This window comes from Dermacentor variabilis, unplaced genomic scaffold (assembly GCF_050947875.1).
Source record: "Dermacentor variabilis isolate Ectoservices unplaced genomic scaffold, ASM5094787v1 scaffold_14, whole genome shotgun sequence".
Classification (NCBI taxonomy): domain Eukaryota; kingdom Metazoa; phylum Arthropoda; class Arachnida; order Ixodida; family Ixodidae; genus Dermacentor; species Dermacentor variabilis.
Window position 1 is genome coordinate 15,703,222 of NW_027460302.1, and position 243,793 is coordinate 15,947,014.

At 45.3% G+C, this 243,793-nt stretch overlaps 1 protein-coding gene and 1 long non-coding RNA gene across 5 annotated transcripts; both read left to right on the top strand.

Moving 5' to 3' along the window:
* The first annotated feature begins 10,482 nt into the window (after positions 1 to 10,482).
* On the top strand, positions 10,483 to 241,002 carry RhoGAP68F (Rho GTPase activating protein at 68F). 4 transcript variants are annotated; one of them, XM_075677915.1, is made up of 15 exons: positions 10,498 to 10,838; positions 49,750 to 49,848; positions 81,940 to 81,966; positions 86,214 to 86,232; positions 88,714 to 89,013; positions 90,215 to 90,302; positions 118,933 to 119,064; positions 168,578 to 168,664; positions 176,689 to 176,787; positions 179,308 to 179,433; positions 189,178 to 189,254; positions 194,817 to 194,894; positions 204,818 to 204,946; positions 218,563 to 218,669; positions 240,473 to 241,002. In XM_075677915.1, the coding sequence occupies exons 1-15, from the start codon at positions 10,758 to 10,760 to the stop codon at positions 240,641 to 240,643; spliced, it is 1,620 nt and encodes a 539-aa protein (XP_075534030.1). In that variant the 5' UTR covers positions 10,498 to 10,757; the 3' UTR covers positions 240,644 to 241,002. The 4 variants fall into 4 exon arrangements, with proteins under 4 accessions (XP_075534029.1, XP_075534030.1, XP_075534032.1 ...); XM_075677917.1 differs by lacking the exon at positions 86,214 to 86,232 and having other exon boundaries at positions 10,500 to 10,838; XM_075677914.1 differs by lacking the exons at positions 86,214 to 86,232; positions 168,578 to 168,664; positions 176,689 to 176,787; ... (4 more) ...; positions 218,563 to 218,669; positions 240,473 to 241,002 and adding exons at positions 160,205 to 160,405; positions 160,553 to 161,515 and having other exon boundaries at positions 10,483 to 10,838.
* Positions 133,040 to 140,418, top strand: LOC142567836 (uncharacterized). Its single transcript, XR_012825254.1, has 4 exons — positions 133,040 to 136,111; positions 137,176 to 137,323; positions 137,426 to 137,506; positions 137,582 to 140,418. It is a non-coding gene; the product is annotated as an uncharacterized LOC142567836 (long non-coding RNA).
* Positions 241,003 to 243,793: the final 2,791 nt, after the last annotated feature.

Consider the following 243,793-nt stretch of genomic DNA (forward strand, 5'->3'; position numbering starts at 1 on the left):
TACCTCTCTGGCAAAAATAAAGTTGCAACGAATAATTTGCAAACCAGCAAATACATTAATAAGCACATTGGCATGTCACACTCTGCGCACATCTCCAGTCTCCAAAAGTAAAAAAAAAGCACTCTGAATGAGAAAAACGTTTAACACATATAGCCCAGAGCAAATTCTTTGCCAGTTCACTCACACTTTCACATCCAAAAACATTTGCCACAGAGTCCCGGCACAGTTCCACTGATGTTTACCAATTCAGCCCCACTTTCACGTCCAAAAATATTTGGCACACAGTCCAGGCAGAGCTTCATAGATAAACAGCTTGAAAGCACCCTACTGATTATTGTGCAGTCCCGCTGCTGGAAATAGAACTGCCGCACATGCTGGTAGTGGTTTCAATGTAGACACACTTGCTGCCCTGGACAGGTATGCTCAGATATCTGCACTGGTGCTCCATTTTGTCGAAGTAGATACATTGATGCACTACGCTGGTAATTGAAATGTTTTGAATGCACAAGTATTGGCTTCACCAGAAAGACTTGCCCACATACCACCACTGGCATATATATGCACTTGCTCTTCACTCAGTAGCATTGAACTTAAAGTGTTCCCTATGTGGGAGCCATGTGTAAAACCGGTGTCACACGACCACTCTCGATCGCGATCAAGCCCGATCCGGATCGAAATTATCGATGCGACTGGCTCACTCTCGTAGCTTGCGCAGAGGAGCCATTCACGACCGAGAAATTCGATTTGTAACGGACTGGATAGCGGCTAAAAGAGCCCCGTGTGAAACCGGTATCAAATAATGCACAGACGTACGCTAGGAAAATGTGTTGCACAAGGACAAAGAACTGCGACATGCCCTGTTGTCCGAAGCGCGCGAACAGAACACATGTATATATAAAGAAAGCTGCGAGAGCACTTCGCGAACTCCATGCGCACACATGGCACCCGCACGAACACGGCAGGCCGCCGTAAAGCGCGAAGGGCGCACAGCGTACATTCCGACACATGTCCCAAACTGCAAACAATCGCACTACCTAAAACATACAAGTTATTTTATACCAAGGGCATACTCGACTCACGTATGCGGTATCCACGAGCGAGTTATGCAGCGTACATGCTGTATCCATTCGTCAAATAGTAAAATTGATAACAAGCACAAAGCTACAAGGGACTCAATACATTACTACCATTTGAGGCGTCAAATAAAATCGAATTTGGCCGTTTCATATATTGGACACAATATATGGACACATGGGGTACCCGCTAATACCATGAAATACCCATCACGTGGGTAAAGGGGGCGAAAACACAATCGAGAACCTGAAGCGCAAACGATAAAAGCACGGTATGGTGCACGCAAAATTCTGTCAGTGCGCTGTAGCGCGAGGGAAGAAAATAGGGCGAGCACTTGTCCTCACCTTTTGGGATACCGCACTAGTACTGAATCATTAAAAAACAGCCTGTTTGAACCAGTTCCCTTGTCTGCAACACTCTTGCTAAACGGGAGACTAAAATACCATGATGACGGCTCTATTGCGGAGATCGGCAAGGTGCGCACAGACAGAAATTTTGCCGCCTTTCTTCGCATTCTGCAAAATGCTGTCTTGTTAGAATCACGCATAGCGGCCGACCCCGACGCTAGGGACACACAGGCACGATTTCGTCCCTCTAACTTTCGTCCTTATACTGCCCTCAACGCCTTAATTACAGCGTCAGTGAAAAGGCGCCTCACATAACATGACAATGAAGTTGAAGAGCTGATTAGTGCCCTCCACTCCGCGCCCTCCAATTGAAAACACTACTGATTTCCAAATTAAACTACACAAACAGATCGCACAACCCAAACTAATCACAGAACGTCGTCTTCTTGACGGCAAAACCCTGCAACACTTACATGACAAAGGGCAGCGGCAGCACATTCAGAACAGTCGCAAACAGACCATAGTGCCATGCGAGTGCGATAACGCAACTATGCCCGGCTTCACGAATAACGTGGCCGCCTTGGTCACATAACAATTGAAAACACTACTGATTTCCAAATTAAAACCACACAAACATATCGCACAACCCAAACTGATCACAGAATATCGTTTTCTTGACAGCAAAACACTGCCACACTTACATAGCAAAGGGCAGCGGCAGCACGTTCAGAACAGCCGCAAACACACCACAGCGCAATGCGAGTGCAGTGACGCGACGACGCCATGAAGACGCGACTATGCCCGGCTCGCCCGGTATCACGAATCACGTGGCCACCTTGGTCACATGATTTGACGACGGTATCGCAACCTTGCGCAAGGTTGGATCGCGTTGATGGGTTGTTGAACATTGTAGAAGCCGCTAAAGAGGCTGACGCGCCGTGGCGTGGCGGTGGCGTTTTGAGTCGTTTGCAAAACGTATTCACCCCTCGTTTTTAAGATGTCTGGCTTCCAAAGTTATCAAAACGTATTCACCCCTCGTTTTTAAGCTATCTTGTTTGGAACGTCTTTGATGCGTCGATGTTGGTCAAAAATCCGTTTCAGACGTTGAATCCCTTAATACGACGTTTTCAAGACTTTGTGTGCTACCTGGGTATGCAAACTCCAGATATCCGTCGCTATCCTTTTTGTCGGTGCTTCTAAACTTCTGCCGAAAAGCTTCGGCTGAAAGGCGGTACTTTTTCAAAAGACTAGCCTTAACTTTCGCATAATCATATGCATCCTGCGCACTGAGTCTGGCGATTACTTCCGCAGCCTCACACGGCGACATAGACAGCAACCGCTGTGGCCATGTACTCGGACCGAAGTTCATCTTCTCGCAAGTCATCCTTTCAAAATTTCCTAGGAACAAGCCTATGTCGTTCCCGACCTCAAATGGCTTTAACAGCCTGTCCTTGAGGTATGATTCTGCCTCACTAGATCGTTCCAGAGACCCTTCACTTCCTTGAGACAACTCGAAACGTTTGCTTTCAAGTTGCATTTTTCTTAACTCGCGATTTTTCTCTCGTTCCTCTCGTTCTCTGTCCCGTTCTTCTGTTTCCCGTTCTTCTCTTTTCCTAAAAAGTTGTAACCCAATTTCAATGTCTTCCTCACTGGCCTGTTCGGAAATTAGCTTCAATAATTCCGATTTTAGCATTTCCTTGCGTACGTCTAGGCCCAGTTCCTCACCAACAATCAACAATTCGTCTCTCAGTAGTGTCCTTAACTCCATGATTGCTGCTTTACTGCCTTGTTCCTGCTCGCTAAACCTACCTAGGAAAACACAACCTAGCTAACAATCAACAATATAGCTTCCCTACTCTTCTAAACAGAACAACCACAAAATGAAGCATTGAGAGTCAAAGCAAGAACCAAGCACTCACCTCAGACACAGCACCATGTCGCAAAGTCCGTCTCACCGCTGTCAACCAGTTTTAAAATTTGGAGTCGGGCATGAATATTATGGCAACTGGCCCATGCCGTCGTCGAACTCATCCACGCTGAGGACGTTGTTGAAGTGGGAGACTTGTTCTAATCCAGAACAAAGAATATGGGTTTATTTACAGTATCTACAGAAGGACGTTGCTGTTTATCAGTCTAGCATGACTGCGAGAGAAAGCACACCGAGGAGCCGCGCAACAGCTCCTTAAATACACTCTGTCCTCTCTAGTTCCTTAGGTGAGGGAAGACGTTCGACCAGAGTCATCGTAGCCGAGCCGACTTTGAGGGGGAGGGCTTACACACACACACACACACACACACACACACACACACACACACACACACACACACACACACACACACACACACACACACACCCGCACAGGTTTCACTGCCCCCACCGAGGCGAGACGGTCTTCGCAGAACTGGGTCTTGCGTCTTGAAAGGCGCATGGGACGGTGCCGCCAAATACATTCCCTCAGGAACTCCCCCGCTCCCGAGAGACCAGGTCGGTGATGGCGAGGTCACTAACAAAACCTGGTTCGCCGACCTCGTCCCGGCATTCCGGCGACGAAGAGTTGCTGACTCGGCGTATTGCCCTCCTCACACAGTCAGTCACCGCAGCAGACATCGTGAAGAGGCTGCGGAATGACGCCTTGTCGTCCTTTCAAAGCAAGTCTCCACAGTAGACCTAGTGGCGCCGTTCGCCTGGAGACTGACGGTCGGTTTCTAGAAAACGCCAACCTCGCTAACGTGGAAAGTTGGGCTAGTTGGTGAGTGATCATAGTACCTTGCTGGTGAAGCAGCGCACAAACACGGACACAGTGGAGACAAGTAGGAATAGACGACACTCGCTGCCAGTGTCGCAGCGAGTGTCGTCTATTCCTACTTGTCTCCACTGTGTCCGTGTTTGTGCGCTGCTTCACCAGCAAGGCCAACCTCGCTGCTGCAGCTGGCTCAGAAAACTTTGCATGTCGGCCAGTGGCGTAGCAACAGGGGGGGCCGGGGGGCCGTGGGCCCCGGGTGCAAGGGGCCAGTGGGGGGGGGGGGGTGTCACATGCCTGGAGACGACCCTTTTTCCGCCGGCTTGACTGGACGCAAATGGCAAAGAATGCTCCGGTATCAAGTAGCCCGAGCTCATTTACCCGATGCGTTGCGCCGAAGAATTGTCGGCTGCAGCTCTATCAACACCCCACGAAATAATTGCACGAACGTGCGGGCTAACAAATTTAATTCGAAACATATTCGCTAAACTATTCGCCTTAGCGGAACGTTTCGTGTGGGGTGCGCTCATGCCGTGCGTTCATGCTGGGAGCAGGGGTCGCTAAACATACATGGAGGCGTTGTAAGGCTTTAAGGCTCTTCGGTCCTTCTTCCGTTCAGATTGCGCAGCGAAGACGAACAAAGACAGCAGCAAGAGGACGTTCAACGAGCGCGCCCGGCGCTCGCGTTTACGGCGAAGCGTTCGTTGAGAGCGACGTTGCATAAGTGCGGCCGTCAAAAGTCGCGAATGGGATTCTCTGGATCGTCTTCAGACTCGGTGCGGCCGAAGAGTTAGGCGGCGTATGACACGACAGGCTGTATATTGGCGGTGAGGAGTTACGGAGTCGCCATCTATCGGAAGCGCCTCGCTGGAGTAGTATGAGGGATCACGCGGCACGCTCCTCATAGGTTTTGCTGTCAGCGCTCACTGAAAACACCACGCGCGAGCTCTCCCGGACATTTCTGTAAGCACTTTCGAAACGAGAGAAGTTGTTTACTGTCTAAATAATAATCTTGGGCAAACTGAAAGCACACAATCGCTAACAGACGCTATCTCTTTACCGAATACGTACAGTGAACGCCACTGCGCGCGGTCGCCGCGATGGAGTCTCCCGAACCGGCTTCTTGCGTGAAAGGTAACGCTGAGAGCAAACTATGTGAAATATGTTCTTATAGTGTTTGTATAACTAAATGGAGCGTAATAGAAAGAAGCCTCAATGCAGCGATCGCGCAGATTCGTAGCGACCGACTGCGCGTCTGCATGCTTGTCCGCGTACTGTTTCGCTTTCTCCGCGCGCGCGTTCTCGCACCGTGCCATGGGTTTAGGCCGTAGAATATGAGCATTCGACAGTATACAAGCAACCATTGTTGCGTGGGAGCTATCAGAGCTGTTCAAAAATAACTTCATTGTAGAGACTTCGACGCCTACAGGGACTATGATGTGCCGTCGCGACGATTCAATCTTTTTTTTTTCTTCTGAATTCTTTGACTTTTCAATATTATTTTTCGAGTTGCGTCGCACTGTATGTTTATCGGTGTTCTCAGCGTGCAATTTCTGGCTGCTCCTTTTTTTGTAATCCAGTGCATTAATTCATAACACAAACATGACCATATGCCATGCTTTTTTTAAATGTGCATCTTACCGCTGCCTTTCCACTCCACTAAACTTGCCAGTATCTATAGCATCGACAAGTCGATAAACCAAACCGTCATAACATTAGTCGTGCAGCAGACTCGGGCGAGCGTCTCAGTGCGCGTTTCCAGAACATCGCAGACCGGGCGCCGTAGCAGAAATCTTCCTCGCGTCTGTGCTTGCTGCATACCCGAGTTGTAGCCGATGACTGTTTGCCGGTTTTATGTTTTGCGAGCCAAGCTTCACGCAGCTTCTCGTCCTGCGGCTACGTGTGAATAAGGCTGACACCGGCCTCCGTTACGAGCGTCCGGCCCTGAGGCACCGAGCAGTAGCCTACCATGTTGCGCGCCTTCAAAGGCAGCCACTACCTATTGTAGTGCTTTCAAGCGTTGTAAAGGAGACACTCGAAGCGGGAAAATTTCGCCACTAAATGAGGACCGCAGCGTACGAGGGAATTCAAACTCGTTTTCAGCTCGCTTCGGCGCTCCCGAAGCAGCCGACGCGGCCGCTATGTCCACGTGATCCCTCCTAGCACGTCACGCCGACGGTGGCGCCAGATTTTCCAGTGTTGGAGCTCGAGGCCAATAATCGCGGGCGCCGCGATGTTCAGCTCGCTTTTACTTCCCCTCTCCCGCTCGCTACGAGAAGCCGCTGCGAAACCTGCCGTTATGTTTCACGCTTTCCTTCTTACCCTCGAACGTTTAAGAAAACTATTGTGGTTGTGTGACTTCATGTCACAAGTACAGTGTCTGTGCCAGCTGCACAGAATTTTACAAAAGAAAAAGAGAACGTGAATTTTGTAGGGATATTTCCCGACATTCTATCAAGTTATGTGTCTGTGATTACTAGGAATTCGGTAGTGTGAAAAATATGGCAGATAAGTAATAACCATATCCTTAATAATCCCTCAATTAGTACTTATAGAGGAAGCACTTCAATTCCAGAACTGAGGACTCAAAATCATATTATTAACTTAACAAAAGCTTCTTAAACAAAATCGTTGTGGGTGCTACAACCTACATTAGTTTGGCACTGCGGGCGGCGCCCAGTATGGCAGTAGCGAAAGAAATATGAAATAGTGGACCAGTGAGGTTGATCCCTCAACCCTCTCCATTGCGAGTGCAGACCAAAAGGTTTCGCTGGCACGGACTTCTTCGCGGTCTTTTTTTTTTTTTTTTTTTTTATGGTGACGCCAAGAATCGACGCGAAGCGTGCTCTATTCTGTCCCCAATCTTTTGGTGATACCGCAGCTCGGATAATCACGTTTGTCCGTATAGGATAGGGATACCTTCAATAAAGTGCCGGCAAAGCATCACGACGGTTTAACGCGTCGTGACGCTCGCCAAACGTCGACCCGGGGCTATATACTCTACTCTGCACTACCGCAGTTGGGCCCGTTTGTAGTGGGTCATGAGGCTTGTGCCTTTCGAGCGCACCCCGGGCCTGCTGGACGGCCCATAGTTGTGTGTCCTTGTCTGCAGACTGCGTATAGCAGCAAATAAAAACAAGGCTTTATTGATCAGAATGAAGATAACTCGTAATTGTCATAACATTGGCGCCCGCGCAGCAGGGAGGCAGGTGGCGTTTTCCGTTTTTCTAATATGGTGGGGAGATCAGCGTCACTCAGGCATAATTTAATTTTCGTTTTCGTTCAGTGCCGCGAACAGCCAAAATACTGCAGGCCATAGTACCTACGACGATCTTTGTGAAGTTGTTGTTGGCCAAGATATGATTGTCGGCCTTCAATTTTGTAAGTGAAATGTTGCCGCTAAAATTGGTAGTTAAAACATGGTTAAAACTTTGTAATCTTTTTTTACTTGTGACGTGACCCGCATTTTCTACGATGCCGCATTTGTATTGGTTGCCAAGCCTTACAGTTTGACAGAAGATGTGCACATGCGCTTATCACAAGTTATCAGTGCAGCACCCTGTATTATTTGGCACAGAAAAAAACAGCGTGTACTGGCCTCGAGCTGCACCACTGGAAAAGCTGGCGCCACCGTCGGCGTAAAGTGCTATTAGGGATCACGTGGACATAGCGGCCTCGTCGGCTGCTTCGGGAGCGCCGAAGCGAGCGGAAAACGAGAGTTTAAGTTCCCTCGTACGCTGCGGTCCTCATTTAGTGGTGAGATTTTCCCGCTTCGAGTGTCTCCTTTACAACGATTGAAAGTACTACAATAGGTAGTGACTGCCTTTGAAGGCGCGCAGCATGGTAGGCTCGGTGCCGCTGTGCCAGACGTACGCAACGGAGCCCGGTGTAAGCCTTATTCACAAGTAGCCGCAGGACAAGAAGCTGCGTGAAACTTGGCTCGCGAACCATAAAACCGGCAAACAGTCATAGGCTACAACTCGAGTATCCAGCAAGCACAGAGGCGAGGAAGATTTCTGCTACGGCGTGGGTCTGCGATGTTCGGAAAACGCGCACTGAGATGCTCGCCCGAGTCCGCTGCGCGACTAATGTCATGACGGCTTGGTCTATGAACTTGTCGATGCCATAGATACTTGCAAGTTCACTGGAGGGGAAATAGAGCGGTAAGAAGCACATTAAAAAGGAAGCATGGCATATGATCATGTTTGTGTTATGAATTAATGCACTGGATTACAAAAAAAGAAGCAGCGGGAAATCGCACGCTGATAACACTGATAAACATATAGTGCGACACAACTCGAGAAATAATATTGAAACGTCCAATAATTTAGAAAACAAAAAAGATTGAATCGTTGCGACGGCACATCACAGTCCCCGTAGGCATCGAAGTCTCTACAATGAAATTATTTTTGAACTGCTCTGATAGCGCCCACGCGACAATGGTTGCTTGTATACTGTCAAATGTTCATATTCTACGGCCTGAAGCTCATGGCAAGGTGCGAAAACGCGTACATGGCGAAAGCGAAACAGTACGCGGACAAGCATGCAGACGCGCAGTCGGTCGCTGCGAAGCTGTGCGATCGCTGCATTGAGGCTTCATTCTATTACGCTCCATTTAGTTATACAAACACTATAAGAACATATTTCACATAGTTTGCTCTCAGCGTTTGCCTATCTTTCACGCAAAAAGCCGGTTCGGGAGACTCCATCGTGGCGACCGTGCACAGTGGTGTTCACTCTACGTATTCGGTAAAGAGATAGCGTCTCTAAACGATTCTGTGCTTTCAGTTTGCCCAAGATTATTATTTAGACTGTAAAAAACTTCTCGCGTTTCAAAAGTACTTACAGAAATGTCCGGGAGAGCTCCCGCGTGGTGTTTTCAGTGAGCGCTGACAGCAACACCTAGGAGGGAGCGCGCCGCGTGATCCGTCATACTACGCCAGCGAGGCGCTTCCGATAGATGGCGACTCCGTAACTCCTCGCCGCCAATACCTGCTGCATTCGCGATCTCTGGGAAAGAAAGCGATGGAGAGGGGGACCCGGGCGACGTGCGCGGTATCCAAGGCGGCTGTACTGGTGCTGAAACCCGGAAATTGTCGATATCCTCGCCTTCCTCGACTACACCCTGGAAGGGGGGGGGGTGACAGAAGACCTATGGGCCCCGGGTGCCAGATGACCTAGCTACGCCACTGATGTCGGCACCTCTTCAGGCCGTTCCTAACACTATATGTGCCCACCACTTCATTTCGTGTGGCCCTCTGCAACAGGGCTCAAAAGTATGCTCTCTCAAGCAGTAAGTGCATGCTGTTGTTTTAAGTTTCATTTTCTCACTTCTTGTATGGAAAACAACTTACTTTCGTTAATAAAATCATGGATTTTCACTGGACGCAGCGAATGGCCAGGTATTTAAAATGTCCTGAACGCGTACTGAAAAGATCCTCGAATGTTCTGAGGACGTCCTGAGGATGTGCTAAGGCCGGTCCAGCGATGTTTTGAGACTCATGTGAGGACGTCCAAACGTACTCAATTGTACTTCCCGAGGATGTCCTGCGGATGTCCTTGTCTTGTTTGAGATAAGACGTCGACTAGTTGCTATACGTAATAAATTTTACTGCTCCTTCAACACAAAAGAAATAGCATTGCTGATATTTACTTATCTGTAAACGCCGCTCGAGGGCACCTTTTATATTGATAAAGCATTTTCATACATTAGAGTTTGCTGTGAACGGTGTCTGTAAATGCCAGCCGTGGAGGCGGCAAATGTAGCAGACGAAACACGCTGCGTGCTGCAAGACGCGTGTTCCATTTACAAAGATCGCATCGCAGCTGTGTGCTTATCAGAAAGACATGATCGATAAATTCGTGCAAGCTGCGTAGAAAGGGCGTTGTTCAGAGACACGGCACAGTGTTGGCATAGCGGAAAGGAAGTGATTAAGCAGGAAACGCGGCCCGACGAATAAGCGGAAATTGTGCAGCGCTGTTTTGCTGGTTTTGTATTTGGTTTGCCGATTTGCGCACAGTTGAATATAGTGCGACAACCGCTACTATTCCAGTACACAATACCGCAACTGCGCAGGCCGAGAATGCGCATTTTGCCCGTCTCTATTGTATTGCCTCCAAGATTGGCAACGGTATTTTGAATCCAGGAGGTCATAGTAACTTGCGTGCAGTATTACTTTGCGGTGGCGCTGTAAGAACACCTAGGAACCCCAGAAGGCACCTGTTAGGATTACAAGCAGCGCTAGGTTGTAATTGCATATGCCTTGTTTCTTAGCAGTGTGCGAAATGTGAACTAAGTTGTAGCTAAGTCAATGGGGCTAGATGTCACGCGGTAGGGAGAATTCGTGCGAACTCGGTGTGTGGATTGGGCTAGTCTGTCATCTCTGCAGTCTTCGGTTGCTTTTCCGACTCCGTTCGCTGTTTGCCCCACTGCGAACGTCGGCCGTGCAGCGAGGGGCTTACTCGCCAGCGGTGGTGCGTGTGTGTGTGTGTTTGCTGTTCTTGGCGTGCCCGCTGACTCTACAAGTTTCTCGAGTAGATACTGCGGTTTCCGGACGACACCGGCAGCTATGAAAGCCAGGCGTCGGGTGTTGGGATGCTGCGCCGTTTAAAACGGCGACGAGCATGGAAGACTCTCCGGCTCGCCTCAACGGGCGAAACCGTCGGCGGCTGTCAGGTGGGTTTCGCGCTTTTGCATATAGCCCCACCGATACCGCGCTAGGACTAAGCCGATTGAAACGTCCGCTTAACGTCGGATTAAACGCTTGGTTGGGAGCCTGATCCGGTGCGCCGGAATCCACCTCGCGAATTCCGCAGCAGCTTTCAACGTTCCGTTCCTTCGGGAGCGTGAAACGGTCGCATCAGGCGGATCAACCCGTCTACTTCCAAATGGCGTTCAAGCTACTGTGCGCGACTCTCGCAAACGACTTTCCGCTCGAATAAATTGTGTTGCGGGCTACGCTTGCAGAAACCACTGTACCGAAACCACAGCGATCTTTACCGAGAGTTTGCGAGTTGCGGATCGTACTTGCATCCCGTTGATTGCTTGCGCGATGTCTGCGCATATGTATGTCATCCTGGATACGGGAAGCCCCCGCAGATGACTACGAAGCCGCGATGACCCAAGTAGCAGTTGTCTGAAACAATCTCACCGTTATCTTCAAGTAGGTCACTGAAGCCCGATTCGACGCGAGATAATTGGGGGTGCCCGCTGACCCCGTCGCGTCGTTTGGACCTGGAAAGAAACAGCGAGACGGTGCTCTCCGCTTTCCCGCTATGTTCAAACAAGCTCACGCGCGACCGCCTCCGTTATCGCGTAGGCGACGCACATTCCTCAAGGATGAAACCGCCGGAAAAAGCGTTCGTCTTTGCGTGATTTGGGCGGGAACGGACGTGCATTCGGGCCTTCACGGAATACTTGGGCACGGCTTCGTGTCATTTTTATTTTATTTCATTACGGCGAGCCCCCTTCGTAAGACGCGCGGGAAAAACGGACGTCGAGAAAGCAAGGGTTGCTAGCAGGCGAAACAGACGCGATTGTTCTTCCAGCTGGCGTCGAGCTAAGCTGGCAAACGAAACTGTGAGAGGCTCGTTGATCGCCGTAGCGTGCTTGGCAGTATGCTTGCAGAGAGGCTTGCGCTGTCCGTTGCAGACGCCTTTTCTTTATAAGCTCCCAAGCACGTAAACCAAGCGCATACTTAGTGCTGCGGGGTTGCACATTTAGGCAGTGCTTTGGTGCGCGGCTAATTAATATTCAATAATTGCAAGACTTTAGAAGTGAGAGCAAGGCGGGAGAACATGCATGATGCCTTTCAGTTAATTTCATGAAACAGAAACAGCGCGGTTATGTACGTACACGTGCTTCGTTGATCGTGCTGTAATGGCTGGTTGCTGTTTCATTCCACTTTTTTTGCGTGCATATATTAGTATTAGTTTATTGATTGAATTATTCGGAGAAGTACAGTGGCCGTCGCGTCATGACCAGACGCATGGAAGCCCTTTGGTGTCAGCGATCGCGGCCGCGGTGCGGGCGACACGAGCCCCGCGCTGTTGAGTGACCGAGGCTCGCGAACTTCAGTCTCCGCGTACCCGCGCTTTGCCAGCTCTGTCCTGCAGCGTTGCAAAACAGGGGGGCCTATTCGGCAGGCACACCTCAGCAGCCATCACACAACGGCGTTCCTCGCAACGAACGACTGCCGATAGCGTGCCGCGGAATGTCGAGCTCGACATGGCCAAACGTGCATGCACAACGACTCGGGAAAAGGACATCAATTAGCTTTATTGGTCAGGCGGGCCAAAAGCTGCGACTGCAGCTTGACCAGAACCAGGCGGCCGTGGCAGGCTTTTTGTGGCGATGCATAGAAAACCACGCAACATGGTTACAACTAGTGCATAGTACAACGTCACACAGCAATGAACAACGCACGCACGCTACATGTATTGCAGTAGCAAAGTTCGTTGCTTTTCAATGACTACGCAAGTATCAATGAATCAGGCTTCTAAAAATGATGACATGTGGAATTATACAAGCAGCCGCTATAAGACTGCCTGCTTCATTGCGTTCATGGAGCTGTCGCAATGACTTTATGTCGAGCCTTGTTGAAGAAAGTAAAACTAGGCCGCAGAGTGTTTCTTTCTTTCTCAAAAAGTTTGCCCAACGGCATAAACTGTTAAATATATAGATGTAGGCCGGTTTCGGCGAGGTGCATAAATAGTGCTCGATGGTTGGTCCCACAGTCTTGCAGGACGAAGGGCCACTGGTAGCGCTGCCGGATCTGGTTTAGGCCAGTGCATGTCTGCAGCAGGCATTTGATTGTAGCTGCGAACGCTCGAGCTGAGCAATATGGGACGGTATCCACAGCAGCAGGCATTTGATTGTAGCTGCGAACGCTCGAGCTGAGCAATATGGGAAGGTATCCACAATTGACCCACTTAGGCGTGGCGAGGATGGGGTAAGTGGCGCCCCCACACCAAGTTTCTGCAACAGCACCTCCTCCACAAATTAAATGGTGCGGCGGAGAATCTCCTTGCTGTGGAGGACATCACTCTGGGGATTACTTGGAAAAAAGTGCCCCCAAAGTTGATGGCAGTTCACTGTGGGCAGTGTCAGCTTGTACGTGGGCAGAAATAGTGTCTTGGGGAATCCACTGTATCGTCTCTGCAGTCAGTTGGTGTACTTCGTCTGTATACCTTCCGAATCTTCTTTCAATATGCCTGTGCGTATTAATATAATCGATGTCAGCGGCGCTGAAGTAGCTGTCACCAAGTTTGTTGCGTCTCGTAGGGCCAAAAGTTTGGCACTGACAGATGGGACCGGAGTTGTCGGACGGCATGCTTAAGTGGCATTTATGGTTGGATGCCCTGGTGGATGTAACCAGTGGCGTAGCCAGAAATTTCTTTCGTGTGGGGGAGCTCACATTGTAGCTCGGCCTCCTCCTTATAGAATTTGTCGAGGGATCAAATACGTGAATAATACCTGCATTGCAATTGTCAAAGATGCTGCAAACGAATTTTTGAATGCTACGCATTGTCAAAACAAGTGAAATATGTATTTTCTCATAAAATAATATACTCATATATCCCAAAAATTGTGCCCGAAATAACTGATAAAGATGTTTCCATGTTTTGTGTTTATTTAATAAAGAAAATATCACACAAACTTTATAACTATATCAATTTGAAACCAGCAAAGCAGTGCATGCCGCTGATAGGAAAAATGTAAAGACCGTGATATGAAGAAGTCGAGGGCAAATACTTTAACGAAACTTTGTCAGTCGAGAACCTTGTTTACATTTTTGTGCATATGCAGTGGCCACGGTAAAATCTGAATGACGCTGTCCTTCGTTCCAATGTATTGCACAGGTAGAGCTGTCAACGGTCATGTATAGTGAGTAATTGCATTGAAAGTATAGTTGCAACAGCGAGTATATATAGAAAGCAGGAGTTCTGCAAGACATACGAAGGCGAATAAGATGAAAGTGAGCCAATGCGAATATATGACAAACGGGGCACCTTATTTAAGAGTAGTCTCCATGAGCATTGAGACATTTGTCCCACTGACTAACGAGTTGCGTGATTCCCGTGTCCTAAAGCTCCGTGGGTTGCTGCTTCAGAAAGTCTGTAACTGACTCCTTCCCGTCATCATCCGACAGGAATCTGGCTCCCTTGAGCTGTTTTTTTTTTTTCAATTGCCCCAAATTGTGAAAGTCGCAAGGCGACTGGTCTGCGCTATATGGCGGATGTTTCAGTGTTTCCCACTTGAACATTGCCAGTTTTGTGTTAACCACATAAACAACGTGGAGACGGGCATCGTTGTGGAACAAGGTGACCCCATTCGTCTATTTTCCACGTCATTTGTTCTTGATTGCGACACGCAGCCAATCTGGTATTTCACAATGCTGGAAACGATTGACAGTCTCTCCAGGTTTAGCACATTTGATCAGTAATGGCCCCCTGACGATCAAAAAAAGAAGTGAACACCTTTCCGCCGGAAATGAGGGCCTTTTCTTTCTTTGGGGCGGGGTGGGGTGAAATCGAATGTTTCCACTGTATGCATTGCCGTCGTGTTTCGGGCTCCTAATAGTGGCCCCATGATTCGTCCCCACTGACAATTGCAGCCAAGTTGTCACCCTCATTGTGATACCGGATCAGATGAGTCAAGGCAGTGCCAAACTTCTCCGTTTTCTGGCGGTGGTTCAAAATCTTGGGCATCGATTGCGTATACAAGAACCGGTAACGAAGTTGTTCATGAATTATGGTGTGAGCCGAACCATGACTGATGTTCACATGCTCTGCCAGTTCATCGATGCTTATCCTCTGTTCTTGTCCAATCAGCTCATCAACCTTTGCAAGTGCGTTGGGGGTGATTGCACGGTAGCTTTGGCCCGGTCTTGGACTGTCTTTGGAACTATCACGCCCTTCTTTGAACCGTTCGCTCCAGTGCTTCACAGTGGCAAATGAAATGCTATGTTCAACATGCATGGCAGCCATACGGCGACTAATTTCTTTTTGGGAAACACTTTCAGCTGTAAAAAAACGTCACGCCACCACGCTGTTCAACTTTTGGAGCATCCATTATATCACGCAACAATGTTCAACCAAGTGTGTGAGAGCATTCAAGAGCATTTATCCTCACACCTGCGTGTCACTTTTGTAAATGAGAAATGCCTGTGTGCTACGCGCATTCCTCACAGATAATGAAACAAACCATTGTTGCGCGGGGTGGGTTGGCTCACTTTCATTTGACTCACCCTTGTACATTGTAAATGTGAAAGTACAATGGAATGTACAAGTGTGAAGACACAGCTTGATAAAGGGCAAAAAAGTGTCACTGGAGAGAAAGTTCGCTGCATGTATACGCAAAACCACGCAACAAGATATTTAAATATATGTATAAGTCTCCAATAAATCTACATATCTAAGAAAAAGTCACTGTATATAATACCTCAAACAAGGCAAATAAATATGTTGGGCAATCACAGACCACAGAATCCTAAGGCCCCCCCCCCCACTACTTCCACTCCCCCTGACGTATCGCGAGAAGGAAGGCAGCGCGCTTCCTCCCCACTTTTCTCCCTTGCGCACACAAGAGTGAGCCACCATCATCGGCTCATCCATGCCACTCCCTACGTGAAAAAAAAAAAGAAAAATGTTGATATTCTTTTCTGCGACATGACGGCACAAATGAACCACCACGACACTTCGTCTCATCGCACCTCGCTGCGTGCTTTGTCAACTTGTCAGATAGTGTGCTGATTTGGCTTGTCTCATTGTATGGTCCAGTGTACGACTTTAGAAATGTTTACGCGCCTTTGGCGTCAAATGTTTATAACTACATTATACCCACAAAGTTCCAGAATTCAAAATCTAAAGCATGACCTTAAAATGTCAATGCATCTTTCCTATGAAAAGTTTATGAGAACGTTATGCCCATAAAGTTTCGGAATTGGAATCCATGCACTCCGTAGATTACGTGCCTCTGCAAGATGCCGCGATGAGCCCGCTCGCCATCAAAACGCCCTTGAAACTTTGTGCTAGTATGGAGATCCTTGTGTTATGCGACTCCCAGTGCATGGGCGTTGCCGTGAAATCCAGCCCGAGTTTGCAATGTTCGCACTGAAAGGTCTTTTCAAGCGTGAAAAAGACATTCTAAACAAAATCCAGAATGATTTTTGTCACCGGTGTTGTTTTGGTCAACGGTGCATGATGGCACGAAACAATTCCGTCCGGGTTCGTGAGTGAGGGAGGGCTCGAGTGCCTTCCGTTAGATGCTCCGCAGTGTGGTGGTGATGAACAATGACTGACCGCCGAGCAGCTGTACGTGTAAGTGTTAATTGGTGCGGTGACCAGTGTTGCCTACCGAGCCTGGCGGGCCAACCAAGATTATGCCCGAGGGGGCGTCACATGCTTGTTACACCCCCTTACCCCCAGTTTGTTTGTTAAATAAAAGAAACAAACATCCATGTTCAGGGCATAAGGCTCTGCCTCCGTCCTAGCCACGTCGACGGTGCCTGCTACCCAGACGAGTAATGCTCCGGTGGCTTCCGCCGTTGAGTACTCCACCTGGGAACTGGTGTTGACAGGCTGGGTGTGGCAATGCCGGGTGCTGCCTGAGCCAGCCTTGCTCCATCCGGAGGATGCGCAGTGGTCGGCCTTGTGAGTGGTGCTGGGCTCGACACCGGCCCCAATGGGCGCCACACCATTGGCAACGCTTGCTGCCTCCGAGGTGGGCGGTGCTCCGCTGGAAGCGACTGGTGTTGCCACTAGTCCTCCTGCGGGCTGGAACTCTGAAGTGGCAGGTCCCGAGACGAGGCCTAACATGTTCGGCATGTCTGTGCCAGGTGGCCCCGTCTGGCATGCGGATGAACAGCAATGAGGTGCTGGCAGGAGACGCCACGTGTCTGGCGGACCAGGGTGGGCCAGGACGGAAGTTCCTGGTGAAAACTGGAGCTCCCGACTCCGGCAAAGGCCTGGGATGGCATCCTCGGTCAGCAGCCAGCTTCTGCTTCAGCTTGTTCAGGAGCACTGTGAATCGGAGGTCCGGGTGCAAGACGTCCAAGGGTGTCTTGACCATCCGACATCGTGGGGCGAGGTCTGGTACTGAAACAGTATCCGCGTAATCAGCGTCCGGAAATCCCCAGTCTGGCTCTTCTTGAGCTTGTCCTTGACGGTTTGAACCACCCGCTCGGCTGCACCATTTGAAGCAGGGTGGTATGGTGGAACCATCATCCGGCGGATTCCGTTCTTCGTCAGCCAGGCCAGGTACTCTCCACTGGCAAAAGCAGGACCATTGTCGGACACGATGACGTCTGGCAACCCCTGGGCGGCAAAGACCTGTTGTAGCGCTGCAGTGGTCGCGCTTGTTGATTGAGTGGTGACAGGTAGAACTTCCACCCACTTCGAAAAGGCATCCACCACCACCAGCAAGTAATGGCCCTTGAAGGGCCCCTCAAAATCCACATGCAGGCGGGACCAGGGTCTCCGGGGGAATGGCCAGGGGGTGATTTTCACATGACGCGAGGCCCACTGATGCTCCTGGCAGATTTGGCAGCTCTGCACCATGTGAGCGATGTCCTGGTCCTGGCCAGACCACCAAACATGGGACCAGGCCACCATCTTGGTTTTTTCCACTCCAGGATGACCTGCGTGCAGCAACTGCAGGACCCTAGACCGGAGTCTTTGTGGGATCACCACCCTGGAACCCCACAGTAGGCAGCCCTGCTGCAAGCTCAGCTCGGCAGCCTTGTGGCTGTAGGGCTGCTAGATCAATTCCTCCCCACGAGATACCGTCTTGACTACCTGAGACAGGACTGGGTCCCGGCTGGTCACCTGCGATACTGCAGATCTGGAGAGCACCTCCGGGTACGCAAGCTCCAGCATGAACACTTCAGCAGGTTCTGGATCAGCATCAGGCTTCTCAGGCAGGGGCAGGCGGCTCAGGGCATCAGCAGGTCCCAGGGCCTTTCCTGGACGATAAACCAGCTGGTAGCTGTAAGCTGCCAGCCTCAAGGCCCAGCGTACCACTCGAGATGCCTGCAGAGGAACTGCCTTGTCAGGCCCCAGCAGCCCCAACAGCGGCTTGTGGTCCGTGACCGCCTCGACCTTCTGGCCCCACAGATACTGGTGGAAGCGTTTGACACCGAACATGAGGGCCAAACCTTCCTTGTCCAGCTGGCTGTAACGTTGCTTTGCAGCATGAAGCCGACGAGAAGCACACGACGGGGCGTTGTTGGCTGTTCCTGGCCGTTCCTGGATGGCTCCCACACAGTGCGGCGACGCATCTACGATCAGGGCAACAGGCTTGGCAGGATCGAAGTGTACTAGCACTGGAGCCTTCGTGATTAGCTCCTTGCTGCGCAGGAAAGCCCGGTCCTGCTCCTTCTTCCAGACCCATTGCCGACCATCTCGAAGCAGAAGATGCTCCGATAGGTTTGGCAGAAAACTCCTGTAGAAGTTGATGAGGCCGAGGTAGCTCTGAAGCTCCTTTTTGTTCTTGGGCTTAGGTGCCTTGAGCACCGTATCAACTTTGCGGGGAGCCGGGGCTAGGCCAGCCTAGGAAATGACATGTCCCAAGTACTAGAGGCCAAGAAAATGCGCTTTCCCAGCTTGAGCTTAAAGCCGGCATCCTGCAGCCATGCCAGGACGTTGTGCAGGTTCAGCAGGTGGTCCCCGTCATTGCTGCCAGTAACTAGGATGTCATCCAAGTACACCGCCACGTGCCTCATGCCCCTGAAGGGGTTATCCATCTCCCTCTGTAATATGGCTGGGGCCAGGCACGTACCCAAGGGAGCGCCCGGGGGGCCTGGTCCTCCCCCCCCCCCCGAAATTATGATGCATGACCCCCCCCTCCCCGCCCACGCCACCACTTCTCCCACGCATACCTAAAGCGCCGCCAAATCAGTGTTGAAACTTGACAGCTATTCGGCGGTTCAACATTTTGCTGCCTTTTTCACTCCTTTTGGATAGTGGTAGTTATCAGCATCTCCCGGAGTGTGAAGGCCAGTTTCCTCATTGATTCGGTGCCCACGCGATTAACTCGAGATGCATTCAGTTGTCACCGTCTTTTCGACGGTCACCCGCATCGCTGTTGCTTCGTTAGTTCAACCTTCTTTGTTTAGACTTATCCGGGGACCAGGAAAGGGATTCGGTTCGTGGTCAGCTGGTGTGTATGCTCGTGGAATGAGTTGCAGCCAGAGAAAACGCCAATTGTGTTTAACTTTTCCTTTTGTTTCATTATTTCCTCTAATAGCGGCTCACCGCGACGCTGACAGATTCTCGGAACCATATACCCGCGATATGGTTCAGAGCATAAGGTGGAAAATAAAATAATAAGAAATGGCATCTATCATCAAACCGTACAATAACCCTTAAACTCATGGGAAATATGACTGTCACCCGTTAACTCGTCTGGATTTTCGCTAATTGTAGAGCTCTTCTTGTGCAAAATTGCCGACTGGAAACAATAGTCGCAAGGAGTTGAGAAATGAGGCGATCTACTAAGGGAGACAGCCAAGACAACAGCCAAACAGGAAGGGAAAGCGAAAATTATCAAATTTAACCATTGTTTATGAAAATATTTATGGATCAACATCTTCTTATTTAAAAAGGAAGTAGAACTGAAAAAGGAAGTGGAGAACAGTTCCATGTATTTTGTATGACGCTTCTACTGTTATCATTCGAGCCACCTAACGTAGCCACTTCTCTGCTGTGGTTATGTAGGTGTTTTTCTAATCTTCCGTGGTGGGCGTAGTACGTCTAGAATCGCAGCATCCTGTGCCCTATGCGGTTATATGGGTCTGGTAGCCACGCATCGTTACGTAACTTCTCAAATAACAATATGAGTCGGTTGTGGCACTTCGCTTCGTAGAGCATACAAGAGGGATTCAAAAGAACTGTGATTGTTCCCTAAATATATATTTCTCGAATTCTTCCAGAGCTAATTAAAAATGCTGCTATAGTTGGATACAAATTAAGTCTGCAGTGAAGCCCCGCCCACGCCCTCATAACCGCCAGCTACTGTTCCTCCGCGAGGATGCAAATAATTCGTACTTCAAACATTTACTGTTACCGAAATAAGGCGGTAACCACAAAAATAAAATTATTAGCACATAATTTTATACCTTCTGCCTCGCCTATTATAGTGGAATGGCCGAAGCCTAATTCTTTATTGAACTGAAATAACATGCTTGGTTTGCTGCAACTATTTATTGTCAAGTTTCACTTCAGTTGGCAGTGAAGTTTCATGAGTAAAACTGGTTCAGCAGTGAAATGAATGGCACCACAGACTTTTGAAGAGTGAAACGCTCAGACTCCGTACAATTTGTCCATGTCTGTTGCACACCTCATTGCTTCCGCCAATGAAAAGACTTTTCAAGAATAGCAGACGCTTTAGAGGTATCAAGTACGACGCCATTTTGAAAAGGCTACATGATGACGATTTTGTTTGATTCTGTGATTGACTGGCGAAGTAACGCAACTCTGCGTGGTTTGTGTGCCTTGATTGCCAACTGCTGTTTTTTTTAAGTTGTATTCCACTAAAGTAAACTTTATTTTACACTTTGGCTTCTTTACTTCTTCTTGGCAGTGTTCTTCCTGCGCTTCTTTCCTGCGCAAGTCCATTTGACGTAGTACCTTGTTTGCCAAGTAAAGGAGAGGTGTATCGCACAGGTGTACCTGTAAAATACACCTTATTTTGTTTCTTTTTTGTGGGTTTACGCGTTTTTATGGCAAATGGTAGACATTATTCACATTTGCACTAGTAAAATACCCCACCCTCTCATTTGCATATAAGTTACCTTGGGTTGCCCCCCCCCCTCCCCCCCCAAAATCCTGGGTACGTGCCTGGCTGGGGCTGAGGCCACGCCAAAGGGTACGATGGGACTGGTAATCTGCCACTCTGGTACGATGGGAGCGGCCCATTCAGACGTCTTGACGGGTACGAGGATGCCCTCTCGCTGTAACCGTTGCAGCTCCTGGATGACCCCGTCCTTCAGGGCGAACGGCAGTGGGCGAGGCTTGAAAAAAACGTGGCTGGGCTCCCTCAGGTACATAGATGCCAGCTGTTATGCCGGCGAATGTGTCCACCCCTGGCTGGAACAGAGACTTGAACTCAGTCAGGAGGCTGGGGACATCTTTCGCAACATGCAAGCTGGCTTTCTGGCACTCTGGCAGACGAACGCCCAGTGCATGAATCCAGTTTCGGCCCAGCAGTGTTGGCGACGACCCCTTGGTTAAGTAAAGGGGTAGGGTTGCCTCCCTGTCGGCAAAGTGAACGTTGACCTGTGCTTGACCCTGGACCTGGGAGAGGTGCCCGGAGGAGCTGCGCAGCATCACGCCCTATGCCTTGACGGACACGCTGGGGAAAGTACGCTTGAAGAGTTTCCCAGCCATTGCAGACAAGCTGGCCCCTGTGTTGAGCTCCATGGAAATGGGGTGCCCACAGACTCCGATGGTCAGCATGTACGGCGGCACAGACGACGGAACAAAGCCTGTGTGCCACATGTAGAAAATCGGCGGGTCCTCGGCCACGACGTGGAGCCTGGCCACAGAAGAACTTGAGTCTGCTGCCGCATGCCCCCGCCGCATACCCTTGTGACGGCAACCCTGGCCGTGGGCTTGTGTGGTGCCTGGGCTTGAACCAGGCTGCTGCTGCTGTCCATTGTTCGTCCTCCCCCTTCGGTATAGCCATGCCAGGTGCCAAGTTTTCCCGCATGTGAAGCCTTGTGCTTGAGGGAACTGGTACAGTGAAGGGGAGTGGGCATCACCACAGCGACTGCAGTTACTGCCCGTTGTTGCCAACTTGTTGACCGCCACTTCTGCCGATGGTGAGCCAGTCGCCCGGGCAATCTTGCCTGTATCCTTGTAGGCAACTTCCATCGCCAGCACTGTCTTCACGGCGTCATCCAGCGAGGGGTCGGGAAGCTCCGGGAGTCGCGTCCGCAGACGAAACCGTCTTAGAGCAGCGAGTCCAGTTGGTCCCCGAAAACGCAGGCACTCGCTAACCCTTGTAGCGCAGCAACGAACTGCCTGAGGGTCTCTCCTTCCTGGTGGCTCCAGTTAAAGCGGAAACGTTCCTGGATGGTGCTGGGTTGAAATGCGAGTGCAGTATGGCAAGCAGCTGACCCAGCGTCTTAACATGCGGCGGGGCTGGCTTGAGAAGGTCGAGCAGGAGACTGAAGACGCGGGTCTCACAGCTGGCCAGGAAAATGTCCCGCTGTTTGGTCTCGGGGGTATCGTTTGCCCGGAAGAACATGTGGACTTGCACCTCGTAAACTGGCCAGGTGGACCTATCTCCCTCGAACGGCTCAAGCCTTCCGTACAGCGGCGTGGCGGCAGTAACAGGGGGCGGTGTTTCGCCGCTCGCGGCGGCGTAGCACGATCCGTGGGTACTCATCGCCAGTGTCTCGATCCATCCGGATTCGTTAACAAAGGAGGGCTCGAGGCACCCCCCGATAGATAAACGCTCCGCAGCATGGTGGTGATGAACTATTTATTTTTATTTTTTATTTATTCAGAATACCCCTAAAGGCCCTCTCGCAGGAGGGTATTACATAGGGGGGGCGGTGCAGTAACGCATACAGATGTAATAAGTGATTAGTAAACTGAAAACAAAAATTGGGGACTGATAAACAATAATCACAAAAGATAATAATACAAGACGATTAAGATTATTGTGGTAGTAAAAATAATCAGAAGTGAACAAGGAGAATACGTATCACAAACACACGAAAAATGGAGGGTAATTTGAGTCATAGAAAGCACTCAGACCAATAATGTATAACAAATCAGTAAACAATACAAAACGTAAACTTAACAGAAAAAGGCAAAACACCGCAATAAAAATAGGAACAATAACCAAAACAATATGCATGTTCATAGAGGACAAGAACATCTTTTAACATCATTCTTAGCGGGAAAAAAATGGGGGTGGGACATGACACAAGAAAGGTTTATGCACTTTCATTAAGGATTAGAAGTTTCTGAAATTCATTTATGTCGGTGACGGTTGCGATGTGTGATGGCAAGCTATTCCACTCGGTTATGGTGCGCGGTATGAATGATCTGGCATAAGTTAGTGTGCGACACGTGAAGCGTTCGATTTTAAAAGGGTGATCACGGCGGGGAAAAATGGCAGGGGGTGGCCTAAAGAAGTCCTCGCGAAGTGATGCATGATGGTAAAGCTTATGAAGAAGTGATAAGCGAGCGATTTTACGCCGACATGATAACACATGCAGTTCAGCACGATTCTTCAATGAAGTGATGCTGGTGTGACGTGAATAATCCGAAAAAATAAAACGCACAGCACGGTTCTGCAGGGCTTCGATGTTTTTAATATTGTAGACTTGATCGGGATCCCAAATGGCTGAGGCATATTCTATTTTAGGACGGATTAAAGTTATATAAGCCTGTTTACGTAAGTGCGATGGGGTATGTTTCAAGTTACGTTTAAGAAACCCAAGTGAGCGGTTTGCTGAAGCAAGGGTGACGTTAATATGGTAATTCCAGGACAGGTCAGACTGAAAGTTAACTCCAAGATATTTGTACGTGGTCGTAAGTTCCACTGAAGTATTATTTAGCAAGTAAGAGGTTGGAATTCGAGAAGCTTTTTTAGAGAAAGACATCACTTTAGTTTTTGAAGGATTTAGTGTCATTAGCCAAGTTGTGCACCACGAAGTTAAGGAGTCAAGGTCAGATTGTAGCGATTGGCGGTCAGCTTCAGAAGAGATGTTGCGGTAAATAACACAATCATCAGCGAATAGCCTAACTCTAGATTTGAGGGACGAGGGTAAGTCATTTATATAAATTAGGAAAAGCAATGGACCGAGCACACTTCCTTGAGGAACACCGGATGAGACTGGGACGAAAGGAGAGTCAAAGTTATTGACGGACGTGAACTGTTGTCTATTAGAGAGGAAGGCTTGCACCCATGCCAGAACAAGTGGGTGAATATTAAGATGTCTAAGTTTTAGTAAGAGCCGGTGGTGAGGAACTCGATCGAACGCTTTTGAGAAGTCAAGGAATATGGCGTAAATTTGGATGCCGGCGTCCAATGATGAGTGTAAATCCTGAGTAAATCCTGCAAGTTGTGTTTCACATGAGAAGCCCTTGCGAAAACCGTGCTGGTATTTGAAGATGATATTGTGTTGCTCTAAATATGTAATTACTTGTGAGTGTATAATGTGTTCCAAGAGTTTACAGATGGTACTAGTTAAAGATATAGGTCTGTAGTTAAGTGGGGACGAGCGATCCCCTGATTTAAATATGGGCACTACTTTTGCTATTAGCCAGTCCTGAGGAATTGTGCCTGACGACATTGATAGAGAGAAGATGGCTGCCAAGCAACGATAGATACCAGAAGAAATATGTTTAAGTATTTTGTTGTTGAAGCCATTATGATCAGATGAAGATGACGTTTTTAATTTACCAAGTAGAGATAAAATACCAGCTTCATCAATAATTATTTCAGTCATATTAATACCGGAAACAACATCAATGCTAGGGCATGTAGTAATATCCTCAAGAGTAAAAACTGTTGAGAATGAGTCATTTAATAACTTAGCACATTCGGATTCAGTAACAGGAGAACCATTGGTATTAGCAAGAGTTACATCGGGGTGGTTGCTGGGATTTATTGTGCGCCAAAAGCGCCGAGGGTTATTTATTAGCAAAGATGGCAAATCACGACTGAAAAAGCGACGACGAGTAGTTTTTAAAAGTTGTTGATATTCCTTGTCACACTTTTTATAGCGACAACATGAAGCTGATAGTCTGTTTTTGTCTGCCATTCTAAAAAGTCGTTTCTTTTTATTATTAAGTCGACGTAATTGCTGATTGAACCATGGAGAAATGTTGCTTGTTTTGATGGTCATAACTGGAATGTATTTGTTAATTAAGTTTGAGAGAGTATGTTTAAAAAGGTTCCAGTTATCTTCAATGGAACGTGACAAGTAGGAGTCTAAAAAATGGTCCGTGAAATGGGATAATTCGATACATATTGCATCAAAATTGGCTCGCTTATAGCACCTTATACACTTTTCAGCAACTCTCTTTTGGTTAAGTGAACAAGTTAAGCTTCCAGTAATTATGTCATGATCAGAAAGACCATCGAGATGGGCTATGTCAGTAAACAGGTCAGGTCGAGAAGTTAAAATTAGGTCAAGAATATTTGCGCATGTGCTCGAGCAACGTGTAGGTTTTTCGATAAGCTGGCACAACGAAAAATCAAGGCAAGAATCAAGAAATTCCTGTGCCTGAGTATCGTTGGCTGAAACAGATAGTGTAGACCATTGAATATTGGGATAGTTGAAGTCTCCGAAGATTAAAAGAACCGCATTTGGAAACCTCCCGCATATTTCAACAACAACGCGATGAAATTCCCCTTCGAAGGTCGCATTCATGTCCGGGGGGCGATAAAAAATACCAACAATGAGGTCAGTGGAACCAAGCTTCAGGGACACAAATACGCTTTCAAGAAATGAGTTGACAAAGATAGGTATAGCAAAGAAATCTTTTGAAATTCCAATAAGCACACCCCCGCCTCTTCGATCCTTTCTATCGCAGCGAAAAAAGTTAAAATCTACTTGACTGACAAGAATATTATTATCGGAAACAGTATCGTTGAGCCACGTTTCTGTTAGTGCGATGATGGAAGGCGAACTTGAGTCGATAATTGAAGATAGTTCAATACTTTTAGAAAGAACACTTCTGATAAAGTAACTATGACTGACCACCGAGCAGCTGTGCGCGTCGGTGTTTATAGGTGCGGGGACCAATGTTGCCTACTGAGCCTGGCAGGCCACCGAGCCTGGCAGGCCACCGAGCCTGGTGGGCCAATGAAGATTATGCCCGAGGGGCAGCACATGTTTGTTACAGATTTGGCTTGTCTCATTGTATGGTCCGATGTACGACTTTAGAAATGTTAATGCACCTTTGGCGTCAAATGTTTATAACAACATTATACCCACAAAGTTCCGGAATCGAAAATCTAAAGCACGACCTTGGAAATGTCAATACATTTTTCCCATGAGATGCCGCGACGAGCCCGCTCGCAATCAAAACGTCCTTGAAACTTTGTGCTTGTATGGAGCTCCTTGCGTTATGTGACTCCCGATGCACGGACGTTGCCCCGAAATCCAGCTCGAGTTGGCAATGTTCGCGCTGAAATGTCGTTTTGAGCGTGAAAAAGACATTCTAGACAAAATCGAGAATGATTTCCGGCGCGGGGGGTTGTTTTGGTCAGCGGTGCATGACAGTCGAAAAAATTTCGGAAAGGGGGCTGAAGCCCCCTGGCTACGCCCCTGGCTCACGGTGACAATAGCCGCAGAAATTCGCTTCCATATCGCAAAAATAATCATGAATAGCCTGGCGCACGATTGCGAGGGCACAGCTGCTCGATGCGCCTTTGTCGCGGTCGCCAAGTGGCATGTATCGACAAGGCTTATACTTTATTACAACCATAGGCAGCCCCGATGCAGAAAAGAAATGAGAAAACGGGACAAAGAAGTAGTCGCACAACACAGGCGCTATTCATTCTATACCTGTGAGGACAGTTGAAATGGTATCGTTGTTTGCATTCCATCTGCTGCTTAGTTGTGGTTCTGATCAACTACCAACTTACTCGGCTAGTAATTTCAATTACAGGGATATATAGTGTCGATATAGTACAACTATCCAGTTCCTAACGTCGTGTGGGCACCGAACAGATAGTGCGCCATGCAGTGCCTTGCTTAAATGGAACAGCCTATTGAAGACCGTATACACTGTTAAATGGCATGAGCTTAGCCTTATACGTGTTATCAATGTGTGCGAGGTTACAGCACGTACACGCCACCTTAACAAATCGTTTAGTGGCTGAGCGTATTCAGCTTGTTTAGCGGATCATCATCAGGTGATGCGGCGGCGAGAGCGGTTGGGAAGCGAGGTCAACCGTCGCAATCGTAGCTCAGACTGATTGCACTAAACGCAAGGAGCATAGCTAACAAAGTAACGGAACTTGAATATTTCTTTCTTTCGTATAGCCCACATGTTGTGGTGTTAACAGAGACATGGTTAAACAATACTGTTGAAGACAGTTACATTGTTCCTATGGGTTACAAGAGCTTCACATGGGATCGGGATTGCAGAGGTGGTGGTGTTGCACTGGTGATCAAAAGCGCAATAATCGCAACGAAAATAAATTGTGCCTTGCCTGAAACAGTCTGGTGTACGGTAAATTATGGTAATAATCATCATCAGTCTGGTTACGCCCACTGCAGGGCAAAGGCCTCTCCCATACTTCTCTAACTACCCCGGTTATGTACTAATTGTGGCCATGTTGTCCCTGCAAACTTCTTAATCTCATCCGCCCACCTAACTTTCTGCCTCCTCCTGCTATGCTTCCCTTCCCTTGGAATCCAGTCCGTAACCCTTAATGACCATCGGTTATCTTCCCTCCTCATTACATGTCCTGCCCATACCCATTTCTTTTTCTTGATTTCAACTAAGATGTCATTGACTGGCGTTTGTTCCCTCACCCAATCTGCTCTTTTCTTATCCCTTAACGTTATACCCATCATTCTTTTTTCCATAGCTCGTTGTGTTGTCCTCAATTTAAGTAGAACCTTTTTCATAAGCCTCCAGGTTTCTGCCCCGTAGGTGAGTACTGGTAAGACACAGCTGTTATGCACTTTTCTCTTGAGGGATAATGGCCGCCTGCTGTTCATGATCCGAGAATACCTGCCAAACGCACCCCAGCGCATTCTTATTCTTCTGATTATTTCAGTCTCATGATCCAGATCTGCTGTCCCTACCTGTCCTAAGTAGATGTATTCCCTTACCACTTCCAGTGCCTCGCTACGTATCATAAACTGCTGCTCTCTTCCGAGACTGTTAAACATTACTTTAGTTTTCTGCAGATTAACTTTTAGACCCACCCTTCTGCTTCGCCTGTCCAGGTCAATGAGCATGCATTGCAATTGGTCCCCTGAGTTACTAAGGAGGGCAATATCATCAGCAAATCACAGGTTACTAAGGTATTCTCCAATTCTTCCCAATCCAGGTCTCTGAATACCTCATTTACATCATCATCATTTATTGGTCCTTAAAGACCCCCGGAACAGGCATTACATAAGGGGGGGCGGAACATTGAACACAACAACATAGGTCACTGTCAAACATTGTCGCAATCAGTGATCAGCAGGATATATACAAAAGAAAAAGTATGAAAACCCTTTAAATAAGCATTAGCAAGTATAAAAATAGCAACAGTAAAGTAAACAAAGGCAAACAGAAGCAGGCAAGAATTTTAACATCATGTTTTGAAATAGCATGTCAGCAACTACCGGAACTTATATGGATCGCATTCTATTACAATATGGTCTGGTAATGACTTCCATTCTTCAATTGCAAGAGGCAGGAATGACTTGTTAAATGCGTTAAAGGAGCCGTGCAGACGTAGAACGCTCATGGAGTTGAAAAGACGGTGTGATGTTCGGAGAGGTGGAAGCAGAAGAGAGTCCCGAAGCGAAGGAAAACAGAAGTATAGCTTATGAAATAATGACAAACGGGCGATTTTTCATCTGTGCATCAGAGGCTCGATGTCAAGCGATAATTTTATATTAATAACACTGGGGTGGGTGTCGTAGTTGGATGAAATATATTGGACTGCACAGTTTTGAATGGCTTCTAGGCTATCGACTAGGTAAGCCTGATATGGATTCCAAATTGGGGAGCCAAATTCTAGTTTGGTTCGGACAAAAGTTTTGTAAGCTAGACTGCGAATAGAGGGAGGGGAGAAGCTGAGGTGCCGTCTGATGAACCCAAGTGATTTCGATGCATCAGCTGCAATCTTCAGGATGTGCTCCGACCAGGTGAGTTTGCTGGTGATGTGAATTCCAAGATAACGGTAAGATTCAACTTGGGAAAGGGTGGTTGAGTACAACGAATGTGCGTAGCTGAGGTTAGTGCGCTTGCGTGTTACCTGCATGTATTTGCACTTTGATACATTCAGCTTCATTAGCGATGTCGAACACCAGTCTTCAATTCTGTCTAAGTCATTTTGAAGCAATAACTGATCATTGGATGTGGTTATGCGGCAGTACAAGACGCAGTCATCTGCAAAAAGACGAATGCACGATGAAATTCTGGAAGGAAGATCGTTTATGAAGATTAAAAACAAAAGTGGGCCGAGCACCGAGCCCTGCGGGACACCAGAAAGAACTTCAGGTGTGGGCGAATGATCATTATGGATAACAGTGAATTGACAACGACAGGATAGAAAACAACGAATCCATGTTAATATCAGCGGATCAAGACACAAGCATGAAAGTTTGGCTAAAAGGCGCTGATGGGCTACACGATTGAAAGCTTTTGAGAAGTCGAGATATATGACGTCCGTCTGAAATGAGGAATCTAAATTTAGGTGAAGATCGGTTGTGAAATGGAAAAGTTGGGTTTCGCATGAGTAACTGGGTCTGAAGCCGTGCTGGTTGGGAAAAAAAAGCTATTGGAATCAAGGTGAGATGCAACTTGTGAATATATTGTATGCTCCAGTAGTTTGCAAGCAATGCATGTCAGTGAAATCTGTCGGTAGTTAGAAGGATCAGAACGGTTACCTGCTTTAAAAACTGGTACTACCTCGCTCAGCTTCCAGTCATCTGGAATTGAGCCAGTAGCAATCAATTGCACGAATATTATTTGCAGAAACTGGCTTGATATGTTCTTGGTGCATTTCAGTATCTTAGGCGATATATTATCCAATCCAGGTGCGTTTGAAACTTTAAGCCTTTCAATAAGTTTTATGATACCATGTGTAGTGATGATAATGGGCAGCATCTGTGAAAACAGAAACTTAGATAGGGAAAAGATATCTAAGGTCGGTTAATTAGTAAAAACTGAGGAAAAGTAAGAATTCATTACATCACAGCGTTTTTCTGGTGGAACTTCAGAACCATTATTGCTAACCAATAAGATATTATGTGTTGACTTAATGGTGGGAGTTAAGTTTCCAGAATTTTTTCGGATTGGAGCAAATAATGTCCTGTAAATCCAGATGATAAAATTTTCTTTTTGAGCATTGCAAAAGTTTTGTGTAATCGCGAAGACAGGATGAATACCTTTCCCAACGCAAAGCGCTAGCCGAATGTTTTGCTGCCCGGAAGAGTCGTTTCTGTTTATTTGAGAGTTTTCTGAGGGCATTAGAAAACCAGGGTCTGCTGGCCTCGCCTCGAATGCAAACAAGGGCTACATATTGGTCAACGAGTGATAACAATTTTTGTTTGAAAAGCAGCCAATTTTCATTTATTCTCCTGGAAGTGGAGGACATGCGGAAGTAATGAAAAAAATTGTCCAGCTCGATGATAATATTCGGAATGTCAGCCTTCTTATAGTCTCGAATATATTTAGATGGTTGACGAGTAGGGATGGGTACGGACAGTGTGAACAAGAAGGAGCAATGATAGCTGAAATCGGGAATGCATGATAATGACTGAATGGATTCAGGGTTCGAAACAAGAACAAGGTCAAGAGTATTGTTTTGGCAGCTTGGCATGTCAACTATTTGTGTAAGATTGCAGGTAAGAACTAAATTAATAAACTCTCTCGATTGGCCACTATGCGCCAATAAGTCAAGCCAGTTAATGTCAGGGAAGTTGAAATCGCCATAAAGTAAGCACCTCGCACGGGCATAGCGGGCCTGAAGATCCAGTAGGATTGAATACAGGTTGTTAACAAACGAAACGTCGGCACCCGGGGCACGATAGCATGCAATTAAAATTATTGTACTGGAAGGCAGTGTTAATTTCAGAGCAACAATCTCATGATTACTGATTGGTAAGACAAAGAAAGAGGGCACACTCGAGCTCACGAAAACAAGCACACCGCCACCCCTCCGCCCCACTCTGATAAGTCAAGCCAGTTAATGTCGGAAGTTGAAATCGCCACAAAGTAAGCACCTCACACGGGGATAGCGGGCCTGAAGATCCAGTAGGATTGAATACAGTTTAACAAATGAAACGTCGGCACACGGGGCACGATAGCATGCAATTAAAATTATTGTACTGGAAGGCTATGTTAATTTCAGAGCAACAATCCCATGATTACTGATTGGTAAGACAAAGAACGAGGGCACACTCGACCTCACGAAAACAAGCACACCGCCACCCCTCCGCCCCACTCTGTCGCGCCTGTGCACCGTGAAAGATTGCACATCGTGTAGCAAATCATCATTTGAGATATCAGAAATTAGCCAGGACCTAGTAAATATTGCTATGTCTGTACTGCTATCATTTAGGAAGGCTTCAACAGCGTCTTTCTTCGGTAGATAGCTGCGAATATTGGCTAGAAGAACCGCTAAAATATGATAAGTCGGTGCGAAGTATCTCACGCAGGGTCACTGCGGCGGGGGGCGTGTCGGTGACCCGCAAGCGGGTGGTGATTGCCATAATTGCACTTCCTCGACAGAATTTGTTTCGGAATTGTATATGAATTGTCTGCCATTCATGGTGAGCTTGTCGAATCGGATCTTAAAGTTAGTGCTCCTTTCTTGAGCGTGAGTGAAAAGTATTTTTCGGGCTGTTCACACGCGTGTTGAATAATCATCACGAATTTCGTAAGACGTATCTTTGAGCTTGGGTCCCGCTGATAGAATGTTAGATTTAACTTTGAAACGCCCGAATTTTACAACTCTAGGGCCTCCTGTAAACCTCCTGTGAACGCTGTGAATAGCATTGGAGAGATCGCATCTCCCTGCCTGATGCCTTTCTTTATTGGGATTTTGTTGCTTTCTTTATGGAGGACTACGGTGGCTGTGGAGCCGCTATAGATACCTTTCAGTATTTTTACATTATGGTAAAATTATGGTAATACAGTGTGCCTTATTGGAGCCATGTACAGACCGCCGTATACTCCACCTGAATTTTTGGAAGACTGAAACATGCTTTTGTGTTCCCACGTAAATGAGAATACAAGACTAATAATGGCCGGCAACTTCAACTTACCTGATATCAACTGTGAAAATTTTTCCAGCAGGCATGTAGAGGCTGCAACTGCCGACATGTTACTTCAAGTCATGCTTTCGCATAACCTGATACAAATTGTAAAAGATCATACAAAAGTTACTCTTACGTTGCAGTCATTGTTGGACTTGGTTTTCATCTCTAGTAAAGTGTATGAATATCATAAGAAACCAACAAACACTGACACCAAGGACAACATAGGGGAAATTACTTGTGCTTAATAAATTAAATAAAGAAACGATAAATTAATGGAAATTAAAGTGGATGAAAAAACAACTTGCCGCAGGTGGGAACCGAACCCACAACCTTCGTATTTCGCGTGCGATGCTCTACCAATTGAGCTACCGCGGCGCTGTTTCCCCATCCACTTTCTCGGGTATTTATGTGTACTAGTAGAACCCTGGGAGTGTTAGCCAGCGCCACCACTCACAGACCTCGGCGGCGGACGTGGAACGCCCTTTTTGCCGCAGGCGTCACGAGAACGTGATCTTTTTTGGGTGAAGGCAACTGATCAATAAACCCACACATTCGCGAAATGCGAAGGTTGTGGGTTCGTTTCCCACCTGTGGCAAGTTGTTTTTTCATCCACTTTAATTTCCATTAATTTATCGTTTCTTTAATTTATTAAGCACAGGTAATTTCCCCTATGTTGTCCTTGGTGTCAGTGTTTGTTGGCTTCTTGTGATATGACTGATAAAAATCGGGACCCTCGGTTAACCCCCTCTCTTCAAAGTGTATGAATGTGATAAGTAAGTAGAATGTGGTATATCTGATCACAAACTGATCTCTGTGAATGGGATCTATAGCAGCTGTGTCAGAACGAAATCGTATACGTATACTTATGTTAAAGATTATTGCCATGCAGATGAGACATCTTTGTTAATTATTTAGAAATGTCACTTGATTTTCAAAGTGCATCAGAAACGGAATCTGTTGAAGAGCTGTGGAGGTATTTTAAGGAAACAGTACAGCACTGTACCGGTCATTTTATACCCACATGGGCAAAAAGAACAAAACGACGCAATCCGTGGATAAATAGAAATATCATTCATATGAAAGGTAACGTAAAAACACTGCGCAAAGGGAAAGCTACGATAGCGGAAGTCTCAGCTGCTAAAAGGAATCTAAAAACAGAACTGAGGCAGCGTAAGCAATTTTTTTTGACAAAATGCTTGCTAACTTTCTAAAAGAGTCCCCAAGAAAATTTTGGCATTTTTCAAAGATAATGGTGAAAGTATTGAACAGATATCGCAAGGAACGGAAATTATAGAAGAGAGTGAAATTTGTGACAAGTTCAATCGTTATTTCCTGTCAGTGTTCGTCAAAAGTCAAGATGACGCTGAAGAATATCAGTTGCCTTCTTCGTTTCCATGCTTAATGGAAGAGCCAAGAAGGAATGCTTAACCAGTTATTGTTGTTAGACAAAAAAATCTGCCGGGCCTGATGGCATACCAACTGTATTTTTATGATGATAGGCAGAGTGGTTATCTTATTACCTTACTATAATATTTCAAAAATCTTTGTGAAGTGTTGCTTGTTACCCCAAGATGGGTGCAGTGCAGTTGTCCCAATACAGTATTTAAAGGGACACTAAAGTGAAACAATAAGTCAGTTTAAGCTAATGAAGCACTGTTTGAGAGCCCCGCAGGCAGTCATTTAAAAAAAATAGTTTGATTATTGGATGAGAAAATGAAGGTCCAAGTATCAGTATTTGAATTTCACACTGAAACCCCAGCGCTGGTACGTCAGCGTGACGTCAGGGATTCCAAAGTATGTTTTCGCATTTGGGTCGCGTTGGCTGAACAAAGGTTCCCGAAACTTGCCATGTTTAATATTTGGTTCCTTTAGAACACAATGTAGTCAATCTGTACCGCTACATATAATTAGTAGGCCCTAGAAGATGCCATCCAAATCCAAGACGTCACAGTCCCCAGGTGCGGGAACTCAAGTAGGCGTTGCCACCCGTATTTCTTTCTTGCGCTTTTTCTGGCTTACAAAATGTCTTATCGTTGTTGTAGTGGTGTTTTTGGTGTTGTAGAACGGTAATTTACTGATGCAAAAGAAATCATTTTTCACTTTAGTGTCCCTTTAAGAGTGGTAATCGATTGTTAGTAAATAACTATAGGCCTCTATCTTTGACATCTGTAGGCTGTAAACTGATTGAACACATAGTAGCGAAACATATCCGACAGTTTCTAGAAAAAAACAGATTTCTTATGTCCTTTCCAGCATGGCTTCAGATCCGATCTTTCTACCGTTACACAACTCATTGAAACAATTCATGATTTTTTTATTTCTCTGGATGCAGGTCAGCAAACTGGTGTTATATGTATTGATTTCGCAAAAACTTTTGATAAGGTCTCCCATCATAAACTGCTATTTAAACTTCACAGTGTAGGAATCGATATTCAATTGCTTGATTGGATTGGTGCATATCTGTCACATCGTCAACAAGCTTTTAAAGTAAAGAATAGTGTGTCGAGTAAATTAGAGGTTTATTCAGGAGTACCTGAATATACCTGTATTAGGGCCTCTTTTGTTCCCGTTATATATTAATGACATTGCTTCAGTTGTCAAATCACCTGTCAAAATTAAGCTTTTTGCCGACAACTGTTTAATTTACTGTCCATTTGCATGCAGCGATGACCAGCCTAAACTTAACCACTGTCTTCAATCATTAGGTACGTGGTGCAGAAAATGGGGAATGGAAATGAATAAGAAATCCACTTACTCACACATAAAAAAAATAAATCTCCGCTTTTGTTCGAATATAACATTGAGGAAAGAATTTTGAGCAGTGTCACCAGCTTCAAGTACTTGGGCGTAACAATTAACGATAAAATAAATTGTACTCATCATGTAGAAAATGTCTGTTTATCAGCATATAAAAAATTATGCTTCTTGAAAAAAATGCCAAAAGCGACGAGACATGAATTTATTGGAATATAGAACTTAGATCTGTCCGATCTTAGAATATGCTAGTACAGTATGGAGTCCGCATCAAAAGGTTCTTAATAAATTGGAGCGTATTCAGCCTCTGTCTGTATGTTTTATATGCTCGAAATATAGGCGCACAGACTCTGTTGCGGACATGTAGAGTGTATGTGATCTGGAATCATTAGAATTAAGGCAGAATTGTCAATTAAAACTATTTTTTCAGATAAGGCATGAGAAAGTAAAAATAAAGAAAGAAACATACATAAAGCCCTAGTCTAATAAAGGATTCCTACGAACAAATAACGACTTCCTGGTGCAACCAATAAAAACCTGTACTGATTTGTTTCATTTTTTTCTTTTTTTCCTGACGCCATAAGCTTATGGAACAACTTACCAGAAGAAGCTGTGCAAAAAAATGATGCATGCAATTTTCAAGCTTTCATTGATAGTCATTTCGATTAATAGGCTGTCATTTGTTAGTTGACCATTGTATAATGTCTGCTTGTGTTGAGAACCTTATTCATACACCCTCCCTGTAAAGACCCTCAACAGAGAGGGCCAACAGTATGACTAAAAAAACAACTAGTGGTTGGTCTGCTTACCTACTCAAAAACTCGCTGCTGTGTATTGAAAATCAAAGTATACACTTGGCGTTAAAATTCGCGTGCCTAAATGGTAATTTCATGATATGTCGAGCATGCATGACATTGCAGGTCAGCAACAAGCGTCTCCCATGAATTTCGAGCTTCATTGTTTTTCACCTCTGGTTTGCATGAGGTGTGGTTCACGCATCGTTACGTTGGGTTGGTGCGGCAGTTGGGCTATGTCGTGCTTTGTTCGATGTTTGATTGCGCAACATTTTGACGAGACACACAGAAGAGGAACGCACACCACAGAGCGCTACTTGCAACTATCGTTTTATTTCCTTGTCAGTGGAATAAATACAGGAAGATACTCAGGAGGGAGGGCGGTAGCGACAAAAACAAAAGCAAAAAAACAAAAAATGTTTTGACAAACATGGCCATCTACCAATGCCAAGCCGGCTTTGTCATGTGATCGTTTTGGCTGCACTCGTCATCACAAAAAGAAAGGAACAGGATACGAAATTTCAGATTAGCGCGTGAGGAAATCTAATTCCTTTGCGCTAAGGGAGACTGAGGGCGTGCTCACGCACATACTTCCCAAACGCGCAATCTCAGCGACTTTGATTATCTCTCACGTTATTTGGCTGCCCTCTTTGCTCACAATCTTACAATTCTGAAAGAATGGCCGACATCCGCAATCTCTACAATGTATCCCAAGGTGTCCGGCGACTGCTTTTGTTTCATTTTTTTTTCACCTTGGGATACATTGTAGAGATTGCGGATGTTGGCCATTCTTTAAGACTTGTAAGATTGTGAGCAAAGATGGCAGCCAAATAACGCGAGAGATAATCGAAGCCGCTGAGATTGCATGTTTGGGAAGTATGTGTGTGAGCACGCTCTCAGTCTCCCTTAGCGCAAAGGAATTAGATTTCCTCACGCGCTAATCTGAAATTTTGTATCCTGTTCCTTTTTTTGCAATGACGAGTGCAGCCAAAACTATAACAATGCAAAGCCGGCTTGGCATTGGTAGATGGCATATTTGTCAAAACATTTTTTGTTTGTTTTTTGTTTTTGTCGCTACCACCATCCCCCCCTGAGTATCTTCCTGGATTTATTCCACTGACAAGGGAATAAAACGATAGTTGCAAGTAGCGCTCTGTGGTGGTGTGTTCCTCTTCTGTGTGTCTCGTCAAAATGTTGCGCAATCCAACATCGAATATGCTATACCAACACGCCCAGTCGTCAACCTTGGCAAGTGCTTGGTTCGATTTTTCCGAGCTTCACGTTTGATGTGTTGGCTAAATGTCGAGCGTCTAGCAGAGCCGGCAAGACGCAGCAGGCGATGGCTGTCATCAGTGCCTTCAGATGCCATGCCGTTTACTGCACAGCCTGTTTAACAAAAATATTGAACAAACACATTGCTTCTCACAAGAACGGAGGACGCGTCTTCAGGACTTGGAGAACCGTGCAGAGCCGTTCCGTTTTAACTTGTGGGTCAACAGCGTGAGGACAGGACAAGAAAGAAAACAAACAAGAGTGCAGGCTATTAACATGCGATTTATTTGAAAATAAACAGCTTTATTTGAAATTCCGTCCCTACTAGTACGGTAGACCCTTTAAGGCTGTCAGCGATGACCACGCCCTGTGCTGGCTTGCCAACCTCAAGGATCCTTCAGGCAGACTAGCCCGTTGGAGCCTGCGCTTACAAGAGTACGACATAACAGTTGACTATTGATCTGGGAGGAAGCACAGCCACGCTGACTGTTTGTCATGTGCACCACTCCCTACGACGCCATTGGATCCTGACCATGACTTGCCATTTGTCGGTGTTATAGACGCCATAAAGATGGCTGAGCACCAGTGCGCTGACCCTGAGCTGCTGCCGCTGATCGAGCACCTTCAAGGAGTTGAAGGTGTTTTACTCCGCTCGCTCATGCGCGGCTTATCGTACTACTTGCACAACAACGTCCTTTACAGGAAAAACTGTGGAAGCGGTCCCAATATGTACCTCCTTGTCGTGCCGTCAGCGCTGCGCCAAGACATTTTGCAAGCCTGCCGTGATGAGCCATGCGCGGGACACCTGGGATTCGCTAAGACATTAGCAAGGATACGACAGAAGTATTACTGGCCCCGGCTTTATTTTTCTGTGCAACGGTACGTGAAGACCTGCCGTGATTGTCAGCACCGCAAGAAATCGCCAGTTAAACCGGCTGGCTTTCTCCACCCTGTGACCCTCCTCAAGCACTGTTCCAACAAATAGGAATGGATCTACTTGGGCCATTCCCAGTGACCTCATTGTGCAACGAATGGATAGTCGTCACTACCGACTACTTAACCCGGTATGCCGAAACCGAAGCTATTCCGCAAGCAAGCTCGTATGAATTGGCCAAGTTTTTTGTACGCCACATCGTCCTACGACATGGTGCACCATCTGTTGTCATCACCGACCGCGGTACAGCATTTACAGCCGAACTTATGCAGGACAATCTCCAGCTGACGCATTGCTCTCACCGCAAGAGCACAGCGTATCACCCTCAAACCAATGGATTAACGGGAACGTCTGAACAGAACGCTGGCTGATATGCTCTCCATGTATGTCGACGTAGAGCACAAGACGTGGGACGAGATTTTACCCTATGTGACCTTTGCGTATAACACTGCTGTACAGGAGATTGCACAGTTCACGCCGTTCGAACTTGCATACAGGCGCCACGTCACGTCTACACTTGACGCCATGCTACCTCTGGCTGATAATAGCCCGACCATTGAACACGTAGAAGAGTTCATACAAAGAGCCGAAGAAGCACGCCAGCTTGCTCGGCATCGTATCTGGAGCCAACAGCATACCAACACCCTTCGATACAATCAGGGTCGACGCGACGTCCATTACAATACCGGCGCCTTCGTGTGAGTCTGGACGCCCATCCAATGCCGTGGACTCTCGGAAAAGTTTCTCCGCTGTATTTTGGTCCCTACAAGGTTACATGCCACCTCAGTGACGTGACCTACGAAGTCGTTCCTTGCAGTTCTCACCCCGGTTCGCCCCGTCATTGTCCTTGCGCTGAAGTTCATGTAGTGCACATGAAACCATACTATGCGCGTACGTGAATTCCGAGATGTACCTGAGGAGTTCCATTTCTTGTCGTTGCTGAAAGAACTTTTTCATCCGACCGAGATGGACACAGTGTGCTGCGACTGACTTGCCCCCTCGACAGACGCGCATCGTTGGCCCAGCATGCGCGGAACTCCTGCTGCTTGTCACGGCCTTCGACGCTGAGTCGACCGCTGCCCGCGGTGCTTTCATTGCCAAACAGTGCGCGGTGTGTGCGTGCACTTGATTGTACATGCGCGAGGTAATGCATTCTTGAAAATAGCGGTATTCTAAATAGGTTAATCGTCACTCTCTTATTGGTGAATCCTGTTGTGTCTAATTACGCTTGCCTATTGTCGCATAAATAGCGGCAAGATTTTACCTGTCGTTAATATATTAATTATGCAAAGCATCATTACTTATCGCCGTGGCAATGCGAAGCATGACATACAGCAACATGGATTCTAAAGATACAAATGAGATAGGCGTAGCAACCGCACAAAAAAAAAAAAACTCGCATTTGAATATTAGTGGCATGAAATCGTTCACTGATAAAAGAACAAAATAAAAAAATACCTAACTGCTATGTAATGTGAGCTAGCAGAATGCATTGTGTGTTTTTATTGAAGCATTCAATCAATCTTTATTATTAGACTTCTCGTTGGTAACATTGCAGCATGTGAAATATAAAGACAAGAATCCTAAACTCCAAGACTAGCTGCAGTGGTACCTTGGTGACCGTTGCATATTAATAGTATGAAGATAAATGGCAATGAGAACAATAAAAACAATATATAAAGCAAGGAATAACACTAAGCGTAACAGAGTAAAAATCATACTAAATTAAAAAAATTAACGGTTTCGCCGTTAGGGTGAAGCAATGAACGCCATAGCAACGTGTTAGAATGTTAGACTCGTAGCTGTAGCGGCAGCATTAATTGATGCAAGCATAGGCTAAGTAAAAAACGAGCTGTTGTCCTAAGGGATCCTCCATTTGAATCCTGCCACTGGACAATATCATTTATATTAATTAAAGCCAACATCTTTCTAAGCGACTTTACCACCACTTTACCGTATTGCATGTTTCAAACCTTTTTTCTGGACCAATCCCAGGGTAGTGCACGGCCATGTCAATAAAAATACACCATTTTTTATTTTTATTTATTTAGATATACTGCCATCTTGCATAGCAAGATATTGCAGGAGTGAGTGTATACATATGTCAATCAATTGAAGAATATGTTTGAGTGGCAAAATGAAAGCAAACAATAGAAAGAACAATATCAGGAATAGCTATTGATTAATGAACATGATTAGGTAATAGGTTGGCAAATACATCACTTGGTAACTCGTGCAAGGACCCCTCAAGGCCATTCCAAATCACAATTGTATGCAGAAAAAAGGAAAACCTAAAACAATCAATTGTTGCATTCAAAGGAACAATGTTAAGATGATGATTTCTTCTGGTGGGCCGAGAAGAAGGGTTAGCGAAAACAATAGGTGCGTTGACATAAGTTTTCCCATGAGCAATTTTATGTAGCAGAACAACGTGGTCACAAGTACGTCTATGGGACATAGGCTTTAGTAGTAGCTTACTCGCGTGTGATGTCGGTGAGAAATGGCGGTCATAACGATTATATATAAACCTTATGGCCTTTTTCTGAATAGACTCAAGCATGTCTATGTCTTTGGAATGATGTGGCGACCACACTACCGACGCATATTCAAGTAGAGGCCTTATAAGTGATCTGTATGCCGTTAATTTACATTTTTTAGTTGCATCTCGTAAGTTTCTTTTAAGAAAACCCAGTTTTCTCAACGCCTTGTTGGTTATACTGTACAGTTAATGTGAGCATGCCGTTTCAGATAAGGGGAGAAAGTAACACCAAGGTATTTGAATGTGTGGACGCTTACAAGCTTGTGCGCTTCATTAAAATATGTAAATTGCAATGGTTGTTTTTTATTCGAAAAAGTCATTGATACGGTCTTCTTAAAATTAAGTGACATTTGCCATGTTCTGCTTCATTCGCAAAAACGGGCGAAGACTTCGTTCAGCTCCAACTGATCATGATTACTACTTATAGTAGAATAAAGGACGCAGTCATCAGCATATAGTCTTATCTTGACAGAAGTGCCCGCGGTTACTTCAACGACATCATTTACATAGACAACAAACAGCAAAGGACCCAAGAGCTTACGTCCCTGTGGTATACCGGATGTAACATTGACACGAGATGAGTGAACATGGTTAAATGCAACAAACTGGGTTCTTGTACTTGGGTAGTCCTGTATCCAACCTAGTAATTTATAATCATGAATTATTGCCTTGAGTTTAATGAGAAGCTTTTTATGCCACACTGTGTCAAAAGCTTTACTGCAATCAATAAAAATGGCATCAAGTTGTCCTCTAAGGTTAAGTGTAGATGCAATATCATGGGAGAATTCTAAAAGTTGTGTTACCGTAGAGAATCCAAAACGGAAGCCATGTTGAGCATGCGAAAGAACATTATGTTCAGATAAGTACTCAATTATATATTTATGAATAATGTGTTCCAATAGTTTGCAAGGTGTTGATATTAAAGAAATAGGTCAGTAGTTAGATATTTCCTGCTTATTACCGTCTTTGTGAATAAGAACAACCTTAGCACATTTCCAGAGTATTGGAACAGTGAATGATTCTACAGATTTTGAAAAAATTGGGGATAAGTACCGAGAGCTCCATTCAGAATATCGCCATAAAAACATATCTCGTATATTATCTGGCCCAGTACTTTTCATAGTATCAATCTTGAGTATATGATTATGGACACCAGCTGAAGTGATTACCATACTAGGGAAAGGTGATGACAAAAGAGTAGTGCAAAACGTGGGGGTGCGTCCATCATCACAGGTGAACACTGATTTAAAGTAATTATTAAAGGCTTCAGTAATGCTAAGATTATCTAAGCATGGTTGATTAGCAATTATGAATGAAGGAGAGCTCTGACTTGGTGGAATTATTGTTCGCCAAAACTTTGATGGTTTGTTTTTAATGAAGTATGACAAGGTGCTATTAAAATAAAAGCTTTTCGCATTTGACATAGCAGATTTTAAGTTGTTTTTAAGTGTGGTCAATACTGAAGCTTTCATTGGATTGTTTGCATAGGGTTGTTTGCGCAGACGCCTGATGCGACATATTAGGTGTATAATTTCACGTGTGTACCAAGGGTGCTTGGGATTGCACTTTATACACTTGGTTGGAATGTAATCAGTTATACATTGATTGACAATTGAGCAAAAACGGTTCACTAACACGTTAACAGAGGAATGGTTCCCGCAACTCGAAAACTCATCAAAAGAGCATGCGAGTAACTCAGTTATGGAGTTGTCATCAGCACGTTCAAAGTTCAATACTGTCTGATGTGAAGGAAGCTTAGGCATAGTTGCTAAATTCAAATAAACAATGACCCCTTTATGGTCCGACAGGCCTTCAACGATATTACAATTGTAACCATTTTGTCTAAGTTGGTCATTTATGAAAACAAGATCTAAAGTTGAGCTTTCTCGGGTTGCAGAATTCACAATTTTTGCGTCAGATCGAAAGAAATGGACATGTTAATCAAGTAATCGCAAATGACTTTGTGATGGCCACTAGCAGATAGTGTTGGCCAATCTACGCCAGGGGTGTTGAAATCACCAGCGAGTAACATTTTACAACAGTTAAGTTGATGTTTGGTTATATAATTGGTAAGATCGGAAAAGACACTGAGATCCGTGTCAGGGGGTCGATAAACAGCCCCTACAGCCAAAGTGAATCCACAAAGCCTTATTTTGCACCATACTGATTCGCAGTTAGGAACGTCAGGCAATACTGTAAACTCAATGTCTTGGTTTACAAAGAGTGCCATGCCGCCACCGCGCCAGCCACTTCTATCTTTCCTGAGGACGCTGTAACCTGGTGGTAAAATTTCAGAATCTAAGATGTGTTCACCAAGCCACGTTTCAGTCATGCAAATCACAGAAGGTTGATAAAATGCAACAAGGTGATGAAAGTCTTGAATTTTGTTACGTAGAATGCGGGCATTAATGCTTACCAGCGAGAAATTAGCATCGGAATTCAGTCAAGTTTTATGTACTGCAGAGGTTTGCTTTTTGGTTTTAATCATTGAATCACCTGATTCATTCAGCACATAGCGTACATTGTCTATCAGCAAGGAATCATATTGCAGACGAACCATAGATGCATTTTTCCTTTGAGTTACAGAAGTCTCCAAAGAGCTTTGCGTACCTTTCGAACCCGTTCAGAGAAGTCCTCATTTATATATATATCTGTACCTTTAAGCTTTCGGGCATTCTTTAATATTACAATCTTTGACCTGTAGTCCAAAAATTTGAAGATAGCAGGACGTGGTTTATCACCTCTACGCACCCCAAGCCTGTGCCAACGTTCAATGTCTGCACACTGAACACCAAGTTTATCAGATATTAAGTTTGTGAACGCATCAAGTAGTTGCCCGGAGGGCTCAGAATGAAGTTCAGGTAATTCACAGACAACAAGGTTATTTCTGCGGGACCTGTTTTGAAGATCGTCAGACCGACTTTCCAGCTTCAATACCATGCTTGTAAGATGAGCGACAGTTTCTTCAAGTTCCTGAACTTGCGGAATCACTTCCGTGACTTACAGTACTGACGTCTCAAGCCTATTTAGCCTTTCTTCAATGGAAGCAAACTTGGCTGTCCAAGAAGATATTTCGGAACGAATTCTTTCCTGCCCTGTGAGCAATTGCGATAGCATTTCTTGTAACTTATCGGGACCAGAATTTGTCTCGATGTCACCAGATAACATCAACAACATTCTACGGACAGAAAAAACAGATAACGCTCTCATCAGTGGGCCAGGCAGCAGCACTACACATCGATCATCGCTTCTATAACAAGGAAAATTGTACTTCGGGCATACCTGAAAGACAGTGCAGACAAGTTTGAACCATGTGCTCATCGTGCCGCTGCAAGACCCACTGAAGAGCATAGCATCCGTCCTCGGCTTTATAGCGCTGTATAAACGACCAGGTGACGCTGTGGTAGTACTCCATGCGCAGAAGGGCTCACCAAAGGTCAAGCCACGCAGGTCCGGTGCATCAACCCAACGATGATGCGATGGTCGTATCGCATCATCCGATATGGCGGCCCCGAGTAACGTTTCGAAGGATGGGCCAAAGGGATCATGCGCAAAGGTAGCACATTCCTGAAGACATCTGGATTTGGTGCAAGCGGCAATCTGAAAGACAGTGCAGACAAGTTTGAACCATGTGCTTATCGTGCCACTGCAAGACCCACTGAAGAGCATAGTGTCCGTCCTCGGCTTTATAGCGCTGTATAAACGACCAGGTGACGGTGTGGTAGTACTCTATGCGCAGAAGGGCTCGCCAAAGGTCAAGCCACGCAGGTCTGGTGCTTCAATCCAACGATGATGCGATGGTCGTATCACATCATCCTATATAATAATAATAATAATAATAATAATAATAATATACCTTTATTCATAAAAACAAGTGGTACAAAGCGCCAAGGCATTAGGAAAAAAGTTGCTACAAAAGCAACTTGACTGGTCCTAATAACCAGAAGGTCCAAAAAGCAGCAGACAGCAAGGAGAGAGAGAGAGAAAAAAAGAAGAAAATGAAAGGAAAGAGGAACAATGAAAATGGAGGAAGGAAAGAGTAATGGCATGTAGTACATAGATCTCACTTAAACAATTTGCTTCATACATGAAACAGCTCGGGAAAAACAAACAATATATATATATAGATACACAAAACTCTTAAAAAGAAAAGCATTAGGTACATGGTTAAACCAAATTCTTGGGGCAATAGAAATTATACAGGTCTCTGCCAGAACAATTTGGTACATCGATGGATGTAAATCTGAGATTATTCAGCAGAGTGGGGAGAGTGTAACAAGTCATTTGGTTACCATAGGTTGAACGCACATGCGGCACATGCCAGTATTCCGGGGACTTGGTGTTATAACATGGGATGGTGTGTTTTAATCTAGCCAGAGATGAAACAAGGCTTAAGTTCTGTTTGCTTTCTTTTAGGTATCCAAGAGCAAGGCGGTAGTTAAACATATCACTGGCTTTAAGTACCCGAAGTTTAAGTACCTGAAGGGCTCAGATGGGGAGTCAAAAGGCATATCACTAATTACGCGAACAATTTTCTTTTGTATTACAAGCAAATGGTTCACATTTGTAACAGATGTGGTGCCCCAAATAAGGCAGCAATAATGAAGGTGGCTCGCAAACAAAGCATTATAAATTAACATTTTAATTTTCTGAGGCATGTAGCAAATAGAGAAAACGCGTCCAGTAATTTAGGAGAGTTTGACTAAGAAAATCAATATGATCGCTCCAGCTCATATTTTCATCAAAAAAGACCCTGAGTGTTTTCACAGAAGGGACGAGTTCAATTTTAAAAGACCCTAACACCACGTCCCTGCAAAGACAGGTATTCTTATTCTGTGGTTGGAATAAAACTGCCTTTGTTTTTTCAGCGTTGATCTTGAGACCATTTTCTAGAGACTATAAATATATTTTTTCCAAACGAGTTAGCTACTGACACTAGCTCCGAAGCATCATTGGACGAAAACAGGACAGTAGTGTCGTTGGCATAGATTATGAATTTGGCATCGAGATCAATATTAACGAGATCATTGACGTAAAGATTAAACAGAAGAGGCCCAAGGATACTGCCCTGAAGAACACCTGCCGTAATTTTGGACGATTTGTTGTTAATGAACACATATTGGGATCTGTGCTGCAAATATGACCGAAATAATTTTAAGGCAACACCGCGGATACCATAGTATGTCGGTTTATTTAATAATAGTTCATGACTGATGGAATCGAATGCCTTACTAAAGTCAATAAATACCCCTAAAGTAAGCTGGCGGTCCTCAAAATTTTGTAAGATGTATTCTTTCTGCTCAAGAAGTGCAAGCTGAGTCGATCTGTGTTTGCGAAAGGCATATTGAGAGTCAGTGGGGAGGTTTTTAGTTTCAAGGAAGTTAGATACATGGATAAAAATTATTTTTTCTAAAGCTTTCGAAAAGATAGGAAGTATAGAGATTGGTCTGTAGTTGGACATAGGTGATTTATCACCTTTCTTGAATAAAGCTAACACTTTTGCAGCTTGCATTTTACGTGGGAAGACACCAACTAGCGAGTGAAAGATTATAAATATGCGTTAGCACTGGGGCAATTACATCGATAACATATTTAACAGGTTTCATCTGCAAGTTATCTATATCACACGTGCTGCTGTCTTTTAAATTGGAAAAAATACAGATAAGTTCACCTTCATCAGTTGGCCGGAGAAAAACGGTGTCATGAGGCGCGGCTTTAATATAACGGCAGGCACTGCTATTTGTGGGCAACGTGCTAATGTTGGTGAAATAATCATTAAAAACGTCAGGTAAAATTTCAGGGCTAATGTTAACCCCGTCTTTCTTAATAATAACAGGGAGTAGGGCTTCAGGTGAACGACCGAGTAGCGAATTGACCTTCTTCCATATTTTCCTACTATCGCTCGAACAGGATTCGAAATATTTGTTACTATAGCGAATCTTAGCAAGCCGCAGCTGCTTGTTAAGTTTATTATGGTATCTCTTAAATGTGGCTAGATCTGCCAAGTCACGGGACACGATGAACTTGTTATAAAGACTATTCTTTTCTTTTATTTCTTGGAATAGTTCTGCCGTGATCCACGGTTTTCTTATCTTTGAGGTGCGCTTTGTTTTAGTACGAGTTGGAAAATGCCGATCGTAGAGCAGACAAAAAATGCCCAAGAAAGTTTCATACGCGAAGTTAGCACATTTTGACTGAAAGATTGAACTCCAGTCAATATGTCACAGTTCATCACGAAACTTCTGCATTCGCAAGAGTGTAATTAGCCGAGTAGAAAATTCACATGGGGAACATCTTTTAATTTTACGGTTTACACTGAAAACAATTGGCATGTGATCACTCAGAACAGAAGAACAGACACCAGCTTTGGTATTGCACTCAGGGAAATTAGTAATAAATAAATCAATACAGGTAGCTGTGTGGCCGGTCACTCTTGTCGGCACCGAGATAACATTTGAAAAACCGTAGGAATGTAGCAAGAGCTTAAAGTCACGACACGAAGGGGTTAATGTAAGTAGGTTAATATTAAAGTCGCCACCCCAAATAACTTCATAGCGATTATTAGAGATATAAGTAAGGAAGTTTTCAAGGAAGAGAAAAAAACGCTCAATGTTACCATCAGGCGGCCTATACCATACAGTAACAAATAAATTTGAGCATATAACTGAAAGGATCTCGTAATCTTTGGTCACAGTACAGAAATCTTCTATACGCTGCACTACTAATTCGTTTCGAACCAGAATGCTTACTCCACCGCCACATGTAATCGTCCTCGACTGCGTGAAGCATCTGTAGTTCGGAGTGTGCCAAACTGCTGAGTTTTGGTGGTACCACGTTTCTGACAACATGATAAAATCTAAAGAGACGCTTAGACTGCCAAGAAATGCGTCGAGCTCATCATGTTTATTGCAAGCAGACTGACAGTTCAAATGAATGAATTTTACGCCATTTCTGTGTGTAGGCCCAAAGTAGTTAAACAAATCAGAAGGGCACACCCAATCAGCACAAGACATGGTTGACGTATACAAATACAGTCACCAGGAATTTAGGAAACTAGTTTGGCAAGGTCACTGGGGCATTTTATCAAGTGCGCGCGATCGCCCTCTTCTTTTTGAATGAAAACTTTGCCACTTCGGTGCCATGCATAGCAAAAATCGTGCTCATGCGCCCATGCTTTAGCCAACTTCAGTAGGGCCCTGTTTTGCGTAGTTAGGTTTTCCATCATGTACGCGCCGTTCTGAACAGTTGGCAAAGCCTTACGTTTACCGAGCCATTGATCCCTAGTCGATTGATTCGAGGAGCGGACGAGGATTCCAGGAATCTTATCTGAGCTATAGGGCAGCCGGTGGATCGCAGATACACTTTGCTCAGTTAATGGTGCGAGCTGAAGCTTTGACGCAATAGCGTTAACCTCAGACATTAAAGATTCCTTGTGTTTTTTCTGGATGCCATGAAGTTCAATGTTTAGTTTCCTGCTGTGGTATTCCAGGTCGTTAACTGCACAAAAAACCTTTTTTATTTCTGCGCAGGCACCGTTTTCCTCAAGTTTGGACACTCTGTTGTTCAGGTTCTTAATTTCGACGTTGTGCCTCGCAACATCAGAAACAATGGTGTCGTATTTCTTGGCCATCATGTTCAGGGATTCTTCCATGTCTTGAACGACTTTCTTCAAAGGAAGCAGTTCATCAAGTGTTCGGTTGATGTCAAGTAGCACGATGGCAATGGTAGAATCATCGCTCTTTTTCTGACTTGAGTCGCCAGTTTTGCAATGTTTACGGCAATCCTGACACTTCCACATTTTTTTTGCTCTGCTCCCTTTGACTTGAACGTGGATTCGGAAATCCCTGAACATGGGCCTAAGTGATAGGCCCCGAGACATTTGCAACAAGACATTGAGCCTTCATCAGTATTGAAGTTCCCGTTACATTTAGTGCATATAGTATCTTGCAACGATGTCATGATGTCACAAGCATACACAAAAAAGAACAGAATAACACGGATATTACGAACACAGACTAACAAATGCAAGATGGCAGCAGCAGCAGCGAGAGCACTCTTCAGAAAATAGAGCTCGGCTTTACGAAATAGGGTTGTGACACCAACCTGAAAAAATGGAAGCGGCGTTCGTGAGAGACGAGTTCATGTCCAGCTGACTCGTTTCAATGACTCGTTTCACTGTGAGGCCGCCGCTTTTATGGCCCAAGGTGGTGCCGAGATCCCGGCGACGTCGTAGGTCAGTCAATTGCACGCCTGCGCAGAGCAGCAGAATACTGGCTGGTGATGGAGGCCCGATGATTAGGAATCTTGACAAGCCCCAGGAAAGCCAGGAAGACAGGCGCCGAAACAACAGCAGATAGCTGAAAAAAATGGAAGCGGCGTTCGTGAGAGACGAGTTCACGTCCAGCTGCTGCTGCTGCCAAATGACTTGTTTCACTGTGAGGCCGCCGCTTTTATGGCCTAAGGTGGCGCCCAGATCCCGGTGACGTCGTAGGTCAGTCAATTGCACGCTTGGTGTAGATGTGTCTGGGCATGCGCAGAGCAGCAGAGTACTGGCTGGTGATGGAGGCCCGATGATTAGGAATCTTGACAACCCCCAGGAAAGCCAGGAAGACAGGCGCCGAAACAGCAGCAGATAGCTGAAAAAATGGAAGCGGCGTTCGTGAGAGACGAGTTCACGTCCAGCTACTGCTGCTGCCAAATGACGCAATCTGACGCAAATGACGCAAATATGGCGGCCCCGAGTAACGTTTCGAAGGATGGGCCATAGGGATCATGCGCAGAGGTAGCGCATTCCTGAAGACATCTGGATTTGGTGCAAGCGGCAATCTGAAAGACAGTGCAGACAAATTTGAACCATGTGCTCATCGTGCCGCTGCAAGACCCACTTAGTAATGCAGGTTTGAGCTGTGTGGTTGTTTGGTACCTTTAATATTTAAGTCTGAAAAGATTTAAGATAGGTGTTGGCGTTTATTTTTTCTCATTTTTTAAATTACATTTGTGCGTGGGCTGCCATTCTAAAAATTCTGAGAAATCATTTTGTCAAGAATGTAAGGCCCGGTACGAGCAGCTTTAGTGATAGACTGGCGTGGCAGTGATGCCATGCAGCAATTTCTCTAGACATTGAAATAATTTCGTGCATAGTATATGTCATTCTGTTAACTTGAACCATAGTTGTTGGTACATCATATACCGTTTGACTTGTGCATTGCATTCAAAATGCACCCGTGTATCCTTTGCACTAATTCATTTTGCTCCTGCCCTGTGTAAGATGGTACTCGTAGTCCTTTCCGTATGCAATCTCGTCGCTGACCAGTGTCGCCGACGTGCAGGTGACTCTACAAACAGCGACAGCATGCCGGACAACCATGACTGCGACTTCGAGCCGGCCCTCGAGTTCGACGACACAGAGCTGGTGCAAACCTCGCTCGGTGAGCTGCGTCGCCTTTGCTCATTGGGTGCTCCAATAAGTAGGTGAACTCAAAACCCGAATAGCGGCGTCACACTTCTCTGTACGTCCAGCTGCACTGCCATATGTCGGATCCCCTAAAGGCCCGCCGTGACGGACAGCGGGAATTTAGGTTCCGCAGTTTGTACGGTTATGTGCACTGAAATATTTCCACCTCACCGTAAAAATGGAGTTACAAAGCTTACGTAAAGCAATACTTTTATAAGTTTCGAGCCCAGCAGATAACTGGTCTTTTTTGCCGTACTTTCGCTTACGCTAACAAATTTGTTTCAAACACAAAGTTGAGGCATATGGTGTACATCAAAAAAGACTGACACAACTTTGGCCGTAAAACATTAGCTGTGCAATCCCACGAAAAAAGGACAAACCAAGGTGAATAATTGCGGCAGCGATAGCTGAAGGTGCTGTGTTCATCGAGATGCAAATTGTGCATGTGAAACGTATGAAAGTGCACATGACCGGAAACTGTCTTACATTAGCAAACACGTGCCATGCGAGTGTCAAGAAGCAAGCTTCAAGTCGCGGTTTCTATCACGGTCGTGGCTGCAGAATTTCAAACAGGGCGAAATGCAAGAACGCTCGTGCACTTAGGTTTAAGTGCACATTGAAAAAATCTGCAGGTGATCAGAGCTGTTTCCAGGTCCCTCATTGCACTAATAACCAGACGGTGGTATTGGCTCCTAAAGCAAAAGAATTTATTCCTTTCAGAAAGTGAAAAAGCAAGGCACAATGTACGATCGTTAAACACTGATAAATGAACACCATCATTGCAGCAATCTAGCCTAAAGTTTAAGCCCATACGTTCGCCTTGTGAACATTTCCTGCCTGTGGTATAGTATAATATTTCCCGCCTGTATAAGCGTAGTGCCTGAATATTTTTACTGAAATACACATCTGTGTGTGAGACAAGGCAGTGGGGGAATATGGCATAGGCACTAGGAATGGCAGGGGAGAGTTATTATTAGACTTTGCAGAACAGAAAATGATGCGGATAATGAATACCTTCTTCCGCAAGCGGAATAGCCGAAAGTGGACGTGGAGGAGCCCGAATGATGAGACTAGAAATGAAATAGACTTTATACTCTGCGGTAACCCTGGCATCATACAAGATGTGGACGTGCTCGGCAAGGTGCACTGCAGTGACCATAGGATGGTAAGAACTTGAATTAGCCTAGACTTGAGGAGGGAGCAGAAGGAACTGTTACATAAAAAGCCGATCAGTGAGTTAGCGGTAAGAGGGAAAATAGAGGAATTCCAGATCAAGCTACAGAACAGGTATTCGGCTTTAACACAGGAAGAGGACCTTAGTGTTGAAGCAATGAACGACAATCTCATGGGCATCATTAAGGAGTGCGCAATAGAAGTCGGTGGTAACGCCGTTAGACAGGAAACCAGTAAGCTATCGCAGGAGACGAAAGATCTGATCAAGAAACGCCAATGTATGAAAGCCTCTAACCCTACAGCTAGAATAGAACTGGCAGAACTTTCTAAGTTAATCAACAAGCGTAAGACAGCGGACATCAAGAACTATAATATGGATAGAATTGAACAGGCTCTCAGGAACGGAGGAAGCCTAAAAACAGTGAAGAAGAAACTAGGAATAGGCAAGAATCAGATGTGTGCGTTAAGAGACAAAGCCGGCAATATCATTACTAATATGGATGAGATCGTTCAAGTGGCTGAGGAGTTCTATAGAGATTTATACAGTACCAGTGGCACCCACGATAATAATGGAAAAGAGAATAGTCCAGAGGAATTTGAAATCCCACAAGTAACGCCAGAAGTAAAGAAAGCCTTGGGAGCTATGCAAAGGGGGAAGGCAGCTGGGGAGGATCAGGTAAAAGCAGACTTGTTGAAGGATGGTGGGCAGATTGTTCTAGAAAAATTGGCCACTCTGTTACGCAATGCCTCTTGACTTCGAGCATAATCCCTAATCCATAATCTTAATCCATAAGAAAGTGGACGCCAAAGACTTGAAAAATTATAGACCGATCAGCTTACTGTCCGTTGCCTACAATGTATTTACTAAGGTAATTGCAAATAGAATCAGGAACACCTTAGACTTCTGTCAACCAAAGGACCAGGCAGGATTCCGTAAAGGCTACTCAACAATAGACCATATTCACACTATCAAACAGGTGATAGAGAAATGTGCGGAATATAACCAACCCTTGTATATAGCTTTCATTGATTACGAGAAAGCGTTTGATTCAGTCGAAACCTCAGCAGTCATGGAGGCATTGCGGAATCAGGGTGTAGACGAGGCGTATGTAAAAATACTGAAAGATATCTATAGCGGTTCCACAGCCACCGTAGTCCTCCATAAAGAAAGCAACAAAATCCGAATGAAGAAAGGCGTCAGGCAGGGAGATACAATCTCTCCAACGCTATTCACAGCGTGTTTATAGGAGGTACTCAGATACCTGGATTGGGAAGAATTGGGGATAAGAGTTAATGGAGAATACCTTAGTAACTTGAGATTTGCTGATGATATTGGCTTGCTTAGTAACTCAGGGGACCAACTGCAATGCATGCTCACTGACCTGGAGAGGGAAAGCCAAAGGTGGGTCTAAAAATTAATCTGCAGAAAACTAAAGTAATGTTTAACAGTCTTGGAAGAGAACAGCAGTTTACGATAGGTAGCGAGGCAATGGAAGTGGTAAGGGAATACATCTACTTAGGACAGGTAGTGACTGCGGATCCAGATCATGAGACTGAAATAATCAGATGAATAAGAATGGGCTGGGGTGCGTTTGGCAGGCATTCTCAGATCATGAACAGCAGGTTGCCATTATCCCTCAAGAGAAAAGTATATAACAGCTGCGTCTTACCAGTACTCACGTACGGGGCAGAAACCTGGAGGCTTACGAAAAGGGTTCTACTTAAATTGAGGACGACGCAACGAGCTATGGAAAGAAGAATGATAGTTGTAACGTTAAGGGATAAGAAAAGAGCAGATTGGGTGAGGGAACAAACGCGAGTTAATGACATCTTAGTTGAAATCAAGAAAAAGAAATGGGGGCATGGGCAGGACATGTAATGAGGAGGGAAGATAACCGATGGTCATTAAGGGTTACAGACTGGATTCCAAGGGAAGGGAAGTGTAGCAGGGGGCAGCAGAAAGTTAGGTGGGTGGATGAGATTAAGAAGTTCGCAGGGACTACATGGCCACAATCAGTACATGATCGGAGTAGTTGGAGAAGTATGGGAGAGGCCTTTGCCCTGCAGTGGGCGTAACCAGGCTGATGATGATGACGATGATGATGACGTCTGTGTTATGTTCTGGCGCCGATTATGGAGGGCCCCCGTGGCCTGAGCCCCTCCGGAGTTCTGTGGCGGGGGCTGAACCTCCCCCGGGGATACTGTAGCCTACGCCCCCCTCCCCCCCAACCTAACGTGTCATTGCCAGAGTCTTCTAACCCACAGCATTTGAGGTTTCTGTTGATTTGCCTCGACCTTTTCAATTAAAATTTTGTTGTGGCTAATAGCTTACTGCATCATTGTTGACGAGGACATGCACGGATATTAATTCATATTTTCCTTTTTTCTGCAAATCCTAACAAGCGCATTAGAAGTACGAGCGGTGGATGCCTCATCCATATTTTCTCACTTGAACATTGTTTTAAATTTTCATTGTAAACACCATGCACATACACAATATATTTAAATATATATGCAGGACAAAGTTTATATTTTTAAAGAGAAGGTGGTGTACCCAATTAACAGTTCTTTCTAAAGGCATGGATAGCTTATGCCTAGAAAATGAATATGTTGGTGTATTTTCACCTCGCTTAAAAATGCTTTTTGTGCTTTTTTGTCCCTGAAGAAATACCTGCAAGCTTCAGTGACCCCTTCATCAGAGTCTTTCTTCAGCAGTGTGTGAAATGCACGTGAATTATATGCACCTCAGTATCGCTTCAATTTCCAGTGAGCAAAGCTAATGACTAATTACATGCGCTTCTAATAATTTGCAACATTTATCAGAGATCGAAACATTGTCACTTGCATGCAGAGGTCATAAAGATGTGCAGGGTGTCCCAATTAACTATCATGTACCAAGATTTAAAAAAAAGAAAAGCAATGCATTACTCAAAGAAGACCTAGTGAATATTGTTTCCAGTACAGTGGGGTAGCTGCCAGTAATTGTTTCGTCACTGATATTTAATTAGCTAATTGTAATTAATGATCTAAGTTGAGACATACAATCATAATTATCGAAGTGTCAATGAGGCATCTGTAGGCACAGCCGAGTCTAACTGCAGTATTTTCAGCAATGTACTACTTGCATACTAATTTTTTCTGACTGATAAATAAACCCTGCTAAATATGGCGAACACCACGTGACTCTACTCCCGCCTGCACCATAAGATAGCGCGCTCGAATAGGCTAGTTCTGAGTTAGCCAGGACGAAATGAAGGAAATAAAGAAAGAAATCACCGCCCAAGCACTCTGTACAGATGGTTAATCAGCAAAGCTGAAACATGCGACCCCAGTGTTTATCACTGGGTTAATCCCGACGGTTCATTAAACGATGGCTTGGTAGGCTGCCGGATCTTCGGTATGCAGTTGCTGCTTGCGGTTGGCTGCATGAGCCTGTTCTTGTGCCTGGGCTGCAGCATCGGCATGGTGTAGACAAGCTCACTTCCGGTTCTGCTCACAGCGTTGCTGCTCCAAAGCTGCCTGCTCCTCAAGAGTATGTATGATGCGTGGCCTACCCATTTTGGAGCCGGAGAGGAACTGCTGCGCGGCTGCTCGGCTGCGACAGAGAGCAGCGCCGTCACTACTAGCGCAGCCAATCACGTTCCTCTCTTTTGCTTTTTTTTTTTTTCGTGCATTCGCATGGGGCTGCGCCGGAGGAGTTTACGGCATGTACAGATGACAGACAGATGGACAGACGAATAGGCTAGCCATACGCAGCTTCACCGTAAAATATTGGGATCGAGTTAGTGCCTTGTTTGGGGTTAGTTAGAAAGAAGCTGTGATAGCTGCTGTCTTAGCGTAGATGAAGTGCACCTTTACAATAAAGTACCTTTAGCAATAAATATTGTCAAGCACCTATCATTTTACGTCACAAGCCCGGAAGGTTAACTTACTGAACATGTGCGCAGCATCCTTGAAATGACAAACACCAGGCAACACGACTGCACCCCCCTGCCCCTAATGCATGCACATGCAGGGCCGCCTGTTTTTAATTGCGCCCAAGCCCAGTGCTTGACCGCTGCACCACCCATGCGCCGCCCGCACGTACCACGTTTCAAGGTTGGATGGGATGGATAGATGGATGTTATGAGCGTCCCCTTTGGAACAAGTTGGCGGGTTGCGCCACCAAGCTCTTGCTATTATACTGCCGAATGTCCTACCTTGCTATTACGCCGAATGCCGAATGTCCTACCTAAGTTAAAAAAGAAAAAAAAAAAAAACACTATGAACTCCCACAACCAAATTTTCTCACTCCCTATTGTGAACTTTGCTTTTGTTAGTCTCCGTTTTTTGTCGTTTCCCTACTTTTCTTCCACTAATCTTCCAATCACCTCTTGCTAATCTCTATTGCAGACATGTTTGCTTTACCACTGCTCCCGCTGAACCCAAGGGCTTCAATGAGGCCGGTGGTGCCTAAATCGACCGCTGGGTAGACGTCTTCACATTCTAATAAAATATGCTCCGTCGTTTCCCTAGCTTTACCGCAGCAAGCACATGCTTCTTCTTCCTTCTTATATCTCGCTTTATAGGTGCATGTTCTAAGGCATCCCGATCTCGCTTCAAAAAGTAATGAGCTAACCTTTGAGTTATCATCAAGTGTTTCTTTCCTGCTTTCGTTTTTTCCTCTTAAGTAGTTACTCATGGCGGGTTTCTTTTCCATTGCCGTCACCCATGAGATTATTTCAGCCTCTCTGACTTTCCGCTTGACATTCTTTGTTGCTGTGTTGCCCACCCTACAGGCCGCATACTTGCTGGTAAGCTTCCAAGTTCTTTTTCTCCACTGTGAATCAATGCTTTTCCTGTACAGATACCTCAACACTCTCCCAGCCTATTTACTTTCTTCCATATTCCTCAGTCGTTCTTCACAATCAATTTTACTGTGACCTTCCCTCACTTCAAAACTAGTCCAGCCCATATCACCCTGCGCAGCTTCATTTGTAGTCTTCCTGTGAGCACCCAATGCGAGGTGACCCACTGACCTTTGGTTCCCATCGAGTCCTGATTGTACCCCTGATTTAAAGCAAACAACCGCATTTCCAAAAGTAAGTCCTGGAACCATTACACCTTTCCACATACCTCGGAGGACCTCGTACCTATTGTATCCCCATAGCGCTCTGTGCTTCATTATGGCTGCATTTCTCTTCCCCTTGACTGTTATTGATTTTCCTGTGTTTCAATATATTTATTGCCTTCGTTTATCCATATACCAAAGTATTTATATTCTCTTACCCGAGGTATTTCTTGGCCCTGTATTGCCACTGTCTGTTCACTGTTTTCATTGAATACCATAACACCTGATTTTCTAACACTAAATTTCAAACCTAAATTGTTGCCTTCCTGTCCACAGATATTAGCCAGACGTTGCAAATCACTTTGCTTGTTAGCTAAAACTTAATGTCGTCCCTCGCTTGCCTCCGTCTTGTCTTTTCCTACTGGTTTGCTTGCCTTTGGCCCAGCTTTTGTTCATCGTGCTGACTGTGCCAGATTGTGGTGATGCGAAGCACCAAATGATAAGACATTTGCGGGGAATCACAGGAAAAAAAAATTTATTCTGATGGCAATCGCTTATATGCAGATGATATAATTGACAGCGCCCCCTGTTCACAACACATTCCCCCTCATAAAAAAAAAAGAAAAAGAAAGATCAATCCACTTTCGCGCACTCACTTCACAGCACATGACACGAACGACGTTCTTGCAGTCAGGCAAGCTTGTAGTCTTGATATCGCGCTGGCATTCATCTTGCTCGCTCCAGCCTGGTGCGTGGTGGTGCTGTGGTCGTGGCCAACTACGATCTACTACGGCAGCTTCCTACGGAGACTGCGCATACGCACTGCCACACCGTGACGATCGCTGGGCGTCAACGCATCCAGACTTATCGACATCATCAAGAGCGCATTTAAGAAGCCAGTCACCACCAGCCCCTTCCAGTGGGCTCGTCGGCTGGCCGCCAGTCAACATGACCAACCCGTTGCTTTTTTACACGCAGTTTTTTCTGTTTGGCACGACAGCGATCAGCGCACTGCAGGATTTAGTGTCCTTGCTCATCACTACGGCAACTTCCTACGGAGACTGCGCGTACGCACCGCCACACCGTGACGATCGCTGGGCGTCAACGCGTCAGACTTATCGACATCATCAAGAGCGCATTTAAGAAGCCAGTCGCCACCAGCACCTTCCAGTGGGCTCATCGGCTGACCGCCAGTCAACATGACCAACCCGTTGCTTTTTTACATGCAGTTTTTCCTCTTCGGCACGACAGCAGTCAGCGCATTGAAAGATTCAGCGTCCTTGTTCATCACCACGGGGGCTTCCTACGGAGACTGCACGTATGCACCGCCACACCATGATGATCGCTGGGTGTCAACGCGTCCAGGCCTATCGACATCATCAAGAGCACATATAAGAAGCCAGCCACCACCAGCACCTTCCAGTGGGCTCGTCAGCTGGCTGCCAGTCAACATGACCAACCCGTTGCGTTTTTACATGCAGGTCAGTAACGAAGCTTTTACTGTTAAATCCAGCGATAGATGTTTGATCCAGCTGATGTGCCCATGCAGCCTTTGTATGCTCTGTTTGGTTGTTCAGGATTTTGTCTTCTCTTTTCCAATGCTTTCTGGGGACGTAGAGCCCAATCCTGGACCTGGGCCTGCGACTGATGAACTGTTAAACGAACTACTTAATGGTCAGAAGAAAATAGAAAAATGGTTGGATGAAATTGAAATGAAGCTAAAGGTGGTTGACTAGTCGGCATTGGCTATTAAAGAAGTCGGCAACGAAGTCTCTGGCCTCGAGAAAAGTGTGCAGAGATTGCAAGACAAATTTGTCAATTTAGAAGATCGTTCCAGGAGGAACAACCTTCCGGTTTTCGGGGTCAAAGAAACAGCTGCCGAAGCTCATGATGATTTAAAGCAGTCTGTGTTAGAGGGTGTGTTTAAGAGCGTTCTTGGTGTGCAAGTTTCTTCGGCTGAACGACTTTATAGGATTGGGCGCAGACACGGGACTAGACCACGCCCAGTCATAATCAAACTTTTCGACCACCGCAAAAAAATGGCCGTACTACAGTATTGTTTCAAACTCAAAAATAAAGATATTTCGGTCTCGGAAGACTTATCAGCACCCACAAGACTTAAAAGAAAGAAACTCTGGGATGGCTCCTCCGAAATTAGAGCTGCTGGGGGGAAAGTCCAACTAGTGTACGACAAAATTAGGATTAATGGCGAGCTGTTCCGATGGGATGGTGTAAGTGACAGAAGGATTCCCACAAGCAGACAAACTGAAGAAAGACAGCAGTCACAATGAATCCAAACCGATGCCCAAAAGCCCCTCCGTTTCATCAACCTTAATGCACGTAGCATTGTTAATAAATCTGATGATATTGAAAGTATCATTTTAACATACAAGCCGCATATTCTTATAATCACGGAAACTTGGCTTCACCCCAATTCTGATGAAGTAACACCACCAGGTTACAGAAGTCATCGTAAAGATAGAAGTTCGCGCGGCGGTGGTGTTGCAATTATTTATCAACAGTCACTACTGGCGTCCAGGTTACCTGATATACCTGCAAGTGTGTCCTCATTAAAGTATATTTGGATTGGCACACTTTAATCGTAGGAGGCTTCTACGTCCTTCTACTCAAGATAACTTTTTCCTCGAGCTGAGCAAATTCTTTTGCTCTAGCTAAAGCTATTCTTGGAATGTCCTCTTGGGTGGCGACTTTAATATGCCTTCAATCGACTGGAGTGCCGATTTTCCTGAGCCCCTTTCTAGTGCTGCTGAACCTTTTGATGACCTCATACTATTCCATGATTTAGCTCAGTTAGTAAAAGAAACCACGCGCATTCAGAATGATACAGGTTCAATTTTAGATCTATTCCTTGTAAGCAGTGCAGTGCTCAGTCGTGATTCCGAAGTACATATTTTTTACGGAGTATTTGATCACAAAATGATTTCTTTAACAATTCAACTTGGCCGTCAGACTGAAATCAAGCAAAAAAAATGCCTTGTTTTAAACTTTTGCCACACTAAGGACGTAGACATATTGGATGCCATGGATAGGTAGCTGGATGATTTCATACTTCTTTCATAATCGGGCACGTGCTGCGTGAACGAGCTGTGGTGCTTCTTTAGGAACCTAGTCTTAAAATGTGTCAGCGACTTTGTTCCAATGAGACTAAGCATTCAACAGTGCACACGCCCATGGATTACAAAGGAGATAGTGCGGCTGGAACGTAAGGCTAAATAAATAAGAAAACAGCACCGCCAGTATACCACAGAGGGCAATGCCAGTAAACTTTCCAACATACCTCTGCAACTAAAGGAAAGCATTAGAAAAGCGAAGGAATACTATCAAGGTGTGTCTTTGAAGAATTTTCTGCTGTCTTCCCTGGCAAAGTTCTGGCGTCATATTTCTTAGAAAAAGCAGCCCTTGTCCAGTTTCCACATCGACGGGAAAACCGTAACTGATAAAAGTTTCATAGCAAAATCTTTCAATCAATTTTTCTGTTCGTTATTTATGGATGATGACGGTATCAAACCAAGCTATTACTTTTCAGTTGATTGCCCGCCAAGTGCAAATATCTCGGTGACCGAAGAAGGCATTTTATCTCTCTTGTTAAATGTTAATACAAAGAAATCGGAATGGACAGCATACCTGCTCGCATGCTATTGAAATTACTTTTGTTGGCAGGAGATATTGAGTCTAATCCTGGACCTAGAAATGATCGAACTGTACTTCCTGCTGATATGCTTGATGTTCTGAAGACGATGCAAATCGGGCAGTCGGCCATGCTTGAGCAGCTAAATTCAATTAGGTCAACCCTTGCTGATCATGAGAAAACGTTCAGCAAACTCAGCACACGGTTGACCAAGATTGAATCCGACCTGTTGTCACTTTCGAATATAAAGTCCCAAGTAAATAACATAGAAAGCGTCGCTAATAGCAGCGCTGCTCAGGTAATTGTGCTGACTGACCGCATTAATGAGATAGAAAACAGATCCCGAAGATGTAACCTGTTTTTTTACGGGCTCAGCGATGCGCGAAGTTAGTCGTAGCGTATTTCTGAGGAATTGATAATTGAACACTGCCACAAAAACCTGGGCGTAACTGTTCAAAGTCGTGATATAGAATGTGCCCACAGACTTGGAACTTTTCAGGAGGGAAAATGGAGGCCAATAATAGTAAAATTCGCCCACTTTAAAGATGAGAAGGCATCTTTTTCTCAAGCAGTAAGCTGAAGGGCACCGAATACGGCATTAGCAAAGACTTCTTCCCGGAAACTCGTCTGGCCAGAAGACGTCTAATTGAATTTGGAAAAGCGCAACAATCTACATTCAAGCTCCGTTACGACAAACTTATCTCTGGCCGAAAAACCTACATTTAGGATCACGCTAAACAGTCTGTTGTCGAATGTCAATCCTAGCAGCAAGTGCAAAAGCCACTGAGGCCGACTCGGCGTGTTAAGCAAAATCTATCGTTGCTCTACACTAACATCCACAGCCTGATACCCAAACGGGATTCATTATGCAGCCTCATTTCCTCATCGTCCACTAACATTGTAGTACTAACGGAAACATGGTTAAATTCCACAATACTTGATTGCGAAATTCTTCCTGGTCTACCAGAGTTTGATATTTTTTGCAAAGACAGGTGCGATGGAACCTGTGGCGGCGGTGTGGCTATTGCTACTCTTTGCCAACTTGAGTGCTCTTTTGTAAATATAAGAACGCCTCTAGAAATGATTTGGACATGCTGCCATGCCACTTCACCGCGCACGCTCATCGGCTGTTGCTATCGTCCACCCAGCACTGACAGTTCCTTTCTTTCGTTTTTTCATGGTGCGTTGTTTGAACTAACAACGGCTTATCCTAACACCCCCATGTTGTTACTCGGGGACTTCAACTTTCCAACTATTATTGGAGTAATGTTGCGTCATGTCTAACACAAACAAACATGGCTAGTGAATTTATAAACATTTGCTTGCTGTTCGCTCTATCGCAGCTTCTTACTAAACGTACGCGAATAACTCAGCACTCATCAAATATCTAGATCTCATCGTAGCATCACACCCCGATAAGATGCCTCCTCTTACGTACGTCAGTGGTCTTAGCGATCACACCGTCATCCATGCCACGTTTCCTTGCATTATACTGAAAAGTAAAATATCAAAGAAAGTACTAATACTATAGATAAAGCCGATTATTCAGGCATTAATCGTGAACTTTGTCTTTCATGAGGAACTTGCCCTTACGTATCAGCAGCGGTCGACCGAGAGTAACTGGGCACTTTTCAAAACAGAAATGCTGTTTTTAATAGGTCCGACATTCCGACTATCACGAAAGAGCGCGTTCCCCCTGGTTCAACACTACTTTAAAGCGCTTAAACAATAAGAAAATTATTATTTTGTGTAGCCAAATGCTCAGGTTCTTCTTCTGCCTGGGAAAAAATATAACAAGGCTACGAAAGAATATAACTCATTAAAAGTACGCACAAAACGTAATTTCTTTTCTACTACCATTCCAAACATGTTGCACTCTAACCCGCGTCGTTTTTGGAAAATGATAAAACCCGAAACTAATAGCTCTATTTCTCTATGTGATAATTCTGGCTCATCCATTTCTTACTAAAATGTTCCTGATGCCTTGAACCTTGCCTTTTGTTCAATGTTTACAAAAGAACCTGCCAGTGAACTAACAGATTTACCATTTTTCAATTTTACACCAATGGAAGGTATTAATTTTAGGCCAGAAGGCATCGTTAAGGTAATAGATGGCCTGAAGATGGCCATCATCCTGTGGGACTGACGGTATTAATGCCAAAGTGTTAAAAAATACGAAGTATGTCTGTAGTTCGATCCTCTGTATCATCTTTCAGCAATCACTTGACACAGGCAATGTTCCAAGAGACTGGAAAACAGGGAAAGTCGTTCCAGTCTTCAAGAAAGGTGATTGGTCTTCCCCAGGTAACTACCGCCGCATTTCACTCACCACCGTATGCTCCAAAATCATGGAACATGTAATTTACTCTCATGTTGCTAACTTCCTAACTTCACTGAAGTTCTTTCACCCCAATCAACATGGCTTCAGGAAAGATCACTCATGCGAAACGCAGTTAGCTTTATTTATTCATCATATTCATTTATACTTCGACTCTAACGTTCCAACTGACGCCGTTTTTAGATTTCGAAAAGGCTTTCGATAAGGTTCCACATTCTCGCCTTTTACTAAAATTGTCATGCCTCAACATCCACCCACTTGTTCCTAACTGGATCCAGTGTTTTTTAACTAACCGAAAACAGTTTGTGTATGCTAACAACCTTACATCTTCCGTTACCTCCGTTCTAGGTGGTGTACCTCAGGGCACTGTTCTTGGGCCACTACTATTTTTAATCTACATTAATGACCTGCTATTCACTGTAACCTCTGCAATACGTCTTTTCGCTGATTATTTTGTCATATACTGCCCTATCAATACCGTCGCAGCAGATGTCTCTACTCTTCAGGAGGACCTCTTTCATATTCAAGACTGGTGTGCTACATGGCTCATCTCCCTAAACGTTAGTAAGACTTTGCATATTTCATTCCATCGTCGACCTAACTACATCCTCCCTGCCTACAAGATTAACAACTGCACTTTATCTACTACGGACTCCTTCAAGTACTTAGGAATTCACCTACGTAAAAAGATTTATCTTGGACAAATCATGTAAGCCACATAATTAATTGAGCTAACAAAATTCTTGGTTACCTTCGCCGTCGCAATCTCTTCATGGCACAACCACCCGTGAAATCAATTGCCTATAAAACGCTTGTGCGACCAAAACTTGAATATGCATGTGCTATCTTTGACCCTTGCCAAACTAATCTCACTAAAGCCCTTGAAAGTGTTCAAAACCGTGCTGCTAGATTTATTCTTTCAGATTACTCATATCACACTAGCGTTTCATCACTAAAATCTAAACTAGACCTATCGCCTCTTGCCTCTCGTCGTCGCATCTCTCGCCTATGCCTCTATCACAGATTTTTTTATTCCATACCTCGTGACCGCCCTGGTCCAGCTGGCTCGTCGTGTTCGTCGAACAGGCCATCCGAACTCGATAATCCCACCACAAGCCTGCACCGCTACGCTCCTGCAGTCATTATTCGTCCGAACTGCCAGAGACTGGAATGGCCTTCCCAGACAAACTGCACTCATCCGCGATACAGCACACTTTAGATCTGCAATTGAGTCTTCCGACTAATATTTCTAATTTCCACATCATCAATCCCGTCTTTTACATGCCCACCCCTCATGTAATGTCCTGTTTTGGACCCTTGAGTTATTAATAAATAATAAATAAATACCTACTGCTTTTCTCGTGAGATATGCTGAGTGGTGTTCGAAATATCTCTGTATATCCTATTTAGCAAGTCTTTATCTTGTGCAGAAGTTCTGGATGACTAGAAGTACGCAAAGGTTACCCCAATACCCAAATCAGAAAACAGGTCGCTTATGACTTCGTACAGACAGATTTCATTGTTACCCTCATGTGGAAAAACTTAAGCACATTATATTTAAGCATATTTCGGTCTTCCTGAAGGACAACAGTATAATTGATTCCAGGCAGCATGGGTTTCGGAATGGACTGTCTACAACAACACAGCTACTCAAAACTATCCACGAACTCGCAGCAATTCTAGACGGACAGGGCCAAACTAATATAATATTCATAGATTTTGAAAAAGCATTTGACTGTGTGTCTCACACTAAACTGCTGTTAAAACTACAAACAATACTTAAAAATGATTCTTTGATTTTATGGATTTCTGCATATCTGTTGTTAAGGCGGCAAAGTGTGTTTATAGACGGCGCGCATTGGGGGGTGGATCAGCACCAGTGCGGTTGGGCATTACACAGGGGTCCGTCCCTGGGCCTCTTCTTTTTCTAATCTTTGTCAACGATTTAATAAAAGAAGTAAACGTGAAAATACGATTATTTGCAGATGACTGTATGCTATATCAAGAAGACAATAGCATAAATGATCAGGTCCGTTTGAATTCTTCACTAGCCAAGGTAGAAGCGTGGTTCGCCACATGGCAAATGAATATTAATGCAAAGAAAACAGTTGCTATGCCAGTAACACGAAAACGTCACCCCTTAAAATTTTCTTACAGTTTCAGTGGTAATAATCTATCTATGTTTAGAAGCTACAAATACTTGGGCCTCGTAATTTCATCCAACCTCAGATGGAACGAGCACATATCTCATATTACAAAAGAGGCAACACGCCAACTTGGTTATTTGAGAAGGATGCTACGACAGTCTACACAAGAAATCCGTTTTTTAGCGTACAAAACATATAGTGAAACCTCGTTAAACCGTAGTCGGCCGGAGCTCGGAAAAAGTACGTACTAAACGGTAGTACTGTTTAACCGAAATAGCATGAGATCGCCCACTTACCTGTAGAAAACGGAACTCAGAGAGAGTGCGATGAAAGGGGAAAAAACATGCAGTATTTATTCACTTCGCGCGACATAAGTGTTATGTTCGTGCTAGGCGGCCTAGCACGACGACAGCAGCCTCAAACTTACTCAAGCTGCGTGCCAGCTTCTCAGCCAGCCCCCCTCCTCTCGGCAAACATTCGCACGGCAGATTCCTCCTTGGCGTTACGTATTCTCCGTGCACGCGCGCACTAATGCTGCATAAGTTCCGGGGCGCCTTTTTCATTGCCGGGTGCCGGAGTTCGGAAAACTTTTCGTTTGGAATAGTTACGTTATCGCGCCCCTGTTCTCGTTGCGACGATTGCATTCACGAGGCTGACGTAACGCGCAACTTCTGCCACTGTCGGACCTGAATCGCCCGTGCTGTCGCTTTCCGTGTCGTCCTTATCACTGTCGCTAGTCGACACTTCGGCAACAACAGAGGCAACGATGGCGAAAAGTCGAACCTCGTAGCCGACATCTCTTCGCGGTCGCAGCAGCGCTGCCGAGCAACTTCGCATTCCAAATGCCACACACTGTAGTCAACAGCAGATCCATGTCGCGGGCCAGCGCCGACTTCTTCGTGTCACGTTCGATAGCACGGACGATGTCTAATTTTTCTTCTATGCTGAGCACCCGGCGTCTTTTTTATCCGAGCTTCGGCATGACGCGAGTCCTCGCTTGCACGACGCCATAGCGCTCTCTCGCTCTCTGGCACGCGTGCGTCTAATTGTCGTACAAAAATCCCTCACGTGACCTGATCCTAGGTGCCTAGGGACAGGATCGTTTAGGGACTTTTGAGAAGGCATGATGGTTGCGCCGAGCGACGCCGTGGCGTGTTCGTTCTCGGCGTGATCGTTCACCGGCTCGCGCGGACCGCGCGTTGTTCAACGTTGCTTATGTGATTGTGCTTGCGTTGCTTGTGTGTTGGTTGTACGTACTTAGCGGGAAAGCCACGAGTAGTGGTGATGCGACAGTGCGGCTTTCGCCATCTGTGCTTTCGCCTCGGTGAGCTCTGGCAGTACAGAATCTGCGTTGTGTGACCCGTGCTTCCTTGACATTTGAAATGTCGAAGTGGCCAAGCGCCTCGGCAGCGAAGTTCTGCGAACCGCGATGCCGTGGCGTGCGTTGAATCTCCGGCCCACGCCGACCGCTGGTCGTGTGTCTCCGCAGTGGGATCAGTACTTGTTGGCTAAAAGTCGCGCAGTAGTAGTGGTGTGGCATGTCGGCTTTAAGTCTCGGTGAACTCTGGTGGTGTGAGATCCGTACTTCTGAAGAATTCATTGGTGCTGACGATTGAAATATTCAAGTGGCGTAGCGCCACGGCAATGCGATTTGCGAACCGGCGCTGTGCAGCAGCGTCGTCGTGTTCGCCCCTTTTCGGCAGCGTCATCACATCGCACATGCACTTTTACTTGACGGGACTCGTAGGCGGAGGTATTGCACGTGTTTTTCGCCACGACTTACGTAAGTAATATAATGCATAAGGTGGTGTTTGCTCACAACTGTTCACGCGTCCTTGAAATAGGGCAGCGCATGTTTTCAGTCGTGTTCAGCGCTAGTGCACTATCCGTCACTTCATGTGATTTACTTTTATCGTGGGCTTTACGACAATTATCGCGTATTGCTGTGAACATAACGGAGCTTTAGTGATGTCACATGATCTGCCAGAATTCCACGAAATGCAGAGTAGATGTTTAATATTATTCGTACTAAGGGCGCGATAAGCACAGTGAGGTGGAGCCTAATACTGTGCCCTGTAATCTTCAGCTGCATTTGTGCCCGTTTTTCGCGCTCTTAGTTTTAGCAACGGGACGCAGGGTTAAGTGCAAAGTTGGGACGAATGAATGTGTATATACGTCTGCAATAACTTCACCGCAACACATTTGTTACCCTGAACATACTTCCCCGCCCGCTTTACTATAATCTGAGGTGCTCTCGAACTCTCTATTTGCCGGTATTTTTATTTTCACGTGCTGAATGGTCCTACCGCAATACATATATATAGTGAGGTGAAGCTGATTAATGTTGCCAAGTGCTTTGACAGTGTCAGATCTAACAGTTATAGAATGACATGGCCAATACAACAGCTCATACCTTCACTTTAACAATTCTATTAGGACTGTCAAACTAATCTTACAGCACAGAAAAGCAACGTAAACACCTCAAGAGTTGATTAGCAAGTAATACTGGAAAGTTCAAGTCTAGTGACCAAGGGTGTGGTGAAGTGCTTTAAACATTCAACCAACACACCTTAAGTGCTTAAAAATTTCTAGCATATTGATGCAGGCTGATCAGACTTACTTTGATATTGGTTGTTTTACAATGAAAATAATAGTACTGCATAAGAGGACGCAAGCGACTCGTGTGCTGCTTGGTTATGCAAACCACATGGGTGCCAGAAATACCCAAACATGGTGCTTGTTTACACACGCTGCTTGCGTCCACTAATCTAACGCTCTCTAATGTCAGCAGTATAAAGAGAGGCTGTAAAAATATGGCTTTGAATTTCGCAACTCCAATTTTGTTTCTTCTGTACTTGTACAACCTATGGTTTTGTGACAGCATCTGCCTAGCTCATTGCCACATTTTGCGACAAAAGCAGTGATGATTCAATCAGAGTTGCCTGTCCTAATATTACTCCAATAATTCTTTAAACAGTTCATTTTTTAAGCACAAAGCATGTCATGCCCAACTAGAAAATTAACCATGCAATAATCTACTAGAAGTGGCTAAAAAATCAGCAGTCTTCTGAAGTCAGCTTGATTTGCAGCTGCTAAAATTGGCTATTATTGAATTAGGGCAAGGAAGAAACGGCTTGAATAAACATATGTCTCATCAGAAAGTTGCGGTGGTGTACTGCAGGCTAAAAGCCGTTTTGGCATTGGTCTACCTCTGTCCCAAAACCAGGCACCACAGCCAAGGCGACTTCACTTGTCTTTGACAGCTTCAAATTCGGTTTCACAAGCACGTAATACTCAGTCGAGGTGAGCTCAATGCACATCACCCGCACTGGGGATGCAAAGACATACGGCCAAGAGGATGCCACCTTGACGAAGCAGACACCACAGAGTGCACATGGCAAAGATGGAGTCATTTTTCAGATGTTGAGGAATCTTGCCGAAACAAGGAAGCAAGCACTATTGCTTGTAATCAATGAAATCTGGAATATTGGAATTCCCCACAGAGTGAAAACACTTGGTCATGATGCCACTACCGAAACCAGGCAAGAAACCTGACACCATAGACAACCTTTGATCAGTCTCACTCACATTGACAGTGTGCATATTGACTGAAGGAATGTGCCTCGCGAGGCTGAACCAGCATCTGGGAAAGACAATAGCCTCTTTCTGCATCAAACCATCGTCAATGCCAGCCGCTTTGGAGGAAAGATGTATGGGTTCTTAGTCACAGTCCAACCAAGAAGGATGTTGAGCACAGTCTGCAATGAGGAGGTACTGGTGGCCTTTCGTGAAGCCTGCCCAGTCATTAGTGGTGTGAAAGCCTCTAATGCAACCATATGTTTGAATATGAAGTTATAGTAAACAGCCAAAGACTTTTACCAACTGCACAGGTAGAAATGCAGGTAAAACCCGGACCAGCACACTTGGTTGCAGGAGTGATTTGCTGATGAGGTAAGAAGGTGACTTAACAGTTGGTGATAAGGTACACCGAATGCAGGTATGCGCAATATGTATACATACTGTTAGGCTGAAACAGATTAATTTTCTCCAAAGCAATATCAAAAGCTCAATTTTGTTTAGGATGCCACTCATGTGCTTTAGGTAAGTGTGGACATCATCATCATCAGTCTGGTTACACCCACTGCAGCGCAAAGGCCTCTCCCATACTTCTCCAACTACCCCGGTCATGTACTAATTGTGGCCATGTTGTCCCTGCAAATTTCTTAACCTCATCCGCCCACCCAACTTTCTGCCGCCCTCTGCTACGCTTCCCTTCCTAGCAGTGTGGACAGGGTTATATACAGCGGCATAGGCAAATGATACAACTAGATACAGCTGTTATGCGTAATATTTTTTTCTGGACTAAATTCTTGCTCCTTGAACTCATTCGAGATCATTAACTGTAGCACCAAAGTAGTGGAACACTACCAGAACAAAGGCATGTAGCGTGCACATCTCAATTCTTCTTATGCCAGTCTTCTTTTTTACACCAATAGCTGCTATGGGCCAACTCCCCTGGTTCTGATGTCTACTGGTGTTGTCACTCTAATTCCCAAATTTATTGCTAGAATATTGCAGATAAAGTTCTCATTGTGATTCATTCAAGCATATGATCAAAAGATTGGCAGTCCACAATTCTACATTTCAGCCACTCTGCTGAAGGTACAGTCGTGGCGAATACCGATCCTGGAGAGTGCGATCTAGCCAACAGGTGCCATGATTGGCTAACACCTGTTCAATGTCTGCGTGCTGTATATAGAGCTGGCGTCCACGCCTTCAAATTCTTACTCATCACTTGCCCCACTTGTGAAAGCAGTACTATGTTAATTTTTCTTCTTACATGTAATGACAGTGATTGGATGCATCTGCTTTATTAATCTTCTAGTGCTTGGCTTCTCAGATTTGCTGGATGGGGCTGGTTGATGGGGCAGAGCGCGAGACCTAGCAATGGGTAGCTCAAATATAGCTTTGAGAAAACCAAATTAATTCAGCAGTAAGAAGCTAAAGGGTTGTTTTTCTGGAGACCAGAGACCAAGTCTGGATGTGAAAGAGGAGGAAGAAAACTTGTCTTTCCACTTCAACACTGGGAGGCACAACTCCCACTTATTTTACTTCTTTAAAGGAGATTACTGACTTACGCTGGCAAGTGTTCACTTCAACAAACACCGAATGAAGCAAGCTTCCTGCGCATATTTCACCATTTATTGCATCACTTTCACAGTATGAGTGGAACTCCAATTTTCGTTATGCCACAACTTGCCCAATCTTGTGTTTTGCAGTAGTATTTTAGCAGTGCTATTAAGGCACTTACATATTCGTGAATAGTAGTAGAGAAAAAAAGTAAGAAAACAGTGGCTCTTCGTGCATCGACTATGCATGCACCTAGTGCTCTCATGTCCATTTTTTCCGCTATCTGCTAAACCGTTCTAAACAAGAAAAGCTCATAGACAATTATTTTGCAGAGTCAGAGCAGAGTCAGACAACTAAACCAGTATCCTTGGTAAGCAAGGTTTATTTATTTGGTGACATTTTCTGTGGCCCTGCTATTGGGCTTTCTTTTCATCCTTTTCCGCTGTGCAGATTCATTAAGAAGTGACAAGACAGTTTGACAATTTTAATCATTGAAAGACTTAGCGAAACCTTTTTTGGGTTGTTTTTCCTTGCTTTCAGAATCTGCACATTGCCTTTTAAGGCATGTTTTAAGTGTTTCTTTTTTTATGGAGAGGGCATGTTAAGATCTTTTACACCATGTCAATTATGTGGTGCCATAGTGCATTCTTGGATGGAGTCTTGCCCTTTCATTCAGTAAAATATAATGTTTTTTGTGTCATAGGCTGTTTTACATTTGAGTATGAGTGTAGCATTTCGCTAAGTTTTGCCTCTGTCACCCAAGCTTGCTACCCACTGTTGTTGACATGTGACTTTTGTTCAATAAAGGAAGTCTGTCACTTATCCTGTGCACTGGTTGTCTTTTTGAATTACGATTTGTTGCCTATATTAGTTCTTTTGTTGTATCTCAGATTAGGAATGGCTATCAAAGTTGACATCATTTAATCATATTGCACACAATGTGGATGATATGTACTTGCAATATATGGCCACCATAAATAGAAGTTAATTCAAGAATAGTGCCTTTGCATGGTGGGGCAGCCATGAATTGTAGCTATAAGTTACCAGCACTGCAAGTAGCACTGTTTGTGCAGAATATAGTTCAACTCTACGACTTTCAAACATCATTGTTTTTATCTGCATTTGTATAGCTCCAGTTCCTGTGAACAACACGCATCTGGCGGAAGAGTGGCTTGCACCTGCAGTGGGGCCCAATGAATAGCCAAATTTCTGCCCGTTTTCATGTTATTAGCATATTAGTTGAGGCAGTCGTTCTTATAGTAAACTGTTTGCGCAGTGTAGAAGCCACTGCGGGTGTCAGGATCTTGTACACATCTTCAGCTTTGCAGGGGACACAGCATCTGGCACATAGTTTGTCACAGGCCATGTTTCTGGGGCAAGTTGGGTTTACTCACTTGCAAAGAGAGAACCAAGCTTGTTGGATATGAATTCAACCGCCTGTACACTCGGTGGCCTTCTTCATTTTGTGTGACATATATGGTTATAGCTACCCTTGCTTTATGCACTTCTTGTCCGGCAGCAGTTTTGCTTTTGAAACACTCAGGATAGCTTTCAGCAAGCTGGACAGGAATAGCACTGAAAAACCAGCAGATGTTAATTGTTGCACTTGTCATGCGAAGCTTCCTACAGTATGATGCGGACGGAAATTAATGAAGGTGTTCCTCAAGGCCTTCTAGCTTGTCATGAGTTTGGAGCAACGTGATGTATAGCACTTTTCTGATCACATACTATAGGTTCAGCAGGTGTGGCCATGGTTGAAGTGCAGTGCAAGGTCAAGAAAACAGATATCTATGAGCAGCACACTGGTAAAGGAGACGCTGGGAAAACTAGTGGGAAGCCTGTTGAACATTTAATTGACCAAGTTGCTGGCTTCATCAGGCAAACTGTGATAAAGAGAAGGAAGTCATCAACACATCAGAAGGTTTTTGCGTATAGACACTGCTAAGGTTCTCAGGCACGTCTCTTGTAACACACCAACAAATCTTAGTGCGCAGGCTATGCATGACCAACTACATATGCCTTCTGTTTGGACAAAGAACTGCTCATTGTAACTGATGAAGATGGAGTGGACAAAAAAAAACGGCAGCTCCACTAATCTGGTTTCACTGGTATTAGCAGTGCTTTGTAAGTATGCATCGCCATACTCCCCACTGCCTTCTTGGTTGACATCAGCAAGGACCGGCTTGAGGCAAGGGGTAATAGACATCTTTACAAGCTAAAAATGCATGCATGCATGGAGAGCACGTTGTGTCCAAAAAGTAGGCACTTCACAGGGGCATTGGAGAAAAAACAGATTATTGACAGTGGCCAAAGGCAAACTTATCTGCTACTAAACACCCAACACTGTTGCCATGTGACACCTCTGAAACAATCCTTCTGAAAGAAGAAATCATCCTTGTGCATCCATAAAGAGGGCGGATAGGCAAAGCCCCTTCAGCAATGCGGCCAGCTTCAAAAGGCCCACTTGGCACATCCTGAATGCTTCCTTCTTAGACTTTGCTGGGTGCAAGTATTCTACTGTCCAAAAGTTGTCATTGAGAGCACTGTTGGTTTGGTGGCAATACAGTTCAGAAGCGATTGCAAGAAATCTTTCTTCCGAGTTGGTCTGGAGGCTCATGGTGCTCACAAAGTGACACCATGAGACAAGCAAGGTGACCGGATGCCTCCACGCCCTTGTTCGTGTATCACACTGTTCTGTTAGTAACAACCATCAGATCTGAAACCAACAAGCTCAAGTTCAGCACTCGTGTGGTTACTGTGGAGGATCCATAATAGAAAGCACAAAACAGAAAACTGAAGGGAAAGGATAAGGCACCACTTAACACCTAGTATTGCTGCAGCCCACCCCCTTTTATTTTGTCTGGTCATGCTACATTTTTTTCTATACATAGGCATGAACTTATCCTGTGCACAGCTTATTGCAGAGAGCATAGGTGATGTTCCCAATCGGTGTCCGATTTTTATATACACTATATGCTGGCTCAAAGAGGCTCGAAACACTGCAATGGAAGCTTCTAATAGAAAAGGTGCCTGGAAGAAAAAAAAGCTGTGCTGCAACCATCTTGGCAACATCTTGTCCCCTTAATAAAAATTGTGCTTCCGTATAAACTTCAGCCCTCCAGTTTAGAGTAAAGTACCAGTGCACTTATGCAAAATGAATCAATTCTCAAAGAGCATGTGCAGTCCAGCCAGAAGCATAGGTATGAATCCGCATTGTGCTCCTGCATTGAAGGTGAATACTGCGTTACAAAATGACGAATGTGCCTTAGTAAGCTTCCCTGCAATATTAATTTGTAATGTACAAAGAATTGTCAATTAAGCTTACCAAGAGCACAGATGCACTTGCAAATTATATCACAATTGAAAATAATGAGCAAACCTATGTGCCCTTTCCACTATTAGTATGCTTTACTGCACAATGCTTATTTCCACCTCTGTATTGCGGTGTAGCAAACTACGAAAGAAACGTTGCATAATTGAGCTTTTTAAGATTAACTTTTTTGCAATACACCTATGTTCTGCGGTGAAGCCTAAGCAATGTACTGCGTTGAAGCATACTAAAAGTGGAAAGGGGCCACTGTCACTGGACATAAAAAGAGTTCTTTAATTATACCCTATGATTATACACTCGCGCAACCGCCGCCTCTCAGGTCGCCTGAGTGGACATACTATGCTGGGTGATAGCGGCCCCCTCCCACTTTTAGTATCCTTTACCGCGTAACTAAAATGCGCTGCGGCGAAGAAGCAGTACTTTTGTATTGAGTGAATAAACAAATGCTTTTTACAACAGTACAGAAATAAACGCGCACCATGCATCAGTCTAACACATGGAAGAGCGTCGCAACAAAAGGTAGCTGATTCACACAGGCTGTGTAGCCCACTTATCAGTCGTAAAGGCTATTCTGGGTAATTCATAATTTCACACACACAGAAATATGTTTATATGTTGACGTTCGTACTCCTTGCGTAATAAGACTTCCAGAACTTCCACAACAGGTAGTAATTTACAACACACAAACGAAAACAACAGATACATATGCCTTGTTTTCAACTCTGTCGTCATGCAAATGACATATAGCACGGAAAAACGTGAACATGCTGTGTGTTAGCATCGTAAACTTCATACTAGGCAAGGAGCACACCACAATCCCGCGACAGCCGCTAATGAGACCAAAACGGGAGTACATATCTGTGAACGTGCAAATGGAGACCCTAAGCCACTCTGCTCCTCCACCACCCCCCGCTGCACGGCTGAACCACTCGTTTCAAGCACAGCACACCTAACACACATTCAGCACTGAACAGTGGGCGGTCGACGCAGTCGCATTTACATGACTTGTAGCGAGCAGCACATCCCTCGATGTCCGTTAAGCAAAGTCGGACACGGCGACGCCACATCGCGGTTCGCAGAACTTCGCTGCCGATGCGCTAGGCCACTTCGACATTTCAATTGTCAAGCAAGCACGGTCACACAACGCAGATTCTCTACTGCCAGAGCTCACCGAGGCGAAAGCCGCACTGCCGCACCACCACTACTCGCGGCTTTCCGCCAAGTAACGCAGAACCTACAACCAACACACAAGCAACGCACGTACAATCGCATGAGCAATGTTGAACAACGCGGGGTCCAGAGAACGATCACGCCACGGCGTCGCTCGGCGCCAGCATCGCGCCTTCTCAAAAATCCCTAAACGATGCAGTCCCTAGGCACCTAGGATCAGGTCACGTGAGGGATTTTTGTACGACAAATAGACGCACGCCTCTGGCACGGCGTCGAAATGATGTTGATGTTGATGCGGCTTCACTTGCAAACGCACAGGGCGCTTGGAGGCCGTTGTACCGATCTCTGAGGCTTGTTGTTCTGCCGGACCGCCCAGTGGAGACGACGCACCGCCGTGTTTGCGCGGCGAAAAGTGGAAACGCTACGTTTTAACCGATGCGTACGCAATAAGCTGGTACGGTTTATGCGGATACTAAATACATTATGTTCAATGGCCGCTGAGTCGGGGAATTGACTTTACTACTTTTAAACCGAAACTACTGTTTAAGCGGGTACGGTTTAACGAGGTTTTACTGTAATTAACCAATTCTTGAGTACACCTCGGTAGTATGGGACCCGTACACCCTGAAGAACATTACACAATTAGAAAAAGTTCAAAGAAAATCTGTTTGATTCATATTCAACTGTTAGAGCTGGCACATATCTCCGAATGTTTTATTAGCAAATCCAACTTGGAAACATTAAAATTGAGGTGATATAGGGACCGTCTGAAATACATGTATTTACTTTATCTTGATATGCTGGGGATAGATAAGGGTATGTATATTACTTTAGCTACCAGGCGTGCCAACACTATCTAATCATCTGAAAAAATAAAGGAATTTTTGTGTAGAACAAACATATTTAAAAACATGTTTTTTCCTCGGACGATAGGTGAGTGGAATGCACTCCCCACCATACGGTGGAATGTCCGACAGTCCAGTCATTCTGCAACATGCTGAATAGCGTTTAGACTTGATATGTATGTGTATGCATATGTATATATGTGTATAAATTTAATGTTCCTTTTTTTCTTTTTGATTTACATTATACGGAAGTGCTTTTTTCGCTTGCTTGTCATTATTATTTGTAGATTTTTGCTGCTCAACCAACTGAGCATGCGCAATGTCTTTCAGCATACCAGTATGAAAGCGACTCCTTGTTATCAATATCACGTAGTTATCAGTATGCCCTGTACAGCTCGTGCGGTTCAGCAAATATACATATTCTAATATATATTGAAATTGTGTAAAGCTTTTTTGTTTGAATGCTCTGTACGACTTGCGTGGATCAGGGAATATGTCTATTGCAATGTATTGAATTCTTGTAACGATTTTTGCTGTTCATTTTTTTTGCTCATCTGTATATCGCACTGTCCACTCCTGCCTAAGGCGTAAGACTAAGGCCGGCAGTATCCTGTAAATAAATAAATAAAACCTACTGGATGTTTCTGCGAAGACCAATTAAATAAAAATAATCTGTGGCAGATATAGCATGCTTCTAATCCATGAGCTGTATTGCTCAAGCAGGCGGGGATTACTTACACAAGACATGGAAATGCATAATCGACTAATTTATGAAATCCCCAATTATCTTTAACTAATTACCTTAAGGCGCATATTACAATTTTAAAATTGTGCATTGAAACGCGGCTTTGCATGGAACGAATTTTTGGAATGACACCAGTTTTGAAATATTAATTCCTTAACTTCCAGAACAAATACATTGGTGGTGCAGTTACTTTTCTTCTTCATTGCATAAAATGGTGCTTTGTGAAAAAAAGTGTAACAACAGTGCAGTTTTTCTGCCTGTTCCATGGCGCATATCTTGAAAAACGGTTGCATTCAGAATTACCTTCAAGTGGATATATGCCATCGGGTACAATTTGTTCATTGCAGTGTGTACCACAAAACCAATCCAAAAACCAAACCAAACCAATTTTTGGAAGCGACCGCCTAGTGATTTGATTGTCTGTTACTATGCCTTGCCTTTTTTCTCGTTTATTTGTTTTTCTGTGTCTGTTTCCGTTGATTGCCGGCACGTACGTTCATCGATTCGCAATGTTATTTTTTCCGGGTTTTATCGCCCCCTTCCCTTTCACTTCTGCCTTTCCCCTTATATGTGGTATCCGTCTTCCTTCAATAAAATTTAGTTGACAGTCAGCGCTTGTGTCTCGTCCTTGTTACTTTGTGGATGCTTGTGTTAGCGCTGTTACAGTTTTCAAATCAAGTATGCACCAACTCGCCCAGAAGGAAGTTTTAATAATAATGTACCACAAGGTTATTACTTAAAATTTGAATTAGTTGATTACGCATTTCGATTTCTCGTTCAAGCAATGTGTGCCTCTTGGAGTACACTGGTTCAACGACTAGAATGGCAGTATATCTGCCACAGGTGATTTCTTAAAGGTTGTGAGAAACATACAGTGTCAACGTTTCGGAGTTCATTACTCACCTCTTGACCTTGCGGTCATCACACCAGCTCATTTGAGCCACTCCAGAGGTGTTTATCCTCAGTTCCGCCTATATCTGATCCTCCTTCGTACAAACAACTCTGAACGACTTGCCTCGTCGCGTGGTGCTGCACTCCCATATTGTCGATTGTATTTTATTGATGCACCTCATGTAATGCTCCTGCATAGGGTTCCTTGAGGTAATCGAATAAACAACTGCATGCTCATCAAAATAAATTGCTAATCACATTAACGTGTTCAACTATCCTGAAATGAATGCGCCGCTAAATAGTTCCCCCAAAATGAAACGCAACTGGCCCCTTTGATTGCATTATCAAATCTGAGCAGCCGAAAATGCACCGTAGTACGAGTGCTGTGTCTGTTCTGGCCGCTCTCTCTCTGGAGGCCCAATGACTGTTGTGTCCACCTGCATGCGTAGTGGAGTGTGCCGCCTTTATCTTTAGATAAGGGATCCGCTAGCAGTGCACATGATAAGGACTGCGCGTTAGCCAGAATGGATAGCCTTGCTGTCCGAAAGCAGACCACCGATAATACCTTTGCTTCCCATTTTGAGGCACGGTGAACAATGTCTCAACAAGACGCCTCAGGTGCGTATACGTGGGGGATTGTGGACTGCGGATTGCAGAGGCGTCGGCACTTCATGAAGGTGGCCTTTTGCCCCTGCTGCATTTCAGCATTATAACGCCGACGACTGCGCATGCGATGTGGTATTATAGATGCACGAAATTTCCACAATATTGCCGACTCGATATTCACATTCATGGTGTAAATCTCTGAAATTCCTTAAATTTCAGTCATTTCACCCTATCTGACTAGTGTCGCCTCGTGTCACAGAACCGAAGCCGCCTTTTTTATCGAATTTGCACCAGGTCAGCGCAATTAGTCCAGCTTGGTGGTGCAATACGGGACATATAGTGCAACATTGTTCTGTGTGCACTGCTATGATCTCGGTGATATCGACGCATAGCGCAACGTGTTATAGACGGAATGAAGCACAAGAATGGCCCCACATGCAAGCGCAGTTGACAATGGGTTATTCCACACGAAATGTCCCAGACTCAAAAAGTGACCATTATTGACTTCCTTGGGAAAAAAAAAAGGGGGGGGGGGAGTGCTGGATATGAAAAGGCATAGAGTTTTTCACTATATTACCTAGAGGGAAATCTGGCGCTGCTGCGCTGTGGTAAGCATGGGAATGCCGGTATATTGTGACTTCGGATTGGCATCGTTCTCGCAGAGCCAGGCAAGCACTGTTCCGTCTGTCATAATGATTCCTTTTCTACTACAACGGCATGTAAGAAGCTGTTTTATCTTTATTATTGCACAAAAACATGTTTTGTTTAACTGTGAGAACTTGTTATTGCATGTGCAATTATATAAAACGTAAAAAGTATCAGCGGCTGCTAAAGTTGGAGGACACACGACGAGATTTGTGCTTGCTTTGAAGCAGTTTGTCGTCAATTCTTGCTTTTCTTCGCTTGGTCATGCATTGTAAGTGAGTAAAGATGTAATATGCGTGAATTTAAACATTTCATTAGATTTTACTTTAAGAATGCATTATTTGTGTAGCCATATCCACGTTTTAGACGAAGCCTCTTACAGCACCAGCCAACACAAGCCTCGCAGACACATATACGGTCATTCCCATGATGGCACAGCGCCCCTTAGGAAACTCCCATGGACAGTGGCACAAGATTTCCCTCTAGATGTTATAGTGAGAAACTATGTGACACGGTTTCACTAAAGTGTCTTTTTTTGGTTACGTGAGCGCTCTGAAATTTACGTAAAGAAGGAAAAGTTGGTTGGAGGCACAATTTTTTTTCATTCAGGTCTGAAACTAGGTGCAATAACAGTTTTTCAGAACATTGTATTGGCATCCTTCTTACATGTGACGTCTTAATTGAAAACATTTTATAATTTTATTTTACTCAGTTGAAAAACAATAAAAGTTGCGTGTTCAGGAAGTTTTTGTAGAAACTGCATTTATTTTTCAGGTACAGTTTTTTCTCCCTTTTTGCCTGTTGCTATGGTGTATGCTAAAAATAATTTGTAGTTTTTAAGAAATATATATTTTTCGAGAAAAATACCTCCAAAGTTGGGGAAAGATGAATTTCTGGCAGCATTCAGGCCGAATTTAAGCATTAAGGCCCTGCAGATAAATATGTCAGATAGCTCAATTAGCTTGTGATCTCGTATTTTTATTTGAGTAAGTTTTGTCTTAAGCAAGAAAACAATTTTTGAATTCAACAACTAATATCAGAGTAGGCACTGCCACCACTGTCCTCATCGTCTGCACATCATCATCTGCTCTTCTTGTCATCTGCTGGCCAGCGGGTGGTGGCTAGTATACGGGGTGATCATTTTTCAGTTTTATAAAATTTTTAAAAGTCACCTTTTACAGACACCATAATTCTAGTCCTCGATCTGGATTGTTCAAGTAGGCGGACATTATTTGCACCAAAAGTCGAACCACATATAGCCTGTAAATAACACTTGCATGCATCGCTTGGTCTATTTGCAGCCATGAAAATACAATGGCCTTCGTACGTCTGCAGTTGCAAAATGTTGCTGCTGGACATTATAAAGCAGTTTCCAACCCATTCTATTTCTTTGGCTGACGTTTTGATATAACCCACATCAAATCAATTTGTTACACATTTATTCGATTATAAGGCGAGGGTTATACTATACTAATCATTATACTAATCCACAAAAAGGTAGACGTTAAAGAATTAAAAAATTATAGGCCCATTAGCTTACTCCCAGTATTATATAAAATATTCACCAAAATAATCTCAAATACAATAAGGGCACCACTGAACTTCAGTCAACGAAGGGAACAGGCAGGCTTCAGGAAGGAATATTCTACAATAGATCAAATCCATGTCATTAATCAAGTTATCAGGAAATTCGGAGAGTACAATAAGCCTCTTTATATAGCTTTCATAAATTAAAAAAGGCATTTCATTCAGTAGAGATACCAGCAGTCATAGAGGCATTATGTAATCAAGGAGTACAGAATGTTTACGTAAATAACTTGGAAACTATCTGCAGAGGTTCTACAGCTACCTTAGTTCTACACAAGAAAAGCAGGAAGATACCTATGAAGAAAGGGGTCAGACAGGGAGACAATCCCTCCAATGCTATTCATGGCGTGCTTGGAAGAAGTATTTAAGCCATTAAACTGGGAAGGCTAAAGAGCAAGGATCGACGGCAAATATTTCAGTAACCTTTGGTTTGCCGATGAGATTGTTCTATTCAGCAACAATGCAGACGAGTTACAACAAATGATTGAGGACCTTAACATAGAGAGCGTAACAGTGGGGTTAATTATTATGCAGAAGACAAAGATGGTGATAAATAGCCGGGCAAGGGAACAAGAATTCAGGATCGCCAGTCAGCCTCTAGAGTCTGTGAAGGAGTATGTTTACCTAGGTCAATTTAACTACAGAGAACCCTGATTATGAGAAAGAAATTCATAGAAGAATAAAAATGGGTTGGATCGCATATGGCAGACATTAATTGTCAGCTCCTGACTGGAAGCTTACCATTATCATTGAAAAGGAAGGTATATGATCAGTGCATTTTACCAGTGCTGACATATGGGGCAGAGACTCGGAGACTGATAAAGAAGCCTGAGAACAAGTTAAGGACCGTGCAAAGAGCGATGCAATGAAGAATGCTAGGCATAACCTTGAGAGGCAGAAGGAGAGTAGTTTGGATCAGAGAGCGAACGGGTATAGGCGATATTCTAATTGACATCAAGAGAGAAAAAATAGAGCTGGGCAGGACATGTAATGTGCCGGTTAGATAACTGTTGGACCATTATGGTTACAGAATGGGTACCAAGAGAATGGAAATGCAGTCAAGGATGGCAGAAGACTAGGTGGAGCGTTGAAATTAGGAAATTCACAGGCATTAGTTGGAATCGGTTGGCGCAGGACAGGGGTAATTGGAGATCGCAGGGAGAGGCCTTCGTCCTGCAGTGGACCTAAAACAGGCTGCTGCTGCTGCTGCTGCTGCTGCTGCTGCTGCTGCTGCTGCTGCTGCTGCTGCTGCCGCCGCCGCCGATGATGATGATGATGATGATGATGATGATGAGGAGGAGGAGGAGGAGGGTGCACTTAGGTGACCTGAGAAAAAGAACAAAAGCATAGGTGCTAATGTAAAGCGATGTAGAGTAGCCGATGGATTATTCAGGGTTCGCGGGGATTGCTCGAAATAATCAGAAACCCCCTGAATAATCGGAATACAGTCAAACACTTTTATAACAAATTGCTTGGGACCCCTAAAATCCTTTGTTATAGAGGTCACTTCTTTGTAAAGAGAACAAAAATGATTTAACGTGAGTCCAAGGGAGGCTTAGTGAAATAAGTATATATATTTTTGTGCAGACTTTCCTTGATGGAATGTGCAATTCCAGTGGTTCGCGGCAGCGAAACGTGGGAATGAAATGATGCCAGGTAAAAAGCTACAGCTATCGCCTTCCTTGCCGTCTGCGACCATCCTCAGAGGCACTTCAGCACTGTTGTCTTCGGTGACATCCATATACTGCCCTAGGTAGCTTTGAAGACGTCAGTTATGATGATGTCAACTGTGACGTCAGGTGCCACTGCACCCACAGCAGCACTGCATTACACAGCGACTGGCAGCGTAGGAGTGTAGCAATCCCTGGAGCAGTACAACACTCTCTGCCATTGGCATTTTTGTCAAGTATATCGCTAACGCTGCGGTTAGCACGGAGTGCAGTCACGTGGCCTCTGTGGAGGGCTGAGCATGTGACGTTCGTTGCAGGTCAACCGTTGGCGGCATCTAAATTCCTTAGTTGTTCAGGCAATTACATTGCAGTAGTCTTCGTTGTACTCACGTACTAGTACTCACATACGGTGCAGAAACCTGGAGGCTTACGAAAAGGGTTCTACTTAAATTGAGGCTGACGCAACAAGCTATGGAAAGAAGAATGATAGGTGCAATGTTAAGGGATAAGAAAAGAGCAGATTGGGTGAGGGAACAAACGCGAGTTAATGACATCTTAGTTGAAATCAAGAAAAAGAAATGGGCATGGGCAGGACATGTAATGAGGAGGGAAGATAACCGATGGGCATTAAAGGTTACGGACTGGATTCCATGGGAAGGGAAGGGAAGTGTAGGAGGGGGCGGCAGAAAGTTAGGTGGGTGGATGAGATTAAGAAGTTTGCAGGGACGACATGGCCACAATTAGTACATGACCGGGATTGTTGGAGAAGTATGGGAGAGGCCTTTGCCCTGCAGTGGGCGTAACCAGGCTGATGATGATGATGATGATCAATATTGTAATAGAAGTTATTATTTGTGTAGTTATTGTGTATTTGTCCATACAACTATCAAAAGCATGCTACAATGAGAGACTACTGAAACAAATTCACTGTTAGAAATTTGGCGGCAATGATGCAAAACGTAGTCTTATTCTTGCCTTGTTTACTGAAGCTTTATTTCTGCTTCCTTGTTTAAAAATTGCCCTTTCGTACATTGGTGTTCTTTCGTCGAGTTGATTAACAACATATCTTTTGCATTTTCCTTTTCAAGGCACCCACGGGACTCTCCCAATCAAAGGTGAGGCAATTTTCTATGTGCAAGGATGTGCAATTGAGTTTAAATTAAATGTGGATGAGAACAATGAAGTTAAGCTAGTTCTCCCACTTGGTTACCTGTCATTGCAATGTGTGATGGTGCATGACAGGGGCTAAATGCTCTCTGGATCCAAAACTAAGTGAGGGATTGCATTTACAAATGCAGAAAAGGAGGTGTGTCTACAGCGGCTTGTGAGGCAGTGTCCGTCAGCTGATGGCAACAGCATTGAACACAAAACTCTTGCACGTGTATAAAAAAAAAATGAGAAGGGCAAAAGAAGTGGCATTACCAGAATTTATTATGCAAATTTATGCTGTTACTGATAAATATGGATATAATGTAATAAGGTGTCTTGTAATGGATAACTTAATGCCTTCTGGTCTGGCTTCTTGCGTTTCGATTTCATTTCATTCGTGTATTTGCCTTTTTGCCTGTGCATGTGGGTAATGTGGTTGCATTGTTTTGAACATGAACTCGTGCCTAGTGATGCTTCTTTGTTTCCTGTAATTGTCAGTCAAATAATAAGTAAGTCAGTCAATCAAATTATGGTACCCTGGAAAAGCCGTGAAGTCTTTGTGTTAGTGCAATAAATGATAGCAGTAAAGGGCATAACACAATGTCAAAAGCATTACAGTATGGAAGTGCTACCACTAAATACGTGAGTGATCACCATAGTGAAAAGAAGAATGAAGTTGACAAGTGTGGCGAAATGGCCTTGTTGGTGTATCTTGAGTGGCAGCAGCAGTAGTAAAGACAATACACAGGGAGGCGCAGGGGTGTCCGGTGTGTGTGTGTGTCTCCATTTTTTGTCTTTATACTAAGCGCTCAACTGCTGCCATGAACAGAGGGCTGTATTTTCATCACATGGGAAAGTATAATATTTCGGAAAAAATAAAAGTGATAAGAAGGTTGCAGTTGAGGTAGCTGAATAGCTGTAACTTTAGCAGCACCCCCCAGCTGTAATGTAGCGCCCTGACGGCAAGAAGGAAGAGCTTTCTTTGAGCACAGTAGCAGTCTACATTGTAATAACAGGATGCTTTAGCTAGCTCGAGTTTTATGAGCTGGTATACGTGGAAAGTGCAGAGATGCTCTTCTTGAGCAACAAGGAGGACTTTCGGCAATGGGCTTGTCTGGGCCCTATTATCATTGTCCACTTTTCAAAATGCTGGCCTTAGGTTCAGCCTTCCCTTGTTTTGTACTGTGTTCATCCATTCAAGTGTCCACTTTCCTGACTACTTTTTAAGCAAGGCTTAATTGGAAGTGGGCTAGTTATTAGCAGTCAGTGGAACATTATTTTCAACAATACAAAAGCGATGTACAGAAATATTAACCCTGATAGCCTATAATGTGGCTAGCTACCAGTCCAATAACTGTACAACCAAGAATGTGCAGGTCAGCTGGAAACACACACACACACGTACACACCGGGTGTCCCAATTACCTTGGACCAAGATTTTTTTAAAACCCATGAGCTCTAGAGAAATCGTTCCGACTGCATAGTAGCCGTAGTCGTGCGTACTTACAGCGAGTATATTTTTCATCACAAAGTACTAATAGATTTTAATTATTAAACTTTTAATTATTGCTTGAATCATAAACATATCAATTACGAAGTTGTAGTTGTAGCATGAAACAAATTGTTTCGAGCTCAGCTTTGCCTCGTTGGTTTTTCCGAGAAAAAATAAAAGCGCGCGAAACATCCAAAATACGAAATAGATACGCACTTGCACACCGCTACTCGAGCGCTCCCAAGCAAATACTCTATTTACTCACATATTGATCGCACCCCTGAATCTTGTCGTCGAAATTTGATTTTTTAAATTTACCGTGTAATGATCGCACCCCGAACTTGCCGGAGCGATATGTCGTGTGCCAAGTCTAGCTAACAATGATCGCGCTTACCATCTCTCGAATGCTAAATGAAAGACTGTTCAAGACAAACCAAGCAGTCTGCACGCACCAAACATACTCAAGTAGATGCCTCATTTCATTACTTTCATCACTTCCCGCACTTCCATGACAAAAAGAGGTACAACCAAACTTGCCTTTATTATGTGTAGGCTTTATAATGGTTGTGGTCAACAACAAAAAAGGTGCCTTTCGATTCTTCTCATCTGCACTCGTGGGCACGCAACAACTCACGAGCGGCAACGATAGTAGCCACGTTTACACTGATACGTTAGAAGTGTACCCTATTCATATGCTGACGCTTGTAACACAGCTAATAGATTCGCCCGCCCTTAGCGGAAACATGCCGTATTAGGATATTAGTGAAGACAGACGCCGCAGTTTCCGCAGCATGCCGGCCATGTGTTTCTATGTCACTGGCGGCTAAGCGTGCCCTTCTGTTTCTATCCCCTCAAAGTGGAAATGGCTACGTTATTGCCGTAAACTTGCCGATATTAACGATATTATTCATTACTGATACGGAAGAAACTGTTTCAATGCACGTAACATACTCACGAGAAGAAAAAAAAAATCGTGTTTGGCGTGTTCAGCTTGCTCCGCCGGCCGCCATTTTTGTTTTGGTGTCCCGCACTACATACGATGGCAGCCGCCTATTAGTTGATCTGTTGTCATCCCGCAGCAAACGCGCGATGAAAAAATTTTTTTCTTATTGTGGGAAATTTAACCCGTGTAATGATTGCACCCCTGAATTTGCGTAAAATTTTTTGGCAAACACGCGTGATCATTATGCGAATAAATACGGTAGCTACAGATACATGGCTTTACTTGTAGCTGCAGCTCGATACAGGGTTTCACACTATGTGATGGTCGCGGCATCATGAGGACACACCACCGACGCATTGATAAGCGTAGTGGAGCCATAGGGGGGAGGGAGGCATTTCAAAGCTGGGAAACTGACGGCGCACTTGTGTCTGTAATTTTGCACACTCATCTTGCCCAGAACGTATGTTCCTTTCATTCCCTTTAGCAGTAGAAACAAACCTTGCCAGGCTATATCCATCTAGTGCATTTTGGCAGATCTGTATGGCCAGTGTATGCTGTTGATTACGTAAATCATTTTTGCTTGATGTGTTAGTTTGTACATAATAATGAAAGATCTCAACATTACCACACCAGTGACCTGCTCTGGGGGTGGCGCATGGCGAGAAGAGGAAGGCAGCCAAGCTATTCGGGATGTAGTATTGTGAAGGATGCCCGAGTTCGTCAACAATACTTAGAATGTATGAAGTCCTTTGCGAGATGGGTAGCTCCACAAGAAAGTGACACAGGACTGCCCCGGTAGTTCAAGAAGCAGAAACAGATGTTTTGGCGTTCTTTGCCGACAACTCTCACTGTAGTGTGCGCAATGCCAGGGCAGAGGCCGGAACCTCAAGGTCATCTGTGTGGAGGATTTAAAAAAAGAAAAGGTCATGTGCACCCATACCATGTACATTTTTATCAAAAACTTGAAGACCGAGATTTTGAAAATGGGCTTGACTTTGCCAATTAGATTTTCATGAAATGTGAAGTAGAACCGGACTTTCTCATTCGCGTGCTTTGGATGGATGAGGCAAATTTCTCCAGAAATGCACAAGTTAATCTTCACAAAGCGCACTACTGGAGTGATGGGAATCTCCACTGGCTCGCACAAACATTCCACCAATACCAGTGGTTGTTTAATGTGTGGTGCGGTATTTTTGATGGCAACATCATTGGACCCATCTTTTTCGACAACACCGCAACGCTATATTGACATCCTCAAGGGCCCTGTGAATGACGTCTGTAGCAGTGTTCCACTTGCTCACTTTCGGAACATCTGGTTTAAGCATCATGGTGCTCCTGCGCTTAGTAGTAGTCAGTCTCTAGCGTGGCCTGACAAGCTTTTTCCTGGACAGTAGATTGGCTGGCACGGACTTGTACCCTGGCCTGTAAGGTCGCCAGTCATCACACCGCTGGACTCCTTGTTGGGCTACGTGAAAGATTTTGTGTATAGCAGCGAAACTACTGCACCGGATGCCCTAAAGGCAAAAATAAGCAGAGTCTGCTGTGAGATTCCAACATCATTAGTCAAACCTGCAACAGCACAAGTGTTGGAAAGAAGCAAGTACTGTATTGCTTCAGATGGGGACCTGTATGAGCAAGTGGCAGTGGAAAATAACTGCTCAAAACTGGTGTAAAACGTGACTGTTTAGTGCACCTTCATGTTACCCTATCCTTACATAAAAAGCTTGTGACAAAGATAGAGATAGGTAAAAAACTGCTTCGTTTTCCTTCTTTTCCAGAGTTCAAGAGACAGAAATGGTAAATGGCTAAACCAGTTGCACCTTTGGATGTTTCTTTGTGGGTGGCTGAGACGCCTTACATGCTTTTGGTTTATTTTTTATTGAAATAAACTCCTGAGTAGCTCTTTTTTATTCTTCTGAGAGCTGGCCTTCTTTCCTTTTTCATGCTTTTTTACGCACTGTTTCTTTGTTTTAACACTGGCTGAATTTCTTTTGTAGCTTTGTTTTGTGACATTCGAAGGTTAAGGCTATCCTGAGTGCCTCGTGATCGAGCACAACATTCGTGCGTCTGCCAGATGCAGATGCCAGTGCACATCCATTTCATATTTCGTGGACTTTTTTTTAAAAAAAAAAAACAAAAACAACCAGGCACACTTCAGCATGAAATAAATGCTTGATTCTGAGGTTGTCTAAGGTGCCTTACAACTTTGTAATTGACATGTTTGCTAATAAAGCAATGTATAAAATGTTTGCTAATTAAAAGCAATTAATTAATACTTTGTGATGAAAAAAATGATTGTAATTACACAACTGCTGCTACTTTACAGTCGGTACGATTTCTCTAGAGCTCGTTTTTTTTTTAAATCTTGCATATATATATATATATATATATATATATATATATATACACACACACACACACACACACACACACACACACACACACACACATGAGGGTTGATCCAGAAATATAGTTCCCATCAATTTTAGAAACAGACATTGTCTATTCTAATAAAAACATACATCATTTGAAAGATGAAACTTTGCTCTATTTTTCTACATAATCGCCATTTTTTGCACGCATTTTTGTAGAGGTTGGGTGTTGTTGTGAAGCAGCATTACACCGGCTGCCAATCGTCCTCGCCGGTGGTTCTGGATAGCTCGCCTTAGTTTTCTTAGTGTTGCACAATATCTGTTTGAGTTGGTTGTTGTCCCACGTTCCATGAAATCGATTAGCAGTATCCCCTTACGATCTCAAAAAACACAAGCCATGACTTTGCTAGCAGAAAGAGTTTGTTTGAACTTCTTTGCTACTGGTGACTCTGGGTGACACCACTGTTTGGATTTTTGTTTCGTTTCGGGAGTGAAATGAAACACCCACATTTCATCTCCCCTAGCAATGGAGTCCTGCAATCCTTCCTTATCTTCTTGACACTTTTGAAGAAACTGGCGAGCACAGTCACGACGTTTCTCCTCGGGGTCTGATGTCAATAGTCGCAGTACCCATTGAGTGCAACACTTGTGATATGCCAATTTTTCCGTCAAAGCTCTTTCCACTGTACCGTAAGAACTCCCAGGAATCTGAGCAACAAGTTCATGGACGGTAGTCCTCCTGTTTTGAAGCACTTCGCGTTGGACCATCTCGATAACCGTCTCCTAAACTGACGGTCTTCCACTCCGTTCTTCATCGTGGACTTCCTTCCGAACAGCACTAAACTCCCTGCACCACTTTCGGACGTGTTGAACGGACATACACTTGTCGCCATACACTTCTGTCAACTGACGACGAATATCCACGGGTGGAGTCCCTTTGGCGTGCAAAAAGCGAATTCCGGAACGGATCTCGCACTTGGTGGGGTCAACAATGGGAACCTCCATGTGGGACGGTTGCTGAGCCAAAAATGAGCGGTGCAGTGAAGCGCGGCCAAGGAGAATCAGAGAGGGGGGGAACAGCCGCACATAGCAGTGTTGCCGGATTTTGCCTCGCACCTTCCCATGTGTCTGGAACTCTTTGGGAACTTATTTCTGGATCAACCCTCATATATATATATATATATATAATATTGCTGCATCACTATTTGTGCCAAATACACCCTGACGACGACAACGATGACAGGGCTGCTCGAGAGTACGAGCATGAAAAAGAAAAGACAAAGACCTTCTTTGTGCTGACCTGCATCCTGCATGTCCTTTTCGAGTACAATGTGGTACTGCTACTTGCCGCAATAATGCCCCTGTGCTTTGTGACCTGCGACAATATATATATATGTAAGCCCGCTATATGGAGGAAAATTCATGAAAGAGAAAATATGTCATGCACCCTATTGTAGCTGTGAAGGAAACCCATAGAGGTTTCTCAGAAAGAGGTATATAAATTTAACATAGAAATAGATTGAAACCATATCTCGCACATACATTATAAGTTCACAGGTCTTGCATAGACAGAAAGAATGACTTGCATGCCTAGTCCAAAGTTATGTGCAGTGTTTATCTCAAGGGTTATCATGTTAAAAATTTTAAAATTAAATTCTAATATTATTTCGCTATAAATGTTAGGACATTTGGGCATGCAAAAATTTCCATAGACTGACATGTTGTGTATTACATATAATAGAAAACATCCATAATGAGTGGATTTGAAGCACAAAAGACAACATGCCAGACAGACAGTGCTTGTCTGTTCCGAACGACCCCGTCTTTGTTTCAGGTTTCAAATCTACTCATGTGTCGTGTTTTAGACTTGAGAGGCTGAGTGCCACTTGTTTGTTGAACCTCTCAGCTGCCGAGCCCAACCTCGCGGTGCACCTTGATCTGAGAGACACAACGTCATCGGCCAGTGCACGGTCGGGGGCGGCAGCTAATGGCCGGTACTGCAGCAGCAGCAGCAAGGGTGGCTCCTCGCCCGAGTACCTGGACTCCTCGCCGTCCCTCTCCGAGAGTCTGCTGGATGACAACAACTACGAGGCTGTGCTGGGCCTCGACCTTGAACCGCCCCCCGAGCTTTTTCCGCCCGATGAGGGGCGACGACAGCTGGAGGACTTCAACGACATCGAGTGCCATGGCATCGTCGACATTGCCGGTGAGCAGCGTGGCAGAACTGCTTTGGGCAGCGGCAGTTGCTGTGACGTCACAGGGTGATTAGGTAAAGTTGCACAAGTTTTTAGTACCTGGTAAAATGAGAAACATCATTTATATTGGAGGAAAATGAGCCATGCGAGGGAATTTGAATCACTCCATTGTTGGGATGTACCCCCATTGGCATCATATATGTCATCATTCATGTCTGGAACGCAAGACAGTGAAACAAATTCCCAGCATAGATATATGAACGAGAAGAGTATAAACCTAGTGGCCCAGTTTTAGTAAGTCAGCCACAGAGTAAGAGGAATGGGAGTGCCAATTTGCCTGATAAGACATTACAACTTGTGCACCTGTGAGCGAGCTGCTTTGTGACCCAAATCGTAGATGGCGTGGAAACTTGTTGCCCAGAGCTGTGTTACCTGCAGGGGCCCAAGCGCAGCATTGCGTGTGGCGAGGGATAGTGGACCTTCTGTTTGTTGTAGAGGTATGCGTGCATTTCTGCTGGGGCCCCCGCGTATGTGTGCACACACGAGAGTCATGTGCATGCGCTAGCAAATACCGCTCGTCCTTAGCTGAAGTTTGCACAACATTTAGTTGCTTTTAAATGCATAAAAATTTACTTCTGTAAGTTCCAGTGTCCTGATAGTGGCTGTTAAGCAACCACGTTTTTTATACTGGCATGCTTTTACTAAAACTAGATTTGTTATTAATGAACTGAAATAAAAAGCTGTAAACTGCTCCACACATGTGTGCATTCAGTCGATCACTGAGTAAAAATCTGATGTATAGCGTTGCTTACTTGAGCGTGTTTTTGTATCTTGTCTGTGTTCGTGAACTTCAATTAACAATTAACGGCATGTTTCGTCCTGTGTCGTGGCGTTCTTCAGCCAGCATGCTATGCAATGCATGAGTCCTTCCACCAGGCCAACATCTATGCCACTTAATTTGGCAAATGGTGGCAGTGGTGCTCTAAAATGAGGGAATGCAAGGCACTTGGGAACATCTGGAAACTTTTGTTTTATGTTGGAACTCCGCTTAAAACAAATGCAAACTTATTCAAGTTACGGTCATGAATGTATTAGCAGACAGGCACAAACTAAGGGGCCTTTCATATTGTTTTCTGCTGAGGTTAGCTTAGTGCCTGCAAGCACCATCACAAGCCAATGTGCCGCTACTGTGTGTCCTTTGTGTCCCACCAGGTGACGATGCGTATGGTCGCAATGTGATAGTCATCTCGGCATGCAGACTGCCACCCCACAAAGAGCTGAACCACCCCAAGTTTCTCAGGTGCGTACTATCAATGGCATACATTCACGCTGATCTATCGCAGCGACTACTGTTTTACACTGTCCCCTTGCTTGTGCAGATGGTTACTTCATTAAAACTTCTTTCTGGGCGAGTTGGTGCATGCTTGACATAAAAATTGTAACAGCACAAAACACATGCCACCACAAAGTATCAAGGACGAGACACTTGTGTCTCGTCCTTGATACTTTACTTTACTTTACTTTGCACTTTGCAGAAAAGAATTGTGTGGCTCCCACACCCTGTGGGAATCGGTGTAAGCGAAGCTTTCTGCGCTGTTTGCTTCGATTGACGATAAGTAGCGGTGATGTTAACAGTGAACGTTTCATTTCTTCAACATTTAGTCTAGCACAAGAACGGTGAGTTGATGTTAAACTTTACCTTGCATGCACCACTGCTCCTTGTCTGCATAGTACACAGAACATACAGTGGGAGGTGTTTGGTTGAGGCATTGTTGTCCGCCATACTTCATAACATCTGAGAGAGTTGAGCATATGCATTTGCCTCACATGGCACATCCCATTGTGGCGGAAGTATTAAACTTTAATTCAATTATGGGGCTGTACGTATCAAAACCACATAAAATGAACGCTTCTGTGCCCGCCGCAGTCGCTTTGTGGCTATGGCACTGCTTCTCAAGTGACCGAATACCTCTATTGCAATTTAAATTTTCCACCACCAAACTGGAGAACGGTGACGTTGCACATGCCATCACTGCGCTTTGCGGCCGTCGTTGAGTAAAACGGCACTCAAAAGATGGCGATATGGTGTTTTGCACAAACCGTAAACGCCTGGCCATGATGGAGAAACCGAGCCTCGATAGAGTGGTGGATTCGCCGCTGCAGCTGCTTTTGGTTAAGTGGCATGGACCATTTGGGCATCCCGCGACATCGCATGGAAGTGGAATTCTCTCCTTCTTGCAGTTTGCGCGAGTTTCGCAAGCGAGCAAAACCAACGCAGCACGATAACGGAGCTACTGAAATGTGAAAACGAAAACAAGCGAAAACGAAACCTTTCAAACGCCAGTATCATTGTCAAGGATAATGTTAATCAGTTCTTTTTTGAAGAAATGAAATAGACCTCGACAAGTAGCATTCTCTTTCGTCCGATAATGCAACACAATGATGTTTTTATAACGAGTTTATTTATTTATTTATTTATTTATTTATTTATTTATTTATTTATTTATGGTACCCTCAGGGCTTACAATGAAGCATTACAGAGGGGAGGGGCTAATAAATACAGATAAGTATCCAAGAAAGGAAAACACGAATACTAATCAGATGACAATGCATGGTACAACGTAAAAATAATGCGAGAGCGACAAAAAAAAAAGCATATTACAGTAAAAAAATTATTATACAAAGAAAAACGGAAAACTTCGGTAATACAGATTACAATACAAGTTAGAGTGAGACAATGAGCACAGAATGATAGAAAATAAAGCATAATACAAAATACAGTGTTTGTAGATTAGGTAGATAATGAAAAAGAAAACTTATAAACAATACTGATCAGGAGAAAACGGAATTGCTTCGTTATACATTCACATCAAGGCATACTAAATAATATTATTAAGTGCCTTACGGAAGTTATCTGTGTTAGTTTTATAGACTAGTGGATCCGGTAGGTGATTCCATTCCTGGCATGATTTTGGAAGAAATGAATTACCACAGGTAGACGTTTTGTGGAATGGGATGTTCACCTTATGACGATGGTCCAAGCGTGCAGAAGTAAAAGGGGATGGTTTGATAAAGCGCGACTTGAGTGTAGGAATTAAGTGGTATATTTTATGGAACAGACAAAGGCGAGCGATTTTTCTGCGTTTGGAAAGGAGAGATATGTTGAGGGCAAGTCTGATGCTAGTTACGCTTGCTGTGCGCTGGTAATTGTTAAGAATAAAACTAACGAACTGATTCTGCACAGCTTCTAAGCTGTTAATTAATGTTGATTGATGAGGGTCCCATATTGAGGATGCATACTCTAGATTAGGGCGAATGTAGGTGACATATAACTGTTTTTTCAGGGAAGATGGTGCGAGCGAAAAATTTTGTTTAAGATGGCCTAGCATGCGGTTATCTTTTGATGTAATGTGTTCGATATGTCGTTTCCATGAGAGATTATTTGTAATGTGCACTCCGAGGTATTTATAACAAGATACTGATTCAAGTGGGATGTTGTTAAGATGGTAGTTATAAAAAGATACTTGGCTGCGTGAGATTCTCATGAATTTACATTTTACAATTTACAATTTACATTTACAACGAGTGGCTGAGTATCAGTGAAAGAATATAGGAAGAACGGGTGAATGACTACCACATTTTCACTTCATTTGCTGTGGGGCAAGTGATGTGTGGCCAGCACGTAGTGTCCTTGCTATAGAAGAGTTGAACCTTGTGTTGTGACTGCTTGATCAGTAAATTTCTCTGAGACGATACTTCCATGGTGCGACCAGTTTACTAAGTAGCGTTCACCTAATTTAGCTTGAGAGCAAGGTGTTGTTGTCAACTTGCAAGTGTTTGATGCGCGACCGCCTCAACAATGCAACGGAAGCAAGTTCCCGCACCTTCGTCAATCGATTTCAATCAAGCAACTCGATGACTTTGCGAATCAACACAGAGTCGAATGACATTTGTGGAGACTCCGCAGAGTCGCAGAAGACAGTTTATTTCTGTTTGAGCAGGTTTAAAAGACTGCACAAAAAACTACTTTGCTCACCATGAGCGTTAACAGCGTAGCGTGTTCCTTTGGTCTGGTCTCTGCCAGAATGAAAGCATACAGCACTCTTGTTTCTTTGTTCCTTTGTTCATTCATTCATTCATTCATTTATTCATTCATTCATTCATTCATTCATTCATTCATTTATTCATTCATTCATTCATTTGCCCAAAGGGTCCAGAACCTGCGCATTACATGGGGCATGAGCAGGTAACTACTGAATATTTTTAACACACCTAGTAACAGCACCAAAAAGGTTGTGAGAAGCATGAAAGCAAATAAAGAGCATAGGAATTAATAGGGAATGCAGTGCATCTAGTTGTAGCTCAAACTAATGATTATACAGTACAATAGCACAAGACAATGATCCTAATATGAACACTAAAATACAACGAATATAATATAGTAGCACAGAGCAGCACGAAAGCACCAATTGGACAAGGAAACAAGCAGAGAAAGAAATAGAAGGGAAATGAAGCTTTAAAATGACCGAATAGTTCTAACATGCTTTGTTCATAAAGATAGGTTAGCATAGCTGATTCTGTAACATTCTTTAATGCATTTTTATGAGCCACTTGTTTCGGGGACGAAGAAGACATCACATAGCAGACGACAAAGTGGACAAGCTGTGCCCTGGCCCGCCATATTTGTTGTTTTGGTGCCACTCACTGCCACTATGTAAATGTTGTACATATAGCCTTTTTGACATCTCCCCGTAATATCTTTGGTGAAGGCGTGGGCTATATGTGAAGGACACCATGGTACTTCGCAGCGGACATCTTGTGGGCCATACGACCATGTTGACTAAGAGGCTGGCTGGCTCAGCCTCGGCTGCCACAGCATTAGTTGTCCTGGCCCAACCCTGAGACCATAGTACCTTCTCTGGTACTGACGCCATGGACGTCGAAGACTGCTAACCAAATACGACCGAGCTAGCAAGAACAACTGGTGGGACCCAACCATTATGCTGGCTAACGTTATCTACTACCTCAAGGGAATGGCTCACGTTCGGTTCCAAACACTCTAGGAGGAGCTGACTAGTTAGGACACCTGCAAGCGAAAACTACAGGTGCTCGTCAGGCGCCAACGAGCTGCCAAGAAGGAACTTTCGTGTCGGGCCCAAACATACTGAACCATATGTTGTGTACATTCAGGACGTGTTAGCTCTGTGACGGCGGGTTGAAGACAAAATGCCTAAGTATGCTTAAGTATGTGGATGACTTTGTCATCCACATACTTAAAGGCATCACTGATGACGGCTTTACCTTACTGATATACAGTCGACTCCCGTTAATACGAAGTTCACGGGGACCGCAAAAAACTTCGAATTAAACGAACTTCCAATTAAGCACAAAACACAAAAAACAGCACTTTATTTGTGGCGAAATCGAGTATTTTCTCTAAGAAAAATAGTCGGTCATCTTGCTTTGCTTCTTCTTGCCGAATCGTGCTGCTAAAAGCAAGTTCTGCAGGCTGTAGATGTGGCGGAACGCTTCTTCCGCGTTACCTTCAGCGGCAAAGAAGCGCTCCGCGAGATCAAGGCCCGCAGCTACATCGGCAGCCTTAGGTTGCGGCTCGCCTTCAACGTCATCGTCGCTTTCCTGGGTCGCTTCCTGGGGCCGAATAATCTCTACAATTTCGCTATCCGTCAGCGCACCGCACGTTTCGACCGCCTTGTCTACGGCGACGTAATCTTCAAAATTGACGTCCCCGAGAGCATCACCAAAATCAGTGCCGTCAAGCTCGCTTGTTGACGCTTCCTCCGCTGAAATTTCAGAGGCATCCTCCGAAGAAGCTGCCACAAAACGGCAAGCCCTGAAGCAGTTTGCGATTGTTTCTTGCTTCACACGATCCCATGCTCGCGCCAACATGTGGATGGCACTAAGCAGGCTCACCTCATATTTTGCAGAGTTATCCATACACAAAATCATGCGCTCGAGGAGGTGCCGCCTGTACAGGACTTTAACATTTTTGATGATGCCTTGGTCCATAGGCTGCAAAACAGCCGCGGTGTTTGCAGGCAAAAATGCGAGGCGTATTGCACTCAAGGCTGGCACATTCACGCGAGCACTGCAGTGATCGACAAGGAACACCTTGCGGTCCGAAGCAGCACACTTGCGGTCCAATTTGCTTATCCAGCTCTTGAAGATTTCTGCCGTCATCCACGCTTTTTTGTTTGCCTCATAGTCCACAGGCAGCGTCTTCACGCCTTTAAAACATCTCGGCTTCGCGGCTTTCCCGATCACAAGTAACCGACATCATTCCGTGCCAGTCATGTTTGCCGCGATCAGCACCGACACTCTCTCCTTGCTGCGTTTGCCCCCAGCATAGTCGTCGTCCTTGAATGTCAGGGTCTTCTCTGGTAGAAGCCGATAGAAGAGTGCAGTCTCATCTGCATTGAAGATGTCTTCTGGTCTGTATTCAGCGAGATATTCACGCAGCTTTCCGTCCTTCCACGTGGCGCATGTTTCCTGGTTAACGGACGCCTTTTCACCACACACGCTCTTGAAAACCAGGTCATGGCGATCTTTAAAGCGCGTCAGCCATCCATCTGACGAAATGAAGTCATCGATCCCCAACATTGCTACAAGCGTTCGGGCTTTCATCGCAACGATGTCTTCACTGAGAGGAAGTTTGTTGCTCCTGGCCTCCCTAATCCAAACCAGCAGAGCCTTCTCCAACTCTGGGTAAGCGCCGGTGCGCATTCGCTTCCGAGAAGTCTTGAACTTGTCGTTCTCAAATGCATCCATTATTGTGCGCTTGTTCTTGATGTAGTTTGAGAGTGTGTTCGGCTTGATCCCTTACTTCTGCGCTATGTCTTGTTTGTTGGCACCTCCCTTCTCAACTTCCTTTAAAACCTCGACTTTCGTTGCCAGGTCGAGCGTGCGATAAGAGCCACGGTTTGCCATGGCTATAAATTCCGCGACTAGGTACCCCGTGGAACAACCTAGCCTACGAGCTTCCCGCACAAAGGCGCTCGACATACGCTGCGCACGCTGCAAGACTAATCTCGCCACTGCCAGTATGCAGCACTGCGTGCACCTATGGCACCCGCGTGGCCTCCGGCGGAAGCCGCTTCGCCTCCCGCCGGAGTTGATCGGGGAGGCCACGGCAGCCGTAGCAATGAATAATCGCGCCACTCCAAGAAGGATGGCGTTGCGGGCGGCTGCGGTGACGATGACACCAACGCGGAGCACGGAACTGTTGCAACACTTGAAAAAGTGCACATTCTACCAAAGAATGACGGTCACCTCGAGGATCCCGGCTGAAAATTAACTTTCAATTAAACAATATTACTGGATGAGGACTTCGAATTATCGAGCGATTTCTTCTATAGGATTACATGCAAAACTGACGGGACCAGCACCTCACTTCTACATAACCGAAAATTCCAATTAAGCGGCTTCGAATTATCGGGAGTCGACTGTATTGCCATGCACTTGTGCCACGTGCTTGGGCCACTTGCTCCCAGAAGAAGACGAGGATGAGCTGGCTCATGAGCTCACGCCTTGGTCTTTTGTCAGTGCTGTGCTGCTTCCTTGATGACGCAAACTTTAATGGCCTCTTTTAGAAGTTGCCTGTCAATTAAACGTGACATTTTATGGAGGAGGTACTGGGTATTCTAGACCTATGCAACAGAGCCTTCCTAGCAGCAGGAAAGTTCGACCAATACCGGAGCTCACGCTAGTACACCGCGCCAGCCGGAGAATCGAGGGACTGGCCCCTGAGTCTGAGCCTTTACTTGCGAGGACAATGACGACAGCAGGTATGGATGCTACATCCCATACTACCACAACTAACCCTGCGACGGCTGTTCCGGTACCTCATGATTACACGCTGCAAAAACCATGCGTGCCAAGTCCCTTCCATGCCGACTTTCTGGAAGACATGGAAGGCTGGCTGGTGAACTTCGAGCGCATAGTGGAGTTCAATGGATGGGACAACAGATCGAAGCTCTGAAACGCCTGTTTCAGCCTTTTGGACGGTGCCCGCACGTGGTTCCAAAACCGTGAAGATAGTTGTGTTAACTTTAATGGCCTCTATTAGAAGTCTCCTTTCAATTAACCGTGACAATATAAAGACTGCTCTACTGTCGACGACATCATAAAGGAGTGCTGACGCTTCGAGAAAGTAAAGAGCTGTCATGTCAAGCAACAATTCATGCGGCCCCCTAACACTGCCGTTGCCTCAGCGTGTGAGGATGTCCAGTCAACTGGTACCGGAAGCATCTTGTGCGGCGTGAAATTGAGGCTGCATCTCCATCTGTTCCTCAGGCCCATTCATTTGAGACCCGCGCAGCAGTACCGTTGATCTAAGTCATCGCATGCAAAAAGTTGGTGAACGAAGGCATTCATCCTATCCAGTTGTCCTGCTGTCACGATCCGCCCAGGTTCGTGAACGAGGAAGGGCTTGAGGCAGCCTCCATTAGACAAACGCTCCGCAGAGTGGTAGTGATGAACGATTTCTGGCCGCCAAGCAGCTGTGCTCGCCGGTGTTTATTGGTGCAGTGACCAGTGTTGCCTACCAAGCCTGGTGGGCCAACGAAGATTATGCCGGAGGGGGCATCACATGCTTGCGTCACACCCCCAGTTTGTTTGTCGACAACAACAACAACAAAAAAACTTCCAAGTTTAAAGTATGAGGCTCTGCCTCCGTCCCAGCCAAGTCGATGGTGCTGTGCCTGCTATCCAGGCGAGTAACGGTCCAGTGGCCTCCGCGGTCGAGTACTCCGACTGGGCACCGATGTTGACGGGCCAGTTGTGGCATCACTGTGTGCTGCCTGAGCCAGCCTCCGGAGGGTCCACAGTGGTCGGCCTTGTGACACCAGCACAACAGGCGCCGCACCACTGGCAACGTTGGCAGCCTCCGAGGGGGGCTGTGCTCTGCTGGAAGCGACTGGTGTTGCCTCTAGTCCTCCTGCGGGCTGGAACTCTGAAGTGGCAGTCAAGAGTGCTGGCCGGGTCCCAAGGCGAGGCCTAACATGGTCGGCGTGTCGGTGCCACGTAGCCCCGTCTGGCATGCGGACGAGCAGCGATGAGGCGTTGGCAGGAGACACCACCTGTCCGGTGGACCAGGGTGGGCCAGGGCAGAAGTTCCTGGCGAAAACTGGAGCTCCCGACTCTGGCAAAGGCCTTTCTGCTTCAGGATCGGAGGTCCGGATGCAGGATGTTCAAGGCTGTCTTAATCATCCGACCCAGCAGCAGCTCACAGGGGGCACGGCCAGTGACATTGTGAGGCGTGGTCCGGTACTGGAACAGTATTCGGTCAATCTGCATCTGGAAATCCCCAGTCTGGCTTTTCTTGAGCTTGTCCTTGATGGTTCGGACCACCCTTTCGGCTGCACTGTTCAAAGCAGCTGGGTACGGTGGAACCATCATCTGGCGGATTTCGTTCTTCGTCAGCCAGGCCAGGTACTCTGTGCTGGCGAAAGCAGGACCATTGTCGAACACGATGACGTCTGGCAACCTCTGGGCAGCAAAGACCTGTCGTAGCGCTGCAATGGTCACACCTGCTGATGGAGTGGTGACAGGTAGAACCTCCACCCACTTCGAAAAGGTATCCACTACCACCAGGAAGTAATGGCCCTTGAAGGGTGCCCCAAAATCCACATGTAGGCGGGACCAGGGTCTGTGGGAATGGCCAGGGGGTGATTTCCACATGATGTGAGGCCTGCTGATGCTACTGGCAGATTTGGCAGCTCTGCATCATGTGAGCGATGTCCTGGTCCAGGCCAGGCCACTAAACATGGCACCGAGCCACCATCTTGGTCTTTTCCATGCAAGGATTACCTGTGTGCAGCAACTGCAGGACCCTGCACCGGAGACTTTGTGGGATCACCACCCTGGAACCCCACCGTAGACAGCCCTGCGGCAAGCTGAGCTCGGCGCCCTTGTGGCTGGACCAATTCCTCCCCACAGGACAATGCCTTGACCACCTGAGACAGGACTGGGTCCCAGCTGGTTGCTTGCTATACCGCAGATCTGGAGAGTAACTCCTGGTGCGCGTGCTCCAGCATGAACACTTCAGCAAGTTCTGGAACAGCATCAGGCACCTCTGGCAGGGGCAGGCGGCTCGGGGCATCAGCAGGTTCCAGGTCTTTTCCCGGATGGTAAACCAGCTAGTAACTATAAGTTTCCAGCCTCAAGGCCCAGCCCAGTGTACCACTCGAGGTGATGTCTGCACGGGAACTGCCTTGTTAGGCCCCAGCAGGCCCAACAGCGGCTTGTGTTGGTGACCACCTCGAACTTCCAGCCCCACAGATACTGGTGGAAGTGTTCTACCCCGAACATGAGGGCAGGGCCTTCCTTGCCAGCTGGCTGTAGCGTTGCTCTGCAGCCTGAAGCCGACGAGAAACAAACGACACAGGGCGTTCCTGGCCATCCTTGTCCCGGTGTGCCAGGACATTGTGCAGGTTCTGCAGGTGGTCGCCCGTCGTCGTTGCCAGTAACCAGGATGTCGTCCAAGTACACCGCCATGTGCCTCATGCCCCTGAAGAGGTTGTCCATCTTCCTCTGAAATATGGCTGGGGCTGAGGCCACGCCTAACGGTAAGCACGTGTACTGGAAGAGCCCCAAGTTGTCTATATTGTGACATACTTCAGGGAGGCATCCTGGAGCACCAGCTACTGGTAAGCATCTCTGAGGTCGAGCTTCGTAAACTTCTGTCCACCGGACAACGCTGACCAGAGATCTTCGATCTGGGGCAATGGGGATTTCGCAACGGTACCGACGGGGTTGATGGTAACTTTGAAATCCCCCCAGATTCTGACACTACCGTCTCGCTTGAGGACTGGTACGATGGAAGCGGCCCATTCAGACGTCCTGACGGGCACCAGGATGCCCTCTCGCTGTAACTGTTGCAGCTCCTGGGTGACCCCGTCCTTCAGGGCGAACGGCAGTGGGCGAGGCTTGAAAAAACGTGGCCAGGCTCCCTCAGGTACATAGATGCCAGCCGTCGTGCCGGTGAATGTGCCCACCCCTGGCTGGAACAGGGACTTGAACTTGGTCAGGAGGCTGGGGACATCTTTCGCAACATGCAAGCTGGTTTCCTGGTACTCTGGCAGACGAAGGCCCAGTGCATGAGTCCAGTTTCGGCCCAGCAGCGTCGGCGACGACCCCTTGGTTAAGTAAAGGGGAAAGGTTGCCTCCCTGCTGCCAAAGCGAATGCTGACCTGGGCCTGGACCTGGGAGAGCTGCCCAGAGCAGCTGCGCAGCATCATGCCTGAAGCCTCCATGGACACGCCGGGGAAAGTATGCTTGAAGAGTTTTCCTGCCATTAATGACATGCTTCCCCCTGTGTCCAGCTCCATGGAAGTGGGTGCCCGCAGATTTTGATGGTCAGCATCTATGGTGGCACAGACAACGGTACAAAGCCTGTGGGCCAGGCTTTGTGCTCGTCCCATGTTTTTACTTCGTCCTTGTGTCGTTTTTGTGCTATGTACCCCAGCTTATGACTGTGTGCCATAGCTTACGACTGTGAGCCTGGGCACGGAAGAACTCGGGCCTGCTGCTTCACGCCCCCGCCGCGTATCCTTGCGACAGTTACCCTGGCCGCAGGCTTGTGTGTTACCTGGCCTTGAACCAGGCTGCTGCTGCTGTTCGCTGTTGGTCCTCCCCCTCCGGCATACCCAGTCCAGGTGCCCAGTTTTCCCGCATGTGAAGCATTGTGCTTGAGAGAACTGGCACTGTGAGGGGGAGTGCGCACCACCACAAGCGACCGCACGTGCTGCTTTTTGTTGCCAACTTGTTGACTGCTGCTTCCGCCGACGGTGGGCCAGTCCCACGGGCAATCTCACCGGCATCCTTGGCGGCAGCTTCCATTGCCAGCGCTGCCTTCACGGCGTCGTCTAGCGAGTGTACGAGGAGCTCCATGAGTCGCGTCTGCATGGCAGTGTTGTTGATGCCGTCAACGAAACGGTCCCGGAGCAGTGAGTCTAGTTGGTCCCCGAAGGCACAGGCACTCGGTAACCCTCGTAGAGCAGCAACGGACTGCTCGAGGGTCTCTCCTTCCCAGCGGCTCCGATTGTTGAAGTGGGAACGCTCCATTAGTGTGGACGGTGCTGGGTTGAAATGCGAGCGCAGTATGGCGAGCAGCTCACCCACCGCCTTAACATGCGGCGTGGCTGGCTTGAGAAGGTCGAGCAGGAGACTGAAGATGCGGGTCCTGCAGCTTGCCAGGAAAATATGCGTGCTCTTTGGCCTCGGGTGTGTCGTTTGCCTGGAAGAACATGTGGACTTGCTCCGCGTTAACTGGCTGGGCGGAGCCATCTCCCTTGAATGGCTAGAGCCTTCCATACAGTGGCATGGTGACAGCAACGGGGCCGGTGTTTCGCCGTCGTGGCGGCGTGGGACGATCCATGGGTACTCGTCGCCAGTGTCGCAATCCATCCGGGTTCGTGAACGAGAGAGGGCTCAAGGCATTTTCTGTTAGACAGGCGCTCCGCTTCGTAGTGGTGATGAACAATGACTGACCGCCGAGCAGGTGTGCTAGCCGGTGTTTATTGGTGCGGTGACCAATGTTGCCTACCAAGCCTGACAGACCACCGAGCCTGGTGGGCCAACGAACATTATGCCCGAGGGGGCGTCTCAACTCCCAGGCTCCTGATGCCTCTCTCTGCCTCTTTGTTGCTGCACGATGACACTTTACATTGTCGCAGTTTGCTTTCTGATGCTCCTGACCTTTTACTCGTGATCCCGACACACCTCCGCTCAACTGTTCTAGCCCAGCTTCATGATGCACCATTAGTAGGGCACTTTGGCGTTTCACGCACATATGATCGTGCACACCATTGATTCTACTGGCCAGGCACCTCCCCCTCGGTGCGTCGTTACGTGGGGCCTCTTGTGACCTTTGTCAGTGCTGGAAAAAGCCGTTACTTCTGCCTGCTGGCCATATTCAGCCTCTTGACGTTCCATGCGAGCCATTTCATCGCATCAGTCTCGACTAACGGCTCGTTTCCTTTGTCTGTTTCGGGAAACGGATAGGTCACCATCGTTACCGACTATGCAATGGGATTCACGATCACCCGTGCTCTTCCGACCAGCTGCAGGACCAACTTTGAGGACTTCCTACTCCGTGATGTCATTCTCCAGCATGGGGCACCCCAGCAACTCCTAACCGACCGGGGCACACAGTTTCTTTCGAAGGTGATCGAGGACGTTCTACAGTCCTGCGCAATGCAACACAAACTGACCATGGCATACCATCCACAGACGCTTGACGAAGTGACTGAACCGAACAATTACCAACGTGCTGGTAGTGTATGTGTCCACATACCACCAGGATTGGGACACTGCATTGCCTTTTGTGACATTCGCGTATAACACATCAAGACATGAGACTGCTGGTTATTCTCCTTTCTTTCTCTTATTCGCCCGAAATCCTATGTTCTGCATGCCGCCCTATCTTGTAGGCTTGAGAGGCCTGTGCTGATCATGCACGTCAAGTTGCCTGTGCTCGATTCGGCGAGTTGCAGGCCCACGAGCAATCTTGATACAATAGCCTTCACAGGACTACCCACTTTGTCCTTGGGTCCCTTGTCCTCCTCTGGTGCTCAGCGTGCAGTGTCGGGATTTCTGAAAAGATGCTGTTCTCGTACACCGGCCCATGTTGAGTATTCCTACAATGGATTCCTACAATACATAGAATGACAGGCAGAAGGTAAGCAATACTGGAGGTTTCACAGCTATTGAATGTAGCCGCTACGTTCCTTCTTATAAGCAGTACTGGAGCCTTCAAAACTTCAGAATGGAGATGCTTTGTTCCTTCATATAGTGCACATTTTTCTGTACTGTTATAAATGCTAAGAAACAAGAAACTTTCTACGGTAAGGACTCCATACACAATTAAAACATGAAAGCATGTATCTTCAGCTCAATGCGAAACAGCTAACAATGTTCATGCGCACATAGGCTGCTACAGAGGGTTAGAGAGTGCGCATTATTTCCATACTGCAAATATTGCATTATGCAAAAAGGTGAGGTGTGCAGACAGGACGCAACAGCAGAGAAGTGGACAAGATGAATGCCGACTATCAACTGAAGGGAGCACTGAGGCGAAAAAAGAAACAAGGCATAAAACTCATCTGCACAAGCTCTGGAATGGTATCACCACGTGTCAGTCAGGTACATGTGCCGGTCTACGCGAGAGATAGCTGTTAAGGCACTTAATCTCTTCCTTATGTGAAGTAATCGCAGGCTGACTCACGCACGCACTTCCACCATTATAGATATGCCATGCCCCTACCATAAGATGCGTATCTTCATTTTTGTGCCTGTACAATATCGCGCATTCATCGAACTCTGGCGTGCAGTTACAATCTTGGCAATGTAGGGAAAGATTAGAAGGCGATCCACCGGTTAACGACCTTTTATGTTCCATTAGCCTCTGATTGATGCACCGCCCCGTTTGCCCTACGTAGAACTGGCCATAGCTAAAGGGAACCTTATAAACCACACCATACGACAGTCAGTAAAACTGTTGTTCTTATTGTGCTCCACAGGACAAATACCGGTATCTGTTCTTTTTTTGCCTTTTACCCGCTGCTTTTTCCTCTGCACTGCAGCACATATATTACCTAGCTTATTGGGAGCAGTGAAAGCAACATATTTCCTCGCAATTTTTTTAAGCCTGTGCGATACTGAATGAATGTATGGAATAGCCACTGCTCTTTTTTTGCTATTACTGGTTTCTGTAATCACGTCCGTCCCCTGAAAACCAACTTCTTTAGGCGTTCAGCCACAGTGGCCACTGCTACACTAGGATAACCTGCTTCTAATAGGCGCCAGACCTGTGCATTAAAACTGGCGCTCATTTCGTGCATGTAGGACCTGGTGCATGCACAATCGCTCACCTAGACCGGCACATGTACCTGACTGACACGTGGTGATATCATTCTAGAGCTTGCGCAGATGAGTTTTGTGTCTTCTTTCTTCTTTTCGCCTCAGTGCTCCCTTCAGCTCATAGTCGGCGTTCGTGTTGTCCATAGTGTTGTTCGTGTTGTGTTGTTCTTGTGTCCTGTCTGCATGCCTCACCTTTTTGCATAATTCTCTTTTCAGACGAAGAAGATGTTGCATAGCAGACGAAAAAGACGATGAGCTGTGCCCCGGCTCGCCATCTTTGTTGTTGTGGTGCAACTCGCTGCCGCTGTGTAAATATTGTACACATACCTGTCAGCAGGGGCTTATGTGGCTTCAGCCCCCCCCCCCCCCCCCGAAATTTTTTCGTGTTGTCATGCATCGCAATCAAAACAACCCCTGGCGCCAGAAATCACTCAGGATTTTGTCAAGAATGTATTTTTGACGCTCGAAAAGACATTTCGGCGCGAAGATTGTGAACTCGGGCTGGATTTCATGCCCATGCACCTGGAGTCGCATAACGCCGAGCAGCCGCATCCGAGCACAAAGTTTCAAGGCGTTCTGATGGTGAGCGGGCTCGTCGCAGCATCTCACGGATGCTGCGGAATCTACGGAGAGCATAGATTTCAATTCCGAAACATTTTGGGCATAGAAATCACATAAACTTTTGATACGAAAGGTGCATTGACATTTCTAAAGTTGTGCTTTAGATTTTCAATTCCGGATCTTTGTGGGCTTAATGTTGTCATAAACATTTGACGCCAAAGGTGCATTGACTTTTCTAAAGTCGTACATCAAACTATACAACGAGACAAGCCAAATCAACACACTATCAAACAAGCTGACAAAGCACGCAGCGAGGTCTGATGAGACGAAGCATTGTGATGTTATTTGTGCGGTCATGTCACAGAAAAGAATATCAACATTTCTTTCACTTGTGCCAAAGCATCCATGTTGTGACACTATATAAAGCCAGCAAAGGTATACATTCTTATTTATTTTTTCTACTTTGACTTTTATTCACGAGGACACATTGAGCCTCTGAAGAGGCTCAATGTGTCCTAACTGCGTCTCACTAACTGCGGGCTGCCAGAGCCAGCCAGAGGTCGTGCATTTTTCATGTGTTGCCCTGACAACCGCACGGTGCACTTCGGTGCACGTTCTTTTTTATCTGGCTGAGTGGATTTTGGCCTCACAGAGTTGTGAATGCTTTCTGGCTAGCCGAAGAGAAAAAGAAAAAATGGCCGCTCGCTGCCACCACTGCGGGGTCTCGACGAATTGCAGCATGTTCGCTGGAGGGCATCACCTTCATTTCAATGTTATCGCAACCTCTCCTGAAAGTTTTTGGTCTCACCAGTGTAGGATAACGAGCAGCATGCATATGGTTTTCTGTGGACCAAGCGTCTCACGTTTTCTTCCATATTCCTTCAGTAGCCACATTAGGTGCCCAAAATAGGCATTCGATTGTGGCCAACATGCTTTCCTTCGTGTTTTTTTCATTTTGGTGCTGCCCCCGCCCCACAAAAGGAAAAAAAAAAAAAGACGTGCAGCAAATTGTTGCGTGGTGAAAGTTCAATTTTGTTACTTCTTTTGCAGAAAGAAATGGGCCGCGGCGCTCTTCAGTTGCCGGATGCTCTTACTATATTGTTGCGATAGCAATTATATGGACACTCAAGGCTTATTCCTGTTGTCGTCGTCGCCGTCATGTTCCGTATGAAGTCCAAGGGCGGTAACATCGTCACCGTGTGCCACATGCTTTATGTGCGAGTGAAAGCTTAAGGGGGGGGGGGATGAGCCGACAATGGTGGGTCAGTCTTGTGTGCGCAATGGAAAAAAGTGGGGAGGAAGCGCGCCGCCTTCCGTCACGCGCGATGCATCGGAGCGAGTGGAGGGAGCCTTGGGGTTCTGTGATCTGTGGTTGCGCAACATGTTTATTTGCCTTGTTTGACGCAGTATACGGCGTGTTTCAGCGAACTTTAGTGAGAGTTAAAAAATATGCCAATGCACTTTAAGATGATGCGACCAAATGAATGTTGCTCCCTTTTATATGCAGTGTGTCAAGCTATTTTTGTATTTTGTTTAATTAGCTAATTAGTTAAGATTAATTAACCTATTTCTGAAGCAACGAAGCTAGGAAAACAAATTTATATGAGAATGTTGCAGAGCGGCTTGTAAAACGTTCGAATAAACAGTTTCTGTCTTTCTATCTATTAGGTATTAGTGTTTTTCAGCTAGCTGCAGTTGCCTGTGAAATACGAAAAAACGGAACAGGACACGCCCGCTTGCGCGTCGTAATTGCACTGCTCCCAAGCATTCTGCGCACAAATAGTCATAGGTATACAGCCGCTTAAAAAGCGACAGGCAGTGATGCAAGCGTTGGCTGTTCGATTTAAACTAGCAACCGTTATCGCTTGCGCTGCGTAAAGCATCTGACGGACATGGTGATGGTGGTAGGTGCATAGAGTAACATAGTATACGTAAAGAGTGGACACTTTCGCAGGCGCCTGCAGCTGACTTAGGCTCTCAGCGCACTTAGTGGAATTGCCGAAACGCACCAGCCTTCAAGATGGTCACCGCACGTAGCCAAATCTTGGAGGCCGTAATTTCAGTTTTGTTTCTTTTATTATTTTTTTAGGCCCATACCATTGCTTAAATCGAGATTTCATGCAGACACTTGTGTTGCTGTTTATATGTTGCGACGGTGGGTGTGCAAAGGTGTTTCACTTTATGTTAGTTTTATTTAAATTTATATTTGCTGTTTCAAGCTATAACAGCGCAACAATCATGCCAACTGTTGAGGAAGTAGAACTTTATCGCTTGTGATATTGCACGTCTAGTAACTCATGCCAAAAGGAGTATTGTAAATAAATGTGCAATGTTCCTTAAATATAACTCAACCTGCTGCGCAGCCAAGAACACGAAAATAGCAGACAACAATTTATTTGAGCAAGATTGTAAGAGGCTGATACATGAGAACAGGAAGAAACTACAAAATGCAAGTAATACTGGTGTCACACGACGCAATTTTAATCACAATCAAGCACAATTCGATTTGAATTTCTCGATTGCGCTTGTTTTTTTTCTGCAAGCTGCATGAGGGAGCCAATCGCAGTTGAGAATTTAGATCATGATCGGGCTTGATCGCGATCGAAAGTGGTCGTGTGACACCAGTAGAATGGAGAATAGTCGGAAATTAATAGCATGATGGCAATAACTTTACACAAGCAAAACGGATACAGGACTTGTTGCAACTATTCAGATAATGAAAAAAAAAAAAAACTGCACAGACACGTCAGCAATTAATTTGCTCAAAATGGGATTGTTTTAGAAGGAAAAAATATAACGCTTTTTCTTCTACTTCTGTGAAGGAGGGTGAATTAAGGTAGCAAAATTATGTGAATAGTTGCATGCCAAAATAAAATCGCTACAAAAATAATTAGGCACGCACCAACGTCCTCATCTCAAATGTGTAAGCCAGTGCGTCCATCATTAAACAGCTGCAAGTAAGCACTTTGTGTTGGGGGTCTTCACCTGCTGCCTTCGAAGCCGTGCGTCTTCGAAGCATCTTCTGATACTTGGAAATTTTCCCTTCAATATGCATGATGTCCTTCGGCTGTAGAGTGTATTTTGACGAAATAGTAGAGATCCCTGCAATACGTAGAATGACAGGCAGAAGGTAAGCAATGCTGGAGGTTTCAAAGCTATTGAATGTAGGCGCTACATTCCTTCGTATAAGCAGTTCTGGAGAGAGAGAGAGAGAGAAGTTTAACGATATGAAATGCGGAGAGGTCGGCCTGAGGTATATTCCTCTAGCCAGCTGCTCGGTGTTGGGGGAAGAGGGAAAGAAAGAGGGAAGAAAGAGGCGCATGATGGGTGACGATGACGATAGAAGGAAGATGTAGAACATATGGCAAGCAATTTGGCGTGCTCAAAGCGTACAATGCAGGCCCGTAATTTTTAAAGAGTTCAGTAATGCCTGGATGGCCTCGAAACTCAATTGAGCATCTGGCCAAGGGCCTAAAATAATGTCCGACAACGGTGGACTGTCGAGACGCGTAAGGTCGTTGTCCAAATTTTGACGCTCTTCCAAGTACTTAGGGCAGTCACAAAGCACATGACCTATATTCTCAGTCACATTTCACACTTCACAGTGTGGAGACTCGGTGCATCACATGAGGTGCACGTATTTGCGCGTAAACGCTACCCCCAGCCTTAGTCTGTGCAGAAGACTGGCACAGCTGCGTTGAATTTTCGGCGGTAGCCTAAAATTCATGGTAGGGTCCAATCTCTGGAGTCGTCTGTGGCGATTATCTGGATTGTCCCAGTGATTTTCGGATGACACTGGAGAGGAGACAGTTGGCGTCCACTCTTGAAAAAGGAATTGAAAGCAGTGACTCTCGTTCTTCGAGTGCTTCCTTTGCTTCGGCATCGGCCAGTTCGTTGCTGTGTATACTACAGTAACTGGGAATCAACTGAAATGTGATGTGGTGGCTGTTGTGCTGAAGTGTAGAGCTCGGCAGTTTGAAGAGCCAACACTCTGTAAGCGCTTTCTTTCAACACCACTCTAAGTAGTTGCAGAGCCGATTTTGCGTCACTGAAGACTGTCCATATTTGAGGAGGCTGTCGTGAAATACATTGAACGGCCTCTCTGATTGCCACTAGTTCCATAGATGTTGTAGTCATCTTGTTATGCAGACGAAACCGTCGAATGACTCGATGCGCAGGCACGACGAAAGCCGCACCAGATGCATATGACGAGACAGATCCGTCTGTATGCACACTTACCGAGGAGTCATATTCTTTCGACATATATTCAAGTGTTAAATGTCTGATGCCGACGGTAGGTATTCGCGATTTTTTAGAAATTCTGGGAATAGATAGACGTACCGGTATTTTGGATATTACCCATGGGGGCATACGTGAAAGGTCAGCTGGGCCAAAGTAAGCGGGTATGGCAAATTCTTGACATTTAACGGCTCTTGAAAAAGTGGAGTCCAGCCATATGTCTGGAAGTGTCGATAAGGGATGACGTCCATGACGGCACAGCAGTCGCAGGAATACTCAAAGAGGTTCACATCATAGATAGACAGGTAAACTGGTGACGCGAGCCTCCTCAATTGTTCCGTAGGTTGAGGTGCAACGTGGAACACTGAGACATGTTTTCATCATCTGTGCCTGGGCACGCAAACATGACGGGCTCATACTTGATAAGACTGATGGGCTATACCGAATTAACCGACGTAGAGAGCCTGGTACAGCTGGAGTAGCGAATGCTCAGATGGACCCCACTTCATACCGACCAGAAAGCGAAAAACATGAGCAAGCCCAGTTAATTCTTTCTTTAACATTGCCACATGTTTCAACCATGAAACACCGCGGTCAATGACAACGCCGAGGTATTTGTGGTGGGTGACATGTGGGATGGCATTTCCATTGATCATTATTGGATACCAACACATAAGCTTCCGTGTGAACGCTATCGCAGCGCACTTATCTGGGGCCAGTTGCAGTCCTTGGCACTACAGGTACCGAGACGTTAAAGAAACCGCTCGCTGCAATCTGGCACGAATTTGCGGTTGCATGACTGTGGATGCCCATATGCATGTGTCATCTGCGTAGGTACTGATGCCTACTGTATCAGGAATTATTTCCGCAAGGCCAATAAGGGCAACATTGAAAAGAGTCGGGCTGAGAACTCCTCCTTGAGGCACTCCATGGACCACGTCGTGTCTTGTCGTTTCGCCATCATTCATGGACATGAAGACTGTGCGACCATCTAGGTCATTTTCAATCCACATGTAGAGACGGCCGCTGATGCCGATGCGATTGCAGACCGGCCACGTCTAAAATCCGGTCATCATTTCAGGATAAAGCTCATTCGTTTCCATGAACCATTCTAATCTAGTGAGCACCATCTGTTTCATCACCTTACCAACACAGCTAGCTAAAGCTACTGGCCGGTAAGATGACATTTCCTAAGGCGATTTTCCTGGCTTTAGGAGGGCCACCAAACGGCTGGTTTTCCACTGCTTCGCCACTATACTGGATGACCACGTGGCGTTATAGTACGACAGCAGGACTTTCCGACCTTCCACGTCAAGGTGACACCGATCAGTATAGGAAATACCGTCAGGTCCAGGTGCAGAAGATTATCTCGACGCAGCAAGTGCAGCTTCCAATTCTGGCATTGTGAAAGGAAGGTCAAGACGATCATCTTTAAGAGGTAGCACGGGTCGATCCAATGCTGGACATGCTGAAACGTCGGTACTGGCGACTCTCGTACAGACGTCTTCGCCAACCTGCACTTCCGTCAGAGATTGGTGAAGTGCTAGAGTACAGAAAGGGTGTTTTTGCTGAGGAGGGGCACGAAGACTTCGTACTATCTGCCAGATCCTAGAAAGTGGCTTTCGAGGATCCAGAGACGAACAGAAGGTCCTCCACCATTGTTTTCCCATTTTTTGAAGGTGACACCATATTTTTCGTTGAGCTCGTCGACATAAGACAAGATCTAATGACGGTTGAGTTCACCTAACTTTCCTTTCCGCTCTACGATGGATCGCTCGGAGCCATTCATATTCAATATCAATCGCCGCTCTGGATGTAGGGGCACTGATGAACTTAGTTGTCTTCTGCACTGATGATACAATAATGTCTTCTATATCAGATGATGAAGTGATGTCTCCGCAGTGCTCTTCGACAGATGTAAAGAATGTGGACCAATGAGTGCAGCGTAGAGCAGATGCAGTTGATTGCACAAACCACTTCCTTTGCACATATGTTGGTATATGATCGCTTCCATGCATTTCTATGTCCAAGCACCAGTTTACTGAGGGCAGGAGGCTCTGAGATACAATAGTGAGGTCTAAGCAACTTCCATAGGTAGTGCCGCAGATGTAAGTTGGAGATCCATCGTTGATGACAGTCAGACCTTCAGTGTCTATGAAGTCCATCAAGTTCCTACCCCAACAGTTCATTGCGGCACTTCCCAAGTAAGGATGACGAGCATTGAATTCTCCAATAACGTCATGAAGGCCTGAGAACTTTGTAACACAGTGGGTAGGTAAGAGAGGTCAAGTCCTTGTCTAGGAGGTATGTAGGCGCCGATGATCGAAAACACATGTAGTTTATGTTTTAGTGTCACACATATTCATTGTTGTCATGTGGAGTGATCGTGTTCTGAACAAATGTCATGTCACTGCGTATACACATTAACACTTTGCTCTTGTGTCCATCTTCACATGACCAGAGCTTAACGTATCCGGAAAGGCAAAATTCCGACATGAGGTTTGGCTCGCATATCACAATCACTGGGAAGCGGTATTTGAAGACTTGTTGCCTAAAGTCAGACGTGCAGCCGCATAGACCTCGAGCATTCCATTGCAATATAACAGAAGGATGCATATTCTGTTCCAATGTCCAGTGTTTTATCGTGAGAGCCATAATTGCCACCCTTACTTTAGAGCCGCTGATAGCGGCTTCATAGCATTTAACGCCTTCACGACCGATAGTGCAGTTGGCGTTGCCAATCCGGAGAGTAATATACGCATGATGTTTACTAGCTGTTTAAGCATGTCTATCACCTTTTCATTTCCAAGCCTTTCATTACCCTCCCGGCACTTGGGGAGCGCCGAAGGAGTATCTCCTCCGGAAGCCCTTTGTGGTAGTGAAGGCCGCTCTACAGCCGAAGAGGTTGGACGCACATTGGATGACGCTTCATTCCTTGACGGGCGCGGAGGTACTGGGGGAGGCGCATCTTGTGTGTGCCTGCCTTGCTCTCCCTGTGGCACGTTTTGCATCCAAGTACTCAAAGGAAGTGCCTCTTTCTTCTGGGGCTTGCTCTGGGAGCGGCGACGCCTTTGCCGCAAGCGGCGCCTTTTCTTGCAGACGGAATCGGCAGCCTCCTCGTGCATGGAGTTTTCTCTCACCATTTTCTCAGAATTTCTCTCTCCTCTGCCATTTTGGGGCAGTCCTTGGATGTCGCTTCATGGGCTGCAGAGCAAATGTGCACATTTCATGGCGTCAGTCTCAAAGGAGTCTACCTGATGAGCACCGTCACATCTTCGACACAATGTATGATTCTTACACACAGCACTCACGTGGCCCAGTTTGAAACACTTGTGACACTGTAACAGTCGTGGCACATAGAGATGCACTGAGTGCCTCACATAACCTACTTTGACCGATGCTGCCAAAGAGCCTGACTCGAAGACCAACTTGATGCACCGGGAGCGGCCGAATCGGTGGATGTCGAGGATTTGCACTGTCGACGATAAAAGAGATTGCAGGTCTTCATCCTGTCAAAGTCCACATCTGATACAGCACCAGTGCAGGTATCTTTGCCGTACGCTAGGAATGAGCGAACTGGGATGTTGCCAACCACTTGAATGCCTTTCAAAGCCTCCAATACAGCCTGAGAACTCGCATCCACCGTCAGAACGTTCTTCCGAGCATTAATGTGAATCTCTCTCACATGTTCTGAGGCTATTCGATCGAAGTATTTGGTCAGTGATTGTCTGTTCAACGAATTCAAATTCGTTCCTTCCGTAGTTGGGGTATAGCCCACGGAGAAGACCCGTTCATCACATCTGCTTTTATGAGAAGAATCACTGCCTGCTGACGTCCGGCGAGGCTTGCGCTTCAAATGCCGCGATTGGACTAGCGTGTATGTAATCACTGTCCGATTCCATCTCTGCCGCTGTTGAGCTGTCAGATGAATCGGGAAGCCTATAGTCGGTGATGTCGCGGTTTCCCATGGCCAGGGCTACCACCGCGAGACTCGCCTTGCCATGAGGGCGCGGAGGTCCTTCGTCCTCCATTCCGGAGGATGACATCTTCAGGGAAGCTCCTGATATCCAGAAGTCGCACAGCTTTGAAGAACCACAGAACAAGGACTGCCGTTCTGCACTTCTTCCAAGCAGTACTGGAGCCTTCAAAACTTTAGAGTGGAGATGCTTTGTTCCTTCGTGTAGTGCACATTTTTCTGAACTAAAGTCAAGGAAGTGCTGTTATAAATGCTAAGAAACAAGAAACTTTCTACGGTAAGCACTCTGTACACAATTAAAGCATGAAAGCACGTATCTTCAGCTCAATGCGAAACAGCTAACAATGCTCAAGCGCACATAGGCTGCTACAGAGGTTTAGAGAGTGCGCATTATTTCCATACTGCAAATGTTACATGTGTACTGCTTTAGAAATAGCTGCATTTCTTCTGCAAAAGTGGCGCACCATACTTTTTCAGAAGCCGTTGCGCATAACAAAATGCTCTCGCCATCAAATGGCATGTGTTCTTAGGCCGCATTTCTTAATGAACAATCTTATTTCATTTTCTAACTTCGTCATTGTATCGAACGTGCCTCACAGCTCAGATGCTGCCACGTCGCTCTTATCGCTAGCATCACCGCTCATTGCTGCTCATGATAAAAAGTAATAATAATGCGAAATGAAAGTCAGTGTAGCAAATGGGCAGAAGCTGTTTATGGCTTCAAGGCCGCTGTTACTCGTTAATACGGCTAACAGTGACATAACGAAATACGAAGAGAACAATTCTTTAACAATGTGCAAAAAAGCTTCCTGTGGCCTTACCATAAAATGGCGATGAAGCAGTAATGCCACACGCTGGCAGAAGAACCCAACAACGATCCTCGGGTGCATTTTACTGAAAGAGACCGGCAACGGGACCTGACTAGGCTTCGCACGTGTTGGGTCATGCCGCCTGTCAAGCTGCTAGCCGCAGCCACAATCACAGCCACATTTTTCTTGATGTGCTCTGCCATTCAGCGGAATTGAGGAAGCTCCATAGCTCAGCCGCGAAACGGCTCGAGTGTCCACTCTTGTCGTTTACTTTGTTACTCTATGGTAGGTGGTAGTTCCAGACAGCGATAAACAGACTTTCGTGCATCGGCTGTTAGTGTGCGAGCAATTTCGTGATGCCTTTTTTCAACGAGGGAAAAGCAGACATGATCCTTGTCCTGGTAGCTGCAAGCAGACAGAGACGGGAGGCTGCAAGAATATTTCGAAGCTGGCACCCGGGTACGCGACTGAGCCGGATGACAATATGCAACACCTATGAGTCGCTGAAGCAAACCAGAAGCTTCACAAGAAAAAGGCAGAGAGCTTCACTCATAAATAATGAGGTTCACTCCAATGTTTTGTGTTTCATGGCGGCTAATACACACAGTAGCACGCGCTGCGTGGCGCACAGCTCGGTGTGTCCAACTCAACTACCTGGAGGATTTTGAAAACAGCTGGACTGTACCCCTAGCATCTGTAGTTGCATCAATGCCTGGAATCAAGGGATCTCCAAAAGAGACTCGACTTTGCGAATTGGATTTTGATTCAGGAGGAGCAGGAGTCTGACTTTCTCACCAAGGTACTCTGGACTGACGAGGTGAACTTTTCCCGAAATCGCCAAGTAAATATCCACAATGCACACTATTGGAGTGAGCAAAATCCCCACTGGCTAGGAAGATACTGCCACCAATATCAATGGTCTTTTAATGTTTGGTGCGGAATATATAACAGCACAGTCATTGGCCCAGTGTTTTTTAACAACACTCTGGTGGCAATAGGTATGTGAGTTCCTCAAAGGGCCTGTTGAAGACTTCTGCTGCAACATACCAGTAGCCCGGCTTGACGCAATGTGGTATCAGTGCGACAGGGCCCCAGCCCACACCTGCAGTTAAGTACGAGCATGGCTCGATGCTACCTTCCCAGGGCAATGGATAGGAAGAAACGGGCCTGTCCTGTGGCCGGCAAGGTCACCCAGCCTCAACCCTCTTGACATTTTCTTGTGGGGCTATATTAAGGATCACATATACACGACGGCAATGACGACTCCAGAAGCCTTGCAAGAGAAGATGATTGAAGTCTGCCAGATCATTTCACCGACGGTGCTCAAGGCAACGACAGCAAGCCTTCTCAGAAAATCCCAGTGTTGTACCGGTGTAGAAGGTGACCTCTTCAAGCACTTGCTGGGAAAATGCATAAAAAATAAACATAAATTCTGTGAAAGGTGGTGTCTGGCCATTTAAGATACTCTTATTCTACTATTTTCAGCCTTCCAGAAACTGAGTTTTTTTATTTAGGGATGTTCAATTTCCTCACAGCTATTGCGAAATGACGAACTTGTTGCTTCCTTAAGCACAAGCGATAAGAGCTGCATTTGCTTATCGCTATAACGAACTGTCGTGAGGGGAGCACGTCACTGGCGTAAATGAGATGGTCAACGCCTACGTCGCTGCCCTGTTTCCTTTTAAGCGGCTGTTTGTGCGCAGAATGTTTCGGAGCAGTGCAATCATGACATGCAAGCGGCATGTCACGTGTTTTGTATTTCGCCGGCATCATCAGTAAGCTGAAGTACACTAATAATTAACGGATAGAAATACAGAAACTGTTTATTCGGACATTTTGCAAACCGCTCTGCAACTTTCTAATTGGAATTTTTTTCCTAGCTTCGTTACTTCAGAAGTTGGTTAATTAATCTTGACTAAAATCTAAATTAAGCAAAACTACAAAAGATAGCGTGACACACTAAATATAAAAGCATGCACTTTTGTATTTATTTAAATACATAACAAGTGCTAAATACAAATACAAGCTGGCTAAAGTTAGCTGAGACACCCTGTATACAGTGACTTTTGCTTAGATACGTAGATTTATTGAAGACTTATACGTATGTTTAAATATCTTGTTGCGAGGTTTTGTGATACATGCAGTGAACTTTGTCTTCAGTGACACTTTTTATGCCCTTTATCAAGCTTTATCTTCGTATTTATGGATTCCATTGTATCTTCGCATTTCTAATGTATATTTTGCAGAACTCCCGTTTTTTATATTTGAACTCTGTTACGATATAATTTCGGTGCAATTACACTACACGACCGGTGACAGCTGTTCCTGCGCAATACATTGAAACGAAGGACAGCTTCGCTGATTTCAAACTGATATAGTTCTTAAGTTCGTGAGAAATTTTGTTTACTTATTAAATAGATAAAAAACGTGGAAGCATTGATATCAGTTAATGGCAAAATTTTTGGTACATACGAATACATTCTTTAATGAAAAAATACATATTTTACTTTTCTTGACAGTGCATAGCATCCAAGAATTCATCTGCGGCGTCTTTGGCAGCGGCAATGCAGTTATTATTTGTGTATTTGATCCCTCGACAAATTCTGTAGGGAGCAGGCCGAGCTCCAACGTGAGCCCCCCGAACGAAATTTCTGGCTATGCCACTGCCTGCCAGGAATGCGGCTTTGCGCCAGTGTATGGGTCCTGCCGTGTTCTTGCGAAGCACAAGGATAAAGATGTGTGAGAGATTATTGAGGCTCAGGCTATCTGTCAGAATAGTGATACGCGTGTTAGTGCCCCTTTGGTCGACTTGTTAGATATGGAGATGGCTTTTTTGGATGGTTAAAATTTGGATCACATGGCACCACTGTGCATGGGTTAAATAGGTGGTTGTTTCCTGAAAATAAAGTTGTGGAAGTTAGCGCACTGGGGGGGGGGTGTCTCCCTTCTGTCCTTGTTCTATGGTGCTAAATATGCTATACATAAACCCTTTTCGACATCTCTCTGTAACAATATTTTGTAATATTGGCAATGGCTTGCGGCAGGGCATTCCACTAGTTTACTGACGAAACCAAAAGTGACTGTAAGCGAGTGTGTGCAATGCTGTCATAGCTAGCCTTATTGCTGCACGACATTGTCAAATTTTGCTCGGTGTCATGAGACCACAACAATGTTGATGACGCCAGGATTTGGCATTTCTGGGCTAGCCTTAGTATTGTCAAATCAAAATGTCTTACAAGCATTTTCCGCATGTCATACTTGTCAAGTGCAAGTCCTTTACATGTGAGAGAAGTGCGGTCAATGCGGTCAGAAATCTCCAATTACTCCTCTCTCGCGTTAGCTGATTCCACGTTTTGCCTGCAAATTTATTAACTTCACCATACCGCCTAATTGTCTGCAGTTTTCGACTGCACTTCCCTTCCCCTTGGCACCCGTGCTGTAATTCAAGTGGTCCACCGGTTATCTGCCGCCTGCATTACATGGCCTGCCAAGCTCTATTCTTTTCTCTTAATGCCAACTAGAATATCGGCTATCCCCGTTGGCTCTCTGATTTAAACTGCTCTCTTCCTATCTATTAACATCGTGCCTAAAATTTTTCATTCCATCGCTCTTTGCGCAGTCCTTAATTTGTTCTCTACCTTCTTTGTTAACCTAAAAGTTTCTGCCCCACATGTTAGCACTGGTAAAATGTACTGATTGTACACCTTTATTTTCAATGATAATGGAACTGACAATGTCTCCCGTTTGTGCTCCAACCTATATTTATCCTTCTATAAATTTTCTTCGCATGATCAAGGTTCTCCGTTAGTAATTGACCTAGATAAACTTACTCCTGCACACACACTCTAGAGCCTGGCTGCCGATCATGAATTCTTGTTGTCTTCACAGGCTGTAAGATTACATTTGTCTTCTGCATATTAATCTTCAAGTCTACTCTTAAACTTTCTCAGTTAAGATCCTCAATCATTTTTTGAATTTCATCCCCAGTGTTGTTGAACAGCACAATGTCATCTGCAAACCGAAAGTTGCTGAGAAATTCACCGTTGATTCTCACTCCTAGGCCATCCCAGTCAAGTAGCTTGAATACTTCTAAGCATGCAGTGAATAGCATTGGAGAGATTGTGTGTCCTTGCCTGATCCCTTTTTTGATAGGTATTTTTACTTGTGAAGAATTAAAGTAGCTGTAGAGTCTTTGCAGATATTTGCCAAGGTATTAAGGTGTAGTTCCCATACTTTTTAATTATGCAATGCCTCCATGACTGCCAGTATCACTACTGAATCAAATGCCTTTTCGTAATCTGTGAAAGTCATATAGACAGGTTCGTTGTACTCAGCAGATTTCTTAATTACCCGATTGGTAACATGAATGTAATCCATTGTAGAGTATCCCTTCCTGAAGCCAGCCTGTTTTCTTGGTTGATTGAAGTCAAGTGTTGCCCTGATTCTATTGGAAATTACCATGGGGGATATCATATACAATACTGAAAGCAAGGTAATTGGCCTATAGTTATTCAATTCTTTAGCTCTCTGGTACACTTGCAGTCGGGAAGCATTGCGTATAAAGGGGGGCAAGCTTTTCATGTGTGATATCCTCTCCATCTTTGTTTAAATGACTGTTATTCCATCTTCTCCTGCGCATGCCATCAAAAAAAAAAAAGGGGGGGAGGGGAACTGCAAGGATAAATTGAACATACACTGTAGTAGCATTGTAACATTGCAAACAATGATGGAAAAGTCAAACAAGAAACTGAAAAAATAATGCACTACTGTATATCGGAATTAAATATCTCCGAGACCAAAAGTGTCGCCAGAACACTGCACAGAAGGGAGGGGGAGGGGGAAGAAAACAGGCATAATTGCTGAGGCATAATTTAGTAATACAGCTCAACTGAATGTTTTCTTTTATTCCTTTTAATTTATAAAAGATAGTGAATACGAATAACAAAACAGTTGGAGACTGCGCCAATGTAGTGTGTGTCTGTTCATGGTAAAATTTCAGACTGTGCACTTTTGCACTGTAGCGGGTGCTAACAGGCACCATGTGTCTGTTCCTGTAGAATCTGTTAAATCCAGAGTGCATTGATGACAACACAGTTATGCCAATGTGCAACGTAGCAAAAGCATGCAACCCAGCGTCTGCAGCTGCATTTTATTCGACCACTGCTGCTGGCAGGTGGCACCAGACAGTGTTCTCTACAGTGTTCTCATGCTCACTGAATACAACTCTGGCTGCGCCAGAGTTGTATTCGGTGCACAACACAACAGCAGCATCTCTGTTGCTTAATTTTCATCCTTCAACGGTGCAAATGTTTGTCTCACCGAACCTGTCATGTGCATGTGTCTATGTGTAGTGTTACTTTGCACTCTCTCTTTCTTGAGCAGATTTGTTGGAATGAGTCTACTGTGCCACTCGCTGGAGGTCTTGTCCTTTTAAGGCTCTCCCATTCATTCGCGTCCTCTGGCTGCAGGTACCTGATGCACACACTGGATCAGTTTGTGGAGAGTGACTACACGCTGGTCTATTTCCACCACGGCCTCAACAGCAAGAACAAGCCATCTCTTGGGTGGCTGTGGACCGCCTTTCGCGCGTTTGACCGCAAGTACGAGGCATTATACCATTTTGCAGTCGTTATGCTCATAGACGGTGGCAACCCAGCGGAGCCCTCACCAGGGTGGTTGTCCCTCCTGTATATAGTGAGTAGGAACAGGGCTGGCAAATGGAGTCTGACCTGCCGAGGAGGCTGGCCACTTGCTAGTGAATGAACATTCTAACATTTATGGCGTTTTTCACTGGTCGGTCTGGAGCAGCTGCCGAAATCCCCGAGCGAGTGCTTGGGTTGCACAAATTCGAATCGGCCAGCAGTGCAAAGACGCTCCGCGGTAGTCGCAGAGTCCATAATTTCCATGTCGTGCCCGCAAGGATTGTGCATGGACAACATACACAGAAGACTTCGTACAGCACGTGCGTCACCTCGTAATCGTTGGCGTCCGAGCTCTCGTTGCCAAACGCGAGCTCTACAGCAGCACCAAACGCAGCAATTTTGTGAAGCAACACAATGTTGTGCGTACTGACCAGGTACCCATTTCGCTTGAAGACGGAAGTGAGGCAAGCTATTTCCACCCTAATCCTCGCCTCGGTGGCGGAGCAAGTGAGAGCGATCCGCGCGGAGCAAGTTGATCCGAAACGACCAGTGGAAAGCGCGAACCCACTCCAGATCGACCAGTGAAATTCAGATTCGTTGCCACAGAGCAGGAAATCCTGCTCCGAATTGACTAGTGAAAAACGGCATTAGTGGGACATCTGTCACAATTATGGCCAATTTGAAGTCATCTTGGAGGAGAAAAAATGAGTCACCATCAAGCAACAGGAAGAGTATTCTATCATTTTCATTGAACTTTGTACTAGTAATGTCAAGGTGTGGATGTATAGGCATATTGGTACTACTGCATCGCTAAATGTAAAACCGCGAATCACACAGAGGCAATGCCGAACATCACAGTTCTCTTTTCATGCAACGGCGCTGTGGAGTTCAGCTCATTTTCTGTCATTGTGTATACTTTTTTTTTTTAAGGCCAGCTCTGAGGCTGAGATGTCAATTGTCAAGGTCTTGAGGGCCTGCCTCGGCTGCGGCAGGACGTGGGTTCAAAACCACGCTACCACCAGTTACCCACTGGTTACTCGGATAACGCTTGACTTTCTTTAGGGGTGCAATGTCCTGGGGAGAGAGCCCATGCCATGGAAATCTCATCAAAACCCCTGTGGGCACAGCAATCTCCTGAAAAGGGGGTTCAGGGCCGCTCCCGTGGTGGCACTTACCCATGTCATGCCAAAGCATCTAGTATTAGACGAGCACATCCTCAGGTTGGGTAGAAACACCACTTTACAAGCGACCCCACAGTGGCCGAGCACCTGGCTGGGAGTGTGCTTGTACCTATTTTGCTTGTAGGTACTTGGCGGCAGCGCTAGTGTGTCACCCACACCCGTGGCAGATGCTCTACCAGAATGTCATCTGTGGTTAAACTGTTCATTGTGTTTAGCACATTTCCCACCATTCGAAGCAATCTACAAGAGCTTAAGCAGGGATAAGAAGGGTCCTGGAAAGCATCCTTTGCCAATGTCAGCATGCATCTCTGAGTTTGATGTACTCTGTTTTGTTGGTGCTGCACACTATGTTTTTGAACACTAGAGGGTGTTACGGAAACTTGCACGCATAGCAGTAATGCTTTAGGACCATTTTTGTGTATGTGAGTGTGTGCGGTAAGGAGATCATCCCTGGCCTGCAAGTGAACATGGAAGTCAGGAGACTGGATCTGCGCAACATCTGCGAAGCCCTGGCAGCTTTGAACAACAGCCGTGGTTATTAATCAACCACACCACATTCTCTCCTGTGAGAGGCAGAGGCAGATGGGACAATGACTTGACAAAGACAAGACAGTCACCTAATTAACTTGTAACAGAAAGCAGCACACAATACACACAGTCACTTGGGAGGTTACCTCACTGACATGGGCCACTAAATATGTAATGCATACAGTTAAACTTTAATATAATGGACTTCAGTGTACAGAAATTCTCATTATAACGAAGCGTATTACTTTTTATAATTTGTTGTCCGTAGAGCACCATATATTTAGAACCTCAATATAATGAAGTGTGCTTATACTCGGTTTCAATATAACCAATTTTCACTACCAACACCGAGACAATAAATCGAAACTTCTGCGTACACAGGTCAAATGGTCAAATTACATGTGGCTGCTTGTGAATGCACTTCTCAAATTGCACGCCGTGCAACTAAAGAAGGGTGGCGTTCATGCCATTAAGTGTGCGCGAAGGATGGGGGGGGGGGGGGGTAGGTTGGCGTGCATCTCCGACAGCCTGTGGCTGCACATGGCTGTCGGTGCGGCTGAGCGCATACGCAGCCTGTGCGACCTGTTTTAGAGGTAATCTTCTGCATGTACAAAGAGTGGGCATGCCGAGATGGCATGGTGTCATGTGCGCTGTCCTCCCACGAATTTAGTACCGGAGGAGGTACCAAACAATAATCTCGAGTTTTGTAGACAAGTTGAACCAAATGAGAGGCAGACAAGGCACGCCACTGCCGGCGCTTTTCTTCCCCACGGTGGGCGACACTGTCAACCATTGGCGCAGAGCAGGTGCAAAAGTGTGGCTGGCTTCGTTTCGTACTTCTGATGGGAAGGTATCCTTGACATGGCATGAAACCTTATTGTTCGTTGCTGACTCTGAAATTCAACAAAATAGAATATTTTTCTCATTGAAATGTACTTTATCTGATTGCCCAATACTTGTGAAAACTTTGCGGCCCCTTCGGTCTAACGAAAACTATCAGTGACTGTACTTACTTGCATAAAAGGTCGAATTGCGATATAATGAGATTTCTATATAACAAAGCCAATTGCCAATTATACTGATTTTGTTGTATTGAGCTTTAACTTTATATAAAATGAAGAGCAGCACATGAGCTAAACAGGGCTATCATATTGAAGGTGTCTATTCCTACCCTCCGATGCAATTGTGTATATTTATTTATTTATTTAGAAAACACCTTACAGGCCCTGTCGGGCATTGAGTAAGGGGGGCAATGTAACAAAGAACTGTGAAGTACGATGGAAACAATTAAAAAATAAACGTAAGACAACTGTACAGTGCATTGCACTACTTTCTGTTAGAAGTACTATGTATAACACACTAGGCCATGAAAAAGTTTAACTTAATTAACTAATATAGCCAGTATATTTTTGTTCCTTTAACATGATCTAAGGTCGTAGTGTTCACCAAGGTCGTAGTGTTATTATGTATTACCCACTCCCCTCTGTAATGCTTTGCCCTGAGGGTAAAATAAATAAATAAAAATAAACAAATAAACTACGACATCTTCATTGCTTACAAGCAAGAAAGGGCACATAAAATGCCGCTCGTGTCCCAAACATGAGTGTCAGTATTGTTTGCTTCGACTGCTGTACGAGATTACATTGACACTGGCAGCAAACGTCCCAGATCATTAAAGACCAAGTGTGTGGGGTGAACTCTGCTGAGAACATCTTTGGTAGAACATCGTCATAGCAGGACCACCTACGCTTGTTTAGGAAAGGTAGGAGTACCTCTGAACAGTGCTGTTTCACAATGAGCATGATCAAGTTTCACCCAGCCCACTTCTGACTTGGGCGAGGTGGCAGCAATTTGGTATGTTATGACTCCCGATGCCACAAGTGCTTGTCGTCTGCTAGGCTTGGTTGGAGACAACTGTCCCAATTTGTGCATCGCTGTGCAAGTACTCGCAGTGATTGCAAGATCGTGAGCAGCCAAGTGGTTTCGAACCCCTGAAGTTGCTGTTATGTTCTGACAACTGCATTGCACAACACAACACCACTTGCAAGACCACAGTGTTAGCATAAGCTGGCTTTTTCAGTCTGGCAGTCGCAATGCTTCAGGAGCAACCTTCTGGAGACTATCGGGCAGTTTTTTTAGCTTTGCAGTTGCTTATGTCAACAGAACATTATCACGATGACATTGAAAAGGAAGTTTTGGCTGTCATTTGTAGCAGTGTAGCGATCCAAAGACCTTGCCCATCTCAGTGGACCATAAACCATCGGGGCCCCTTTCGAGGTGTAGTGGACATTGGCCTACTTCCACCTAGAATTCAGTAGCTCCGCTTGAACTTGGTGCATACCAAGTGGCTTTCCTTCAGTAAAAACTGCTGACCATGGTTAACAGATTCGTCGCATTCTTTGCTAAGCCATGCTAATTTATTCAGTCAGGGCACGCAAACCAAATGAAACGCCTTGTTTGCAGGACAGTCCGCGCCCTACCAGTTTTCTTATCATTATGGCTTGACCATAAGCCAATGGTGGTGAATGCAACCTCCCTGTAAGCGAGTTCACCAAGGAATGGGCAAGAAAGTCGACTGCGCTAGTTGATGTTGAGAAGTATTGGCAACACAGGGAGCGCAGGTGAGAGGTGGCATTGGCCAGTGCTCAGTCTGACTCTTGGCAGGTGGAATAACTTTACTTGTTAGGAGCGAGGCATTGTGCACATTTGATCAATTGCATCACACGGTCTGATGTCACTGTTGTCAGCATCGGCTTTTTCACTCCTGTTATTTATTTATTTATTCATTTACCTTACAGGCTCCCGAAGGAGTATTGCGTGAGGGGAGGATACAGGGAATTAGCAAAAAAAAAAAGGAGTAAAAAGAAATTGTACATTGTTAGCGAGTAAACATGAAAGAACAAATATCTAACAATACAAAATGACGAGATAAATGAATGTATAATGGTTTCCAGCAAGTACGAACGCGAGCACAAGAAGTAGAAACAGACGGGACAACGCTTTCCAGCAGTGTCCTGTCTGTTTCTACATCTTGTGCTCGCGTCCGTTCTTGCTGGAAACCGTTATACATTCACCATGCACCAACTGGCCCAGCAAACTACTCTACTAAAGAGATAAATGAAACAAAATGACTGTGTGAAGTAACAATAAAGGAGTACCAAGAAATTATACAAATGGTAGCAGGTGAAGATGGAAGAACAAGTCTCTAATAATGTTAAAGCAATACAAAACAAACATTCAAACAAAACAAAAATAAAAACCTATACAACTTCGCTACAAGTATTTACTTAAGTGTGCAGTATGGTTTAGTTGTGATGAATTGTGGAAATAATATGCATAAGCGTGCTTTGAACGATACTGGGTCAAGAATGTCAACTATGTCGTTTGGTAGATTATTCCAATGTTGAATGGCATGTGGTAACGCGGAAGAATTGAAAGCATTCGTTCGGCCAAAGATGCGCTGGAAACTGAGATGATTATGCAGACGCCGAGATGTACGAGATGGATGAGTGAGCGGCAGAGTGGACGGGCACGTGCTATGGATTATTTTGTGAAATAGACAGAGCAATCCTATGGTTCTTCGTGATTCAAAAGATGAGAGAGATAAAGATGACTTCATGCTAGTCACGCTAGAGTCGCGGTGATAATCTCTGACAATGAAGCGGGCAGCGCGGTTTTGGACCGATTTGAGAGTTGCGATTAGGTAAGCTTGGTGAGGTGACCAGATAGGGGCTGCGAATTCCAGTTGTGGCCTTGCGAAAGTCTGATAAGCGATTGGTCTGCTTAGGAGAGGAGCATCACGCAAGTAGCGTTTGTCAGCATCAGCTTTTTCACTCCTGTTAGATCCTCATGATATGGTTTCTTTCTAATCTCTGTTGTCTTCATGGCGTGTGGTAGCAGGGCTTTTATGTTTTGTGTTTGCATTGCTAACAATTGTATTACAGCTGGGGGAGGTTCTTGCACAGCACTGCAAAACGTGTGGTTGTGTACCTGTTTTAGAAGAATGCATCATTCTAGGTCGCAGTCATAAGCAGCTCACAAGAGAAATCATTGAAGCAAAAGCTATCATAGGTCTTAGTCATGCATGTGTAAGCTCACCTTCATTATCGTTATCAAGCAATGAATTTGCGTATCTCGGACTGCCCCCACAGGCTGTCTGAATATGTTTTTTCACATGGTTACTTTTGCTTTTGTTGCTTGGTCTTTTGTTGTTGTCTCTTCATGTCACATGGTTCGCTGAGTGTATAAGTAGCCTTCCGAGTCGCGAAAAAAAAACCGTCAGTTGGAAGTTAGCGCTCACCCTGTTCTACATTCCTATTCACTACCCCTTCCACTTTCCTTTTTTGCTCGTTCTGAGCTGCGCTAAAAGCCTAAAAAAGAAGGCATTCTTGGTCAATCACATTTAGCTCAGCACTCACCCTGTTCGAATTCCTCATGGTTTTGCGCTGCAAGTAATCTTGGAGCAATGCAACAATGCAACAGCCATCTCTGCATTTATGAAGCACTTTCTAGGAAAACAATTTGCATTCTAGGGCCATCCTCAGTGTAACGTTGCATTCTCAAATCTGCAATCTTAGGTGCAAAGTGCTGCACTGAACGATGCAGAGCAGAAAGCTGCCACGTTATTGTAAAATATGAGTAAGAATAAAGGATCATTAAGTGTGATATGTTCTCTTAAACATCATATAATTGAAAGTTTTTTTTGGCTTCAGTTTAGTGGTGCTTTAAATGAAGCCCTGGACATTATTTATTTATTTATTTATTTATTTATTTTGTAAGGAGGTTTATTGGACGAGTCCAACAAACAGGCGGTAGCTCCGAACAGTGGGTCGGGAGAGCCAGATGGTGGTGTTCGAGCGCCGATCTCGTGCCCTCCGCTCTTGATGATGATCGGGATGTCATTATCTTCCTTTCTTCTTTACAATTTATTTATTTAAAATACCTTACAGGGTCCCTCAACAAGGCATTAAGTAAGGGGCGTAACAAAAGTGCAAAGTGTCTCGACAGAGTACAAACATACAGCTAAATTTTGCAAATAACACAAGGAAACGGAGGAATCGATGATAATGTGGTATGACGACAATATATGTTTGGGCAGGAAAGAGGATCACACAAAGAAAAAATATTGGCTGGCATGATACGCATGGCATCCTTTTTCATCTTCACGTATTCTTACAATACGAGAACAAAGGCTTCCAAGCTTTTTTTTACACAGAATAACTGCAAAGTATACCAATTACAATGACGATAGTAAAAAGAAAAGAAACTACAACTAAAGATAGCCAAATATGCAGACTCTAGGTGCAGAAACAGTTGGCATTGTTTGAAAGACGCACAAGTGTAGAACATGATAAAAAATGCAGGGCCTAATCGCATGCACAGTAAAAACATTTTTCAATATAAGAAATGCAATTGGGCAGAGAGTGGGATACTGAGAGAAAAAAAAAAAGCAGGAAAACGTCTGCAGCGGTAAAAAAAAAAAAAAAGACAGATGTCTTTGGTCTTTAAGCAGTAAAAATAACAAATAAATAAATACATGGGTGGGATACAGGACATGGCAAAATTGGAAAAACTAGTGGTAAATTTTTATTGTGGAAAGAAAGAGTGCAGAAGTTGATGGAAACCATTGTGGTCTGATTCTGATGCAGTGTTGTCTGGAAGACCATTTCAGAAACGTATGACTCGAGGAACAGCAGATGAGTTTAAGCCATCAGTTGACCAATATAATTGTGGGAAACTTAAGTGATTATGCAACCGATGTGATGTAGTGGAAATAGCGTCAAGGTGAAACGGGAATGGTCTGTTGCTTAAAAGGACGTTTTGTTGGGCGAGTTGATCACAATTCATCTTGGGTACTAGGTGTGAACACACACAGAAACAAGAAAGGAGACCGGACAGAGCGCCACTTGCAACTGTTTGATCGGAGGCACATCACACACTTATATAGCTGTCTTAGACGGAAGGAACACGATCAGATCAAGATAGATATGGAAGCATACTGGTTAAATATTTCTTTTCAGATATAAAGAGATTGATGCGTCGCTGACGCACATGCTTCCTTTCTTTCCGATACAGAAAGCCTTAATTACTTCCCGCGCTTTTGTATCTTTACTCTTTGCTAGAATCTGCACCCCTGCAAAACATGTCTCACAAGAGCGTGATGGGCAGGACGTAATGTGCTTGGATATGTTTGGCCCTTCTTTATCTTGCTCTACATTTCTTTCATGTTCTCTAATTCGTTCGTTAATGCAGCGCCCAATTTGCCCTATGTAGGAGCAGCCGCATGAGAGGGAGATTTCATACGCGACACTTTCGGGGCACTTCATAAACGGTCGCTCATGCTTGGTGCCGCATCCTTTTTCATCTTCACGTATTCTTTCAATACGAGAACAAAGGCTTCCAAGCTTTTTGGTGGCTGAAAACACAACTGGCACCCCATGTCTGCTTGCAACCTTCTTTAAATTGTGGGCCATCTTGTATGCATAGGGCACCACCACAGGTCTCGCCACCTCTTCTCGGGGGGGGGATCTTCCTCAGCTTTCACAGCCACACTCTTCATTTTTTGTAATAGGCTTTCGGCGACTGCCATCACAATCGAATCAGGGAATCCAGCTGAAGACAGCCTGGCCAACTGGTTCTGGAAGCTAAGCTGCATCCTGTGAGGGCACGATTTACCGAGGGCAGATTTCAGGATAAGTGAAGCAATCCCCCTTTTTATTAACTTCGAATGGGCGTAGTCGTATGGCAGGAGCCCTTTTTTTGCACGAGGTGCATATGCCCAACAAATCTGATCTGCACAAAACTCAATTTATATATCTAGAAACTGTAGGCAGTTACCCTCAGGAACTTCAGTGGTGAATTGCAAGCCATTTCCATGTTTTCGGAATATGGATAACATATCATGCACACTCTCTTCGAAGTTCAAACTTCCGTCCTTTTAAAAAATATAAAAAATCATCCACGCATCTAAACACCTTAAAAACATGCCTAGCTGGTAAAACGTGATGTAAAACTTGATCCATTTGTGAAAGAAAAATATTACACAATACTGACACCACATAGGATCCTGTACACATGCCTGCTTTCTACAGAAAATACTGCTGCTCAAATGTTATAAAAGTCGATTGCAAGTAAAGCTCTAAAAGGTTTAAAAAGTCGTCAATGAAAACTCCCGCAATGTTCTAAAAGGAAATGGGTTCGTTTTTTTCTATACACTCTCAGACTGCAGCAAACAGGGCCTTGTGAGGAACAAAGTAAAACAGAGAACTCGTACACACATGAGGCCAAAGTCTGGAACAGGGTTAATAGGATAAGAGGGCGACAAGCATATTAACTCCCTTTTGTAAACACACAAGGCGATACCCTGCAAGATCAGGCAGACTCACTTGGGGAGCACTTTGAGAATGTGTCGAGCTCAACCCATTATTCTCAATCCTTTCTCATATACAAACAAATAGAAGAATGTAAGCCAATAATACGAAAATCCAGACAGAATGAACCCTATAACCGGCCTTTCAGTATTACCGAGTTGAGAGCTGTCTTGAACACATGCAAAAGCACTGCACCGGGACCTGACAGAGTCATGTATTTCTGATCATGTATGACATGATCAGAAACTTACATACTGACACACAAGTTACACAACTCACACTTTTAAACACTATTTGGGCTGTGGGATACCTTTCATCTACATGGAAAGAAGCGATTGTGGTTCCTGTCCTGAAGCAGGGAAAAGACCCTTCCTTGGCAGCAAGTTATCGTCCGATAGCTCTTAAAAATTGTCTGTGTAAGCTTTTTGAAAAAATGATTAATCCAGACTCATACACTTCCTTGAACTAAACAATATGCTCGATCCCTATCAGTGTGGCTTCAGACAAGGGCGGTCGACAACCGATCATCTTGTGCGCATTGAAGGATATATCCGTGATGCCTTTGTACGCGAACAGTATTTCCTCTCGATATTCCTCGATATGGAGAAGGCATATGATACAACATGGCATTACAGGGTCTTGTGAGACTTGTCGCGAATGGGCATCTGTGGAAATATGTTTAATATAATTGAAAGCTATTTGTCCAGTCATACCTTCCGTGTAAAAGTTGGCAGTGCACTGTCTCGTCCTTTTACGCAGGAAACTGGTGTACCCCAGGGAGGCGGGCTCAGCTGCACTCTCTTTATTGCTAAAATGAACACACTACGTGCTTCACTACCACCAGCCATTTTTTATTCCATATGCATAGACGATATACAAATAGGCTTCAAATCCTGCAACCTTACAGTATGCGAAAGACAGGTACAGCAGGGCTTAAACAAGGTGTCAAAATGGGCAGACCAAAATGGATTTAAAAATCAACCCCCACAAAAGTTCTTGTGTTCTTTTCACAAGAAAGAGAGGCCTGGTCCCGGATCCTTGTGTAGAACTGGGCAGACAACAAATTCCTGTCAACAAAGAACGCAAATTTCTTGGTGTTATACTCTACTCCAGGCTTACTTTCATTCCTCACATAAAATAGCTTAAAGGAAAATGTCTTAGAACAATGAACTTACTTAAAATCCTATCCCACACAATGTGGGATAGCGACAGACAGTGTTTATTGAATATTTACAGGAGCCTAGTTCGATCAAGATTAGATTATGGTGCCGTAGTATGTCACTCTGCTACCCCGAGCGCGCTAAAGATGTTAGACCCCGTTCACCATATCGGTATCCGCCTGGCCACTGGCGCATTTAGAACAAGCCCTGTAGAAAGTCTATACGTCGAGTGAGATGAGTGGTCACTCCATTTTCAGAGAACATACATCAGCTTAACGTATTTTCTCAAAGTTCGCTCTAATAATAGGAACATCAGTGTTACACAACCGTTAACGACTTGGCGTGTGAAACACTTTTTTGGAATAGACCCTCTATGAGACTTCCTTTCTCACTGCGTGCAAGAGAACTTAGCGCGGAAATGGATGTCCCAGTTCTCGAACATCTCCTAATGCCTCCAGCTAAGCTATTACCGCCCTGGGAGTGGCAGGTGATAGACTGTGACATATCATTTGTAGAGGTCACAAAGCATGCTCCTGACCTCGAAATCGCTATGCACTTCCATGAACTTCAATTGAAGTACTCCTGCTGCGAATTCTGCACAGACGCATCAAAATCACATGGTGTGTCTTACGCTGCTCTTGGTCCCTCCTTTTCTGAATCTGGCGTATTGAATTCCTTAACGAGTGTCTTCACTGCAGAGGCCTATTCTGTGCTGTCTGCAGTGAAACATATAAATAAATTAAAGCTCGGCAGAGCAATAGTATTTACAGACTCGTTAAGTCTTGTAAAAGTGTTAATTTCTTTAAAAAAACATACATATTCTGTTTTCATTGAACTTTACTTGCTCTTATGTAACATCTACTTATCACGTAGACATGTGGTATTATGCTGGGTTCCAGGCGATAGAGGAATCGAGGGAAATGTGCTTGCCGACGAGATGGCCAAATCAATAGCATTGCAGGGTATTCGTTCTGCTGCAGTCCCTGCCACAGACATGAAGCCTTTCTTAAGGAAGGAACTGCGACAACACTGGCAATGTATGTGGAACGCAGAAACAAATAATAAACTGCACGTTATAAAGCCACAGTTAGCTTTTTGGCCCTCCCCAACAAATTCTCGGCGAACAGATGTCCTATTGTGTCGCCTCAGGATAGGGCACACATTTGGTACCCACAATTTTCTACTTACTGGAAATGAACCGCCAACCTGTGGTCAGTGTGATGAGAGGCTGACCGTCCTCCACGTCCGCTTGGAGTGTCGGAAAGCCGAATCTGAAAGAAAGAAACATTTTCCGCTTGCATACCGTTATTGCATCCCTCTACACCCGGCTATGTTTCTTGGTAAGCAACCACTTTTTAACACCAAGGCAGCCCTCAACTTCTTAAATGATGTCGTTCGACACACTATAAGCCCATTAAATTCGTAGAGCATCCTTGCTCCAGAGGATGCCGCTGCGATAATTATTTTGCATAGGACATGCTTCCAGGCCCTTGTTTTTCAAGGGCTCTAAGGAGGCAGTAGTGCTCTAGCATATCTTATAACCTGATATACTTTTACACATCGTATCATTCTTTTTAAATGCATCTTAATGTTCATAGTACACGTCATACGTCATCGCCATGATCTTATACAGATTTTACGCATTTTAGAGCGACCATTTTTAAGGCCCCTTTACAGCCACGTCATACCAACTTCATAGAACTTATAATTACACTGCAAACTCATTACCACAGACATGGCGCTCTTTGGCCATACTTGGCCAAAGGAGCAGTGAACTCGGCCTCTATGAAGGTTGCTTGCTGTGGGGTTCCAGAGTTGTTATCCCAAAATCTCTGCAAGGGAAAGTTCGGACTCTTCTTCATGCTTGGCATCTTGACATTGAGAAAAGCAAATTGATTGCCAGAAGCCATGTCTGGTGGCCAGGAATTGATGATGACATCACCAAGAGTGTAAAGGGTTGCGTTGCATGCCTAGCTTACCAGTGTATACCTCAACCCATTCAGAACACACCCTGGCCATTTCCACAGAGGCCTTGGTCAAGGCTTCACGTTGACTTTGGGAGCCCATTCTTGGGACATATATTTCCGTAAGTATGGACAGCTGGGCTAGTTGGCTATGATTAGCATTATGAAACATCGTTCCAGTGCACAATTGAACAAGGACAAGAAGAGAAAGACAACACGAACGCCGGACTCCAACTGAATTTTATTCATGGAAAACAAGGCTTTGTGTACACAGGGGGAGGGAGTGGGGGGCTGCTAGTGCGCAGGACCACTCAAAAATATTTCCTTGGTCTAGGCAACGGTCATCAGATGTGTCAAACCAAAATAAGTATAAAGAAAAAACTTTCCCTCTCTTTTTTGCATCACTCAGTGCAATCTTGCTCATCTCCCGCCCTACCTAGCTGATTCGACACACCCGTTTGCCCTGAGATAATCAAGCTCTTTTTTCCCGAGTACAACAGAAGGAGCACTGACACAGTAATCTTTTGCATTGGAGATACAAAACGCTTCAAAAATTTCCCGGTTTTTCTGATTGCTATATTTGCGCAACACACATGTTCGTTCGAAAAACGCCTTGCATGCTGGCTTGTGTGAGCAACGGCGAATGTGGTCGGCTAAATGACCAGTCCCGTCATTGACCCGTCATTGCTGATGCCTATTCAAAATGGGTCGAACTCTGTCCAGTGGCATCAACATCAGCGGATGCTGTGATCATAGGCTTGCATATAGCAGTTGTGCAGTGTGGACTGCTGGATGTCATTGTGTCCGATAATGGGCCTTTGCAAGTCAGCAATACTTGGAATTCCTGACGCAGAATAGGGTATGTTGCATGCTTGTACCACCCTACCATCCAGCTTCCAATGGTGCGGCAGAGCATGTTGTACAATCTGTGAAGAACAAGATCAAGAAGAACAGTTATGGATCCTTTCAAACCCAAATTTCAAAGTTCTTATTTCATTATAGAAGCACATCATACGAAGTTACATGCAGAGCGCCATTTGAAATGCTCATGAGAAGTGTGTTCAAGTGATCAATGCATACGGTGCACTTTGTACTGTCGGCTATGCGGCTCTATATCCTCGAGCAAGCTTGCCAAAGTAGGCTAACGGAATCTTTACTGTAAAGTTTTTCTGTGATGCTTACCTGTCTGTGCTGTCTCATTTCGCAACAACGAAATTCTTGCAAAAGTGATTTTTTTTTGCGTTTTCCACAGATTTAGTAATTGCGAGGTTCAACTGTATTCCTAGAAGTACTGTCCAGGGCATGACACTCTTGCTTTTGCAGTTTGACTTTCATACAATTAACGATTTGACTACTTCCTTACAGCCTAGATGCCTGTGGTACAGTCACCTCATAAAAAATGAGAACGAAAAAAATTGCATTGGTAATTAAAAAAATATAAGAATGTCAGGCCTCAACCATTCATTTTAGAACGCACAGTGCTTGGAACAAAGCCAGAAGGAGAAAAGTATTGTACATAAAAAAAGTTCTAAAGATATCTTTGTGAAATTTTTACAGTAGTATCATAGAAACGTTTCTAACGAGTCTGCCAATTTTCATCGAAATTCACAAAGAAATAAGAAAGTTGTTACTCTTGTCCCCCCTTAAATTATAGTGACTGTATAATGTGATGCCCGCTCAAGGAGGTAGCGAGCATCAGCCTGCTGCCGGTCGGTGGGTGGCAGGACTCCTTGTGTGCCGGTAGGAAGCAGAATTTATATTTAGGGCCTAGAATTTTATAAGGAAGTTCTCTGAAATTGCTAAGTTCTATAAAAATTGAAGCACGAAGCTTACAAATCTGTAACTCTGCATAAGAAACAGATATCGAAGTTCCTTAAACTGTGTCTGTTAGAACAAGTAAAGCTAATGTTTAACAAATTGAAAGTTGGTGGGAAAATATTTACTTGGGATCTAATAAAAAATGCCAGGACTGAAATAAAGCAAGGCGTCAGTTCCTCCTGGAGTGACCATAATAGTGACCACGCATAGAAGCCTTAACAAAAGTGCTTTATTTGCAATAATGCAAACTGATGTCACACCAAAAAGATCAGTATTATTTCCTTGAATGCATGAAGTATAGTGAACAAAGTTGGTCAACTAGAACATCTGATCCTGTCGTACCAGCCTCACGTATTAGTAATAACTGAAACAAGGCTGCATCCAGGGGTCTCGAATTCTGTGAAGTATAGTAAACAGAGTTGGTCAACTAGAACATCTGATCCTGTCGTACCAGCCTCACGTATCAGTAATAACTGAAACATGGCTGCATCCGGGGGTCTTGGATTCTGAAATAGTCCCTTCATCATATAGGTTGTTTCACAGAGATAGGCAATCAATAGGAGCAGGGCTAGCAGTAGCAATTAAAAACAATTTGAAATGTTCATTGTTAGATGGTATTTCGAACCATGAAAACATGTGGTGCAGGATCACGTATTGCGATAAGCGCATAATCTTGGGGGGCGTATTTAGACTGCCGAATGCTGCACCTGAATATCTTGAAATGATGCACGACTATCTTTCAAAGCACACCAATACAAAGTCAAAAATTATTGTAGCTAGGGACTTCAACTTGTTCAGAATAAATCGGAATACTCTTACACACGACAGTTGGGAAGTATGAAGTTCAGAATCGCTACTGGACACCGCCTTCAGTTTTTTTAGGTCAACTGGTTACTGAAGATACCTGGATAAGTTCATCCTCATCGTTGCTTCTAGACCTAATATTCGTGAGCAGATGGCTGCAGGGATTTACTGTGTCCATTGAAAATGGTATTTCCAATCACAAGGCGATTATCTTATCTTGCCCTGTATCAATGACTCGACTACACAAAAAACCAGTCTCCATATATGTAAAAGATTATGCGCGTGCTGATGATCCTGCCGTGTTCAGCTTCTTGGAAACAAACTTGCCGGAGTTCAATAGAATGACAGACGTGAACGAACTGTGGTCATGTTTTAAAGACATTGTTTCTTTTTGCGAAGCTAATTTTATTCCACAAAGGAAAAAAAAAAAAAAGTATCAACAGAGAATACCCATGGGTAACCCAAGAAATAATACAGATGAAAAGAAAGATAAAACGCCAACGGAAAAAAGGAAAGAACGGCGACACCTATAATGTTATTATTACTTTACAACATAAAATCGCAGAAGCCAAATCAAGTTTTCACAACATTACATTACCTTCGTTCATGGCTCAGAACCCTCAGAAATTCTGACGATATTTGGCTGATAAACACGAAACCATTTCACAAATAAAAACTTCAGATACCATTATTTCTGAACTGAAAGGTATTGCGAAAGAATTTAACACTTTTTCCAACCTGTTTTCACAAAACATGCCTCTAATGCCCAACTAGAAACGTTTCCACTGATAGTGTCCATGCCAGAGTTAACTATAAGCGAAGTAGGCATCATTTCTCTTTTAGGAAAATTGGATTTGAAGAAATCCCCTGGCCCCAACAACAATACTAATTCATTTCTGAACCATTATGCCAAATGGGTATCCAAATACCTGCACAAAATATTTATCACCTCCCTTGAAACAGCAACGTTAGCAGAAGATTGGCACAATGCTAAGATCATTACAATTCCCAAATTGGGTTTGAAATTAGAATGAAATAACTAGCGCCCTGTGTCGTTAACAAGTGCTTGTTGCAAACTGTTGGAACGCATAATTTTCAAAGCCATAATATCCTGTTTAGAAAGTAACAATCTGCTTTACAGCCGACAACACGGATCTAGATCAGGTCTGTCAACCGTAACCCAACTTGCTGAGTTAACGGATAAAATATCTAATGCAATGAACGGTGGAGACCACATAGACGCAATATTCCTAGATTCTTCCAAGGCATTTGATGTTGTCCTGCTTCAAGATTTAATTACAAAACTATCAGCTTTTGGTATTGACAGCTAAATAATTTTATGGATTTGCAGCTTTTTACTAAATCGAAAACAAAGTGTGGTCATAGATAGATATGTCTCGCAGCAACTTGAAATTTACTCAGGGTTTCTGCAAGGTTCCGTTCTTGCCCCTATCTTATTTCTTATGTACGTCAGTGATATCCAGTTCAGTGCTCATGGAATGGTCGAAATGCAGCTTTTTGCTGATGATTATGTAGTATATAGTACACAGTTGCATGTAATATAGAACACCAAATTGAGCTAAACAATTCACTTCAATCCATCTGTTCATGGTGCGACACATGGGGCATGATACTTAATGCGTTGAACACAAAATGCACCACATTTACTAACAAGAAAAATCCACTTCATTTCATGCATACCCTAGGAAACACCTCATTCATCAAATACAGGTAAAATACTTGGGCCTTAATATCATGTCAAACCTTAACTGGGAACTTCACATCTCCATATGTCAGACCACTGAAGGTAAGCTGCCCTTCTTACGAAGGAAGCTGCGCAATTCGCAACTCCAGCAATTCATGCGACACCTAGCGGCAGTAGGGAGAAACGCCATACGGAGGTCCAGTTGCCGTGTGTGCTGTAGAGGCTGCTGTCGCGGACGGAAGAATGGAGCTGCTAACAAAGAAAAAGCGAACGGCCAAGCAGTTATACTGTGTTCCTCGGTGCGTGCCAGCGAGATGGAAGGACAGCGATATTTCCGTTCACGCATTTCCCTCCGAGTCGAAAGGCTGAAGCCGCAGAACCAGGTGGATCGCTAACATCCGCATCGGCAAGGCTGTGACGCTGACAGTGACTGTTTGCTCACGGCATTTTGCACGGGATAATTTCTCCTTACCAGGTGAGACACTATTGTGAGCTTGTGAACTCGAACCTAATGCATGACTATTGTGCGTGGCTGTCGCTGTGTACATGTCGCTGTGTCACCTTATGTAAACACGTTTCACATTGCGAGCACTGGCGATTGGGCTATGCATTATTTGCTGCATATGTTAGCCGCAACGCGAAATTCGAGCACAGGTTTGAGACCTGTCACAGCGGTTTCTCCGAGGAATGTCTCCTCTGCACTCGTTAACCACATTGGCTGTAATTAGAGCTCATGTTCGATGCTTCACAGCGGTTTCTGCGAGGAACGTCACCTCTGCGCTCGTTGGCTACACCCAGCTGTAACTCGTGAGGCCTTTGATGCCCAGCACGTCTCGCGCAACTTATACTGGCGTCGGAGATTCAAATGTTTACGAAGGATGTACTAGCAAGTTCGGGAAGTGTTGAGTGTAAACGTGCCACGTATGTGGCCTGCTAAAGTGGAATAAATATCATGTGTGGCGCAAATGAACTTGCAGCACAGGTGCACTGCACACGGGCACTTCCCAGCGCGACTGATTACGAATTTGCCGCTTGCACTTGAGAATCTCCGACGCGCTCAAGAGTGGCCATATGACACTGGTATTTCACACCGACGGCGAGCCTATCACGTTCATTGCAGAAGTTTGCCACTTACGCGACAGCCACATGTCAATTTTACACGCGTTTGCTAGTTGCGAGGAAAATTTACGGCGTCCGCCGTCTACTGACGTGTCGCATATGTATGTGCAGTATTAGTACCTAAGCTAGCTTTATCTGTGTTATTAAATCATCCCCAAGTCAGTGGCAAAACTACTCCGGTCATGTGGTGGTGTTTGCACCTGTGTACTTTGCGTTATGAGCAGCTTTTAACTACATTTTGCAGATGCTACATTCAGTGTACAACGTTGCATAGCCTTGCACACTCAAACCGTGCTTCATTTCCTTGCAAATGCTTTTTATAAATATTGTGGCCTTGTTTCTGAGGTAAAAAGAAAAAAGTTCTGGGTGCAGCCCATATTGAGGCACAATAAAGCATAAACAATTCATTTATTTTTTCAGATGTAGCATGTCAAAGACAGCGGCTGAAAAAAATGCAATACCAACTGAAAACCTGCCTAGGACGTCATGTTATGATGAGAACAAGGATGCTCATATGCTAGAGCTTTCACTGGCAAGACTTCACCGACGTGCGTATCGGTCAGCCAGAGTAAGTTAATTTGACTGCATGGTGCAGCACTTATATGCTTATGGTACATACACCATGTCTACAAGCATGCAATAGATGTCAACACCTTTTAATGCATTACAGAATGAATCAAGCAAAGAAACTGCTGCCTCCCCATTAGAAGCAAAGGTGTTGCTCCATGCACCTGTCAGCACGGCCACCATGGTAAATTGGCTGCCTGCAAATTGTGCACACATTGCTTCACCACTAATTCCTTGGGATTAAACTCTGACATTGCAGGACGATCTCCCATCCCCTGACAGCAACAGCATGGACCAAATAAGTGACAAAGGAAATATGGTAATTTCTTTTTGTATATGTATGTGTTGTGGTAGCTGTCTTTACCTAGACGGTGGCATGCTTTCTGGATTTACATCGTAAAAGCATTGTAGCACGTTGTGTGTGATGGGTGCATATTAACTGCAACTTGTGTACACATTGCTTAACCACTGGTTTCTTGAACTGAACTCTATCTGACATTGCAGGACGATTTCCCATCCCCTAACAGCATGGACCAAAGCCTTGCAAACACCATAAGGGACAAGGACATAGCAAATATGGCAATTTATTTTTTCTATATATTTGTGATGTGGCAGCTGTCTTTACCTAGCCGGCAGCATGTTTTCTGGATTACCTTCGTGAAAGGATTGTGGTGTGTGACGGGTGCAAATTAACTGATGCAAAAAGCCTGGCTTTCCTACTTCCAACATTGAATTTAACACATTGACGTGCATTATTGGAATGACAAAAAGAAGCTGCATCTCGCGTCAGATATGTCAGACATTATAACTCTTGCTTTTGTTTTGTGACAGGAATGTGCTTGCCAACCTGGCCCCCGGACATTAATGGCAGAGTACTCAAGAGAAGAAAAAGACGTGGCAAATTTCCTACTAGAAATGGTTTCAGGGACAAGGCTTACAGAAAGCAAGGCTGACCAAGTGACATCGGGTACTTTTCCACAGAAGTTTGTGAACACGATAAATAGTAGCAACGTAAATACATTCACAGGCCGGCCATCATTCGATGTTCTGAATGCTCGTGTGACGTGCTACACAAAAATTCATCCACTTTCAGGACGGCACCAGTTATGTGTAAAAACAATTGCATTGACATTGGTGAAATTGAAGCATAATATTTCCACTGCATTCTTGAGTCACCTTTTTAACTGTTCTCGAACTACATGTAGCAACGTAATTGCAGAGACTGCTCAGTTGATGTCTGAAACTTTAAAGGTAACTGTGGCTGTGCCACCAAAAGATGATGTTGAACATTTGCCTGTCTGTTTTAAACACTTCAGTAATGTGCGTGTCATTGTAGATTGCACTGTAATTCCTATTAGCCAGCCCAACTGTTTGCGATGTGCATTACAGACCTACCCCTTCTATAAGAAAGGTTTCACGGTTAAATATATGGTGACTGTTACAACAAGTGGTCTTAGTGCCTACATAAGCCAAGGATATGGAGGCCGCACCTCAGACAAGGCCCTGTTTGAGCAAAGCTGCCTCGTCAAGCAACTAGACCCGATATCAGATGCCATAATGGCAGACTGTGGCTTTCTTATTGATGACATTTGTGCGGACAACTTAATTGAGTTAATCAGGCCTCCACTCTGCAAACAAAAAAGGGTAATTCACTTAGGACACAAAAGATAGCATCAGCAAGAGCTTATGTACAGCGTGCTATGCAGCGAATGAAAATATTCCGTGTTGTCAACAAGAATCCCATGGAGCATGGTGGGATTACTTGACGACATTGTCATAATAGCTGCAAGCATCACAAACCTTTCATCACCGATTTTAGCAACACATCGATTTTTGTGAGTCCTGCATCAATACATTTCCCAAACGTATTATGTGCATCGTAAAAGTGGTTCGTGCTTTCCATGCAAGGAATTTTAAAAAGCTTTACAGGAGTGGAAGCGCCATGTTCCTTACCAGCAGAGGTGAAGCCAGAGCTTGCCCTTATTTTACATTTGTAATAGACCTTCGTTGGGTTGTCCTCTTACAGATCAAGTGGTTTGGCTCTGGTAATGTAATTGCGTGGCTTATTAGAAACTAAAAGCATGTTGTTCCTGTCAGAAGTATTATCTTCCTCTGAGTATTGATTACGTTATTTCTGAAACAATTTACCAAGAATTTCAGGCTTCATTTTAAAACCAGCAACACTAGGATACACATCAGCCAGTCTCTGTATGGCAAAATAAGTCACGTTAATGGGGTTGAGACATCAAATTTTTGGCTTGCGCGTTCTTTGTTTCAAACGTTTCTTATTTTTTATTTATTTATTTATTTATTTCAAGTACCTGCAGCGCCCGAAGGCATTATTGCAGGGGGGAATGTACAGTGTACATAAGCTCGACAAAATACAGAACTGGTCAACCGAAAAATAACACAACAATATAAAAATTCACGCCACTAAATGCTCAGCAGAAATGCTCTGAACGATGCTTCAGTGTGACAATCAGCAATTTCCTGCGGTAGCTGATTCCACTGTGATATTGTGTGTGGAAAAAATGAATGCTTGAAGACGTTTGTTGTACAAATGAGTTCTCTTATTTTTAAATAGTGGTCACTTCTGTGAGATAAGAAATGAGGAGGTAAAAGGTAAGTTTCTCTATCTATTTTAACCAGGCCGAAATAAATTTTAAAAAGCATTTCCAACCTCATGTTTTTTCTGCGTGTGCTTAATAATTCCCAGCCCAAGCTATCCTTAAGTGCTGTAATACTAGAAGTAAAGTCATAGTTATTGCAGACAAAACGGGCTGCGCGGTTTTGTACATGCTCGAGCATATTAGACAGAGTTTTGGTTTGCGGGTCCCAGGCCATACAGGCATACTCTAATATGGGTCTTACGTTCGAAAAATAAAGTAGTTCTTTAATTTTAGGAGGAGCTAGCTGGAAGTTGTGTTTAACAAAATTTAGCATTTTACAGGCTTTCGCTGTAACATATTCAGCGTGCTTAGTCCAAGTTAAATTCGATGAGAAATAAACACCAAGATACTTATACTGAGTTACTCGCAATAGCTGGACATTGTCTACTGTATAATAAATAGATGTGGATTTTGTTTACGTGTAAAGGACACGTACTGACACTTACAGGGGTTTAAAGACATTTGCCACCTAATACACCAGCGTGTTATACAGTCCAAATCGCGTTGCAAACACTCGTGGCCAGTGGCAGACCTAATGCAGTGATAAATCACACAATCATCCGCATACAGACGCACTTTGCATGACACAACCTGAGCAATGTCATTGATGTAGGCCAAAAACAACAATGGCCCTAAAACATCCCTGGGGAACTCCCGATGCAACATCAACATAATCAGATTGTGAGCCATTAACTACAACACGTTGCATGTGTTCTTGTAGATAGCATTTAATCCAATTGCTCCAGGAAGCATGGTGCACACTCGAATATTCTTATATTCTCAGTAAATAAGTTAACATTGCATTATTTATGTGAACAATTTTCAGTTTCGGTTTGTGGGCGCAGAGTTGGACAGTGATGTCAATGTCTAGAAAGCTTGGTCACGTGGGCCCACCAAGCTGTGACGCGCACACTGCTGCATCATCTGGTCTCGCACACACATTCTGTACCAGTGCAGGCAAACAAAACCACGCCGACAGTTGTCTGGGCTAGCTGCAGCAGCTCCAATTATGACTCTATGACTGACGCGGCTCATTGCCCTCTAGACTCAAGCCTCTCTAGGCTTGCCCGGTGCTGTGGGTCACCACTCATTGCACGTCACTCTAATGTGGTATGACGTCACTAAAATTTTCGTTGTGCTTCCAACACAGTGACATCGGTGTCAATTGCGGTAGCGATGGGTTTCAATCACGAGAACGAGCATTTAGGCACTCTTTGGAAGAGAATGAAAACATTAAACTTTTCTGTGTCTAGCACTTCATGTTGAGTGTCTTTGCATACAGAGGAAGCCTACAGTATGCTTCTTATAGCCTCAAAATTTGGTGTCTCAACCCCTTTAAACTAGTGGGAAGTGTGAGGAAAGCACTTCTTTTCCTTCATTGAAAAATAATCTTTTATAGTGCCCCTCGTAAAATGGTGTTGTTGGTTCACTTTTGGCACATAAATTCCCCTCTAACAATTTTTTTATATTCCTTGTTTCCATTGTGTACTTCCTTACTATAGCCTGTTCTAATGTTTTGTTTGCATTTTTTTTTACATCTCCACAATCTTGTGTATTGTTGCAGCCCATTTGAACTTAACATGTGTTGCTACGTTGCCCGAGTTTATTATTTTTTTTTTTTGTTAGGAAAACTTAATTGTGCATGGCCTCGTAAGGGCCCCTCACCAGGCCCATCACCCGCCGTGGTTGCTCAGTGGCTATGGTGTTGGGCTGCTGAGCACGAGGTCGCGGGATCGAATCCCGGCCACGGCGGCCGCATTTCGATGGTGCGCGAAATGCGAAAACACCCGTGTGCTTAGATTTAGGTGCACGTTAAAGAACCCCAGGTGGTCAAAATTTCCGGAGTCCTCCACTACGGCATGCCTCATAATCAGAAAGTGGTTTTGGCACGTAAAACCCCAAATATTATTATTATCACCAGGCCCTATTGCAAATTTTGGTTATACATTGGTATATGTAAGGTGTCGTCTAGAAAGCCTTTTTTTCGAAGATTTTCAAATTAATTCACCCGATGTCACTTGGACAACCTTGGTTTCTGTAAGCCAAGTACCTGAAGCCATTTCTAACAGGAAATTTGCCACATCTTGGAAAATGGAAGAACCTGTCCTGTTACCATGCTGCCAGAAGGCAAGCGTTACTACCAGCAGACATTTTGTCTCTGCCTCGACTAGGGTGCGCAAGTGTTCTTTCCCTGCCTTCTCCAATACCAAAGCGAAAAGACCATGTCACATGAATGTGTCGTACCCCGCATTTTTAAAAAAATTCTTCACAATTCCAGTGGCACGTTTGCATATTCGGAATTAGGTGATTCACCTGAAGTCATGTGCCATGACTGGTGATATTGCAAGTAGCCTGTATTGCATAGAGGCATTTGTGCGTGTGACCTTGGCTCCATCAAAGCGTGGCGGCCTTGAGAGTAAGTGCGGTCTTCTGTTTGGAAATTCAGCATTTTTTTATGCCACTCAGCCATTTCATACTTTTCAGACACGGTCGTTGCCATGTGATCTACATGATGCACTTGTTTGCATTGGCCAAACCTGCAGACTTCAACTTCAACACACTTTTTGTAAATTAGCAATGCACATTCTTTTGCAACTTGTATTCTTCATTGAAGTGCTGATTTACGCTACGCATTCTGATGCAAGTTTTCATCTTTTGGTATTCCGAGATATTTGCAGTTCACTTATGATCGGTGTGCATAGAGTTGTGGTTATTCTTCAATGGCTGTTTGTTGTCCCTTGCCTTACTTGTATTTTTTCACAAAATAAACCACATGCACTCAATATTTTGTTCACTGTACTCTGTGTCAATACGTTTTACTCAAGCCCATTTTTGTTGCACTTTTTAGCATATGAGGGCATATCTTGCCAAACAGAACATGAGAAGTAACATGGAACAGTGTCAAACCTGCATACGATGAGTATTTAAAAAGTTTGGCCACCAGAGTTGAGTACCCTGAAAGAATGGTTTGATTCAAATGACCCCAGCTGGTATATGTACCATAATTTATGCTTCTTCCCAATTTGTTCAATACAGTGCAAATGGCTGTCCTGGGAAGCATAACTAAACAACTGGTAATACAACATGGTGAGACACTTGTGCAGACTTAACATCAGTGAATGATAATTATTGACCTCCAGAGAGCATATAGAGCTGTCCTTACTATCAACATATCAATAAATGGAAAGTAAGTGACATAAAAGTTTAACATGCACTTAAAGCACTTAACAAACACTTAAAGGGGCACTGAAACACTTCCGACTGATCATAGTTACCTCACTACAAAAGGACATCGCCTGCTGCAAAAATTTTTCGAATCATTGAACTGTAAGCGGAATTAGTAGTTATTGCACTGATGCATTGCTTTCTCCTTTCGCCTCAGCTAGTGTGCTGGAAGCTACACGGTGCATGGCAAGGTAGCAAGGTCCTGGTCAAGTTTTTTTTTTCTTTTTTTTTTTTTACACATTGCTACTTGTGGTTCAGGCATGTGTGGCACTCTCTAAACGCGAGATGGACGCCTGGAGCTACATCACTTACAGAGACCAATAAATACACACGGCTGTCTGATCGTCCTGCGAAAAGAGCTTGTGGTGATCGTGGTATCTATATTATGCAGCATGCCAGTTTCAGGGCCCCTTTAAGAAGGGCACAAACAAAGACAACAAAAGTTGGTTTGATGAGTTCTGCCTGAGTCGCCACTGATATCACGCAGTTGCTCGTGCACAAATTGTGAAACAATAACGTATGAGCCATAGGAGAACAGTCATGTCGGCAACAAAAAAAAAAAAAAAAGCAGGAGATGTATTGTGATAGGTAACCTCAAGCGCCACAGCACAAGGTGAAGCTAAGTTGCAGTTTGGCACATAATAGGATCTCTTCTGCTTACAACGGTGCACGCACATGAACATTTCACTTTATACGATCTTTGCAATATGAACAGCATTGAAACGCAATGTAGAGATGAAACATTAAAGGGACTGACAACTACACCAAATGTTCCAGGATAAGGTGCCAGGAGAAACAGCCGAGATGTGCTTGCACTTTTGCGACAATCCAGCAGTGCACGAGCACTTTGCCTCCACGATCGATGGGTCCCGGAATGCGTCGGCGATTCTCACCACAATCTCGTGCGGGTCCGCTGTCACGCCGGAGGTTTGCACACACGCGCGACCACTTCCACTTAATCACTCACTGTACCACTGGTACCGACTAAAATGAGGTGCTCGGCGTCCACTACCCGTTCTCCCCCCACAAAACAGCGCGAATTAACATCGCAGTGCAACAAACTCAATATTTTCACCAAGGACAGCGTACGCGGGGACCTCCGTGAAGCCGCCATACCGCACAGTGTAGCCAGACCGGGCCAGGCTTCGCAGCGCCCCCTAATGTTGATTTGAGTTGCGAATACTCTGCCACATGTGAAATTAAATACCTACAAAACACTTATCAAACCATCATTAGAATGTGCTGATTTAATCTGGAGAGCTTATCAAAAACACCAAATTGATAAAGTAGAGCGCTTACAAAAACTGGCAATCACATTCGTATATTCTGATTATTCAAGGCAATCCAGTGTCTCTGGACTATTATCGAAAGCACATTTAGAACTGCTGGCACAACAAAGAATAATCTCAAAACCTAAATTCATTTACTTTTTGCACCATGGACACTTCAAAATTCCACGGTCACGTTGCTTACTTGATTCCTTTTTACACCCATCAAGAACTAACCACAGTAAGGTAGTTCGCCAACCTCCAAGCCGTGTTAATATACATAAATGTTCACTGTTTTCCTCCGCTATCTCTTACTGGAATGACTTACCTAACAGTGCTGTGTATTGTAATACTGTGGAACCTTTTGTAACCAAATTTAAAACCATTCATTTCTGTTCATGATTGCTGTTGTTTTACCTTTGTATCCGCCGTGGTTGCTCAGTGGCTATGGTGTTGGGCTGCTGAGCACGAGGTCGTGAGATCGAATCCCAGCCACGTTAGCCACATTTCAATGGAAGCGAAATGCAAAAACACCCATGTACTTAGATTTAGGTGCACATTAAAGAACCTCACGTGGTCGAAATTTCCGGAGTCCTCCACTATGGCGTGCCTCATAGTCAGAAAATAGTTTTGGCACGTAAAACCCCATAATTTAATTTAATATTTTTTTACCTTTGTAACCACTCCTGCAAGCGCCGTCAAAGCCTGCAGTATGTTCAAATAAATAAAATAATTAATAAAAAATGTAGACCGCACAGATTTATATATCGATTTACAGCTTGCATGAAATTGGTATGTTTATGATGGTTTTGCAGAAGTGCTATTCACTAATTAGTGGTATATTTTATAACAGTATATACTAATGCACCAATTTCGCCCACTTTAATTGTATTAAGATTCAGTTTACAGAATCGTGATAGTTTTTCATTGTCAAGTTACAGAGTTGTAGACTTGAAAGTAGAGTGTCTTGACATTCTAAGAAATTTCAAGAATAAAAAAAGGAATTAAGGCCTAAATAAAAGTTCTGCTTCCTGCAGTCACTTTAACTTTTGCTGTTAAATCCAACAATCCTCATCAAAATTGGTGCAGTGATTGACGTGAAAAATTTGTTAATTCCCATGTATTTACACAGGAACTCCCAAAGGAAAGGGTCTGCTTAATCTGGGTTTGGCCCTTTAAGCACGTGTTAGGTTTCATACCCATGAAAATTTTATCATAGAATGACTGAGTTGTTTTGCTAAAAAGTTCCCTAAACTCGATTGACCATTTATGTACAACTTTTCGTGCAACATGTGCTGGCCTTCTGCTGGCAAGAATGTGAATCGGAAGATCAATCTTTGATAACAGATTCTTTTTGCCCAACAGATTCTGCAATGGCATCGTAAGTATTTATACTAACAAAGAGCATTCATGCCCTCTGTAACTGCTTCTGTGAGCTAGCTCACCATGTGGCCAGTCCACCACTGTGGTGAAATTCAGTCGTGGCTTATTGTCACAGTTGAAACCACTCCTATAACAGTACTGGTCTTAACAATGTATTGGACCCATAACTATGAACAGCTTGGGCACTGTGACCCTTTGTCTCTGTTCTATGGCAAAATAAACCGGTTACTACAATGTTCCCATGCTGCGTTATTGGTTATAACTGAAATCTGGCTACTGGGTATGTGTGCCGAAAGGAAAACGAAAGCAAAATCCTGGAAAAGAAAAGAAAATGTGAGCCATCACACCCATCTGCATGCGGCGTGCCTTCACCTACGCTGTGTGCTGCGCACGTCGCCCAACACTCCTTTGCCGCATCTCCAGCCTCACGTGCACCTTTCACGCCTTCAGAACACGACTCACAGTGCAACGAAGGCGCGCGGGTGGTGGGTGTGGCATCCGGTGCAGGTGTGGAAGCTGACATTCTTTTTTTCCAGCATTTTGCTTTCTTTTTCTTTTCAGCACAGACACCCATTAGCCATATTTATTGTACATTGTTGTAAGGAGTTTATCATAGAGCACAGAATGTTCACGGTGCTACCATAACTTAAATGGGTCAGACTTTACTTCTTTCTGTCTAATAAAATGTTTGATGCCAGAACCCTCTTTCCTTTTATTGAAAAATCTAAGGCGTCTGATGGAACAACTACTGCTTTAGTAGAGGTTTCTGAATTGCTGGAAAGTCCGTATAAATGTAGATGTGGTCAAAATAAGATTTGTTGAAAAGAAGCAGAGATAATTGCTGCAAGGCTAGCAGTGACAAGTCTGCCTTTTTAGCAATCCCAGGAATTCAGTGGCACATGTGAATTTGCTGGAGGCACCACAATGCCGATGTTGGGCGTTTCGCTGGCTTGAAGCCAGATGGTATGCAGTAATGGTGTCTCGCCACAATACCACAGAATGTGGTCTGTGGCCTTTGCACTGGAAGATCGGCTAAATGGTGGGATGGCAGCCAAGAAAGGTGCTGAATGTGCACTCTTAACATCTCGACGACTCTGTGAGGGGTGATTTGGTGCTCCTGGACAATGACAGTGGTTGCAGCTGTTGAAGAACATCTCAGGAGGCCAAGACATGTCCGAAGTGCATGGGCTTGTATGATCTCTAGTGCAGGTGAAATTTGTGAACTCAAACGCATGTGTCCAACTGTGCACTGCTGCCTTTACAATCAATTCTCCTACATTATATCAGTGCTACGGTACATCACACAAGCTGTGTGAGAACATGGTGTGCACTCCCGATTAGATTTCTGAGTGTTGGTGGCATCAGGCCCAGTTTCTGGCATCATCAGGAATAAGAACAGCTGCCTGGGGGAAAGCATTGAAAGATTTTGAATACTTTTTCAATACAACCTCGAGGCTTTAGAGTGGATCACCAGGATGGACAAACTCGATCATTGAAACGCTAAATTGTTAGCGTGACTGTAGTCGCAAGCTATTAGACGTTACTGTCCAAAAACCGGTGGGGGGGTAGCAGCAACGACATCGAAGGAGATTTCGTCGCGGGCTGGATTTCGCGATACAGCGTACTATCAACTATTAGAACCCATAGATGACGCCCGTTTGAATCGGCACTATTCAATAACCTGCTGATCCTCCTAGGCACTTCTCTGATACGCACCAAGGCATATCACCCCATCGCCAATGATCTTTTTGAACGTTTTCACTGCTCCTTCAAGGCCTCGCTCAGACCGCAGCCTAACACCACTCACTGGTCCACATCACTACCACTGGTTATGCTGAGTCTTTGGGCTACACTGAAGCAGGATCTGGTCTGTACTCCTGCCAAGATGGTTTTTGGAGCACCACTGCACCTTACAGGAAAGTTCTTCCACACTACCATTTCATCGCTGTGCCCTAATTCCACCGACTATATCAGCAGGCTGCGAACTCCATTCTGATCACTTCGTGCTCCTGAACCACGCTGCCAGGACCGTACCTCATCACATATTCCCAAAGAGCTGGCGACATCCTCTTACAGGAGAGAACACAACAGCCACCCAAAGTGAACGGACGTGCCTTCAGCGCGCTCCGGACCCCGAAATATACCCGAAGAGAACATACATGCCGTCGGCATGCACTCCGAAACGATCAGGCATGAGCTTTGCCCGTCGCCCCCTGCCCGGGCCTCCCAAGGCACCGTGCGCTGTGTGTGCCAGTCACCGCGGCATACGCACGAATCTCCTCCGTTTGCACCGCTGCCGATTGCTAAGCCTACCACCGCCACGAGCCGCTGATGACGATGAAGCATACCAAGGTGCAGTCGCTGCCTTCCTGCCTGTTCACCATGCCTCCATGCTACGTGACAGACAATGAAGGCTGGTCTGTGGCAGCTCCTCGACGACCAAGGTGTAAGCCAACGGAGACTTTCCTAATTTTGCGTCCCTCTGCCGGTCTGCAACTTGCCACACTATGGCCCCATGTGCTCCACTTTGCCATGAGCCATGCAGCCCGTCTCACGGACTCTAAAACCCTATCAGTTACTACCACAATTCATGCATCAAGGAACCTTGCCAACTTCCGTGTCATGGACTTAAATATCCTCCCTAGCTGTCTATCATAACATCAGTGAACATTTCCAACCGACTCTTCCCTATTAGGATATACGAGCTGCCTCCACATGACTCCTTCAAGGGTGTCATCCATCAAGTTGAACCCCGGACTTCATCGACAGAGCTCCTCAAACACCTCAAGGCTGACACGTGCGACATCTTGTCTGCTTGCCCCCGCAGGGGCGTCTGCGTCAGCAGGCATTTGGTGTGTTGCGAAACCACGTACCCAAGCACACGAGGGTTGCACCCTCCCGCGTGTAGCCGTGTGCGGCTTAGCCGTGTCTGGGGAAAGGGGGATCCTGGGAGTTGAGCCGATGCCGGGTGTTTGGACCTTTAAGGCCCCCCGGCGGAGGCAACACGCCTCTTTGGCATCTGCTTCACATAGACGGCACCCCCGGACTGACCAACCGAGGGAAATCGGCAGTCGCCTTTTCCTGTCCCCCTCTCCATCTATAATCTTTCTTCTGCACCTTTCCTTCTCTCCACTCCATTTCTTATTTTTTTTTTCACTCTAATTTCCTGGCGGCGAGGGTTAACCTTGTGTGGCTAACCAGCCTTGGTTACACCATGTACGGTTATAGTGGTGGCGTACAGCTGGCGTGCGCAAGTCTTGAGATACAGGCCTTGTGGCGTCCCTATGTTGGGCTCAGTGGTGGGTGGCTGGCGCTGCTGCTGAAGACAAATACTTTTTATGGCTACTCCTTCCATTTCCCTAACTGATCATCCTCTAAAAAGGGGGCGTAACGAAGCAACCACTCGATTTTTCTTTAAGAGCTACGACAACTTTGCAAAGTACTATGTGATCCACAGTGACGGCAATATAACAGCCAGAAAACTATCTCCCTTCAAAGTTTCGAAGTTCCTAAGAGACACATTAGGCCCACGATTCAAAGCTACAAGGATGGCTAGTGGCAACATCCTTCTGGAACTGAAAGACAAAGAGCAACATAAAAAGCTTTCCGACCTCAAATTCATTGGTGACATAGCAGTAACTGTCACGGCGCACCGTTCGATGAACAGTGTTCGTAGGGTAATCTCTGATGAAGACATGCTTGACCTTAGTGACGAAGAATTGCTTGAAGGTTTTGCAGAACAAAATGTGACCAAAGTTCAAAGAATCATGATCCGTCGGAATGACACCGAAATTCCCACAAAACATGTAATCCTAACATTCGGCTCCACCACACTACCAGACTCAGTCGAAGCAGGCTACGTGAAAATCCGTGTGAGGCCTTATATCCCCAATCCTAGACGTTGTTTCAAATGCCAGAGGTTCGGGCATAGCTCTCAGACATGCAGAGGAAAATTAACGTGTGCCAAATGCATTTCTAACGATCATCCATCTGATAACTGTAATGCTGAATCACACTGCACAAACTGTGAAGGGGATCATCCTGCATTCTCACGGTCATGCCCAATCTGGAAAAAAGAGAAAAAAATTATTTCCCTTAAGATCAATGAAAACATCACATTCTCTGAAGCGCGAAAGCGACTTACATTTCCTCGCAACGAAAGTTTTGCCGCTGTGACGAGGCAGGGGGCCCTCTCACAACGGCCTAAAGAGCCCGCCCTGGTCACACGCAGTGAACCACGGGGGACTTCTGCCCCCACAGAGGCAGCACCCAGTGCTGCCAAATCCAACAACACGCAGACCTTGCTCTCGCAGGGCTGCATTACTGTGCAAAAACCGAGGCCCCAGACACGTCTCCCAGAGCCTCGTGACCCCGCCTCCACCGCCTCTGAGAAGGAGATGGAGGTTGACGCAAGTACATCGGTGCCAGCGGCACCAAAAGACAAGTGCAGTTTGCTTGAGGGACGTAAAAAAGAAAAAAAAACCCTCGAATAATTCCATCAAAACCAAAATAACATTATCACCCTACACAGAACACTCCCAAAAACACCTTTGTCATAATGGGTGTTCAGATATTGCAATGGGATGCCAGAGGGCTTTTGCATAACCTAGATGACGTCAAAGAATTGTTATCTACGTATAAGCCTAGAGTGTTCTGTGTTCAGGAGATGCACTTAAAATCAAGCGACTCGAACTTTCTAACTCAGTTTGGAATTTTTCGTAAAGACCGTGATGATGGACATGCTGCATCAGGTGGCGTGGCAATAATAACATCAAAGACTGTTGCATGCCAAAATCTCTAACTTAATACGCCTTATGAAGCAGTAGCCATACGAGCTATTTTGCTTAATAGGCTTGTTACTGTGTGCTCTTTGTACATTCCACCAGACAAGCGGCTCGACATTACTGAGTTTGAAAAACTAATAGACCAGCTTCCTGAGCCGTATATTGTGGTTGGTGATTTTAATGCTCATAGTGAACTCTGGGGGGACTCATGCTGTGATGCAAGAGGCCGCGTAATTGAAAAATTCCTTCTATCCTCTGCAGCATCCCTTTTAACAAAAAGTTCCAGACTTCTTATAGCACTACACATAACACCTACTCCTCAATAGATCTGATTACAAAGACGGCACCGAATAAAACAACACACGAAGAAGGGACACGAGACAGCACGTAGACAGCCTACGTGCTGTCTCGTGTCCCTTCTTCGTGTGTTGTTTTATTCGGTGCCGTCTTTGTAATCATGCTTAACCAACTAGCCCATCAACACATGCTCAATAGATCTGGCGGTTGGTTCGGCAACACTTCTGCCATTGTTTGAATGTAGAGCTCTCACAGACTCCTTTGGAAGCAATTCTCTTAGAGGCGATACATACGTATGATCCACCTGTAAATCCAAAAAAATGGAAGGTAAATGCTGCAAACTGGGCAGAATTCAAAGAGCTCACTTGTATGTCCCTTGAAAACGTAAGGCAGCTTGACATTGAAGAAATGACCGCCTATATAACTGAACACATTATTCATGCCGCGAAACAATCGATACCACAAACCTCTGGTAAAATAATGAATCCTAAGCCCTGATGGAATGAAGAGTGCAAGCAAGCACAAAAAGAACAAATCAAAGCGTGGCGTACGTTTTCCAAATATCCAACAGAAGAAAACCTTATAAATTTCAAACGTGCAAAAGCAAATGGAAGACGTATTCGTTGGGGAGCCAAGAGAGCTAGTTGGAGAAATCATATCAGCTCAATAAACTCATACGAAGATAGCCAGAAAGTGTACAGTAGGGTTCGAAGGCTGAAGGGGAATACCATACTACCCTTGCCCGTGGTAAATGACAGTGCTACTACGTTAGAAGGGCAAGCAGATTCTTTGGGTGAACACTTTGAGCACATATCAAGTTGCGCAAATTACACAAAAGCATTCCTAACATACAAAAAATTAGCTGAGTCAATACCCTTTTCCTTCCAAAAATCCCATAGCGATGAGTACAATTGCCCATTCACGATGCAAGAATTAAAAATAGCTTTGCGCAACTGCAAAAACTCTGTGCCAGGATTAGACAGTATTAATTATGGGATGCTCAAGCACCTACCCGAGGAAACACTTGAATGCCTTTTATACCTGTTCAATAAAATTTTCTGCAGTGGTCGATTGCCGTCCTGTTGGAAGGAAGCTATAGTAGTACCAATATTAAAGCATGGAAAACACCTCTCCTGTGTACAGAGCTACAGACCTATCGCTCTAACATGCTGTGTATGTAAGGTGTTTGAAAAAATGACAAACCGCCGATTAATGTACTTTTTGGAATACAATGGAATTCTGGATCCCCGCCAAGCCAGTTTTAGACCAGGAAGGTGCACAACAGATAGCCTAGTTCTACTTGAGAGTTATACATACGAGACGCATTTGTTCATAAACAATACTGTCTATCAGTATTTTTTTATCTCGAAAAAACTTATGACACTACCTGGAGGTATGGCATATTGCAAGACCTTGTGTCGTATGGCATGTCAGGCAACATGTTTAACATAATAAAAAGCTACCTTTCCGAATGAAAGTACAGAGTAAGGGTGGGAACTGCAGTGTCGAGAGTCTTTGTGCAAGAAAACGGTGTACCACAAGGAGGAGTGCTCAGCTGCACACTATTCTTAGTTAAAGTGAACACACTACAAAAAACACTCCCACCATTTATATCCTACTCAGTCTATGTAGATGATATACAGATAAGTTTTAAATCATGCAATCTGTCCATATGCGAGAGGCAGATTCAGCTGGGAGTGAACAGTCTTTCAAAATGGGCTGACAGGAATGGCTTTCGATTTAATGAAGAAAAGACAACATGCGTGTTATTTTCTCGGAAAAGAGGCATACATCCTGAACCGAATATTACGATGAACGGGTATGCGCTTAGTGTAAAAAAGGAGCAGAAATTTCTTGGCGTTGTATTGGATGATAAGCTCTTGTTTGTGCAACATATAAAAAACATAAAAAATGAAATGCTTAAAAACTATGAACATCCTCAAAATTCTTTCGCACCAGTCGTGGAAAACTGACAAGAAATGCTTGCTCTCGCTCTATAACAGTTTAATTAGAAAACGTACAGATTATGGGCACATCGTTTACCAATCAGCTTCACATTCTGTTTTAAAAATTCTGGATCCTGTACATAACCTTGGCATGCGACTAGCCCTAGGTGCATTCCGCACTAGCCCTGTTCCAAGTTTGCACGTAGAAGCTAATCAGTGGAACCTAGACCGACAATGTAAGTGTTGTAGTTTTATGTATGCACTTAAGATTAGTTTCAACCGAGAACACCCGTGTTACAAAATGTTGAAGAGCACATAAATGCAAACCCTTTTTGCAAAGCGGCCAACATTAGCAAAGCCATTTCCACTGAAAGCACTGTCGCTATGTCAAAAAAACAACATATTGCTGTCGGACGTTCACCTGCAAAACACTTAACGAGTTAGTAGCACCATGGGAATCAGTCACCATACATTGTGACTTCTCAATCACAGAAATAAACAAAAACCATACACCCCAAGAAGCTGTAAAACAACACTTCTTATCACTACAGAGTAAGTACAAGTGTCCAGAATTTTACACTGATGCTTCAAAAACGGCTGAAACAACACCATGTGCTGCAATTGGTCCATATTTTGTAGCCCATTTAAGATTAAATAAATACACAAGTATCTTCACTGCTGAAGCTCATGCTATACTCCTCGCAGTTAAAGAAATAACAATAAACAGATCAGTCAATCGATAAATACACAGATACCTTAAGTGTGGTCTGGTCGATATACCTAGAAAAACAAAGAAAGAATCCGGTGATAAACGCTCTCATCAGCAGCTTATCCTTAGCCTACAAGAGAGGGCTACATATTATATTCTGCTGGGTACCTGGCCGTACTAGTATACCTGGCAATGAAGCGGCAGACACACATGCGGCTTTAGCAGGTCATCATCATCATCATCATCATCATCATTAGCCTGGATATGCCCACTGCAGGGCAAAGGCCTCTCCCGTACTTCTCCAACTAAACCGGTCATGTAATAATTGTGGCCATGTTGTCCCTGCAAACTTCTTGATCACATCCGCCCACCTAACTTTCTGCTGCCCTCTGCTAAGCTTCCCTTCCCTTGGAATCCATTCTGTAACTTTTAATGACCATCGGTTATCTTCCCTCCTCATTACGTGTCATGCCCATGCCCATTTCTCTTTCTTGATTTCAACTAAGATATCATTAACTCGCCTTTGTCCCCTCACCCAATCTGCTCTTTTCTTATCCCTTAACGTTACACCTATCATTCTTCTTTCCATAGCTCGTTGCGTCGTCCTCAATTTAAGTAGAACCCTTTTCGTAAGCCTCCAGGTTTCTGCCCCGTACGTGAGTACTGGTAAGACACAGCTATTATATACTTTTCTCTTGAGGGATAATGGCAACCTGCTGTTCATGATCTGAGAATGCCTACCAAACGCACCCCAGCCCATTCGTATTCTTCTGATTATTTCAGTCTCATGGTCCAGATCTGCTGTCCCTACCTGTCCTAAGTAGATGTATTCCCTTACTACTTCCAGTGCCTCACTACCTATCGTAAACTGCTGTTCTCTTCCGAGACTGTTAAACATTACTTTAGTTTTCTGCAGATTAATTTTTAGACCCATCCTTCGGCTTTGCCTCTCCAGGTCAGTGAGCATGCATTGCAGCTGGTCCCCCGAGTTACTAAGCAAGGCAATATCATCAGCGAATCGCAAGTTACTAAGGTATTCTCCATTAACTCTTATTCCCAATTCTTCCCAATCCAGGTCTCTGAATACCTCCTGTAAACATGCTGTGAATAGCATTGGAGAGATCGTATCTCCCTGCCTGACGCCTTTCTTTATTGGGATTTTGTTGCTTTCTTTATGGAGGACTACGGTGGCTGTGGAGCCGCTATTGATATCTATCAGTATTTTTACATATGGCTCGTCTACACCCTGATTCCGCGATGCCTCCATGACTGCTGAGGTTTCGACTGAATCAAACGCTTTCTCGTAATCAATGAAGGCTATATATAAAGGTTGGTTATACTATTCCGCACATTTTTCTATCACCTGATTGATAGTGTGAATATGGTCTATTGTTGAGTAGCTTTTACGGAATCCTGCCTGGTCCTTTGGTTGACGGAAGTCTAAGGTGTTCTTGATTCTATTTGCAATTACCTTAGTAAATACTTTGTAGGCAACGGACAGTAAGCTGATTGATCTATAATTTTTCAAGTCTTTGGCGTCCCCTTTCTTATGGATTAGGATGATGTTAACGTTTTTCCAAGATTCCGGTACGCTCGAAGTCATGAGGCATTGTGTATACAGGGTGGCAAGCCTTTCTAGAACAATCTGCCCACCATCCTTCAACAAATCTGCTCTTACCTGCTCCTCCCCAGCTGCCTTCCTGCTTTGCATAGCTCCCAAGGCTTTCTTCACTTCTTCCGGCGTTACTTATGGGATTTCAAAGCCCTCTAGACTATTCTCTCTTCCATTATCGTTGTGGGTGCCACTGGTACTGTATAAATCTCTATAGAAATCCTCGGCCACTTGAACGATCTCATCCATATTAGTAATAATATTGCCGGCTTTGTCTCTTAACGCGTACATCTGATTCGTTCCTATTCCTAGTTTCTTCACTGCTTTTAGGCTTCCTCCGTTCCTGAGAGCATGTTCAATTCTATCCATATTATACTTCCTTATGTCAGCTGTCTTACGCTTGTTGATTAACTTCAAAAGTTCTGCCAGGTCACTTCTAGCTGTAGGGTTAGAGGCTTTCATACATTGGCGTTTCTTGATCAGATCTTTCGTCTCCTGCCATAGCTTACTGGTATCCTGTCTAACGGAGTTACCAGCGATTTCTATTGCACACTCCTTAATGACGCCCACAAGATTGTCGTTCATTGCTTCAACACTAAGGTCCTCTTCCTGAGTTAAAGCCGAATACCTGTTCTGTAGCTTGATCCAGAATTCCTCTATTTTCCCTCTTACCGCTAACTCATTGATGGGTTTCTTATGTACCAGTTTCTTCCGTTCCCTCCTCAGGTCTAGGCTAATTCGAGTTCTTACCATCCTATGGTCACTGCAGCACACCTTGCTGAGCACGTCCACATCTTGTATGATGCCAGGGTTAGCGCAGAGTATGAAGTCTGTTTCATTTCTAGTCTCGCCGTTCAGGCTCCTCCACGTCCACTTTTGGCTATCCCACTTGCGGAAGAAGGTATTCATTAGCCGCATACTATTCTGTTCCGCAAACTCTACTAATAACTCTCCCCTGCTATTCCTAGTGCCTATGCCATATTCCCCCACTGCCTTGTCTCCAGCCTGCTCCTTGCCTACCTTCTCATTGAAGTCGCCCATCAGTATAGTGTATTTTGTTTTGAGTTTACCCATCGCTGATTCCACGCCTTCATAGAAGCTTTCGACTTCCTGGTCATCATGACTGGATGTTGGGGCGTAGACCTGTACAACCTTTATTTTGTACCTCTTATTAAGTTTCACAACAAGACCTGCCACCCTCTCGTTAATGCTATAGAATTCCTGTATGTTACCAGCTATATTCTTATTAATCAGGAATCCGACACCTAGTTCTCGTTTCTCTGCTAATCCCGGTAGCACAGGACGTGCCCGCTTTTTAGCACTATATGCTTCTTTGGGCCTCCTAACTTCACTGAGCCCTATTATATCCCATTTACTGCCCTCTAATTCCTCCAATAGCACTGCTAGAGTCGCCTCACTAGATAACGTTCTAGCATTAAACGTTGCCAGGTTCATATTCCAATGGCGGCCTGTCCAAAGGCCCCAAATAGACGTAAGTTATGTTCCATATAGAGATACGAAACCTGTCGTTCGAGGAATACTGCGTCACGCATGGCAAGAAGCTTGGGACACAGAAAATAATAACAAACTTCACATCATCCATTCCTACATTACCCAAACACCTGTACACCGGCATAGACAGGAGGAAGTAATCACGTCGAGACTGAGGATTGGACACACACATGCAACACACTAATACTTGCTAACCGGTACTGATCCACTGGTCTGCATTAGATGTGAAAATCAACTCACAGTCATCCATGTTCTTATACAATGCCCTGGCATGGAAGCCACGCGAAAAAAAATCCTTTCCTGAACTTTACCGCACCAATTTACCTATGCATCCTGCATTTTTCCTATCGGCTGAGCCCATGTTCCCCCTCGACTGGCTGTTAAGTTATCTTAATGATGTGAACTTTTTGAAGAATATATCTTGCTTGTTGTGTTATCATCGGCGCTTGAGCTATAGCGGCGGCACGACTATCGCGATAGCTTGCTATATTAGCCCAGTCATGCGGCCACCGGGCCGCATTCCACTACGAGCCGTCATGGAATAAACCACGTTTGGTTCTGCTTACGCCTCTTCCTTCGGCTGCGGTTTTCACCCTGTGAAAACACTACATTGGCGACGAGGATGGGATACTGAGCAATTCTGTGGCAAGCTGACATGGCAACGGAAGGTCCGGCAGCGGCGGGTGCAGTGGCGCAAATCATGGGTCGACTGGGACACATCAAGCCCTTTGACGAGTCCACAAGCAACTGGCCGTGGTACGAGGAATGCTTGTTGTCGTTTCTTCAGGTCAACTGTATCACCGAGGACGACAAGGTACACGCTTATTTGAGTCTCATAGGCCCAAAGACGTACAGTCTTCTCAAGTCGTTGACTGCGCCGGAATTGCCGTCAGCTAAAGGTTTCGAGTTTTTAAAGAGACTTCTTGGTGACCATTTGTCACCGAAGCCGTCGGTAATAAGTGAACGCGCAAAATTTCACAGAAGAGCACAACTTGAGACTGAATCAATTTCGGAATATGTTGCGCAGTTGCAGAAATTGGCACAGACATGTGAATTTGAATCCGCCCTTGATCAGTCATTGCGGGACCGTTTTGTCTGCGGTCTGTGCCGAGAAGATATACAGCGTGTGTTATTCACGGAGGATAACAAGCTAACCTTCCAGAAGGCCATAGAACGAACGCTAGCCATGGAAGCGGCGAAAAAGAGCGTTGCAGAAGTGCACGCTTCCGAATCAAGCGTATCAGACGTTCACAAAGTCGGAGCAGTTGGGAAAACTGATATGACGCAGGAAAATTGCTACCGCTGCGGATCTGCGAAACATGCAAGCAGACTGTGCCCGCATGTTTCGGCCATTTGTTTCAAATGTGATAAGAAAGGGCGCATTCAAAGAATGTGCCAAGCTAACAAGAAGAGAACGACGAAGGGAGCATGTCAAAAGTAATGAAGGGGTTGAGTCTCGTTCAAGCTTCTGTTAGCGTGAAGGGAATTGTTTCGCCTGGTATGGAGCCGATAAAAATTTCAGTGCAAGTACAAGACGTACCCTTGGAAATGGAGCTGAATACGGGGGCTACTGTGTCCGTAATGTCTTTGGATCAGTTTCGTCAAATGTTTTCCTTCATCAAGGTCGTGCCTACGACGCTGAAGCTGCGGACGTTCGACGGAGCCATCATCCAGCCTGTCGGAGTGGCTCACGTTGCCGTGTGGTACGGAGAGCAGAGGGCCTAGCTGCCTTTTTATGTCACGTGAGAAAAGGGACCCCCTCTGCTAGGTCGACAATAATTGCAAGCCATCCGACTCGACTGGAGTCGTATTTTCAAGCTCAACGCTATTCCCAGGTGGGACGGTTCTGCCTGTTCCAGACTGTGCGCTCTTCTAGACAAGTACCATAGTTTGTTTCAGGACGAACTGGGGACAATTACAGAAGAAAGAGCGACATTGTCCCTGAAAGAAGGTAGCGTGCCAAAATTTATGAAGGCAACAAGTGTGCCTTTTGCATTGCAACCAGCAGTTGAGGCTGAACTTAAAAAGTTGGAAGACATGGGAGTCATTTCGCCAGTCGAGACAAGTGACTACGCGACGCCGGTTGTGCCAGTAGTAAAGAAGGATGGTGGCATAAGACTATGCGGCGATTATAAGACCACCCTAAACCCTTGTCTTGAAACTGATTGCTATCCACTCCCGAGAATCGACGAGTTGTTCACAGCGCTCGCAGGGGGCCAAGAATTTTCTAAAATTGACCTAAATCGAGCCTATCAGCAGGTAGTAATGTCAGAATCGTCAAGAAAGTATTTGGCACTAAATACTCATAAAGGACTTTTTTCCGTAAACAGGCTGCCGTTCGGGGTTTCGTCGGCACCTTCTATTTTCCAAAGAATTATGGACACAATGTTGAAAGGCCTGAAAGGTGTCAGCTGCTATTTAGATGACGTTCTCATCACTGGCAAGACGTCAGACTAGGATTTTGCAAATCTCAAAGCGGTTCTGAAGCGGTTAACTGAGCGCGGCATTCGAGTAAAGAAAGAAAAGTGTTCATTTTTCCAAACGGAATTACGGTATCTGGGTCATGTTATCAGTGCAGCAGGTGTCAGCACAACGCCAGACAAGATAGAAGCACTGATGAAAGCGTCCGCACCCACAGGCAAGCAGTAACTACAATCGTTTCTGTGCATTGTAAATTACTACAGGAAGTTTGTTCCTCGATTGTCTACTCTGGTAAGTCCACTTTACAAACTGCTGCGTCGCGACCAGCCATGGCTCTTGGATGAATCGTGTCAAAGGGCGTTCGAGGAAATCAAGAATGCGTTGGCATCATCCTCGATCCTGGAGCATTATGACCCAGATAAACCTTTGCAAGTGGCATGTGACGCTTCCCAATACGGCGTGGGCGCGGTACTTCTCATGTAACTGAAGATGGAAGCTCTCGGCCTGTGTTTTATGCGTCATGCACATTAACTGAGGCCGAAAAGAAGTACAGTCAGCTAGAAAAAGAAGTGCTGGCTATTATCTTTGCCGTCAAAAAGTTATTTCTACATCTATGGGAGATGTTTCACTACGGATCACAAGCCATTCATTGCAAACAATTCTGGGGCAAAAAAGGGGCATTCCACCAATTGCAGCGGCACGCTTACAGTGATGGGCTGTCACGTTGTCCGCTTACAAGTACTCGCTCGTGTACAAAAAGTCCAGTGACAACGCAGAAGCAGATTTTTTTTCAAGATTCCCGCTCCAGGGTCCTGAAGGCGAGGAATTGTTTTATGCTTTGCGTCTGGACTCGATGCTGGTGTCTGCTGAACAGATTGCGCTCGCTACAGCACGTGATCCGGTGCTCAGTAAAGTGCTCCAGCTTACAGGCATAGGCTGGCCATTGCATTTGCGAGATGCGAGCCTAAAACCATTCTTTGACAGACGTTTGCAGATCAGCGTGCATCAAGGGTGCCTCATGTATGGCCTGAGGGTTGTTTTTCCGTCCCCTCTTAGGGAAGCCGTGCTTGACGAACTGCACCTTGGTCATCCCGGCATTGTGCGGAGCAAGGAGCTGGCTCGCAGCTATGTGTGGTGGCCGTCAATTGATGCAGACTTAGAGACAAAGGTACGAAGTTGCCAAGCCTGCCAGGAACAACGGAATGACCCAGCTAAGGCACCTCTGCATCCCTGGTCATGGCCGACCGCACCGTGGAGGTGAATTCACTTGGACTTCACGGGACCTTTCCGAGGAACTATGTTTTTAGTGGTTGTAGGTGCTCACTCGAAGTGGCCGGAAGTGTTCGTTATGCGAAGCACAACGTCCGAGCGTACTGTTGCCTGCTTGCGTGAACTTTTCTGCAGATTCGGAGTGCTGGAGACGGTGGTGTCCGACAATGGACCACAACTGGTGTCCGAAGATTTCAAGGCGTTTATGCGGAACGTCGGGGCCAGGCATGTTGTAAGCGCTCCTTATCACCCAAGCACAAATGGCCTGGCGGAGCGTTTCGTGCAAACGTTGAAGTCTGCTCTACGCAAGTCATCTCCCGGTGAGTCTATCGAAGAAACACTTCACAACTTCTTGTTGGCGTACAGAAATACGCCTCACCCTACGACTGGAGAAGCTCCGGCTTACCTGTTGATGGGTAGAAGATTGCACACCAGGCTGGATGCAATGAAGCCTACAGTGGAGGGGAAGGTGATGCACAGTCAGTTCACCCAAATGCAGCAGCGCAGGAGCAACAGGGACTGTTTTTGTGTTAATGACAGTGTTCTAGTTCGCAATTACAGAGGCCCAACGAAGTCGGTTTGTGGAATTGTTCTGAAGAAGACTGGACCGGTCTCGTACAAAGTCATGGTAACCACCCCCCGAGGCAAGTTCATCTGGCGTCGACATCTCGACCAGCTGCTGGCTGGCGCCGGCCCTATGGTGATACCAAGGGCATCCGACTCCGATTTCGCAGAGGGGTTCCTGGTCTTCCCTGAAGGTCAGACTGGTGACCGGCCAGCGCCAGAAGAGCCGATACCCTCCAGCTCCCGCTCCTCCATCAGAGACATCGGCTTCGCACAGGCGCTACCCGTCAAGACAACGCCGTCCACCCGAGCAATACTAAGCCATTCTTTAACTATTGTATAAGGATACAAGTGCACCCTCTAAAATAAAGAGGAAAGAGTGTTGTGTTATCATCGCCACTTGAGCGATAGCGGCGGCGCGACTATCGCGATGGCTTGCTATATTAGCCCAGTCATGCGGCCACCGGGCCGCATTCCACTACGAGCCGTCATGGAATAAACCACGTTTGGTTCTGCTTACGCCTCTTCCTTTGGCTGCGGTTTTCACACCGTGAAAACACTACATTACCGCTTTTAAACTCATCTTCCCTACGCTACCCGAAATCCTACATAATCATCTTAAATTCTCCCAAGAAATGCAAGCCTTATGTTTTTAATTCCTAGGCCTTTACAACCACTACAGTACATCACAGGCATTGCAACCCATTATACCCGCTGACATGTTTATAACATTCTACCGTGCTACTAAACATTGTTGCTGGCACTCTTTGGCCGTTGTAGCCCTTGCGCCATAAAACACTAATTAATTAATTAATTAATTGTCTGCTTGCATGATGGGCAAGGCCAGCACAGCCCTCATTACATTTCGGGGATCCCATGTCCCGTATACAGTGTATTATAAGAACAGGGCACAGCGATGTGCACCTCACCACCCCAGGGCACAGTTCTGTCACATATGCCTGGCCATCGGTCACCGACAAGACGTTTGTCCATGCCATGATTTACCCCGCTGGAAAATTGTGGCACTGACATCCCAGATTCCGAAATACCACACGAGTGCAAGCCTGGCTGTCCAAATTGCGGCAAAGGTCGCGCTGCCGATGACCCCGGGTGTGAGGTACGTCGACAGGCTGATCTTGCCGTCCGCAAAGCCGCCTACCTCAAACGGCTCAGCCTCCACGAAGACCAATCAACTGTCCGCTCCTCTAACAACATCAACTCCACTCCGCATTGTCAACAGCCCCTTCAGGACTCGACCGCACTGTCGAAAACTTAAGAAAAAAGCGGAACCCCCTCGTGAACATAACCCCTCTAAAGCAACAGGACACACTCCTAATTGCAGCTGCAGCAGCCCCCCCCAACTCTGTTCCCAGCCTTCCAGAACTCACCGGTAAGTCAGCCACCCCTCCCTACCCTCTCCCAACTACTTCTCTCCGTACCCTAGCTGAACAAAACGCACAAGATTATCGCCAAGCCCTGATAAAAACTATAGTACCTTATCCTCCGAATGCATCCCGTACACTTACTATCGACACAGCCCCTGTAGCCTCACTGCCAGCAACGGAAGAAATGGACGAGTCCAATCCTACCCATCTTGACGGCGGCTTTTCTTCCCCCTCCTCACATGTACCCCCAATCCTCTGTGCCATTAATTCCGATGTTATCAACACACATATCCAAGCTGCTAACACCGTAATGGAAACCGACTTCAATAGCAGGCTCGCAACTATCACTTCATCCTTTGATGTCAAACTTGAAGCTACCATAACCTCACTCACTTGCATATTCGAAACAGTGCTTGAGGCAAGCCTGGCCCGTACACTCGATCAAGTAGCTGACACTTGTGTTCCAACGTGATATCTCTCGTAGCAGGTTAAATCTCTCTCACTCCGCCCAACTAGCATGGAAGAGCGGAGCTCACACGCGTCCGCAAACCATCTGGGATCGCTTGCTCAGCCCCCTATCCCCTACCTGCAACGCCGTCGGTTGAGCATCATGAGTGATTTATTTATTTATTTTATTTATTTATACATACTGCAGCGCAATTTGCGCTATAGCAGGAGTGGGTTAAGAAAAATGTACAGAAAATGCATTGGAGTATACAGCGGTAAACACAAGTGAACACTTTTAAAGAGCACAGATGAAAGGAAAACACACAAAAATACAAGTGAACACTTTTACAAAAGAGTACTGATGAAAGAATACACAAGAAGTTATACAAATGCTGCCAGGCATACCCATGCCTGATTATGTCCATACCCATACCCATGATTATGCATCTGGGATGGAGGTTGCAAAAATTTGGGATGAGCATGAGCGAATAAATCCAGGTAATGGATTCCAGTCTTCGATTGAGCGGGGAAAAAAGCTGAATTTGAACATGTTAGTACGTGCGTAGTAGGGTATTAAGTTTAGGTCATGATGACTTCTCGTTGATGATCCCAGCGCGAAGTTAATGTAATTATCATTTGAGAGCCTAACTAAAGAATTGACAATGCAATGCAAGAATTTTAATGATTCGACACGGCGACGAGGAGAGAGCGTGTTTAGGTTCAAGGAAGAAAGTGTTGAAGAGGGCGAAAAGTCTCGATCGTAACGATGACATATAAATCGCACAGCTTTTTTCTGTATAGCCTCTAGTTTATTAATCTCTAACTGCTTATGCGGGCTCCAAACTACAGATGCACAATCAAGAACAGGACGGATTAGAGATGTATACATTAGTAACTTTGTGTCTTTAGGAGATCAAGTTAGCGTTCGCCTCAAGTAACCTAATTTTTTTACTGCTTTACTGCATATGTAGTCGATGTGTTTGGACCATGACATGTTATGCGTAAAAATGACACCAAGATACTTATACTCAGAAACCTTATCTACAGTACGGCCATTGGACGAGTAACTGAAAAGGGAGGGGGAAGATTTGTTGCAGAAAGACATCAGAACGGTTTTATTGAAATTAATGTTCATTTGCCAAGTGTTACACCAATCGCAAAACCTAGAAAATGACTCTTGAAGGCGATAATGATCATTAGAAGATTTAATTACTTCATATAGAACGCAGTCATCAGCATAGAGACAGATGTTAGAAGAGCAGTGAAGTGGCAAATCGTTTATGTATAATACAAAAAGATACGCTGCACGTTTGGCAGTGGAACTGCAGAAGTCTCGCCTGCATGCATGACCTCTTGACGCAGTACATTGCCACTCAGCCGGGCAAACCAGACGTCATTCTAATACAAGAACCCAGCTCACCGATCTCTATCCCCAGATATAATACACAGACTACACCAGAATCTGAGCACACTCTCCCTACTTTCACATGAAAAGTCTAGCCCTCAACCCTGTCCAACACATGCCGTACAGCCACACAGTTAAACTATCTCCCTCGCGTCCTTTTGCGAAGAATCCAGTTCATCACGTCTGTGTAACAAACGTATACAGCCCACCAAAACAGTCCCTTAAATTCCTTGAATCAACAGCACATCTCCGATCCTCACGATCACCTCATCGCCGGATATTTCAGTGCACCTCATACAGCATGGGCATACAACAAAAATAGTGCCAAAGGCACGAAACTCCTAACCATCATCCAGCAAGAACGACTCACCCTTCTTAACGATCCCGACTCACCTACCCGTCATGGGAACTCTGTGCAACAGGACACTACACCAGATCTCACCCTCCTCAAAGGTCCAACCAAGGCCACATGGACCAATACGCATGACACGTTCAGTAGCAATCTTATGCTTATCAAGATCACCCTCCAGGCTCCCAACTATATATGATCGGTCCGCCTTCATTCAGTTACTGACTGGAATAAGTTTTGTAAGGACTCCAACTCAGACAATCTTTCCGCCCCTACTGACTATGACACTGGGACGCAACAAATTCATCATCGCACTCAGCTTCACACCCACGCCTTAAAGCAATCGGAGGATGCGCCGGCGGCTGACGCCCATCTTCTTCAGTTTTGGGAGGCCCGTCACAACCTTATACACAGGTGGAGACGAAACAAGTGTAACCGCTGCCTCCACAAATGCATCTCCCTCGTCAATGATGAAATTGCCACTTATTCAGACTCTCTTACATGGGAGCAGTGGTGCAGCATTTGCGATAAACTCAGCGACACCCTACACCTTGCGTCGGCGTGGCGTCTAGTCCATGGACTACTTAATACTTCTCAAACTAAAACGGCCGCATGCACGACCCTAAGAAAAATTATACACGAATCCGCATCTCCTGACCACCTTTACCGTGCCCTACGCGCAAAACATATTGCCACTCCCATGCAACCCGCGTACCAAATACTACTGTCTGCTGCTGATTCGTTTAGTACTGCCAAACAATACTAAGTTTGTTATCTTGAATATTTTACGCTATTTGTTGCAACTGTTGTTATTTATATTTTTACTTATACGCTGTACAGGAGGTCCCATTACAGTCTTTGACCTTGGGACCTCCTCCTGTATAATACTGCCTTGTACTATATCTTGTCTATTAATTATAAAACCTCCAACAAAACCTCATACTACTCTGGGCACGAACCTAACATCTCCCTGGCTGCGGACATCATGTTATCCGAAGTCGAACAGGCTGTGGCTGAAACCCGTGTAAACACGGCGTCGGGCCCCGACAATCTCGCTGTACACCAGCTTCACAATCTAGCTGCCCAAGATTATGACAACCTACTTGAACTGATGAATAGTGCTTGGCATTCCGGTACACTACCTAGAGAACGGAAGATGGCCACAATCACCTTCATCCCCAAGCCGGGCAAACCGCATATCAGTGACAATCTTCAACCCATTTCCCTCACTTCTTGTGCGGGAAAACTTATGGAGCGAGTAATCCTCCATCGAATTCACACACACCTGGAGACTACACAACACCTCCCGCACTCCCTTATCGGGTACGGACAACACATTTCAACCCAGGATGCGCTTCTCCAACTCCAGGAAGAGACAAAGCTGGCAATATCATTACTAATATGGATGAGATAGTTCAAGTGGCTGAAGAGTTCTATAGAGATTTATACAGTACCAGTGGCACCCACGATGATAATGGAAGAGAGAGTTGTCTAGAGGAATTCGAAATCCCACAGGTAACGCCGGAAGAACTAAAGAAAGCTTTGGGAGCTATGCAAAGGGGGAAGGCAGCTGGGGAGGATCAGGTAACAGCAGATTTGCTGAAGGATGGTGGGCAGATTGTTCTAGAGAAACTGGCCACGCTGTATATGCAGTGCCTCATGACTTCGAGGGTACCGTAATCGTGGAAGATAGCTAGCATAATCCTAATCCATAAGAAAGGGGACGCCAAAGACTTGAAAAATTATTGATCGATCAGCTTACTGTTCGTTACCTACAAAGTATTTACTAAGGTAATCGCAAATAGCATCAGGGACACCTTAGACTTCTGTCAACCAAAGGACCAGGCAGGATTCCATAAAGGCTACTCAACAATAGACCATATTCACACTATCAATCAGGTGATACAGAAATGTGCGGAATATAACCAACCCTTATATGTACCTTTCATTGATTACGAGAAAGCGTTTGATTAATTCGAAACCTCAGCAGTCATGGAGGCATTACGGAATCAGGGTGAAGATGAGCCGTATGTAAAAATACTGAAAGATATCTATAGCGGCTCCAGAGCCACTGTAGTCCTCCATAAAGAAAGCAACAAAATCCCAATAAAGAAAGGCGTCAGGCAGGGAGATACGATCTCTCCAACGCTATTCACAGCATGTTTACAGGAGGTATTCAGAAACCTGGACTGGGAAGAATTGGGGATAAGAGTTAATGGAGAATACCTTAGTAACTTGCGATTTGCTGATGATATTGCCTTGCTTAGTAACTCGGGGGACCAGCTGCAATGCATGCTCACTGACCTGGAGAGGCAAAGCCAAAGGGTGGGTCTAAAAATTAATTTGCAGAAAACTAAAGTAACGTTTAACAGTCTCGGAAGAGAACAGCAGTTTACGATAGGTAGCGAGGCACTGAAAGTGGTAAGGGAATCTCTACTTAGATAGGTAGTAACTGCAGATCCGGATCATGAGGCTGAAATAATCAGAAGAATTAGAATGGGCTGGGGCGCGTTTTTCAGGCATTCTCAGATCATGAACATCAGGTTGCCATTATCCCTTAAGAGAGAAGTTTATAACAGCTGTGTCTTACCAGTACTCACGTGCGGGGCAGAAACCTGGCGGCTTATGAAAAGGGTTCTACTTAAACTGAGGACGACACAGCGAGCTATGGAAAGAAGAATGATAAGTGTAACGTTAAGGGATAAGAAAAGAGCTGATTGGGTGAGGGAACAAATGCGAGGTAATGATATCTTAGTTGAAATCAAGAAAAAGAAATGGGGCATGGGCAGGACACGTAATGAGGAGGGAAGATAACCGATGGTCATTAAGAGTTACGGAATGGATTCCAAGGGAAGGGAAGCGTAGCAGAAGGCGGCAGAAAGTTAGGTGGGCGGATGAGATTAAGAAGTTTACAGGGACAACATGGCCATAATTAGTACATGACCGGGGTAGTTGGAGAAGTATGGGAGAGGCCTTTGCCCTGCAGTGGGCGTAACCAGGCTGCTGCGGCTGCTGCTGCTGCTGCTGCTGCTGCTGCTGATGATGATGATCCATGTTGGCCACTCCCCCGGGCATGTGAAGGTAAATGGTGGCGGGGGCTGAAGTCCAGGCATTCCGACACACAGCATGTTGACTTTGGTATTCCCGGCGTCTTCACCAGCTGCCTCATTCATAACCACTGCATTAAGTGGCGACGTGACGACATGAGCGACTTTGCCTGTAACAACAAAAAGAAGCCTTTATTGCTGTCTGCCCATTAAATATATAGTTGTTGCAAGGTGCCACACCCTTGCTCTCAGCAAAATCTCGTTGCTGCAAACTCATGCTCAAGGTGGCAACCACTAGGAACAGAACTTCAGAAATGCCCCTGACACAATTGAACATGGAGACTCCTTCTATGGATTGCACGGCGACGCATTGCGCTACTTTGAAGACCGCTCACTTGACCTGCATGCAGAACAGTGCCGATTGTCTTGCTCAAGGTTGCAATTAATATACTGTAACCACATCGATGCAGCAGTAAAATCGTTCTAAATCAGGAGGAGAAAGATGGTGCGAAATGCACAGATGGCAACTGCCAGCTTGCTGCTCTTGCGAGACACACAGGAGGGCTCCATACATGGGAGCGATCACCGTGGTGATTACTGGTTTAGTACCCGGCAGTTTGAAGCACTCTTTAAAAATGAACAAAAAATAACAAACGGTGTTATTGAAGTCGAGGTTTTGACGGAAGCCCGTCTGGTCGGGAGGCATCATGAAGGCACCCTTCGTAATGGTGTCATTAGAAACTATAATATTATGCATTATATTTGTGTCATATTGTTATATTTGGTGTTATTATTGTTATTGTTAATTATTTTTACCATTGTTATTGGTGTTATATTTGTGTCACAAACCTGTACACGACACGGCATGTTCTGAGACCAGAAAACTCTCATTATACACGTGTGAATATGGCGTCCCTCTGTTTCCAGTGCACGCACACTGACGCCTGCGCTATCCTGACGCAGGTACAAGAAGAACCTCAAGGCCCTCTATCTAGTCCACCCGACTGGCTTTGTCAAGATACTCTACCAGCTCTTTCGGCCCTACATTAGGCGAGTGTCTGCTTCCCTGGCATACCCGAGTGATGAATAGATCGAGTGCTTCAGCAAATCCAAAAAAGTATTGGAAAGAAGTTCTGTACTACATCTGCCACTTAACTGACGTTTTTTTGCTGTGGAATTCTATGTTGCTTAAGTTTTTCTCTGGCACATCTTTATGTTGAGGAAGCCACTTTTTCCTTGCCCAATGGTCTCCATGCAGCCTTTATACTTTACTTTGTGAGAAATTAGAAATATTTTGTAGTCAGTATTCGAGTTAATCTTTTTAAAGTGGCTGACCCATTTGGCTGTTCTCTCTCACATTGCCCACAGTTGGCGCTGTAAGGATATTGATATGTGCACATTGTTCCATCTTTTTCCGGTGACCGTTTTCCACCAGCTAACCACCGTTACAAAGTTGTCACTCGGCACAAGGCACGCCTTCATGTATCGGAACTTTCTGGAATGTTTTTGCTGATTCTATAGTGAAAGGATCTTGTCCAATCAGATGGTGTACGCAAAGTGAATAGCACTGTACATTCTGGAATATACCGTATTTACTCGCATAATAGGCGCACTTTTTTTTCAGAAAATCCGGCTCGAAGTTCCGGGTGCGCCTATTATGCGGGGTAAAATTTACGAAATTTTTTCAACTCGCATTCTCACGGTTTAAATTTTAACATATGTCAGGAATATGGCTACTCTCACATAATTTACCAATAAATCCAGCATAAAAGGGAAAATAAAAGCTACCCACTTACCTTTTAATGAACAAGCGAGAGACGTTGACTGAACACACACGTAAAATTTATTAAGACTATTCAGAGTCCGAGTCCGAGTCGGAGAGAACATCCTAATCACCGCCGGGTGGAGACTTGTCGTCTTTGTCTGAGCTCCACAGCATGTTGTCTTCGCTTGCATACAGTGCATTGGAGATCCCAGTCTTCTTAAAACTTTTCCTGACGACGTCATCGGAGATCTCTCGCCAAGCTTCCACTATCCATTCTCACAACATTTCCATAGGCGGCGTCTTAATTTTGCCACCGGGGGTTAGTTGACGCTGTCCTTCAGCCATCCAATTGGTGTACAGCCTTCGAACGTTGTCCTTAAAAGGCTTATTAAGGGAAATGTCCAAAGGTTGCAGCACGGAAGTGAGGCCTCCCAGAATCACGGCAATATCTGTGCGCAGCTCTGACAACTTTTCTCGTACACGTTCTACAAGGTGCCCGCGAAAACTGTCTAAAACGAGCATGGCCGGATACAACAGGCCGCCCGGCCGCCGGCTCCAGATGGTCTTGACCCAGTCCACCATCAATTCCGCGGACATCCAACCTTTCTCTTGGACCCTCACGTAGATGTCTCGAGGGAAATTTCCCTTTGGGAGCGTCTTTCTCTTAAAAATAACATAAGGCGGTAGTTTGCACCCATCCGCAGTCATTGCCAACATGACAGTACACCTTTGTTTTTCTGCGCCAGATGTTCGAATAAGCACACTTCGTGCACCTTTTTCCTCTACTGTTGTATTTCTCGGCATGTCAAAACAGAGAGGAGTCTGATCTGCATTACCTATCTGTGACAAAATGAAGCTTTTTTTGCTGCCGGAGCCGTATGACGAAACGGTGGAACTCGAGTACCTTGTCCTCGTATGCTGAGGGCAAGCGCTGGCACAACGTTGTGCGCCTCCTCAGGGTAAGTCCGTGGCGCCGCATGAAGCGCGTTGTCCATCCGGAGCTTGCTTTGAAGTCTTTCGCTTCGATGCTCTGCGGTCACGCAATTCTGCACGCCTCAGTCTGCACTATGTCGAGAGACACTGCACAGCCGTCCTGTGTTGAACTAGTTGATCTTCCACTTGCGGATACTTTCCCCACTTTGCACCGCGGAAGGCCCGTCGCGACTTCTTTGTGGCCTGAAGTTTTTCTTGCTGACCTTGCCAGTAGTGAATGCTTGTTTCACCGACACTGAAATGCCTGCTTGCAGCAAGGTTTCCATGCTCGAGTGCATACTGCACAGCTTTCAGTTTGAATGCAGCCGTGTAGCTGCCGTACTTGCCCATTGCGGAACACGCGACCACACGAACTGCACAGCGCTTGCAAAATGGCGAGATGTGGCAATTTGCCTTTTCTTTGCCTGTGTCAGCCTGGATGGATGGATGGATGGCGGCTATACCCTTTGTAACGGACGGCGGCCTGCGCCACCTAGCCTTTTGCTCCCCCTCCTATTTTTCTTTCTTTATATCCTCTTCTCCTTAAACTAGTTTTCGCTCCCCTCCTCCCCCCAAAATAACTATCTAAAAAAGTATAGGAAACATTATCTCCCCGATTTATGGTATTATCTCTCCCTTGACTTCCTCCACCAATCCTCTAGCCTCCCCTTTGTTACTGCCGCTCTTTTCTCGTCTACTTGCCCTCGTTCCCCGGGAAAACCCAATGCTCCTTCCATATCTGCCACTGTTCCCTCTGCCCGAGTCGGGCGAAGGTCTGTGCATCTCAGCACTGTATGCTCTGTGGTCTCCATTTTGGCTCCGCAAGCTGTGCACCAAAGGTCCACGTCTTCAAATTTAGCCCTGTATGTTTTCGTTCTCAAAACCCCCGTCCTAGCTTCGAATAATAGTGAGCTGCCCCGCGAGTTATCAAATAAGAGCTGTCTCTTAATCTCCTGTTTTTGTGACCTATACATAGATAGCGCTGGCTTTCCGAGCATTCTTTCTTCCCACCTTTTTCTTTCCGTCTCCTTTACCTCCTTTCCCACACTAGAACCACGTTTGACCCCCTCCCTCGGCTGTAGGTATCTATTCCTCAGCTTCCTCATTCCGAGTGTCCACTTTGTATTCAAACTTTTCATGCATAGATATTTGTACACTTTTCCTGCCCACCTTTTTTCCTCCAGTGCTGGGAGTCTCTGTTCAAATTTTAGTTTACTTATTGCCTCTCTACCTTCGAATGACGTCCATCCCATGTCCCCCTGCACTCCCTCATTAGGGGTGTTCCCGTGTGCTCCTAAGGCCAACCTGCCTACACTTCTCTGTCTCGTTTCCATGCATGCCTGAACTTCCGATTTCATGCACAGTACTGAATTTCTGAATGTGAGGCCAGGTACCATAACCCCTTTCCATACGCCCCTAACCACCTCGTACCTATTATAGTTCCATAGTGCCTTGTGTTTCATTACAGCTGAGTTCCTTTTCACTTTTTCAATCATAATTTTTTTCTTTATTCCAAGTACTTTTTGCCCTCGTTTAGCCATATGCCCAAATACTTGTATTTTTCAACATGATCAATCTTAGTGCTTTGTATTTCCAATGGTTCCCCCCTTTCTTCATTGTATACTATTATCCCAGACTTCTCTCTACTGAATTGCAGTCCCAATTTTTCTCCCTCCTCTACACATATGCTCATTAGTTCCTGTAGCCCTACTCAGGTATTAGCAAGCAGTACAATATCATCTGCATACATCAGTCCGGCTAATACTTGAGCTACCTTCTGCCCTTCCAGCATATAGCTTATGTCGGTTCCTATTGTGCTCTGTTCTAGTCTCTTTTCCATTTGGCTCATGTAAATCATAAAAAGCAGAGGCGACAATGGACAGCCTTGCCTGAGACCTCTTCTTATTTTAGCTGGCTTTGTAGTTTCCCCCTCCCATGTTATCTCTACCTCATTATCTGTATAAACTTGTTGTAGGAACCCAATCATCTTTCTATCTAGACCATATTCCCTCAACTGGCTCCATAACTTTTCTCGGTTTACATTATCATAGGCTCCTCTAATGTCTAAAAAAAGCTATCCATAGCGGTTTCTGCCTGGCTGCCGCTATCTCTATGTACTGTGTTATAACAAATAAATTATCATCTAGCCTTCTGTTCCTTCTAAATCCATTCTGCAGTTCTCCCAAGATCTCTTCATGTTCTGCCCATTCCTCCATTCTCTTTTTTGCCATCTGCATTGCTACTCTGTATATGACTGATGTGACAGTTATTGGCCTGTAGGATTGAATGTTGTCCTTGCTTCCCTTACCTTTGTAAACTAATATCATTCTGCTTGATTTCCAGTCCTGTGGGACATCTCCCCCTACTACTATTTGTTCAATAAGTTGTCGTAATTTTAATTTGCTTTTCTGGCCTAATATGCTTATCAATTTCATAGGTATGCCATCAGGTCCTGTCGCTGTTCTCACGGGGACCTTGTGTTCAATTCTGTCCCATTCCTTACTTGTCATCCCTCTGTACTCCTCCTCTAATTCTGTCCTGCTGTTGTCATTGTTCTCCATTTTGCTACCCACTGGCTCTGCAAATGCTGCCTCTATTGTTAACCTAATATATTCCTGAGCTTCCTCTCCCTCTACCTTTGTGCCTTCTGGTGTGGTCAGTGAGTGCTGAACCACCTCTGTCTTCTTACTCTGTTGCCTTATGTGTTCCCAAAATTTCTTAGATGCATTTCTGTCTTTTTTCCGTATCTCCAACAACCACTGTACCCCAACTTTTGCTATCTTGGCTTGAATTAATGCCAATGCTTCTCTTTTCATTGCAAGGTAATCCTCCCATTTTGACTCCACCTCTTCTGGTGAGGCTCCCCTTTGCTTTGCTGCTCTGTGTTTTCTGCACGCATCTTTGCGTTGCTCTATGGCCTCCTTAACTTCTCGGTCCCACCAGCTTTTTGGTTTATGTCTTCCCTGCTTACTTCCTACTTTCCTAATCTGTCCCTTCTCTAGCTCTCGTTTAAAAATACCTATTAAGTCGTCGTATGCCCATGCCCTTTGCGGTTGCTTGGATACCATGCTTTCAATGTTTTTCGCCACTTCTTGTAGCTGCCTGTCATTCAATTTGCTCATACCTTTCCTTTCTTTAGTTTCTACCAGTGGTACTGTCCTTTCAAAGCTGATTTTGATTCGTTTGTGATCACTCCCCAGGCTTTTTGTACCTTCTTCATCAATTTCCATACATCCCAACCGTTCATACAGCTTGTGGGTCATTAGGCAGTAGTCGATTGTCGAGTGGGTGTTATTTCTTTCCCATGTTATTTTCCCGGCACATTTAATTTCAGTATTAAGTATCACATAATCATGAGCCTCACAAAAATCTACTAATATCTGCCCTGTTGCATCTGTCGCCCCGTCAAAGTATTCCAAATGTGCATTCATGTCCCCTAGAATGATTATCTCCCATTTCATAGCTAACTCTCTGATGTCCTTGGCCATACATTTGAAATGTTTTGCATTCTCCTCTTTCGAATCATTGCCCGTTTTCAGATACACAACTCCCAGGATTGTTTCAACATTCCCTACGGTGCTCTTGAGCCACATGTGCTCACTGCAGCTCTCCCTTACCCTTTCCCAGTCCTGTCCCTTCACTAGCGCCCCAAGGCCTCCTCCTCTGCGTTCTTTCCTTTTTCTGTTGCACCTTACCCAGGTGTATCCTGGAATGAATGGTGGCTCTTCCTCATCTCTTAAATGGGTTTCGGCCACTCCATATACCTGAAAATTTTCCGTTTGTAACTGTTCTTCTATTTCGTCCCACTTAATGCGATTTCTTCCCCCCTGCATGTTGATGAACCCCACATTTACTGCCTTCTTCTCCCTCTTCCTCCTCCGTGCTCCTGTCCTGCCCCCCCTCCCCTGTCCTTTATCTTTTATGTTTTGGCATGCAGGGTCACCCTGCGTGCCTGCAAAAAAGCCTGAGCCCTACGACCCACCCTCGTTCCTACCTGCCATCCCACTGGTGTAGTGTAGTGAATGCCATCCGGGCCGAAAGGGGGGAAGTTTTTCCCCCCGATCATTCTGTTCAGCTCCACCACATCACACCTGAGGGCTCGCCCTAACTCCCTAATAATTACATTGGCCGCCACTACCTGTTCTTCAATGAAAGGGCCCTGTCCCTTGACCTCTGGGACAGTACACAGGGCAATGTGCACCGCCTCAGAGGTCGCCCTTAATTTCGCCACTCCCTCTTGAATCTGTCTGCCCAGCATTCGCCCCCTATTCTGCAGGACGTCATTCACACCAGCGTGCAAAATGACCAGGTTTCTTCCCTCTCTGTTTTCATTCAGTTTGTTTTTGGCTCTCTCCGCCACAGCTTCGAATCGAGCCCCCGGCATGCTTTCGGCCTTCACCCTGCTGTCATACTGCACTGTTCTGAGCAGTGTTGTTTGCATTCGCGATACGTTGGAGCTTCCAACGACCCAGACCTTTCTGTCTTCAAGCAAATCTTGCCTCCCTCCTGTCTCTGTCGGCTGGGTCTTCCCTGCCTCCTCGCCTTCTCTGCCTCCTGTCGTCTCATCCCTCTGTACCTGTGTCTCCTGCGGTCCCCACGTTAACGTGACCGCCCCCCAATCTGCTCCATTGGGTGATCCTCCCGCTTCCTTTTCCTTCAATTCCTGCTGTGCCTCCCTCTCAGCTTCTCTCTCTCTCATCTCTTTCAATTGTTTTTCCAATGGCTGCCGTTTCTCTTGCTCCTCACTCCATTTCCGCTCTACAGCCTAAAGTCTTGAGGCCCACTCGCTCTCGACCCTTTCCTCAAACTCTGCGCATTTCGTTTTTTCTTTCTCGAGTTCCTCGTTTGTCCTTGCCATTTCGCTCTTTAGCTGCTTCTCCAAATTCTCAATCACATTACACAGCCTGCACACAAAGCCGTTCCCTTCCGCCTCCGCCACGGTTTTGAATGTCGTTTCATCCAAATAACACCATCGTTCACACCTCTCACACTGGACGAGGTCCCCGCCTTCCTCCTTGGCTTTTCTAGCCGGCCGTCCCATGAATTCTCTTGTCCTACTGTTATTGAACAGTGTAAAAGTGAGGAAAAAAATTAACTATAACAAAGACTACTGGGAATCTCTACAAGAATAAAGAGAGCTAGTAAAATAACCAAATCAATGACCAGGGGAAAAAGGAAAGAAAAAGACAAAGAAAAAAACACACTTTTAGCCCTAACTATTAAACTTTTAGTCCTAACTGTTATGTGTTGGCCACGACCTACTTTGTCGCTCTACTTTGGCTAAGAGTTCGCCTTGCTTCGCAGTGCTCCAATTCTCTGCCACCTACGTTTCTATGCTGGCCCTATCTCCATTCAAATTTCCCGCCACTGCAATTAGAAATAAAAATAGAAATAGAAATAGAACTTAGCTGTCGGCATCCGTCCGTCCCGGCTCCGTCTCCGTTCACCTCCCTGTGTAGAGCCTGTGTAGAGCATTGATGGCGATGGCACTGTCGCTTGTGTCGAGTCGCCCGGCCTCTGAGAGTCGCCCAGCTTTCCAAGCGAAGGTAGCGAACGTAGCGAAAAGCTTACATCCGCGCGGCGGTTTGGAGGGGAGGGGGGTGTTATCGATAGTTGATGGAAGAACTATTTTTTGCTCGTTGATGCATTTCTTTTTATTTTTTTGTATCTACGGACGCGTTAAGTCGTCGTGCTCGCTGGCTTCGCGGCGGTTCGGGGAGGGGGGCGTTTCGGAGAAGGCGATGTTGTATGTGCTGTGGGCCCTCAGCAGCTGCGACGGCAGCAACACTAATAAGACTAGTAGTCCAGCAAATGCATTGATAAGCTTGGGCTGTGGAATGTGCGTGCATTTTTTTTTTTTTTTTCACCCGAGATGGAGGGGCAGGAGGGCGTCGGCTTGCAATCGTGTAAATGCGGTACTGATCACAGTGTCAAGTTCGGGGTGCGCCTATTATGCGCGGAAATAAAAAAAATCTGATTTTCCACGACCAAACTGGGGGTGCACCTACTATGCGAGTAAATGCGCTACGTGAGTGCCAGTGATTATGCTGGAATGTACGATAAGTCATGTATAAATAGCTGTGGCACACTTTTGACCATAGATCAGATTTTGACAATTGTGCTTGCTGCTATCATTATGCTTTGCATATTACTTGTTTTCCAGCACACAACTTTGCCAAATAAAGAGGTAACCTCTTAACTTGCACCTTTCGTGGGGCCATGCTTTTTACTGTCACGACGATGTGACAATAAGCTTCCCCTTAAATTCCGTAAAAATTTGATTGATTGACCTTTGATTGATTTATTGATTGAATGATTGATTCACTTATTCGTGCAGTGCCAAATTTGGACGGAAAATCTCTTACGTGAACCACCTGCACGAGCTGAAGCAGCACGTCCACTATGACCAGCTGCGCATACCTGAACAGGTGCTCGAGTGAGTAGTACACTGTGGGCCATTATTGCTCTCTGTTTATTTTATTTCTTTACACATACTGTCAATCCCTCATGGGATTATAACAGGAAGGGTGATAAGATTATTGATAACAACCTTGCAAGGAAAGCACAGGGGATGTCAACTCCTCCGTTTAATGCAAGTGTAGAAATACAAAGGGAAACGGATGTGGATATAAACCCAGTAAAATGCCTGTGGGAGTGCAGCTTTTACATTATTAAGAAAATGTTCATATGGACTGAGTTACAGTGACAACTATGCCCCCATACTTGAGTATTCGTATATGTGTAGTAAAACTATACCTGGCACTGTCAGTCATCATGGCCACGGTGACGTAAGTTGGTTCATCATAAGCATCTGGTTAGACCTATGCTGGAAATTGGTTAATTATGCAGAAATTGTGCTAGATGAAAAAGGTTGCAATGCAGACGTATCGACATTTGCTTGCAGCACTGGGTATGTCATTGCAAAGCGGATGCACAAAACTTACACAGTCTCTGCTACCCTGTTCTGGTGGGTACGGTACAGTGTCTGGCTGCAACTTAAGCACACTTTGTGGCCTTTTACCTAAAGAGGGTCACAGGTGTGGCTTGTGCCTCTCTGCTTTTTGTATTTCTTGTACTATACATATATCAAGAAACGAGACCGATGTGTGCAGAAGGTTTCAATGCTGAGATTGAAACCGAAGAGCGTTAAAGGCCAACTGCAACAAAATTTTGGACTACATAGAAAGTGTAGATATAAAGAAGCATATGTGCAAAATTTGACGTTTGAAATATGAGTGGAAGCATCACAAATACCTCACAAAAATGCCATTTTTTTGTACCGAAACTGAAAGAAAGAAAGAAAGAAAAATGCTGCCGCCATTACTGCGCACCGGAAATGACGCATGACCTAGAGCTTACCTCACCATTACCTCCAAGAGTCGGCATCTGTGCACGGTGCACTGCAGTACAATCTCAGAGGTGACATGCTGGGTCATGGTCGCTGACCACCAGGTGCACCCATCGCCTACTGAGGGGCTGCTAATACGGAAATTGTACAACTATCAGCCCTGCAGCATCGGCAAGATTGCTCCAGTGATACTGTATTTACTCAAACGTAACTTGACCGCACTTGTAGCATGAAGGTCAACTTTCCAGTCACGTGAAATAAAACAAAACTGCGAATGTAACGCACGATGAATGGAAAAAGAAATGGCACCTTTATTCGAGGAACCACAATTGGAAAACAATTTCTTTTTGCTCACCATGATCATCTGAGCTCGGGCAATCACTTTCCCAGATAGTGTTACTTTCGCACCTAATGCGTCCTCAACAAGTGTTTCTGGCACTGCGCCAAGCTGGCCATCTGTACACCGTGCCAAGAGCATATATCGGCCGCATACTTCAAGGAGGTCAGTCTTGTGTGTGAAAATGAAACTATTTCTGAAAGTGATCGCTCGAGAATCCAGTCGTCTTGCATGCCGTCAGACTCGTTTGAGATTAAGCACTTCTTAAAAGACCTCACAATCATATCATTTGGAGGCAGTACCGAGTCACTGCAAGTACCATAGAGCCCTTCCAACCGGCCTCTCTTTTAACCCCTTAACTGCGAATGATGAGTTACCTCGGCCTGACAAAAGTTGTACTACTTTGTACAATGCCTTTTGCTAATTTTCAGGAAAGAGCAGTAAAAATAATTGCTATAGGCATTCCTGGTGTTATGTTTTTTAGGGATGAATGGCAACATAAATACAGGCAAAAAGAAATCTACACTTTGATAAATTAGGTAAACAAAATTTCTAATGGCAGTTAGGGGGTTGCTGGTCCCGTCATGCGCGATTAGAATTGTTGACGTCAGAGCCATGGCAGAGTTTGCCAGCTACATCACAATGGCTTGTCTCTAGAAGCAGGCATCATACCGAACTTTTTGTGTCACCATAATGTCTTCAATGAATGGAGTGCACACGTAGAAGGCTGCAGGGTACTGCAGCACTGTTACCATAACACCAGTCGCAGGCATGGTGAAAATGGCGTCGTTTCGAACAAAAATGACTTCTGTCAACTTATCCATGGGATCGGATTGAGACGTAAAAGCACAGGTTGCCAACGTAACACTAAGAACCACGGGATTTAGAATATATGTTTTAAAAGGGTCAGTGTTGTCGTTATTGAAATGTAATGTGAAGGTAGAGTTCAAGCAACGAAAATAATGAAAAAAAAAACTCTGGTTACAATTGAGTAAATATGGTACATACTACTCATATATAACCAGTTTAGCTAAAGTGAACTTTCATTGTCGTTTCCCTTTAAAGGTGGGAGGGCTGCTGCATAACACTCATGGGGAACAGCCTCGCAGATGACGCTTGCAATGGTATGAGCTTTGTGCACATACACTCTAGTCTATTTTACAGACACGGTCGGTTATGCAGTGCTCACTGGACGGCTTGCTATGTGTTATTAAACAGCTGACTGGGCATTGGAAGAGGGTAGGTGTGGCAGTGAAGGTTGTTGGGTGCAGGCACGACCGCAAGCTCCTGTCCAGTGCGAAGGGGGCGCGGATCCCACACTCTCACAGCAGTGGCTTCTTCAACCAGGCCGCAACCACATACCAGCCAACACAGCAGTTCCGGGCCTCTCTTGAGCAGTGAGTGCAGAATTGATCAATCTATCAATAAATCAATCAATCGCTCAGTCAATCAGTCAGTGAATGAATTAGTCAATCAATCAATCAGGTGCTTTGTAAAATAGACAACCAGGCTAGTTGATTCATCACTACTTGAATACAGCATGACACTGTAACGAGAATGGACAGCAAAGGGGCAACAAGCCACTGGTGGTGACAACGCCAACACTACAACGATCTAATGAAGGGGCTCTGTGCTAAGCATCAAGGCCAAAAAGGTGTACGCAGTTCTGTACAGAGAGTGGTGCCGGATCGTCCACCAAACCAACGAGTTTCTTTGGGCATCAATATGCTAGCAGCTACCTAAAAAAGAAAAGAAATGGCTCGGCCGTGAGCAGCAGAAGGTGCTCCTCCTAGTGGGAGACCGTGAATCTGCTGCTGAACACTTTCAGATTCGGCAACGTGGCTCGAAGTTCACTGATGAACTGGAAAAGCTGGCCTACTGCAGGGCCATCTCAAGGAAAGTACTTGAAGAGCTCCGCCCAGGTTGTTTTTTTGAATGCGTGGACATTGTGAGTTGGACTACGGACCACGAGATAAAGCCTGTAAGTTTGTGTCCCCTCTTAGATTTCTTCACCGAAAAGAAACTCAGGCTCTCGCTTTCTGATAAGGAAGGCCATTCCGTGGTCCTATCGGAAAGCTCATTTTCAGAGAAGGCTAATGCTGTGATTCTGAAGAACTTGATACGAGTTTCTGAGAAGGCAACCAAAGTGAAGCAACATGCACTTAAGTTGCTGGACAAGTTGGAACTCAAAAAAATTGCAGCAGGTGTCAAAAAAGAAAAAGGCCTTAAACTCAACATATTCCATAGTGTTTAAAAAACAGTGCTAGAAACGTACGCCGGACAACAAAATAGAGGATGGCACACACACAGCGCTGACTTACAACTGCCGTTGCAACGGTAGTTGTAAGTCAACACCGTGTGTGTCCCATCCCCTATTCTGTTGTCCGGAATACATTTTTAGTGGTATTTTTTAAACATTATGGAAAGCCACCAACTCGCCCAATCTGCCATTCTTCTTCAACATATTCTTTGTTGCAACGATGTACAAGCCAGGTGTACTGTTTCGTGCGATCCTCTTTGAGAAGCCCACGTGGCTCCTGGTGCTTTCCCAGTTCCTCTGGCAACAGCTTGCGTGTCTGACAACAAGAGACCCATTCCGGGCCTTCATTGAACATCTGAGCAGCAGAGACGACCCGGGTGACTCCACAGCATTGATGCCAAGGAACGTTGTTACTTGCTGCCTCACATGAGGCGATATAGAGCTTGGGAAATTTGCATCGTGCAGTCCAGCAAACAACTCGTATTTTGGTCACATTGTGGTTTGGGTGTTAAATCTTTCCTGGAATTCTCACGTTTTATCTTCGGTCAACTTATGTCAGTGTTGGTTAGGAACCATACGTTCAGAAGGCAAGTGTTTGTGTATAGGATCCTCTGTTGCACCATTTCAAGGGGCATCTTCCTCACCTGCAGAATGTCGGAGCAAATGGAAGGAACATTTTCAGTTGTGTGGACAATTATATTTGGTCTTTGTAACAACTGCTTTTCAAAGAGTGCACGTTCGTCTTAAAGTTCACAGTGGAGCTGGCCCAGGATAACATCCTCCACTTTTTTGACACTAGGCTTTCCTTTAAGCTTAGGCGACCCACTCGTAAAAAAGCCCCTCTTGAATTTCTCATCGAACTGTTTTAAACAAATAAAAAATTGCTTTTTTATTTTCTTGTTTGCCCACCTTGTTCTCCAGATATTGTACCTACAAACTGGAGACCAGCTTTCGTCATCAAATAGCCCATCTAGGTTAGGTGGGCGGATGAGATTAAGAAGTTTGCAGGGACGGCATGGCCACAATTAGTACATGACCGGGGTTGTTGGAGAAGTATGGGAGAGGCCTTTTCCCTGCAGTGGGCGTAACCAGGCTGATGATGATGATGATGATGATGATGAGCCCGTCTAAAATCAGCCTCAGTCACATAATAAGTGCTGCTCATACCAGACTCATCCCTATCATAAAAGGAGATGTCAAGGGCAGTCGCAGACAGGATGAGGGCACGAAAAATATCGCAACATTCCTATATGTGCATAAGCTCTTGCATGGTTTGCAAAATGTTGTGGCATGCTATGGAGTAATGACAGCATTCACCACACATAACAGGCATTCGCAGTTGTGTTTGCAGATCAAGAAACAAAATTTAAACTCTGTTGCGTACTGAGAGGATGGTTGTCAAATAAAACACAAGGAGCACTACACTTTGTGCAAAACTGCTGTACTCTGTGCCATTCAGCTGTGGCAAGTCTTACGTTGGCCAGGCAGGTGCATCAATAACAGAGCATGATTTGTCCCGATCCAACTCGGCACGCTCCCACTTTAGATAGACTGCTGCCATAGTTGTGGTGGCAGGCCTTTGTCTATGGACACCCACATTTTGTCCCTTGACAGGCGTCATATTAACTGCAAAACTGTAGAGGCATTCTACAATATTAAAAAGATGGGAGATGCATGCGTCAGCCTGTCAGCTATTTTATTAACAGAAAAAGACCTTGTGTATCTTTGCTGCATGTGTTGTGGGATCGACTGATAGCAAAGGTTTGCAAAGGTTTGCAATGTCCAGGTTTACACCACCTTGTTTGTCATGATGTTAATTTCACCACCAGGCGGTGCTTGTAAGTTCTGCATAAGTACCGTTCCTTCAATAAAAACACCAGTTGAGAGCTCATGTCATCTAGTCCTTTGATCAATGTTTTCGTGCGCAAACCAAAGTACAAATGGGGGACAACTCACTCAGCCTTTCAGTTCTTCTAGCTAGTAAATTGCACCATACCACTCTTGCCATGAGAACAGGCTTGAAAATGAAAAAACAGACGTCGTATTATGACATGATGTTATGGATCTTGACATTCTAATAGAGCCCAGCACTCAACTCAGCAAGGGAGCTTTTACTGAGCACAGCACTTGCTGCACAGCAGGCTACTTTGAAAGTTTGAGACGTCACATTGACGTACCAGTGCACGGGTTCCAGTATGAAATTCTAAAAAATGAAAATTGATGGCCTTGATTTTCTCTTCAGTAAGCAGCCTCTTATCATGAAAATTAATGAAAATATAGTGCTCAACCTTATCAATCTAAACTGATTGAATGTTTTTCTTTAGGGACACTTTAAGGCAAAAGAGACGTTTCACTTTTATATGCAAAAAAGGTGAGGTGTGCAGACAGGACACAAGAGAAGAGAAGTGGACAACACGAACACCGACTATCAACTGAAGGGAGCACTGAGGCGAAAAAAGAAAGAAGACACAAAACTCATCTGCACAAGCTCTGGAATGGAATCACCACGTGTCAGTTGGGTACATGGGCCGGTCTACACGAGAGATAGCTGTTAAGGCACTTAATCTCTTCCTGATGTAAAGTAATCGAAGGCTGACTCACGCATGCACTTCCACCATTATAGATATGCCATGCCTCTACCATAAGACGCGTATCTGCATTCCTATGCCTGTACAATATCGCACATTCATCGAACTCTGGCGTGCAGTTACAATCTTGGCAATGTGGGGAAAGATTAGAACGCGACCAACCGTTTAACGACCTTTTATGCTCTATTAGCCTTTATTAGTATTTAATATTTTAGTATTTAGTATTTTATTAGTGTTAGTATTTGAGAGAGAAAAATCCTGGTGATTGTACAGCTTTTAGTATGAATATTGAAGATCTGTATTGCTTCTTGCGGCCTGACGAGTTGCTAAATTCCGTAAATGAGTGCATTAAAGAACAAATGCAAGAGTCAGCTTTTATTGACAGATGCGGTGTTTCCACGGGAGCTTTTCTAGAAATTCCTTTCGATGTACTTAAAGTCGACGCTGATTGGGTATATAATATACGGGCCAGCTAAATGTGACCTTAACTAGTGCTCTTCTTATGGGGCAGTTGGGAAAGAAAGCCACACTCTCACTGAATGAACAAGACGTACGGCCTGTCGTTATACATTTTAGGGCTCGCTTGTAAGTCCTGTTGGTAAATCTGCATTGATTAAGGGCAAACACCATGCGCGTAGCGTTAACATGTATTTTGCACGTGCACCACATCCGGTTACTGGGATAGTATAGTGCGGCATGCTGAAAACGAGCTGCCTGCTTTCGTTGTGAAATTTCCTGACCAGAAATATCCAATGGCAACCGAAATCGTCACTCCAATTTGCACTTCAGGTACTCTATATTCTGCTCAACCATGCCATGCGAAATCAGACTTCTGCAGCCACAAAATTAGAAACTGAGGATTTCGGTTTTAGTCTACCGTGGCGGTTAAATGGTGGTCGTAAATGGTCAGATAATACGTGAAGAACAGAAATTGCATTTGCAGCAATGATGTTCACTGCACAACTCGTGCAGATCGAGTCTGACCTGATTGAGGCCAAGCCATTGTTTGGCATTCAAAATATCGGTCGGCATTTTACATTGACTTTATGGGGAATAATCGAGCTACCTGTCGGCGATGCTGATCGGAAGGCCACTCAGCACTTTTCTTTCCCCTTTTCGTAAATGTCGGAGTTATTATTTTTTTCTAGCATGCAACGACCAACAAAGTAACGTCTCATTTATTGCGCTATGCCAACTAAATGTCACCAAGACTTTAAAATATAAATGAGGGCATTACATGAATGGTGTTCACTGTGTGTTGGTGGGTGTTATTAATGGTTGTCACAGTTCGCACTTCTTGTTCATTGTGCTCGAATACGTCTAAGTAGCTAACTTTATAAACCTAACTAATGACGAGATGTGGAGGATATTGAAACATGAGTGGTAAATGTAATTAAAGTGACCTTGGATTTGCATTATTCAATATCCTTATCCAGTAAGTGAGATAATTCATCAGCTAATGAAACTTAAATAATTGTTGCTTGTGCACAACGGAAAAAAGCTCTTAACTAGCATTAACAAAAGCCTATCAACATACAATGGGTCCTGTTTACGTTAATACCTTGGTTATTTTTTTTCTTGGCCACATTTAGGTGGCACGGACAGTGTGTAACCTAACAGTGGTACATGAGTTCCCTTTGTCGGGTGTGTGATATACTTTTTATTCCCTCAGCGAACTGTCCTCCATCTTGTAAGCTTCTGACAAACTGATTTGCCATAACCTAGTAGTGTTCTGCAAAGTCAAATGAAGAGCATCTTTTTTTTTATTTGTCTGCATTTCACTCCTGTTGAGCCATGCTAGCATGCTCCAAGATGTGTATCTTCTGCTTTGAAAGGAATAATTCCTGCTCCAAATGTTATTCATTGGGCCAAATTTGCTGCTCCCAGAGCTGCTTCAAAACTCCCTTGGCCGCTTCCATCTCTGTAGAAACTTATCTGGGACTTTCTTCAACATTGCAGCATAGAGAAAGAAATTTCAACAAGAGCGGACACTCCCATAGAGCCCAGCAGCCGAATTGACTGTAGTGCACCAAGCGGATGGTATTAACATCTTCCGGTTTCGGTTCTAGCCTGCGCGTTTTGAACGCCAGTAGGTACACGTCATGCCGGTTCTGCTGAACGGTGTGGCATTAATTTTATTTATTTTAGATTCTACTGCTGAACCACGCGCGGCCTTGGCGCGTAATCGCTTCATTATTTGCTAAAAATCATTGCGAACAATCTTTACAAGCCTCCACCGAATCTGTGTTACATGCAATTTCATAAAGAAAATGCAAGACGTCTTCTGAAATGATGAAATATTTATTTTGCTCTATATAAATGCTTGTTCTCGGCTTCTTGTGCATTCATCCAAAGTTGTGGCACCAGGTAAGCAGCCGTCGTTGCAGTACGAAGCTTCACCGGATGCCATTAGCTGAAAAAAAAGTAAATTACAAGTATGTATCATGTTGGTATAATGACCTAACAGGAATATTGCGTGTAGAGGCGAAACATGCGTAAGTGGTGAATGAGCGGCATTACAGATAAATTCGCTTTTACATACATTTAAAAGCAAATAGACTCCTCCCAAACAATGCCACAAAATCTGAAGAAAATATCCGATTTTCAAGCATCCTTCCGTTCCCGGGCATTATTTCCTGCACTTTAAGAGCACAAATACACAAGTGACTGCGCATTTCCAAAACAACTTGGCCTCAATCGACGCGATGGTACGCCAAGTACACAGAAGTGGCTACAAGACAGGCTCACAGCCAGACCATGTTACACGCTCTCAGAATGCCTTCCTAGTCGCACTCAAGCCGGATTCCTGGGTGCAAAGTCCGTTTTCAGTCGCTCAGAAGACAGAAATGTCAAGTTATTGAGCTCCTCAGTGTTATCTTTTACGCGTCCTGCCTGCGCAAGCAACACACTCCCGTGTTATCACTCTCAGCAATCGCTTGTCACGTTTTCGACAAGCGTGAGTACCGAAATGAGGTATATGTTGTTGCAGGGTGATAAAAAGCGTCACAAACTTGTCGCACTAAAATTCAGTACAAGCAAAACTAACTCACGACGGCCGGCTTGCTTATTTGCTAACAGCTTCACAACTCCAGGCACGGCGAGCATGCCTGAAAAGTATCCGAAAAAGTTACGAAATGAATTACAATAATTTTGGGGGGTCAGAGAATGCATCACGAACTCCTCCCAGTAAGGTTCAGTACACGCAAAGCTAACTGCGGCACACAGCCAAGCTGCTTTTCGCTAACTACGCCACTACTCCGAGCGCGGCCACTGTCCTTGAAAAGTACCCCAAAAAGTACCGAAGCTAGTTACAATAATGCCTGGAGTCAGAGAAAGTGCCAAAAGTTGTCCCGGTTAGATTCAGTACACGCAAAACTTCGTCACACGGCCGAGGTGCTTTCCATCACAAAGCCTGGTGCGGCGAGCATGCCCAAAAACTACCGAAATAAGTTATAATAATGCTTGAGCTCATAGCGTCGCAAACATCTCCCAGTACGAGTAATTACAGTCGACTCCCGTTAATACGAAGTTCAGGGGGACCGCAAAAAACTTCGAATTAAATGAACTTCCAATTAAGCACAAAACACAAAAAACAGCACTTTATTTGTGACGAAATCGAGTATTTTCTCTAAGAAAAATAGTCGGTCATCTTGCTTTGCTTCTTGTTGCCGAATCGCGCTGCTGAAAGCAAGTTCTGCAGGCTGTAGATGTGGCCGAACGCTTCTTCTGCGTTAACTTCAGCGGCAAAGAAGCGCTCCGCAAGAGCAAGGCCCGCAGCTACATCGGCAGCCTTAGATTGCGGCTCGCCTTCAACGTCATCGTCGCTTTCCTGGGTTGCTTCCTGCGGCCGAATAATCTCTACAATTTCGCTATCCGTCAGCGCACCGCACATTTCGACCGCCTTGTCTACGGCGACGTAATCTTCAAAATTGACGTCCCCGAGAGCATCACCAAAATCAGTGCCGTCAAGCTCGCTTGTTGACGCTTCCTCCGCTGAAATTTCAGAGGCATCCTCCGAAGAAGCTGCCCAAAACCGCAAACCCTGAAGCAGTTTGCGATTGTTTCTTGCTTCACACGATCCCATGCTCGCGCCAACATGTGGATGGCACTAAGCAGGCTCACCTCATATTTTGCAGAGTTATCCATACACAAAATCATGCGCTCGAGGAGGTGCCGCCTGTACAGGACTTTAACATTCTTGATGATGCCTTGGTCCATTGGCTGCAAAACAGCCGTTGTGTTTGCAGGCAAAAATGCGAGACGTATTGCACTCAAGGCTGGCACATTCACGTGAGCACTGCAGTGATCGACAAGGAACAGCACCTTGCGGTTCGAAGCAGCAAACTTGCGGTCCAATTTGCTTATCCAGCTCTTGAAGATTTCGGCCGTCGTCCACGCTTTTTTGTTCACCTCATGCATCTTCATGCCTTTAAAACATCTCGGCTTCGCGGCTTTCCCGATCACAAGTAACCGACATCGTTCCGTGCCAGTCATGTTTGTCGCGATCAGCACCGACACTCTCTCCTTGCTGCGTTTGCCCCCAGCACAGTCGTCGTCCTTGAATGTCAGGGTCTTCTCTGGTAAAAGCCGATAGAAAAGTGCAGTCTCATCTGCATTGAAGATGTCTTCCGGTCTGTATTCGGCGAGATATTCACGCAGCTTTCCGTCCTTCCACGTGGCCCATGTTTCCTCGTTAACGGACGCCTTTTCACCACACACGCTCTTGAAAACCAGGTCATGGCGATCTTTAAAGCGCGTCAGCCATCCATCTGACGAAACGAAGTCATCGATCCCCAACATTGCTGCAAGCGTTCGGGCTTTCATCGCAACGATGTCTCCGCTGAGAGGAAGTTTGTTGCTTCTGGCCTCCCTAATCCAAACCAGCAGAGCCTTCTCCAACTCTGGGTAAGCGCCGGTGCGCATTCGCTTCCGAGAAGTCTTGAACTTGTCGTTCTCAAATGCATCCATTATTGTGCGCTTGTTCTTGATGTAGTTAGAGAGCGTGTTCGGCTTGATCCCGTACTTCCGCGCTATGCCTTGTTTGGCGGCACCTCCCTTGTCAACTTCGTTCAAAACCTCGACTTTCGTTGCCAGGTCGAGCGTGCGATAAGAGCCACGGTTTGCCATGGCTATAAACTGCGCGACTAGGTACAGTCAATTCCGAATCACTCGTGGAACAACCTAGCCTACGAGCTTCCCGCACAAAGGCGCTCGACTAACACACGCCTCGACGTACGCTGCGCACGCTGCAAGACTAATCTCGCACAATCTCGCCACTGCCAGTAGGCAGCGCTGCGTGCACCTATGGCACCCGCGTGGCCTCCGCGACCAGCTCCGGCCACGCGCGTGGCCTCCGGCGGGAGCCGCTTCGCCTCCCGCCGGAGTTGATCGCGAAGGCCACGGCAGCCGTAGCAATGAAGAATCGCGCCACTCCAAGAAGGATGGCGTTGCGGGCGGCTGCGGTGGCGATGACACCAACGCGGAGCACGGAACTGTTACAACACTTGAAAAATTGCACATTCTACCAAAGAATGACGGTCACCTCGAGGATCCCGGCTGAAAATTAACTTCCAATTAAACAATATTACTGGATGAGGACTTCGAATTATCGAGCGATTTCTTCTATAGGATTACATGCAAAACTGACGGGACCAGCACTTCACTTCTAATTAACCGAAAATTCCAATTAAGCGGCTTCGAATTATCGGGAGTCGACTGTAACTCAAATTAACTACGCTTGGACGGCGAAGCTGTTTTTCGATAACTGCGTCACTACATAGGTTCAGTTTTGTGCGGTAAGCCTAAATGTGCTTCAAGTGCGTCACAGACAGTCAAACAAAATTCCTCACCTGGCTGTAGTGTAGCAGTGCAGTGGTGCCGTGTCGAAATGCAGACGAAACACAGGAGAACGCCGGGAGTCTAAAAAAAACGGGCTACATTCAAAACAGACGAGTCGCTGAGCACGCGAGCTTCGCATGCGCGGCTAGCCTTGGTCGCTCCTGTGGCATGTCCGGTGCATGGCGTACGCATCTGGAGTACCGCTAGCTTGTTGCTAGGCAACACAAGGAAAATAAGTTGCAAAGTATAAGTTCGTTTACACACAAAACTTTTTTTTTGTTTTAGTGGGAAAGAATAAAAAATATAAAACGTTGTCTGTAAATTCATTTCACATTCATTTTTTCTGATGCTCGCGTCAGCTAACGGATGAAGTTGAAACTAGGTGTGACATGTTTCCTGTTGCCAGTTTTTGCCGAGTGTCCCTTCTTGTTGAATTTCTTTCTCTATGATTGCAGCATCAAGAAGCACAATAATGGTGACCCTATTCCAAATGTGGTTCGAGACTGCATCACCTACCTGGACAATGACAACGGTACGTCTCTACAAGTGGTGTCACATTCCCGAGCACTCTCAAGCAATGGGCAATGTTGCCTACAAAATGTTGTAATGGGTATCTCGGTTCACTGCAAAGCTCCTTATATATCAAAGTTCCATCTGACATAAAATTAAGTTTGTTATATCCAATATATGTTGTAAGCATATGTTTGTTACATCAATCAGAAACATTTCAGGTTTACTTTTATTGATGTTATAATTCAATATACCTTGCGTTCATTATATATTTGGGCTCAACTGTAGATGCTTATTATGGATTGTGGCAAAAGCCATGACCTCACGCCATCTTATCAAGCCATGATTGCACTGTGGGATCGCATGCTTGCCTTGTCTGGGTGCAGCGCATAGACTGATGTACCTGCTCAGAAGTGGTGATTGTCTGTTGACATGCCATAACCACATTGATGCATCACTTGAGGGATCATTGCTAGCGTAAGCAATGAAGGCAACCATATCCAGGGACTTGAGGCTAGCGAGCTTGGCGCCAGTAGGATCACTCACTGGGCCTCTTCGATTAGCCCTCCCGGACTGTTAAGAACTGCCTGAGACTGCATACGCAACACTCATTGGCTGAAGGCATCGCCTTGGGCAATCCGGGTTGGAATAACAGAAGAGGCCCACTGTCGCAGCTAAAAGGCGAGTGGATGCTGCCTCTTTTCCTAGGCAACCTGCTCGTATTTCATGGTATTCTTTCTGTTTAAGTTTTGGGATATTGAGAGCTCGGCACAACGACTCTTCAAGGTATAGGGTGAAAAACATCTGGAGTTGACACTTCAGTAGAAAAAGTGTCTATTTAACTGATATTATGAAATATAAGATTTGTAGTTGAGGGTTTACTGTACTTTGTTATATACGAGGGTTGGTCCAGAAATAAGGTTCCCAGGGAGCTCCAGCCACAAAGGAAGGTGCAAGGCAAAATCCGGCAACGCTGCTGCGTGCAACTGTTCCCAGCGGCCGCACTTCGCTGTGCCGCTCATTCTTGGCTCAGCAGCCGTCCGATATGGAGGTTCCCATTGTTAATTCCGCCAAGTGCGAGATTCGTTCCGTAATTCGCTTTTTGCATGTCAAGAAGACTCCACCTGTGGATATTCATCGTCAGTTGACAGAGGCGTATGGCGACAAGTGTATGTCTGTTCAACACGTCCGAAAGTGGTGCAGGGAGTTTAGTGCCGGTCAGAGGAAAATCCACGATGAAGAACGGAGTGGAAAACCGTCAGTTTCGGAGGCTATCAAGATGGTCCAATTTTTCAAAACAGGAGGACCACCGTCCGTGAACTTGTTGCTCAGATGCCTGGGAGTTCTTACAATACAGTGGAAAGAGCTTTGACTGAAAAATTGGGGTATCGCAAGTGTTCTGTTCGATGGGTACTGTTGCTATTGACATCAGACCACAAGAAGAAACGCCTTGACTGTGCTCGCCAATTTCTTCAAAAGTGTCAAGAAGATAAGGAAAGATTGTTGGACTCCATTGTTAAGGGAGACGAAACGTGGGTGTTTTATTTCACTCCAGAAACGAAACAAAAATCCAAACAGTGGCGTCACCCAGACTCGCCAGTTGCAAATCAGTTCAAACAAACTCCTGCTGGCACGTCATGGCCAGTGTTTTCTGGTATTGTAAGGGGATGCTGCTGATTGTGCAGTGGTGGCGTAGAGGTATAGCATCCGCCTCACATGCAAGAGGACCGTGGTTCCAATCCCGGTGCCGCGCAGTTTCCCACCGGATAAAAAAAAAAGTTCACGGCGTGTTCATAACATTGTATCAACAGGCCTGGAGTGCGGCCTGATCCCGTTGACCAGAACCGCTAATGCATTCCCTCACCAGAGCAGGATTGGCCATCCTGGTGCAGTTCTTGGCCACAACCTCCTATAGGAATACAACATCCAAACCCCGGCCCTTAGTCCCCAGCACCTGCGAAGCAACTGACCTCGGCGGCGGTCAGACCTGTGACGCAGCAGAGGGTGCTAAAAATATCCGGGTCCGGACAGGCCGCCATTGGAATTAATCTGGCAATGTTTAACGCTAGAACGTTATCTAATGAGGTGAGTCTAGAAGTGCTATTGGAGGAATTAGTAGGCAGTAAATGGGATACAATAGAGCTCAGTGAGGTTAGGAGGACAAAATAAGCATATACAGTGTTAAAAAGCGGGCACATCATGTGCTACCGGGGCTTATCGGAGAGACAAGAACTAGGAGTTGGATTCCTGATTAACAAGGATATAGCTGGTAACATACAGAAATTCTATAGCATTAATGAGAGGGTGGCAGGTCTTGTTGTGTAGCTTAATAAGAGGTACAAATTGAAGATCGTACAGGCCTACGCCCGTACATCCAGTCATGATGACCAGGAAGTCGATAACTTCTATGAAGATGTGGAATCAGCGATGGGTAGTCAAAACAAAATACACTATACTGATGGGCGGCCTCAATGCCAGGGTAGGCAAGAAGCAGGCTGGTGACAAGTCAGTGGGGGAATATGGCATATTCTATAGGAATAGCAGGGAAGAGTTATTAGTAGAGTTTGCAGAACAGAATAATATGTGAATAATGAATACCTTCTTCCGCAAGCAGTATAGCCAAAAGTGGACGTGGAGGAGCCCGAATGGCGAACTATTAATGAAATAGACCTTATACTCTGCGCTAACCCTGGCATCATACAAGATGTCAACATGCACGGCAGAGTGCGCTGCAGTGAACATAGGATGGTAAGAACTCGAATTAGCCTAGACTTAAAGAGGGAATGGAAGAAACTGGTACATAAGAAGCCGATCAATGAGTTAGCGGTAAGAGGGAAAATAGAGGAATTCCCGATCAAGCTGCAGAACAGATATTCAGCCTTAACTCAGGAAGATAATTTTAAAGTTAAAGCAATGAACGACATTCTTATGGGCATCATTAAGGAGTGTGCACTAGAAGTCGGTAGTACCTTTATTAGACAGGATACCAGTAAGCTATCATAGGAGACGAAAGATCTGATTAAGAAACGTCAGTGCATGAAAGCCCTACAGCTAGAATAGAACCGGCAGAACTTCCGAAGTTAATCAGCAAGCGTAAGACAGCGGACATAAAGAATTATAATATGGATAGAATTGAGCATGCTCTCAGGAACGAAGGATGCCTAAAAGCAGTGAAGAAAAAACTAGGAATAAGCAAGAATCAGATGTATGCATCAAGAGACAAAGCCGGCAATATCATTACTAATATGGATGAGATAGTTCAAGTGGCTGAGGAGTTCTATAGAGATTTATACAGTACCAGTGGCACCCACGAAGATAATGGAAGAGAAAATAGTCTAGAGGAATTCGAAATCCCACAGGTAACGCCGGAAGAAGTAAAGAAAGCCTTAGGAGATATGCAAAGGGGGAAGGCAGCTGAGGAGGATCAGGTAACAGCAGATTTGTTGAAAGATGGTGGGCAGATTGTTCTAGAGAAACTGGCCACCCTGTATACGCAATGCCTCGTGACTTCAAGGGTACCGGAATCGTGGAAGAACGCTAGCATGATCCTAATACACAAGAAAGGGGACGCCAAAGACTTGAAAAATTATTGATCGATCAGCTTACTGTTTGTTACCTACAAAGTATTTACTAAGGTAATCGCAAATAGCATCAGGGACACCTTAGACTTCTGTCAACCAAAGGACTAGGCAGGATTCCATAAGGGCTACTCAACAATAGACCATATTCACACTATCAATAAGGTGATACAGAAATGTGTGGACTATAACCAACCCTTATATGTACCTTTCATTGATTACGAGAAAGCGTTTGATTAATTCGAAACCTCAGCAGTCATGGAGGCATTACGGAATCAGGGTGAAGATGAGCCGTATGTAAAAATACTGAAAGATATCTATAGCGACTCCAGAGCCACTGTAGTCCTCCATAAAGAAAGCAACAAAATCCCAATAAAAGAGGCGTCAGGCAGGGAGACACGATCTCTCCAATGCTATTCACGGCGTGTTTACAGGAGGTATTCAGAAACCTGGACTGGGAAGAATTGGGGATAAGAGTTAATGGAGAATACCTTAGTAACTTGCGATTTGCTGATGATATTGCCTTGCTTAGTAACTCAGGGGACCAATTGCAATGCATGCTCACTGACCTGGAGAGGCAAAGCAGAAGGGTGGGTCTAAAAATTAATCTGCAGAAAACTAAAGTGTTGTTTAACAGTCTCGGAAGAGAACAGCAATTTACAATAGGTAGCAAGGCACTGGAAGTGGTAAGGGAATACATCTACTTAGGGCAGGTAGTGACGGCTGATCCGGATCATGAGACTGAAATAATCAGAAGAATAAGAATGGGCTGTGGTGCATTTGGCAGGCATTCTCAGATCATGATCAGCAGGTTGACATTATCCCTCAAGAGAAAAGTGTATAATAGCTGTGTCTTACCAGTACTCACCTACGGGGCAGAAAGCTGGAGGCTTACAAAAAGGGTTCTACTCAAATTGAGGACGACGCAACGAGCTATGGAAAGAAGAATGATCGGTGTAACGTTAAGGGATAAGAAAAGAGCAGATTGGGTGAGGTAACAAACGTGAGTTAATGACATCTTAGTTGAAATCAAGAAAAAAAAATGGGCATGGGCAGGACATGTAATGAGGAGGGAAGATAACCGATGGTCACTAAGGGTTACGGACTGGATTCCAAGGGAAGGGAGGCGTAGCAGGGGACGGCAGAAAGTTAGGTGGGTGGATGAGATTAAGTAGTTTGCAGGAACAACATGGCCACAATTAGCACATGACCGGGGTAGTTGGAGAAGCATAAGAGAGGCCTTTGCCCTGCAGTGGGTGCAGCCAGGCTAATGATGATGGTGATTGCTGATTGATTTCACGGAACGTGGGATAACAGTCAACTCAGGCAGTTATTGTGCAACACTAAGAAAACTCAGGCGAGCTATCCAGAACCACTGGTGAGGACGAGTGGCAGCCGGTGTAACGCTGCTTCACGACAACGCTCGACTTCACGTCCTCCGTCAAACCCAGGAACTTATGAAAAACTTTGGGTGAACTGTCATGCCCCACCCACCATACTATCCAGACCTCGTGCCTAGTCATTCTCACTTGTTCCCCAAGTTAAAGGAACATTTGAGTAGCCAACGCTTCCAGAGCGACGATGAAGTCAAAGAAGAGATGAAACGCTTCCTCAATGGGTTGGCGGCAGAGTTCTACGACATTGGGATGCAGAAGTTGGAGCACCATCTACAAAGATGCATAGAAAAAGATGGCGATTATGTAGAAAAATAGAGCGACGTTTCATCTTTCCAATGATGTAAGTAAATGTCTGTAAGAATAAACAATGTTGTCTATTTCGAAAATTTATGGGAACCTTATTTCTGGATCAACCCTCATACTATGTCAAGGTTTAGCTGTATTCAAAGATATAATTGGAGTTGCACCCCAGTAATTGCTTCCTGTTAGGGTACGTGGAAACACCCTATTGTCAGTTTGCAGTAAAGTTGTTTGCTTCTTTTTCCTTGCTCCCATGTGTAGAAGTGTTTGCAGTTGGCTTGGTGTGAGTGTTTGCCTTCTCAAATGCAGCCCTGGAGGTGGAAGGCATCTTCAGACGTTCTGCCAACACCCAGGTTGTCAAAGCGGTGCAGGCGCTCTTTGACGAAGGTGAGCTTGCGAAAGCGAATGTGTCTGGGTTGAGGGCTTTATTGCAATATGGATATGAATATTATATGATACATTCCATATATGTATGTATGTATGCATGCATGCATGCATGCATGCATGCATGCATGTATGTATGTATGTATGTATGTATGTATGTATGTATGTATGTATGTATGTATGTATGTATGTATGTATGTATGTAGATACGCGAGGCGCATTCGTGCCATCAATATCAATGTCAGCGTGCTGTTCTGCTATCTACTGTGTGTGTGCAGTCGGTGGTAATGTACAAGATTCCATGCAAGAGTTGTGATGTATCCTACATAGGTTAAACTGAGAATTTAAAAAGAAGAATTCAGCAGCACCAGAACGTTGCCAGGAAGGGCAATGCAAGTTCAAATGCCTTGGCGGATCATCACATAACTACTAACTACACCGTCGATTGGGATGCTGCAAGCATAATCGTGACAGAGAAGTGCCTATATTCAAGACTACTCTTATTCTTCAAATTCATATTCAAATGACTAGAAGCACAAACCGAAACTTTTGTCCCATCGCGAGTAATATCAGCCAAAGACCGAGATAATAAGCCTTGGTTAAACAAGGAAGTTTGGGCCCTCACAAATAAAAGAGATCGCCTATACCGTAAATATTGCCAGACGACAGATACTGAAACATACATACAGATGAAAAAACTCGGAAAGAAGATAGCCAAAGATGTGTGTCAGGCAGAGAGTGCATATTTAATTACGTAAGTAGCAAGGTGAAAAGCAACGCTAAGCTTGTCTGGAAATACATTAAAAGAAAGACTAAAACTTTTGGTTTCTTCTTTTGGTTTGACACTTCTTCTTTCTTCTTTTGGTTTGACACTTCTGATGACGTTGCCTAGACCAAGGAAATATTTTTGGGTGGTCCTGCGCACTAGCAGCACCCCCTGCCTCCCTCCCCCTGTGTACATAAAGCCCTGTTTTCCAGGAATAAAATTCAGTTGAAGTCTGGCGTTCGTGTTGTCTTTCTCTTCTCGTCCTTATTCATTTGTACGCTGGAACGATGTTTCATAATGCTAATCACAACCAACTAGCCCAGCTGTCCATACTTAGCAGCACTTTATCAAAGTTTGTATGTTGGTATTAAGGCTAACATGCAAGTCGGTCTGCATCACGCAGATGGTGTTTTAGGAATCCAAATGTTTGATTAGCGGAGGCAGTAATGCGCTTTACATGAGCAGACCAGTCCAAGTCGTATGAAAGCGTGACACCGAGGTATTTGAATGTGTCCACTTTTTCTAAGGTAGTATTAGTAATATTATACGGTGAGTACAAGGGCCTAATGGTGGCGACTGAAGCACATTACTTTACATTTATTGGGGTTAAGGGTCATTAACCAGTTGTTGCACCAGTCTTGCACTTTGTTAAGGTCATTTTGTAAAATACTGTGGTCAGAATCGTTAGTAATTATGCGGTAGATGACACAATCGTCAGCAAACATACGGATTAGAGAGGAAACAAGAGGAAGGTCGTTAATATAAATAAGAAAAAGTAGGGGGCCTAGAACGCTACCTTGTGGGATGCCAGATGTTACAGGGAGGGGCGCGGAGGTGCGATTAATAACATGCACTGACTGTGATCGGTTAGTGAGAAATTCATTAGCCCAATTTAAGATGTCAGGGTGCAGGTTCAGCTGGGAGAGCTTGAGTATTAGGCGTTGGTGAGGTAACTTATCAAATGCTTTAGCATAATCCGGAGAAATGGCATCAATTTGGGTGTTAGCATCAAGATTAACATGTAAGTCATGGACGAACATAGCAAGTTGCGTTTCGCACGAGAGACCCTTACGGAAACCATGTTGGCATGGGTGAAGGAAGTTGTTAGTGTCAAAAAAAGTGCATAATTTAGGTGAAAATGACGTGCTCCATTATCTTGCAGGGTACGCAGGTTAGGTAAATCGGTCTGCAGTTAAGAGGTGAGTTTTTATTGCCCGATTTGTAGATTTAGACGACCTGCCCTTTCTTCCAGGTGACGGGGATGCTACAGGAGGATAAAGACTGTGAGAAGATTAATCTAAAGTACGATGCGCAGATGAGTTTAGTATTTTTTAACAGTTTAGAGTTGATGCCATCCGCCCCTGATGACGATGAGAGTTTTAGCTTTTCAATTATTGCCGTTATGCCATATTCAGTGAATTCGATGGGTGACATAACAGATTGCACAGGTGAAGGTGGTATAGGTGACAGAGCATCAGGTTCTCTGGTGAATACTGATGAAAACGCGCGGTTAAATGCATCGGCACACTCTTCTTCGGGGATTACTTTATTGTTATGGTCGGCGATAGTGATAGCATCCGGTGGCTTGGGGTTTAGAAATTGCCAGAATTTCTGGGGGTTAATGCTTAGTACACGAGGCAATGTGTCATGGAAAAAGGAGTGTTTTTCGCGGCGTATAGCTGAGAGACAAACTTTCTCTGCCTCGTAATATTTGGTCCAGGCCACAGCACAATTGGTTTGCTTTGCCAACCAAAAAAATTGTTTTTTACTGTTTTCTAAAGTTGACACTTTTTTGTGAACCAAGGTTTAGTGCTGTTAGTCGGTACAGAAATAACTGGAATGTGGTTAGTAGCAAGGTTGAGGATTTTTTGTTCGAAAATCGACCAATTTGCTTGAAGTGTGCCGCTGTGGAATTCAGCATTGAAAGTGGGGTAAAAGGACATGAGTTTGTTGTTAATGGCTTCGTAGTTGCCATTGTCGCATAAGCGTATTATATTATTCCATGATTCTCACTTTGGAAAGGTAAAGTTAAAGACAGTGTGGATTACTTTATGGCTGCTAATTGCCGGGAGATAAGATATCGAAGATAGGCTAGACGGATTGTTAGTTAATATGAGATCTAAAATGTTGGCCGAGTTATTCACTACGCGTGTTGGTTCTAAGACTGGGTGAGTTAAGTTGAAATTAAAGCAGACTTCGAGGAAATCATTTTCGGTTATACTATGTGACGAAGATGGATAGCTATCCCAATTGATATTTGGGAATATAAAGCCTCTGAAGAGCAAAATCTGAGTGTCAGTGTATTTTTTCATTAGTACATCTAGGACGCAGTTGAGTTTGTCTGGAAAGCTAGTGTCTGCTCGCGGGGGGCAGTAGCAAACGCCAAGTAATATAGTTTGCGGGGTTGCACGAGAGAGTAGCCATAATATTTCAAGGTCACTTGGGTTGTGAACAACGGAGCAGGGTATCGTATTACTAATGGCGATCAGCACCCCGCCGCCTCTAGAGTGCTGGCGATCGTTACAGAAAACATGGAAACCGGGTAAGTCATCCATGACTTCCGTGTCGAATACGTCAACGGTTAGCCAGGTTTCGATTAGTATCGACAAGTTACATCCAGACGATAAAACCAAATTAGATACAACGTCACATTTGGAAAGGAAGCTACGTATGTTAGAATAGATCACTGAAATAGTAGTGTTAGGGCGGTTTGTCGTTATCGAACGGTGTGTTGGATGACGGTGATGCAGCGATTGCTATTGTATTTCTTTTACACATTTTTTAGTTTTGCCATACATGTACTTAGCAGATCCTATAAACAGAGTTTTGTAGCTTAATGAAAATGGAGCCGATTTGGTCCTCGCAAAAGCCAAAACATGTTTCCGGGCATTTTGCACAGTACGAGAGTAGTCTTCGCGAATGCCATAGTTAGTCCCTTTCAACTTGCGGCCGTTACAATTTTTTCTTTTGTTTTATATAAAAAAGGAAGTTTACGATTATAGGACGGTTTCGGCTATCGGAATGGCAGCCGAGACGATGCGCACGTTCAATCTCCTCAGGATTCACGGTCATGTTTAATTGGTCTGCGCAAAGCTGAATTATTTTTTCCTCTGCTTGAGCGGCGGATTCAGACGCACTTGGGTCGGGGATACCGAAGAAGATAAGGTTATTGCGGCGGGCTCAGTTTTCTGCGTCATCGATGCACGCTTCTATATCGGAGGTTGCCCATGTCATCACAGCCACAGAAGTCTTAAATGTTTCAACCTGCCGCTGCAGGTCATCAATGTGTTGACAGTGGCTCTCGACGGCATGCATTCTTCTGTTTAGTTCGGAAATCGAATTGTTAGTCTCGACTAGTTCGCTTTTTAAACCTTTAATCTTGTTAATTAACTGCAATTGCACAGCGGACAGTGTCTTTCGTTTAGTTAGAACAGCGTTAGCGTCAGGACCGGGTTTAGTTTCTATGCCGCCCGACAGTAGCAGCAAAGAGCGCGAGACATGAATACAATTCATTGCGATGGCAAACAGACACTGGGGGCTCGGCAGCAGTATCAAAACATAGTTGCATGATTTCTTAGCGTAAAGACTAACACTGACTGACCTGCATATTGAACAGCAGCAGTTTAGTGGAATCAGAGTCCTTCCATGTTTTTTTCTGGTCACGAAACTGCCGCCTCAGTTTCATATAGCGCCAGCGCCCGCCGCTAGAGGCGCAACCGTGCATGAGAGGGCATGCGAACGCCGCTACCGCTGTGGTTGTGTGTGGGGCAGCCTCGGTATTCTAGCTTTCTCAACTTCCTCAACGATCGCTTTAGTTTCACGTAACTATTTTTAACATTGAATATAATTAAATTACTGCCTGAGCGTGTCTTCTGCGATGATATGAGCGCACGGGACGAAAAAAAAAAAAAGCCGCTCATAACATGGAGCTTGCGGCGGTCTCAAACCAAAAAGAAGAAAGATCTGGAATTTTAAGAGCCAGAACCGCGATACGATTATGAGGCACGCCGTAGTGGGGGACTCGGGATTAGTTTTGACCACCTGGGATCCTTTAAAATGCACCTAAATTTAAATAAACGGGTGTTTTGCATTTCGCCCCCGTCGAAGTGCATCCGCTGTACACGGCCGGGCGGTCCCGGTCCGGATTTCTTCGTCATCGCCATTCGCCTCAACGCTTCGGTGGGCTCCACTTTTTAATATTTGCCTTAAATTAAACACCGCGCATTCGCAACAAAACGCCAGTGGTCCCACTTATCACCAGAGGAGTAAGCGCCAATTCTCCGTTGCGCATAGCGCCAGATTGTTCGCCGAGCACAGCTGTTCAGTTTCTGTTAAACTGTGGCATAGAAGGACTCTGTGGGCAGTATCTTATAACGAGATCAAAAGAATGAAATTGCTATTGCAAAGGGCTGCTACCGTAGAATACTTAATGACAAAGAAAAGGGAACTGAGCTGCTCCATGCGCTTAAGATTTCTTGCAAAGCGATGTCATTTCTGAATAAGATTTAGGTAGAATTAATGCAAGACGAACTTCGCTACTAAATGTCTTCCTAGACAATCACATGTAAGAAGACAGGACAGACAGACAGACCTGTCCTGTCTTCTTACATGTGATTGTCTAGAAAGCGCAACCAATGTTTCCTATTACAATGAACCAACTTGCCCAACAACGCATCCTGCTAAATGCCTTCGGTGCGGCTTTTAACAACGGATTAAGGCGAACCTGAAGTGTTAGGACCTGCACAGTTGAAACTAGCTGTAATTAGGCAATTGCCTTAGCAAGCAGTCGTTTAGAAGCGTCAGTAAGCCCAGCACTTCACTGGTTGTGGTTTCGACGCAGAAACGACGAGACTAGGTATTTTGGTTCTTAATTCGCAACTATTTACAATATGTTAAAATGTTGCAATCACCGGTCCTGATATTCTTATCATGGTCGAAAAATGAAAAAAAAAACTTTATAATTCCATTAAGAAAATAAATAAAACGTGTTGGTGCAAAACAAAATACAAGCACGATCATTTATTTATCATGTAAAATAAGCGGAGCGAAATACAGATAGCACGGAGGCGTCCGGTCACAAATGGTCCACTATTCACAATGCAAGAAGTTTGTTAAAAGCATGACACTGATATAATACGCATAAAGAAATAAGATCAAACGTGAGAGGTATGCATTGGGAGGCAGGAAACAAACACCAGCAAACGAATGGCAATAAGTACAGAATGCATAGTCGATTGTTTCTATAAACAAGAAAGTGTAAAGCATAAGCATTTCATAACACACGGCTAAAGAACTCTCAAACGAACACAAGTAGCCACATCACAAATACAGCAATTTTTTTTAAATGGCTTGTTAGAGATACCACCTTTCTACTTCTTCAGCTGTTACTTAAACATGCAGACAAAACTTGCTCAGAAAATCACAATACAAATGTAGCTAACAGTGTGCTAATAACCTTCTTACTCATAGCAGCTTATAGACTTAAAAGTACGTGCAATTGAAGAATTGTAGCCCATCATTAGCCAAGACTAAAGGACAATGGAAAATAAAACAATGCATATTATTCTGTTTTAACACTTGCATTTAAAGGAATTCTAATGCTATACCTTTCATAGGTGGTCGGGGTAAGGGCGCTGTTGCTGTGAACTACTCTATCCTGGTATAACACAAATTGAGGTTGCAACAAAGCATAAAGCAAATGTGTTAAGCGTCGGCTTCTCACGCTCCAGGGACACGTCGTCGCCGTTGATGTTGAAATTGTACGCAGTGACGATGTCCGAGGCGTCAAAGTGTTTCGCGCACACACGTGTATACTTCGATTCGAAATTAAAACCGCCACTTTCCTGCCGCGGTATGGCCCGCTTCCATTTCTCGCGCTGCTCCTTGTTATTAGGTAAACAGAACAACGACACCTTTTCGGTCGTGCCCTTGTAGCCGGAACGGCACCCAGGCACGCAACACGTGTTCGGCATCGTTGTCCCACCCCACCACTTCAACAAAACAGCCCAACACTCGAAAAATAGCACAGCACATGCACAGAACGTACCCGAAAAGTCAGCTCGCCTCGCACTGCGCACGCATTTCGGTACGCGAACGATGCCCTCTGTGGCACAGTGGCGCCGCGTCGCGGCACCTTTGGGCAGCATATGAACCTCTCCCATAGCGTGACGGCGGAGTTTCGTGACCAGAAAAACATGGAAGGACTCTGGTGGAATGTATCTTGGCACAGACGCCGAGCCCACGGGTTGGTGTGTGATGGTGTTGCTCTTTTATAAGTGATCTGCTGACGGATGTTGCTGACATAGGCAGCTCCCTGGGGGTAGGGTTGATCACGCTCGTCACAGGTGGCGCTAGTAGAAGCGTAGGGGGGGTTAGCACGACTTGGTGAGGGACAGCAGGGGCACGGCCAAGGCACGGTTGCATGCAGTTTGATGTTGTGTGTGGGACAGCCGAGATAGTACCGGGCAGCGCTGCGCCGATCAGTGCGATGATGAGCACCTGCATATTGAGCAGCAGTAGTTTAGTGGACTGTATCGTGGCACAGCCGCCAAGCCCACCGTCGTTGTGTAATTCGCTATACTCGAGGGAAACTTTCTGTGGCAACGAAGGGAAGGCTATGGGCGCATGGCTGCTGCACATATGTTACTGCGCCAAGTAGTCTGCCAGCATGTGACGGTGCTTTTGGTTGCTTGGAACAGACACCGAATCAACGCAGCTTCACGTGCAACGGTTTCGCATTTGCCCAGACGTGGAAGGGAAAAGCCACAAAATAAGTAAACTTTTACATTCAGTGGTGTGTTCTATCATATTTTACTGTTGCTAATAAAGTGTTTATGTTTTCTCTTCTTCAGCTTCAACTAATGTGGATGAAAACACTGGACTCTTTTCAGAAGCGCTCTCACTTGTGTGCACTTTGCCTTCGTAGCTTTCCCTTCATTGCCACAGAAAGTTGCCCGCGAGTATAGTAGTAGTCTGACAAACTTGACAGCAGTCACACCATCTGTGTGGTTTGTTGCCTACATCTTCTGGGCAGTTCAAGATGGATGATTGTTCCAGGCAGGGTGTAACGAGCAGTTGCAGCACTTCGTGCACCATATAGGACGGATAGAAATGGAAAGTGGTCGGTACAGCACCCGCAAGCAACTTCAGTATTCGGCATCTGAAAAGATATCGCTTTCATTGGAGCATTTGCTACCCACTACAGTTGATGCAGACTTCTTGATGAGAATTTTGCAAGAAATACCTTTTTTTGCTACTTACAACTCAGGTCCGCATCGCAAGGAAATTGGTGAAAGGAAACACCCGGCGTCTTCCCCTGTTCAGACTTGCAAAATGGCATGCAGCAGTGCACCGTGGCTACAGTGACTGTGTTTGAGGCATTGGCAAGAAACTGCGTTTTCACCCTCTCAACGATCCCATGGAGAAAGCTCATGAAGTCAGGTGCAAAAGCTGGTACACAATAGACATCATGTGAGGGATCGACGGCACAGGTTCAGACGCGAGCGTCAGGCACAGGAGTGGGGAGGTAACCACACCTACAAAACTAGAACAAGATTGCAGGGTCCCCACTCACATCATGGGCAATAACAGGTCTGATAGACGTTGTGCGCAAAAGAAAGCGACAGAAGCTACGCAGGAAAAAGCCTCAGTTTAGCCCGAAAGGCAAATTAGTGGACAGCTGTACTAAGTAAGGATGGTAGTTTGATTGGCTGTATAAACTCGAAAACCTAGACATAGTAACTAAATTAACGACCGTGGTGTCATGTGCGCACACGCAAATGGGAATACATCTCACTTGATGGCCGCGGAAACTAGCTGTCGAAATGTTGGACTGAGGAAGGGCGGCCAGCAGCAGCGAGGCGAATTGACAATCGTGCTGCCTCTTGCTTCAACGCAAACTAAGCTGTGAAAACACAGCGGACTCTGTGTTCGTCGCAGATGGCTTTCAAGATACAGCGGCCTGGGTGGGCGCACCTGGCCGCCCGTAATAGAACCCCCCCTCCCTCCCTGCCCTCCTCCCGAAGCCTTGCACACAACGGAAGACGGTGCGCTTTCTCCTCGCTTTCTTCCCTTTCGGGTGCAAGATTGAGCGGCGATTGCCGGCTTACCCTCGCATGCTTTAATTGGCACAGACAGCATATGGTGCATGGCAACAATTTTATCGCACTTGGGCTTTATACGAAATTTGACGGCGACAGCAGAAATGCACTTGGAGTGTTGTCCACGTAATTGCTATTGCAATAAAATGGCAGCAACAGAATCCAGCCTCTTCGCGCTTGCGTACACGGTCAGGTGTTGGCGACCTCATGTGGTGAGCCATCGAGCTGCACATCAAGAAAAAGTTCCGTTTATTCCTGTCACGTTGCGAAGGCCTGTGACTGAGCGTGGAGGAGAGAGTCGAGTCCAGGCGTGGCTGTTCATATTGAACTTGAAGACACTGTACAGGAATTTCTCCACATGCATTGTGCATGAGTTCTCCTATAATGGCAGATTTGATTCATTGCAAAGGTCTAGCAGTTCGTTCTAAGCATGTGGCAGGTGTTGCATTACGTGGCGAAAAGGCTTGGCTTATTGCTAGAGTCATTGTTAGTGCTTTTGTATTGAGACTGCAGTAAATGAATGACTGTGTCTCTAATTACTGAATATTTTGAAGGGTGTGTTTGCATTTAGCGAACTACTAATATAATGACGTTTTGCAGAACTATTGATTTTGTTATAAGTGGACTCGACTGCATAACACTAACAAAGAAAGCAGATGTACAATTGAAACTAGCACAGAATGAACACAGGCTCTCTCACTGTCGCTCCTAAGTTTAGTGAATTGTTGACGGTGCAGTTCACGTGTTGTATAACTGTGTGCCTTAGCTTGAGTACTTAAGTTTCAGTAATAAATTTTTGCTTAATACTAATATCATTTAAGTAGAGGCTGAACCATTGTGACAGAAGCATTTCTTTCAAGGGTGTCCTGTCTAAGAAAGACATCTACGCAAAGCCCCCACTTCTCGTCATTCCCATGCATGCAAGTGTAATGCCACTTTTCCCTCTAATTATAACTGTAAGAAACTCTGTGCTGTGCTTGATAGCAAAAATTTTGAAGTAAATGCTATCCAGTATTCCTGCATATCTGTCAGGTGCATGAGTGCCATTGTGTTCTCTGCAGGCAAGTATGTCAACTTTGATGCATACAAGAATGTCCATGTTGCGGCGGTGATCCTCAAGACCTTCCTGAGGGAGCTAGAGGAGCCTCTGCTGACCTTCGACCTTTATGATGATGTCATGAGCTTCCAGGGTGAGTGTTCTCAGTCTTAGCCTTGGGAGAAACACACGGCCGCTGTTTATAACTTGGCTGACCCTTGTGCAGGAGGCAACACTCACTGGAGGCCTGAAATGTGTGGTAGCATTTGCCATCCAGGGTGTGCATTTTTATGTGCCATTCTTCATGTATGCTTGCAACATTTGTTGTCATACAGACAAAAAGAATTTATTAGATTTTTCAGACTTCGGTAAAATATCACTCTCAGCAGAATTAATATTTGTTGGGCAAGCAGCTCCATGCACAACACTCCAGAAACTCTTTACAATTATTTATGCCTTTGAAATTGTCCAAATTTCCATAAGTTTTAGCTTTTACTGCAGTTACCACCATTTTTATATCCCGAATTGTGCCACGATTATCCCCAACTAGATTAACGTTCAATACAAAAGGATAGACAGTTGGGCGAGTTGGTACGGTAACATGATCTTGGCTAGTAGCGCGAAGTGAATAAACTCATTGACTTGAATGTTCTCTCACAAGCCAAATTGCTCTTTTGCCTGAGGACAAGAAGGTTTTCAATATGGGAATGTGTAGCAAAAATTGTGAGATCTATATTTTGACCTATATATTTGAATTTTAGCAGTGGGAAGTCAGCTGGGGTTGGTTTTTTTTACGTTATAACTAATATGCTGAATATTGTATAAATACAAAAATACTAGGTGCGTGTGTGTGTGTGTGTGTGTGTGTGTGTGTGTGTGTGTGTGTGTGTGTGTGTGTGTGTGTATATATATATATATATATATATATATATATATATATATATATATACACACACACACACACACACACACACACACACACACACACAGTGAAGTAGACAAGCGTATGAAGCGGTTTATTGACGTTTCGGCCGGGGTCCGGCCTTCATCAGAATACATTGCATGGTGTCAGTACAGTTAATATACATGTGCTTATCGACCAAATGAAGATACGTTTACATGAAAAACGAATAAAATGGGTGAACAAAATGCATCTGAATCGTTCAAAGGATTGCTGACACGTGTATAGACCGATGGCGATTGCAAACATATCATCTAAAATACAAAGCATAAAAATGCACCGGAATGAATTGTAAAAACCAATCGCCACGTGACAACAAAACGTCAATATTTGCTCAATATGTGCTATGTTATCAAGCAAACACAGACACAAAAAAAGGGGAATAGCGACGTATTAGTAGCAGAAGGGACAAGTGATGGGCTGCAAAGACAGGCAACTCAATTTTCCTACGCATTCATTCATACCACACGCGACGGTATCAAACTTATATATAAGAAAGGATTCGCGGGCTTCTCTATCATAATTTGAACGAAATCCAGATTCAAGCAACGTGACTCTCAGTTTATCAAATGAGTGGTCAGGAAGATGCACGTGTCTTGAGATGGGCAGGTTGGGCAACGTGTTAGCATGGGATTTATGATTGTTAAAGCGGAATCTGAAAGGCCCTTCTGTTTGTCCGATGTACCGTTTTTTGCAGAGCGTACATTCAAGCATGTATATTATGTTTTTTGTGTCGCAGTCGAAATCGCCTTTGATTTTTAAACAAAAGTTTGAAAACGTACTAGTAACCTGTTGCGATGTGACTATGTAGGGGCATACTTTACATCGCGGTTTTCGACAAGGATGGCATCCGATGGCATCAGGGCAGTCAGCCTTAGATGATGATGCTAGTATGTCTCGAATATTTCTAGCTTTACGGTATACTGCTTTAGGCGGATCAGAGAATATGTTTTTGAGGCGTTCACTTTGCATTAGAATATTGTGTTGTTTCCTTAATACATGCGAAACACTTGGGACTGACGCACTGTGGGTTAGGACAAGATTTGTCTGGGATGAGGGAGTCGGTTTGTTCTTAATGCAAAGAAGCGTCCTTCGGTCATGCACGTCTGCGCGTTTTATTGCATCGTCAATTAATTGTGGTGGGTAATTTTGTTTGGCTAAACTGTTTTTTAGGGTACCGCAATTCTTTTGAAACTCTGATTGCTCAGAACAAATTCTTTTAAAACGTAAGGTTTGGCTATAAGGAATGCTAGTCTTGCAATGTTTAACGTGACTGCTATCGAAGTGCAAATATTGACATCTATCTGTTGGCTTTTTGTATAGGGCAGTAGATAGTTTATCATTTAGCACTGAAACGCTGACATCAAGGAAGTTAATAGTAGATGCAGAATACGTGTGAGAAAACGATATAGATGGATGGGCATTGTTAAAGTCAGATATGAAAGAAAGCAGTTCCTGTTCCCCATGAGGCCAAATCAGAAAAACATCGTCAATGTAACGTTTGTAATAAAAAGGTTTTAACGTCCTGGTTAGCAAAAATTTATCTTCTAGCTGACCCATAAATATATTGGCGTAGTTCGGGCCAATTCGCGTACCCATAGATGTCTCACTAACTTGCACATAGTGCTGTCCTTCAATTTCGAAGTTATTTCGTTCTAAAATAAGAGCTAGCAAAGTTGCCAATGTGTCGCTATCGATGAGTTTCTCGGGTGATGTACATTCGTAGCAATTGACGACTGCCATGATGCCATCAGAATGTGGAATGTTAGTATACAAAGATGCTACATCAAGTGTGACCAAAAGAGAACCTTGAGGAATAATGAGATCGATTATATCCGACAGGAAGTGGGTAGTGTCTCTTACGTAAGAGGCAAACGTAGCTGGGATATGACTAACCAGGGAATCTACATAGCTGTACAAATTTTCTGTGACTGTACCTATACCAGAAATGATGGGGCGACCTGGGTTGTTTATCTTATGTATTTTAGGTAAAAGGTAAAAACGACCAGCAACAGGACTTAGTGGAATTAGAGAATGAACCGCATTGTCAGGCACCTTTTTCTTCTTGACGAGATCTAGCACTGTGCTTTTGATCAGAGATTTATATTGCTCAGTGGGGTCATGATCAAGGCGTTTATAAAACGTTGCGTCTGCTAGCTGTCTGTGGGCCTCTGCGGCGTAATCGGACTTATTCATTATGACAATGGCACCACCTTTGTCAGCAGGATTAATGACGATGTCTTTGCGAGAGGGCAGGGTATCTAGTGCTTTCATTTCGCTGGCGAACAAATTACGGCGGAAGGGTGCTTGTTTTTGATACAATTGTAGAACGTCTTGTTGTACTGCTGTGATATACATGTCCAAAAATCTATCGCACTGTGTAGGAGGGACCCAGCGCTTGCCAAAGGGTAACTCGTGTTTCGAATCGTTTGAATTGGAGCGGTCATGGAAGTATTCGCGCAAGCGTAAGTTACAGGCGAAATTATCCAAATCTTTCAGTAGTTGAAATTCATTATGTCCACCTGTTGCTGGACAAAAATTAAGACCACGACGTAGAACACTGCACTCCTCAGCTGTTAGCTGAATGTCTGAAATATTAACAATATTATTCTGCTCCTGATGGGCAAACCTACTAACAGAGGATGACGAAGAAGTGCCGGAGTGCACTTCTAGAGGTTGGGTTTGAAGAGGGGCAGAGTTGAATACCTTGTCCTGGCTTCCAGAAGAGCACACAACAACACCGTCACGGGACAGTTTCTTGGCTTTCATTGCGTAGATTTCATTCCGTTTTTTGGTTGCGAATGCCTCTAATGCGGCGGATTGGCTAGAGGACAAGTTTAAGCTCGCAGCAATTTGACTTTCTTGGTTCATGAATTTCTTACTGGAAGAACGATAGTGATCTAACTCAACACGGGTGAGTTGTAGTGAAGCATTTGTTAGTATGTTATCCCATCTAGCTATATTGCGCTTAGACATGTCTGACAGAGCTGGTTTTACAACAATACGGAGAGCCTTTGGTGCAACAGCCGCAGCTAGGTAGGTATTTAGCGTATCTACATGTAGAGCATTGCGAATTCCTTTTTCTGTAACCTTCCTTAGCCTTAGAAATTTATAGATACCGGAAAGTGTGTGAAGCATGCTAAGGATGCTGTAGTGTTGTAGGACTACTTTCAGCACTTTTCGACACTTTCATTTCATTTCATTTTATTTACTTAAAGACCCCGTAGTAGGCGTATTACATAAGGCGTGGGAAAACAACATATACAAACAAGTGCTATAATGCATTCAATTCTGTAAATAAAAAAGTTGTCACATCTTGAACAAATTGTGAAGAGCAGGTGATGGCAGCGGTTTGATGAGGACGGCCATTCCGGTCTTTAGATTCTCGGTAGAAAATGAGGCTGAAAATGTATTTGTGCGTGAATTGTGCTACCTGCTGAGGATGGCTAATGCGCCGTGACCGGTGCATTGGGGGAACAATGTGAGGTGGTCGATTAAGCGTCGAATAGTAGAAACTGTGGAAGAGGGAAAGGGTGGCAATGCGGTGACGAAGGGATAGAAGCGATAAGGAAGACTTTTTTTAAAGATGATATGCTGACGTTGTAAGAGTATGTGGAATGAGCATACCTGTTGGCACCATTTCGAACTGCCTCGAGGGCTTTGGCGAGATATGCTTGATGCGGATCCCAGATGTCAGATGCGTATTCGAGTTCCGTTCTTACCAATGATCTATAGGCTAACAGTTTTACATGCTATGGTGTGAGGCGAAGGTGATGTCTTAGAAATCCCGATGTTTTGTTAGCCGATGAAATAACACTAGTAACATGCGCATTCTAGGTTAGATCATTGGTCAAGGTGATACCTAGGTATTTGTAGGATTCCACTGATTCCACGGTGACGTCACCAATCCGATAAGAAAAGTGAAGAGGGTGATGACGACGGGTAAACGAGAGAAGTTCGCATTTATTAGAGTTGAGTGTCATCAGCCAAACATCACACCATTCTTGTACCCAGTTAAGGTCGTATTGAAGAGTTATTTGGTCAGTGATGGTATTGACTGCGCGGTAACTAACGCAGTCATCGGCTAACATATGGATATGGCAGGACACATGGAACGGTAAGTCATTAATGTAAATTAAGAAAAAAAGGAGGCCAAGGATGGACCCCTGTGGTACGCCTGATGTGACGAGTGTAATGTTTGAAGCGTGGTTATTAAACAAGACATACTGTGAGCGGTTAGTTAAAAATTGCTCAAGCCATTTTAGGATATTAGGATGCAAATGCAAATGAGAAAGTTTTAGTAATAGGCATTCATAAGCGATTTTGTTAAACGCTTTCGTGTAATCCAAAAATATGGCGTCTGTATGTTACGGTCAAGATTAGCATGAACATCATGAAGAAATAGTGCAAGCTGGGTCTCGCAAGAACGGCCCCGGCGAAACCCGTGCTGTGAAAGATGAAAGAAGTTGTTAGCGTCTAGAAAGTTCATAATATGAGAGTAGATTACATGCTCCATGATCTTGCAGGGAACACTTGTCAATGAAATGAGGCGGTAATTTAGGGGAGAATTTTTGTTGCCCGATTTGTAGACTGGAATAACCTTCCCCATCTTCCACTCGTCTGGCATGGTGCCTGTGGAAAGCAACTGCGAAAATAATAAATATAGAAACTCTGCAGAAATGTATTTCGTGTGTTTTAGTAGTTTAGAGTTAATGTAATCGATGCCAGATGATGAAGACAACTTAATATTTTCTATCACAGATTAAAGCCCACGTACTGTGAATGTGATGGCTGACATGTTGCATTGTATATTTGTGGTTGGCGGAGGAGGAAGTGTGTCCATTTCATTAGTGAAAACTGAAGAAAACGCGTTGTTGAACATATTAGTGCAGGTTAAATCTGTCACCAGTTCACCCAGCTCGTTAGTAAGATTATTGATACACGCTTCTTTGGGGTTTATCACCTGACAGAATTTTCTTGAATTAGTAAGTAAAATGTCTGGCAGGTCATAGTGAAAAAAAGGTTCGCTTGGCATTGCGAATTACAATTAAGTACACAGCTTCAGTAGCGTAATACTTCTCCCACACAGCTGAGCTTGCCTTAACTTTAGCGTGGCGATAAAGACGCTTTTTTTTTATTTTCTAGTCGTTTTAAAGATCTCGTAAACCATGGTTTTTGTCGATTGTATCGATTGGTTATCCTGTGAATAACTCGGTTCCTTAGTCCACATAGTTTGTTTTTAAACAGCAGCCAGTTATCATGAACCGAATGTTTATTAAATTCATCTGCAAAGGTAGAAAAGAACGTGTTTAATTCAGTATTTATAGCCTCAGTTACCTTTGTCATATAAACAAGTTGTCTTAGCATGCATGTCGCATGCTGGGGGAGCGAAAGTGAAGGCAGCATGAATAATTTTGTGATCACTAATCTCATGAAGATATGTAAGGGGTGATAAGCTTTCAGGATGACTGGTTAGTATACGATCTAAAATATTGGCAGATGTCCCCGACACACGGGTTGCCTCCAGTTCTAGCTGTATTAAATTGTAATTTAAACACACTTCTATAAAGTCGCTCGCTTCAGTTTGATTTGTTAGTAAAGCATTGCCATTGTGCCAGTTAATGTCAGGAAAATTAGTCTCCCAAAAGGAGAATACTAGCTTGGGGATACTTTGAAGTAATTTCATTTAATATGTTGTTTAAGAGATTAGCAAAGCCCGGTTGATGGTGAGGGGGGTTGATAACAAACACCTAGCAGTACTGTTTGTGGGAAACATTGACATTTTAACCAGTGTTTCCAAGTGCACTTTTCATAGGGGCATCGAAGGCAATGTTCTGGCGGACCAGATGGCCGCATCAATTGCATCGTATTCTGTAAATCCTACCGCAGCAGTCCCTGTCACAGATCTGAGGCCCTACTTGCGCAGAAAACTGCGAAACTACTGGCAACGCTCGTGGGACATGGAAAGAAATAATAAATTGCACATAATAAAGCCACAATTAGGGTTCTGGCCTTCTGCAACAAAATCACGCCGAACAGATGTCCTATTGTGCCGTCTAAGAATAGGACACACATTTGGCACCCACAATTTTTTACTCACTGGAAATGAGCCCCCAACCTGTGGGAGATGCGGGGAGAGGCTGACCGTCCTCCATGTCCTCCTGGAGTGTCGGAAAGCTGAATCTGACAGAAAGAAACATTTTCCGTTAGCATACCGGCAACACATTCCCCTTCATTCTGTAATGTTACTCGGCCCAGAACCGCTCTTTGACACTAACTCAGTTCTAGACTTCCTGAAAGATGTTGTGTTACATGTAATTAGCCCTGTACATTCATAGCGTCCCCTCTCTCCAGAGGATGCCGCTGTGAAAGCTATTTCGCATAGCACATGCCTCTCGGCCCTTGCGTTTCAAGGGCTCTGGCGAGGCTGTAGTGCTCTTAGACAATTTTAGCATCTCGCATATTTTATATAATGCAGCATTCTTTTTAATGCATTTCAGTGATCATAGTACATGTCATTAATCATTGCCATAATTTTATTACCTGTAATTTTTATGCAATTTACACACTCTTTTAGGCCCCTTTACAGCCAGGTCACATTAAATTCACAGAGCCCATCACACCACGACATATTCATTACCACTAGCATGGCGCTCTTTGGCCATACCTGGCCCTTGCGCCATTAAACCTCAAACATCATCATCATCAAGTGCACTTTTGCTAGTCCGCAGTGATGCGGAAGAAAGACAGAGAGTCACTTAGGTGCATTTATAAAAATCAAAGCAACCTTTACAATATACATATACAGAGAGTAGATAACCTGTGTAACGGCAGTCAGTGTGTCCACACATATACAGCAAGCACACAGGAATAAACGGGCTGAAACATCTTAAAACTTCTTCTTTTGCGCAAACAAACAGGGATGAAGAATAGGGGCAACACAAGGACGAGCGCTTTCTAACAACTTGTTATTAGAAAGTTGAGTTAAGTTGAGTTGTTAGAAAGCGCTCATCCTTGTGTTGCCCCTATTCTTCGCCCCTGTTTGTTTGCGCAAAAAAAGTTTTACGATGAATCTGTTCCAACTAGGCCGACTCGCAGTTATAGGGCTGAAACAGTCCTGTGCTTTATGGCTCAAGGTTCGGTCATCACGGCACTGTGGGTTCACGCGTGCTCGAGCTGGCTGCAACGACGATACGCTCAGGCCCCGTTCAGCACAGTTCACAGGCTCGGCATGCTCAGGAGCTGCAGTGGCAGCAGCCAGGGGACGCCTTGTTCCGCGCAGCCTCGGTGTCCGGCTTGGACGCCGCTTGTGACCGACGTGCTACAGTTGCACGTCCAGGATGGCCTCAGTGCCCAGCTTGTGCACTGCTCGCAATCCACACGTGGCAATCGCACAAGAGGACCACGTCTAGCACACAAACGTCTGTGCCAGACTGGAATTTCGCTCTGCACATCTCAGGTGCAGCAGGTCAGGGACTGGCAGCCCTCGGGGTCAGCCAGCGTCTCGAGCACTGGCAGCAGGAGCCCTGGTTTTTCAGACGTCCTCGTCCACGCTCGGCTCCACGATCCTCCGCACCTTGCCGCAGATGTCTCGCCTGGCAGGAACTCTCGCCTCGCTCACCCCAGGAGCTCAAAACTGCTGCCCGCCTGGTTCGAACACGGCAAGATCGCGCCTCTTCCCCCGTGCTCATGCACGCGTTCCCTTCTTTGTTCTTCACGGAGCTTGGGTGGCTGCTCCGATCTTCTAGCGGCACCTCACGGCACTTACATCTGACATTTTACCCCTCACTTTAGGCAGTTGTTTCATTTACACAATTTTTCAAAGCACTTCATTAAAACTTCTTTCTGGGCGAGTTGGTGCATACTTGACATAAAAATTTTTTCAACTTTTCTTTCTACTTTTTTCTAGTTTTTTCTAGTTTTCTTCTTTTCCTGCGCCTGATTTCGTTGACTGCCGGCACGTTCGTCCATCGATGCACAATGTCATTTTCCCCGATTGTATCACTCCCTTCCCCCTTCACTTCTGCCTTTTCCCTTATATAAGGCATCCGTCTTCCGTCAATAAAATTTAGTTGACAGTCAGTGCTTGTGTCTCGTCCTTGATACTTTGTGGTTGCATGTGTTTGCGCTGTTACAATTTTTATTTCAAAGCACGTGCATGGGCAAAGTTCACAGTCCATAAGGCGCAAAGTGTTCATATGTAAGAGTTTTTCCACAAGCACAAAAGTAGTTCATGATGTGTTCACAAATGCAGTAAATGCAGTAGGCGCATACTGCCGTCTTTCTTTTTAACCACAACAATTGGCAAGTGGTAGGGTGAGTCCGATGGTTCAATAATTCCCTGCGCCAGCATCTGCTGCACATCTTCGTCTACTGCCTGTTGCACAGCAAACGATATCGGGTATTGGCGCACATTCACTGGCTCTGTAGATGTCATGAGTTTGCACGTAACCAAGTTTGTCTTGCCCAGAACATTCGAAAAGATGTCTTGGTAGTTCGACAGAATTTGTTCGACCTGTGTCTTCTGGTATTCTGGTATTCCAAGGTATTCTGGTATTCCAAGGTGTCCAAGGTGACTTTGACGTCACGGTAAGCCTCGCGCTGGGGAAATGAGAGGAATGGTAGTTCCGGGTCCTCTTCTCTTCCAGTTGTTCCATCTGCAATGTGACAGCCGCACATCCCGTGGTGTCCGTCGAAAGTGGTCTCTCCTCATACTTTTTCAGGAGGTTGATGTGGAACAGACTGGTGTGGGTGCCCCAATCAACAACATAGTCGATTTCACTACGTTTTTCCGATACAGTGAATGGACCTTTCCAGGTTAGAATTAGTTTGTTGTTTTTGGAAGATAATAGTAACAATACCTTGTCTCTGGCGCAGAGCTGACGTGGCTTCGCTTAAATATGTAATTTTGTAATATGTTAATGTAATATTTCTTTTGTGTCAGCTTGGCTTTCTGCAGCTCCTCCTGAGCAATTCTGCATGTTTCCTGTAAACCTTTGCTAAGCTCCATAACATCACAATATGTGGTCTTTGTTTCTTCATCAAGAGTTGCTCGTGTCCATAATTCCTTTAGTATGGCCATTGGTCCTCCAATGTATCGACCGTACAGTAAGTCAAAAGGAGAAAAGCCGAGACTAGACTGAGGCACTTCTCTATAAGCAAATAATAACGGCACCAAGTATCTGTCCCAATTCTTTAGACTTTCCTGGCACATGCGCCGTATCATTTGTTTTAACGTGCCATTAAAACGCTCAACAAGGCCATTCGCCATAGGGTGGTATGGGGTTGTTGGCAAATGTCGGAAGGACAGTATTCTGCTTAGTTCTTGCATTAAACTTTAAGGGAAGGATTGGCCTCGGTCGTTCACGATTTCCTGTGGTATTCCCACACGCAAGAACATTTCCGTCAACGCTTCTGCTATCCTTTCCGTTTCAATTTTTGGTAATTCAACGGCGTCAGGATAGCGTGTTGCGCAGTCCACTATGGTTAGGATATAGCAGTTTCCTTTTGCCGATGTTGCTGAGAGTGGCCCGATTATATCAATCGCCACACGTTGGATTGGCGTGTCAATCACCCGCATGTTCCCTAGGGGGACACGTCCGACTAGGTGTTTCTGAACAGTGCTCTGATAGATGTGACAAGAGCACACAAATCGTGTCACCTCAGCCTACACACCTGGCCAATAGAATTCTTCTAGTATTTTGTCAGTGATGCGTTTAATACCTTGGTCGCCTGCCAAAACTCCTTCGTGCGCCATCTTAAGGACGAACTGACGGAAGCTTTGGGGAACGACCAGTTGGTCGACTTCCTTCCTCGTCAACGATCTATAGTATCTGTAAAGTATCCCCTCGATAAAAACATATTCTACTTTTGTTGATTGCTTCGTCATTTGCTTTCCGATCGACGAAAAACAACCCTCCAAAGTATGGTCTGCTTGCTGCAACTCTTCCACAACTTGTACATCCACATCTAGTGCGTTCGATGCAGCAACAGGTAGCTTCATTTCCTTGGTTCCCCTTGTTGACGCTGCACTCAAGGTAGCTCTATCTTGGGACACGCTTTGGTGTCGAACAGGCTCCTCTGCTGGTGCCAACTCTGTGCAGTTTTGACACATCAGACGGGTCATGTGGCGTGTTGAAACCAATAGGGTAGAGCACCTCATTGATGTTCCCAAGAACAACATCATAGAGTCGCTTTTCCATGCAGAGTGCTAGCGTCGTTCCTTGGAAGACAGGGGAGTCTACGCCTACATTTGCCTCTGGAAGCTGCATAAATTAACCGTCCAGAAGGTAAACAGTATGCATGATACTGGTGAAATTCTTTTCCGACACCAGCGAGCATCTGAAGACCACAGTATTGCATCCGGAATCTGTCAGCACCATCACAGGATGTCCATTGAGATATCTGGTTGCCGTCTGCATCTCTTGCATCCGAAGACCAAGAAGACCAAGATGGCTTCTCCATCTGCTTTTACAGGTGGCTTTGTTCTCTCTTCAGATTTAGTGGCAGGAGCTGGGCTTTCTTCGTTCAGGACAGCAGGCATCCCGTTGCAGCCAGCAATGGCACTTGACGCCGTCTTGTTGCTGCTCTTCATGTTCAGGCATTCATCAACTTTATGCCCATGTTTTCTGCATTTCCAGCAAGACGAGGACTTCGGTCCTTTTGACCACATCCAACAATCTGCAGCACGGTGTCCTTGCTTGCCCATAGAAAGCGCTCAATCTTTCCTTTCCTGGCCTCTGTTTCGCAATTCATGATTTGCAGGACTGCTTTACTAATCTCTCTCTCTTCTTTTCCTCTGGCGAAGTTTGTCAGGCGTTGCGCCTCCAAATAATGGTCAGTCGCTTCGGCTAGCTTGTCGAGGTTGCGGCGTCCTCGCTCTTTCAGGAAGATGGCAAGCCTCTAAACACAACGTAGCAGAAGCTGTTCAGAAACAATCTTATCTCTTAATGCGTCATATGTTTTCTCTGTTTTTTGTCATCTGCTGCCAATGATCAAAGTACCCAAGCAGTCGACCAGCAAACTGCCACCCTCAGAATTCTCAGGCTTAGTTTCGCGAAACTTTTGACGGTATCCTTCTTCCATATACCGGAACCTTTGCAATAAAGTTTGCTTTTGATAGTCTGTGGCATCCTCCGCAGCCATGCGTCCGACCATGCTCAAGGCTTCGCCTGACAAACACAAGTTTAATGACAGCACCCACCTGGCTGTCAGCTTGGCCATCCCTGGCTGGTGGTTACCCACTCGAAGCACTGTATGTACGCGTTGAGTTTGTCATGGCCCTTGAGAGAGGAATAAGCTTGTGGGGGCTTCTAAATGCTTCACCGCTGTTTTTCCTGTGTTCTCTACCGGTTTCAACCGTCCCAGACGCGTGCTGTGCAAGACATCTAGTCTCCAGCAGGGTTCGTTCCACCGTCAGTCGAGCGATCTCCTATTCATGGTCTACTCGCGCTACTTCCCTGTCTTCAGCTCGCTTATCGCGCTCTCTGTTATGCTACTCGTCAGTCCACTCTCTTAGTTCTTTACCTGACAAGCCAAGCTCCCTGCCTATCGGAATAAATTTCTCCCAGTCCATTTCTGGCCACTGTACACAAGCGAAGTGTGGCTCTTGAGGATGGAATTAGAGCTTAGTCCTGTCGCAGATGCCAGAAATTGTAGTGTTTAGGAGTGTTCAGCACTTTTCTAGTGCGCAGTGATGCAGAAGAAATACAGAGTCATTTAGGTGCAGGTATAAAAATCAAAGCAACCTTTAAAATATATATATACAGAGAGTTGATAACCTGCGTAACGGCAGTCAGTGTGTCCACACACATACAGCACACGGGAATAAACAGACTGAAACAGGCCCGTGTTTTATGGCTCAAGGTTCGGTCGTCACGACACTGTGGGTTCACCCGTGCTCAAGCTGGCTGCAACGATGACACACTCAGGAGCCGCAGCGGCCGCAGCCAGGGGATGCCTTGTTCCGCGCGGCCTCGGTGTCTGGCTCGGACGCCGCTCACGACCGACGTGCTACAGTTGCACGTCCAGCACGGCCTCGGTGCCCAGCTCGTACGCCGCTCGCAATCCATGCGTGGCGGTCGCACATGAGGACCGCATCTAGCACAGCAACATCTGTGCCAGACTGTAACGCTGCTCGGCACAGCTCAGGTGTGGCAGCTCAGGGATCGGCGGCCCTCAGGTCAGCCAGCGTCTCGAGTACTGGCAGCAAGAGCTCTAGTTCCTCAGACGTTGTCGTCCACGCTTGGCTCCGCGATCCTCCGCACCTTGCCACGGACGTCTTGCCTGGCAGGAACGTTTGCCTCATTCACCCCAGGCGCTCGGAACTGCTGCCCGCCTGGTTCGAACACTGCGAGGTCGCGCCTCCTCACCCGTGCTCGTGCACGCATTCCCTTCTTCGTTCTTCACGGAGCTTGGGTAGCCCCTCCGATCTTCTAGCGGCACCTCGCAGCACTTACATTTGACAAACGCTAATTGTGTAACGTATTTTGGTGCAAATAGCATTGTACTGTGGCCTTGTTGGTATGGCATCTTGGAATACTATGTATTGTAGCACATACAGAAAAGAAAACACGAAGGCGCACAAAAGATGCAGACACAGCAACATAGCGCCGTGTCTGTGTCTTTTTCCGTGCGCCTTTTTGCGTCCTTGTCTGCGTCCACTTCAGTAGTATTCCTAGTTGCAGGTGACCATTGCTCCGGTTTGGAGATTTCCACAAAATGTTTCCCTGTGAATGTTCTTGCATATGAAATGCTCCTCTCAGTGAGCGTGATGTCTAGCACTTTTAACGTTTTCCCTCTCTCCACAGAGTTGGACCAGTCTGAGAAGCTGGCGCAGGCCCGCTCCTTGCTGCTGGAGCGGCTGCCAGAGGACAACTACGAGCTGCTCAAGTACATTGTCGAGTTTCTGGCCAAGGTCAGCACTGTTGCGCTGCTAAGCACAAAGTCTTGCAGGTTCGATTCCTGGCTTCAGGGGCCGCATATCGATGGAGGTGCAAGGACATCCACGTGCTTAGTGCCAGATGATTTTGTCAAAATCATCTGGATCTCCCCTCTTAATCAATCAGATTGTGGTTTTGGCATGTAATACCTCAGAATTTTATTTCGTTAAGCACTGTTTCTGGCACTACATTGAAGTCCTATGTTCAAGAGTTCTGAACAAATTGTGCAATGTTGAAGAATTCTGCCACATTAGTGTTTTGTTCCAACCAGGAGAGAGCATGTAGCTGCCTTGTAAGCCAGTCAGATTGGACAAGTTGGTGAATTCCACAATACATTAGAATTTGATAGTGTCTGCCATAGCACTCCACAATCCAGTAATATAATAATAACACTCGAAAACCTGTCCCTGTTTGCAAACAGTGTGACGTTACTGCCCCTCCCATCTGCTGCCACACCTTCGAAGTGGGAGTTGGTTGACAAAAAAAAAAAGGTTCCTGTGACCTGTTCGATCTGCATAAGAGTGCTACTTGTATATCAGCTGCTGCGATCGTAATTCGGGCATATTGCTATTTTTTTTAAGTGACAGCATCTACAAAGTGTGCCTAGAAAGTACAATTGTCCCCATTTTACCAGTACATCAATGTAGCATTGTTGCCAAGTGCATGGTTCTCTAAAGTCAGCACTTGGTGATTCCCCAAGGGCTTGCCACTCAGACAGCCACAAAAAACTTATTACTCTTCGAAAGTTTTCACAGTGCCAAAATGATACTTTGCTTAAATGACCTGTCTTCAGACAAAAATTTTCATTGCATTGTCATGAAGGTACTAATCTGCGCCCCACTTATACTGTAGTGCTGAACAGTATACTACAAGATGAACTTCGTCTACAACTGTCAGCCCTACCCATTATGACAGCTCAGTGGAGCTGCATCCCGTGGCGGTGCCCAGGTTCAGATAAGGGAGAAATGCAAGAACACTTGTTGCAGTGTTTCAGAAGTGCAGTAAGAAACCGCAGGTGGTCAAAATTAATCCTTGCAGTGTCCCCCCATGAGCAGCTGTGCAGCTTAAGGATGTAAAACACCATAATTAAATTTTGATTATTAGCCATGATCATGTGAATGTCTAAAGCAAAAGCATACATAAATACATAATTTGTTGTGCGGTAACTTCACTGCATCTGCTGCTTCCCTTTGCTGCTTTCAAAGACCCAACCTTTGCATGCTTATGTGCATCGTCGTAGCAAAAAGTTTGTGCCATAAAAGTAAGTGTCACAACAAAGAAAAAAATAAAGTTCACTTTTACTTAAGGCCCATGACATCTGTGCTAAAACGCGATAATTTCAGTGGCTTGCCTTTTGTCCTTTCCCCATGGTGAAATGTATACACGCAGCTTCGCCAGTAGTCAAAACATGCTAGGAGCTCATTTATAGTCATTTGATAGATTATGCTCAAATGAAGGAGTCTATTCTTTCTTTTTTTTTCTTTTGGCACCCTGCACACTGCAGATGGCACCGAGATACATGCACTAGCTAATCATCGCGTCCAATTCATTCTCATCTGTTCAAAAATTACGGGCCCTGAAGTTTTATCACGGCCTGTTCACTACAACTGGCGTTATTATACACAGCACACGTACAGTCTCGCAAGTGAGTACAGTCTCACAACACATAGTACACCGCACACGCACACACACAGTGGTCTGTTACCCTACGCAAAGATGAGCCAATATCAGCGCACGTGGCACATTTCCGTGGAACAACTGATATTCTTCATTGCACAATCCATCGCAGATCACCACGTGGTTCGTGTTTGCAAGTAAAAAAAGGTCAGCATTGCCAGATTTTCATCATGCAGTTTACCACTTACCAATTTTCTCTGGCGAATACTAGTGCTAATCTGGCTGACAAGAGAATTGTGGAGGTTCACATAAAAAAATAATAAAAATATGCATCCTCATGGTGCCCAGCTACACCGAGCACCACACAGAAAGGCGGCAGTGGCTGTGTTTTGCCAACCAGGGTCACTGCACGTGTGCTGGTCATGGCACGCTGTGACATTGCCAGCACGGTGTTTTGTACCCCAGGAGAGGTCTGTTCACACTTTATGACTGGTCTTTCAGAGTGATCTCTATCACTTTCTGAAGTGACGAAACACAGCAACTGCAGAATACCGTTCTATTTATTGCTCTGTACTTGAGCTTTTAAGTTACTGAAAAGAAACCACATGAGTACCGACACCCGCTGCGGCCAAGCAACGTTTCTTGCTGGTAGCTGATAAGGAACTTGGTGCACAAGTGTGCTTTATCGGCGACACTGCATCTTTTCCCCTTCAAAAGCCCAATCACTCCGGTGGGCGTCTTGGTCGTGTTGAGGGGTGAAGTTGCACTGGGCCCTCTTCTGATGCACTCGCTTGTCGAGTCTCTTCGGCCGGCTGGGGAGTCGCTGGACTGTTGTGTGCCGACTTGCTTCTTGAGTCTCCACGGCCGGCTGTGTTTTCACTTAGCTGCGGCCAAGCGTTGCATTCTCCCTTTGCGTTGTCGCTTCGGCTAGCCGTGTCCGCAACTGATCCACATGACGGCGCTGTATTTCCAGGGGTGTCTCCTGCCTTACCATGCGAATCCCCTTCGTCGCTATCACAGTCCCTGGTAGCCATTTTCGCCCTCACTGAAATTGGCAGGACCAGATGCGCTTTTCAGGTGGGAACAGTGGTTGTGTATCGGCCAACGGAAACTGTTCCTGGATAGCGTCAGCCTCTGCAGGTACCTCGCCTTCTGGGAAGTGGGCAGACAGCCTTGTCCAGGGCTGGAATCTGATGAGTAGTTGTGCGGGTGATTTACCACTTTCGAGAGGCATCGATCTGTAACGGAACAAAAAAACGGGACAGCTGTTTCTTTAATGTGCCGCGTTTGTTTTTCTCAAGACCCTCTTTTATTGTTCGCACAGCTAATCCATTTGATTGTGGATGGTACGGTGCCATCCTGACGTGGCGTATGCAGTTTTCCTTCATGAACTTTGCCATTGCTGCGCTCGAGAACTGGGGGCCGTTGTCTGACACCACACACTGCGGAATACCAAAATTGGTGAAACTTTCTCTGAGCAGCTGAACAGTTGTGTCTATCGTCACTGTTTTCACAGGCGTTGCTTCTAACCACTTGGTTTCCGCGTCAGCTAGGATGAAGATTAGATAACCATCAACAGGGCCTGCAAAATCCATATGCAATCGGTACCACCGCTTTCCTGTCTTGGGCCACGGGGAATAAACTTGCGCTGCAGGCATCGACCAACACTGCACGCACTGGGGGCAGCCTTTCATCAACCTTTCAATGTCATTGTCTAATCCGGGGTACCCGAATAACGTACGCCCAAGCCTCTTCATGGCCCCGATTCCTGGGTGCATATCGTGTAGCTCGTTCAATAAGCACTGTCGGGCTGTCTCCGGCATGGCCACACAATGACCCCAGTAAGTGAGGCTATGGCTCACGACGAGCCCGCGTCGGTGGGTGAAGTACGGCAGCAGATGCTGCTGCCCCTTGGCAAGATGTGATGGCCAGCCATGCTCGATCCATTCTCGGACTTGCCGAAGTGTGCCGTCCTCCTGGGTCAGAGCGATTATTTGTTCAGATGGAAGGGCACTTGCATCTAAACCTTGCGTGTAGAGCACATATTCCATTACCACTTGACTTCCACGTTCATGATCCCATGGCAAAGGCATGCAACTAACAGCATCTGCGTTACCATTGTGCAGTCCCTTGTGGTATTCCAGATTGTATTGGTATGCTGATAGAAGGAGCGCCCAACGCTGAATTCGAGCTGCCGCCATCTGCGGAATTAGTTTGTCTGGGTGGAAGTGCCCAGTGAGTGGCTTGTGATCCATTACTAACGTGAAACGGTTGCCGAACAGGAAATTGCGAAACTTCAAAATTCCAAACACCAAGGCCAGCGCTTCTTTCTCTATTTGTGAATAATTGTGTTCTGCTGACGTCAGCGTTCTTGAAAGAAATGCTATAGAATGGTCCATGCCTTCAATGCGGTGAGATAATGCTGCGCTTAAACCGTCTGATGAAGCATCACACTCTAGTCGCAATTCCTTCTGCGGATCGTAGTGAACCAGAAGATTTGCCTTTAACAAGGCACGCTTTCCAAAAGCTCTTTTCTGCTCTTCTTTCCAGTTCCAGCGTTGGCCTTTCGCTAGCAACCGATAGAGCGGAGCCATAGTCGTAGCCAAATTAGGCAAACTTCTTAAGTTGGCTTAGGGCTCTGGTTTTGGTGCAGCTGTTACGGCTTCGAGGTTGTCCTGCAGCAGGTGAAGGCTGGTTGCATCATTCTTGTGCCCCAGAAACTGCACTTCTTTCTCTCGGAACCGACATTTGGCTTTGTTCAGCTGGAGGCCACTGTCCCGCAGTCTCTGCAACACTTGTCGAAGCGTCAACGTGTCATGCTGTTTCTCGGCGATTATGATGTCGTCCAAATATATGCGCACTCTTGGTAAGCCCCGCAATAACGACTCAATGCGCCGCTGAAACAGTGCGAGAGCGGACGAGATGCCGAAGGCTAATCGGTTGGGCGAGTATAAGCCCTGGTGCATGTTGATGACGGTTAACTTTTTAGCCTCTTCGTCAAGCGGGAGCTGGTTATAAGCATTCCGCAAGTCCAGTGTAGTGAATACTTCTCCCCATAGAGCGCGGCAAAAATGTCAGCCACCTTTGGCAAAGGGTACTCAGGTGAGTGGCGGGATTCACGGTGAGCTTAAAATCGTCGCACAGCCTGATGTCCCCAATCTTCTTCACCACTGGTGTAACAGGCGCTGCCCACTCGGAAACACTTACCGGCGACAGAATGCCTTGCTGAACGAGGCGATCAATTTCCGCGGACACGGCTTTGCGAAGCGCAAACGGCACCGAACGAGCCCTCAAAAACCGTGGTGCCGCACCTTCTTTGTTGTGCAGCTTCACGGGCGGACCTTTGCAACAGCCCAGCCAGTCTTCAAACAAGTCTGAGAACTCATCAAGCAGATCTTTTATGCCGTCTTCAGACTGCAGCGCATGAACGCCTGGTAGAGCCTGTTCTTCGAAGAGTGACAAGCCGGCCTCGCGGAAAGCTTGAATTGTGTTTCTACCGCACAGTAGTGGTCCGTCACAGTCGACTACCACGAGGAAACTGTCCACTTGCATCTTGCTGTGCTCCACCCTCATAGCGACTCAGCCGAGCACTGGAAGAGGCCCCAAGAAGCAGGCCAATCGAAGTGGCATTTTTTCTAGCCCAGGCCACCACTTATAGTGCCTCTTAACCCTGTGAGGGTCGATTTTTTTCGCCATATGCGACCACCCAGGGTGGATTTTTTTTATTTCACATTCCGATTCTTAGAGACTTATTTCGAAAAAAATTTACCGTAATTTTCTATGGTGACCGTAAAGTGAGAAAAAAATCTTTTGTGTTGGTATATATGCACTCTTCATTCATAAATAACAACAATAAAAAAAGGAAATAAACTTATCAGAATTAAAAATTTGATGCATTTTTATGCACATAAGGCTTTGAAAATCCGCACACGAGAATATTTTACAAGTTTCAAATGTTCTTGCTCTTACACTAATACGTACGTCCATAATGTAATCAAACTGCGTAGGTGCGCGCACTCAAGAAAACATTTTGGTTGTGTGCCCATCAAAAAAAGCAACACGTGTGACAAACTTTCACTAACCTTCATCTTTCGTGACTCTTAAAAAAAAAGAAAAGAAATAGAAAAGCATGCACGGCGGCATCCTTCCTATGCGCACCCCTGTGAGCACTAAACGAGCAAAATACGAGCGGTCGCCCTATGAGCGATTAGTAACGAGATAGCGATCACTTTTGCAAACGCAAAAAGCCGAAACTGCCCGCGAAACAAAATCCAAACGGCCGCCCCACGTGCGCGCGCCAATGCGCGAGCGGCAGTATATAGACGCGCGGGAGAAAACTAGCACTAAAACAAACCATGCAACGAAAACTGAGAGAGGGAGGCGCGTAAAAAAAATTCCCTGTATCCCCTCATAGTGGCAGCACATGACAGAAAGGAAAAGGTTAGGAAATTGGTGCGCTTTTGAAACGTTCAGACGGCGCCGTAAATATATGGCATCGACCATTTTCAAACTTGTTCGGAGCGCCGTATATTTATGTCATTGACTGTCAAAGGGTTAAAGAAGTTTTTTTAGAATAACACTGACGGATGACCCTGTGTTGATCAGCATCCACAGTGTCCTGCCGCCCCAGTCCAAGTTTCGTTCCATTGATCGCGTCCTCTGGTCAGCATTGTTCCGGGTGGATAGGGTGAAACGCATTTCTTCCCCGCTGTCTTCCTTATCGGACAGTTCATTGAGCAGGTATGCTCCCTGTTGGTTGGTGTTCCGGCATTGGCACATTCTCGCCAAGTGTCCTCTAGGGCCGCATTTCCGGCACACCTTCCCGACATGTTGGCATTAACAATGCAAAGTAGGGCAAAACCTAGCATGGGACCAAAATTTTTGTTTCAATTTGTTCATGGTGACAAAACAATTGACACATCCATACAAAGTGCTTTGAATCATTCTAGGTCAACACGACACAAACACTCCAGAACACCTAATGATAAATGCACCTCTAACTCAAATTGCTTTAAATATTCATATTTCCTTAAAGCTATTAGGGAGCGAAATGAACTTAGTCCTTCCATTACAAACACATTATATTTAAATTACTTCATGACTTCGAGCGGCCGCAAGCTTCAACAGTGTTCGCTCGGAGCTTGCCCCTCGTTGATCATCGAGGAGGGAACGGCACATAGACTAGACGGGTTTAACACATTGCTACGAGTGAGTGAACATCGTGCAACAGAGCACCGTAGTGTATGCCAGTGACTACAAAAGTTAGAAGCAGAGTTGTTATCTAAAGAGCATCGCGCTCTTTCTTTACATTCTGCACGGGGTTCTACCTTCACAGCACTGGAGTCTGCAACAAACAATTCCAATGCATGTTTATGCTTTGAAGGACGCATTGGCGTTATTTGTGTACTCGTGCGTGGTGTGCCGTCCATTTGGTGCGTATTTGAATGAAAAAAAAAAAAGCTATTGCGTGGCGTACTGCACATGCATAAGGAATGCGCCGTGGGTACAGGTAAAAGCAACAACAACAGAAAAAAAAACTGCGCATGCGACATGGGGGGGCGAAGTAGGGGAAGTGAGCCAGACAAGTCACTATAGTAATTTTTAGAAAGCTGCTTTGGAGAGGAGGTGCCGCTCGGCTGCTGTTCTTGTTCCCATGATGACGCAAACAACCATGTGCGCCACCACTTTAGTAAGGTATCGCCCGCCCGAAAGGGACGTAACTGAAGGGTGCTTTGGCGCGTCAGAAAGAGCAGCTGCATCAACTCGACCAATGGGACCCATGCGGAGATTCACATGGCCATAGCGCATGGTGGTCTGGAACACGAGCACGGTTTGAGTAGTTGTTGTTGAGTGACCTAGAACCCTCTATGCCTAGAATACTGGGAGCATACTGGGATAGTGTCCAAAGCGCCGCCTCCCGCGTGAGGCTTTTGCGGGGAACTGCCTTATCGCGCTGCTGCTGTGCCGGACTCGTGGGCTTTCTGCACTCGGGAAGCAAGCGGGAAGCCAGGCGCGTCTATGTGCTGTAGCTTTCTTGCGTTCAGTTTCTATGCAAGACACTTAAAGGTTAGTCAACTTCAATGGTGCGGTACAGCATGGAACTTGGCATCTTGAAGCGTTGTCTTAGGGCTGGAGCAGCAAGATAATGCAAAAAATCATGTGTCGAACAGCATCAGCGGAGCCTAGTTCTGGTGCTAGAGTTCAGAAACGGTAATGTGGGAGCTGTACATGCGTAGTAAAGCTCAAAATGAAGTCGCATGCACAAGAAGAAAACGAAAACAAAGTTATTTGCATGGGGAATCGGGCGAAAGGGTGATAGATGCAATTATTAAGAGTAACGAAAAAAAAACTAAATTACTCGCACAATCAACTGCAGTACATAGGTGCAGTTACAGCTTCGCTTACCACTGGATGGATGGACGGACGGATGGATGGATGGTGGCTATACCCTTTGTAACGGGCGGCGGCTAGTGCCACCTAGCCTTTTGCTCCCCCTCCTATTTTTCTTTCTTTATATCCTCTTCTCCTTAAACTAGTTTTCGCTCCCCTCCTCCCCCCAAAATAACTATCTAAAAAAGTATAGGAAACATTATCTCCCCGATTTATGGTATTATCTCTCCCTTGACTTCCTCCACCAATCCTCTAGCCTCCCCTTCGTTACTGCCGCTCTTTTCTCGTCTACTTGCCCTCGTTCCCCGGGAAAACCCAATGCTCCTTCCATATCTGCCACTGTTCCCTCTGCCCGAGTCGGGCGAAGGTCTGTGCATCTCAGCACTATATGCTCTGTGGTCTCCATTTCGGCTGTGCAAGCTGTGCACCAAAGGTCCACGTCTTCAAATTTAGCCCTGTATGTTTTCGTTCTCAAAACCCCCGTCCTAGCTTCGAATAATAGTCAGCTACCCCGCGAGTTATTGAATAAGAGCTCTCTCTTAACCTCCTGCTTTTGTGACCTATACATAGTTAGCGCTGGCTTTCCGAGCATTCTTTCTTCCCACATTTTAGAGCGCAGCTCTTTGCCGTCCGTTCCTGGGTTTCGCGTCGTCGTCGGCGTCGGCGTCGGCGTCGGTCTCGTAACCAGCTCCGCCCCCCTTTCATCCCCCCAGCGCTAGCAGCGACCGACTGATACCGCTGGATGCCGCTGACCCCGCTAGAGAGTCAAGATAACGTGACTGCATAGAACACCGTCGCCGCCATGCAGAAAGAGTATCAGTCAAAGGCATCAGTCAGTCGCTGCTATCTCTTCCCTCCTCCCTTTATCGTGTTGTCCGCTTGCTGCGCGCGCTTCTGCCCCCATCGTTTGCCGCTGGGTGTACACGCCGCCCCCCTCCGCTTCCGCTTACTGCTGGTTGCTCTCGACGGCAGCGATGAGCCTCCGCTTCGGCGGCGCGAACTGCAGGGTCTTCTCGGCGGCGGCGATGAGCTTCTGCTTCAGCCTCGCTTACTGCTGGTTGCTCTCGACGGCGGCAATGAGCCTCCGCTTCGGCGGCGCGAACGGCAGGGTCTTCTCGGCGGCGGCGCTTAGCCTCTGCTTCCCCCACGGCTGTGACAACCTCGCGAGGCACTTGTATAGATCTCGTCTTTGAGAATCAAGCATTGGTGTACCAAGTCGAACATATATCAGTCTATTTCTCCGACCACAAAGCTTCCTTCATGACTGTCAAGAACTGTTAGTGGAGTCTTTGTTAAAGGAATACGTGTGAAAAATAAAAAAAAAATTCTGTGATAGCGCATACATGTGTTGCTCGATTTCTTTGCCTCAATCTATCCAAAAGGTGAAACAGCTTATTTGCTGCGCTCAAATTTCGCATTAGGAAGTAACGTAATCGTCGGTAATTTTTTCTTTCCGTCTCCTTTACCTCCTTTCCCACACTAGAACCACGTTCGACCCCCTCCCTTGGCTGTAGGTATCTATTCCTCAGCTTCCTCGTTCCGAGTGTCCACTTTGTATTCAAACTTTTCATGTATAGGTATTTGTACACTTTTCCTGCCCACCTTTTTTCCTCCAGTGCTGGGAGTCTCTGTTCATATCTTAGCTTACTTATTGCCTCTCTACCTTCGAATGACGTCCATCCCATGTCCCCCTGCACTCCCTCATTAGGGGTGTTCCCGTGTGCTCCTAAGGCCAACCTGCCTACACTTCTCTGTCTCGTTTCCATGCATGCCTGAACTTCCGATTTCATGCACAGTACTGAATTTCTGAATGTGAGGCCAGGTACCATAACCCCTTTCCATACGCCCATAACCACCTCGTACCTATTATAGTTCCATAGTGCCTTGTGTTTCATTACAGCTGAGTTCCTTTTCACTTTTTCAATCATAATTTTTTTCTTTATTCCAAGTACTTTTTGCCCTCGTTTAGCCATATGCCCAAATACTTGTATTTTTCAACATGATCAATCTTAGTGCTTTGTATTTCCAATGGTTCCCCCCTTTCTTCGTTGTATACTATTATCCCAGACTTCTCTCTACTGAATTGCAGTCCCAATTTTTCTCCCTCCTCTACACATATGCTCATTAGTTCCTGTAGCCCTACTCAGGTATTAGCAAGCAGTACAATATCATCTGCATACATCAGTCCGGCTAATACTTGAGCTACCTTCTGCCCTTCCAGCATATAGCTTATGTCGGTTCCTATTGTGCTCTGTTCTAGTCTCTTTTCCATTTGGCTCATGTAAATCATAAAAAGCAGAGGCGACAATGGACAGCCCTGCCTGAGACCTCTTCTTATATTAGCTGGCTTTGTAGTTTCCCCCTCCCATGTTATCTCTACCTCATTATCTGTATAAACTTGTTGTAGGAACCCAATCATCTTTCTATCTAGACCATATTCCCTCAACTGGCTCCATAACTTTTCTCGGTTTACATTATCATAGGCTCCTCTAATGTCTAAAAAAAGCTATCCATAGCGGTTTCTGCCTGGCTGCCGCTATCTCTATGTACTGTGTTATAACAAATAAATTATCATCTAGCCTTCTGTTCCTTCTAAATCCATTCTGCAGTTCTCCCAAGATCTCTTCATGTTCTGCCCATTCCTCCATTCTCTTTTTCGCCATCTGCATTGCTACTCTGTATATGACTGATGTGACAGTTATTGGCCTGTAGGATTGAATGTTGTCCTTGCTTCCCTTACCTTTGTAAACTAATATCATTCTGCTTGATTTCCAGTCCTGTGGGACATCTCCCCCTACTACTATTTGTTCAATAAGTTGTCGTAATTTTAATTTACTTTTCTGGCCTAATATGCTTATCAATTTCATAAGTATGCCATCAGGTCCTGTCGCTGTTCCCACGGGGACCTTGTGTTCAATTCTGTCCCATTCCTTACTTGTCATCCCTCTGTACTCCTCCTCTAATTCTGTCCTGCTGTTGTCATTGTTCTCCATTTTGCTACCCACTGGCTCTGCAAATGCTGCCTCTATTGTTAACCTAATATATTCCTGAGCTTCCTCTCCCTCTACCTTTGTGCCTTCTGGTGTGGTCAGTGAGTGCTGAACCACCTCTGTCTTCTTACTCTGTTGCCTTATGTGTTCCCAAAATTTCTTAGATGCATTTCTGTATTTTTTCCGTATCTCCAACAACCACTGTACCCCAACTTTTGCTATCTTGGCTTGAATTAATGCCAATGCTTCTCTTTTCATTGCAAGGTAATCCTCCCATTTTGACTCCACCTCTTCTGGTGAGGCTCCCCTTTGCTTTGCTGCTCTGTCTTTTCTGCACGCATCTTTGCGTCGCTCTATGGCCTCCTTAACTTCTCGGTCCCACCAGCTTTTCGGTTTATGTTTTTCCTGCTTGCTTCCTAGTTTCCTAATCTGTCCCTTCTCTAGCTCTCGTTTAAAAATACCTACTAACTCGTCATATGTCCATGCCCTTTGCAGTTGCTTGGATACCATGCTTTCAATGTTTTTCGCCACTTCTTGTAGCTGCCTGTCATTCAATTTGCTCATACCTTTCCTTTCTTTAGTTTCTACCAGTGGTACTGTCCTTTCAAAGCTGATTTTGATTCGTTTGTGATCACTCCCCAGGCTTTTTGTACCTTCTTCATCAATTTCCATACATCCCAACCGTTCATACAGCTTGTGGGTCATTAGGCAGTAGTCGATTGTCGAGTGGGTGTTATTTCTTTCCCATGTTATTTTCCCGGCACATTTAATTTCAGTATTAACTATCACAAAATCATCAGCCTCACAAAAATCTACTAACATCTGCCCTGTTGCATCTGTCGCCCCGTCAAAGTATTCCAAATGTGCATTCATGTCCCCTAGGATGATTATCTCCCGTTTCATAGCTAACTCCCTGATGTCCTTGGCCATACATTTGAAATGTTTCGCATTCTCCTCTTGTTTCGCATTCTCCACTACAAGCTTTCCAGTCATGGTTGCCAGTGGTTTACAGCCATATCCAAATGTCTTCATTCAACAATTTGTTAGCCTCCACTAGTACTTTATTATACAAAGAGCACCGAAACAGAGCTTAAGGGAAACAAGATAAAGAGTAAGGATGGCTGTAGCGCTGTAATCATGTTAGCTTATTTCGCTTCAGAGATAGCATGCAGCAACGAGCTTCGCCGTGCTTAGACGAAGTTTGTATTAAGTGCGAAAATTAGAAATAAAAGCAATGCCAGGTAAAATTTATTCCAGAAGGTTTTACACAAAAGGTGTCTCACACAAAGAGACTTTACAGATATCCAGATAAAATTAGTCATAGATACCAGCATTCTTGCTGGCAAAAACAGGTACACCTAGCAATGTACAAACGTAGAAGTGTTATTTCAGTCACTTTAAAAAATTGTTCAGGAGTACAAACCTGTTCTATATATATAATATAATCAACAAATATAGAGGTCATCATACTTTGCTGGTGAAGCAGTGCACTGACACGGACACAGAGTAGACACACAAAACGACACTTGCTGCACTCGCAACTATTTTATTTCAGAACACATACTTCATATTGACACGTCTACTTATCTTTATCAGGCAACCACGTTTCGCCGCCTAACAAATGTTATTGCACAGCGCAGATCGCGCCTGCATGTATCCGAAGTTTCTGGAAAGTTATTGATGCTTCTATCCGCTGTCTGTTGTCGCCAAACGTTGTGTTATCTGATTTCATCGCCTAACGCGAATGGTGTAGAACTTTGTGGAAGGCACGCGGGTCCCAACGATTAGTCTGGAACATTCGACGACTGCTGTATAAAGGCCGACGCGCTTGACCCACTGATCAGATTTTCGGCGATCGTCGACCGTGTTTGCCGCTATCGTTGTGCTATAAGCATAGCCTATTTTGTGGGCACAGGTTCGCCCAGTAAAAGTTAACTTTGTCTTTCGCAGTATTGCTACTGTGTTCTTCAACGTCACCACCATGTGACATCTGGTGGAGGTGCTAGTGCGTTCATGTACCGAACGCCCCCGCAATGCCGCGATCCAAGCCCGAAGCCCGAGGACAAAACCAACATCGCCCAAGACCAGCATGCTAGCCGCAGTTTACAAGGACTGGCCCTAGAGCACGGACTTCTACCTGAGCTGACAAAGAAGATCGTGGTCAAAACAACCCCTATGGCTACTCCAGCGTCCCCTGTTACCCTACAACAACCTCGGGACCCACCGACCTGCCATGGAGCAGCGACTGAAGACCCGGAATCCTGGCTGGAGACCCACAAACGAATCGCGACTTTTAACAACTGGGACTCCGACGACAAGCTGCGGCATGTATACTTTGCCTTAGAAGATGCCGCCAGAACGTGGTTTGAGAACCGGGAGTCGACCTTGACAATGTGGGACCTCTTTTGTAGCGGCTTCCTGCGCACCTTTACGAGCGTCGTGCACAAGGAAAGGACCGAAGCCATGCTGGACGCCCGCGTGCAGCTACATAATGAGAATGTTACCATCTTCACAGAAGAAATGAACCGTCTGTTCTGCCACACTGACCCAGATATGCCCGACGAGAAGAAAGTTCGCCTTCTCATGCGTGGTGTGAAGAAAGGACTTTTCGGCGCAATGATTCGAAGACCGTAGAAGAGTTCCTTCTCGAGGCCACCAGCATCAAGAAGACACTCGAAATGCGGAACCGGCAATTCAACCGCCGTACAAACTCTACCCACTACGCAGGAATTCAATCACTGGCCCCGGACGATCTGCGCGAGACAATCGGGGCCATTGTGCGCGAAGAACTGCGAAAGGTCTTGCCTTCGTCGCAGCTTCAAGTGGTCTCGATCGCCGACATCATGAAAGAAGAGGTGCACCGATCGCTTAGAGTTCCTCAGGTGCAACCAAAATCACCGCAGCCCCAGCCGGAAGCGATGACCTACGCCGCCGTCGCCCGCACTCAAGGCCCCCCTGCATGACCGCGCGAGGGCCCTTTAACGCCACAATTACATCGTCCACCGCCGCCGCTGTCAGCACGCATGCCCGTCGCCCAGCGCCGCTACGCGAGGAAGACAAACATTTGGCGCACTCCTGACCACTGCCCACTCTGCTACCACCGCGGAGAAGTCGGCCATGTGTAAAGCCGATGCCCATACTGGGAAATGGGTCTGCGAGGGTTCGCCGTTAACGCGCCGCGTCCGCATCTTGGCAAACGACCTCACGATATCGCCGACTACCTCGCCGCCACTCAGTGGAGGCTCGACGACCGTCCCGTTCGCCGTCAACATGCCGCTACCTGTCGCCGCAGCGCCGACCATACACTGGCCCAGCCCGGGGCCGGTCAGCGAGCCCGTATCCAGAAAACTAAAAGCAGCACCCAATGGAGCTGCGGTTGCTGTTCGTCGAAGTGACGAAGATCCTCCGCCGCCGCCGAAGAAGCCGAAGAGACCATCTCAAAGGCATAATAATGACACGCCGCCCTCCCGACGAAGTCGGGAAGCCAAGACTACACCGACGAAAGACGACTTGAGGACGCGACGTTCCAGCTTCAGTTCAACACGATGCAGCCATGATCCGATGCCAAGACCTAACTGCAACGCCAGACAAAGAACCACCAACTTCAGCGTGCTTCTCGACGGCCACGCAGTTACCGCCTTAGTGGACACAGGGGCCAATTACTCTGTAATGAGTGGATGCATCGCCGCCCAGTTGAAGAAAGTAAAAACTGCATGGGAAGGTCCTCAAATTCGGACTGCTGGAGGACACCTCATCACGCCCACTGGAATCTGCATGGCAAGAATTTCCGGTCATGACCGAACTTACCCTGCCACCTTCGTTATCCTCCAACAGTGTTCACGAGACATCATTCTCGGCATGGACTTCCTGAACCAATACGGCGCAATCATCGACCTGAAATCGAAGTCGATAACGCTGTTGGGAGATGGAGCGATACCGCCGGAGAGTTCTCGTACTCACCATGACTTAAGCGTGCTTGAAAGTCAAGTCAGCATCCCGCCTCGCTCCACCATTGTCATTTCCGTCGGCACCAAAACACCTGCCAACATAGAAGGCATGATCGAGGGTATATTTATAAACCTGCGCACCCTCAGGCGTCAAAGAAAATCAGGGTGAGATTAAAGGCATTTTTAACAAAATCATTTGCCCGCGCATACTCGGGCGTCAAAGATATGGCACCTGTCTATCATGGCGTGCAATCCTAGCGTATTTGTTACACCCCTAACAAACATTTTTTTTTATACAATACTTTTGCTTTGGTGTACTTCCAACAAGGCAACCTCACCATGGCTTAGATGTACAGATGGCGGACTGATACAACCCTCTCCGTTCTTGTGAATGTGAAAGGCTTCGATTATTTCCCCTGGTCAGCTGATCCTTATGGTGCGATAAAACTGTAGTGTCATTGTAAAGCGGCCAGCACCCATGTTGTGAGCAGTGCCCTTTAATGTGGGAATCAGTGTTTGCCCCCAGTGACCTTCTATGTTCCAAAAGTCTTGTGTTTACACACCGACCCGTTTGGCCGATGTATACTTATCCAAACGATATTGGAAAACAGTAGACAATGGATGACCTGCACTCGACAAATTTTTCCTTGTGCTTGACCGTGCACTTAGAACCATTTACTTCTGTTTTTGTTGAAACTCTACGATCCACTCCAGCACATATTTTTTCAGAGTTTGTTAGGTATGCGCCGACTAGATATATAAACCTTGTGAACATTGTGTATATATGGACCTTGTGAAAAGGTTCTCAAAATCTCTGATAAATCTACAGAGATGGCCAGTACAGCAAGCCTCCGTTGTCCCGCAGCTAGACGTGTGTAATCAGCTGCGCTCAGTTGACTAACATATTCTTTCTTGGTTAGTAGAATATCGCGATAGTGTTCAGACTTTGTTTTCAGAACAAACTTCCTAATCACATAGCCGTGCTGATGTAAAAAAATGAGCCTTTCATCACTATTGTGAGACGCGTTCGGCGTGACCCGGTTCTGCACCGGACTGGCTGCCTTCTTCTATCAGCCTTTCGATCAAGCTACATCGTCTGGCTTTGCACCACCTGCATTATCTTGAAATCATCATTCACTCTGAATTGATGCAATGGTGCAATGCCTAGCAATGCGGTGAAGGCGTGTAACTACGGAATGAGCGAAGAGAGAAAGTGAAGAAACGTAGGGGGCGGTGATGCAAAGGGGGGGTGACATTAAGATTACGCCGTATGACCAAAAAGGTGCAGGGGCTTTACTTTACGTGTGATAGGTCAATGAGAAGAGAGAAAGGAGTGAGATCTGGAGGTGATATGACTTGGAGACATCCGGTGAACCTGCCAGAAGCATTTAATCTAACATCTGCCTCATCTGCATTTTCCCTGCCCCTCCTCCTTTTATGAAATTTTCCATTTATACAAAATCAATTTTTTTTCTGAAATGAATATATTACTGGCCCAGCTGTTTACGCATTTATTATGTTAAACTTTAACTGTTACAACAGCCTTGTTTATAATCCATGAGTCCTCTCATAAATCAACATGTTAACTTGTCTCACGCTATCATATACAAGTGGCCCGGCAGTGGGATAACTGTAATTTATTGCCTAACGTAGGATTGTTACGCAAGCTAGCAAGTGTCACGTGGTGGTGATGTTGAACAATGCAGTAGCAATACTGCGAAAGACAAAGTTAACTTTTACTGGGCGAACCTGTGCCCACAAACACAGGCTGCACTTATAGCACAACGATAGTGGCGAACACGGTCAGCGATCGTCGAAAATTTGATGAGCGGGTCAAGCGCGTCGGCTTTTATACATCAGTCTTCGAATGTTCCAGAGTAATCGCTGGCACCCGCGTGCCTTCCACAACGTTCTACAATATTCGCGTTGCGCACACATGCAATCAGATTACACAAGGTTCGGTCACAGACAGCGGATAGAACCATCGATAACATTCCAGAAACTTCCGATACATGCAGGCGCGTCCTGCACTGTCGATAACATTGGTTAGGCGGTGAAAAATTGGTGAGGCCCGATAAGGACGAGTACACGTGTCACAAGCATTTATTGTGCATGACGATGTTATGTGTGTTTGCATTAAATTACCCCCTTTGATGCACTGCAAATATTTCTATTACCTTTAAATATGAGTCCTGCTATTGCCTTAAATGGCAGTAAAACATGAAAAATGACGTCCTTGTAAGTTCTCTTTTCATAATGCAATTACAACTATGTATTAATAGATCAGCAAGTATATTTGCTATGTACGAACCGGCGAGCATACAGAATTGCTAAATTGACTTTCATATTAAGAAGGGAACAGCAGGGCGCAGGTTGTGGTTTTGTAAAGCAAATCCATCGCATGAAATAAGAGAAAGTAAATGAAAGGCGCAAAGTGTTCACATGAGCAAGCTGTTTATATCTGCTTCGTTCTCCTGGTTATGCGTGTCATCTCGTGCTTATTCTATTTTGCAGCATGTTTACGTTTGTCATAATTAAATACCTCCACTCACAAGGAGATGCACGCTCAACATGTGCCAGAAACAGCCCCCTAACTGCGGATCATTGCGGTGACAACCCTGCAAGCATAGAAGGAATTGTACAAAATCCCTGTATTTACAGCACACAAGCGCGTTTTCTGTGTGGCGAGTCGCTGCAATATTATCTTGCAGTTACGTAGTATTTTATAGGGGCTTATCATAATGTGTGCTAATAGCGACCAAATATCAAGCGCATCGCAGACACCGGCCGCTTTGCCGCAGCTTCCACAACGGAGAAAGCCTTGGGGGGGGAAGGGCAAAGCAGCGCGACGGCGTGGCAGTTCGCCGGAAAAGCTTCGCCCTCCCAGTATTCTAGGTCACCCTAGCACGGTTTGGTCCAATCAGAAACACTGGCGCAAGATCGGACCATATATGGGCATAACCATCTCATGCATGCACCTGTAAGCACCCGGCACCAACTTGTCACGTCAGCAGACGGGGAGAAAGGGTGAGCATCCGAAGAAAGAGTAGGCACCGCTATTACACATACTTGCACGCACATGGCTCGCAAGACTTCCAACACTAGTGTCTCGGCGAGTCGTCGGCGCCTCCATAACACCTCACACTCAGGGGACTAATTGCAATGCATGCTCACTGATCTGGAAAGGCAAAGCAGAATGGTGGGCCTAAAAATTAATCTGCAGAAAATTAAAGCAATGTTTAACAGTCTCGGTAGAGAACAGCAGTTTATGATAGGTAGCGAGGCACTGGAAGTGGTAAGGGAACACATCTGCTTAGGGCAGGTAGTGACCGCGGATCCGGATCATGAGGGTGAAATAAGCAGAAGAATAAGAATGGGCTGGGGTGCATTTGGCAGGCATTCTCAGATCATGGTTGCCATTATCCCTCAAGAGAAAAGTGTATAACCCAGCTGTGTCTTACCAGTACTCACGCACAGGGCAGAAACCTGGAGGTTTACGAAAAGGGTTCTACTTAAATTGAGGACGACGCAACTAGCTATGGAAAGAAGAATGATGGGTCTAACATTAAGGGATAAGAAAAGAGCAGATTGGGTGAGGGAACAAACACGAGTTAATGATATCTTAGTTGAAATCAAGAAAAAGAAATGGGGGCATGGGCAGGACATGTAATGAGGAGGGAAGATAACCGATAGTCATTTAGTGTTACGGATTGGATTCCAAGGGAAGGGAACCATAGCAGGGGCCAGGAGAAAGTTGCAGAACTTATTATTAAGTTGCAGAAAGCTGCAGAACTTATTATTTAATGTCTCAACTTGCGTAACTATATGCAAGCTGCTCCACACCTCCTGAGCAAGCGCAGAAACTGGGAGAGCGAGTGTCAAGTGACGAGAGGAAGCGCAGCTGCAAGGCGTTTGGGATGAGGAGATATGTCTCTGTGCTTAGTTTTTTCAGCCCTGAAGAAACTCGTTAATTGGAACATTTTCCAGATTTTATTTCACTTTGCTGCCAAAGCAGTTTTGGAATGAAATATCACAAACATAGTCAACAGCCCAGAATACCTGTAACCCTAGAATTTACGTTAAACTGAGCAGAAACTCACTGGCACTCGCACTCACCTCCACTCACACTCACTCGCAGCACTCACCTCCGCTCACACTCACTGGCACTCAGTCGCACTCGCACTCACCTCCGCTCACACTCACTGGCACTCACTCACACTCGCACTCACCTCCGCTCACACTCACTGGCACTCACCTCCACTCACACTCACTCGCAGCACTCACCTCCGCTCACACTCACTCGCAGCACTCACCTCCGCTCACACTCACTGGCACTCACCTCCACTCACACTCACTCGCAGCACTCACATCCGCTCACACTCACTGGCACTCAGTCGCACTCGCACTCACCTCCGCTCACACTCACTGGCACTCACTCACACTCGCACTCACTGGCACTCGCACTCACCTCCACTCACACTCACTGGCGCTCACTGGCACTCACTCACACTCGCACTCAATGGCACTCACTGGCACTCACCTCCGCTCACACTCACAACACTCGCACTCAATGGCACTCACTGGCACTCGCACTCACCTCCACTCACACTCACTCGCAGCACTCACCTCCGCTCACACTCACTGGCACTCACCTCATCTCACACTCACTCGCAGCACTCACCTCCGCTCACACTCACTGGCACTCACTCACACTCGCACTCAATGGCACTCACTGGCACTCACACTCGCACTCACACTCGCACTCACCTCCGCTCACACTCACTGGCACTCAGTCGCACTCGCACTCACTGGCACTCACACTCGCACTCACCTCCACTCACACTCACTGGCGCTCACTCGCCCTCACCTCCAGTCACACTCACTGGCACTCACTCGCACTCACCTCCGCTCACACTCACTGGCACTCACTCACACTCGCACTCAATGGCACTCACTGGCACTCACACTCGCACTCACCCGCAGCACTCACCTCCGCTCACACTCACTGGCACTCAGTCGCATTCGCACTCACCTCCGCTCACACTCACTGGCACTCACTCACACTCGCACTCAATGGCACTCACTGGCACTCACACTCGCACTCACCTCCGCTCACACTCACTCGCAGCACTCACCTCCGCTCACACTCACTGGCACTCAGTCGCACTCGCACTCACCTCCGCTCACACTCACTGGCACTCACTCACACTCGCACTCAATGGCACTCACACTCGCACTCACCTCCACTCACACTCACTCGCAGCACTCACCTCCGCTCACACTCACTGGCACTCAGTCGCACTCGCACTCACCTCCGCTCACACTCACTGGCACTCACTCACACTCGCACTCAATGGCACTCACACTCGCACTCACCTCCACTCACACTCACTCGCAGCACTCACCTCCGCTCACACTCACTGGCACTCAGTCGCACTCGCACTCACCTCCGCTCACACTCACTGGCACTCACTCACACTCGCACTCAATGGCACTCACACTCGCACTCACCTCCACTCACACTCACTCGCAGCACTCACCTCCGCTCACACTCACTGGCACTCAGTCGCACTCGCACTCACCTCCGCTCACACTCACAACACTCGCACTCAATGGCACTCACACTCGCACTCACCTCCACTCACACTCACCTCCGCTCACACTCACTGGCACTCACTCACACTCGCATTCAATTCCACTCACATTCACTGGCACTCACTCACAGTCACTTCCGCTCACACTCACTGGCACTCACCTCCCCTCACACTCACTGCCACTCACCTCCGCTCACACTCACTGGCACTCACTCACACTCGCACTCAATGGCACTCACTGGCACTCACACTCGCACTCACCCGCAGCACTCACCTCCGCTCACACTCACTGGCACTCAGTCGCATTCGCACTCACCTCCGCTCACACTCACTGGCACTCACTCACACTCGCACTCAATGGCACTCACTGGCACTCACACTCGCACTCACCTCCGCTCACACTCACTCGCAGCACTCACCTCCGCTCACACTCACTGGCACTCAGTCGCACTCGCACTCACCTCCGCTCACACTCACTGGCACTCACTCACACTCGCACTCAATGGCACTCACACTCGCACTCACCTCCACTCACACTCACTCGCAGCACTCACCTCCGCTCACACTCACTGGCACTCAGTCGCACTCGCACTCACCTCCGCTCACACTCACTGGCACTCACTCACACTCGCACTCAATGGCACTCACACTCGCACTCACCTCCACTCACACTCACTCGCAGCACTCACCTCCGCTCACACTCACTGGCACTCAGTCGCACTCGCACTCACCTCCGCTCACACTCACTGGCACTCACTCACACTCGCACTCAATGGCACTCACACTCGCACTCACCTCCACTCACACTCACTCGCAGCACTCACCTCCGCTCACACTCACTGGCACTCAGTCGCACTCGCACTCACCTCCGCTCACACTCACAACACTCGCACTCAATGGCACTCACACTCGCACTCACCTCCACTCACACTCACCTCCGCTCACACTCACTGGCACTCACTCACACTCGCATTCAATTCCACTCACATTCACTGGCACTCACTCACAGTCACTTCCGCTCACACTCACTGGCACTCACCTCCCCTCACACTCACTGCCACTCACCTCCACTCACACTCACTGGCACTAACTCACGCTTACACTCCTGCCTTTGAAATGAGTGTGAGTGAGTGCACTCATGAGGGAGTGCACCGACCTATGGAAATATGCTTCACATCACTTTTGAAGTAAGCCATGTGCCACTTTTTCATTGTGCTTTCTTTCCGATCCATCTGTGCAGGTGATAGACCGGAGTGATCTGAACAAAATGACTGCATCCAACCTCGCAATTGTCTTTGGCCCAAACCTACTGTGGTCTCGCCAGGAGCAGGCCTCGCTGAGTTCTATTACCCACATCAACCAGTTCACCGAGTACATCCTAAGGAACCAGCACCTGCTGTTCGGCAAGTGAGCTCGTGGGTGCAAGCAAACCACACTGGCTATAAGTAAGCCGCCAAGTGGCATCTGCATGGCATCTGCCACAAGCATCGTCTGCTCTGCTTTGTCCATCCCAAAGATCTTTGCTCTGCCAAAATGGAGCTGTAGAACAGCGTCCACGCTGCACCAATGAAGGAGCAGACAACTGTGCGTCGTCTGCTTTAGAAACATGCTCCACATATCGTCTGCTCCGCTGTTCACACGCTAGACATTCCACTGCACTGGAACCAAGCTGTGCGTTCCCGCAACATTGAGTGCTTGTAAATTTGTCAATAGATGAATGCTTGTTAGTAGTTAAACACCTGAAATGAATCTGAAGTGTCCAGTATATAATCTGCAGTGTGTTTGGAGTTTTACTGCCAGAGCTTTAGCAGTTCACCTATCGTGTTGCTTGTGAGTAAGACACAAGCTTTGATTGCTGCTTGACATTAGCAACAGGTGCCATGTTGTAGCATGTTTCTCTGACATCCATGCCATGCTACTGCAAATCAATCACTGCGCTGTTTGTGTGACCGGCTGTTCTAGTAGGATGAATGAAGCATGGCAGTTGACATGTGTGCTGGTAGCAAGGGACATTGTGTGAATCTGGTGTCTTGGCATTATCTGCTTGTACCGTCCGAGTGGCCATGCCCACACGCTCAGTTTATAATTACACATAAGTATGTTAGAACCCCTCACTGAATCTTGTGGTGCAATCTCGCGGCCTTTACTTAAATAATTTTCTCTCATGCAGCAGAAACAATGCAAAAGCATAACAGTGTGTGCTTTCTATCTCTATAGTGTTTCTCACAAAAGCTCTTAGCTTTTGCTTTTGTGGTATTGATTATTGATATCAATCTTCCTGCCACCAGCCACAGGTTCCAAGTCTGCTCGCTCGTACCAACCTGCCGTGGTTGCTCAGTGGCTATGGTGCTGGGCTGGTGAGCACGAGGTCACGGGATCGAATCCCGGCAACGCTGGCCGCATTTCGATGGGGGCAAAATGCGAAAACATCCGCGTACTTATATTTAGGTGCATGTTAAAGAACCCCAGGTGGTCGAAATTAAAGCCCCTCCATACACATTTCTGCCGACCAGGTTAAGTACCGCCAACCTGCCCTCCTCCTCCACGCACCTCTCCCACTCACCCCCTTAGCTTCCGGCGTCAAGCGGAACTTACGTAGCTGCAGCTTCCTGTTCCGAGTGGAAGTGACACTTTGTTTTTTAGCGTTGTTTACTTTTGCGCCGCTGGAGAGGCTTTAATTGCACGAGTTGCAGTTGAAATTGTGAATGCGATTCCATCCAAGAACCACCGCCTACTGTAACCAGCGATCTGCTCGTGTTCGCTGCTTCGCGTCAACCTGCGACGGGTTGTGGCACAAGCAACAACGTACAGTGGAAGGTAGTGCCTGGGCGCTTGGAGACCACTGCCGTTTTTCGTGCATTTGGACAACAGCGACCGCGAACTACTACTTCAGCGGAATATGACAGCTTGTCCCCTTTGCATTCTTCTTATGGTGACTACCACAGCTTTGCTAAGCACGCGCGGGCGTCTCTCCATCGTCTAACAGCAGTCAAAGTGGAAATTCCCGCAGCGCAACTCCAGGAAGCGGAAACGCCGGAACCGGATTTGGTGTGAGGGGAAAAGGCGGCACACAACAAAGGTTGGGGGGTCGCTACTTAAGAAAGCGGCGGTGGCGCGTAGATGCAGGGGCTTTAGGTAGTCGAAATTTCCGGAGTCCTCCACTATGGCATGCCTCATAATCAGTAAATGGTTTTGGCACGTAAAACCCCGTATTTTAATTAATTTTTTTTGCCTTGTACCAGTCTTCTGATGCATTTCACACTGCTGTGTCAGATGTATACAGTACATGGATTGTTTATGGGGCTTTTTCGAACATTGGCATGCCAGGCTTTACTGCTACTATTAACATTACAGCCAGAGTCTCACTGGAAATTTTATGGTATGGTACAAATGGTACATGCACTATTTTGGAAAAATTTAACTCAGGCTGAAACATTCATATCAGAACATCAAGTTCAAAAGGTTCTGCTTAAGATATGGGACATATTTCTGTGCTTGATTAGAACTTTGATGTGAGGCACACATTTTTTTTTTTAAAGAGGATGGTACCCGTAACTGGAATCTGCCAATGAAAACTTGAATTTCTTTTATTGATGTATGAATTACCCTCTCTGTATTTCGTTCATCCACAATAGTACTGTTGAAGGGGTAGCACCAGTCAGCATTGCATTCTTGGTGAAACGAAAGCACGCAGAGATCATCATGTGTGTGTACCTTGGGCCAGCACCACCTAACCTTTATACTCAAGTTCATATATTTTTGGCGAGAATCACATTCAATTTGCTTCATTTTATTCTAGTTCGTTATGCCAAAAACCAACTGTGATTTGCTGCTAGGGCACACATTCTTTCACAATGAAGTGTTCTTACAGTGGTCACAAGAGTAAAACATAAAGGCAAAAACTTTTCCGAGAAAAAATTTTCCAGAGCTTTTTTGTGTAGATATTGATGGGTTAAGTTTCATGTCGGACAAAAGAAAAAAATTCAGTTATAACACAATGCAAACAGCAATGCCCTAAGTCCTGCAGGACTGATAACATTATCATTGTTTCAGTGATGACATTATCAGAGCAAGGCTGATAATGTTCTCAAAATTTATGTAAAAGAAATTAAAAATGTTGAAATGTCAAAATTAATCCTGAGTACCCCACTACGACGTGCCCTCTAATCAAATCCTAGTTTTAGCACGTAAAACCCTAGAATTCAATTCAACACTTTTTCACACATTAATTCATTGAGGAACAATTTCAATTTAAAAAAATATATTTGGTATCCCATATTTGCACGATTCTAACATGCACCTCTTTTAATAAAAAATGCATTCAAATTTGCATGTGCATTACACTTGTAACTAATTCTACTAAAAATGAAGAAACGAAACTGATTCTTACTAAAAAAATAAGGCTAAATGCAAGGTAGCTAGCCACACTGCTATCAAAGGGATGTTTTTTTTTCCCTGCCTTGGTTTGCGGTCACCATTTTAGTTTGCTGTATGTGTGGTATTTCTAATGCATTAGATGGAACTGAAGATGACTTTCTGTGGTTGGTGGACAGCCATAAGG

Excerpts from the sequence above, each read along its gene's own strand:
- RhoGAP68F (XM_075677914.1), top strand. The coding sequence starts at position 10,787 with ATGGAAGACTCTCCGGCTCGCCTCAACGGGCGAAACCGTCGGCGGCTG. Across the intron at positions 89,014-90,214 it reads TGGCATCGTCGACATTGCCG|GTGACGATGCGTATGGTCGC; the intron begins GTGAGCAGCGTG and ends GTGTCCCACCAG. Across the intron at positions 90,303-118,932 it reads AACCACCCCAAGTTTCTCAG|GTACCTGATGCACACACTGG; the intron begins GTGCGTACTATC and ends CTCTGGCTGCAG.